Below are 288358 nucleotides of genomic sequence, written 5' to 3'. Positions count from 1 at the left end.
GACTTCTGTGAATATACATTAACGACTCACTTTTCCTCCTCATCAGAATTGTTTCTCTTTATGTCTTCATAATTTCATCCTTGAGAGCTTTCTAACCCTTCTTGGAAAAATTTCCCTGTAGAATCTAGTCTAATGGATGCTAGCTCTCTTTTTTCAGTGAGCTTTTTAAAATTGCTTTCCTTGAACTTAGGATATCAGACTGTGCCCAGCTTTCCTTTCCTTTTATCACAAAAAGCAAGATGGGATTTCTTTCCAAGGTTCTCATCATTTCTATGACAGTGACCTATTTTTCCCTCTTAGTGTGAATTAGCCGTGGAATTGCAGGTTTCTTTATTGCTTTTCCTATTTTTTAAAGAATGAAAATTTCCTTAAGGCAAGCTGAAGAGAGACAGAGACAGAGAGAAAGAGAGACAGACAGACAGAGACAGAGAGAGCATTCCTGCAAATGGCTGTACAAATAAAGTCCACCATCATGAATATAACACAAGGATTCTGTGAGGATCAAATGAGACTTTTTTTCTCCCTGAGAGGCAAAATGCTATAGTATTAAGAGTGTGGGAGTTGGATTCAGGAAAGACATGTTCACATTCTACCTCTGACACGGAGCTACTTAACCTTTTTAAGTCTCAGTTTCCTCATCTATAGAATGTAGACAATAGACACAGTACCTCCCTCACAACATTGTTGGGAGGACCAAATGAAATAATGTATGTAAAGTGGTTTCTACACTTAAAGGTGCTATGTAAATGTCAGTGTTGTTGTTATGATAATAATTATTATTATATACCTTTATGCCTGACTGTTTCCTGAGGCTTTCTCTCTTTCCTCTTTCCATCCGGATGGTCATCAATACATTCCAATGACAGTGCTGTTTCTCTTTCTGCCTTGATTGTTATTCAGAGGCACTCCACCAGGTTTTGCCCTTCTACTTTCTCCATTTTCTCACCATCTGTCTCATCTTCTTCATATCTGGTGCTGCTCCTGTACCCTCCATCTCACCCGTTGTGTTCTTTTTGAGATGCCCTCTTTGGAGCCCTAGTCTTGTCATGCATCCCATTCTAACAAATCTCAGAAATGCCTACAAGGTCAAATTTACCTCTTTGTATGAGTATCTCTAGTTTATCATGATTGTAACCCACCCATGGTGTAACTGTAATTCTGTACAGACAGTTGGATGTTACTGTTGAGGGAACTAAGACTGAGAAAGGTGGGATGCTTCTGGTTCTAGAATTACTGAGAGTCTCAGGTAGGGAGGATTGTATTACTGGTTCCTCTCTTGGCTTTTGTCTTCTGTGAATTTCTGGGTGTTGTAGGGCTTGTGTTTCCTTGTGGCTACATTTACCTTTTACCAGGACGCTGAAAACACTTCCCTGTGTATCCAGATATCCAGAGGCAGTGGTAGCTTTCTAAGGAAAGTGCAGCAACAATGTTATGTTCCTCATCCTTTTCTCTAGCCTAGCTAATGAGTTCAAAGGTAACATAGTTTCCCCCCCTTATAGTATTGTTTTATTCTTTCCCAATTACATGCAAAAATAGTTTTTGGCATTCCTTTTATAACATTTTGAGTTCCAAATTCTCTCCTTCCCTCTTTCTCTATCCCCTCCCTGAGGCAGTAAGCAGCTTGATATTGGTTATCTATGTGCAATCATACAAAACATATTTCCACATTTGTCAGGAACATGGTATAATTAAAAGAGCCCTGGGCTTGAAACAGAAGACCTAGGTTGGAGTGCTGGCTGTTACTTGGCTGTCTAACCTTGGACAAGTCCCTGAACATCCTTGGGTTTCAGTTTCTTTATCTGCAGAGTGAAGGGGTGGCCGCAGATGACTTTTAAGGTCTTTTCTAGATCTAGAAAATCTAGAAAAACAATCTATAGATTGTTATTAAATATATTTCATCATGCATTTGAATTAATGGTTTTAAGGTGTCTATATATTCAAGTACAACAAAGCTCACTCTTGCATATGACATGAAATAGGGATGGAGGTGGGTAGGGTTCACCTGGATGATATCTTGGGTACCTGTCAGTTCTGGCATTCTGTGCTACCCTTCTATTCTCCCATCCCTTCCCCTTCTGACATTGGACAATAGTTTATGTTCTAGAGTCCCTTCCAGCTCTGATATTCTATGACCTGTTGTTTTAAGTCCCTTTTAGCTCTTATGTCCTATTTTCTAAGCCCCCTCTGGATCTTTTAATTCTATGTTCAAAGACCCTTCCAGCTTCTAATATCTTCTGTCTCCATGCTTTTGGAGCTACGTATTATGTTCATACCTTATAAGTTAAAAGTCTAGTTTATGACTTTCTTCACAAACATGGTCTAGTTTCTTCACATCACCGCACGGGGGCAGTGTTATGCTAGAAGAGGTAAAGGAGCCTGTATACCCATTGTGTTATTTATAAAATTGGGACCGGACCCTTGGCTTTTGGCATTGAGGCTCTTTTGGCCTTTGGAGTAAGACAGTAAACTTTGCTCTCAATTAAGTTTAGTTCTTTCCTTGTGCCTCCTCTACTTTCTGTATTCTCTAGGCACTCACAGTTGCTTCCCAAGACCCCCAGACTCCAAGGTTTCCGTAAATAAATCCTATTCATGTTTGTTTGAATTTCATTTAAATAGCACCTTTCTATAGTCCTTTAAGTTGCACAAAGTACTTTACAGACATCTAATATGATTTAGGACTCAAAACAACACTTTGGGGTAGATTCTAATTCTAAAATAATTATATAATTTTACCCATTTTATATATGTGGAATTGAGGTTTTCACCTATCCACGGGCATACAGAAAATAAAGAGGCAGAGCCAGAATGTGAACCAGGTCTTGTGGTTCTTTCTATCACACCACAAAGGCAACCTATGTAGACTATTTCCACTTTTCCAACACAATTTAAAATATAATCATTTTAATTATAAAATTAGTTTTTTCCTGTTGTTCAATTGTGTTCAAGTCTTCTTTTTTTACTATATTACTCTGGAAAGAAGCATGAGACCTGTTTCACATTCTAACTCTGCCTAGTCACCAAGAATAATGATTTCATTTACAAAGTTAGGGCCTTTGCATCTGGGGGCCGCTAGGTGGTGCTGTAAATAGAGCACTAGGCTTGAAGCTAGGAAAATTCATGTTTGTGAGTTCAAATCTAGCCTCAAACACTTACTAGTTGCAGTAAATTACTCAACCCCATTTGTCTCAGTTTTCTCATTTGTAAAATGAGCTGGAGAAGGAAATGGCAAACCATTCCAGTACCTCTGCAAAGAAAATCCCAAATGGGATCATAAAGATTTTGAAATGCCTGAAAAATGACTAAATAAACAACTCCTTGCATCTACTTCCTCTCATTTCTCAGTTCCTCATAATCTGGCTTTTGCCTTTACTGTTCAAATAAAACTGCTCTCTATAATCATCTAAGGACCTCTTATTTACAAACTAAAATCATACTCCTTCTCAATTTCACTGCAGTTTTGGACACAGTTAACTACTCCTACCTCTTGGGTGCTTTCTCCTCACTCAGCTTTCTTGATGTGGCTGTCATTTGGTTCTGTTCTTCTGCTGGATTATTATCCATACTTCACCCCCCTACTACAGATGTTCCTCAAGGCTGTATCATGAAACCTCTTTTCTTCTCTCCCTACACTTAGTGAGTTCATTACCTCCCATGAGTTTAATTATCTCCTTGAAGGTGACTCCCAGATGTCTATGTCCATCCTAATTGTTCTCCTGGGCTCCAGTCCCACATTATGGACAGTTAGATATCTCCAAATGGATGTCCCATGGGTATCTCAAACTTAAGATGCCTGAAATAGAATTATCTTTCCCCCCCACCCAATCCACCACCTTTCCTAAGTTTCCTATTTCTGTGGAAGGCATCTGTGATGAGACAAAGTTTCTTCCATTTTCTGCAACAAGAATTGGTTTCCAACGAGGGGATGCCCATCAATTGGGGAATGGCTGAACAAACTGTGGTATATGTTGGTGATGGAATACTATTGTGCTAAAAGGAATAATAAAGTGGAGGAGTTCCATGGAGACTGGAACAACCTCCAGGAAGTGATGCAGAGCGAGAGGAGCAGAACCAGGAGAACATTGTACACAGAGACTAATACACTGTGGTATAATCGAACGTAATGGACTTCTCCATTAGTGGCGGTGTAATGTCCCTGAACAACTTGCAGGGATCCAGGAGAAAAAAACACCATTCATAAGCAAAGGATAAACTATGGGAGTGGAAACACCGAGGAAAAGCAACTGCCTGACTACAGCGGTTGAGGGGACATGACAGAGGAGAGACTCTAAATGAACATTCTAGTGCAAATACTATCAACAAAGCAATGGGTTCAAATCAAGAAAACATCTAATGCCCAGTGGACTTACGCGTCGGCCATGGGGGGTGGGGGGGAGGAAAAGAAAATGATCTATGTCTTTAACGAATAATGCTTGGAAATGATCAAATAAAATATATTTAAAAAAAAAAAAAGAATTGGTTTCCCCCAAAATGCAATAAAGCTGTCTCCAGGGATTTGATAGGCCCCTTCCTTCTTGACACAACTTCCTGGTTACCTAAAGGCATAAAAGATTCCATCCACCACTCTACCACTGTCCCAGGCTGGAATTATCTCTGATGCTAGGTATTTCCTCTTCTGGAAAATCCTTCCCTACTCTGCCAGTACCTTGCCAGCAGACCACCCTAATAGTAGTAATGTCTTAACTTTTATATAACTAATCTCAAAATCAATAATGTTTTGGTTTCCTCCACCTGGCTTCATTTCTCTCCTCTCCTTTGCTTATTAATTGCAATGATACTCAAGAAGGAAATAGCATATCACTCCAGTGTCTTTGCCAAGAAAATTCTATGGATAATATGGTCCATGGAGTCATAAACTGAACAAGAAGGAGAGAGGACAGTCAGCTTTCTGAAAGTCAAAGAATTAGCTGCACTTTGGGTATCTAGGTAGTGCAGTGGATGCCTGGACTGAAGTAAAATCTTTCTGAGTTCAAATCTGACCTTGGACACTTACTAGTTGGGTGACCCTAAACAAGTTGCTTAACTCTTTTTCCTCATCAATAAAATGGACCGGAGGAGGAAATGACAAACCACTCTAGTATCTTTGCCAAGAAGATTTTAGATGGGGTCATGAAGAATTTGGACACAAACCAAACAACAACAGCAATGCCAAATGTTACTAGGGTAGTTGCTTATTAACAATTGAAAATAAATGAATTTCTAATAAAACCAGCACTGGTTAACTTTTAGTTCTTTATTGTTTTTCATTTTTGAGCAGATTTATAACTTGTCCCTCTTTTGAAGAGATTCGATAGTCTTGAATTGGAAGACAGCAGAAATTCTCTTCATCTCATATAGGAAGAATTATTTATATCTAGAAATCCTGTTAAACTAATTTGTGAATATATATTTGTTTATTATTAGGTTTTACTGGTGATTTTAGTCAGAATCAGAAAAAAATATTAAAAGAGCAACTAATAATATCAACACACCCTTATTTGCTGTTTGATATGAATTCATCTCTTCTTTTCCTTCACTCTTAGTAGGGGTAACAAGTAATAAAGTGCTCAAAATGAAGAGGCAGCAGAAGAGAGATCAAATTTCTGATTTATTTAAATTATATTCCTGAATTTTACATAATTGACATTTTCTTATTCTTTATCCCTTTAAGCATTTATTAACTCATCTTCTCTCATTCCTCTCCCAAATCCTTACTGAATTCTAATTAAATATTTAAAATGCAATGTTTTTCCAAGTAATGGTCAATATCCCTAATATTGTCATGGAAGCTAGGTAGAGTCTTTTTATTTTTGGTAAAAAACCCTCACCTTTCATCTTAGAATCAATACTAAGTATTGGTTCCAAGGCAGAAGAGCACTAAGGGCTAAGCAATTGGGGTTAAGTGATTTGCCCAGGGTCATGCAGCTAAGATGTATCTGAGGCCAAATTTGAAGCTAGGACTTTCCATTTCTAGGCCTGGCTCTCAACCTACTGAGCCATCTCGTTGCAGCCCCCGTACCCCCTTTTAATAGGCAATTGGGTTCAAGTGACTTGCCTAAGGTTACACAGAAAGGGAGTGTCTAAGGTCATATTTGAACCCAGGACCTCCTTGTCTCCAGGCTTGGCTATCTACCCAATGAGCCACCTAGCTGCCTCTAAGTAGACTTTTAAGGATACAATGAAAATGGGGCCATGAATCTATAAATAGAATTTGTAATTATAGTTGTTTAAGCTTGCAATTATTAATGGGACATTAAACTAAACATTTTAATTGGAGATACATTATACATATATACACAATTTAGAATATAAGTTCTTTGAGGTCAGGAAATACCTCATTTTTGTCTTCCTATCCCCAGAATTTAACATTGTTCGGTGTTCTATAAATGTTAGTTGGATTGAACTGTTGATGGTGACAAAGTGAGCCAGTCTTCTCTTCCTCTCAGAGCATTGCCCTTTATTAACTCCTGAGAAGATTTTTAAGAGCCATTGCAATATCAAAAGGCAGGTTGAAGTTATAGAACAGGTGACTGATGTTGTAGTGGTTGTCATGGAGTGGTTAATAGTTTCAAGATAATATCCCTGATGTGGATGGAGATATGGTGGTATGAGTTGAAGTTTGGGATAGCATGGGAACTCAGTAGTTTTAACCAGTGAAAATGTTTGACAACCACTAGTAAAAGAAGAAAAGATATTTTACCTCCTTTGGTACAGGTGAAAAAAATGTTAAGTGATTTGTCTGAGATCATGACCCTAGTCTCCTGACCATAGTTCTTTTTCCATAAAGTCTTATTGCCTTGAACTTCTGTTAATATTAAACTGTATAGCTAATAAGAATTATCTTGTTTTTGCTGATTAAGTAGTATGTTTACTTCAGTATTACTCTTTTAGGAATTGTTGATCAGAAAAGGTACTTTAAACATTAAAAAAAAATAGCCTGTTGACAGTGCAAAGAACCTTGGACCAAGAATTGGGAAGATCTCAATTAAAATTCAGTCTCAAAAATGCAGACAAGAACATGTGATTTATCACCTGTTTACATGGGCATATGATTTGGGGTTTTGGTTTTAAAAAATTGCTCTATTGCAAAAATGAATAATATGGAAATAAATAGGTTTTGAGTGATAATACACATATAACCCAGTGGAATTACTTGTCAACTCTGGGAGGGGGAAAGGAAGAAGGGAGGGAGACAAACATGAATCATGCAAACTTGGGGGGGAAAATTAAAATAAAAAATTTTTAAATTCAGTTTCAGAAACTTATTAGCTATGCAACTCTGGGCAAGTCCCTTAATCTTATCACTTTCCTTATCTATAAAATGGAGATAATGATAGCAGCTCCCTTCCAGGGTAGTTGTGAGGATAAAATTATGTGTTATTTATAAAGTGTTTTGTGAACTGTAAAGTACTACATAAAAAAAGCTTTTATTATTTAAAATATGAAAATGTTTCCTTCCTACTTCTTGCTGAACATTTACTTCCCCCCCTCTATTTTCTTTCAGAGTGTACTTGAGCACACTTCCACTATGATAAACCTGTTGATGCATTTTAATGTAATGAATAATATAATCTAGGGAGAAGGTTTATTAATTAATTAATAGTATCCTATCCTGTTGTAAAAGCCAAAAATAATTTTGTTTTTAGCTTTGTTATTGTGGATTTTAAAATGAAATCTGATACCATATTTAGATTATGAAAGACTTTTATACTCTAGCCCTTATTTTTCATCTTTTTTTTTTTTAATTTAGGAGATTTTTATCAAGTATTTGCAGTATGCCTAGCATTACCCTGGGTATGAAAGACACATGAAACATGGTTCTTGATCTTGAGGTTTGTTGCCCTAAATTTATGAGATGCTTATCTCGTAACCACAGCAGGTGTCTATGTTATATGCATTTGTCAAGTGAGGAATTTGATGTTTAAAAAGGTCAGGTAGGAGAGCTAGAAGTCAGATGCTGGTCTGCTGACTCCAATTCCACTTTTTTTTCATTATATCATAGCAGTGTGTAATAAAAGTCTTATTACTTAAGTGGTAAAAACAAAATGCTGTAAGAGTTCAGAAAAAGGGGAGATCACTTCCAGCTAGGGTTGAAAGGGTCCATATCTTCTAGGAAGTAGCATTGAACTGTGTCTAAATGGGAGCTCAAGAAGTTATTCCAGTCAGGGGGAACAGTATCAATGAAGGCCCAGAGAGAAATAGGAAATTGAGGAGGATTTCTGAGGAATGGTTAAGTTGTTTAAATTGTCTACAACTTTAGGCTTGTGTGGGAAATGAATCATGAAAGGTTAAGATAGTGGAGGGGTTTATATAATGAAGGAGGGGTATAGCTAGGTACCTCAGTGGATTGAAAGCCAGGCCTAAAGACTAAAGATCCTGGGTTCAAGTTCGACCTCAGACACTTTCTGTGTGACTCTGGGTAAGTTACTTAACCCCCATTGCCTAGCCCTTACTGTTCTTTTGTTTTGGAACCAATACACAATATTGGTCCTAAGACAGGAGATAAGAGTTTTAAATATGTGTATATGTGTGTATGTGTATTAGGTTATGGAGTTTTGACTCTGTTTACAATGCATCAAACATTTTAATATGTGCAGGCATTGTGCTAAGCACTGGGGAAACTGAAACCATAAAGAATCACTAGATTTTGAGCAAGGGACTGAAATGGGGTACAATGCTTTAGAACGATAGATATGTGACAAATGCTAAATGTTGTTTTCACATGTAATTGGGAAAAATATATATGATGTTATCTTTGTGTGTGCTGGGTAAATGGGAAGGAGACATGAGGAAAGGAGACCCTTCAGGAAGTTATTGCCAAATTGGACTGCTAGTAGCTAATTGATGATTAAACTAGGGACTTTCTGCCTCCATGCATTTTTATTTCATTCATTTATTTATTTATCTATCTATTCATTCATTTAATTATTTTAAACCCTTACCTTCCATCTTAGAATCAATATTGGGTATTGGTTCCAAGGCAGAAGATTGGTAAGAACTAGGCAATGGGGGTTAAGTGACTTGCCCAGGGTCACACATCTAGGAAGTGTCTGAGGCCAGTTTTGAATTTAGGACCTTCTTTAGGCCTGGCTCTCAATCCACTGAGCCACCCAGTTGCCTCTCCTCCATGCATTTTAGCACCCTTGTCTTTCGTTACCCCCACCTCCTCTCTCATGCCTGGGAAATACCTCTTTTTTTCAAACTCAGAATCTTTATCTTCTTTATGACTCAAATTAGGTACCACCTCCATTATGACTCTTTCCTAATCATTTCAGTTAGTGCTCTCTCCCTTCTCCAATCGCTTTGTGTTATTAACTAGCTGATTTCATGCTATACTATAAGATACAAGCTCCTGGAGGGTATGGATTTTGTGGGGCTTTTTTATCACGTGGTAAGGCACTTCACAAATACTTGTTAAAGAAAGGTAAATTTCTATTTAAAATCCTATGATTAGATTCAAGCTCAATGCTTTGGCACATTGGAATAATTTTAGATCCTGTTTTAGATATATAAGGTCATGGGGCAGGAAGAGTCCTTGAAGACCATTTGGTCCATCCGTCTCATTTTACTTTTCAGTAAACTGATGTCGAAAGAGTTGAAATAATTTGCTCAAGATCCCACAGCGGTCAAACTTCACCTGAACTTACTAGGACCACTAACCGCTTTGCCTTCTCAAATTGCCCATCAGCAACATCAGAAGGTTGGTCCGAGGTCCCTTCTAGCTCTAAATCTCTGAGGTTACTTGGGCAAAGGACTACCTGAAGGTCACCCTGGGAGCCAATCTATCGGCCCGTTAGCTCTTTCTCCCAGTTTTTGGTCATCTGTATATGTGAGACAACTGTCTGAACTTTATCTATGGTGATTGTATTAGGCACAAAGGGCAAATATTGCAATTTGCTGGGCAGGTTTGGCAAATAGCCTTACAGGGGAGATGCCAAAGGTCTTGGCTCTACGTACTGGTGTCACATTGCGCCTGCGCTCCTCTCTCTTCCGCCCCGGGAAGACTTCAACTCCCAGCAATCCTGGAGGCTTCCCCAAAGCTTAGAGGAAGGGAGTGGGGGAGGAGTCGGCTAGAGTCACGCCTACTTCCGTTTCCCTGGGCAGGTCTGTGAAGAGGGAGGGGAGGTGGGAGTGTGTTGGGTGATTCGAATCTCTTTACTTGGTTTCCTGTCATCGCCTGGTCTTCCAGGGAAAATCCTCGGCGTTGACGACCCTGGTCAGGCCGGCCTTTCTTTGTGCCATAGTGCTCCTTCTGTCAGCCATGGGGGCAGAGGGACAATTTTACCCGTCCTAGAACAGATCAAGATCCACCTGTAGCTCCTAAAATAGGGCCTGCACCCTCCCCGTCCCGCGGACCCTCCGCGGGAGCCCCCAGGGGACCCAAGAACTCGTTGGAGCTTTTGGAAAGAGCCCTCTACCCCCGCTTACCTGTATCCCAACTATTCTCCCTTTCCCCCAATATGGGGCCGCTTCCTTGTTCCTGGAGGGGGTGCTGGTGGTGGGTGAGCAGTGCTCTCTAGGTTGCTTAGCTACCCTCTTCCCTGAACATTCCCCTTTCCTCCACCCCTTCCATTTCCCCGGTTCCCCATCTCTGGAAAATGACTAGAATACAGAACAGCGGGGTTGGAGCTGACTGTCCTCCCAGGGAGGTACTAAGTCTTTTCCTGTTCTCAGGTGCTGCAGTGTCCTTGTTCCTAAGTGACCAGCCGCCCGGTGCCATGTCTCAGCCACCCCCCGACGTCATCTCTGATGACTGTCTCCGGAGTTATAGCTACCTCTTCTGCCCAGATATTCTCCGGTGAGCCCTTCTTACAATCCACATGCCCATCCCTACCCTAGGAATTGGGTGTGTTGGGGGGAACTGAATCAATGGATTGACCCTTATTGGGGGATATTGTATAGGGCTTCTGGCGGAGGTAGAACTTCCTACTGATACATTGAGACAACAAGTTGTTCCTCTGGGGAGACCTATAAAAGGAATGAAGCCATTGAAACTGAAAGCCCTGGTTTTTATTTTGAGAAACTATCAGTGGAGTTCAGAGTATGGTAGTGATTCATTAGATATCTTTAGTGTAAAGGATTTTACCTTTGACCAAAAGAAGGTGGTGTAGTAGATAGAATACTGTCTTAGACACTAGTTTCGTAACCCTGGGCAAGTCACTTATTAATCTCTATCTGCCTCAGTTTCTAATAATAGCACCTGTCTCCACTGGTTGCTATGAGGATCAAATGAAAATATTTGTAAAGTGCTTTGCAAACTTTAAATTGCCATAAAATATCTAGTTATAATGATGATAGGTGAGGAGATGTCCTTACTCTCCCACTTGCTAGCAAGCCTGACCAAGTTGGAAAGGATCATGAAATCACAGACCCAGAGCTGGAAGAGACTCTGGTCCAATCCATTCATTCTCTGAGTTCTAGAGAAGTGAAATGATGTGCCCAGGGTAATATAGTAATTGTTTTGGTTTTTGAAAACCATTTCCTTCTGTCTTAGAATGAATATTTAGAATTGATACTAAATATTGGTTCCCAGGCAGAAGAGAGGTAAGGACTAGGCAGTTACTGTAATGCTCAAATTCACACAGCTTGGTTTAGGGTTAGGCCAGATTTGAATCCCAGCTCCAGGCCTGGCTCTCTATCCACTGCTAGCCACCTAGATGCCCCTACATAACCATTAAGAGGCAGAATTTGAACTCCGTTTCTTTATCACTAGAGTCAGTAATTTTTCTTGCTGTTCCATGATACATCAAGTATAGGGCAGGTAAAGTGTTACTTCTTTGTCATTCAACAACCAACTTAAGTTCAGAGAGGCTCATCATTAGAAGGTTGGCTACCAGGCCATCTTTCTTTCTTTTTGGTTCCCATCTACTAAGATGGATATTAAAGGGCTGGGAGGACAATCTGTACTGGTGGAAAGAGGCCACACTGATGGGATGATAAATTTTATGAAATGTTTTTGTTATTCAGAAGGCTTAGGGAACATTTAAAATTTTTGTTATTTTAGATTTTATTTTTATTCAGACTTTAACAAACACCAATAAAACTAGCATTTCAATATACATTGTAGAACAGGAGACATTGTATATGAAACTGTAAATCTCCATTATGGAGATCTTGCTTTTCTTCTTTTTAAAATCTTTTTTAACATTCTTAACTTAGGGGTAGGTAGGTGTGTCAGTAGATTTAGAGCCAGGTCTAGAGACTGGAGGTTCTAGGTTCAAATCTGACCTCAGACACTTCTTAGCTGTGTGACCCTAGGCAAATCACTTAACCCCCATTACCTAGCCCTTATTGCTCTTCTGCCTTAGAACCAATACACAGTATTGATTATAAGACAGAAGGTAAAGATTTAAAAAATAATAAAATAAAATTCTGAACTTAACACTGAATGAAATAAAAATGACTCACTCAAATTAACAAACCTGGAGTCAGAAGGCAAGTGTAAAAAAATTTAATTTACTCCCTTTGTGAAAGGAGGCACATTAATGATAGACTAAGAAGTGCTAACTGATTAGGCAGCAAGTAGGCATTATATATACACAAGGCTTTCCCACACACACACCTTGACTCATAATCTAAAATATCTATGATTGGGTTGTAACTTCTTCCAACCCAGTTCAGGTGAGATAAGGGGAGCAGCTGAGCTGTTCCATCGTCCTTTCTGTCTTCTATTAATCTCCTGCCCAAGTTTGTCCAGGAGTCCTCAATCAACAAAAAGTAACAAACTAGCCTTTGTGAGCTGAATTCTCATTCTTTTTTTTTTAAATAATATTTTATTTGATCATTTCCAAGCATTATTCATTAAAGATAAAGATCATTTTCTTTTCTTCCCCCCACCCTCCATAGCTGACACATGATTCCACTGGGTATCACATGTGTTCTTGATTCGAACCCATTGCCATGTTGTTAGTATTTGCATTAGAGTGTGTTCCTTTAGAGTCTCTCTTCTGTCATGTCCCCTCAACTGCTGTAGTCAGGCAGTTGCTTTTCCTTGGTGTTTCTACTCCCACAGTTTGTCCTCTGCTTATGGATAGTGTTTTTTCTCCTGGATCCCTGCAGATTGTTCAGGGACATTACACCGCCACTAATGGAGAAGTCCATTCGTTCGATTTTCCACAGTGTATTAGTCTCTGTGTACAATGTTCTCCTGGTTCTGCTCCTCTCGCTCTGCATCACTTCCTGGAGGTTGTTCCAGTCTCCATGGAATTCCTCCACTTTATTATTCCTTTTAGCACAATAGTATTCCATCACCAACATATACCACAATTTGTTCAGCCATTCCCCAATTGAAGGGCATCCCCTCATTTTCCAGTTTTTGGCCACCACAAAGAGCGCAGCTATGAATATTTTTGTACAAGTCTTTTTGTCCATTATCTCTTTGGGGTACAGACCCAGCAGTGCTATGGCTGGATCTTTTATCACCCTTTGGGCATAGTTCCAAATTGCCCTCCAGAATGGTTGGATCAGTTCACAACTCCACCAGCAATGAATTAATGTCCCTACTTTGCCACATCCCCTCCAGCATTCATTACTTTCCTTTGCTATCATGTTGGCCAATCTGCTAGGTGTGAGGTGATACCTCCGAGTTGTTTTGATTTGCATCTCTCTGATTATAAGAGATTTAGAACACTTTTTCATGTGTTTATTAATAGTTTTGATTTCTTTATCTGAAAACTGTCTATCCATGTCCCTTGCCCATTTATCAATTGGAGAATGGCTTGATTTTTTGTACAATTGATTTAGCTCTTTATAAATTTGACTAATTAAACCTTTGTCAGAGGTTTCTATGAAGATTTTTTCCCAATTTGTTGTTTCCCTTCTGATTTTAGTTACATTGGTTTTATTTGTAGAAAAGCCTTTTAATTTGATGTAGTCGAAATTATTTATTTTACATTTTGTGATTCTTTCTATGTCTTGCTTGGTTTTAACGTCTTTCCCCTCCCAAAGGTCTGACATGTATACTATTCTGTGTTTACCCAATTTACTTATGGCTTCCTTCTTTATGTTTAAGTCATTCACCCATTTTGAATTTATCTTGGTGTAGGGTGTGAGGTGTTGATCAATTCCTAATCTCTCCCACACTGTCTTCCAATTTTCCCAGCAGTTTTTATCGAATAGTGGATTTTTGTCCCCAAAGCTGGGATCTTTGGGTTTATCGTATACTGTCTTGCTGAGGTCGCTTTCCCCCAGTCTATTCCACTGATCCTCCTTTCTGTCTCTTAGCCAGTACCAAATTGTTTTGATGAACATAAAGTTTGAGGTCTGGGACTGCAAGGCCCCCATCATTTGTGTTTTTTTTCATTATTTCCCTGGATATCCTTGATCCTTTGTTATTCCAAATGAACTTTGTTATGGTTTTTTCTAAATCAGTAATGAAATTTTTTGGGAGTTCCATGGGTATGGCACTAAATAGATAAATAAGTTTGGGTAGGATGGTCATTTTTATTATATTGGCTTGTCCTACCCATGAACAGTTAATGTTTTTCCAATTGCTCAAGTCTAGTTTTAGTTGTGTGGAGAGTGTTTTGTAGTTGTGTTCATATAGTTCCTGTGTTTGTCTCAGGAGATAGATTGAACTCTCATCCTGAGAATAGCATGCTGAATTCTATCTCACTGAACACCAAATAAAAGGAGAATTTCCATATATGTAGTAGAACAGGAAAAAGAGATGGTACATGACATTTCAGCTCTCTGTTAAGTCATAGCCTGCAATTCTTTTAAAATATATAATAGATTCAACATGTATCTTTCAAAGCTCTTCTGCTTGTTAATGATTCTTTCTGGCCTTCTGTGCATTTTTAGAAAATATGGGCAGTGACCCTCTTTTCCTTCTTTCCTCCCTTCCCACTCTCATTCCTTCACTCACTCTAACGTTCCATCCTTCCTTTTCTACTCTATTCCTGTTCTACCTCTCCTTCCAACCCCCTCCCATCCCCACTGGAAAAGAAATTAACAAAATTTTTAACAAATATGCATAGTGACTTGCTTTTCCTTTTAAGCATATAATAACTACAACATGTGATTTTCAGTAACATTTTTAAAAGGGATTTTTTTTTTTACTCCATAGTGAAAAAGTGGCCTTTATCACTGGAGGAGGCTCAGGAATTGGGTTCCGAATTGCTGAAATTTTCATGAGGTATGTCTGTTCATTAGCCTCCCACCTTCTCTGTATTCAATGACTTCGTTCACTCTAGCCTGGAAAGACTAGTGTTTGGTGGCTGCTCTCATTGCTTTTCACTCTTACATCAAATTGTCCCTCTACAAGGGGTTCCCTCAATGTGTATAAACTCTGGTCTCTAGCCATTGCCCCCTGAAAATCATAATCAGTTACTAAATCTTCTTCATTCTAGTCCTGTAGTATCTTTACATTTGCCTCATTCTCTTTTTCCACTTCCACTATTCAAGGACAAGCCTTCATTACTACCTGCCTACTTTATTGCAATAGTCTCCTAAAAGCATTTCCTGACCCCTCTTCTTTCTCTCTCTTGAAAGCCTTCATGCCAGAGTGATCATCTTCATACATAATATCTGATCATGCTATTCCTTTGCCAGTTCTTCAGTGGCTTCTTATTGTTTGTCTGGAAAAATTCATAGACCTTTGCCTGGCATTAGGGCAAAGTTTGTCACCACCCCATCATTCCAGCTTTACATCCTGCCATTTATTTTTCCTTTGTAATTGGATGATTTTTTTTTGTCTCCCATATTTACTGAACTTTCCTGCCTATGAGCCTTTGCTTATGCTGTTCCCTATACTTGGAATTCCCTTCCTGACCCCTTTCATATTGAATCTCCTAGAAATCTTTTCCAGCACAGCAGAAATACCACTGTTCCTCCAAGAAGCTTTGCTTAATCTTAATCCCCCCCATCATTGTCAAATGATATTTCTTTTATGTATTTATCATGGCTTATTTTATATTTTAGTGCTTTATGCGTGTTTTATTTCTCTACTATTTTGTACTTTCTGTCTGCAAAGTATCGGTAATTTTTGTCTCTTTGCCAATGTGTAGTATGATTTTCTACACACAAAAGGTGCTTAATAAATGTTTTGTTAAATTGAACTGAGTTATCTCAGCCCTATTCACCTCATAGGCCTCTTGGGGAGATTAAATGGAATAAGGGATGGAAAAGTTTGAAAACCATAACATAATGTGCAAATATTTTCTAAACTGGTATTTTACTAGCCAAGAAATGTAGGTTGTTAGGACTAAAGGACCTCATGATGTCTTTGGGGCAGGAAGGACATCTCTGTGAACTTGTGAAGAAAAGAGAGATTTCTCTAAATTCTATACCTGCTAAGCTCCCTTGGAGTTACACTGCATCCCACACAGTGTTGACACAGCTTATTTGTATTTCATATACATCAAGCATTTATTAAGCACCTTCTATGTACAAAATATTTCATAAAGAGCTAGGAATATAAAGACAGAATGAAAAACAGCCCCGTCCTCAAAGAGTTTACATTTGACTGTGGAAAATAAAGTAGATAAGCGTGTGCCAAATAATTTGAGGAAGGAGACAGAACTAGCATCTTTAGGGGTTAAAAGCAATTTCCTAGAAGACATGAGCTAAGCCTTGAAGGAGATTTGGGATTCTGAGGAAGAGGTAAAGAAGGAGTGCATTCCAGGGCTTAGGAATAGCTTCTGCATTGGTAAAGAAAACGTAATGGCTCTCTAAATAGGTCACAGCTTGGATTGTTCCATTTCATCCTACTGCTTGCCTTTTTTCCCAGAAGAAGACAGAGAAGAGACTCCTTTTCCCAATAGGCTGTTAGATATGTTAAATCGTTGGTGAAAATTGTCTGTGGTGGTATTTGTGAGGCCTGGGCCAAAGATCCACATCTTGTTTACCTCTAAGAGAACCTACAGGAGTTAAGTAAATTACCCTGGCCCATGCTAGGCCTAAAGCATGCACAAGAGAGAAGAAATTGAATAAATATTTAGATATCTGCTGAGTGCTGTAATGGGTAGAAAATGTGAGAGGTTTTATAAAAGGTTGGACTGAATTATTCAAGAGTAGGGTCACCAGGAATTTTATGAAATTCCAAAGAGATTTATTTAACAACTTATTTATAAAACAGAAAGAGTGAAGTAAGAGATCAGAGAGAGGATAGGGTAAGACATCTAGCCTACACACTAAGCATTTTGCTCTGACCCCTGGCTCAACCCAGGCAGGGCTAATTAGTCCTTAGCCAAAGGGGCCTGGGCCTTGATCAGGGAACCTGGGAATGCAGAGAACCTCTCTCAAGAGGGTAGGTCTCTCCTGAGGCTAGTCCCTTCAGAAAATCCAGGAAAGGAGTCAGCTCTTTTTTCACTCACCACGTGTCAGTCCAAGGGGAGAGATTTAAGAATAGTCACACCAAGTCCAAGGTCTCAGGTCCAGTAAGCAGATTCTTCACCAGCTTCCAACTCAAGCTCCAAACTCCAGAAGAACTCCTCACAGGAAGTTTGACTCCTTTTTAAAGACACTTATTTTTTGTCACTTCCTGTGCCTTCCTCCACTTTTACATCTACCAATTACAGCTAAAGCTTTGCTTAGGACTGCCCGGGGGTGGGGGGGGGGAATCAGTTGATTCTGATTTGTCACCCACTATTGCACACATGGGTCACAGACCTCCCCTACTCAAAGATTAAGTGGGATGTGTACACTTTGGGGATTAAATATAAAAATGGGCAGGGGAATTAATTTAATCTTCACAATCAGGGGAGAGTTAATTTCATTTTCACAGTGCAGAAGAATGGGTGCTGGGGACAGTGAAAGATAAATATGACTTGGGCCTGCCCTCATGTAATTTCCAGCCTAGTATACTGGAGGGATATGACATTTGCCTTCAGAATTGGTGCAAAGTAGACCATGTTAAGATCATGAGAGAGACACAAAAGTGCTTTCAAAGAAGAGAGGGATAAAAAATTTCAGTTAAGCAAGTGTTTATTACCTGTCATATAGATCACAATGTTAGATGCCAAAAGTAAGGATTTCAGAAAAGCTGGAATAGGTGGGGGCAGGGAGGAAAAAGAAAAGAAATGATTATGGCAGGTCATGAGTTAGTAGTGTGATACAACAACCAAACAAAACCTAATGTGATATTGTATCAGCACAAGTAGAGTGTCCAAAAGAGGCAGAGGTAGAGTTGACAATCTCACTGTAGTCTTCCACAGTTAGGTTACAGAGGTAACTTCATGTTCATTCTGGCTAGAGCAGTGATAGTGAACCTTTTAGAGACCACATGCCGTGCCTTGCCCCTACCCCAGGGGCATCTGCCCTGCCTTACCTTAGATGGGGGAAGAAGTGTTCCCATTGGGCTGCTGAGCAGAGGGGTGGATGAAGTGAAAAAATGTCCTCAGTGTGGTAGAGACAGGGAAGGTAACAGCTTCCCCAAGTCCCTCTGCCTTTTTAGTAATGCACTCTGGTGGACCACGACACAGAGAGGGCTCTGTGTGCCCTTTTTGGCACACATACCATGGGTTCATCATCATGGGCTTAGAGGATCAAATTCAATAGTTCCAAAAGTTTCTAATGGAACTTTCCATTTCCTTTTCTCCTGTCCTTTCCTTTCTCTCTCTTATATTTGCTCATATACTCTCCCATTGTTCAAATGGATTTTCTAATCCCTTTTTATCCTTATCTGTTTAAACCTAGAGGCAGAACTCAACTGCTACTTTCTCTGTTACTGTTAACCCACAATGACCCCTCTTTCCTCAGATTTTTGTAGCACTTTGCTTGTCCTTGTCCTTAAAAATCTGTATATATATATGTCTTATCCTTCCATAGGTTTAAAGACCCTTGAAAACAGGGTCTGTGTGGTTGTTATTTTTGTATTCTCTAGTCCCTAGCACAAATCCTTACACATAAATGTAGTTAATGATAATTGATATATGATATTGATAATAATGATAAATAATTGATAATAATGATAATGATAATTGAATGGAAGGACATTTACAAGCTAGAGCAGGTCTAGAAGAGGGCTGTTAGGATGGTTAGGGGACTTGAAGACAAATTTTAAGAACTAGGGCTGGTCATTCTAGTGTAGAGCTAATTTAAGAGGCATATTTTATAGTATTTGGAGGGCTCTTATATGGAAGGGGAATTATTTGAAATGGCATTTGAGGGGACAATTTGATTCAAAAGATAGAAAATGCATGAAAAGAAATTTCATCTCAATATATAGAACTTTTTAGTAGAACAATGGAATAGGCCTCCCTGTGAAGTTGTGAATACTCCATAACTAAAAGGGTTTAAACAGAGACTAAATAATCCTTCATTTAGAATAGATTGTATAGAGACACGGTTCCTAAAGAGCAATAAACTCATAGGGGCATCCTGGGATATTGAAAAAAATTTAATCTTATTGCTTGATAAATGGGACTATTAGATGTTTCTTTTAGCCTAAGGATACCATTGAAAAAATTACTGAGTCACTAAGGGCACTGGGAACTTCTGATATAGACCAGCTCCCTTTCAATTCTAGGATTCTGTGGCTTTCATAGGGGAGTCAAGGCCACTGAACAAGATAGTTATGAGGGTGGTCAGAGGTGTGGAGCTCAGAACAATAAGGATAATCTTTAGTTTGGGACAAGGCACATATGTGTGGATCATAGGAATTGAATCCAATTTATTAAGCACCTATTATGTGCAAAAGACTGTGGTAGGTGCTGTGGTATCCAAAGATGAATGTCATAGTCCCTGTCTTCAAAGAGTTTACTGTCTCATATGTGTATGAAATATATATAAATAATTATACTAAAAGTGGAATATGACCAATGTCCAATAGAATGCCATGGGATCTCTTGTATCATCAGCCCAAGGTGTCAAGGAATTGGGGTGGTATTTTTGGTAGAGTATTCAAACCAGGTATGATGCAAATCTCTAAAGGCCCTTCTACTTCAAAATTGATGGTTCTTTGTAATGTGGAAGATGGAGCAGCAAATTGCCCATCATTGTGTTCTTTGAGAGGATGGGTCTTTGTATTGATTAGTACTGTTCACATAAGATAAACATTTCATCAAGATTTCCAGATTGGGGGGAAGTTAGGTGGCTCAGTAGATTGAGAGCCAGGCCCAGAGATAGGAGGTCCTAGTTTCAAATTTGACCTCAGGCACTTTCTAGCTATATTACTCTGGGCAAGTCACTTAACCCCCATTGCCTAGCCCTTACCACTCTACTACCTTAGAAACAATACACACTATTGATTCCAAGATGGAAGGTAAAAGTTAAAAAAAAAAAGAATTCCAGATTTGGGGAATTAATCCCATTTGTATTATACTTTAGCTACTAGCCCATTTGACCCTTACTTGGGCCCCAGCTCTTTCCCTGTCCTAACCTTCTTGCTTGAGCCCTTTGCTTCTGAGGGATAATGTTAATTCAGTAGGACCTTTTTGTAAGGAAGGACATTATTCAATATGCCCTAAGAGAGGAATCCCTTAGTATGTTTAATTTCTTTTTCTTTACTGTTTAGACTAACTCTTTTGGTAACTCTCCTTTCTCCCCCTGTACCTGTTGTTTGTTGACATGAACTGTTTGTGTTTTATAGGCACGGCTGCAACACAGTCATTGCTAGCAGAAACCAGCAAAGGGTGACTGATGTGAGTGGGGTTTCCCTGACAGTTGGGGCTTTTCTTCATTATCCTTTTTGATCAGAACATAATTATTTAGGGGCTCAGTGTAGATATGGTACTGTATTCCTGGACTGTTGATTAGCAGGTGGCCCATGGAAGGTCAGGGATAAGAATGTGATGCTGTGACTACCTGGCTGTTTCCTATTTATTATGGAGTTTCAAAGCACTGTGATCCCAAACCTTGCTGCTCATCCTTGGGTTCTTCCTTTCCTGCTTAGTATTATTAACCATCCCTCTTAATATCAATCACATTTTTATTCTGTTCCCTTTAACATCATTAATTCATTTTTAAAGTTCACAAAGCATTTTTATCGTTATAGCCCTGTCAGGTAAGTTTTACAAACATTCCTGCCACTTTGCGGATGAGAAAATTGAGGTTCATAAAAGTCAAGTAGCTTGTCTTCAGCCATATTAAAGCTAATAAATGTCTAAATTTAGGCTAAAATTCAGGTCTCTTGACCTCCAAATACAGTGATTCCCCTCCAACCCCCATTTCCTTGTTTTTTTTTTTATTGTGTTACTGGTATACTTTGTAGTGGCTGTAGAATGTGTGGGGAAATATAGGCTACTGAAATCCTTTCAGTGGAAGAAAGCAGAAATGGGTCTTTTCCATTCTTTCCCATAGCTACTTTCAGGATGGAAAGGGAAATTTTTTTTCCATAGAACTCAGTGTCCTGGGTGGTATCAAACCCATTTTAGCTTGGTGTAGCCTCTTTAGGTTACTAGCAGAGCCAACAGTGAATATTCTAGCTCCTTCTTTCCTAATCTCCCGACTCTTGTTTCTCTATTAATTTCCTCATGGGATGAGGAGTCTGGCTTATAGAACTTTACATGCATGACCTAAAATCTGTGAGTTAGTCAAGTGTTGCTAGGCTACAGTTATCCTATTTTTCAGATGAGGGAACAGTTTTAGAGAAGTGGAGGAACTATAAGTCAGTGACAGAACCATGATATGAAGGCAAGTCTTTTGGCTCTTGTTCTTTTTACTATTCCAAACTCCCTCTTCTGTGTGTCACTGCTGGTACATTATGGAGTGTGTTTAGAAATAAGAGGCCAGTGTCCATATATGTTCTCTTCCGGTGCAGGCCGCTAGGAAACTCATTGCTGCTACTGGTCAGCAGTGCCTTGCCCTGTCTCTGGATGTCCGAGAGCCTCAGGCCATTGCTGCAGCGGTAGATCAGGCTCTGAAGAAGTTTGGCAAGATTGACATTCTCATCAATGGTGAGTAGCTAAAGAGGGAGAACAAAGGGCCGCAATCTTCAGTGGAACAAACTGAGGGAACATGGCCTTTTTAGCATGTGTCTACATGAGGGCATGAAATTGTATATGAAATTTAGGGATGACTAAATTTATTTTTCAATTAAGAATTTTTTTAAACCCTTACTTTCCATCTTAGAATTAATAATGTGTATTGGAGATTAAAGGACTTAACCAGGGTCACACAATTAGGAAGTGTTTGAGATCAAATTTGAACCCACAACCTCTTGTCTCTAGGCCTGGCTCTCAATTCACTGAGCCAACCAGTTGCCCCCAGGGATCATTATATTTAGAATTTGAAAGAGATCTTAAGAGATTATCTAGTACGACTTCCTTATTTTACAGAGAGGGAAACTGAGGCCCAAAGTCATACAGATATTAAATAGTAAAGCCAAGATTTGAACTTCAGGTCTTTTGACTTCAAAGCTAACAATCTTTCTGTTTTACCACCCTGCCTTACAGGGTACCTAGTCCAAACTATACCTATATGAGAATTCCTTTGAAAATCTGTGGCCCCCATTGCCTAGCCCTTGGACTCTTCTGCCTTAGAACAGTATTGTTCTAAGACAGAAGGTAAGATTTTTTTAGACTTTGATTCCGTATTCTGTATATTAGCTATCCTTTCTAACTTTGTGTCAGATTCATATTTGGTAATCATGGCTCCTTCAGTGATAAACATTTTGAACAGCATAGGACCAAGGACACCTACTTAGGGTACCCTGGTAGAGACCAAGTTAACATCTATCCACTAATTGTTGCTTTTTGAGTCTAGTCAATTAATTGTGCCAGCTAATATTTTGCACTCTATCCACTTTTTCCTTTAAAATTTTGTGTCTCCTGGCCTTTGGAGCCTTATTTTTTCTCCAGAATTCATCAGAAATCATCAGTACTAGCTCAGCAATGGTAGCTGTGAGTTCTGTCAGCATTCTAGTTGTGATTTATGTCACTCAGTTCTGGTATTGTGAACATTAAGGGCACTGGTCAAGTCAACAAGCAGTTTGTAGGTGCTGACTGTGTCCCAAAGAAGAGCAAGAACAGACCCAGCCCTCACCAAACTCACAATATGGGTAGGGAGGGGAAAGCAACATGTGAACAAGTAAGTACACAGAAGAAATGTACAAAGTAGATATAAGATTTTAATTTAATAAAACAGAGTTTTACTTGAGCTTCTGGCCCAACATTCTGCCCTTTCTTTCCAGAAACCATTTGTATTCCAGGTTTGGGTGGAAAATGGGAAATAGTATCTGAGAGAATTGACCCTTGGCCAGAAAGCGTTTTGTTTTTACAAGACATGAACTCTCTCTGCTAGAGACTCTCAATAGCTGTTCTGTGACTTACTATCTTTAGAGCAAAGGTTTTACCTTTTTTTGTATAATGGATCCTTTTCACAGTCTGGGAAAAGTCTTTGACCTTCTCAGAATACTGTTTTTAAATTCATAGGATTACAAAGGTAACCAAAAGTTAGTAAAATAAAGATGTAATTTTTTCCCCATTCTATTTCATGTACCCCTAAAATGAATATAGAGACCACCTTGGGGATCTTCAGATCTCAGGTTAAGAATCCCTCTCCTTGAGGGTTATCAGTGGGTATTGAGTGGTTATTTACTTGGTGTCAAATAGCAAGTATGTGTCAGAATAGGATCTTGAACTCAGGTCTTTCAGTTTCTGAGGATATTTCTTCTATCCACTGTTCCATGTTTCCTCTCAGTATTTTTAAGTACCTGATTTGTACTCTTAATTAAGGAGAGCCACCTCTCCTCAAGCAACTTTATTTTCCTGGAAGTGATTTATTAATTTATAAATTATCATCTCAATAGCCACCTTTCCTATTTTTTTCTCTGTTTTAAATTTTTCACTGGCTTCATCCAGAGATGAGAATTCTTCCTGGTGCCTGTACCTAAATCTAGGGGTCCATTTTCTTTGGGAGTAAATGTTTGTAGGATTATACCCAGTATAAGTAAGATGCACAGATGGCAGCACTAATAACTGGCCTTTGGGAGGGAGAGCATAGCTTGAAACAGGATTTTATTTCCTTGAAGATTTCGTGGTTATCATAATTACTATTATAGTAGTAGCAGCAATAATACAAGTTATATTAGTCTAAATTATTATATAATTCTTTCTTGACCTATCTTGTATTTATTTATCTGTATAATAAATGTTGCATCTTTCCAGTAAAATCTGAGCTCCTTGAAGGTAGGGACTGTTTTTCTTTTTTGTCTTTGTAATCCCAGCACCAGCACCTCAAACATATAGCACATATAGAAAAAATGTTTGAATGAATACACTGTGTGCAGTGTATTTTTATTCAAAGAAAAAAAAAAGAGTCATAAAATAATGGGATTTAGAGCAAGGTCTTAGCTATTATATAACTATAATTTTACAAATTTTGCAGATGAGGAAACAGATTCCCAGATAGATTAAGTGAATTTCCCATGATTATCCAGGTAGTTGGGGATTAGTACCCATACTTTCCAATTCCTCAAATGAGTGTTCTTTTCATTGAATCACACTTATCTAGAATGGGTCTAAAGGGCCAGCCAGTTGGACCAGATGGTACCTGAGTGACCCTGGTGGGCAACAAGGAAAGTGAGAGCATCTTTCTGGCTTTTTTCATGTGGCACCTTGCTATTTCTGGGGAAATTGCCTCTTTGCTCCTCACTCATATACTAGTATTCATACTACTCAGGTAGGTTGAAGAGTCAGTTTTTATTCCCGTCTTCTTTCCTTAAGATGTTCACCAAAAATTGTAATAAGAAACTGATAAGTTCATAGCAAAAGTCAAATAGGGATGAAAGACTAAGGAAGGGGAGAGATTGATCTGGTAGGTTTAGGGATATGTTCACTGAGAGAGATCATACCTAAGTTGGGCATTGAAAGTCAAGAAAGACTTCCTTCCAGAAGGAATAAAAGGAACATGTTCCAGGCATGAGATGTAATTATTGTGAAGGTCTAGAGCTGGCAGATGGAGTGTCCTGTGTGAGGAAAGAGAAATGGCCACTTTGGCTGAATTGTAGGAAGGGGAGGAATATATAAAGAGACTGAACTTGAGCTTGGGGTCAGGTTATGAAGGGCTTTAAAAGCCAAATAAAGGAGGTTTATATTTTATCTCAGAGGTGATAGGAGCCCCTGAAACTCACTGAGTAGGAATTTAATATTCATTAAATATACTAAATATTGTCTAATAAATTTTAACCCAAGCCCTCCTAATTGCAGACCTGGCTCTCTATCCACTATGCCACCTAGCTGCCCCTAAGTCTAATATTCTTTCCACTTTACTAGACTGCTAGCCTCTTTATTTTGTAAACTTCCTCTAGCCTTTGCCTTTGAAGAGGGAAGATCCCTAGTCATTTTAGGCTGGGCTTTTTTCTCCAGCTCTGTTTTGGCTTTCTTGAGATGTACGGACTAAGTGAAGTCAAGTTTACAGGCATTTATTAGTGTCTTCTATATATGAGGCACTGAACTAGCCTCTGGAGATATAAAGAAAGACAAAAAACAGTCCCTTCCCTCAAGGAGATTACAATCTAATGGGGAGAAAACATACACAAAAATTCTATGTACAAATAAGATTATTTATCCTCTCTATCTGGCTATCCATCACTCTATCTGGAGGGTCCCACTGAAACTTTGGGACATCCTATATAGCTACAGAATAAATTGGAGATAATCTTAGAGGGAAGACACTAAGATTAATGAAGATTGGGGCAGGCTTCTTGCAGAAGGCGAGACTTTAACTGAGACTCAAGTTAAGCCAAGAAGAAGATAGGAGGAAGGATAGAGACCCAGGCATGGGGGACAGCCAGTGACAACATTGTGAACTGAGAGATGAGTGTCTTGTTCAAGGAAGAGCCAGGAGGCCATTGTCACTGGATTGCAGAATATTTGGGAGAGGACCAAGGTATAAGAAGACTGTAAAGAGTGGGGTAAGAGGCAGGTTATGAAGGGCATTTAAAAACCAAACAGAGTATTTTATATTTAATCCTGGAAGTAATAGGGAGCTATTGGAATTCATTGAATGGAGTGGTGACATGGTCAGACTTGAACTTAAGGAAGATTGTTTTGAAAATCGTTTTGAACATTGAAAGGGATGAATAGGGTAACTATATTATGTTGGGGGAGGGATGCTATGGATAATGAAGCATTATCAGTATTGAATATGTATTACCAAGTGTTTCTATCATTTAGATTTTTTTAAAGGAAAAACTAAATGAGATACAGATGGAAATAAATAACAAAATAATAACAGTAGACTAATTTTCCCCTTTCAGAACTAGATAAATCTAACCAAAAAATTAATGAGAAAAAAGTTAAGGAGATGAATTTAGAACCTTAGATAAGTTGAATAAGATAGATATCTGGAAGGTTCTCAAAACACCTGCATGAAGTTAGTAGCAGATCTAAGCCTGAGCATATACATAATCCAAACATAGTGTAAGGGCAGGTTGCAAAAGGAAATATGGAACACTGAAAGAAGAGGTGATTGACAGCAAAGACGGTTGGTAGCAGAGGGTGCTGGGAGAGAAGAACGTATTTTGAGGAGCTCCGTGAAGACCTCTGGGGGGCTTTTGAAATGAGATCTCAAAGAGGCAGGAAGCATATTCCTTGCTGGAGATCTTGCCAAGAGCCAATAGAGGATTCACCTGTGTTTAGCCCTGAGACTACTCTTACAAAGTTATTTCAGCAATATTGTACCTCGGAGAACATCTAACCAGAGTGTCAAGACTCTTCTGACCCAAGAGGGTTGTGGACTCTCTGCCTGAGAGCCTGGCTCTCTCCCCTTTGCCTTTGCGCCTGTTCTGATTATTCCTTTGCCCCAATAGTATTAAAATAGAAGTGAAAGAAATAGTGGGAAGGGAAGGTGAAACCCTGGTTTGCTTGACAGTTGCTAGAGTGAGACCTTTTTGGGACATAGATCAGGGACCTGATTTCCTCATTCCAGCTCCCCATCTAATAGTAATTGTCCATTAAACCTTTTAAACACAGTCAGATATTTTCATGTGGCTTATTCTAGGAGCTAAAGGAAGGTAACTCTTTGAGGCTACAGATCTGCCTTAGCAGAGTGCTAATCAAGACCCCTCCCCCACAGAGTCAGAGACTCAGGGGAGTCTGGTCCTTCTACTCATCTTGTGCAAGGGATTTTGGGGTTATCCCTTCTATCACCTACTATGAGAGACCTTCCTTCATCCTCTCATCACCCTCTAATAATAGGGGAACCCCAATTTACTGAGTAGCACCCCTTAACAGCACTACCCAGGAAGAGTAAGTGAGAGAGGGAATAGGAGTCATCCTATCAAGGCTTGTACCATTCAACTCCTTCTTCCCTCACAACAAACTCCTCAAGACCATTAGTTACAATAGTTTCTGGTGGGGCAACAATTCTGCAAAAGTTTTACTTTAACATTCATCATATTATCAAGGTAATCCTGCATCTTTGAGGGGTTGTGGCACAGGAACAAAAGTTCCATTGGACAACCAAGTTGGAAAGACTTGTTTTGGAAAGAGTATGGCCCTGGCAACAGATTGCCTCTGCTGCCTAAGGACCAATCTAGCAAAATATGGGCCTGGTAATATATGCTGAAAACCAGATGGGCTAAAGTGATTAAATTAAATGTTGATAGGAACATGGAGAAACAGGCCTAATATTTCATTGCTAGAGCAGATGTGCATTTTTTTTTTAGAAAACAAGATGGAAATATACAGTAGGTGCTGTAAAGCTGTTCATGCTTATTGACCTAGGGATCCCATTACTAGAATTAGGTTCTATGGGCATTATTGAAAGGGTTAAAAACTTTATATATAGGAAGATACTCATGGAAGCTTTGTAATGACAAAATAGCTGGAAATAACAAATGTAATGAATGAAGAAAATGGCTGAATAGACTGTGATATTTGAATGTAATGAAGTGTATTATATTATTAGAAACAACAAATATTGGAAATATAAAGAAAATAAGGAAAATATATGGAGAGATGAAAAGAGACAAGCATAAAGATAACATATACCACCATTAAACTAAAAAAACAAACCACAAAACCAAGAGAAAAACATCCAAGTAAAACATATCCAAATGGAACTCAAAAGGAGATGTTTATATTGGCATACATATAAAATTTATGTATTTTTAAACAAATTGTAAACAATGTGAAGTTTGTAATATTGAACATAATTTTTTTAATGCACTTGTTTAAATAGCTTTTTTTTTTTTAAAACCCTTTCCTTCTGTCTTGGAATCAATACTGTGTATTGGTTCCAAGGCAGAAGAATGGTAAGGGCTAGGCAATGGGGGTTGTTACAAGGGAATCACTTTAAAAGACTGATATATATTAATTTAAGGTCGCCAAGGAATCAGCTATGTAATTCCTAAATGAAAAACTCAAGTCAGCCGTCAGCCTTTTTTGGAGTTTAATTACAATAGGAGCAAGAAAGGAATTAGAGATATATATAGAGAGAGAAAGGGGAGAGAAGGGAATAGGGCTTAAATACCCCTTCTGTTTAGGCTGGGCCAAAAGGCCCAAGCCCTTAGATAGCTGGGGCAAAGAAAAGAGATCAGTCCCTTTCACTCACGTGTCCAAAATGGAGAAACAGTCTCAGAGGCCCCCACCTTCAGCTTCCTTCAGAGCAAGCTTCCTCCGAGCCCAGGAACCACACCGCTCCAAACTCAACCTCTCTATGAGTCTCCAGACCCTCCTATCTTTAAGGAAACCATCCAAGTTGCCTCCCCTCAGTCCTCACATCTACCAATCACTCTTCATCAATTTCCCTGTCAATGGAGGCTCTCGCTTAACCCAGGACCGCCCAGAGGTTTCTGGCTTTTGCACATGTCTGTTGAAGGTCATATTTTTCAAATGATTAAATCTTTACTCTTTTGTTACAGCCCTTTCTAAATCCTGTTAACTTGAGTATGGTAGAGATTGGAATAATTAAATTTTTGATCTAGGCTGCAGCCCTTACTCAATCCTATTAGGACTGAATAGGGTGGAGTATCTCCATTGTATCAATTCTAAAATCAATCAAGACTCAAAGAAATTCCTGTTCTATGCTCAAGCATAGGTCAAAGTCCTTTCCATTGTTCAGCAAAAGGTTTCTGTCCTAAAGTAATCTTAAGAAGGGAAGAGAAGGAACCTCCCATGCCAATGGAGTTCCCATTCCAATAGACTATCAGTAAGAAATTTTCCAAGTATGAAATATCCCAATGGTGAAATTTTCAACAATTATAAGTCTAAGGAAATTTGAGGTTTACAATCCCCCCTGATGATCATTGGGAGACTAGTCTCCCCATTGATCATTTAACATAATCATTTTGTAGTTCTAAATTCACTTCTAACTAAAGATATACACAATATTCAATTTTCTAAGAGAAATTAGAATAGTGAGAGAGGAAATAGAAAAGAAAAGAAAGCAAAACCAATGTTTGCTAGGCGCATTGACAGAAAGCCAAATTAGGGGCAGTCCCTTTTGGCATAAATGTTACAATAAATGTTCAATCAAAAGTTCAGTCCAATCAATCACATCCAAAGTTCATTCTTGATCTTCTTGATGAAGTGTAGGTTTTTGGCATCTTTCTGCAACAGTTCATTCTCTGGATATAAAAGTTTCAAGCTTCTTTCTTGAAGATCTTTTCTCGAACAAAATCAAAGTCTTTGAAAATTTTTTATAACAGTAAAATCTTAAACAAAAGTCTTGGATTTTTATAAAAATACAATCTCAAACAAAAAAAAAATTCAAAAATTCTTAGATTTTAAATTAAAATACAATCCCCCCTGAAGTAAGTATTAAAAAAAAAATATCAAGTTTAGCTCAGAATGCAGTGTTCAGTTATGGGGTTGTATGTGTCAATTATCAAAAGAATAGAAAAAATAATCAAAAACATAAGAAAAACTCAAAATAGACCTTGTATAGGTCCAGTTTAAAGTAATTTCTATCCCACAAGTATGTAGGACAGAATGCAGTAATATTTCACTTAGCCATTTGTAGCCAAGACTACAGGAAGTTGCCATAATATAAGAAGAAAAGAATTAGAATTCTATTTTGATGGGGAAATGTCATTCCCTTGTCTGATTTTTTTTCCTTCAGAGATATAGGGAGCCAGCATGATAGTCAAGCTTTGTACTTGTTTGAGTACTTCGAAAGGAGTGTAGATACAAGGAAGTCCTACGACTTAAACATAAGTTAAGCGTCGCAACCTTGAGTCTCACTTTAATATTTCATGTGTGCTCTATTGGCACTATTCAGGTTTAGTCTGTGCTCCTTGTTTTTATCCCTTTTCCTGGAATCAGACACAAACATTAATCACAGTCCTATAATATTTTATCAATAAATGGCAGGTTCCCATAGTTTAAAGCTTTTAGGCATATATTGATATTATAGCAAGAGTATATATATTAACTTGTATTACTGCAGGGAAAAAAATAATATTAATATTAATTATGTGTACCTTCAGTACAAAAAAATGAGAAAAAAAATCAGTAATTCAATATATTCTTGAAAGAAAAAAGAAGCATCCATTTGTCTATGGATTATTATCTCCAATTTATATGATAAGATAGAGTCACAATTCATATGATAGGATAGAGTCAATCAGTCTCAGCAGAAGATGCTTTCTTCACATGTGAGCAGTGAATCCAAGAGTCTCTTTCTCCAATCTTTATAGATGTTGGAGTAGTTAATAATATTTGGAATGGTCCTTCCCAGGAAGGTTCAGTTGCTCCAGTTCGCTTGAAATTCTTGATATAAACTTTATCTCCTGGGTTCAGGTCATGCAGAGAAAAGTCTAATGGTCCAGCTTGTACTGCAGCTCCGGATTCATGAAGTTCACGTAGTTTGTGCTGTAACTCCTGTATATAGGAAGCAATAGTAATATCTCCCCCTAATAGCGATGTATAAGCCGGGGAGAAAGGCTTAGCCTGTATAGGCGGATGTCCAAAAAGCATCTCAAATGGTGAAATATGTAAGTCTCCTCTAGGCCTGCTTCTAAGATAAAATAGGGCCAGAGGGAGAATTTCAGGCCATTTTAAATGGGTCTCAGTGCATAATTTGCCAATCATAGTCTTAAGTTCTTTATTCATCCTCTCCACTTGGCCTGAGCTCTGGGGGTGATATGGAACATGGAATTTTGGAGTTATCCCCAAGCAAGAATATATTTGATTTAAGACAGAATCGGTAAAATGACTCCCTCTATCGGAGTCAATACGTGCTGGTAGGCCAAAACGAGGGATAATTTCTTTTAAAAGTATCTTTGCAACAAAATCTGCTGTGGCTCGGGTTGTAGGAAATGCTTCCAGCCATCTGGTTAGTTGATCTACAATTACTAGACAAAATTTATAACGTCCAGCCTTTGGCATTGTTATGAAATCTATCTGTAGGTGTTCAAAAGGTGTGTAAGCCAGAGGACGTCCCCCAAAGGCTTTTCCACGATATGCATGTTGGTTATATGCCTGGCAAATAGGGCAGGCTGAACATACTTTAGAGGCTACAGTAGTTATACCAGGGGCTATCCATACTCTCTTGACAGAGTCCACGATGCCCTGGGTGCCAAAATGACCATTTTTATGAATAGATTGGCAAATTTGGTTATAGAAACTTCTAGGGAGCAGGGGTTTTCCTTCAGATGACACCCATACTCCATTAATTTGTTTTGCTTTAAATTTTTGTTTCCATTTTTCCACTTCCTTTTCATTATAGGAGAGTGATAAATTTAAATTATCAGTGGTTGTTAATGTTAAAATTAATCCAGGTCCTTCTATGGCTGCTAGTTTTGCAGCGGCATCTGCTCGGTCATTTCCTCTAGAGACAGGGTCAGAGCCACCTGTATGGGCAGAGCAATGAACTACAGCTAGGGCTTTAGGCAGTTTGAGAGCAGAAAGAACTTCATTAATAATTTCTGCATTAGCTATGGATTTTCCAGCTGAGGTTAAAAATCCTCTTTGGAGCCATAGCATCCCGACTGAGTGACAAATGCCGAAAGCATATCTAGAATCTGTATAAATTGTTGCCTTTTTATCCTTGGCAATTATACAAGCTTGTTTTAGAGCTATGAGTTCTGCTCCTTGAGCGCTAATGTTAGAAGGTAGTGAAGCTGACCATTCAGTGGCAAATTCTGAGACTACGGCAGCTCCAGTGTAACGTATGCCATCCCTCATAAAAGAGGAACCATCGGTAAATAAAATCAGATCTGCATTGTCTAAGGGAGTGTCCAAGAGATTATCTCGAGGCTTTTCTGCCATGGACACTAATGTTTCACAGTTATGTAGTGGTTCTCCTGAAGTGGGTAAATCTGGAAGCAAGGTGGCAGGGTTAAGAGTTGAACAGCGTTTCAAGGTAATATTTTCACTATTTAATAAGGTTATTTCATACCTTGTAATTCTCTGATCCGAGAATGCCTGTGTTCTATGTTTTACCAATAATGCTTCAATCTCATGTGGGCACATTATTGTTAATGGACATCCCAATACTAAATCAACGGTTTTTGTTACTAGTAAGGCTGTAGCAGCTACTCCTCTAAGGCATGGTGGTGCTCCTGCTGCTACTGGGTCTAGTTGGGCAGAATAATAAGCAATTGGGCGCTGAGAAGGTCCCAAAGTCTGAGTTAACACACCAGAGGCTACTCCTCTTCGCTCATGCACATATAAAGTAAATGGCTTGTTGTAATCTGGGATGCCTAGAGCAGGGGCAGACATGATAGCCTTTTTCAGATCTGTTAGAGCTGACAAGTGTTCAGGCTCTAATTTGAGGGGTTCAGGAACTGAATCCTTTGTTAATGCTATAAGGGGTTTAGTGATTTCCCCATAGCAAGGAATCCATTGTCTACAAAACCCTGTTGCTCCTAAAATTGCTCTCAGCTGTTTCTTAGTGGTAGGAGCACTCAATTTTTGAATGTTCTCAATTCGTTTTGGAGAAATATAACGAGCACCCGCAGTCAAGATGAATCCCAAATATTCTACTTTTTGGAGACACCATTGAACTTTATCCTTAGAGATTTTATGTCCTCTTTTGTGCAATTCCAAAAGAAGGTGTTTGCTATCTTCTTGACATGTTTCTGCATCTGTTGAAGCCAAGAGTAGATCATCTACATATTTGATTAATTTGCTATTTTTAAATGTTATATTGTCTGTGTCTTGGCTCAAAATTTGCTCAAATAAGCTCGGACTTTCGACATAACCCTGTGGCAGCCGACACCAGGTGTATTGTGAGCCCTTCCAGGTGAAAGCAAAAATATGCCTGGAGTTTTCATGTATTGGTATGGAAAAGAAAGCTGAACACAAGTCTACTACTGTAAAGTATGTAGCTGTGCTAGGAATAGATGAAATAATAGTATGTATGTTAGAAACTACGGAGTGTCTCTTTATAACGTGATTATTCACTGCCCTTAGATCCTGTACGAATCTATAGATGTGTTTGCCATCGGGTCCTTTTTTTGGTTTTTTAATTGGCAGGATGGGCGTGTTGTATTCAGATTTGCAAGGGATTATTATTCCCTGTTCTATTAATGAGTTAATAACTGGTGTAATACCCTCAATTGCCTCCTTTGAGAGGGGATACTGAGGGATAGAAGGAGGTGGGCTAGATTTAGTTTTTATCTGCACAGGAACAGCAGATTTAAGTAAGCCTACATCAGAAGAAGATGTGGCCCAAAGAGACTCTGGTATATCTTTAGGTATTTCAAAAATGGAAGGTTCTTTTGCCTCCTGGTTTTCCGAGAGAAGTACAGGGAGTAATTTTAAAGATTCCTCTGGTACTTCTAATGATAATGAGCCATCTGGGGAGCAGGTTATTGTGGCTCTGAGTTTGCATAGAAGGTCCCTCCCCAGCAAATTTAAAGGGGAGTCAGGCATCAAAAGGAAGGAGTGTTGGACCTCTAGGGGTCCTACAGACACCATTCTAGGAGGAAGTCTTTTAACTCTTTGGGTTATTCCTGATACTCCCATTACATTCTCTGAGCCAATAGAATAACATTGTAAATCAGGTGTTCTCTTTAATACAGACCAGGAAGCTCCGGTGTCTAATAGACAATCATAATAAGTGTTACCCACTTTTAAGGTAACATGGGGTTCATTAGTATGGGGAGGGCAGTGGATAGGGACAACGGGTAGTAGGACATCAGGGTCTGGGAAATCAAAGGTTGTATCCTCTGATTCCTGTGCCCCAGCCCCCCCCGGGCACCATCATTGTGTTTGGGATATTCCTTGGGCACCCCCCTGAAGGGCACCTCTCTGAGGGTCATTAGTACCTCGAGTAATTTTTGGACGAGCGCCATTTCTCATATATTGTTGAGTATTATCATTAAAATTTTCTTCAATTTGAGCATTGTCATTAAATTCCCAATTCCTATTTCTATAATTCTGGTTTCTAAAGTTCTTATTTCTATATTCATTATAGTTATTTCCATAGTCATTATTATAATTTCTAGAATTCTGGTTTCTATAACCATTATCATAATTTCTATAGTTATTATTTCTAAAACCATTATTAAACTGTGTATTCCTTCCAAACATCTTAAGAAAGGTTCTACATTCCATCATTTTGTGGCCCTTCTTCTCACAGAAGTGGCAAGTAATGGATTGATAATTGGATTTCTGGAGAGGGGCAATTGTCGTTGGTTCATTATCATGCCCACTTTCTAATTTAGTTATCCTATCTATTACACATCTCATTTTTTTCTTCATTTCCTCCATGTCATCATTATTCTCTTTCTCCTTTTCTTCGTTTCCCTTAAAAACATATATAGCTGTTTTTCGCAATTCTTCAAGGTCCATATCTGACCATCTTGGGCATTGTGTTTTGAAATAATTTTTAATTACTTTGCAACAATTGTTTACAAAGATTCTTCTAACTTGTCTTAAACTATTCTCTTTATTTAAGTCCCAATCTAAGTATCTGTCCCCAAACTCGATAATTCTGTCCATAAATCTGGAGGGTGTTTCGTTTTCCTTTTGCTTAATTTTTTCCAGTTCCATCCACTTATCTGTACTGTCCGCACATTCCTTCATGGCCGTGAGGATGGCCTCTCTACAACGGTATAGTTGTAGATAGTCCTCAGGATTATTATAGTCCCATTCGGGATCCTGAGATGGCCAATGTGCTGCATTACGCCCCCGGGTTTTGTTGACATGAGCAATTATTTTATTTTTTTCACGTTCACTTAAAAAAGCCTGTAGTAAGCTCTCAACGTCCTTGTAAGACGGATTATATTGAAAAAATATGTCTCCCATCTTTTTTGTTACTAGAAAAGGATCTTGTTCATATGTGGGGATATTTCGTGTAAATTCATTTATTTCTTGGGGAGTAAACGGTATCCTATGTCTTAAAGTCACCACATCCCCATTTCGTCCTATTTCAGGTACTTCTCTTAGAGGAAACAGGCCTCTAGTTGAATTTTGCACCTGTGGGTCAGTTTGACAAGGACAGGTTTCTCTAGGAGGACAAGATCTCCCTTGCATTGGAATTTGGTTTTCTGTAGGAGAAGGAACATGAGAAGCTGGGATTGCAGGGGAAGAGTTTTGGGGATTAAATTCAGACAAGATTTGCACTGCACGAGAGAAGCAGTCTGTTAACTGGGCTATAGGGAAGGTGTTTTCCATCTCTATTTCAGGGAAGGAAATTTCCTCATTCAAAGGTTCAGAAACAGGTCTGTTTCTGGTAGAGTGGGTGTTTGCCCATTGATCCTGTAAGAAACATTTTAGATCTTCTAATTGGGCTTGCATTTTTTCCTCAATTTTTCCTATTTTATCTTCCATATCTCCCATTTTATCCTCAATATTTCCTATTTTATTCTCAATATTTCCTATTTTATCCTCAAGTTTTTCTATTTTATTCTCAATATTTCCTATTTTATCCTCAATTTTTTCTATTGTATCCTCAATTTTTTCTATTTTATCCTCAATTTTTTCTATTTTATCCTCAATATTTTCTATTTTATCCTCAATATTTTCTATTTTATCCTCATTTTTTTCTATTTTATCCTCAACATTTTCTATTTTATCCTCAATATTTTCTATTTTATCCTCATTTTGTTTTATTTTATCCTCATTTTGTTTTATTTTATCCTCATTTTGTTTTATTTTATCCTCATTTTGTTTTATTTTATCCTCAATATTTTTTATTTTTTCATCTCTAAATATAGTATTGAGGAGTACAAAAATGACAGTACCTATTAATATAAAAATTTGGAGGTATCCTTCATTCCTCAATGCCCCTACTTCTTCAGCTGCCATATAATTGTCAAAGAATGTAGTACTCATTTTTATATGTATATTTTGTAATTTCACAAAACACGTGGGGAGCAGGGCAAAGCAACAAACTTTCCACAGGGTTTTTTTTTTTTTTAATCCAGGAAGTTGTTCCTTAAGGGAAAGGATATTTAGAAACAGTTCTTCCAGCCAGGACTTTAGAGTCCTGTTGCTGAGATTTAAAAACAGCTGTTTTCTGTCTATCAGAGTCACACAGCTGGGAAGTATCTGAGGTCCGATTTGAACCCAGGACCTTCTGCCTCTAGGGCTGGCTCTCAATCCGCTGAGCTACCCAGCTGTCCCTTAAGATTAAAGGGAAGAAAAAGAAAAAACTGCTGATTCCAATTTAACTTAAGGAGAAAAGAGAAAAGGTTTTTTATACTCACGTGTTCTAGCAGCTGTGTCTTTAAGCCAAGTTTTTTTTTTTTTAAAAAAAAAAAGGACTAAGTGGTGAAACAGTATAGTAAAAAGGCAAGGAAAAAGTTTTATTGAGAGGATTCTTTAGACTCCCGTGTGGTCAGCCACAATGTTACAAGGGAATCACTTTAAAAGACTGATATATATTAATTTAAGGTCGCCAAGGAATCAGCTATGTAATTCCTAAATGAAAAACTCAAGTCAGCTGTCAGCCTTTTTTGGAGTTTAATTACAATAGGAGCAAGAAAGGAATTAGAGATATATATAGAGAGAGAAAGGGGAGAGAAGGGAATAGGGCTTAAATACCCCTTCTGTTTAGGCTGGGCCAAAAGGCCCAAGCCCTTAGATAGCTGGGGCAAAGAAAAGAGATCAGTCCCTTTCACTCACGTGTCCAAAATGGAGAAACAGTCTCAGAGGCCCCCACCTTCAGCTTCCTTCAGAGCAAGCTTCCTCCGAGCCCAGGAACCACACCGCTCCAAACTCAACCTCTCTATGAGTCTCCAGACCCTCCTATCTTTAAGGAAACCATCCAAGTTGCCTCCCCTCAGTCCTCACATCTACCAATCACTCTTCATCAATTTCCCTGTCAATGGAGGCTCTCGCTTAACCCAGGACCGCCCAGAGGTTTCTGGCTTTTGCACATGTCTGTTGAAGGTCATATTTTTCAAATGATTAAATCTTTACTCTTTTGTTACAGCCCTTTCTAAATCCTGTTAACTTGAGTATGGTAGAGATTGGAATAATTAAATTTTTGATCTAGGCTGCAGCCCTTACTCAATCCTATTAGGACTGAATAGGGTGGAGTATCTCCATTGTATCAATTCTAAAATCAATCAAGACTCAAAGAAATTCCTGTTCTATGCTCAAGCATAGGTCAAAGTCCTTTCCATTGTTCAGCAAAAGGTTTCTGTCCTAAAGTAATCTTAAGAAGGGAAGAGAAGGAACCTCCCATGCCAATGGAGTTCCCATTCCAATAGACTATCAGTAAGAAATTTTCCAAGTATGAAATATCCCAATGGTGAAATTTTCAACAATTATAAGTCTAAGGAAATTTGAGGTTTACAGGGTTAAGTGATTTGCCCAAGGTCACATAGCTGGGAAGTATCTGAGGCCAAATTTGAACCTAGTACCTCCCAACTCTAAACCTGGCTCTCAGTCAACTGACCTACCCTTTGCCCCTTTAAATAGTTTTTTGGTGGTGGTGGTGGTGGTGATGGTGGTTACTAAGGATATAATAAAAAATTAAATTTAAAAAAATGGAAGATCATTTTGGAATATAGACTAGAATGAGGAGAGACTTGAGGTGGCCCACCTCTGGATTGTTGCAGTAGTCCAGGTGGGAGTTGATAAGGGCCTGTATCACTATACTAGCAGGGGGAATATTTGGGAGATATTACCAAAACAGAAAATACAGGTCTTGGCAACTAATTAGACATGGGGGTGCATGAGAAAGTGAGGAATTGAGAAAGACACCTGGGTTGTGAACCCAGCAGACTGGGAGGATGGAGTTGCTTTTGACTGTAACAAGGAAGTTGAGAAGAGTATTTTGAGGGAAAGAAAATGAGTTCAGTTTTGGACACATTGAGGCTATGATGAATATCAGATGACTAGTGTGAGACTGGCCAAAAGAAGTTGACTTCTTGAAGAGGTTGACTGGATAAGAAGATTTGACAGTCACTTGCATAAAGATGATATTTATCTGGTGAGATCACCAGACAACATAGAGGGATGAGAACCTGGGCTTTTCTCCCTTAGGTGCAGCAGGTAATTTTTTGTGTGCAGCCAGCACCATTTCCTTCAATGCTTACAAAACTGTGATCGAAATTGATACAATTGGCACCTTCAATGTCTCCAAAATCGTCTTTGAGAAGTACTTCAAGGTAAGTTGTTGCCTACTTGTTACACGTTAGGGTCTCTAGGCAGTGTTGGCAAATCCTTTAGAGATCACCTGCTCAAACTGCACCTTTAAGCTGCCTGTAAACCCCTGGCATTACCCCAGACAGCGGAGGGAGGAAGTGTTCGCATTGGGCTGCTGGGTGGAGGGACAGGGCATGTGGACATTGGCCCAGATGTGGTGGAGATGGGTAATGAAGCAGCCCCTTCCAGCACACCTGGGCACTTGTGCCACGTCTTCACCAACATGGCTCTAGGGGCTACTCTGGCTTTTGCTATCAACTTCTTTTCCTTCTGTTTCAGAACCATGGTGGTGTGATCATTAATATCACTGCTACCCTGGACTACCGGGGGCAGGCGCTCCAGGTTCATGCAGGCACTGCCAAGGCAGCTGTAGGTATGGCTGGATACTTAGGAGGATTTTCTTCCCTCTCATCACACATTCTCTGACTTTTCCCACCCCTGACAGCCATGGCATCACAATTCATGTAGTGGTCCTAACAGTTGGTGTGCAGTTCATTTTTTTTTTAAACCTTTACCCTCCATCTCAGAATCAATACTGTGCATTGGTTCTGAGACAGAAAAATGGTAAAGGCTAGTCAATAGGGGTTAAGTGACTTGCCCAGGGTCACACAGCTAGGAAGTGTCTGAGGCCAGATTTAAACCCAAGACCTCTTGTCTTTAGGCCTAGCTTCTAATCCACTGGGTCACCTAGCTGCCCTAAATTTAGAGATCCAACTCATACATAAAATTCTTAAGTGGGTTTAAATCACTTGTGGAGGGAGGTTGGAAGCTGGAAAGTAATGGGTTAAGCTTATAGGCTAGAGGAAATGAGACAAAGAAGGATCAGAGAAACAAGAAACACAGAGACAAGACATAGCATGGTGTCATCAGGTCATCCTGTCAGTTTCTCCTCAGATGGTCAGAGAGAGAGAGAGTGAGTGAGCTGAACTGATTTTATTAAGGAAAGTAGCAATGGGGGTTGTGGGATGTCCATCAGACAGGTGGTATGACAGAAATATTAGCATAATATTGGCAACCAATTACAAGATCAAAAAATGGATACCAAGACAATGGTATAGCCAGTGCCCAGACAAGAAGCTCATTTGAAAGTCCTTCTTCCCTCCAGAGCACTGGCACCATCTCATTCAGATATTGAGTGTATGTCTTTGACATTATAAAGAAGCTATTGAAATTGCCAGCCTTCCAGACCAAAGATCACAGTTAAGGCTTGATTTCTAAGTGCCACAAAATTTAAGACCCAACCAATTTAAGAATTCAGAAACCAATCATGTGAAATATTAGAGATATATCCATAAGTCTGGTCCATGAGCACTTTGCTCATTAGAGTCATCTTTTGAATACATCTTTAATACCTTCATGGTTCATTATAACTGAAACCCTACACAAAATACCCCCAAATTTAAAATTTTGGGGGCCCCTTCTATAGTGTTTTAAAATTTTCAAAGCACATATTATGATCTTATTTGATCCTCACAGCAGTGATCTGATGTAGATACTAAAAGTATTATCCCGATTTTACAGATGAAGAAAGTCTTTGGAGGTTAAGTGACTTGCTTATATTCCTATAACTAGTTAAGTGTCAGAGGTAGGATTTGAACCCATGCTTTTCTGACTTCAGTTCCAAAACCCTATCTATTATATAAGGCTTCCTCTAAAAGAAAAGGTTACTTTTTCATGCAATAGCCTGAAGAACTTTTATGCTATTCTCCCCATTACTCTGGGTGAGGAATACACAGACCTTGTCTTTCTACCCTGACTTCTATCCTGTGTATTGCTATGAGGTAGCCCCTTCTCCCCTTGCTCACCCATTCCCTAAACGCCTTGAACTGTTCTTGAAACTTCATTCATCTCTATATTTTTATCTTCTTGTAGATGCAATGACAAGGCATTTGGCTGTGGAATGGGGTCACAACAACGTTCGAGTTAATAGCCTGGCCCCAGGCCCCATTAGTGGCACTGAAGGGATGCGTCGACTTGGTAAGTCAAGGCCATAGGAACAGCATCTCCCATTTTATTGAGTCTTCTCCAACTTATGGGCTTACCCACGCTTGTGGAGAAGAAGACTAATATAGTTAAAAGCTGACTGGAAAACCAGAGATCTGGGTTTAGTTCCTGGCTTTTCCACTTCCTCAACTTGAGACCTTGAGCAAATTATTTTCTTTTTCATAAAATGAAGAGGTTAATGGTCAGATGTCCCTTTTACTGCAAAGGTCTTTTGATTCTGTAGGATATTCTGGGACCAATTGATCTCTCAAAGCCCAGTTTATCCAATATGAAAGGAATTGAGCAGTACTCTTATTCTCTGTAGTGTAGGAGTTCTTAGCCTGGGGTTCAAGGATAGAGTTCAGTAGGTCTGTGAACTTGGATAGGAAAAAATATATCTCTTTCCCTCCTAACTTCTAACTGAAATTTAGCCCTTACTCCAATTCTGTGTTTAAAAAAAAAAGTTATTCTGAAAAGAGGTCCCATAAGCTATGCCAAACTGCCAAAGGAAATCGGGACAGAAAAAAATCTTTAAAACCCTTTATCTTAGTGCTATGTTCTTCCATTTTCCTGGAGATCTTTAGCTGGAAAATTACTGTTGTCTACTGCCCTTTAGTGTTTGTAGGCCCTGTATAGGTATTTTCTTTACCTTCTAGTCTTTGAATGTACAGTCTTATTGGGATAAATGGGATAAATACCTCATACAGTGTGATATTGGATTTTTGGTCATGTCTTTCCATATATCCTCTAGAGACAATATACCACACATGTGGGAGGCCTTCCTCTCTTGTTCTTTTAATATTTCATGAATACCAGGGCAGTCTATGGCTAGTATTTCTTATTCTTGCTGCATGACCTATTTGCCTCCTTTTCTAGTCATTAAGCGTTCTTCATGGGGTTTTCTAATGACACCTTTTCTATGGAAGTCACCTTTGGAAAGCCTATGAAATAGCTATTCTAGAATTCTAGAAAATTTCACAAATATGTGACTTCTTTAAAGGCTTTAAGCATTTTTTAAATTTAGTCACATAATTATTTTTCATCCCTTAATATTTAGCACTTGCTCTAGACATGATTTGGTATGGAATAAAAAAAAAAACAACCCTTATCTTCTGTCTTAGTATCAACTCTAAGATAGAATAATGGCAAGGCCTAAACAATAGGGGTTAAGTGACTTGTCCAGGGTCACACAGCTAGGAAGTGGCTGAGGCCAGATTTGAACCCAGGTCCTCCTGACTCCAGGTCTGCTGTGCTACCTAGTTACCCCCAATATGGAATTATTGACATCTAGAATTCTGCCTTTGTATTTTTTCCATTCCTCCCCATCCCCATGAATATTCTTCAGCCTGGTGAACACATAATTTGGATCTCCTGACTCTTTCTTCTGTTTTTCATTTTCAGGTACCCATCAACCCAACTGGGATAGAAATATTTTGGGAAGCCCTCTCCAGAGAGTGGGGAATAAGACCGAGATTGCCCACAGTGCACTGTTTTTGGCTAGCCCCTTATCATCCTTTGTGACAGGCACAATCCTGGTGGTGGATGGTGGGAGCTGGCTGACTTATGCCAACGATTTCATGAAGTTGTTGGCGATTGAAACCTTCCCTTCCAAACTCTAGGTGATGTACAATCCTTTCCTCTAGCCTTTCAGGTCCTTCTTTTAGTAGACTTCCCCCATCATTGGTAGGAGAAAATAACACTGGTTTATAGCAGCTTGTTACTACTTAGAGTGATGATAAGGTTGTTCTGGTTGGTTTGAGAGAGAAGATCTAGGGAGGCAATAGGATAGCAGTGGAAAGAACTTTGGAGAGGGTGGCAAGAGAAGACCTGGATTTTAGTCTCAGTTCTGATCATGATGCATAGGTTTGACCTTGAGCAAGTCACTTACCTTCCCATTTGCTTCCTCTCTAAGATGAGATAGGATCAAATTAGAATATGTCTATAGGTCCCTTCCAATGCTAACATTCTCTGGTTCTATTTTTAAGATCTTTCTATCTCCACTCATTCATGTCTCTTAAGCCATCAAGTTCACTTAAAAGTGTTCATAAGATCTTCATGGATCACAATGCCCTAGGCTTCTGTGTGTGTATGTGTGTGTGTGTGTAATTGTGGGTAGAGAATATGGAAGATAGATTGTTGAACTGGTAGATCACTATGAGGAGGAGGAGCCATAATAATATATTTTTAAAATTTTAATTCAAAGATATTTTATTTTTCCAGTTACACGTAATAACAATTTTAAACAAACATTCTCCAAAAACACAAGATACAAATTGTATCTCTCCCTTCCTTCTGTTCCCTCCCCCATCTTGGTGATAATGAGCAATTTGATCTGTGTTATACATATGTTATCATGGAAAACATACTTCCATATTGGTCATTGTCATAAGAGAATTTTTATAAAGAACCAAAACCCCAAAATGAAACTATAAATAAAGTAATGTGAAAAATAGTATGCTTTGATGTGCATTCAGACTCAAACAGTTCCTTTGTTGGAGGTGAATAACATTATCATAAGTCCTTCAGAATTGTCCTGGATCATTGTATTGTTGAGTAGCTAAGTCTTTCATAGTTGATCATTATACAATATTGCAATTACTGGGTACAATGTTCTCCTGGTTCTGCTTATTCATTCTGCATCAGTTCATGTAGGTCTTTTTTTTTTTTCTGAAATCATCCTGTTCATTGTTTCTTATAGCACAATAGTATTCCATCACCAACATATACCACAGTTTGTTCAGCTGTTCCCCAATTGATGAACATCCCCTCAATTTCCAATTCTTTTCTACTACAAAAATAGCTCCTATAAATATATTTATACAAAAGAGACCCTTCCCCTTTTTTATGTTCTTTTTGGCATACAGATCTAGTAGTGATATTATAGGATTAAAGGTCCACAACAGTTTTATAGCCCTTTGGGCATAATTCCAAATTGCTCTTTTCATTCAGAATGGTTGAATTAGTTCACAACTCCATCAATAATGCATTAGTGTCCCAAATTTGCCATATCTACTCCAACATTTATCATTTTCTTTTACTATCATATTGACCAATCTGATATGTATGAGGTGGTACCTTAGAATTTTAATTTGGATTTCTCTAATTAAGAGGGAATTAGAATATTTTTTCATATAATTATTGACAATTTTTATTTCTTCATCTGAAGATTGCTCATTCATATCTTTTGATTGTCAATTGGGGAATGACTTGTATTCTTACACATTTGATTTACTTCCTATAAATTTTAGAAATTAAACCTTTATCAGAGAAATTTGCTATAAATTTTCCCCCAGTTTATTGTTTCTCTTCTAATCTTGGCTGCATTGGTTTTGTTTGTACAAAACTTTTTAATTTAATATAATAAAATTAAGAATTTTACATCTTATAATGCTTTCTATCACTTATTTGGTCATAAATTCTTCCCTTCTCCATATCTGCCGGGTAAACTGTTCTATATTACCCTAGTTTACTTATAAAGAGTGATACCATATTGAAATCATATACCCATTTTGACCTTATCATGGTAAAGCATGTGAGATATTGGTCTATAACTAGTTTCTGCCATACTGTTTCCCAATTTTCCCAGCAGCATTTGTCAGATAGTAAGTTCTTAGCTGAAAAGCTGAGGTCTTTGGGTTTATCTAACTCTAGGTTGTTAAGGTCATTTACCAGTGTGTCTTGTATATCTAATCTATTCCATTGATCCACTGTTCTGTTTCTTAGCCAGTACCAGACTGTCCTAAAGATTACTGATTTATAATAGAACCATAATAATATTAATACTAACATGCAGTTGTGTGACTCTTTATATGAGGTAAGTTAAGGTAGACAGTATCTTTATTTCTATTTTACCAATGAGGAACCTGAGACTTAGAGAGGAGAATGTTTTTTGCCCACAGTCACTCCTGGTGATTGGACCCTAGGACTTAAACCCAGATCTCCTTCCCTCAAGTACAGCCTGCTTGCTACTATGCCACACCCACTTCACTTTGAATTAGCAAATTATGTGTTGTGTTGAGAAAGGGGAAACATTTCTTAATCTGTAGACTCTCTTTTTCACAATACCCAGTGGCTAGGAACCACTGGTTTTCTCTGTTCAATCTTAGATTCAAATTTTTCCTATGTCTTTTGGCTCTTGGCTAATGTATATTTGGGAAGAGGGGCCACTTCAGTTGAGTTCTTATTGTTTTATAAAGGATGGCCCTTTTTCCTTAGTCATTTTAGTTTAAATATCTAGAGTCCTCTTTTTCTTGCTAACATTTGCCCTCTTGATTTCTAGAAGGCTTATTGCACTTGCCACAAATTAATATTAAATATTAATTAATGTTATCATATTAACAACATAATTCTGTATATATTTAATATCTTTGCAAGTTATATTATTAAAATAAGATAATATGTATCAACAGAACATTTACTTTAAGTTAACAGAGTTTATTTTATTAATATAATTACTGACATATTCAGATATCTCAAGGCATGTCAGCTAACAAAAATAGGGGATTCTTACATCATAACCGACATTAAATGCTTTAAAGTTTGCAGAGAGTTTTGTTTCTCATTTGAGCCTCCTAACAACTCCTATGAGACATGTGCAGCAGAACTCCCCAGTGCTGCCAGAACCAGATTACAATGTAATTAGAAATGTTTAACAAAATAAAGGAAAATATAATAATGCAATGTAGATAATGTTAATTTATGGTTTTCTAAGTCATTATGAAGCAGCTAGGATCAGGATCTTTTTCTCTTTGAGTCCGACACTATTTTCTAGATTATTTATCTCCTTTTTACAAATGAGGACATTGTAACCTAGAGATGTGAAGGACCTTGCTAACTAGTAAATACCTGGTTAGGGGCAGAATTTGAAAAAACATTTCACTAATTCTGAAATTAACAAACACCCAAAAAAGAACAGTTGCATATTCAAAGTAGAGGAGAAATTGAATATTATTTGTGAAAAACATACATGGGTATTAAGTACAGCTTGCTTTTTTTAAAGTATACAATATCTTTGACGTGTTATTTCCAAATTTGTCCTTTTTGTCTCTGTCCTTTTGAGCTTCATTTTTAAGCATACTTCAGTGACCCTTTTCATTCTTTTCTTTTATGACAACTTAATTGCTAGTTTTTCCCTTAAATTTATCACCCAAAATAAAAAATAAAAACAAGGTCAGTCCTTGGAACAAGTAAGCAAGCATAGTTAAGCAACACAAATCCTCTTATTTGCCATATCCAAAAATGTGTTCTCCTTCTGCACCTTTAGTCTCTCACTGGAAGTGGGATCTGAACCTAGTTCTTCTTGACACTATATCTGGCACTACCCACTCTGCAATGCTGCCTCTACGATTGGGCTGCATATGGTATAACTCAGTCCCAATGCATAAGGACACTGATTTCCCCACTCTGAATTAGAGAATGCTAGTTGAAGTGAGGCCTGGGAAATCAGACTCCTCACTCAGTTACTGACTTGCTGTGTGACACTGGATTAGTTACTACCCCTTTCTGTGCCTTATCTCTCATCTGTTTGGGGATCAGATCCAGGGTATGAAAGTGGCTGCTGAATTACCTGCACAAAAAGTCTTTGAACTGCTTAGCCAGGGACTCATTCCTGGAGACCTAGGAGCTCTTGCTAAGTTTGTGTACCCCTAGAAAATCTTGATGAGTTCTCAAAGGGGTACCTCCCGCTCCTCCACCCCCACCAAACCTTCAGTTGCAATTCTTACTTTGAAGTCAACCTTTCCCTCTTTCTACTCAAAATATTTTTAAAATCCCCACCAAGGGAACTGAGTGTGCATCTGTGTGTATTGCCGAGGGAGATGGTGAGAATTCCTTTGCCTTATTCATATGTTGATTCATTGTAGTGCCATGCCTGAGAACTTGGCTAGGCCCCCCTAAAAAAGGCTACCCTCCATAGGCACAGGGATGCTATGGCCCATAGGAAGGATAAGATTTACAAAGTTTGGCTCCCAAGGTAACTGAAGGAAGGAGTTCCTGGCCCTTGTGCTACCCCACAGGGGGGCCTGGGTAGAACTGCTACTTCACTCCCTAGGACAGGAGGAGTTAGGGTTTGTCTTGAGGATGATTGGTTATCCTAGGATGATGCTGAGCTACTAACTCCCACCTTTTCTTTCTTTTTTCTTTTTTTAAACCCTCACCTTCAGTCTTAGAATCAATCCTGTGTATTGATTCCAAGGCAGAAGAGCAGTAAGGGCTAGGAAATGGGAGTTAAGTGACTTGCCCAGGGTCACACAGCTAGGGAGTATATGAGGCTAGATTTGAACCCAGGACCTTCTGTCTCTAGGTCTGGCTCTCAATCCACTGAGCCACCGAGCTGTCCCCACCTCTTTCAATAGCTCTCTGGATGAGCAGAAGGCCCCTGTTACACACAAACTCTTCAGGCACCACCAGAAGGACATTGTGTCAGCCATTTGGCCTTAGGTTTCCAGCTGGATTGCAGAAGGAATATTTTGCTTCAGCCCTTCATATTCTTTAGCTTTCAGTGCTGAGAGTCCCTGCTTCTCTTCTCTTTGTCCTGGCTACCTCTGCCAGCCCTGCCTGGCTGAACTTGGCCACTCTGGAACCCCAGTCCAATGAAGTAAACAAAATGTGGGCATTTCTTTTAATACTTCCCAGTCCCAGTTGATCTATTTCCTTCTCACTTATTTCCTAGCTGCACAACGTAATGCTGGCATCTGTTAATATTTTTTACAGGTAACTGCCCTGCTGAGATAATTGGAGGAGGACTCCTAGCCCAGACCTACTCTTTGATCCAGTGCTACAGCTTTTTCCCAGAAGTCTTTCCTGCCTTCCTCTCACTTTGATTCCCTCTGGTATGCTGAGCTATTTTGAGGCTAAGCTGTAGGATTTTAAACATCTAACAGTCCTATTCCTCAGCCCTTCCGGTCTTAGGGGTTTTCTGGCAGAAGAGCCCTGTGAATCTCCAACTGTTCCCTCCTTTCTAGTGGTCCCATTGCTGACACTACCAGACAGGTGATGGGAGCCTATTGTTTAGTGGCTGGTGAAAGTCATTTATTAGTGGGGGAGTACTGGATTGGATTTAAGCAAATAAAACTTTTGCAAGCAACTACAGAATATTGGCCATCTAGTGAACATGTCACAAATAGATCCTCAAATAGGAAATAAATCTGTACTTTGTAGGCATTTAGAACAAAGGGCTCTTGCTAGAAAGATGTTAGCCTCCTCTTTCAATCTTTAGTGCTAACTTAACTGAGCTGGGAATATTGTTCAAAACTTGCCTAACTATAAGAATTTCATTTTTACTTGGGTTATCCTGGCCCCCCCTCTGAGGATAAATAGATTGACTGTGACCAAGGGACTGCCATGCCAAAGGGACCAGAGCTTCAGACTCTGCCCCCAGTGTGGACTTGCCCACTCCAGAGACCTAGGGTGAACTCTTGAATTTGTTTCCTAATCTAAACTGTACTCTTTCGGGTTTTTCTGGGCTTCTCTGATGAAGTGATGGTCTTTACCCCTTGAGGAGAGGAGGGAAGGGTCACTAAGCTAGACTTTATCCTAGACAAAAAGAAGAAATTTGAGGCTACTAATAATCCAGATCCAGTCCCTCTTCTGTCTGAACTTGGGTGTTGCTTCAAATGTTCCCTTTGCTTAGTGAGGACTTGAGCTTTTGCTTTGGAAGGGGAGAGTAGGACAGGAAGGAATGAAGTGTGACTGGATCTACCCTGACTTCCCAGGCTCACCTGTAGCACTTTCTCACCATTCAAACTGCCAGCTGAGAAGTGCTTATTTCAAAGTGTGACTTAATAATAGACAGCGGTGTCTTATAAGGGCCTGAAGGAAGTGGCATCTCTTGTTGGGCAGAATCCACCCCCTTCCTGGGGCCTGCTAATAGCATATTAGCAGAGGCACCCCTCCTGGATTACATATCAATTTTGCAAGGGGTTATTCACATGCTCCTAGTCGCTGGGAGGTGACAGCAACAGATAGGCCACTCTGACTCAAAGCTAATTGGGGCCAGGAGTTGGGATGGTGCAGGGTTAGCTGGAAGAGTGAGTGATTGCGTTGATTCCCTGTAATGCTGACTGCCTGAACCATAATAGGCGCAATTTCTTCAAACGCAGTGAACTTTTTATTATTCTGAGACCACTTACCTAGACCACGATTTCTCATTCCTCCAGACTCCCACTGATTGCTATTTTCCTGCACATTAACACGTCTACCATTGCTTGGGCATGGAAATAGCCCTTTGATTTAATTACTTGCAAACAGTTTAATATTGAAGCTATTAACTCCAATGGCATTTTGCAGCAATTTTGGAAGCTTTTTATCTATGCAATCCTATGTGAAAAACTCACCAAGGGGAACCGGAATTTATACTATGTTTAAATGAGGCCACTCACATGGGGTGGGGGTGGGGGGGAAGAGGTAGTTACAGATGCCTTTTCCCCTCTGGATGGCAGCCTAACACTGTTCTACCATCATCTTCTTGTATGCTTTTTGTTCCCCTCCATAGTACCCACTGTCCTCAGGTCCACTGGAGGCAGCCGTGCTAGTAAGAGCAGACACGTAATGAATGGGGTTCCATCCACTGTGTATCATTGATCTTTGCTACCTTAATCCTGTGTTTTACCAAGAATTTTTTTTTTTGGAGATTTTTTTCTCCTTGGTGCTTTACAGCACAACTTTCAAGAATAGGAAAGCACCTCCTCCTTTCTTCCTTATGTTCCATGGCCGAATTATGTCTCCCTGGGGTCTGGTGCTTTATTTAGGAAGGGTTCAAAGTAACATATATACATGTTTGAATATGTCGTTTTTCTCTGTATCCTGGTCATAGATGGAGGGAAAAGTTTACAAAGAAACGAGAAAATCGTACATTTGTTTTAATTGTTTCTTACAAGAATAAAGTTTTGATCTTGAAATTATTTAATGAATGTTGTTGAATGAAGAATGATCCCCCATATTTTATTTGTTTAGACTTTCTTTCCCTAAGCTACTTTTCTCTCTCTCTGTCTCTCCTTCTCCCTCTCCCTCTCTCTCTTCCCCTCCCTCCTGCTCTGACTTTTAAGTGTTTTATCCTCTGTCTTCAAGTATCCTCATAACAGCTAGAATGGGTGATCGGGTCTATAACCACAAATGAAGTTAATGGAAATCAAAGCAATAATGCAAAGAACAAAAATGGAAATCCAGCAGAATGACTCCAACCCCAGGGTGAACACAAGTATTCCAACCATAATACCCTAGCTCTACTTTTTCCACATTTGCAATGAACTAAAACACCCATCAGTGTGTGACTGCCCCATGGCTCTTCTGTTGTTCCTTTGGCATCTTTGTCAGCTATTCCCATCTGTCCCCTAACTAAAGATTCCTACTTGTGGCCTCTAATTCCCTGGACCAGGCTTCATACCGCATCTCCATCACCAGCAACAAAATGCCTTTGTAGTAAAGTCAGCTTCCTAAGGGGACAAAAAGGCAATTGATTCTAACTATAAAGGCTCTTATTATTTTTAATGCCCTTTTGTTCTGACCTTTCCTGATTTCTTCCCCTGAATTCCTAGCATCTCTCTTTCCTTAAATTATAACCACCTGGCCAAGCTATCCCCCTACCTCCCAATTTAAGTGCTAACTTCTTAACACTTAAGCATTAACTTAATTTAATTATTATAAGTATTAACTTCTTGTGAAGAGGAGAATTTGACAGAATTATAATCAGCATCCAAATGAGTAAACAAAAATTTATGGAAAATTTATGAATCTTTTGAAGACTATGATGACAAGTCTTGGGGTTTCTTCACCTGGGAAACAGACATAAGAATAACTTTTTGTCCCCCATAGGAAATTGTAAAGTGTGACAAGCCAGAAACCTAAAATGCAATGCCTTTCCTCAGTAATAACTACAGCTAGAGTACAAGTAAAGCTGTGGTGGTTAAAGAATTCTTGTCCTTTGACTATAATCACCATAATAAGATGAAAGCATACTTTTTGTTTTCTTTTTGTAAGGGGTAAAATTATGGTTGGACTGAATATTTAAGAGTATGGTTGCCAGGGATTTAATGACTTAATTCCAAATGAATTACTCAAATCAGAATGACTTTTATGGTAGTTTTATTTACAACTAGAAAGTAAGAGTAAGGAAAATGAGAGAGAGAGAGATAGACAGACAGACAGACAGACAGACAGACGGAGATAATTGCTCCAGCCTGGTCCGAACCAGGCAGGGCTTCAGAGGCCCCATCAAAGGGGGGTCACAGAGGTTGATTAAACAAGACTTCCAGCCACGAGGCCCCTTCCAAGACTAAGGGTCCCTCCGGAGGCTAGTGCCTCCAGAAAAGCCAGGAAAAGAAGTCAGCCTTTTCACTCACCCATGTGTCAGTCCAAAAGTAAGCAGTCTGAGGTCTCAAGCCTGAGCTCATCCAAGGCCAAGTTCAAAGGTGAAGACCTGTCACAGGAAGTTACCACCAAATGTAAAGACAATTCTTTACATCACTTCCTTTGCCTTTGGTCCACCTTTACGTATACCAATGGCTGCTTTAACTTTGCTTTGGACTACCTAGGGGGGCAGTCTGTTTTTGATTTGTCACTCGATAGCACATGTGGGTCATAGACCCCTCCACACACACACTTAAGGATTAAGGGGAGAGGTGTATACATTCCTGGTGGCTAAAATCTAAAGAATAAGTAGGGGAGAGTTAATCCCATCTTCACATTTTGAAATCTTTGGTATTATGACTTTGTATTTGACTTATCTTGATAGAGGTGACCCGAGCTAGGATCAATTGGACTTTATGGCATAGTTGAAATGAAGCTAGAATTGGAATCAAGAGGAATTGAGTTTGAATTCTGCTACTTATTGCCTTTGTGACTTTGGACAAATTTTGTAATTTCTCTAGGTCTCAGTGTCCCCATTTATATAAAGTGAGAGAGCTGGCTAGATGATGTCTCAGGACCCATCCAGCTCTAAATCAATGATTCTATGATTTGATATAGAATCAATAATTAGCAAATAACAAAACAACCCAGAATCTTAAATGAGACTGTAAAGTATTGACCTCTAGCTGAAGAGAGAGGATTTTTACTTTGTGGTTGAAGATATGCAGAGGAAAGCTAGATAATCTAGTCATTGTTGGGCCTTGTTGGCAATTTCAATGCTTTGGCTCAAGTGTCTAGACCAGTGGTGTTAAATAGAAATAGGGGCCACTAAACTATACATAAGGATCCTTGAAGGCCTCATCTTGACTTAGTTTTAAAATGTCATATGTATTTTATTTTCATTTATTTTGTTCAGTATTTCCAAATTATATTTTAATCTAGTTCCAGCAGTATTGGAGAGTGTGCCATGCAGTGGGTTTGACACTTCTGGTCTCAGGCCTTTGGTTTAGAGCTTCCAGATGTTTTAGCCCTAACTTGAGTCCCTTGAAAGTCAGACTACAGTGCCTTCTTTCTGTGATTTTTACTTGGTACTGGATTTTGCACATAATAGGCCACAGTAAAGATTTGTTGAATGTAAACAAAAGAAGGAAATTCAGAGATGTATGCTGGGTGGGAAGCAACTATTTTGATTGAAAATAGATATTAGTTTGTATTCTACTTGCATGTTTAAGTACTGGCCCCAGACGGCAGCACTGGACCTAAATAGCCTAAGAAATTCCTCCAGTTTTCAGTCATTTGGGGCTTTTTGCTTAAGGGATTTTTGATCTCATTTGAGTAGTTAAGTTTTGTAGGGAGTTCCTGTCATGTACAGTCTGCAGCCCAATTAATCTTTCCCCGACAGTTCTGCTTATCAGAATAGAAATTCAGACAGTAGGGCATGGAAAAAACACTAGACAGAAAATCTGGGTTTCAGTTCTGGATCTTCCACTTAGCTGTGACGGAGCAAGTTTTGGAACCAGTTTCTCCAATTGTAAAATGAGACTAATACTCCCGGTCTCGTACTTTGCATTGTTGTAGTGGCCACATGGACTGGGATAAGAATAGGGACTAGGATTGGGATTTCATGGATAATAGAGAACTCTTAGATGAGGAAACTCCCTCTATCAATGCAGGTTTGCACCTTCTTTACAATATAATCTTTTTTTTTTTAAACCCTTACCTTCCATCTTGGAATCAATACTGATTCCAAGGCAGAAGAGTGGTAAGGGCTAGGCAATAGGGGTTAAATGACTTGCCCAGGGTCATATAGCCAAGAAATGTCTGAGGTCAAATTTGAACCCAGGACCTTCCATCTCTGGGCCTGGCTCTCAATCCATGGAGCCACCCAGCTGCCCCCTACAATATTGTTTTAGGAAGTCACTCAGAACCCTCTAAACAGAGGTTTAGGTCACACAGGTAGGATGTGTGGGACTTAAAATCATGAATTCGGGCCTTCCTAGCTCTGAGGACAGCTTTCCATTGAAATGTCTGTAAATAATGGCCATATGAATGTGAATTGAGAATCCGAGGATGTGATTGTAGTACAGGTTCATAAATGGTTTCATCATCAACTTGCAGGACATTTGCCTTAGGTCACAAAGCTAGTCAGTGGTAGTCCTGGCGCTTGTCACATCCAGTGTCCTGAGGCAGTGAATACTAATAATGGAACTATTATTTGTGATAATCATGGACTCTGAGGGAGAGGTGACCAGTGGACAGCCCATATGCTCCTCTGGTATCTACGTAACTGGAAGAACTCCAGGAAGGCCTTCAGCATGCTGGGCGGACGCCCCTGTGGAAAATTTATGGGGAGACACGAATGAGTCACACCAGCGAGGCATGGATGGGTTGCAATGTGTGTTCGTGGAAGCAATACTTAATTCTGACAAGATCACAGATCCTTTGGCATATAAAGTATAATAATAGTAATAATAGGTGGCATCAGGGTTAAGAAGATCTGGCTTCAAATCCTGTCTCTTGCCCACATAGGTTGTGTGACTGGGCAGATCACTCAGTTTTTTAGTGCCTCAAGCAAGTGTCTTTAAGCTCTTAAATTATAAAGCAGGCGCTGAACTGCATTTGGTAGAGGGACTTCTCCCTGAGAATTCCCTAAGCCAGTGAAATCCCAAGTCCAGTCCAAAAAAAATCACATTGCTAGCAGTAACTAACCCAAATCATTCACCGGGATGCTTTTGAGAGTATATAGGGGCTATGCAGTTGCCAGTCAAATATTTGGGATACTGACTGTGGTGCTCTAATTGTTAACATGGACATTCCTTGCCTAGAAAAAGAGACGCCTGCTCGGGAGAGAGGAACGTTTTGAGGAGGTCTTGATAAACACTGAAGCCAAAAGGCTATTAGTCGTTTTCAATCAGGCTGGCAGTTGCTGCCAGGGTTTTGTTACTGCAGCTTCCTAAGGACTATTTTGGGAACAGGACCACATCCAGGTGGGACTGTGCTAAGGGATTTTATTTTTGAATTTGTTGTACTTGTGACTTAGCTCTCCATCTTCTCATCACACATACAGTTTTATGTCTCTGTTGTCACCCCTGATAAGCAGTAAAAGTGGTGGGTTGATAAAGGCTGCCGATGCTTCAAGAATAAGGGACAGAGAGAAAATCCAGTCACCTTAGTCATAGATTTCAATACAACTTACACCTTAGCTGCCATTCTGAGGGGTTTCTGAAGCCCTTTGATAAACTTTATGGTACCTTGGGTGGAGGCCTGGCCCTGTAATCAGGAAGATCAGAGTTCAAATCTGCCTACATTTATATATTTTTTTTCCATTTGAATTTCTGCCTACATTTATTGATCAGCTGTGTGACCCTGGATGAGTCCCTTAACCTCTGTCTCGTTTTCTTCATCTATACAATGCATCTGCTCCCCGGAATTATATCAAATGCAATAATCCTTATAAACCTTTAATATTTGTGAATCTTCGATGCTATTACCATTGTTGTCATTATTATTTTCAGTAGCTTGCAGGGGTGGAGTTTGACGTCTTTTTTTTTCCCCAGGAAGAATGGTGGTTGCTTATTAGACTGTTTTAAAGGGAAGCTTTGAGTTTCTTATGTCTAATTTCTGGTGATCAGCTAAGGCCCAGTTATGTGGGCCCTGGTGGTTAGGGATAGGTGCCAAGAACCACACAGAGGGAGGTTTAGGTTGATCAAAAACCCTAATACGTAAGTTAACAGTGGATTTAGGCAAGATTCCAGGGCCTCTGCTTAGGAAGAATGCCCTATACCTGGGTGGGGCGCTCTGTCCATAAAAGCTAGTGATCCATGATTCATCTGAACCCAGGACAGACTTCACAAGAAGGCCCCAGTATTCCTTTGACTCCTGAGTCTGGGGAAAGTACTAACCAAGAAGTATTTTTTTTCTTTTTCTTTTTTATATCAAACAGAGAAATAGCAAATATAGACCAGATTCTCTTGGCTGAGCTTACCACTATTCCCTCTGCCTGGAATATATTTTCTTCTCATCCAGTGATCCAAATCCTTCCCATCCTTAAGATTCCAGTTTAAGTCCCATCTCCTTAATTTAAAAAAAAAAATAGCCTAACAAACAAAAACCTTCCTGTGCCTCAGAACCCCATGTTGATTCCGCCTTCTATATTTTTAGTCTCCACCGCTCATTTTTACCCTAAAATATTTCCCTTCTCTAACTTTCACATATGTATACCCTGTCTTTCTTTTGAGATTTTAAGCTTTTCAAGAACAAGAACATGCCCGAGATCTTTTTTGTACCCCACACAACACCTAAATGGTACAAAATAGGTGTTTGAATACAAATTTTAACTGAAAAATTATAGTTGTGATGGAATACTACTGCATCATAAGAAATTATGAATAAGTTAATTAAAAAAACAGAATTATAGGAAATTATGAAGTTTAACGAAAAATGAGCAAAATCAAGAGAATATTATATAGTAACAGAAATACTATTTGAAGAATGACTTGTTGGTCTACCTCCAGAGAAAGAACTGATAAATAGAAACAAGCAAGACATAGTTTTATATATACATATATCTATTTTTTGTCAAATGATGCCTCCTCTGATGAGGGGAGGGGAAAGAGGAAAGGAATGAGGAAATATGAAACAGAAGTTTTGACCACAGGCCAAAAATTAACACCCCCCCACCCATCTACCCCCACCCACGCCCCAACACATACACATTATTCCTCTGAAAGTCATGTTACCTCCACTGGCTTTCAAAAATCAGGCATTGTGGCACAACTAGGTGACTCAGTGACCAGATATCTTTTTGGTTGAACTTACTCAGACCTGGATACAGGAACCTCAAACACTTCTTAGCTGTGTGACCCTGGGCAAGTCACTTAACCCAAATTGCCTAGCCATACTGCTCTTCTGCCTTGGAACTGATATTTTGTATTGATTCAAAGACAGAAGGGCAGAACTTAAAGAAAAGGAAAGAATCAGTCATTCTTAGCTAGATCTGGACATAGTTCTTTAGCTGTGGAAGGAGAAACTCTGAGCAACTCTGCCCTTCGAGAAGGATTCAACCAAAAGAGGCATATCCTGGCTTAATGTGAACTGCCTGGTGGTTCCATGCAACTTGGCATAATGCTTTTGCTCATTTATTGTAACTCCCTCATTTATCCTCTCTTTTAGGTATGATTCTCAAAGAGCCATCATGAGCTCAGCCAGTTGAAAAAAATGTTAATATTTTGGCAGAGTAACTCCTATCCTGTATTTCTAAGTAATGCATCTCTATTGGTTTAACTCTTGCCATTAGTAAATGTGTATCAGATGCTGCCTAGAAATGACTTAAGTTAAATGTTAAACACATTCCATTTCTGGCTAAATCCAGTAGATGGAAAATTCCAGTTTGTGCTTAGAACATATATTCAATTTAATCCAACATTTTAAAGCACCTTCTTTACTCAGAGCACTAAATTGGCTACCAGGGGAGGCTACAAGGTTTATTTAAGATAGTTTTTGGCCTTGGGGATCTTACAGTTTTTTAGAAGGATTTGAGATATACAGGTAACTATATGATGAGTGCATGAGATAGATAAAAGTGCTTCATGAAGAGAAACAGCCATGGGGATGAGAAAAGGCTTTGTTCAGGAGGGGGTATTTTAGAGGATCTTAGAATTTAGAACTAAGAAAGACCTCAGAAGCTTAATTTGCCAACCTCATTTTGCTGATAAAGAAATTGGTTGAGGAAGGGGAAATAGCATACCTAGAGTTATATAGATGGTAACAGAATCAGGATTTGAACCCAAGTTTTCTCATTCTAGAGCTTTTTCCTTGTTGGGTTGTAAAGGATGGATAGGAATTCAACAGATGGAATTAGGTTGGGCAGAGTAGAAATTCCAGGGAAATAGCATGAGCCAAGTTAAGGAGGAGAGCAAGTGTAGGGAATGCCCAGGGGATAGTAAATAGTCCAGTTTGACTAGTGTTTAGATTATATGGAAAGGTGGCATCAGATCATGGGAAGAACTTAATTGCTAGGTTGAGTTTGAACTTTACTGGAGCCATTTGCCTGTTTTTGAGTAAAAGAATTGACAGAAACAGTTCTATGCATAAAGAAAAATTAGTCTAGAAGTGGATATAAAAAATGAATTAGAGAGGAAAAAATGTGGAGTCAGGAAGACCTTGGGCTTTTGCAAAAATCTAAGGAAGGGGTACCCAAACTTTTTACACAGGGGGCCAGTTCACTGTCCCTCAGATCACTGGAGGGCCGGACTATAAAAATGTAACCCTAACCCTAACCCTAAATTCGTGCAGTATACACAGTGTGGAATCCCCTCCCCCAGATCACCGCTCACCATGCTGATGTCTTCCATTGTGTTCACGTAATCCTTTGCTCGGCGCCTCGTTCTAAGGATCCATGCAAAGGATTATGTCACCGGAAGTAGTACTGTACGTGAGTGATGCCATGCTTTGGGGCACGGCCACACACAGTGCTTCTCTCACTGACCACCAATGAAAGAGGTGCCCCTTCCGGAAGTGCGATGGAGGCCAGATATGTGGCCTCGGGGTCACATGTGATCCTTGGGCCATAGTTTGGGGATCCCTGATCTAAGGAAATGGCAATGAAGCCCTGAACTAGATTGGTAGAAGGAAGCAACAGATGGAGGAGATATTTTGGGAAATAATTCACTAAACTTGGTAATTGATTAGATATTGTTCATTGTTTGGGGTTGCCTCCAAGTAAGGAAGACCAGGGTCCTAACTATGGTATATGCCACCCCTGTGTGACCATAGAGCAGTCACTTTAACTTCTGAGTGTTTAAGATAACTCTAAAATTAAATTGTAGAGCTGTGTTTCATCTGCATTGATAAAAGGAGGTTCCTCACTGGGGAACTCTCTCTATAGGTATACAATTACAAGTATGGACAAAAATTAAACTCATTTTAGGAAATGTTGGATTCAATATAATGAGCATGAAGCCTAGATAGAAATGCTTTTGCGGTAGTTGGCAAGGCAAGTTGAGTTTGAGTGACAGGTCAGGACAGGGAGGCTTGGAGATCTTTGAGTCAAAGATAGAGGTTGAAGCTATGGGTTTGAAGAGAGTAAAGAGTGGGAAAAGAAGAGGGCTAAGGACTGAACCTTGGGAAACATTCCCATCAACCCATTAAGGGGCCAGGAAGAGAACTGGAAAAAAGAAGGAACTCTTAGAGAGCTAGAAAAATCAGAAAAATATGGTGTCTTTAAGAGACTCTCCAGACAGACATGCAATTTATTAAAGGGTTTAGAGAAGTCATCATCCAAGACTGGACTAGTGGGAGGACATGGTGACTTATGAAAGAGCAGATTCAGCTGAGTGATGGGGACAGAAAATCTAATAACAAAGGGTTGAAGTTAAGTAAGAAAGTAGAGGGATTGGGTTTGTACAACATTTTAAAGAAGTTTTCTACTGAAGGAGAAGAAAAATGGGGATAATAGGTGGAGTGGTTAAAAAGGTCAAAGAAAGACTTTTTGTTTAAAAAGGAGAGAGATTTGAGCATGAAGTATATGGAAGGAGCCCATATTCACTTCAATAAAAATTTTGTTATTATTAAGTGCCAACTCTGTGTAAGAGACTTTGTTATGCACTGAAAGTAAAGACATAAAGGAAAAAATAGCCCTTGTCCTTAAAGATCTTACATTCTCCTGGAGAGTGGTGGGGTGTTAATAAATGGGAGAATCATTGAAAGGCCTTATGTAGTAGACAGCAGGCTGAGCTTTGTTTTGAAGGAAACTTGAGATTCTTAGTGGTCAAGGTAAGGCGAAAGCATGGGAGACCATGAGACCAAAGGCATATAAGCAGCTTCCTTTGTGCCCTGGGCATTACAGATGGAGATCCCTAGCTCATCAGCTACAGGAAGACTGTAACCCCCCAACATGAATTCTAATTGAACATATACTCCTTGAGGGCGGCCATTATTTCATTTCTTTGGGTCCTCAGGACCTAACATAGTGCTTTAGATGGAGTTGGTGCTTAATGTTTGTAGAATTCATTGGAATCTAAAATAATAAAGGGGGGGGGGTAGAAAAACTCTTTACTGTGATCCAATCCGGTCTTTTTCTTTTAAAATCAGATTCACCCAAGCAGGTAGCAAACATAATGCAATTGTTACTGCCAGGGAAGGCCAAGATCTGGACTATATCAGCCATCCACATGGTATTTACTGAGGGGGAAGCTCTCACCCCAGCCCTGAAACATAAACCTGCTGTTTAAGAATGCTTCTTTCTTGTTGTCGTGGGAACCAGCCCATTAATTGCATCAGAGACTTCAGCATGCTTTTCTGACGTGACTGCTGAGAAAACTGATTGGAGAAAATCATCACTTTGGGTAGTGAGGGTTGCTGAGGGGGAAGGCAGAGGCAGTAATGAGAACATGCGAAATACTACCGAGGCCATCTGGCCTACTCTTTTGAACCTCTGCTTTTCCTCTAAAAATGAGAATAATTATTAATATGGAATGCCTGAACTTTGATGACTGCCTTCATTGAAGACAATCCTGAGGACTAGCAAACTTATCTCTCTTACCTCTGAAGACTGATGAAATTTAGAAGGGAAGGTGAGGTTAGGGAAATAAATGTGTTTAGTGCAGAGGTCAGAACCCTTTGTCACTGAATGCTTACATAGCGCCTCTTCCCTGAAGCATTCGGGATTTCTTCAACTAGACTTGATTTCTCCCTCATCTGCATTTTGTTGTTGTTGTTAGTTTCAGGGGTTTTTGTTAATATATATTTTTATATGACCTACATTTCCTTGAATTCCCTCTCTTTTCCCCTTCCCAGAGATCCATCTTTTAAAATGAAGAATAAAGACGAGGGGGAAAAAACCCAAATCAGCAAAACTAACCAACACATTGACCAAAACTGATATTTTCAAGACTCCACACCTATGGCCCCTCACCTTGGCAAAGAAAGGAGGGCAAGGCATTTTTCAGTCTCTTCTTTGGGGCTGGGTTTGGCAATTAGAAATTTCATAGTATCCAATTCCAACCATTTGATTGTTAACCATCATTTGCTTTCATAGAACTTTATATACTTACTCTAATTTGTGTTGTATTTGTGTGAAACTATACATATCTCATGTCCTACTTGTAAACTTCAAAAACTACTCCACCTTACTCAGACTGTACTTAAGATTTGATTTAGCTATTTCCTGATTGTAACAATGGAGATACTTAGTCTAACAAGGTCAGGAATGTTAGCACCCATACTCAAGGATTAAGTATCTAGGAGGATGGCCTTCAACAGACATGTGCAGAAACAGCTGACAGACCCCTGGGCTATCCTAAGTCAAGCTAAGCTACCATTGGTACAGATGAGATGCAGGAAAATGACATAAAACCGTCTATATAGGGCACGTCACTTCCTCCCTTCACTCTCTTTCCTCGGGGTTGTGGATGTGGCTGATCACTTCCTGTGAGCATCCTGGGTGCCAGTTGGATCCTGGAACTCAGCCTGGAGGAGCTCCCTCAGACAGCTTCCTTGAGACTATCACGTGGTGAGTGATAAAACTGACTTCCCTTTCCTTTAACTCTCAAGGGAGGCCCTTGGCCAAGGCCTTTAACTCCTTCCTGGCTCAGCCTGAGCCAGAACAGTTTAAATTAACTCTTTCCTTCTCTCTCTCTTCTCCTTAATTCCTTCTCTCTATATTAATTAAAATCACCATAATTTCCAGCTGACTTGGGTATTTTATTATTTGGGATTTTCCCTGGTGACCAATTAATTTAGATTTTAAGTCACAATACTAAAATTATCCTTTACATACTGCTTAGATTATAAGTTCCTAGTTGCCTGACTGACTTATCATCTTGGTGTCTCCTCCAAATCTAGCACTATATTATAGGTAACAAACATTTAATACATTATTTGTTGAATTAATGAAGATCACCTGTGGCAACTATAAATGGTATTTTCCCATGATGTCTACTATAGGTACCTCTTTTCTTACTCTTTTTCCTCTTCTCTCATGCCTCCTTTTCTCTTGTCCCACTCATATTATTTTTATTTTTCCTGCCTATGCCTTTAGAGACATTCAAAGAAAAAGCTTTGTTCCATCAGGATTAAAGAGTTTGCTGATGTCTAATCTGGTTAGTCTGTGTACTTTCTCACAGCTGGTAGCTGAGAGTTTGCAATTTTCAATCCCTGCAAATGCAATCCCTGTTGCATGTATTGCAACAGTCAGCCTGTGACTCAAACCTGGCAGCCAGTGATAGTCAGCTTGGCCACATCAAAAGGCAAAGCAGGTAGTTTATTGTGACTGAGAATTGCAAGTGCAGATCTAGTATGTTTCCTTGGAATGAGGAATCTGGACTAACAGCTTAGTTAAGGAATAAATGATAAAAATTTGGGGACCTTTATTCAGAAATTGTGCTTTGGGGAGAGCATCTTGACTGCTTGAAGTATTTAAGGGAAAATTGTCTATCTCAATCAGTACATAAACTCCTGTTCCCATGGAACCTGTTCTGATAAAGCTGAAATAATGATATAACATTATAATAAAGGACATCTTAAGACAGAATAAAAGGTAAACAACAAAATGAAAAGAATTCTCACCATTCATTTCTTAATGTTACCCTCTTCCTGCTTTCCAGGAGAAAAGGTAGTAAATTCATTTCCTATCCTTTCTTTCCAACACAAGATAGAGAGATTCTGGGAGTTTCCCTCACTGCATGGCTTGTGTGAAAAGGGAATTCTTTGTTCTCTTTATCTATTCTGAATTTACATTTGTGAAAGGGAATCCTTTATTCCCTTTGTCTATTTTGAGTTAACACTTGATTAACAATAATTTAAGTACCCCTACTTCACTAGATTGTGAACACAGGATTAACTCTCCTTTGTCTACTTTTGAATTAAATCAACAAAAGCTTGAACACCCCACTTAGCACTAGGTGGAGGAGCTCCCCACCCTTTCAACTCAATTAGCCAGGATATGAGAATTCACACCTCAATCAGCCAGGAATCTGTGAACTCTTTTGATGAGTATTCACCTCTCCAAAAGATGAGAGTGGTTCTCAAAAACACTGCCTCCTGGACAGAGCTGGGTAATTTGGAAGCTGTGATTGGTCCTTGTGAAGAGGGGAAGGGACAAGAAGAAACTATAAAAGGCCCTGAATTTCTGGGGCTAGGGAAGTTGACCCTAAGAAGGAAGTTGGCTTCAAGAAGGTCAGGCTCAAGAAAGAAAGTTGGCCTCAGGAGTCACCTTCAGCTCGAGTCATCTTTTTGACCTGCCTCTTGGAGGGAACTTGGGTGAGTGGATAATTGGCTTTCCCTTCCTGTCTTCTGAAGAGAGTTCAATTCCAGTTGAAGGTCAATAAGTCCTGGCTGAGTCCAGCACCGAAATATTTAGTTAGATAGGCTAATGTCTTCTCTACCCTTTTGTATTTCTCTGCTTTCACTCTTTCCACCTCTTTTGTAAATAAAAGTAATTTCAACTTTGAGCAATAACATTTTGAATCGGCTACCAGAATTATTATTTATAATCTTCATATAGTTTAGTCAAAACATTAAAATTGAATTCTTACACCTGTTAAAACGACTGGTGTCCAGACTTTCTGTCTGCCTCCTTCTCTAATTCTCTCTTTTTCCTGCCCCTCCCATGTCGTTCTCCAACTCTCCTCTCTTGATCTTTTCCCTTCCCTTCTCTTTTTTTTTTTAAACCCTTACCTTCTGTCTTGGAGTCAATACTGTGTATTGGCTCCAAGGCAGAAGAGTGGTAAGGGCTAGGCAATGGGGGTCAAGTGACTTGCCCAGGGTCACACAGCTAGGAAGTGGCTGAGGCCGGATTTGAACCTAGGACCTCTCGTCTCTAGGCCTGGTTCTCAATCCACTGAGCTACCTAGCTGCCCCCTCCCTTCTCTTTTCTGGTAGTGTCCTCCCCACCTCCCTTCCCCTTTCCTACCACCTATCCTACTTGGGAATGCTAACTCCAGCATGGTTTGCTGGTGGGAAACATTCCTCTTTCTCTCAGTTTCTGTTGCCCAGATTTTCAATCCAGACTTTGGGAAACTCCCATCCCACTTTCAAACTGGGCTTGATGAAAACTGCTGCATTTTGCAGATGATTCTGGGAGATATAATTTCCAAAGGGAACATGGGAGAGACATACACCAGATTATATACAATTCACAAAACAGCTCTTCAGAGGAGTGAATTTTTTTTTTCCTCCAGGATCAGGGAAACTACTGGGTCATTTGTATTGGGTAATGGAATCTCTTCAAGTGAAGTAGCCTCCTACAAAAATGAGCATCTTCCTTAATGCCACTACAATGTAAAGGATAATTTAGCATTGTGACCTAAACTATGTTAATTATTTGGTTGCCATGGATATCCCAAATATATTAAAAAAATATAACCAAGTCAGCTGGAAATTTATGGTGATTTAATCGATATAGTGGAAAGAAATTAAGAAGAAGGAAGAAGGAAAAGGGCGTAGGATTTCTCCTGCCTGGCTAGTGCCAGGAGGAAGACCAGAGGCTCTAGGAAGATAAGGTTTTTGAAAAGTAAGGAGTAAGGAATCAGCCTGAACTCCAAAGGGCTCAGCCAAGATGCCTGAACCTGAATCAGCTCAAGGGCAAACTCACCGCCAAATCCAGACAATAGCTGCCACCACGCCAAGATGTCAGAATGCTTAGCATGCTGCCCTCTCTGGGGAAAGAGAGAGCGAGAGAGAGAGAGAGAGAGAGAGAGAGAGCAAGTGACATGCCTTATATAGACAGTTTTACGTCACTTTCCTGTGTCTCATCTGTACCAATGATAGCTTAGCTTGACTTAGGACAGTCCAGGGTCTGTCTGCTTTTTCTGCACATGTCTGTTGAAGGCTATTTCCTCAGATAATTAAATCTTTGAGTATGGTGCAGGCATCCTGACCTTGTTAAATTAAGTAGGGTGGAGAAATGTATAGTTCTCAAGACTTGATTCTGTTAAACCAAGTATCTCCATTGTTACTAATCAGGAAATAGCTAAATCAGATCTTCTAAAGTACGGCCTGAGTAGGGTAGAGTAGTTTTAAAATTCACAAGGACTCTAATAATCCTACTGGTCTCAAGCCTTTGCTGGGACCAATATGCTCTATTTTTTTTTCTATTTATGCAAGTAGAACTTGGGAAATGGTAGAAATAGAAAAGTATGCCAAAATATACCTTATTGTGACTCTAACTCCTCATATTTTTCTCTTCTGAGGAAAAAGTAGGCAGCTTGGTGGTACAGTAGATAAGAGTCCTGAGCCTGGAATCAGTAAGACTTTGAATTTAACCTCAGACCCTTACTAATTGTTATTCTAGACAAGTCACTTAACTTGTTTATCTCAGTTTCCTCAACTGTAAATGAGGGTAATAATAGCATCTACTTTGCAAGATTTTTGTGAGGATCAAATGTTTTTAATAACTATAAAATAAAAGTGCTTCATACAGAGCCTGGTACTATACAGATGTGTGTCATTTGAGGACAAAGAGCATTAGTCTTGAGTCAGAGGACTTGGGATCAAATTCCAGCTGTGCTACTTATTTTCCTCTTGAACATAAATGAGTCACTCTACTACTCCATGCCCCAGTTTTTTTTCATCTATAAGATGAGGTTAGACTAGATTAAGTTAGTCTTTAAGGTTTCTCCCAGCTCTTCATTTATAATCCTATCTATTGAGATTCCTTCCCTTAACAGTATTCTTTGTCATCAACTTTAGTTTCAGTAAAGAATAAATCAAGAGAAATTGAAGTCTTAGCTAAAGAAAACCTTTGGAACAGAATGGGAAGGAAGACAAAATGACTAGATTTTGTGCTTTTCTTCTCCTTTATTCCATCTCAGTCAATAATAATAATTTATTAAGCACCTACTATGCTACAGGCATTGTGCTAAATGCTGGGGATGCAAAGAGTGGCAAAGGGCACTCTCTGCCCTCAAGGAACTCACCATTCAATGGGGGAGACAAGTAAACAAATAAATACAAACAACCAAATACTGTTTCCAAAATTCAATTATTTCATTCTAGTTTTCTGACTTTTGGCCAATCAGTTTTCTTTTTTTGGGTTTCAGTTCCTCATCTGGAAAAGGAGATATAAGAGGACTGATGTGTGTGTATGTGTTTGGGCAGTGGTGGGGCGGTGCTCCCCTAATCAAGCCTGATGAATTACAGAGTGGTGGTGGGCCTTTGTTTGAGACTTGGAGAGCATCTTCCTTTAGAAGGTGTGCACATGTCCACTGGCCCTTCATATCACTAAGGAAGAGTAAGGTCATCTCTAGAGAAGTTCCTTGTTAACTTGATGAGCTTACAGATTTGCCTTTGTTTGGAACTTTTGATTCTATCTTACAGTGGAGAGAATGGAAATAACCCTTACTGCTCCTTTTCAGTGATTTTAGATGAATTGGTTGCCTCAGGCATCTATAGGATGGATTGTAGAGGGAGAAGCTACCCTTTTGTGCTTGCCTGAAAAAGAGAGTTTTCAAGCTCAGTCTTAGGCCTTCTCCCCTTTGGTCCTTTCCCTTTTTCTTTTTAAATTGTATTTGTTAATTAATAATCATTTTTTAAAAATACAAGCATTCCTCTAACATGTAAAACTCTTCACAATCTGACTTCTTTTTATCTTTCTACTCTTTTAAAATATTTTTTATTCTTTTTCAGTTGACAAGAATATATTTTCTCTCTCCACCTCTCTCCCATACATTTTAAAAATGATACTAAAAAGGAAAACAAATCACTTATAAAGAATACTCATAGTCCAGTAAAACAAATTCCCACATTGGACATTACAAAAATGTGTTTTGTATTCTGCATCACTAGTCCATTTGACAAGAGTTGGCTGTCATTCTTTTTTTTGTCATTTTAAAAAACAAATTGTAACTGGTCATTTCATTGATCAGACTTCATACATCTTTCCAAGTTGTCTTTAGAATGTTATTGTATAAAGTGTTATTGTTCACTTCACTCTTCATCAGTTCATAGAAAATTGTTGTGAAGGTTCCCCCCCCACCCTCAGTTAATGGTTTTCCATCTAAGCTTGGCTGCATTCAATCACAATTTTTCTTAAACTTAATTTTATTTTGTTAATTGATGAAAATACCTTGTCTTTTCCTCTCATCTTCTCCACACCCAATTGAAAAAGAAAAACAAATTGCAAGAACTATGCATAGTCAAGCAAAACAAGTTCCTAAATAGACTATGTCTAAATACATACATACATATATATGTGCACACACAAACAAATGACTCAATCCACATCCTGAGCCTATCATCATCCCTCTGTCAGTAAATTTTTTTCATCATGAGCCCATAACTGTGGGCTTGCCTCTGATTGGAAATCCAGTAGTCTATTAGACACTGTCACTCTCAGCCAGCTGGATAGATCTGCTGGATTTAATCAATCAATCAACATTTATTAAGCACTTTCTTTGTGCCTGGCACTATGCTAAGTCCTAGTTCAGAGTGACAGAATTGCATGTTTTCCATTAACCTGGGCTTCTTGTTATGGCCATAATACCGCAGATTTCAAACTGGTTTAGGGGCTAGGACTGAGATTCTATTTTATTCCTCCATTCAGAGCCACATAGTTGCTGCTTGCTTTGGATCTTGCTCCTCTTTCAATGTGTAGTCTTAGTGCTTGCAAAATTTCTGTCCTGGACTGCAACCCCTAGGCACAGATCCTTTACTTCATCTGTTTTAGTTCTATGACCTGGTAGTGGCTAGTGTGGAAAATTACTATTGAATTGTGATATTGAATCTTTTGGTCCCCAAGAAGAGTTTGATTTTAAAGCTTAATCTCTCCCCTAAGCTTTGAAACTGGGTTGGATACTCCCTTGTCTAGAATTTTGGCCTTGGTTAAAGATTACAGGGTTTGTTATATCACTGGGGTAGCTTTTGTTATAAGAAAAGTGGGGACCTGCTCCTTATTTATCTATAAATAAAAACTCTCTTAGGCAACGTAGTCAGGCAGCTCTAGCCACCATGGTGGCCCAGCCATATGGCAGGAGGAAAGGGTGTGTTGGCCCTAAGACCCGCCTCTTCCTGTAATGAAGTGGTGAGGGAGGGATTGAGGTCTCTGAGGTCACTTCCTGTGTGCCTGTTTTCCAATCAGAGAAATGCAAGGGTGGGACTGAAAGATGACATCAGAAGAGATCTATACATTGACTTGCTCAATGAGAAGTCGGACTCTTCTCTCCATAGCCTTAGTTGCTGTCACTTATGCCTCTCTCTCTTGGGCTCTGGCTTCTTCCCCACTCAAGTTTTGTGGCGTCTGTTTAGAGTGCACTAGGTAGTTAGGAATCTTGCGCGGCTGATTAATAAGTTAATTTAAATTTAATGTATACAGCCTCCAGAGAATTTCATTACAGTAATGAGCAACTGAGCTGCCAATTAGCAACTATTCGTGCTACATTTGTTGTTGTTATTGCTCTTCATACAAGGTCACCTCCTCTATGCCAGATCTGGGACTTTTCCTTGTCCTAGTTTGGGTAGCTTATTTATCTATAGGCTAGTGGAAACAGTGGATGGAGTGCCAGGCCTAGAGTCGGGAAAATTTGAGTTCAAATCTAGACACAGATACTTACTTAGCTGGGCAAGCCACTTCATCTGTTTGCCTCAGTCTCCTCATTTTAAAAATAGACACAATAACTCAAAGGGTTATTATTGTAAGTCAAATGAGGTAGTAAATGTTCTGAGCTCAGTGTTTGGTACATAGTACAAATATGTACAAACAAGCTATATACAGGATAAATGGTAAATAATTAGAGGGAAGGCACAAAAATAAGGAGGGATTGGTAAAAGTTTCTTGTGGAAGGTAGGATTTTAGTTGGCACTCGAAACCAGAAAAGCCAGGAGATAAACAGGAAGAAAAACAGTATTCTAGGCATGGGGGACAGCCAGAGAAAATGTCTGGAGCCAAGAAATAGAGAATCTTGTTTGTGGAACAGCATGGAGATGTATCTCTGGATCAAAGAGTATATAGAGGAATTTAATGTATAAAAAGACTAGAAGAAGGGAAGCTAGGTGGCTAAGTGGACAGAGAGCCCAAGTACATCATTAAAAAAAAAATTAGTGTATAGCCAAAGGCAGACCCTTGTTTAGTCCTTGTGCTGAAAGGGTTCACAGAGACCTTCTTGGCTAGACCCTGTTCTCAGAGTCTCCTAATGCTGACATGGACTGTAAAGATGATTTACTGATTTTTTTTTCCTTGAATTTCCTAATCTGGATTCTGTCTGGTATCTTTTCTAGTTCTTTATGGAGTAGTTGTAGGGCAGAAGCTGGCTACACTACTTCCTTCCATTCTACCATCTTTTCTGGTTCCCTCCTTTCCAGTCTTCTTATACTTTCCATACAATTCATTGATCCAGCATGCTGGTCTTCTCACAGTTCCACATGCACAACCCTCCATCTCCTATATCCATGCCTTTGCCCTATCTGTTTCGAATGCTTGGAATGTTCTCCCTCCTCACCTGGAAGCCAGTTAGTCAACAAACATTATTAAGTATTTACTGTGTACCAGACACTTTGCTAAGTGCTGCATATACAAAGAAATTTTAAAGCTGCTGTCCCTGTCCTCAAGGAGCTCACATTCTAAAGGGTAAGGCAATTTGCCAACACCTATTTACAGACAAGATACATACAGGAGATTATTTCAGAGGGAAAGTGCTAACAAGGAGAGGCATTAAGGAAGGCCTTGTGAATTGAGTCTTGAAGGAAGTTGAATGAACCAGGAGGCAAAGGTCTCAGAGGGTGACTATTCCATGCCTGGGACATAGTGAATAAAAAGGCATGAGAAACTGGAGATAGAGGGTCATTTATGAGAAACAGCAAAAAGGCCAGTTACTGGATTGTTGAATACATAGAAGGGAGTGAAATATAAGAAGACTGGAAAGATAGGAAGGAGCCTCTTATTAAGGACTTTAAAGGCCAAAAAAGAGAGTTTATATTTGATGTTGGAAGTAAAGAGAGAGCTATTGGAGTTTACTGAGTAAAGAGGATGACAAGATCAGACCTACAGTTTATTTATTTATTCATTTTACTTTTAATTTTTTTCCCATGGTTACATGATCCGTGTCATCTCTCTCCTCTCTTCCCTCCCCCTCTCCCGGAGCTGACAAGCAATTCCACTGGGTTATACATGTATTGTTTCCATATTATTCATTTTTTGTAACAGAGTAATTTTTTAAAACCCAAACCCCAAATCATATATACATATAAACAATTGATAAATCATAGGTTTTCTTCTGTATTTCTACTCCTCCACAGTTTTTTCTCTAGATGTCAGACCTACACTTTAAGAAAATTATTTTGACAGGTAAATGGAGAGACTTGAGGCAGGTAGATTCACCAACAGGTTATTGTAATTGTCTACACTTGAAGTGGAGAGGAGCTGCACTTGAGTGTGGTATGTTAGAGGAGAAAAGGAAAGGTCTACATGTAAGAGATGTTAGGAGGAAACATCTGGTCTGGTCAAACTCTCATTTTATAAATATGGAAATGGAAACTAATACAATCCAATCAAAAAGACATTCATAAAATGTATGTCATGGGCAACACCCTGGGGCTAAAGAGATGAAATGGAAGCATCCTTTAATAAGCCACCAAAGCGATTTTCCTAAAGAGTAGGTCCTCTCCAAGATTACCCTCCAGCTACTCTATCTGCATCTTGAATCTACCTATTTCTTTATGTTTTCTCTCCTCCTCTGTTGGAATGTAAGTTTCTGGAAGGCAGGGACTATTTTTGCTTTTCCTTGTATCCTGAGCACTTAGAAAAGTGCCTGGTACAGTTAGGACTCAATAAATGCTTGTTCACTGTCTGACAATACAAAACAAAAAAGAGAATAGTGTAATTTAGCTGGGAACTTCTGGTATATTAAGTTTGTTTTAAAAGTGTATATTAAATGTAACATGGTAGTAACAAAATTGCCTTGTTTCTGTCTCCTTCCAAACTTCTTTTCTTTTTTTTTTCTGTGTATTTTTAAAAATTCCGGGGGGGGGGGTGGGGGCACCTTATCACATGTACAAAGACTGAACTCATTATCTTTCCCAATGAAACCTCCCTGCTTCCAAACTTCCCTGTTTCTGTTGAGGACACAACCAATCTTCTACGTTTGCAACCTAGGAGTCATTCTTGACTCCTTACTATTTCTTACTCCCATGTCAAAAGTCTGTTGATGTCAGCTTTGCAATATCTCTGGTACACACCTTCTTCTCTCTGATACTGCCAACCATCCCCTTATAGGTTGTTGGTCGGCCTCAGCTTTCTCCCCTCTATCCTCCATCCACCCACTGAAGTGATAAAACAAGTCTGATACATGTCAGCTCCATATTTCATAAAAATCTAGTAGCCTCCCTATTACTTCCACAATCAAATATAAAACTCTCTATAAAGTCCTTCAAAATCTGCTCCTCCCCTTCTTCTAAAGTTCTTTTTTCTTTCTTTTTAAAAACCCATTACCTTCTGTCTTAGAACCAACATTAAAACTGGGTTTCAAGGCAGAAGAGTGGTAAGGGTTAGACAGTTGGGATTAAGTGACTTACCCAGGGTCACACAGCTAGGAAGAATCTGAGGTGAACCCAAGACCTCCTGTGCCTGGCTCTTTGTCCACTGAGCCACCTAGGTTCTCTCCTAAACTTACACCTTAAACTTCTCTGCATACTCTTTGATCCCATGACACAACTCCATGGTATTCCACAAACAAGAAACTCTATTTCTTGGCTCCAGAAGCTCCTGCTTTTTCCTGACTTCTTTCAAGACCCAACTAAAATTCTACCTTTCACAAGAAGCCTTTACTAATCCCTCTTAATTCTAGTGTCTTCCCTCTATTAATACTTTACTATTTATCTTGTTTATAACTTGTTTGTACATATTTCTTTGCTCATTTTCTCCCCCATTAAATTATGAGTTCCTTGACATTTATATAGCACCTACTATATGCCAGAGTCTTGGGGATAAAAAGAAAACCAAAAGACGGTCCCAAGGCTCTGGCACATAGTAGGTGCTACATGTTTTTTGAGTATACATTAACTCTCCTTCCTCAATACAAGTCCTCCTCCCTTGTAACAATTTAGTATATTCCCGTCAATTAGCATTTATTAAGAACCTACAATTTGGGTAGCAAGGTGGCTCAGTGGATAGAGTACCAGGCCTGGGGACTGGAGGATCAAATCTCAAATAATTCCTAGCTGTGTGACCCTGGGCAAGTCCCTTAACTCTAATTGCCTAGCCCTTACTGCTCTTCTGTCTTGGAACCAAAACTTAGTAACAATTTTAAGATGGGGGGAGGTAAGGGTCTATTTTAAAAAAATCAAAACCCTCACCTTCCATCTTAGAATTAATGTTGTGTATTGGTTCTAAGACAGAAGAGTGGTAAGGGCTAGGCAATGGGGGTCAAGTTGCCCAGGGTCACACAACTGGGAAGTGTCTGAGGGCAGATTTGAACCCAGGATCTCCCATCTCTAGGTCAGGCTCTCAATCCTCTGAACCACCCAGCTGCCCCCTAAGGGTCTATTTTTAACAAAAATAAGAGCTTGCTATGTGTCAGCCACTGTATTATGTGCTTGGGATATCAAAAAAAAAGCAAAAATAGTCCTTGCTCTGAAGGATTTACAATCTCATGGGGGGAGACAACATTCAAACAAATATGCACGAATAAGAAATATACAAGATAAATTGTGGTTAGTTGCAGAGGGAAGACATTAAGATGGAGCAGGACGGTGCAAAGACTTCTTATGCAAATCAGCAGGATGACCATGTCTGAAAATGTATTTCTTGTTTTGTATTTCTAGTCTAAAACCTCTCTCCGAAGAGGCAAGCAACATATTTCATCATCATTACTCTTCTAAGGTCATGATTTGTCACTGCTTTGATTAGAGTTCTGAAGTCTTGCAAAATAATTTATATCCTTGAAGTCATTGTGTAAATTGTTTTCTGGTTCAACTCATTTTTCTCTGAATTGGTTCATGCTTCCCAAGTTTCTCTGAATTCTTCATATTTTTCTTATGGCACAATAATATTCCATTGCATTCATATGCCACAGTTTTCTTCAGATAGGCCCCTACCAGTAGTCACCCATTTTGTTTCTAGCTATTTGTTACAACAAAAAGTAATGCTATAAATATTTTTGGATATCTGGGGACTTTCTCCCTTATCTCTCTCTGTATGACCTCTTTGGTGTATTTGTCTGCCTAGTGGTAGTGTTGCTGCATCAATGGACATGTGCTAAGTTGTCTTCCAGAATAGTTGGACCAATTCACAGCCCCACCAGTAGTGCACTTTTCCTTTTTCTTCATTTGTCATCTTTGCCCATCTGAGGGTGAGAGCTTGACCTGTTTAAATACTTAGATCTCTTATTGTTAGAGATTTGGATGTTAGCGTATGGCTGTGGATAGCTTACTTTTGTTCACTTGAAAAGTGTCTGTTTATATTCTCTGACCACCTATCTTTTGGGGAATATATTTTTCTAAAAGACATTTCTCTATTCCTTATTTATTGTGGACATCAGACTTTTATCAGAGAAATTTGCTGGGAAGGTTTTTTTCTCCACCTTAACTCCTTCTCTTTTTATTCTCATCACATTGGTTGTGCTCATGCAAAAACTTTTCAGCTTTATATATAATTATAATTGTCTGTTTTAACTTCTGTGATCACCTCTACCCCTTGCTAAGAATTTCTCCCCTTATTCATAGTTAGAAAGAATATTTCTTTCTCTTCTCTATTAAAATAAAATCATGTACTTGTGTCAGTTGTTTACATGGAGATGAGAAGAATGTTATGAATAGGATCTTTACCCTTATGAAAAATTCAGCCTGCTGCAGATGGAAGGTTTGGATTGATGTGGAAACTGTCTCCCACATAGTCTTGTGGCTGTCTAATATAATCCATATGTGATAGTGGGTTGTGTCTCTGGTTTTATCTACAGGGAGAGCAAGAGATTTGTCCTGATTTTCCCTTTCACTAACATTAGTGCAGCAGTGAACACAAAATCATGTGACTTCAGAGATGATTAGGAGCTACTATTCTGCAAAAATGTTTTATCAGAGAGCAAGGAAATATAGGACTTTCACACTTTCAAAGTGACACATTAAAATGGGAAAATCATCAAGCTTGAGTCAGGAGGAATTTTATTGTTCCCTATAAACTCAAGTTCTATTTTTACTTAAGAAATGTATTTTAATTATCAAATCGAAAGCTGAGAAAAAAAATTCCCTTGCATAAAACATCAGTAAACACAAGTAGGTAACCACATTTTTCAAAGTGGTAGTACATGTAGAAATTGGGGAGATGGTGTGACTTAGAACTAAAATTAACATAAAAATATTTGTTGGGGTTTTTTTAAGTTAAAATATTAATCTGGCTTTCAAGGTTGAAAAAAGTCGACATGATACTTGGCAGCAAAGTGTAATGTTGGAAGTAGGGAGTAGCTAGGTGGCTCAGTAGATTGACAGCCATGCCCAGAGACAGGAGGTCCTGGATTCAAATTAACTGTGTGACCTTGGGCAACTTACTTAACCCGCATTGCCTAGCTCTTGCTTTTTTGCTTTGGAACCAATACACAGTGTTAATTCTTAGATGGAAGGTAAGGGCTTAAAACATCACTCAAAGTACATGGGAAAGAGAAGAGAGTTTCAGGAATGAAGGACTGTGTCATTTCAGGGTGCCATCTCAACATGGAGTACCTACTGAGTACAGGGCCCTGGAGACTCAAAAGAGAATAAGGGAATAGACACAAAGAGGTCATTAACAAAATAAGGTAGTAGAAAAAACCCCCAAACAAACCATATTTTTAGTTAGGTCTTAAAACCAGCTAAGTGATGAATTCCAACTCAAATATTTCCTATGCATCCTTAATGTCCAAGACATTTGCATTGGGCATGGAGATGCAAACAGAGAAATGAAGTCAAGCTATCTCAAGAAGCTTAGGTTCTATTGGGAGGGAAAAAACCCTGGATGTATAGATAAGTAAAAACAAAGTAATTCGAGGAGGAAAAACCAGTTGCCTCCCTCCAAATCCATCCATGAACAAGTGACAATTGAGTGATAGACAATAGGCACAATAGATGTTAGACAGGCAAGGAAAGGCTTCATGGGACTAAAACTAGGTCTCTATGGAAGATAAGGATTTGGAGAGGTTAAATTTAGCCTGTAGGCCATTTCAGGCAAGGGGGGAAAACTTGATCGAGTGCATACAGGTGGGGATGCAAGTGGAATATTTGGGAAATGATCAGTAGAGCACTTGGGTGAAGATTCAGGTTTTGTTGGCATAGAGGAAGGGAAGGAGGGAAGGAAGAAAGGCAGATTGTAAGGCCCTTCTTCCCAGATCTTGTTATCAGTCACACACTCCAAACTCTGACTCATTTGTCCTAGAATAGATTCCCAACTGGGATACACATCTCCTTTTTTCTATTCTCTCAACTTATAACCCTTCTTGAAATCTTTGTTTTGGGCTCCCCAATATCACTCCAGTCTTCAGTACTTCATTTTGAACTTCTCATATTTCTTCTCTTAATCATGCATTTAAATATCAACCAGCTACAGCTAACAATAACAATGATGTTGACAATGTTGATGTTAAAGAATACTTACCTTTGGGGAGATTGCACTGCTCTCCTCGTCTGATTGCCATGATGATTCTTTTACTTTCTACCCATGAGGTTTTCCTGACCTACTTAAACCTATCCTGGCAGAAAGTCAAATGATGCTCTGTAGTAAATCTGCTGATTCATTGCCCCATCCTTCCTGAATAGCCCTTTCTTCTTCTTATATTTCTCTTTTTGTAGGTCATATTGTTATCCCTAAAACTAGAGAGTAAAGAGAGCAGCACTTTCAATCAATCAGTCAACATTTTTTAAGTGCCTACTATGTGCCAGGCACCATATTAAGTGCTTGGCATACAAAAGAGGCAAAAGAGAACCACTGCCCTCAAGGAGATTACAATCTTCAAGCAGGAGGTGGTTTAGTGGATTGAGAACCAAGCCTGGGGGTGGGGGGTTGGGGAGTGGGCCTAGTTTCAAATCTGACCTCAGACACTTCCTAGCTGTGTAACGCTTGACAAGTCACACTTAAGCCCCCATTGCCTAGCCCTTACTGGTCTCTGCCTTCTAACCAATACACAGGATTGATTCTAAGCAGAAGATAAGGATTAAAAAAAAAAAGGAATTTGTAGTTTAATTGGGAAGACAACATACAAACAAATAAGCTATATATAGGATAAATAGGAAATAATTAATGGAGGCAGATGTGGGTATATGACAGCTCCTGATGTGTGGCTTCTACTATCTTTAGCAGCTCGGCTAGCCTTCCCTGCTCATGATCAATTTTCTCCCCAGTAAGTTCCAGCACTAGGACTCTTCTCCAGTGTTAAAATACTGTGGAGGGGCAGGGTCACAGCAAAAGGGTTAGTTCTATACTAGCCCTACTCTTTCCCTATCTTCATCTATACTCCCATCCTATCTCTCTCATTATTCAAGGTCACCAAGTGGGTGACTGGGAAGTTCTGGCACTGAGAGCTGTTCAGGGACTGGCAGTTGGGAGAGCTGGATTTTACCCTTTATGCTGCCTTGAGCATGTTAATCAATCCATTTTATTCATTTTTCTTGATCTGTAAAATTGGGACAACATAAGTGTTTTCTCAGTGCGGAAGAGGATTAGGAGAGTGTGAACTAGGCTTTCTCCTGCTTGCCATTTTATCAACTGGGAACTCTGTATCAGGTCCTTGTTTCTAGTCCAAGAGAAGGATGGGGAAAGAGATATCATGAAGACACAAGCTGATATACATAAACTGAAAGCTTTCCATCTCATATTGTTCCCTTTAGTGACTGGTCTCAATTTGGAGATTGATGAGTTCCCATAAGACTGGTGGGTGAAGAAGGTGGGTCATAAGGCTATTTTAGTCCTGAGTTTCTTGGAGAAAGATTATTTGTGTGACTTCCCATGCCTTGTGGGAAATGGGGAGTCCATTGGCTCTTGTGTGTCCAGTCTTGTGCTGCACACTGAGGACAAACAAGGAATAGACCTACACTCTATCTTTGGGGAGTTCATATTCTAGGAAGTAGACAGAAAAGAAAGAAATCTAGGTCTCTGTCTTTGGGGAGCTCACAGCTCAGAAGAGGAAACAAAACTTACATGTGAGCATATATGCTGGCATATAGGGCAAATGTTAAATGAAATATATATGATAGGTAAATTTGAAGTTCAGAGGGGAGGATAAGATCATTCTGAACTTAAAGGATGGTCAAGACCTGAAAGAATGGATAAGGTAGAGCTAAGGAAAAAAGAGGGCAGGTATCTTGGTTAAAGGAAATTTATGTAAACAAAGACACAGTGAGGATATGCATGTTCAAGGACATTAAGGAGACTAGTTGTAGCAAAAGATTTGTGTAAGGCAAGAGGGGAAATAGTCTTTTTCACCTAGTGGAATTAAGAGGGGATGACAAAAGCTTTCTGTAAAAGATGACATTTTAGTTTAGTTTGTTCAATAAATCCAAAAGGAGAGAGCCTTCCCAACACTTTCAAAAGTAGAGATTTGTAGGCATCTAGGTTTAAAAAACAAACAAATTAACCATTTATTCAGCCAGGCCATAAAACCAGTCAGGTGATAAACTCAAACTCAAATACTTTCTAAGGACCCTTACCTTCTAAGACATTGCACTAGGTAGGGAGATGTGAACACTGGAAGGAAATCATCCCTGTCTCAAGGAGCTTAGGTTCTATTGGGAAGGGAGATAAACCTGTATGTATAGTAAAAATAAAGAAAGTAATTCAAGTAGGAAGAACCCCTTAGACTCATCCCAATCTCATTCCTTTTTACTGGAATGGATGTGGGAAGGAAGGGGAGAGGAATCTGGAAAGGCTTCTAAAAGGAGGTGGTGTGTGATTAAGACTTCCTGGCTACCTTCTCCCACATCTCATTTATTCTACATCTAAAAGAGAGACTGATTCTTGCCAAAATGGTAGGAAATGATTTTCTACTACTTGTTGTTGGCAAGACTTGTTTAATTTTATTTAGAATTCAGTAAATTAAAAACTTGATGGTAATATACTACTAAAATATTTTAGTTTTCTGTTTGAAGTGGAATTTGGGGGATTAAGCAGGAAAATGTGTTTTTATTTTGTGATTTTATTCATAGGCTCTTCGGTCAGTCAACAAAATAGTTTCAACAATTAGAGAACTATTCTTCTGGTATGTTGTTGAGGAGATTCTTGTTCAGGTTCAGGTTCAGGTTGGACTAAATGCCCTCTGATGTCCCTTTCAGTCCTGAGATTCTGAAACAGTATACTACAGGTTCATGTTTACACACCAAACCAGCTTTCCTACCTTTTACAGAGCTCTTAGATGTGAAACCTTTATCTGGCAGGAAGAATTATCCCTATTATCTCATCCACATTAATGCCACCCTCCTATTGAAAAAGGTTGACACACCAATAAAATTCTATGTGAAAAAAGCTTATCTGGCCAAAGTCAGGAGCTTAATTTCAAATTCCTGCTGAAATCAGAAGCACGTCTTTATCTCCCTCAAACACAATAATTCACTTGTTTAAGTATTTGGCTCTTACAACTTAGAAAATGGTTTTGGGGATTTTTCTTCTTCTATTTCCTAAAATTATAGCTATACACACTATTGTTTCTGTACTTTTTCTATGATTCAAGGATGAGAGATGAGTCAGTGAATTATCAGAGTTACATACAGAAATAGGATGAAGTAACTTTTCCTTTGATTCTTTGGTCCTTTCTCAAGTCTGATGCCTACAGTGGCTAAGATATCAGTTCATAATTACATTTATTATAAATTATGCCATATGCTCATTTGTTACCCTGACTAAAGTTATCACAACCCCTTTTCTCTATTCACTTACCTGTTCACCTCCAAAATGTAGGAGACTGTAAAGTGCCTTGCAATCTAAGTACTATCTTACATGTTTCCTCAGGTTAATATGGATTGAAATTCTGCTAGTTAGGGATTTTGTCATTCTTTATGTTCATCCAATTCTCAGTACAATACACTGGGTTATTCAACTATACTCTCTCATTGTTGTAGTGAAAGGGTTTAGGAAGACCTAGATTCAATTAGCAGCTCTGTTGTTTTCTAGCCCTATGACCTTAGGGTAAGTCCTCTGTATTTCAGTTTCAACTAAAAAATAAGAAAAATGAACCCTACTCAATTTACTCCACTGTTGTGAGTGAGGATCAAATAAAATCACAAAAAAAAAAAAATCATGGAATCTCAGGGCTAGAAAAGACCCATCCCGGGTTCTCCCCAATGGTTGAACAGAAATCACTTCTTCAAACATGTTTATGTGCACTTCACTTGAAGAATTCTGGAAATGGGGAACTCACTACCCCATGAAGCAGCCCATTCTATTAATTTTTTTTCAACAGTTCTGTTACAAAAGTTTTCTTTATTTTGTGTTAAAATTTACTTGCCTAGGACTTGGATTTATTATTCCTAGTTCTGACTTTTGAGATCAAGCAGAAGTCGAATCCTTCAATTCAATTCAGTAAACTTATTGAGCACCTACGCTGTGCCAGGTACAGTGCTAATAGACCCGGATGTAAAAAGAGGTAAAAGATGATCCCTGCCTTGTTCCCATTTGAAGGCAGAGTGGTGTGTAATGTAAAGAATCCTGGGGTGGGGTTGGAGTCTGGTTGAGCTGCTCCATTTATTGGTTCTTTCACTACTGACTTCGCCTTTCCCCTCATTTGTACAATAGGAAGAATCCCAGTACTACCCGCCTTACTAGTTTTAACAAACCTAAAGTAATAAAAATAATCGTTTCCTCCAAAAAATATAACAAACAGCCCAAACAAAAAACACTATCCCTATTGCCAGATCTTCATTTAAAAGACGAATAAAGCACCTACTATGCGCAAGGCACATCCCTAGTTCTTCCTTTTTGAGATCGTTTCTAGTCCCTTCAGTGGCACTCCTCCGTGTGCGAGCATGCCAAGGGTGAGTTAGCTCTGGGACAAAGATGCTTTGACATCTCACAATCAGTAGTCAGATATATCTCGGCAGGACTGCTCTTCTCCCAGCACAGCCCAGATTCCCGGTAGTGAGACCTTGGCCATGACCTGTTCCCAGGAGTTCGAGCCAATAAGCTTCTGTTCCTCAGTCCGGTCCTGGGCGGCCGGGAGGGGAAAGGATGTAGAGAGGAATGCGGGGCGACTCCCCCGAGACAAGGGCAGAGTGGGGTGTGTCTGTGGTGGGGCGGAAGATAGGGAGGTAGTAGCCCGAGCCTCCACTCTCCTCCAAGCGGATGCAGACCCTCCCTTTAGCCGAGAATCCCGGAGGGATTGCTACTACAAGAGGCGAGGGGAGAGCAGACATTCCCTTTGGTCGGAGCTGTCTCGGGCGGGTACCAAAGTCTAGCTTTACTGCAAACCCTCTCTGTCACTTTATGGGGAAGGTGCCTCTTTTGGAGGACGAGGACCGGACCAATCTTCTGGAGAGGTGTGGGAGAGGAGGCTGGGAGCCGGAGTGCTCTCAGATCTCCCCATCCTTCAGTACCACCTCCGCGCACCCCAGCACAAGGCAACAAGGTGACGTCACCGCCCAGGCAGCCACAGAGGCGGCTTCGCAGTTCTCACTTCACCCTCGCCTTCCCCCAGATGGAGAACCAAAGGGTCAACTGATATGCTCAACACCTGGAGCAACCCCCTTTCCATTCTCCAACCTTATTTTTCGAGGAGGCGGAGACAAAGAGCCTGGGGCGTGAGGAAGGTGCCAGTTCAAAATTCCCACGTCCCCATGCAGCACCCCACCCATCCCCGCGCCCGCCGCAGCAGGGCCTAATCCAACCGCCGCGCCGCTTTTTTATAGTCATCCCGAGAGGGGGTGGGGCCAATCCCGACGCCTGTGAACGCGTTGACGCCACGCGGCCGGGAGAAGGGGCGGGGCTAGGGCTTGAGCCCCGCTGCCTCCCGGCTCTCAGGCTTCCCTCCGCCCCCTCAGCTTCGGGGATCGACCCCGAGAATAGAGCGGTCAGGCCGGCGGGTTCTCTCCTTAGGCTTGCCGGCTAGCCACTTCTCTCCAGTCCGACCCCATCTCAGCCTTTTTCCTCCCCGTCTTCCTCGCCGTGGGCCTCTTCCTTACCGTCATGGGGCCCCTGCCGCCGCTCCCGGCGTGTGTGGAGAGATGAGGGGCGTCTGTGGTCAAGATGGATGCGGGGGCCTGACGGCCCCAGCGGCAGCATCGCCTGCTCCCAGCTCTGAAGGGTCTGGTGTTCCCCGCAGGGCAGCGGCTCCCGTACTGATGCAGTGATGCTCGCTGTGGCCACCGTCTGTCCTCCTCCTCCTCCTCCTTCTCGGATGTCTGAGGAGGTCTTTTGTCTGCCTCCGGAGCCGCAGGGAATCACTCGCCGCGCAGACCCGTCATCGCGGGCCGCTGCCTCGCCTCGGCCGTGAAGGGGGTGGGGGCGGGGTGGGGGCTGTTTCTCTGTAGCTGGCCGCCCTGGCCAATTTCCTTCCCATGAAAATGGAGCCGGATTTATTCGTGACTCTGTCCGCATCAGCCGGGACCACGTCGGACTCCCTGCTGACGTTCGGGGACCTGTTCCCGGAGCAGAAGGGGAAATATTTCCTCATGGACCTGGAGAAAGTGTCTGAGGAATCCAGGGGGCAGGTGCCTAGTTCTGATATGGTGCTGCTTCCTCCCGAGACCCCCCCGCAGCCCTCGGTGCTTTTAGGGCCTGTTCTGCAGGAGACCGGGTCTGTGGCTTTCCAGCAAGTTTTGGGGGAGGTGAAGCTCCACCAGGATTTATTTGCTGAAGGACCTATCAAATATTTATATCGGTTAGAAAATCAGGAACTCTGTCTTTTGGACCAAGAGGCCAATTCTTCTGTCGCTGACATCGATCAAGATTTACCTGTTAGTGACAAGCAGATGTCTTTGCTAGGTGTGGTTAATAACAATTCTTCTGAAGAGGATTTTAATACAGCTATTACTTTGGTGCAAGATCCTGTCGTGTCTGACCGGTTAACAGGTTCAGAAGAGCCGGAGCAGGAGGACCTTTATGCTCTTGATTTGGGCCCACCTCGGTCACCTCCACAGGATTTACAATTGAGCATAGAATTTAGGGAGCAGGAATCATGTACGAGAAATTGCCTTCCAGAAAGTGAAGACATTCTTCAGGATCAAAGAGATTTTTACTTAGGCATGGACCAGGCTGCTTGCTCGGACCCCAAAACCCAGCTCTCAGGACTTGATCCAGTTTTTTCCTGGACTAAAGAGCCAGAGGAATACGTGCCCAGAAGATGCCAGAAAAGTGTTTCATTAAGTGCAGAAGATTTAAATCATAGTTACCAAATTAGCAATGAAATAAACTTCTTTCCCTCTTTCACTACTTCCACTTTGTGTGATCTGAAGTTAGATATAGTTCAAAATAACCTGGGCCAAACCTCTGATTTCAGCCAGACTGAACCAATTCCAAATGAGTCTTCAGGGTGTCAGGAAGATGGCCCTCGACTCAGAGCTGTATTTGATGCTCTAGACAGAGATGGGGATGGTTTTGTCCGTATAGAAGAGTTTGTTCAATTTGCCACAGTTTATGGTGCAGAACAGGTAATATAATCTAAAATCTCTCTAATTTGGGTAAATGTTTGTATGTCCTTGAATGTGTCTCCTATATGTTTTTATTTCTTCTGAAAATTTGTCTCTTAAAGAGCCTCTTCCATCAAGGAACAAATAATATCACTAGTATATCTGTTTACACTAAATATAGGATAATTTTGAAATGTGTGTACAAAGATAAGTAGCTTTGGGATTTTTTTTTTTCAATCTGGAATATCCTTTATCTTTGATCATACTTTCTTTAATCTTTTTCACTTTTCTCTCTTCCCCCTCTCCTTAAAATTTTGGTATTGTGTCACCCTCCCATAAATACACTATATACTAGACCTACTGAGAATAATTTTATTGACTTGAGCTGAGAACAGTCTTGGGGAATTTGAGGGACCAACCTTAACCAAAATTTGGAGGTAATAGCTTTTTTTTTTTTTGAGGGGGAGAAGGTTGAGGTAATAAAAGTTAAGGATGTATAAAATCCTAATTCTTTTGGAACAGTTAAGGACATATTAGTAGCTTCTAGTTTTGAACAGTTATTTTAAAATGTATGGTTAAGAATTCTTTCTAAATAATTGGGTTTTTATTTATTTGAGCCATGAAAAATAGAGTAATTTTCTCCTATTATCAATTTATTTTCTTTCTGTGTTCTTTTGAATTATTTAATTACTAAAGACACAAATTAACAGATAGTGCTGGAAGGGAAGGTTGAGTTTGAACCAGCTACCTCTGGAACCTCAGGCAAACTCCCTCTGCCTGAGCTACCAGGCAGGAAGCTCAAGGGCTCTGTATAGTCAGCAAGCAGCCTTTTGGCTTGGCAGTCACAGCCTGCAGTGATGCTGCTTCTGGGTGGGATTCCTTCTCTTGCCTGTCAGTTCTTCCCTCTACCTCTTCAACTCAGGAGCTTCCTCACAAGACTCCTCTCCAACAGGAGATAGTCATGCTATATCATAGAGCTGGAAGGAACCCTGGAGACCATTGAGGGTGACTCCCTTATTTTATAGATGAGGTAACAGAGGCCCAGAGAATTTAAATGACTAGCCCAGTCTCATCTAGTTTAACTCCCTCTTATTTTACTAGGGAAACTGAGGCCAAATAATTATTTTCTTCCCCATGACTAAACTGGTCATTAATAATAACAATATTTACATAGGCTCTTAAGTTTGCACAGCCCTTAGCTTGAAGCAGACCTATGAAGTAGGTTGTACAAGTGCTGTTACCTTCCATTTATAGATGAGCAAACTGAGGCACTGAACACAAAAGTGATTTGACCATGATCAGATACCTAGTATCAAATATGGAAATTAAATTATTCCAAATCCAGTAATTTTTTGCAATAACCTCCTAATGCTTAATATGTATACTTTTTATAATGTCTCTAACTATATACAGGAATTTTCTTATATGTTTTATAACAAGATTTTGTTAGTAGTAGCCATAATTAAGTTTTCAGTTTTTCTTAAAGGCTCCACCAAATTTTCCAGAACCTCTCATTAAACATTTGTTGATTTGCTGATAACATTTGTTGAAAATTTTAAACATTGTTACAAGTTTTTATGCTTTCTGTATTGTAGTATAAGATCATGGTTCTTATATGACCTTGCTAATAGCAAAGTATTTCATTAGAAGGCTAGCTACCCATTCTTTTGTAAACTAAGACAAGTCCCTAAAGGAGGATCTGATTGACTTTTATACTTTGCTGATCTTTTGTATATGTTCATAATCTGTGCAGAAATCCTTTTAAATATAAAACATGATGTCAACTATCCAGGATACTGTTTACTTACTATAATGATCTTTGAGATTGACCTTTATAATAATAAAATATTTATGATATGTGTTGATAATAGGGCATACTGTATATACATGACAATATGGCAGTATCATGGTTCCTTGAGTATTATAGCCTAGAAAGGTATGTAACTGCTTAAAAAAGATCTTTGTGTTGTTGTCACTTCCAAATGACATCAAATCTCCCTTCCCTCTACACTGCCTCCCCCTTCAAATCCTCCTTGCATAACAAAGAAGTATATTTAGGTAAAACAAACCAACACTTGGGCAGTGTCTGACAGTTTTTGCCTTATTTCATACATAGTATATCAGAAAGTGAGTCAGAGGGTGTACCAACAAGGTGATTTTGGGTAAATCACAATCTTCCAAGAACTCACTTTTCTCATTTGTAAAACAGATTATATGTCTTCTGTGGCTCTTTCTAGCTGAACAGTTACACTGTTGTGGTCACTGTCCAGCGATTGTTCTATTGCTGCTTACTTTGCTCTACCTCAGTTCATACAAGTCTTCTGTATAGTCTTCTCTACTTCTCTGTAGTCTTCATATATGGTGTTTCTTATGGGGCAAACAATAATTTGCTTTAAAAAAAAAAACAACCTTACTTTCTATCTTAGTAATACATCTGAGACAGAAAAGTAAAAGTTAGACAATAAAGGTTAAGTGACTTGCCAAAGGTCACACAGTTAGACATATCTAAGGTCAGAATTGAACCCAGGTCCTTCCAATTCCAGGCCTGGTATTCTATCACTGTGGTACCTAGTTGCTCCTGGGGCAAATAATATTATATTAACATACCACAATTTGTTCAGCCTTTGCTTAATTGAAGGACACCCCCTTTTTTCTTGTTGCCACAGAAAACATTTTTATACATATGAGACCTTTCTGTCTTTGATCTCCTATTGCTACATGTCTAATAGTGATTTCCTTGGGTATGATGGTATATATAATTTAGTATATTTCTAATAGTTATAGATTGTGGTCTAGAATGGTCAGATAGATTCATAATTCCAACAACGGTGTGCCTATATCCTCAAAGCCCCTCTAGCATTTACTACTTTTGTCTTCTGATGTCTGTTTACATCCTGAAAGTACTTCTTAATTTCATTGTTATTAAATGCTTTGTTGATCTGCATTTGAAGTTCATGTTTGTGTTTTTCTGTCTGGAATGAATGTATAACTGAGTAGTGCCCCATTTACCAAATCCACATTTACCATATTGGTTGTCTCAATAGTGCTGGTACTGTTTCTCTTTTGGCAGCTTTTTCTTTTTGCCATGTGGACTTGACAATGGCTTTGTCTTTGGTTTCAATGAAATTGTTGGGAGATATTTTTCATTAGCCATTGATTGTGCTATATAACTTAAGAATGTAGATAGGTTTCAGTTTGTACTCATGAAAATACTTCTTGTACATATCATTAAGTTGTAGCATGGGGTGAAGTCTTAGAATATGGGAGCCAACATAAAAGTAGAGTAGAAAGAATGCTGACTTGGAGTCAGGAAGTCCTGATTTCAAACGTTTACTAACTGTGTGACCAAGAGCAAGTCATTTAACCTCTCAGTTTCCTCATCTGTAAAATGAGGATAATAATATCTATAATATTACCTCATGGGATTATTGTAAGGCTCAAAAGAATTAATGTGTACAAACTGCTTTGCAAGCCTTAGAGCCAAATATAGATGCCAGCTATTTTTTCTTATTAAAAATTTGATTAAATTTTTCCTATATATTAGGACTTTTTTCTGGTTTTAGGACTTCCTTATTTACCTTATATGATTTCTACATATCATGTGTACTCAATTTATTGACTTAAAATTATGGCCATTTGAAGGATATTTTGTCTTTTCCCCTTATTGGTCACAGTGAAAAAAGATTGAATGGCCATTTAAAGGGTTGTTATAACAATGAATTAAATTCAATGAAAGTCTCATAAGCACCTAATACATGCAAGACTGAAGTTATATTTTCTTCATGATATAAAAGTGACCCTGGGTTCCCAAAAGCTGTGCCAGGGAGCCAAATTTTACCAAGCTGGAAAACTGCAATTATAGACACATTATTAGTCTCTCTGTGGTCCAACAACCAGCCTAGCTATTTTCAGAAAGGTTCATCACCAGGTGAGCTATATGATGATGAATTTTTCAGCCATTGCAATGCTTAAAAATTGACTTCTAAAAGGTTGTAATCTCTGTTGGTGAAGGTAATATGATGAAATTACAGTAAAGAAATACTGAAGTATTTGTCAGGCACTGGGAATACAAGGATAAAAAAAAAACCTCAACCTCAAAACAGTTCTTGCCCTCAAGGAATTTACATCTAATAAAGGAGATTAGACCTGTATACAAATAACTATTATACAGGTTGTACAAAGAAAGGAAAAGAAGTGGTCCAAACATAGTGCTAAGGACTTTTGAAAAGGGAGAATGGGAGAATATGAAATAGGACAGTCAGTACATTATTCAGTCCCTTCCTTCTGACACAGGTGTCCCACATCCTCTGGTAGAATTTAAAATTTGAAGACTGATAATAATTCTTAATTTGCTAGGTGATTGTAAGAGGGATTGCTTCCACAGAAGCTATTTTTCATTCATTAATTCAGCTTTCATCAAAAGTTGGAGGCTTAATGGTAAATTCTGTGGACCTCCATGAAGCCCTTTAGGATATTCATAATCAGTCTTTGATTTTGGTTGACCATCTAGTCATATGGTCAGGTTGCAATTTTAGGAAATTTATTTACATGGTTAGCTCATAAGGCTGACTTTTAAATTTTCTTCTGGCTAATATGGAGGCATAAGCAAAACCTGACTAACTTTTTTTTCAAATGACATCGTTGTCTTTCTTTTCTTATAATCTAGTCATTTATTAAGAACCAATTTATAGCTAAAAGGAAAGGAAGAATGATTATTCTTTGAGTTGGATAGATGGAGTAATTGCCGTCAAGTCTTATATCCACAGAGAAAGTGAAGAATAACTGAAATTCACATAACAGTGTTTGTGCTTTAAAAAGGTCAATCCTTACAACTTGGTAAGTTAGCTAATACTAGAGTTATTATACTCATTTGATAGATCAAGAAACAGCAAGGTTAAAGTGACTTGGCCATGATCACATGGCTAATAAAGGGCTTTTGATTTCAAGGTCAGTATGATATCCACTGTGCCATTCTCCCTTTTACAAAACTGTCATTTTAGGATTTGAATTTTGGGATTACTTTTGATTTGGCAGGTATCTTAACCACTGCTCTCCTGTTCCACAAGCAGGTCAATAAGCAAAATAATACCTTGAACAGTACTTTGGAGTCAGAAGGGACTTTAGAACTTACTGGATCTATCTAATTAAGTTAAAATAAATATTAAAACGTCTTGGTTTTTTAAAAACCAAGCCTTTCTAATGGGATTTCAAAAACATGGAGCATATATGGCTGATTGATTTATAAATTCTGCTTAGATGACAGCATGCCCTTGTTGACTAACAAGTCAAGGGACTTATATGATAGTTAATAAATTTTCATTTGATAATTGCTTTAATTTGTAATTCTATAAATGTATTTTTAAAAAACTTTGTTGCCAATATTTTGCTTTTGTTGCCAGACATTTCCCCTTAAACCTCTCTCATCCCTCACTAACTGAACCCTTCCTTATAACAAATAAAAATGTCTAAGCAATACCAATGAACATAGTAGCAACTTATATTCACTAATTCACAGTTAGAGAAGATATTAATTTTATTCACCTTTGCTACTGCTGAGGCCTTGCACATGGTAGGCACAAATAAATAAAGCTTTGAATGGTATTAGCATGAGGGTAATCTGAGGGCCCAGATACCTTGTCTGTTACTTAAATAAGCAACTTATTGAGTTTGAATCTTAATGGGAGCAGCAGGTTTCTATAAAGCAAATATCTTTTCCTATTTCCTTGACAATGTTATGGTGCATTTAAATTTTATTATGTCATCTTGTGACAGATCAGGTGTGGTGTAATGTAATAGAGTTTCAAAAGAAATTAACAGTTGAAGTCAATGTGAAAAGAGAGGACTAGAAGCGAACCTCTGATTATATTTAAAAAAACTAGATAGTATAAATTATTCCTTCAGACAATAAATTGTTTTTGTCTACTGTAAATTATAAAAGTAGAGATCTATAAGAAAGTTCACTTTTGACCATTGGAATATATCATCAAGTAAAACACAGGAAAAAACAAAAATGGAATTTAAATTTTACTTAATTAAAAAACACATATAAATATATAATTAATTTAGATCCAACAGAGGATTCTCTACATGAAAAGTATTATATGATTTCTAATGATTTTGTGTGGAAGTACTAGTCATTGTTCTTTCCAATAGTCATGAGAATGGTGTTATAGAACTCTGCTCATCGTAGCACTACTACTGATGGGGGTAGAAGAATTCTTTCTTCTCCCCCACCCAGTTAGGTCTTTTTTGCTACCATTCTCATTGCATTTTAAGTGTCTTGCTACTTCCATAATTTAATTTTTTAACAATTAAAATATTTCATCTTTTTCCAATGACATGTAAAAACAGCTTTTAATATATATATTTTAAATTTCAGTTCCAAATTTTCTCCTTCTCTTCTCCTTTATTGGGAAGGCAAGCAATTCGATATAGGTTATGTATGTACTGTTATTTTAATTTAATTTTAACCTTTACCTTCTGTCTTAGAATTAATGCATTGTATTGATTCCAGGGCAGGAGAATAGTAAGGGCTAGGCAATGGGAGTTGTATAAGAGGGAAAGATCAGAAGCAAATTAAGATCCATATAGTCAAGAAGTGTTTGAGACCAAATTTGAACTCAGGACTTCCTATGTCCAGGTCTCGCTCTCTATCCCCTGAGCTACCCCCTCAGAGTTGTTTTAATGTGCATTTCTCTAATCAGCAGTGATTTAGAGCATTTTTTCCATATGATTATAGATAGCTTTGATTTTTTTGTCTGAAAACCATCTGTTTATATTGTTTGACCATTTATCAATAGTATAATTACTTGCATTCTTATAAATTTTACTCAGTTCTCAATATATTTGAGAAATGAGGTCTTTATCAGAGGTACTTACTTTAAACATTTTCCCCTCAGTTATGATTATTTTCTTTTATCTTATTTCCCCACTGTTTATCCCCCCCCCTTTATCTCCTTTCACTCTGTCCTTCCTCAAAAATTTTTTGCTTCCTACCACCACCTCCCCCCTTTCTGCCCTACCTTTTATAAGTCCCACCTTCTCTTTTCTGATTCTGCTTTTGCTGTGTATAGATTTCTATACCCAACTGAGTGTCTGAGCCATTTCCTATGTGAGATAGGTTCAAGTGTTGTCTACCCTCCCTCTTCCCCTCTACTGTACAAGCTCCTGTTTTATGAGATAATTTACCCCATTCTACCTCTCTCTTTCCCTTTACCCAATGAATCCCTCTTTCTTACTCTTATATTTGATTCCTTAGATATCAGATATTCCTCAGATATCATTCCATCATAGTCAACCCACATTCGTGCCCTCTCTCTAGATATACTCCTTCTAACTGCTCTAGAAATGATAGTTCTTAGTTCTTAGGAATTACAAGTATCATCTTCCCATGTAGAAAAGTAAACAGTTTAACCATATTGAATCCCTTATCTTTTCTGTTTCCTATTTACCTTTTTATACTCCCCCCCCTCTTGAGTCTTATATTTGAAAGTATCATTTTCTCTTTAGATCAGGTCTTTTTATCAGGAATACTTGAAAACTCTCTGTTTCATTAAATATTTATTTTTTTCCCCTGAAGTATTATACCCAGTTTTCCTAAGCAGATGATTATGGCTATAATCCTTTGCCCTCTGGAATACTATATTCCAAGGTTTCCAGTTCCTTAATGTCGAAGATGCTAAATCTTATCTGATCTTAACTGTGGCTCCATGATATTTGAATGATTTCTGTCTGGCTGCTTGTAATATTTTCTCCTCAGTCACTCCTAAGGTTTGCTGGGACATGTTCTGTGCTGAGCTGCATTCCACTCTCACCTCAGTAAGATAGACCTTTCCTGCTGATCTTCTAAGTTGTCTTGAGCTGGAAAATTGTTTTTATCCTCCCCCCTTCTTTTATGGATTCTGCCATTCCAGAATTAATTTTGAGGTATTATTTTAAAATTGTGTGGAGAATTTGGGAGATCTCAGGTGAGTCCCTGCCCTCACTCCACAATCAATCATTTCCCTTCCAACATTCTTTTGAAGTGCAACTTGGCATAGTTACAATCATATGATAAGAGCCGAGATGCTTCCTTGTGTTAGGATTATAGATAATGGCTCTTTTAACTTATGTGACTATTCTCTTTCAGCTTTTATGAATGTTCTTGCTATAGTCACAATGCTGACAAACGGTAGATAAAACACTGTTTTAATCTAGACACTAAAATATAGGATCAATAAAGAATGCTATATAATGCTAAAACTCCATTTTGTTTTTGAGGGAGACCACACTTAAGTCAGTAGCAATATTAAACTCAAGTGGTTCTACAGCCACTTCTTTTCTTTAGACTATAAAAGCAGTTTAAATAGTAATACATTTAGAGTCAATAGCTAACAAAATAATTATGGAAAAACTCATAGGTTATTTTGTTGTTTAATTTGGTGAACCTTACAGAATATTAAATTAACATATTCAGTTACTTACTGTTATTAGATTGGCTATTCTTGTTAATTGCATGAATTTTCATTAGAAAATTCCTGTGGTTTTCTAAAAAATTTGCAGCTAATGATACAAGTAACCTTTATCTAAACTTCTGTTTAACCTATTATCTAAGCTACTATATTTGTAATTAATTTTCTGGGGGAAAGTATGATATTGCAAATAAGAGAAAGGAAGGTTAGATATTTTTAAAGAATTCTTTTAGCTGGGTTCAAGAGCTTATGGAGGAAAAAGGATGATAGGGAAGAATTCAGTATCTTCTAAAGAAGATTGAATGTTTTTAGCAGAGAGAAATCATTTGAATAAATATCTGTTTGTCAGTTTGAGGCAAAATGCTTGATGTTAAGTTTAACATTATTTTTAGTAAACTTATAACAACTTAAGGAAAGTTGATTCTTTCATGGGTTAGCATTGCTTTGGTCACATTTTTTTGGTAGAGTCCTTCTGTTTTTCATAATTTTCAGAACCAAAACAAAAATTGAGCTTCACTGTTCCATCTTGGGTAAGTGCTACTGGGGACATGTGTTCCAGCTGATGTTTTTTTTACTGAAAACTACTGAAGTAGGCCTGTAGAGTGAGATGGACATGTTGTACAGTAGTGGACATTTAACAACCCTAAGATCTTCTGCTGTGGGATTTTGTAGTATTGATGATTTTAAGTTTTAAGGGTATGATAACTTGGAGAATTTTTAAAAGGCAAATGTGACAGGGTATTATTCATTGTAGACTCAGTACTGCCACAGTGTGTTTATTTGGACTCCTTCAACTCTCAGCTTTCCACGATTCAAAATCCAGATAACACCTAAGCTATTTCTAGCCTTTTTCTTTTGGAAGGGAAAGGATAAAAACTTGTTGAAATGCTATTTTGTTAAATGGGCCTCCTCCCTCTTCCTCATTTTTTTTCAGTGATTTTCTCCTTTATATTTACAGAAATTTACATATGATCTCAAAGAAGATAGTACTCTTCACTGGAGGTCTTCAGAGACTTTATGGCTAAATGTCAGAGATGTGGTAGAGGAAATTCTTCAAGTTGAACTAAATGTTAGTTTCTGAGGTAGATCACTGAAAATAAATGATCATTGCAATGGATCATCCCTTTGAATTTAGAGACTGCCAGTGTGAATTTTACCTACTAAATAACAAACATATTGTAATCTGTAGCAGTGGAAGAAGTTCCTGTGCTACCAAAATTATAAATCCTCCAAGTAATCACTTATAATATATAATCTCCTAAAAATAACATAGATACCCACAGTACATGTACAGGCCATGTTGGGGAAATTTTGCCCCTAAATTACTTTGTAAATGAAGGAAGTACCCCTTGACCAACTCTAGGGCAGTGGCTAGTAAGCAAAACCCTTTTTTTTCCTTTTTCATTTTTGATGGGTCAAAGTAAGTCACACGTGATGAGCAGGCATGAATGAATTGAAAGTCGCATCGTTGTTATTATTATTTCTCTAAAAGTCAATCCTCTGATGAACTTCCATATTTCAGTCAAGGACACCACCATTTACGTAGTCATTCAGGTTTGCAACCTTGGTTCTTCAGAGTCACTAAGCATATAACCAGTCAGTAAGTAAATTTTATTTCTGTTTGCACATCTCTGAGGTCTGTCCCTTTCTCCTTACGAACAGTCATAACTCTATTTCAGACCCTCATCACGTCTCATCCAGGTTGTTAAATAGTCTCAAGTTTCTTTCCTCTCCAATCTATCCATAGCATGGCTACCAAACAAAGTGCTTCTCCCAATGCCAAATCTGACCATGTCACTCCCCTTCACAATAAACTTCAGTGACTTCTAGTTGATTCTAGAATTAAATATAAACTCAGTTTGACATTTAAAACCTTTCAATATATGGCCAATCTACCTTTCTAGCATTATTATTATTATACTCTGCTTCCCCTTCTTTATGGTTTAGACAGAATCGATTTTTTTAAACCCTTACTTTCTATATTAGAGTCAATATTGATTCTGAGTTCTGAGGCAGAAGAGTGGTAATGGCCAGGCAATTGGAGTTAAGTGACTTATTCAGGGTCACACAACTAGGACGTGTCTGAGGCCAGATTTTAACCCAGGTCCTCCAGACTACAGGCCTGGCCTTCTGTCTACTCTGCTACCTAGCTGCCTTGACAAAATAGACTTCTTTCTGTTGCCATCTATATACCTTTGCCCTGGTTGCTCCAGCTAATAATATACTCCCTCCTCATCTCTATCAAGGATCTCAATCCTTGTTTCCTTCAGGACTCAGTTTAAGCACTGATTTGTACACGATTCTTTGATCCAATATGAAATAAAGCCTTTCCAGATCTCCCCAGATTCTAGTGCCCTCTGTCTCCATGCTACTTTTCATTATGCATATGCAGATATCCCTTCCACACTGACTTTCCCCATCACAGTTTTGCTATATCATAGGTTGGCATAAGAAATTAAATGAGAATTTTTTGAGAATTTTGAGGAAGCTGCAGATGTCATACAAAGACTAAGAGATGACACAGAAAAAGTTCAGAATCTCAGAAATGTATAAAACATACATATAGTATCATATAATATCAATATATTTATCTTTTAATACCATAAACATACACAATTTCTTTTTTAAAGTTAAAATAAGTACAAAGCTAAAGTTTGCAAAAAGAATATGAAAGTCAGCGGACCACACAGAAAGGCTAGAAATGTAGAGATATCTTTAAAAGTTTAGTAACTCATAAATGCATATAAGATACTGTAAACACCCCATAAAAGAAAAAAAAAACATTCAGACTTCTCTGGTGTAAAGGGAGAGCCAAAAATTTTTATGAGGCTTTTCCAGATTGCGGAAGTGCTGTGTACCTAACTCCCACAATACAGAAGGGGATATCTGCATACACACACTTATATATAATGCACACCTGTATATAGAACATATACACACAAACATATCTGTTCCCTGTTACATAGATATGTACATATTGTTTCCCTTTACAAAATGTATGCTCCTTGAGGGCAGCAAATATTTTATTTTTGTGTTTGTATCCTTAGTTCATAGTATAGTGCCTGACACCTGATAGGTATTTAATCAGCATTTGTTGATTGATATTGAAGTAAACTTCAAAATTGATGAGAGCACAGATACATTTCAGTATTTGAGAGATTCAGTTGTGTGGTTTCAACTTGTGCACATTTGTCTGAATCTTCAGTTTTATGAAATAAGCCATAGGAAAAATAAGTATTTGGAAAGATATGAAAAAAGTTATGCAGTATAATACAAGAACAGTTGAAGAATTCTAGACTCAAGTATTGGAAAAAATGCAAATATTTCATCTTGAAATATTCATTTGGCAGATGCAGCCCCCTCTTTTCCACACATAATTTCCCATTTTTCTACCAGTGGTTTTCTTAGTCAGCAGCTTCCAAATCAGAGGCTTTGGTGTGTACTTCCAAGAAGCCATGGAATGACCCACTGGGCTGCAGTAACAACTAAAAAAACTACAAACCTTTATCCCTCAGAGATTATATATATCAGCATTTTCTTCATACAAAATTTATCTAATTATCCCCTGGCAAGATATTTAAAGGAATTGTCAAACTTAAAGATGTTATGCATCGTTCTTATAAAAAAAGATAAATGTCCTAAGTTTGATGACCAGTGGCTGGAAATAATACTTAACTGAGAATATGTTTTCCAATAAATGCACTAATTTGTCTTGAAGTAATTTTCCCCCTATTTTTTGTTTTACATTACCTATTCTCCTACCCTTATATCATACTCCCCTCTTCTTTAGTCCATAGAGCATCTTTTATATTAAATAATAAAAAGAAAGGGAATAAAAGTCCAGCAGAAGTAATCAGTACACTAATAGTATCCAACAGCATTTGCAGAATTCTGCATACATAGTCACTCATCTTTGCACAGAAGCTACATAGGGCGATGCACTTTCATATCTGTTTTCTAGAGTCAGGCTTGGTCATTGTAATTATGCAGAATGGTCTCAGTTTTCTTCTTGTTCTTTCCATTTCCATCTTTGAAGCCATGTGTAAATTGTTTCCTTGACTCTGTTTATTTCACTTTTTATCAGTTCATAAAAGTCTTTCCGTCTCTTTGTATTCTTTATGTTTGTCTCTTATGGTACAGGATTATATTGCATTCATGTACCATAACTTGTTCAGACATTCCCCTGATGATGGGCATCTACTTTATTAATAATTCTTTGCTACTACAAAAAGTATTTCTATAACTTTTTTTTTGGCATGTATTATACCTTTCTTTGTATCTTCAACTTCCTTGGTGATATATATTTAACACTAGGGTCTTTGGGTAAAAAGTTATGACATTTTAGTTTATTGTGAGCATAATTGCAAATTGCTTCTTGGAATGATTGGATCATTTCACTGTTATACCAATAGCTTTTGAGTTTGCCTGCCCCTATACAATACAACTCTTGCATCATTTATCATCATATGTCCATCTTTTAACCTCATTGCCAATATTCTGGATGTGAGTTGAAGCCTCAGTTGTTTGATTTATATTTTTATTCCTAGTGATTTGGATCATTCTTTCATATGCTTGTTAATATTTTATAGTTCTTCTTTTGAAGAGTTTGCTCATATCCTTTAATCACTTGTTCATTGGAGAATGTTTTTGGTATATATTTGTAGTATTTCCCTATATATCTTGAGTATCAGACAAAGGTGATGTTTTTAGCAGTAAGTGAAAATGTAACTTTTTTTTTTTTACAACTTGGCTTTTTTAAAAAATAAACTAATATTTTTTTAAACTTTATTTTCCATCTTAGGCTCAGTACGGTGTATTAGAAGAACAATAAGGGCTAGGCAATTGGGTGGAGCTAAGTGACTTGCCCAGGGTCACCACAGCTAGGACATGTCTGAAGCCATATTTGAGCCCAGGACCTCAACAACAATTTATATCAGGATCACTATTACCCATAACACTCCTTTATCTAGGCCTGGCTCTTAATCCTCTGAACTACTTAGCTGCCCACTAAAAAGTAACTAAGAAGAAATGTGTTATGGACATTTAGAAAATTGATGTTTGGAAATGTTGACATTGTTATGTAATCTTTTAACTGAAAATGATATGACTGTTATCTCAAACTCACATTTATATACTTAAAATTGGAAATAGAATTTTCTAGCCTGCTTAAAAATCTTTCAAATGAAGAATCTCAGTGGATTTTGTAGCTATTTGTTAAAAATATAAAAATGTAACACCTTCAAATTAGTTTGCAAGAATAACTGACATGCAAGACAGAAATTTGCAAGCTGAATTTCATCACAAACTTTTGTTTAGTTGGTAGATGGAATTAAAATAGTATGATGATTTATTAAATGAAGCCACTTTCCAAATGACAGAAACTTCTTTCTTCCTCTTGGAGCTACATATCTTTGTGGAGTACTTTGTTTTAAATGAATGACAGCCATAAAATTAAGTATCAAAATAAAATTAACATATACCTATATTCACGTGTATAATTTACAAATAAATATGCATAATTTGAAGTGAGAAGCAGTGAATTGTAATGGGGAGAGAGCCTACCTTAAAACCAAGAAGACATGAAAGATATGGGTTCAAGTACCACATTGGAAACATACTGACTGTACAAGCCTGGGCAGTTTGATTACATTTTTCACTGCTAACCATCCGGCAACTCCCTAAGATTAGAAGTTGTAGAAAAGGTGCCAACCAATGTTGAGGAAGTTTCCTATAGCAATGAAATCACAGGTCCAGGAAAATTCCATGAAAATAATCATCATTGGCTTGTCTTCTAGTGAGCAACTTAAAATTATGTGGTTTTGAATATTTTGTTAATATCTTGAATAGGGATGATAATTAAAATGACTTTATAAACAATGCTGTTGAAATAATTACTTTGTGAACATCTGAAAAGTTTAAGAATAAAAACATTTTAAGGAACAGCGAACTAGAAAATTAGGCATTTTGGAAGGCTCTTTAAAACTTTGGACCACTACCCTTTGTCATGAGCACTAGACATTTCCATTTGTTTCCTTGCCCTAGATTAAGACTCTCAAAAGGAGAGACTCATTTTTGATTTTGTATGTATAGCTCCTAACACAGTGCTGGCACATCGTAAATGCTTAATAATTTGCTAATTAGGAATGATTTTATGTCTTGTTTTCTACTTTGGACCCCAGATTCAGTAAATTCAAAATGGAATTCATCCTTTCCCCAGAAAACTTTTCTACTTTGCTCTTTTTGTTAATTAGTTTTGACATCAGTCACTCAGGCTCAGTACCAACTAGGAAAATGGCTGGATTTGAATCCTTGAATGTGCCACTTACCAGCTGTGTGATTGTGGGCCTCTCATCTGTAAAACAAGGGCATGAATTGGTGACTATTAAAGACCTTTCTATCTCTGTTCCTGTGATTTCTGACCCTCTCTTTTGTTGTCTCAATATCCATTTGATTGCTCTGTCTTGTTGGTTTCACCTCTAAAAATATTCTCCTATGTAGGCAGCCAGGTGGCACAGTGGATAGAACCCCGTTTGGAGTCAGGAAGATCTACATTCGAATCTGTCCTCAGGCACTGTGTGTGACTCTGGGCAAATCCCATATGTTTGCCTTAGTTTTGTCATCTGTAAAGTGGGGATAATGGCATATTCCTTGAAGGCTTGTTGTGAAGATCAAATGAGGTATTAAGTACTTAGAACAGAACTGGCGCATAAATAGTCATTATATAAATACTTTTTTCCCTTCCACTGCTATAGCGACCCTAGTTCAGACTCTCATTATCTGTAAACTAGACTGTAGTAATAGTCTCCCAACTTGTCTTTCCTTTCTCTAGTCTACTCTGTGTACTCCTGTCAGTCTTTTATTAATGCTCAGCTCTGATCATGCTATTCCCCTCTTTAGAAACTTTCAGTATCTTCTATTGCCAACAGGAAAGTACAGATTCCTTTGCTTGGCATTCCTGTTCTGCTCTCTAAGCCTCAGTCTAACTTTCTGAGTCAACTTTGTACTTTGTGTTGTAGCAAGAGTTGACTTTTTGCTGTTCCCCGAACTGACCAGGCCCTGTCCTGGCTCTGCCTTTTCTCATTCTATCCCCCGGGCCTTCACTCCCTTCTTCCTTCTCAAATGCCCTATTTCTGTCTGTTAAATTTTGCCGAACCTTCATGGTTTCGTGAAGTTCACCTCTTTCTCTGCCATATCTCCCCGCCGTCGTCCCCGGCAGAGCCCTCTTCTAGTTTGTGTAGCATTTTCATGCTTCTCTTTTGTACCGCCTATGTCACTGCATTATCATTTGGATTAGACTTACTTGACTCTCTAACTGGAGGGATCGTGACTTATCAAGCTCCTATGTCACCTTGCTTGTAGTAGGTACTCCATAGATACCGATTGAGTTGAATTTTTATTGAATTGTCATCCATTATATTGAAGTAATTGTAGCCTAATGGTTTGGATCTTGGATATTTAGTGCCTTCATTTTGGCAAGGAATAATTTTAAGTATTTGGGAGAATTAGGGCTTTTTTAAGGTTTGGGATTAGATTTACCTAAATATAGTTTAGACAGGTTTGCTTAATATTTCAGATCTCTTCTATGTTATGCAAAATAGGCAGCGAAGAGACAGAAAGTACTTGGAAATTCTTTTTGGAAATACATCATCTACTTCAGGAAAAGCTCCTCATTAACTTGTTCCAAAACACAATACTTAAGTTTCTAATCCCAAACTGCTTCCTTTCTTTTACCTTCCCAGTTTTTTTGGCTTCCAGTTTGGCAGGGTGAGTGATAATTTCATCTTATCACTGTTATACAGTGTTGGAAAAATTATGTGAGACAGCTTATACTGGATAATTCTAGTGTAAATTTAGAAGATGTGAAGGGAAAATATACTCAGTTGATGATATTTTGGTTGAATGGCTCCAGGGGTAGTGTGTTATGAGTGATATTTTATTGAAACAATTTCCCCATATATGCAAAATGTGGCTAATTCCTGGTTGTTTTGTACTTACTAACATATTTTGAGGTATAATGAAAGGTTTGGAAGAATGATGTTAGCAATTGAGAGCATAATTATTTCAAATAGAAAAAGCAATTGGTTTTAATTTTCCATAAAAAATTTCTCTGAAAGTGCCTTAAAAAACACAACTATGTTTCTTTGCATAAATACTTTGCTATCTGGATTACAGTTGTGTTTCATAAAACATTGAAGAGAAAATGTGAAGACTAGAAAAGTTATTTTATTATGAAATGTCTATTAAATAGCAGTTTATTGGTCAGTTAATGTGTACTGAGGATATCTATTGTCCTTGGGGTTTGCAAAAGAAATTGAAACCAGCTCCTGGCCTTAAGGAATTTATAGTTTATAAAAGCTTATGAAATAGGAGAGGAGAAAAAAGGTCATGATTCTTAAATTTTAAAATTCTTTTGGGGTACTTTGAAACATCTGTAATTTTTTCACTTTTAGTCAATAGGGTAGACTGAATTTTGCATCTATAACTCCATTTGAAGTGAATATTATCTGAAGGATGACTATGATTCTAGTAGAATAATTTGTTGGTTTAGTACCATTAACATAGATGGATTTATCTATAGTCTGAATTTAGACACTTGTAAGTACATAATAATAATACTTTTGTGAAATATGTTTTTTCTCACAAAGAGCCAGTGAAATAGGTAGTGCATATATTATTATCATCTCCATTTTACATATTAGGAAACTGAGGCCCAGCAAGTTTAAATGTCTTCTTGCCTATGGTTGCAATTAAATGTCATTAGGTCTTTTATATTCCTAGTGGTCACTATGGCTATTAAATGTTGGATTTATTAAATGTTAGGACTTGGACCTAAATTTTCTAGGTTCTAAAACCAATATTCTTTTTGTCATTCTGGGCTCTGAATTAGAGTATTAACTTCTTATTTGAATGTGATATATTGAGTTTGTGATAACTATTAAACATTGACAGGCATTTAAAAAGCCTCTTCTGAAAAATTCTGCAAATATGTCTGCATTACTTTTTTCCTTCTCTCCTTCTTTCTTTCTCTCTTTCCCTCCCTCCCTTTCTCCCTCTCTCCCTCCCTCCCTTTCTCCCTCTCTCCCTCCCTCCCTTCCTCCCTCCCTCCCTCCCTCCCTCCCTCCCTCCCTTCCTCCCTCCCTCCCTCCCTCCCTCCCTCCCTCCCTCCCTCCCTCCCTTCCTCCCTCCCTTCCTCCCTAAGACACATGGGTAAGGGCTAGGCAAATGGGTTTAAGACTTGCTCATGTCACACAACTAGGAAGTGTCAGAGTTTGGATTTGAACCCAGGTCCATCTAACTCTAGGCCAGGCTCTCTATTCACTGTGTCCCTTAGCTGCTCTGTACTATTTTCTTTTCTAAAAACTAACTTTTCAACAACTAAAAGAAGAAGAAAATAGTAACAATGGGTTTGGAATTTTATTTTTTAGAGAAAATTAAATAAACAAGTTGTTTCCATATTTTAAGTAACAAGATGATTTTGTTTTATGTTTATGGCAGCAAGAAATTGTAGTGAATGGTATTGACCTTCGAATCAGGAAGCCACTAGTTCAAATCCTACCTCATACTTCTAATTGTACTTCTTGCTCAAGTTGCTTAACCTCTCTCAGCCTCAGTTTTCCTTGGTTGTTGTGAGGTTCAAACAAGATAATATATAAAGTCCTACATAAATGCTAGTTTTTATCATCAATGATTTCTTGTAATGATATAATAGCAATGATGCCCTAACTTCAGTGTAAATAGTCCTGAGATCATAATACCTTTGTTTTGTTGCACTTCCTAAAACGATGTTAATTTTTCTTTAAAGAAAACCAGTATGAAGGAGCTGAAAGCACTTCACTTTACTATTTTTAAGCAGATGTGTTAATTCCCTTTTTATTGGTTACTGTATGATTGAAAATTTGATGTAGCTTGTGGTCAGTGGAGGCATCTTCATGGTGCCTTCTAAGAAGAGTTTATTTTCTGGATTTGGAGAGGTAACATGTTTCTTAACCTAAAATTACTCTCAAAAAGAATTTAAAATGTGCAGTTTAAAATAATAATCATATATTACTGACATATAATTCTTTTTATTTTACATGGAAAGGATTATTTACTTTTTATAAATCTTGTCAAAGAAGTTTGTGAATATGCTAGAGTTTAGCTCTTGAGAGGAAACCATGGCATAGTGGCTAATGAGTTAGTCTCCAAATCTGGAAGGACCTGGGTCCAAGGCCTAGTTCTGACATACACAAGCTTCATTACCCTGGGCAAATCACTTTATCTCTTAGAACTCTCTAAGCCTATATATTGTAGAGAAGCTGCTGTTTCAAATTCTTGTTGTAGTGTTTGACTAAAATAATCACAAGCAAAGCACTGCAAACAACATATACTTCAGGAGAAAAAACTCATTAAAGAACTGTTAATAAAATCAGCAAAGCCATCCCTTGTTAGGGGTTGGGACTGGGATAACAAGTGTAATGCCACTGCATTTCATGAATACATTTAACACGAACCCATTTCAGCCCTTTACCCTTTTACTGGAATGCCTATGAGTTTCAAAATGGACTCATATGACTTTACCTCATGTCTTCATCTATCGTCTGACAAAGATTAAGAGCTGACAAGTAATAAAATGGTTCAAACAGCAGAAGATCAGGTATCTGTTTTTCTTATATGGTATCATCAGTCAGTGAATATTTAACCTTTGGCTATTCTTGTACTTTCAAGCATTAAAATTTTTTTTTCCCTTCTCCGAAACTCAAAGTAAGCTTTGTCTGCAGTTTCCTCAAAACTCTACCAGAATTCTCATCAAATATATTTTTCAAAAAATGAGAGTAGGCATCTGCTCCACCTCCCACCCCACTCAAGAGAGAGAATTGAGGGGAGATCTGTGGGCACAATTAAAACTAGAACCATAGATCTCTAAATATTTATTTAGCGATGATTGTTTGAATTTGTAATTGTTAATGGAAAATAAAATATTTTTATTTAATATAGAATGCAAACTACTCTAGGACAAGGTCTTTTTTGTTTTTATATTTTTATCTATAGTATACCCAGTAGGTGCTTACTAAAAGCTTATTCAATTATTGAATCAAATTGGCGATGGTGGCTTAAGAAATGGAGTGAATTAATCTCTTCTTCCTCTTGGAGCTGTATTAATACCTCAAGGTCTTTAAGAACTACTACAGTACTAAAAGGGGAGTGGATGGAGTTTTAGAGCCTTAAACAGGTGTTTGATGGTAGTGATACCAGTAAGATCAGTATGTCTGATGTGTAATGTTTAAAAAAAAGTACTGATGTTTTTGTTATTGAAAAAGTCATTTCTGAATACAGATGTCCCTTCATGTCATAGGGGTTAAGAGCATGGCACCCCTTTAATCTGGGAAATCCATGTAAAGTTTTTTTTAGTCTTCCATTCATACCAGAGAAGTCTGAATTTTTTTCTTTTATGAGGTATAAACTTTTAAAGATATCACTACATTTCTATCCTTTGTTGCCTGATGGCTTTTATGTTCTCTTTGCAAACTAACTTTGTACTTAACTTAAAAAAAGAAATTGCATATATGGCACAAAAAGATAAAAAATGTTAATATTATACAATATTATACATCTATTTTATGCATTTCTGAGCTTCCAAACTTTTTTTGTATTGTCTGTTGTCCTTCGCTTCTTGTCTGTGGTTTCCTCAAAACTCTGCCAGAATTCTAATTTAATTTCTTATGCTGACCTGCATACATTGAAACTGTGAGGGGGAAAGTCATGATATGGGAGGGATACCTGTATAGTCTTTTCGCCCTCTCCTACCTAGCCAACTTTATTTTTTAAGAAATTAAAAAGGGAAAAATAGAGTTTAGCAAAACCAATCAAAACATCAACTATGTCTTATAGCATAAGCAATATTCTGCACCTATTGGTTCCCCATCCCTTGGATGGAGGGAGTTAAGGAGAAAGAGCATTTTCTCATATATTTTTCAGGAACAAGTTTGATGTTTAAGAATATACAAAATTTAGTTGAACATTATTGCTCTTTCTGTTTACATTGTTGAAACCACCGTATATATTGTTTTGCTTATTTTACTCTGATGTTAGTTTATCCAAATCTTCCCAAATATCTCTGAATTCTTATTATTTATTGTTTCTTATGGGTCAGTAATACTCCTTCACATTCATGGTCCATACTTTGTTTAGCTATTCTCCAATCAGCGGGTACCTACGTGGTTTCTAATTGTTTGCTTTGGGGGAAAGTTTTGGAAGGGTGGTGTGGGATTTGGGCTATCATGAGAGCTCACCTGGGTTAAATCCAGTGAAAATATGAATCGTTAGTGCTCAAAGACCTTTTCCCTTCACTGTACAGGTGAAAAAAACAGATGGAGTGACTTGTCCTAGGTCATAAGATCTATCAGCAGGGCTAGCAGATGACTAGTCTCCTGACTGCAGTTCCCTTTCCATAAAATCAAGCTGTCCTGGACATCTGTCTTAGAAGTAATCTTGTTCTCTCTGATGAGATAGTGTATTCAGTTTACCATTACTCCCCAAGGAGTCATAAACCATACTTGAAAATTAAAAAAAAAAAAAACCACCATTCTTTTTGTTTCCTTGTTTTTGGTTAACATTTTCTCTCTTCCCTCCACTTTCAGATTTTCCTACAAGGCATTTCCACTTTGACATACCTGTTAGTCCACATTATTATAATCTTAGAATAAATCTTAGTATTTTGTTTTATAGTACAGCACATCGTTTTAAGAGTCAAGGGCAGAGTGTACTTGTATTTTCATGAAAAATCAGATCCCATACTTGAACTGGAAGGAGATTTTTATACTCGGATTATTCTTTGAAAGAATTTTGTTCATATAGTAGATTGAGTGCTTGCTATATAACAAAACACTGTGCTGCATTTAAAGATATATGTGAAATGTGCCCTGAACTTTAGCTTATAGTACTTGGAGGGAAAATCACAAGTAATTCCAAGAACATTCATACTTCAGAGTCACTTGAAGGTTCACAAGGCACTTTTCTGACAACAGCCTTGTTAGGTAGGCAATATTAATATTATCCTTATTTTACTGTTGAGGAAACTGAGGCTTGGAGAGGTCAAGAGATTTTCCTTAGTGACATAGCAGGTAAGAGGGAGTGCCAGACGTATATTCTGATTCTAAGTCCAGTTTTTTATGTAGTAGGTGCCATAGAGTCCTTTGAATGGTACAGATGAAATGCTGAAGCAATTCAGAAAAATGAGAGATTACTTCTAGCTGGAAATGAGAGGTAGGGAGGGGTGAAGAAAGGCATCTTCTTGGAAGTGGCATTTGAGCTGTGACTGAAGGGTAGTGGTGGAATGAATGGTGTAGAATATGGGAGGTCATTTGAGGCTGGACTGTGCTGCTCGTATTGGGGATGCGTGTTGGACTTAGAATCTGAGTTGCCTTAAGTACTTACTGAATGTGTGCTATTTTCTCTGTAGGCTTTAATATTGGCCTTATACCCCAGAGAACTGATAACCTTTGTTGTCAATTTAACATTCAGCAAACATAAATGTTTTTAAAATTATGTCCCTATATTTGGGCAAACATGATTCCAACTTATTGTTCCTGAATCCTGTCCCCTTGTCAGCAGTCTTTTATTCTAATAGCCATTTTAGTTAGGGTTTAAATATAAATGAAAGGGAAGAAGTTGGGAGAGATGATTGGTATGTTATACATGTTGAGTTTAATTATCTCTACCTGTTCATCTGGATTTCATAAGTATTTAAGTTATTTTAGCACCCTTTAAATAATCCTGTAAGGGATGCCAGTACTGAAAAGTGAACAATAGAATAGGAACAGGCAAAACAGTTTATCCCAGATTAGTCAGGAGCTGATTATCTAATATCTTGGCAACTCTAAATGTATATTCCAATTCCTAATGTGTCAAACATTTCAGCAGTTTTTGCTTTTGTAGTTCTGCACCTGGAGCATAAGGCAATCAAATAAAAAATGCAATAAATCATCTTTCCTTGTGTTCTGCTTTGGTATGTTCTAGCTGAATGGCCAATTTTTTCCCCCGATGTCATCCAAAATTATAGAAATGTTATAAAGAAAAGGTGTTTGGTGTATGCTTTTTTGGCTTAAAGTATGGTTTCATTGTCCAGGGCTAGCTGTTGAAATAAGCTTGATACTAGAGTTTCACTTGGCTGCCTAATCAGAGAACTCCTTTAAATGAAAAAGGGAGTTGTGTGGATATTCTGTCTTCTATCAGAATTCTCTTGAGGATCAAAAAGAGACTGGGTCAGTCTCCTGACTAAAGAGGTTACTTCTGGAATGCCTTTCCTCACTTTTCTCCCCACTTCCATTTTTCCACTTGCCATTTACAAAGTTTGACTTCATTCCAATGTTGGGTGGGTTAATATATTAGAATAAATTTTTTTTTAAAGTCTTGCATTTTATGGTATTGTCCGTAAAAGGTTTCCTGGGAAAGACAGTTCTGTGAATACAAATTGTTCTATATTGGTGATGACAGAAAAGAGGAGATAACATTTTCTCCTAGATATTGTTTTCTTTTTTTGCATACCTGGTCATTTTTTTCCTTTTCATTTGCTTGTTAGCAAAATTTACACAATCACTTGTTCTATAACTTATATAGCATTTATTGTTTTTGCTATTAAAATAATATATGTAATATACTTTATAACAGAAAAGTACTGTAATAATATAAATTGATATTGCTTGTTCATAGAATTATCATTTTATGAGGAGTTATAGAGATTATCTAATTTAACACTCTAGTTTTACAATGGGAGAAACTGAGGTACAGAAAGAAGGATTTTTTCCATCCAGAAACAATGTTCTTTTTACCATATTTTCAGTAATTTCTTATCTTAGATGAAGAATTAATCTAATTAAGCCCTTTCTTATATGCAAAACCCTGGGCTAAACCTTGACAACCCAAGTAGGAAAATAAGTTAGTCCCTTCTCTTAAGGAGCTCACAGTCCATGGGGGAGACGACACATATGGAAGGTATTAGCTGGAAGTCAGATGGTAAGGTCCCCTTGTCCTTCTGGTATGGCAACAAAGCAGATGATAATGCCTTTTCTTTAATATTATTTCCATTAATGAATTACCATCAATTTGTGGTGTTGAACCATTTGAGAGATCCAAGGACTCTAGTGACAAGACATTTCTTTTCTTGGTATTTAGTAGTTGTGGCTACAATCCCTACAGATCTAGCTGCCAGACTGCCTCTGTACTGGGGCCGACTTCCCTGATGAGGGCTGAGGACACTGGACTAGAAACATTGCTATTACAGTAGCTATTACAGTAGCTCTTAGATTCTGCATTCTGAGCATCACCTTCAGGATGTGAGGGGAGATGGTAGTCAAGGTGGGGATGGGGTTTTGACTAGTCTGCCCCATGCCGCCTCCATCTCTTCTACCGAGTGCTTTGCTAATAGCCACCAGCTAGGCTGGCTGGTTTGCCCTGTTGTGTATGGCAGTTGGTGCACAATAGATGATAGTTGTGAGCAGGATTGGTGGTTTGGGAGGGTGCTGCTACTTCCAGTGCTTCTGGAACTGTCTTAGAAAATTCTGATCAAAGGAGAACAAATCAAATACTAGAACAAAGAATGTGCTTACCTAATCTGATTGTCTGAATTTTGAGTTAGTCCAGTTATAGATAGATAGTTCAGTTATCCTAGCCCTAACCTCGCTCCTGCCCTCAAAGCTTGTGTATCCAACTGCCTATCAGACATCTCAAAAACTGAACTCATTATTGCTCCCTCCTTCCAAACTTCCGTATTATTGTTAAGAGTAGCACCATCTTCCCAGCTTTCCTTTGGTTGACAACCTAGGTGTCAGGTTCAATTCCTTACTATCTCTCCCCAAATCTAATCTAATCTGTTGCTGAGGCTTCTCAATCTCACCGTGGCAACATCTCTCCAATATTCTCTCTTCTGTTGTCTGATATTACTGCCATACTGGTAAGGGCCCCTAACTCCTTATGCCTAGACTTAGTTGACCTGCTACATCTTTTCCCACCCTACCCTTTGATCAGCCACCCAAGTGATTTTCCTAAAGCAGGGATCTGGCCATGTCAGCCTTTTCTCCCTTATATTCATTAAATACCAGTGCCTCCCTGTTAATACCAGGATCAAAATTTTAAAAAATCTTACAGAATTAAAAGCTTTTCATAACTTGTTCCTCCTTTCCAGTTTTCTTACACCTTATACCTCACTACCTACTCTTCAGTCGAGTGACATTGTTTTCCTTCCTTTTCCCTGAACAAGACACTCAATTTCTCAGATCAAGGGATTTTCACTAGTTTTGTGCCACATGCCTCAAATGTTCTCTCTCCTTATCTCTATCTCCTGGCTTCCCTGGCTTCCTTCAATCTCAGCTAAAATTTCACTTTTTAGAGGAAGCCTTTCCCATTCCATCTTAATTCTAGTGCCTTCTCTCTGTTCTCCCCCCACACCCCCATTTATCCTGTATATAATTTATTTTTACATAGTTATTTGCATACTGTCTTCCTTATTAGATTGCGAACTCCTCAAGGACAGGGACTATCTTTTGCCTTTCTTTGTGTCCTTGGAGTTTAACATAATGTCTGGCACATAGTAGGCACCGAATGATTGAATATGACTCTTTGACACCGTAAAGTTTTACATTTAGGCATTCCTAGATCTTCATGGTATGTCATAGGCAAAATTAGTCTAGAAAGACATTTTTATATAAAATGCAGTCATTTAATTTCATTTTGGGGTCTTAGGAAGTGATTGGTAGATTCTTTCTATTTTTATTTTTCCCTCTTGTTCAAGGATATTGGGACAGTTTCCTCTGATGATTTCTTATTATATGGTATCCAGGCTCTTTTTTTGATCATTGCTTTCAGGCATTAATAATTCTTAGATTACCTCTTCTGGATTTGTTTTCCAGGTTGGTTGTTTTTTCTAATGAGGTATTTTAGATTTTCTTCTATTTTTTCACTTTTATTGATTTTGTTTTATTGTTTCCTGCTGTCTTATGATTTAATTAGCTTCATTTTTTCAATTCTAATGGAATTATTTCCTTTGTTGAGTTTTTGTATTTCCTTTTCCATTTGGCTAATCTGACTCTTTTAAAAAGTTGTTTTCTTCAGTGTTATTTTTCCTCCATTTCTGTTTAATTGATTCTATTCCTTACAGAGTTATTTTTTTCAGTGAATTTTCCCCCAGCTATTGAATTTTTCTGTTAATTCTCTTAGTATTTATTTTTTTTAAACTTCTTTTCAAGTTCTTTCAGGGATTCTTTTGAGACCTGACATCCTTTCACATTTTCCTTTGATACTTCTCATCTGAGTTCATATTTTGGTCAATAAAGTAACTTTCTAAGGTCAAGGGCTTTTAAAAATTTTTGTCTTTGGCTCATTTTTTTTTGTCCTCCCCTCCCCTGGTCCTCTCCCACCATTACCTTATCTACATGTTGAGGTTCTTCTTTGTTCCTGAGGTAGAGAGTACACTGCTCCAAGTTTACAGAGTATTTTTCTCTGTTACTTGGGGTAGAACTGGCTGCCATTGTTCCTTATGGTGTTTTTGTCAAGGACGTAGCCTGGCTGGCTTCCTCTGGGGATTTTTGCAGTTGTTTTATTCAGATATATGCAGCACCCTGTGTTACCATTTCCCCTGTTGTTTTGTGGGCTGGGCTGGTCCCCATTCTATTGCTTCCCAACCCCTGCCAAGTGACCTGGGTTGGACAGGCTCCCTACCTTGGGACCCATTGCCCCAGGCACCCTGCCACCATGTGGGAGTGATCAGGTTACTTCACTGTTTTAACCCCTCTTTATACCCCTGTAGCCTCACGGCTCTGATGCCATATGAAAGTTTGTAGGTTTCCTGCCTTCTCTACCTGTGTGGAATAGCTCTAGCTGGTTTCCTTCCTTTTCTGTAACTTTGTTGCCTCTGACAGAGTTGTGGACTGCTCTAAGATCTGCTGGTTCTCACAGATGCTATGCTGCCTGGTCTGTTCTCTCCTCTTACCCCAGTGAGATGAGGTTTTCCTTTGTTTTGAGGTGATTTATTTTCTTCTTTTGTGTGCCTGGAAGGATTAGAGAAGCAGAGCATCCTTTACTCCGCCATCTTAGTCATCAGCATGCAACATCCTCAGTCATTTAACTTCAGTGAGTCTGTCACCTCTTCCAGGTGGTGACTCTCATCACTCTTAACACAGATAACTTTTATCCATGCCTTTTAATTCTGTTATTATCTTTTTCTTATCCTAAATATTCCTTAGAAGATGTATCCAGTATATTAGGTCTCTACCTTTGGGTTTCTTAATATACTTATTAGTTCTTGATGTCAATACATGACTAGCCCACCTCCTTTTTTAATCATATATTTCCTGGATGATATATCTTATGCCATTTCTTATTTTCAGTTTTGTAGTAAAATTATATTTCTCTGTTTGAAAAGTAATTTTCCTTAATGGCATAAAATCTGAGTTGGGAGAACCTTAGTGGTTATTAACCTAACCTGTCTTAAATAATAGTTCCTTTTTAATTGTAACAACTTACATTTAAATATTGCTTTAAGGTTTGAGAAGTATTTTCTTTATAATCATTCTGAAAAATAAGGTAAGTGGTATAATTTTTATTATATAGATGTGGAAGCTAAAATGATTAGCCCAGGTGACATGACTGATGAATGTCAAAGTCAGCATTTGAACCTGTACCTTTCTAGTTCTCAAGTCTAGCATTTTTAAAAACAAACCCTAACCTTCTGTCTTAGAACTAATACTGTATATTGGTTCTAAGGCAGAAGAGTGGTAAAGGCTAGGTAGTCAATGGGGGTCAAGTGACTTGCCCAGGGTCACACAGCTATTAAGTGTCTGAGGCCAGATTTGAACCCAGGACCTCCCATCTTTAGGCCTGGCTCTCAATCCATTGAGCCACCCAGCTGCCCCCTAAGTCTAGCCTTTTTTTTACTTTACCATAATATAATTCTCTGAGAGCCTCCTCACCACTCTGGTTGGACAAATTAATGTCCTCCCCATAACTAAATGCTGTATGTGATATGTAGTTTTACCAGGACAGAATTATATAACCAATATCTCAGTCATTCTGAACATTGTACTTCTTTAATGTGGCCCAAGATCACATTAGCTTTTTTGATAGCCACATTATTTTGTTGATTTATTGAGCTTAGTTTTCTAAAATTCCTTGGCTTTTTCAGGCGACTCGTCTAGCCAGTTCTTCTCCATTCCTGTACTTGTACAGTTGATGTTTTGACTTAAGATTTAACCTTGTAAAGTTTCGTCTTAATAGGTTTGGCTTTTTGTTGTCATTGGAGATCTTTTTCTGATCCCAGCTCATCATCCAATATTGGTTATTCCTCCCAGATTAATATTAGTCACAAATTTATCTCTATCCTAGTGTCTTGTGTTGGTAATTATAGATGTTAACTGTCTAAATGTCTAAAATATTTATTATGTAGGAAGTATTTCTCTTTAGACAAAAGAAAAAAGAGAAAAGCAGAGGGTTCAGATTGGGGGTGGGCCTTTTAGGTATCTGTATTACTGTGCTGTCTTGGACTTTAAAACTTTCAGAGGATAGATGTGGCCTCCAATACAGCATAAGATGGGATCTTTGCCATATCAGTGTTTTCATAAATTCTGAATTGTAAAAGACCTTAGAGATTATTCAACTAATTTCCCCATTACCCATTTTACTGATGGAAAACTGAGTTCCACACAAAGGAAATGACTTTTCAAGGCCACTTGGCTAGTTTATGATAGAGTTAGTACTTGAATCCATTCTTCCAGTTCCCTGTCCAGTCCAGACCATTAGCAGTGCTTTTTTGGTGATGATATTCCCTAAGGAGAAAACATTTTTCACATGTGAACAGGCCAATGACAGAGTTTGTTTCATAAGTAATTGTTTCATAGTGTCATAGGCTTAGGGGAAAAGGGACTAGATCTTTGATTTCATTGATATAAGGGACTCTCAAAAGAAATTTAGTACTTTCTCTGCAACTTAGACAGATAGAGAGTTTGAAAGATTGAAACTATATGTCTTAAAAACCCAAACTATGGAGGGCAACTGAGGGGCTCAGTGGATTGAGAGCCAGGCCCAGAGACAGATGGTCCTGAGTTCAAATCTGGCCCCAGACACTTCCTAGCCGTGTGACCTTGGGCAAATCGCTTAACCCCCATTGCCTAACCCTTACTGCTCTTCTGCCTTAGAACCAATACCCAGTATTGATTCTAAGATATAAGATAAGGGTTAAAAAAAAACAAACAAACCCAAACTATGATTTAGTTGGTAGAGGGAACATTTCCCAAGATTCCTTTACAAAGACAGATAGGCAAATATTTTTGCAATTTTTAGTCGTAGAAAGTTGCCTATGGTGCCGAGAGATTAAATTACTTACCTTAGATCATAGCCAGAATATGTCATCAATAGATCTTGAACTCGGGTCATCCTGACTCCAAGGTTGACTGTCTACTATTCCAAGATGGCTCTTATAACATATTTTCACTATAGATAATTACCAAGTCATGTCATCAATAACATTCCCAATTTAGCTTTTAGGTAGAAAGAGTAAGACTTCATGATTTAGCAAAGTTTGAGAACAAAGTGTAAGTTGGGTGTGTCAGATAATTAAAAATTTTTGTTTAGAAACAGGACAAATTGAAACCAAATAAGTAGAGAAGAAAAGAAAATGGATAATAGCCACAAATGAAAATCTTAATGTCACCTTTTAAATACAATAATTGGTCAAGGCTGTGATATTTAAAAACCGTATAACTTTTTTTTTTTTAACAACACTTGTGAATGACAGCTGACATAATGTGGACATTGGGTTCAAGTCCAGTTTCTGAAATATGATGACTGAATGACCCTGGGTAAGCCACTTAAACTCTCAGAGAATGCTGAGAGATACCCTTTGCTAGTGCTTTGTTGGGTCAGGAACCACTAGTCTGTACATTTCAGTGATAGAAATCATTTGTTGTAATTCCTCATTGGATTTCTTGAATATTATTCAGGCTGGCGAAAACTTTAGAGTTTTGCTAGAGTAAGTATATGGGAGCTGGGTGACCTTCCTCCCATTCAGATGACCATCTTGGCAGGAAGTATACCATCTTATTGTCCTGATAAGAATAGAGTTACAAAATTGTAACTTAAATTGATGGAAGGGTACTCCCCTAGAGTGGCACATAGTGGGTAACAACCCAGTTAGGGAAATTTCACTTGGTTTAGATACAAAATGAAATGATGGAATGTTCAGCTCAAATATATACTCTTGGATTTTTTAGTGAGTAGTCATATCAAAGAAGCTATTTGGATTTTAATAATAATAATAATAATAATAGTTATGTTACTTTAAAATTTGCAAAGCTCTTTGCACATATTATCTCATTAGATCCTAACAACAACCCTTTGAAGTCAGGTTTGTTATCCATGTTTTATAGATGAAGAAATTGAGGCAGACAGAGGTTAAGTGATTTTTCCAGGGTCATACTAACTGGGGTTTGAGGCAAGATTCAAACACAAGTCTTCCCTAATTCAGGTCCAACATTCCATTCACTAATCTACTGAATTGACTTATCAAACTATAAGGAAAAAACTTCCTAACAATTAGAACTGTCCAAAAATAGGGTGGGCTGCCATGGAAGGTAGTTGATTCTTTGCCACTGAAAGCTTTTAAGCTGAAGGTAGAGGTCCACTTTTTTTTTTTAAACCCTTACCTTCAGTCTTGGAGTTACTACTGTGTGTTGGCGCCAAGGCAGAAGAGTGGTAAGGACTAGGCAATGGGGGTCAAGTGACTTGCCCAGGGTCACACAGTAGAAGTCCACTTTTGTAGAAGGTGTTCTGGCTCAGCTTCTGACTTTCTAGACTATGTCACCATGCCCTGGATGCAATTTTACCCTAGAACTTTAACTAGTACTTGGGTCTCCTACCCTGAAACATTCATAGGTTTCTGTCACTTTCTCATCCTGGAACATCCCTCTACCTTGCTGGCCCCCTTTCCCATTGGTGAGTCCTTCTCCAGGCCTCTCTCCATTTTTGAAATGAGCTCAGACTGGTTATACTTCATTCCCCTCCTGAGGCTGTGCTTTTGACTATTCAGGCTTTGGACACCTCATCCAGATTTTCATTCCCGTTTTGTATGACTTTTTCCCATTAGAATGAAAACTCCATGAGGAGCAGGAACTACCTTTCTTTTTGCTTGTCTTTGTATCCCCAATGCCTTGCACATGCTCAGCATATAGTAAATGTTTAATCAGTTCTCATTGCCTTGCCTTTATTTTCTAAATTTGACAAATATCAATAGTATCATCCCTTCAGAATCCCAGTTTTGTAACCCCTGGGCATGGTCAAGGAAATGAACTATACACATTGGTCATGTTATTGTAGGTAGCTTTTTAGGGAAGTTGCAGAGCAGATTAATTTCTGTTAAGAGTTGGACTAAGGACTTCTGAGGGTCTACAATTTTGTGAAAAGTCAATTTTCCCAAGAAGTCTTCCCTAATTACCTTTCTTCCTAACCAGGAAGTGACATTTTTCTTTATCTGATCTTATACTCCCTTATGTACTTATTATTGTGGTCTATTTTTTATTTTATTCTTCTGCATGCTTTATCTCTCCTTATTAGATTATAAGCAACTTGAAGTGAAGGTCTTTTTTTTTTTGCATTTTATTCCCAGAGCTTGGCACAAAGTCTGGCACATAAAAGGTGCTTAACAAATGCCTCTTGAATACATATTTTCCTAATACTTAATAGGTACTTAATTCAGTTTTGGGTGTTAGCTAGACTAGATGATCTTTGAGGTTCCTTCTAACTTTGGGAGTCTATGACTAATAATACTACTTTTGAAATAAAATCCAGTAAATATTCACTAAGTACCTATTGCCTGATGAGCCCTAGGGGAGACGAAAACTTCAGTTAAGACAAATTTTGTTTCTTGAAGCATTTGGATTCTAATATACAAGGCATAAGAGAAGTGTGAAGCAAACTCTATTTGGCCTGGAGGGAGAGTTCCTTGGGGAGAGGAAACTTAGGAGGAGAATCTGGGGAGACTTTTCAGACAAGAAATAGTATTTGAGTAAGGCTTTAATTTTAACAAAGACATGGGGATTTTCCTGGGGAGGAGAGGGAGAAGGAATGAATGCTTGAATGGATATATAAACTTGCATTTTTCATTTTTTGTAATAAATCCCTTAAATTTTTTTGTTCTTTTTGTTTGAATTTGACAAACATCAACAAACACGAACATTTCCAAATACGAAGAACTATACTGTGTATGAAACTATGCAATTCTTATAATGTATATAGCTTTTTTTTAGTATATATTAAATTCATCATGTTAGCTCCCCAAACTGCCCTGCTTATCTATGTTTTCTCTTTAAACTTTCTCTTGTTCTCTCCCATGTACTTTTTTCTTAAACTCTTATCTTCTGTCTTAGATTCTTAGCAGAAAAGTTATGGGGGTTAAATGAGTTGCCTAGGGTCACACAGCTAGGAAGTGTCTAAGGCTAGATTCGAACCCAGGACCTCCTGTCTCTAGGCCTGGCTCTCAATTCACTGAGCTAACTAGTCTGTTCCTCCTACCCCATACACTTAAAAAAACTTCAGGGGTCCACTGAAGCCTTTCTTAATTGTTTTAATGATATCACTGTTTAAAAAATATTTTTGTCTTCCTTTTTTTTTTTGATAAAACGTGCTATTTTGGGGTATGGTTATGAAACAGGAGTTTAGTAATATCTCTGGTGAGGATTGCTAGCATGGGCCCTGGGTATGTCTCACATCCTAATTCTTGTTTGAGATCTACAAATGCTTACTCCCACTTTCTTGTGCTTGAACCAATTTGTTTTAACTGGTTAAAATAAAAAAATATATATATAAAATTAAACTGAAATGAAGCTTTGTTTAAGTAATAAATTCAAGGACACTTCCATATTATGATGAAGTGCTGATTTCTCATTAAAAAGTAAAAGCACATTGAAAAATATTTTGTAGGCAAGACCTTGAAAATAATTTCCATGGTTAGAAGGCTGAGAAACTTAGGTGAAAAATTATATAGACCTTGCATTTGATTGTTAGATATCTTTTCATTCACTTTAAGTCTTTTGCCTCTTAGAGATTCTAAAACAGATTTTTGATGAGTGGGATTCTCTCACCATCTAGTTTTTTTTCTGTTTGTTTGTTTTTTTTCCTCCACTTAAAGACAGTTATAGACTTGTGACAAATAACATATTTTCTTAAATTTGCATAAGGAAATTTAATTACTTATTTGATGTTAGTACTTTACGTATCAAACTGGCCTGTATTTTGTAGGCTCTTTTTGGTGCTATATTTTACTAATTTGGGGCTGTTTTTTCATTCCTTTAATTTTGATGCATTCTATAGTTTCATAATTGTTCAATATAGCCCATTTTACTTTGGTGCCTTTTAATAATTATAGTTCATTCTTTTACCATGATTATATAACCATGTGTTATTCACCTCTACCTTAAAATAATATGTTCTCTGATATGCAGAATTTTATACGAACAATTATTTTCTCAATTTTCCATAGTAGTTTTAAAATTACATGAAGATACATTTTATATTTTTAAGGTACTTCTTTTACCTTCTCTACTTCCCCTTCCATCCTTGCCCCCAAACCATTTTAATGAATTGAATATGTTATTCAGGTTCCCTTAAGTCGATGCTCTCCATGTCTCATTGATGAGGAATTTGTTATGTGGAAATAGAGATAGAGGAAGAGACAAATAGGCAATTTTTTTCAGATTGAAAAACCAGGGGTAAAGCAGGAGAGAACACTCCAGAATCTTGGCCTTAGTCCTCTGCGCCTCTCAAGAGTCTTCCATTTTACAAATTGGTGAAATGTCTAGAAAATGTGAAAACTGAACCACTCCTTTCATTTTCCTTTCGTGTTTCATGACTAATTTCTAAGGTGCTATGATTCTGTGATTTGCTTGGGGATATTTTTCTGCCATTTTAGATTTAGCTTCCTTGGTGGTGATTATATCTTTTACTATATTGGGGGAGAAATATTTGCTAATAAATATTTCCCCTCAGTGTTATGAGATATTTGAGGTAAATTGAAATTGGAATTTAAGAGCTGGAAAGGATTGTAGGGATTATATAGTTAGTTCATCCTCTTCATTTTTCAGATCAAAGGATTTCTGAGTTGGAAGGGCTGTCCCAGTGGCTAACCATCCAGTCCATTCAACATCTGAAAAGAATTGCTCTGGGGGGGACCCTCCTAGGAAGGAATCACCTGCTCTTTGTCTAGCACAGTTCCTGCTACAGAGTGGACTTCATCAATACTTGATTGATAGGTTTTGTTTAGAGACCTTTAATGAAAAGCAATCCATTTTATCCCCAAACCCCTGCCACTGTTTGGATAGCTGTTAGGATGCATTTCTTTTCATCAAGTCTAAGTCTGCCTCTTTGAAAATTCCTTTTCTTGTTTCTATATTTGTGTTTTTGGGATCAAGCAGTCTTGTCCCTCTGTTTCATTGTGACATCCTTTCAGATACTTGAAGACCACTATTATGTCTGTAGCTAAGTTTTCTCTTCTCTAGGCTACACATCCCCAATTTGTTCAATTGATTATCATATGACATGAGCTCTAATTCTTTTACCGTCTTGATATTATCTTATTTGTCAATGTCTTTCTTAGAATCGTGCCTGTAAAATTGTACACAATATATTTCACATCTGACCAGGACAGAATAAAGCTAGACTATATCAAATGATATTTATAATGTTTTCTTGATTTGCCAAAAAAGACATAAAGTTAATCTGGAAAAGCCTGTTCTAGAAGAAGGCCTGCTGGCCCTTTGTGTTCACCACTTCTTCAAGATGCTCATTGACCATCCTTTTAAAAATATGTTCTAGAATTTTATCAGGAATAAAAAGTTAAACTTCTCAGAATATAATTTGCATACTATGTTATTCTCTTTTTAAAAAACCAAATCATAACCATTTTCCCTTTTTCAGTCCTATGGTACTTCTCTCATTCTTGATCTTTCAGAATTACTGACGACGTTTAATAATACACAGTGCTCCTCTCTGCTCTCTGTTTTGTCTAACCTGTTTTTTTTTTTAAATATATTTTATTTGATCATTTCCAAGCATTATTCGTTAAAGACATAGATCATTTTCTTTTCCTCCCCCCCACCCCCCATAGCCGACGCGTAAGTCCACTGGGCATTAGATGTTTCCTTGATTTGAACCCATTGCTTTGTTGATAGTATTTGCACTAGAGTGTTCATTTAGAGTCTCTCCTCTGTCATGTCCCCTCAACCTCTGTATTCAGGCAGTTGCTTTTTCTCGGTGTTTCCACTCCCATAGTTTATCCTTTGCTTATGAATGGTGTTTTTTTCTCCTGGATCCCTGCAAGTTGTTCAGGGACATTACACCGCCACTAATGGAGAAGTCCATTACATTCGATTATACCACAGTGTATTAGTCTCTGTGTACAATGTTCTCCTGGTTCTGCTCCTCTCGCTCTGCATCACTTCCTGGAGGTTGTTCCAGTCTCCATGGAACTTCTCCACTTTATTATTCCTTTGAGCACAATAGTATTCCATCACCAACATATACCACAATTTGTTCAGCCATTCCCCAATTGATGGGCATCCCCTCGTTTTCCAGTTTTTGGCCGCCACAAAGAGCGCAGCTATGAATATTTTTGTACAAGTCTTTGTGTCCATTATCTCTTTGGGGTACAGACCCAGCAGTGCTATGGCTGGATCAAAGGGTAGACATTCTTTTATCGCCCTTTGTGCATAGTTCCAAATTGCCCTCCAGAATGAATGGTTGGATCAGTTCACAGCTCCACCAGCAATGAATTAATGTCCCTATTTTGCCACATCCCCTCCAGCATTCATTACTTTCCTTTGCTGTTATGTTAGCCAATCTGCTATAACCTGTTTTTTTTTTTAAACATTATTTTATTTGGTCATTTCCAAACATTATTCATTGGAAACAAAAATCATTTTCTTTTCCTGCCCCCCCCCCCCCATAGCTGATGCATGATTCCACTGGGTATCACATCTAACCTGTTTTTTAAAAACAAGTTATAACCTCCTGGAAGTATCTTCTAGCCATAGCTCGTTATCCTTATTGGTGTTTTGTGGGTTAGTTATTCAGTTGTGTTCAACCCTTTGTGACCCTATTTGAGGTTTTCTTGGTAAAGATACTGGAATTGTTTGCCATTTCCTTTTCCAGCTTATTTTACAGATAAGAAAACTGAGGCCAACAGGGTTGAGTTGCCCAGGGTAACAAAGCTAAGTAAGTGTGTGAGGCAAGATTTGAATACAGATCCTCATGACTTCAGACTTGCATTCTATGTATTGTACCATCCAGTTGCCCAGGTCTTTATCCTACCAAATGGTCTTTATTGGTACCAGTGAATCCAGGCACAGGATCTAAGAGTTGGGAGAGGTCTCAGACACCATTTAATTGAACCCATACCTGACCAAGAATTCCTTTCTTTTATAACATCCTGATAAGTGATCACCTAGAGTCTGTTGAAGACCTCTAGAAGAGGATCTACTTCCAAAATCTAACTCATTCTACTTCTGGATAGTGCTATTAGGAAAAATTTACTTAATTCAAGCCTAAATATATTTCTTTTTAACTTCTATCCATAGTTCCTAGTTCTCACCTTTCAAATACTTAGATAGCTATCTTATTCCACTTTAAGGCTTCTCTAGGCTAACCATCCTCACTTTCTTCAATACATTTTTAAATGGCATGTTCCCCAGGGGCCTCAGTATCCTAGGCACCCCCTTGCTTGTTTATTTCCCCCTCCCCCAACTGTAGTTTCTAAAACAACATACTTTTCCAGATAGGGCCTGGGTGCAATATATATATATATATATATTTTTTTTTTTTTTCAGGGCAGAATATAGTGGTAGAATTACTTCCCTTATTTTAGACACTGCATTTTGTCTAATGTAGCTTTTTTTTTTTTGCTGCCCCATCCTACCTTTTATTCATAATGATCTTACATTCCATTTAAATCCCAAGATCTTTCTGATAGGAGCTATTATCTAGCACTGCCTATGATGTATCTACAAAAGTGATTTTTGTAATCAACGTGTAGAATTTTACCTTTGTCTTTATTAAATGTAATAATTTTGTATTCAGCCCATTGTTCTAGTCTGTCAAGATCTGTTTAGATTGACTGAAGTGATGAATAAGTATGTAACTGTAAGGTTGGCAAAGTTTTTTTTTTTTAATTTTTGTACAGTTGGGATCAGAAATTGAAAGTGAAGAGGTTTTAGACTTGGACCCATTCTAAAGAAATTCATTAATGATGGAATAGCTAGTATTCAAGCTATACAAGTTTTAAGTATAATATTTCTGAATTATAAAAGCAGTATTCTTAGTTTGAACATTCCTTAGAGGACACTGGGCATTAGAAGCATGTATTCTTTTTTATTTTTTTAATCCCTTGCCTTCCATCTTAAAGTCAATACTGTGTATTGGTTCTAAGGCAGAAGAGTGGTAAGGGCTAGGCAATGGGAGTTAAGTGACTTGCCCAGGGTCACATGGCTAAGTGTCTGAGGCCAGATTTGAACTTAGGACCTCCCATCTCTAGGCCTGGCTCTCAATCCACTGAGCCACCCAGCTGTCCCTAGAAGCATGTATTCTAAAATACATTTTACTCAAATTAATTCTCTGCTCCTTATTTTGTGAGATTGCCCTTGAATCATATTGAACAAATAACTATACTTGAATGTGAGAGCTATTTTATGTTATTAAACACTAGAATGAGTTTCCAAAGAAGATTGTGAAGTATCCTTTACTGGAAATCTTTAAAAATTATCCAGTCATTCATACATCTTGAAGTTTAAGGTCAACATTGCAAATGAACTGAGTAAAAGTATCCAGAACTTGCCCAACTATAGAGCAAAGCAGTGTCAGATGTTTCTTCTTGGGGTGAAGGGCTGGAGAATGAGAATTCAGGTATGGTTTCTTGGTTTGAATCTGTGAGACTGTGAGCTCCTCCATCAGATAATGAGTTCCTTAAGAACAGGGACCATCTTTTTGCCTTTCTTTGTATTATCATCTTTTAACATAGTGTCCATAGTAGGTACTTCATAAATGCTTGTTGACTTGATAGTACCATGATTGCTCCATTCATTTGCTCAGTTGTCACTGACTCAGATCATGTACCTGAGTTATTAGTGTTCTCTCCCTCTTAAAATTAACATGTATATAATTATTTGCTTATATGTTGTATTGCCTCAGAAGACTTTAAACTACTTGAGGAGACACTGGTTTTTGCTTTGCTTAACACCAATTGTAATATCTTGTATGTAGCAGGCACTTAATAAATACTTGTCGGATATTTCATATTAGCTATCTCTTCCAATTGTATCTTTCCAAATTCCATGTACGTATCATCTGTAGGCCTTTATATCTCCTTGGTAAAAATCTTGTGCAGCCTCTGGGGGAAAAGACACTCCCTAAGAGTGTTCTATCTGAGGCCTCCCTTCAAGGTGACATTGACCTTTGGGTTTTAGTTATTGAGCCAGGTCCAAATGAAGTAGAAATAGCTGAGGGATTAGTTAGTGGGAGTTCCTTCTTGAGAATTTTCTATGCTAGTGAAATCAGTCACTCCCCTACCACATCCTAAACATGTCTTTTGAAAAATTCGAGTTTATTTTTTGAATTTCCAGTATATCTACAGTTAGTCTTTTTAGGAAGCTTCTTTTGGCTTCTTTTGATTAAAGTCATTTCTGTTGCTGTCCAGAAAGGTGAAAGATTTGTATGGAAAACATTTTTTAGATAATTTGGCTATTCCATTGGAATCTACAAAAGTTTTGGAAAATTAGAAAAAATCAGTTACTGCCTTTTCACTTTGAAACTATATGAAAAATAAACTCCAGTAGGGGCACCCTTCCCCCTTGCCATCCTCTTGTCATCCCCTTATCTCTCATCTCATGATTATAAAAGAATGAACTATAATTATAATTATTATTATTTTTTAAAAAAACCCTTACCTTCCCTTGGAGTCAATACTGTGTATTGGTTTCAAGGCAAAAGAGCAGTAAAGGCTAGGCAATGGGGGTCAAGTGACTTGCCCAGGGTCACACAGCTGGGAAGTGTCTGAGACCAAATTTGAACCTAGGACCTCCCGTCTCTAGGCCTGGCTCTCAATCCACTGAGCTACCCAGCTGCCCCCTGAACTATAATTATTAAAAGGCAACAAAATAGAATGGGCTATTTTGAACAATTATGAAACTGTAGAATGCATCAAAATTAAAGGCAGGCCAGTCAAATGGGGATGAGAGGTATCGTAAAACGTTTCTTCTCAGAATCCTTGTCTTTCCTTCACCTTACCTCCTAAATCAGACTGCAGAAAACCCTCTTGGCCTGGCCAGATGGAAAGAATCAAGGTTTCCCTTTGTTCTTTCCCTTACCTGAGGGCTCTCTTACCCCATGGAATATGGAATAAAGTACGTGGCTATTCATATTTCTTGGATAAACTAGGAATTACCAACTACAAAAATTTTTTTAAAACTCTTAACTTCCATCTTAGAATCAATACTAGGTATTGGTTCTAAGGCAGAAGAGTGGTGAAGGCTAGCCAGTGGGGGTCACGTGACTTGCCTGGGGTCACACAACTAGAAAGTGCCTGAGGTCAGATTTGAACCCAGGACCTCCTGCCTCTGAGCCTGGCTCTCAGTCCAATGAACTACCTAGCTGCCCCCCAACTACAAACTTTCTGAGATAGAGAACCAGAGTCTTAGGATATGCTCTGTCACTGTGTCCTAAAGTCCTCTGGATCTTATAGTCTGCCCTGTTGTTATGTGCTCCAGACCCTTGGATAAGGTAAGGATACCTAGGCCCTTCTGCCTTCCATTCCACTGCACCCTAAGGACTTTTGGGCCTTTCTGACTGTATTGTTGTTTTCTCCAACTTTAGAGTGAGTTTTTATAAGCAGGGATCATTTATTTTTTTAATATCCTTAGCACTTAGCACAGCACCAAACATATAGTTACAAATACCTAGTAAATGCTTTTTCCTATTCATACTTAATTTCATTCACATTTAATAAATGCTTTTTTTTTCATTCATTCAAACTCAAATAAAACTCTGATTTTGCCCACTTAAAATGAAGACAAAAATGTCAAAGCCAAAGTTCCTTTTGATTTTTAATTTTGATTGTCACACAAGTGTTGAATATAAAAGGAAATCAAATAAAGAATTCCTGAGTAGTTCATATTTTTCAATGTGTCAAGTCTTTTATAAGAAAAAGTTGGAAAGAAAAAGTGTTAAGGAGTTCTATATATGTAAGGTTAAATATATTACTTACCACAGGAAGACCTTTTTGCCTTATTTCATTATGAGACGTTATCCAGGAGTTAAGAATATTTTCTCTAACTAGATTGTGTATAACAGCTTTTCAGTGTAATTTTTAGAAGCTTACTATATTTAGTCCTTGGACAATCGTTCTGACCTTTTCTCTAGCCAGAAATGTAGTGTGACATTTGATAGTAGCTACAGCAAATAAGTCCACTATATCCTTTCAGTTGCTAGCAGTTTTAAATTTTATAGTGAAATGATAGTAAAAAATAAGCTGCAAAACGGCCCCTCTTCATGTTAGAAGTAATTAACTATAAGCTAAGCTGGCTTTGATCTGCTGTCATCATGACAACCAGTGAGTTGAAGAATTTTTAAATATGCATTAGAATCTCCAGTTGAAAGATGTCATTCCTGTGACATAATCTGACAAATTTAGAGTAGCCTATCTAGCAGCAAAATCAACAGCTGTGTTGAGTCAGTTTCAAAATGCAAAGTTTTAATTAGTAAATCTGGTCAACTTACTGTTTTAGTTAGTTGGAAAGGATGTTGGCTGGCGCATTATGTATATGTATACATTTTGACTTTGGTTATTGTCTTTACTAGTTTAGTCTTTTGGAAAAAATGTGCAGCCTTATTTTTCATATTTTCAACAGTCTCTTCCAGATAACTCCAAAGGACAGAATACCATTAAATTTAAGTTAAGTCATATATTTAAGTAGTGGATAAATTATAGTACAACCTGTAAATAGATAAGTATATACATGACAATTTGAAGTGTAAGAGAGAAAGTACTAACAACTAAGGTGATCAGGAAATGATTTCCTTAGGAGATTGCCCATGAGCTGAAACAGAGAAATGAATGAATAGATTAGGTAAGGTACAAATTTCACTTTGCGGATCATTCCTAATTCGAATGCGGCCATCCCTTAATTCCATGAAAAAGAATGTTCTACACTCTATAGCTAGTACTCAGAACAAAATATTCTACATATAAAATTGAAGGGCTAATTCCAAACAAATCAGCTACATAAACACTTCTTTTATTTTGGACAAGATTGTTTTAAGTTTTACTTCCAGCTCTGACTCTAAAGGCCTTTAAAATGTTACTAAGTGGAGGTGGATTCAAGATGGCGGCTTAGAAGCAGCAAAAGTTCAGACCTCTGAAAACCCTTCCTTACTGATCACAAACTGAATGCTCCTAGGGGACTAAAATTCAAATTTAACAACAGGACAGAGATGGGGAACCCTCCTTCTGGACTCAATTCAAAAGGTACGCTGCTCCCCCCCCCCACAAGCCGGAATCCAAGAACACTCGGGTCTATGGGGAAGACAGAAGGAAGGTCCCAGGGCCCCTCCCCCCCAACCTGGAGTGCTGAGCCCCCAGTGGCAGCAGGAACCTCTGGGCCGGCAAAGGTGCTGGTCTGGAGGGTGTATCTTGAGAGCAACCTGGGCCAGGCTCAGAGTGTCCAACACAGGTGGCAGGGAAGCAGCCAGAGAGAGACTGAAGAGCCTGCAGCCCCGTGGCTGGATCCTTCCATCTGGCTCCAGTCTCACCAGAGGTTTTTGCCTCCGGGCACATCCAGACCAACCCAGATGAACTTAATCTGATCAAAAGCCTCCAGAGGACAGGGAAGCCAACATTCCTCCCCCCTCGAGTGCAGGGCCTCCTGCAAGGACAGGAACCTCTGGGTGGGCAAAGGCACTGGTGTACCTTGTGGACAGTGCTGTGCCAGGCTCAGAGCGTGGAACGTAGGCAGCAGAGAAGCAGCTGGAGAACTGGAAAGAGCCTGGGTGGCTGAGACCTTCCATTTGGCTCCAGCCTTCCAGGAGTCTTCGGCCTCAGAGCACATACAGCCCAACCCAGTTGAACTTAATCCGATCAAAAGCCTCCAGAGGACAGGGAAGCCAACATTCCTCCCCCAGAGACTGTACCAAGAGATCTGACAAAGCTCTAAGAGGGGAGACTGACAGCCCCAAAACCAAAATGTTACTAAGTTACTGTTTCACTTTTTGCACATAAAAAGCACTATTTTGGATTGATTTGTGCATGTAAGGTAAGATTTTCATAGTAATGTTAAAAATATTTTAAACTGTTATTACCAGAAATTTACTGTTGGGGAGAAAAGTGTTCACTTCAAGCCAATCATTATATGGGATGCATTAGTATTTGTGTTTCTACTAAATGTATAATTATGTCAGTATCAATAGTTCCTAGTACTGAACATGCACTCTAAGATTATTCAAAGGCAATGCCATTTGAGTTTGAACTCTGACAGGTCTTACAGAGGTAGAAAGCCTTTTTATGGGCCTAGAGATTAATTAACTGCATATCTACTGTTTACTGGCTTACTGAACTTGGAAGAGACTAATTCTAAAATGCTGGATAGCTGGTAACAATTTCTTTGGCTACAGCAATTCACAAATACTTCCTACCAAGGTACTAGAGGGATTATGATGTATCAGTGGAGTTAATACCCAATACCAACAAAATTATGACTCTCCAAAGAATGCTTAACTCTAAAATAGTGAAATTCTCAGGGCTTCTTAGTTGAAGTATTTACTATACATAGGTTAGATAGTATGATTTAAGTATTAGATAGTATTTTTAGTATACTTTTGAATTCTGATGATATTCTCTCCATGTTTTTAAGAAAGACAATTTGATATAGATAAGAGAATGATACTTTCAAAAGAAATCCTATTAGTTCATAAGAAATCAGCTGATAAATGGACTTTGGTCTCCCATCCTGTTTTAGTGTGGAAGCTGCCAGGTCTTGTGTGATCCTGATTGGTGCTCCTTGATATCTGAATTGTCTCTTCTTGGCTTCTTGTAGAATTTTCTCCTTAGTTTGAAAGCTCTGGAATTTGGCAATTACATTCCTGGGAATTATCTTTTGAGGATTTAGTGTAGAGGGTGTTCTATGAACTCTTTCAATGTCTATTTTGCCTCCTTGTTTAAGGACATCAGGGTAGTTTTCTTGGATGATTTCTTGATGTCAAGATTTCTGTTTATTTCTGGCTTTTCAGGTAGACCAATGATTCTCAGATTGTCTCGTTGTGATCTGTTTTCCTGATCTGTCATCTTGTCAGTGAGATATTTTGTTTTCTTCTATTATGTCAGTCTTTTGACTTTGCTTTATTAATTCTTGCTATTTTGCAAGATCATTGGTTTCCAGTTGCCCAATTCTGGTCCTTAAGGCCTGGTTTTCTGTTATAATCTTTTGGTTTTCCTTTTCAGTTTGGTCTATCCTACTTTTCGTGGCTTCCAGCTGTTTCTCCAATTGGGAGTTCTTGTCCTTCAGACTGTTAATTTCTCTTTGAACTATTTCTCACTTTTCTTGCCAGAAGACTTCCATCTTTTTGATAAGCTCCAATTTAAATTCTTCAAGAGCTTGTGGACAATTTTCATTTTTTTGGGAAGGTTTTGGGTTTATTTGAATTTCCTCTTGTATTTCCTCTGTAGCTTGAGTTTTTCCTCTGTAAAAATTTTCCAAGGTCAGTGCCTTTTTCTTCTTCTTCTTTTTTTTGTGTGTGGAGGGAGTTTGAAGCTCCTAGGCACAATTTACCTTCACTGTGGAGGGTTTTACTTTCCTTTTTAGTCAGAAATCTGAGTCAGATCGGCAGGTTCTCTGTGTATGGAGTTAAGAAGCAAGGATTTTGCCTGAGGTAAGCTCTCGAATCTCAGCAGCTTTAGCTGTTTGCTTCCCTTACCTGCACCACCATCTCAGGAGTGCCCACAGTCTGCACTCCCCAGCCTACCAGGGTTTCAGGTGTAGCTGCTCTCAGGGGTAGGTCCTTGGTGGTCTTAGCTCCTGAGACCTAGAGGTGCCCCTTGCTTACTTGCTGATTCTGGCATGTTCTGGCTCTGAGCGCCCAAGGTCTATGCTTCCCCACCTGCTGGGGTTTCAGGTGTAGGTCCTTGATGGTCTTAGTCAGCTCCCAAAACCTAGAGGTGCCCCTTACTCATTTTAGAGGTGCCCCTTGCTCACTCACTGATTCTGGAGCGTGATGGCTCTGACTCTGGTTCGGTAGGTGGGGTGGGGGAGAGTAGATCAGCTCATGTTTGGGTGGGAGCTTTTTCACCCCCTTATAGTGTGGAAATGCCCAAATACCACGTACCTTCAATGCTGTGCCCTACTGTAGAATCCCTTCGTTCTTATGAATTTGGTTTTTTTGGGTCTTATGAGGTAGTCTAAATCGGTGGGTGCTGAGGAGAGGAATTGTCCTGTGTCTAGACTGCCGCCATGCTTCCCTGGAAGTTCTCCCATCCCATTTTAGAATGTAAGAAGCCTAAGTTTGGGGAGGAGATTGAATTCTCTATCTTATTTCAAGTGAAAATTAAAAAGTGTAGTTCTGTTTTTAAGGTTCAGCACTTCAAGGATCCATGATCTCCTTGATATAGGTAATCCTCCTACTGAACCAGATCACAGCATCTCTTTAACTTAGAAGATAGTCTTCTAAATTTGTCGTAGACAAAAAGTTCAGCACTATACCCCAAACAAAGGCTTTCCATTTTGTTGGAAATTGTGAAAGCGTACAATCTTGGCATAGCCTTTAAGAACACAGGATCATCTCCATGCTTCAATGAGGCATTAGAAGAAAGACTATAATGGAGTCTATATTCCTAAAATTGGTTGTAAAATTGTAAAACTAATCTGTATTATTATATTTTATATAGATTTTTCTTATATATCTCTTTACCTATAAAACTAAAACCTGCAAGTCTATCAGTCCAACAGAAATAAAATATCTTCATATCACATTGTAGTTGTCACAAAAATCTCAAAATATTGTTTATTCATCATTATTTAGAAATTTCTGTAATTATTAATGTACTATTAGATAATATCTAATCATAGTCTTATTATTTGGAGATTATATTTCAGTATAATTGGTTTCCTTTATAATTTTATATATTTTCATGCATTTAAAAATCCCGTGCATTCTGAGAAGGGGTCCATAGATATCATAGATATCAGACTGCTATAAATGTCTAGGACACAAAAAACAGTTAAGAATCCCCAGACTGGATGATTTCCAAGATCTTTTCTAGTTCTAGATCTATAATGCTAGTTGTGGTCAATTACCTTTGGGACTTGAGTTCATTTTATTTATTTTATTTAATTAATTGATTTAGACTATTTTTCCATGGTTACATGATTAATGTTCTTTTTCCTCCCCCCTTCTTCACCATAGCCAATGAGTAATTCCACGGGGTTTTACATATGTCATTGATCAAGACCTATTTCCATATTATTAATACCTGCATTAGGGTGATCATTCAGAGTCTATATTCCCAATCATGTCCCCATCGACCCATGTGATCAAGCAGTTGTTTTTCGTCTGTGTTTCTACTCCCACAGTTCTTTCTGTGGATGTGAATAGTGTTCTTTCTCACAAGTCCCTCAGAATTGTCCTGGGTTGCATTGCTGCTAGTAGAGAAGAGAAGTCCATTTCATTTGATTGTGCCACAGTGTATCAGTCTCTGTGTATATGGTTCTCTTGGTTTTGCTCCTTTCACTCTGCATCAATTCCTGGAGGTTGTTCCAGTTCATATGGAATTTGTTCAGTTCATTATTCCTTTGAGCACAATAGTATTCCATCACCAACAGATACCACAATTTGTTCAGCCATTCTCCAATCGGAGGACATCCCCACATTTCCCAATTTTTTGCTATGACAAAGAGCGTGGCCATAAATATTCTTGTATAAGTGGGACCTAAGTTCAAATATCAACTCACAAATTATCATATGATGAGGCAAAGAACCCTATGGATTCCCAAGAAAAGCTGTTCCTGAATTGTTTAAAAGTGAAAAAAGAATTTTGAAAAAATATTTATGACTTGCAAGCAGAAATAATTGGCAGAATAGGAAAAACAAATTTGAATCTTTTGTGGTAAACTTGAACAAAGAAATAGAAGAGAGAATAGTTATTTGGGAATACAGATACAAGGAAGTAAATAGCATTCTGGAAAAAGAGAAGCAGAAGGCAATGACATTGAAAGAAAAAATTTTCATACAGGCAAAACATACTGATCTTGAAGACAGAATGTTTTAGAGATCTCCCAGAACACTAGAAGTTAAAAAAAATATTGATCATCTCAATGTAAGAAATAATACCAGAAAACTGCCCAGAACTTCCAAACATAGAAAACAAAGTTCTGCAAGAAATAATCCATTGATTGCTTTCAGAAAAAAATACTATGCTGTAAATTTCAAGACATCACAGTGGATAAGTTTAATAGTTTCATTTACATATGATAAATTCTGCAACAACAGGAGAAAGACCTTTATATATAAAGGAAAGGAAATTTGGATAACACAAAAATGGTGCATCCACCAGAAATTACAGGAAAGAATATGTTCCCAAGAGCAAAGAATCTTAAGATGCAAGCCAAAGGGACATATCCTACAAACTTGGGCTTAACCATTAACTTAAAAAATGGACTTTCAATAAATAAGTGATATTTGAAACATTAACTACACCTGGTCAAAATATTTGTGTAGGCAAAGGGAGAAGATTATAACGGGAAAGAAAGAAAGAAATCTTGTTTCAGTAGTGGGAGGTATTGCCACTGGTGAATGTTCCCATGGGATAACAGAGAATTTTTAAAGGTGATAAAAGACCTTTCAGTGCATTTAATCTGAAGGCATTTGATGCTTAAAGAGACCACTCATTCTGTTCTAGGAGGTGGGAAATCAGAATTTACGGTAAAAATTGACACCCAAAAGAGTGGAATGACATGGACCCAGAGAGAAGACTGCAAGGCAAATGGGAGGAAAATAACTCTGGGGTGGGCAAAGGAAAATAACAAACTGTATGATCAAGGACATACAAAAATACAACTGTGGGACACTATCTTCTATCATCCATAGGATTTTTTTTCTTAAAATGATCCACAACAGAAACTGTTTAGAAGAGAGATCTCAGAAGAGTTACATTAGAAATTTAAATTTCTTAAGGCATATACAGACTAAAGAAAGGCTAAATAGATATGAGAGCCATGAATCAAAAAAATAGAAATAGAATAAACAGAAAAGGAAGATAATGACAAGTAGTAGGAAAAGAAATACTTTTTAGGAAAAAAAAAGGTTGCAGAAAATGAAAAATTTTAAGCTAATCAAACAAATTGAAGGGGAGGGAGAGGTAAGAGGTTTTCATTTGATTAACGGAGAAAAGAAGAAGAGAGGAAGAATTAAATAGATAAAAGGAAGAAATAAAAAGAAACTAAATTATGTAAAATTCCAGAGAGGAAGGAACGAGTCAGTGGGAATGGATTTGCCTTAAAGTAGATAAAGCTCAAATAACTAAAGAGATGTAGTCCTGCATTTAAAGAGAAAGAGAGAGAGAAAAAAATCCTAAGTGTGGGGGGAGAACAATTTTATAAACAAATAGTTGAAAAGAGAAACCAAACTCTTGAACCCTTAAATTTGAATGGATTAAACAACCAACAAAGTGAAAAAGAATCACAGATTGACTAAGAATAGAAAACCCTACAATTTGTTGATTTTAAGAAACACAGTTAAAAAACAGACATATACAATATAAAAATGAGGACCTGGAAGAAAAAAAAATTTAAATTTAATTTAATTTTTAAAATTTTAAATGTTTTTGTTAATACTTTGTTTCTCACATCATCATAGTATCTATTCCATGTGAAAATTTAATTTAATTTTTTAACTTTTTCCCATGGTTGCATCATTCCTGTTGTCTCCCTTCCTTCTTTCCTCCCCACTCTCAGAGTTGACAAGCAATTTTACTGGTTTATACATATATTATCACTCAAATTCCATTTCCATATTCATTTTTGTAATAAGATAATCTTTAAAAACCCAAACCCCAAACCATATGCCTATGTAAACAAGTGATAAATCATATGTTTTCTTCTGGATTTCTATGGAAGACTATTATACATAGGTATATCCAAAAAAGTAAGTATAATCATGCTCTTAGACAAAGCAAAAACATTTGCAATTCCAAAAGTTATAAACAAAGAAACTACATTATGCATAACAAATAAAGACAACAAAACAATATCTATTAAACTTACATGTTCTAAGTGCCTTAGCATTTAAATTCATAAAAGAAAAATGAATTAAACTACAATAATACATAGACAGTAATACAATAGAGGTAGGAGATTTCAGTGCCCCCTCTCAGTTTTGGATAAATCTAACAAACAAAAGGGAAAATATGGAGCTGAATAAATTCTTAGAAAAACTAGAGGTAAAAGATTTTTAGTGTCTTCTGGAATGGGATTTCTAAAGAATAAATGTATTTCTCCATACTACAACTGGAAAATGGTTTAGGATATACAGATATTTATCACGGTTTAGAATATACAGGTATTATAAACAAATATTAAAGGGCAGAAATAGTAAACATTCCTTTTAGACTGTGACACAATAAAAATAGTGATCAGTTCAGGGAACACGAGGCAAATATAGTCAAATGAAGATTTAACAATGAAATCCTAAATAATGAGTGGATCAAAGAGCAAATTATGGAAACAATAATTATATAAAAGAAAATAATAATATTTTACACTATACTTTCTAGAATTCAGGTAAAGTAGTCCTCGGAGGAAAAATTATATCCGTTTAAAACTTATAAGAGAGTCATATCTAAAGAGGATATATCAGAACTTTCCTCACTGAGTCACAGAGTAAAGTAGGGATGCCCATTCTCCCTACTATTACTTGATATAGTTCTGGAAAATGCTGGCAATAGCAATGAGAGAGAGAGAGAAAGAAATTAGAAGACAGAGATGGGTAAAGAGGAGATAAACTGTCCCTGTTTGCTGATGATATAATAGTTTACTTGACTTAGAATTATGCACATAAAGTGATGAAAACATCCATACTCTTTGACCATCCAGCCATTCTCCTACTAGGCTTATACCCCAAGTGTTAAGAAAATTCCTATATAAACGAAAATATTTTTAGTAGCACTTTTTATGGTAGCAAAGAATTGGATAAATGATCCCATCAATTGGAGAATGGCTAAACTAATTTTGTTACATGAATATAATTATTCATCTAAAGAAATCATGAATGCAAAGAAACATAGAAAGACCTATCTGAACTGATACAGTGAAATAAACGAAACTAAAAAATCAATATGCACAATGACTATACCAATATAGATAATATATGGAAAGAATAGCCACAAAAATTTAATGTTGTCAAATTATAAGGCTTAAGTATGACTTAAAAAAAGAGATGACACTCCCACCTCATCCTTTTGTGGAGTTGTAGAATCTCCACATGTTGTACATCACACATTTTTTTCAGATTTTTTTTTGTTGTATTGATCAATTATGCTGATTTTTTTTTGTTTTTAAAAATATTATTTATTGTATGGGATGGCTTGCTGGAAGAAGGGATATAGAAAAATAATGATGTGTGAAAAAGACATGGAAAAAAATAAAAAAGATATCTGGCTATTGTCCACTAAATGTACAGACCTAATTTTAAAAACTAAAATGACCCATAACAATTTCCTGTTGATCTAACTATGTCAGAAGAAGGTAAAGTATTAGAAGGTTCAGTTGTGTGTCCCCCGTTGTAATTGACTTATGGCTAACTGGCTCTTAAAACTGTGAATTAGATACATAATGAGCAGTGGAAAGTTTTCAAATCATATATAATAGGATTTAGGCTAAATTCAACTACTCGAAGTGAATTGCCTTATAGTTCAGTTGGTTTTATCTATCTATAATATACTCTATTTGGCAAGTATGTTATGTATATTTTTGACACAGTATCTATATAGTCTCTCTTGTTATTTGTTGTTGATAGTAAAGAGCCAGCTGGTTATCTGTTGAAGTGAAGTTGTTGTGATCTGAGACCTATGTAACAATTTTAGGCCTTGTCGAGGAAGATTGATTTATGCAACTTTGGAGGCAACAGGTACAAAAACAAACCTCTTTTAATAAGGTAAAAGGTTTAAGTACGGATAAAGCAAGATAAAGAGTATAGAATAAATCCCACTAGTCCTCGCTGACTTGCTTCACACACAGGTTCCCCCCGGCCTGCTCTGATCTCCTTATACTACCACTAATTCTCGGGATCAATTCTAAATATCCTATTCTAAAATTATCCATATTTATATAACCTCCGTATATTTCTTCAGATCACTGCTCCAACTGCCAGTTCACTTACGGCCTAGTGAAGCTGGATTAAGCTTCTTGCCCTTGGTAGGCCCAAACCTAGGCTCACTCTGCAGCATTTACAGTGAAAACCCAGTTTTCTTCCTTCTTCACTGCTGATGTTCTTCTTCAGCTAATTCTAAAACCTCCAAACTTTCTCAGTTTTCCCAGCTGTCTCTCTGAAAATCCAGGTTACCCCAGAGAGCTGAATTTTTCTAGCACCTCCCAAGTCGGATACACTCAGGAGTGTGTCCCAAGTACAGGTGGTCACCAATAGACTTTCTAACTAGGGATTCCCTGCCAGGAATCCTCCTCAAGGTTCCAAACTGGTCTTAAGACCCTCTGGCAGCTTCTCTCATCCTGTCCTTGTCACTAAACCCCTTAATTAAAATCCCAAATCTATATTCCTAATAACTTCCCCCATGAAATCCTTTGTAAAGATAAAATATTTCCCAATGGATTTTAGTAACCCAGGCTATTCTTAACTTATTCCTAAACTATCATTCTACTTCCTAAATACAGTCCTTAGCTTAACCTTTCTTATTCTATAACTATTCTATGTCTGTACCTATGCTAAAGATAGAAAGAGAATTTCAAGAAACAGAACAGAAATCAAGGAAAATACTTGCAAAACTGTAAGTCCAAACATTCCAATTACAGAAATTAAAAGTGCAAACATTTGCAATAATACAGTAACACAACAAACTAACCTTCACACTTCACACTTCACATTATGCTGTTACAGAAAGCAAAAGCCTATCTAAAACAAAACCTATGTCAAACAATCCAAACTGCATCTTACAAATCCTATGGAAAAAATTCAAACCAAACTTTTAAACCATGCTGAAACACTATGCTAATACAAGAAACCAAGAACTATCTACAGGTAAAACTCAAAATTAACTTGCACTGCCAAGAAAACGAAAACCTTGTAATAACCTAACTACATACCAGTATAACCTAAGTATACACCAGTAAACAGATATGTACAAATGTTCATATTATTTACATGTTATGTACAAGGTATGTACACACTATTTACAAATCCCTTTAAATCATCTATTAGCAATATAAAATCCCCCATGAAGTGGTATAGAAACCTTGAAGGTTTCCTTTAATAAGGATATAAACTCTCCTTTGATGTTACCTTTTAGGAATATATGAAATCTTCCCTTGAGATAAGGATCTACTCTATAATGTTCTTTTATACCTATTACCATACTTCTATTATTATGTTATTACCTCCTATTTATTTATATTATCATGAATTCTAATTACTGAATTATGTAGTATTGCAAATTATATATGTGAGTTATAATTGTGTTCTATATATTACTGATCATTTAAAACTAAAAATCTATATACAAACATGTGTCACTCAAGTCCATCTGTCATTTACATTCAAAGCAATACTTTCAGTCTTCTGTCTTCTTGCACCAGCCTGTGTTGTTGTGTTCATTGTAGCTATGTATTGTCAGTGTGTTATATAAGTGCAATGTTCTTATAATTAGTCTAGCCAATCAACTCTCCTGTTTCCATTGTCATTGTCCTTGTCCTTGGGCCATTGTCGTTGCCATTGTTGCCATGTTCTTGTCATTACCTTGATCTTTGTCTCTTCATCCTTGATTAATCTCTTCACCTGCAGACATGTTGCCTGATGTAAAATCTTCACCTGCTGCCTTTTTGGTATGGGAACAATGGATCCAAGATGTCATTTCCTCTACTTTGCTTGATGTAGGTGTTGTCATTATTACATGAAATGGGCCCTCCCAAGCTGGTTGTATGCTGTGTAGTATGAAGTCTTTTGGGCTTGTTTGTACTAGTGCCTCCATTTCTTACAGTTCTTTGACTCTGTGTTGCAATTCCCTCAGATACTTAGCAATTTTCAAATCTCCTCCTAACATAGAAAGAAAAATTGGTGTAAATATCTTTGCCTGCATAGGAGAATGTCCATAGAGAATCTCATGAGGTGAAATGTGTAAGTCCCCTCTTGGCCTTGTTCTTAAACAGAATAGAGCTAATGATAGTACTTCTGGCCTTTATTTTTTGAAAATTTTATTTAATTAGTCAATTTAGAATATTTTCCCGTGGTTACAAGAATCATGTTCTTTCCCTCCCCTCCTTGCCCCCCTCCCGTAACCAGCATGCAATTCCACTGGGTTTTACATATGTCTTTGATCAAAACCTATTTCCATATTACTGACATTTGCACTAGGGTGATCATTTAGAGTCTATATTCCCAATCATAGCCCCATCGACCCATGATCAAGCAGTTGCTTTTCTTCTGTGTTTCTATTCCCACAGTTTTCCCTCTGAATGTGGAAAATATTCTTTCAAATAAATGCCTCTGAATTGTTCTGGATCACTGCATTACTACTAATGGAGAAGTTCACTACATTCAATTATACCACAGCGTATCCGTCTCTGCGTACAATGTTCTCTTGGTTCTGCTCCTTTCACTCTGCATCAATTCCTAGAGGTCTTTCCAGTTCACATGGAATTCCTCCAGTTCATTATTTCTTTGAGCACAATAGTATTCCATCATCAACATATACTACAATTTGTTCAGCCATTCCCCAATTGGAGTGCACCCCCTCATTTTCTAATTTTTTGCTACCACAAAGAGCGCAGTTTTGAATATTCTTGTACAAGTCTTTTTCCTTATTATCTATTTGGGGTACAAACCCAGCAGTGCTATGGCTGGATCAAAGGGCAGAGAGTCTTTTAGTGCCCTTTGGGCATAGTTCCAAATTGCCCTCCAGATTGGTTGGATCAATTCACAACTCTACCAGCAATGCATTAATGTCCTGACTTTGCCACATCCCCTCCAACATTCATTACTTTCCTTTGCTGTCATGTTAGCCAATCTGCTAGGTGTGAGGTGATTCCTCAGAGTTGTTTTGATTTGCATCTCCCTAATAATAAGAGATTTAGAACACTTTTTTCATGTGCTTATTAATAGTTTTGATTTCTTTAACTGAAAACTGCCTATTCATGTCCCTACCCCATTTATCAATTGGAGAATGGCTTGATTTTTTGTACAATTGATTTAGCTCTTTGTAAATTTGATTAATTAAACCTTTATCAGAGACTTTTGTTATGAAGATTTCCCCAATTAGTTGCTTCCCTTCTGATTTTAGTTACATTGGTTTTGTTTGTAGAAAAACTTTTAAATTTGATGTAGTCAAAATTATTTATTTTACATTTTGTGACTCTTTCTAAGTCTTTCTTGGTTTTAAAATCTTTCCCTTACCAAAGGTCTGACATGTATACTATTCTGTGTTCAGCTAATTTTATTATAGTTTCCTTCTTTATGTTCAAGTCATTCACCCATTCTCAGTTTATCTTGGTGTAAGGTGTGAGGTGTTGATCCAAACCTAATCACTCCCACACTGTCTTCCAATTTCCCCAGCAGTTTTTTATCAAATAGTGGATTTTTGTCCCAAAAGCTGGGGTCTTTGGGTTTGTCATAGACTGTCTTGCTGAGGTCACTTACCCCAAGTCTATTCCTCCTGATCCTCCTTTCTTTCTCTTAGCCAGTACCAAATTGTTTTGATGACCACTGCTTTATAATATAGTTTGAGATCTGGGACTTCAAGAACACCTTCCTTTGTACTTTTTTTTCATCATTTCTCTGGATATCCTTGATCTTTTGTTCTTTCAAATGAACTTTGTTATGGTTTTTTCTCTAATTCAATAAAAAAAGGGTTTTTTTGGAAGTTCAATGGGTATGGCACTAAATAGATAGATAAGTTTGGGTAAGATAGTCATTATATTAGCTTGTCTTACCCATGAGCAGTTAATGTTTTTCCAATTGCTCAAGTCTAGTTTTAGTTGTGTGGAGAGTGTTTTGTAGTTGTGTTCATATAGTTCCTGTGTTTGTCTTGTCAGATAGATTCCTAAGTATTTTATATTGTCTAGGGTGATTTAAAATGGAATTTCTCTTTCTAATTCTTGCTGCTGAGATGTGTTGGAGCTATATAGAAATGCTGATGACTTATGTGGATTTATTTTATATCCTGCAACTTTGCTAAAGTTGTTGATTATTTCCACTAGCTTTTTAGGTGATTCTCTAGGATTCTTTAAGTAGACCATCATATCATCTGGAAAGAGTGACAGCTTGGTCTCCTCATTGCCAATTTTAATACCTTCAATTTCCTTTTCTTCTCTAATTGCTACGACTAGTGTTTCTAGTACAATGTCAAATAATAGAGGTGATAATGGGCATCCTTGTTTCACTCCTGATCTTACTGGGAATGCATCTAGTTTATCCCCATTGCAGATGATGTTTGCTGATGGTTTTAGATATATACTGTTTATTATTTTTAGGAAAGACCCTTCTAGTCCTATGCTTTCTAATGTTTTTAATAGGAATTGGTGTTGTATTTTATCAAAGGCTTTTTCTGCGTCTACTGAGATAATCATGTGATTTTTGTTGGTTTGCTTGTTGATAAGGTCAATTATTTGGATGGTTTTCCTAATATTGAACCATCCTTGCATTCCTGGTATAAATCCTACTTGATAATAGTGAATGACCCTCCTGATCACTTGCTGGAGCCTTTTTGCTAGTATCCTATTTAAGATTTTTTGCATCATTAAGGAGATTGGTCTGTAGTTTTCTTTCTCTGTTTTTGACTTGCCTGACTTTGGAATCAGTACCATATTTGTGTCATAAAAGGAATTTGGTAGAACTCCCTCTTTGATTATTATGTCAAATAGTTTATACGGTATTAGGATTAGCTGTTCTTTGAATGTTTGGTAGAATTCACTTGTGAATCCATTAGGCCCTGGGGATTTTTTCTTAGGGAGTTCTTTGATGGCCTGTTGGATTTCTTTTTCTGACATAGGATTATTTAAGAATTCTATTTCTTCTTCTGTTAGTCTAGGCAATTTATATTTTTGTAAATATTTGTCCATATCGCCTAGATTGGCATATTTATTGCCATATAATTGGGCAAAGTAGTTTTTAATGATTGCCTTAATTTCCTCTTCATTGGAGGTAAGGTTCCCCTTTTTATCTGTGATACTGTTAATTTGCTTTTCTTCTTTCCTTTTTTAAATTAGATTGACCAGTACTTTGTCTATTTTGTTTGTTTTTTCAAAGTACCACCTTCTAGTCTTATTTATTAGTTCAATAGTTCTATCACTTTCAATTTTATTAATTTCTCCCTTAATTTTTAGGATCTCTAATTTGGTTTTCTTCTGGGGGGTTTTAATTTGTTCGCTTTTAAGTGATTTGCATGTCCAATTCATTGATCTCTGCCCTCACTAATTTGTTAATATATGCACTCAGGGATACGGATTTTCCTCTGAGTACTGCTTTGGCAAATAAGGTTTGAAAGGATGTCTCACCATTGTCATTTTCTTAAATGAAATTATTAATTGTTTCTATGATTTGTTCTCTAACTAACCGATTTTGGAGAATCATATTATTTTATTTCCAATTGATTTTTAATTTGGCTCTCTGTGTACCCTTACTCATCATTATTTTTATTGCCTAATGATCTGAAAAGGTTGCATTTATTATTTCTGCTTTTCTGTATTTGTATGCCATGTTTTTATGACCTAATGTATGGTCAATTTTTGTGAATGTGCCTTGTGCTGCTGAAAAGGTGTATTCCTTTTTGTCCCTATTTATTTTTCTCCATATATCTATTAACTCTAATTTTTTAAAGATTTCATTCACATCTTTTACCTCTTTCTTATTTATTTTTTGGATTGATTTATTTAGTTCTGATAGTGGAAAGTTCAGGTCTCCCACTAGCATAGTTTTACTATCTTTTTCCTCCTTCAATTCCACTAGTTTCTCCATTAGAAATTTGGGTGCTATACCATTTGGTGCATATATGTTGATTAGTGATATTTCCTTGTTGTCTATACTCCCTTTTATCAGGATGTATTTTCCTTCCCTATCCCTTTTAATCATGTCTATTTTTGCTTTGGCTTTGTCAGATATCATGATTGCCACTCCTGCCTTCTTTCTGTCAGTTGAGGCCCAATAGGTTTTACTCAAACCTTTAATTCTGACCTTGTGAGTATCGAACCCCCCTCATGTGTGTTTCTTGAAGACAACATATGGTAGGGTTTTGGATTCTAATCCATTCTGCTATTTGTCTATGTTTTATGGGTGAGTTCATCCCATTCACGGTCAAAGTTATGATTGCCTCTTGTGAATTCCCCAGCATTTTGATATCCTCCCCTAATTCTGACCTTTCTTCTTTTGCTATAACCTTTTAAACCAGTGGTTTACTTTAAATCAGTCCCCCTAGTCCCTTCCCTCGCCATGCTTCCCTTTCTGGCCCCTCCCTTTTTGTTCCCTTCTTGTTTTTTTTAGGGGGGGTGTCTCTTAAATTCCCTCCCCCCTCTTTTTCCCTCCCTTTTTGTACTCCCTCCCCCTTATCCCCCTTAGTTTTCCCTTCTCCCTTACCCTGTTGGATAAAATAGAATTCAAGATCCCAATGGATTTAGATGCTCTTCTCTCTCAGAATTGATTTCACTGAGAGTAAGGTTTAAATAATATGAATTATCACTCTCTTCCTCTCCTTCTTATAAGAGAATTCTTCCCCTTCCCGTGTGTATCTTTGTGTGACAAAGATTATTCTATTTAATTTATTTCTATTTCTTCAAGTATATCTTGGTACCATTGTCGATATCCCCACTTCCTTTTTCTTTCTTTTTTCCCCTCCAAATCATCTTAATGCCCCAATCTTTCCCTATGAGTGATTCTTCTAATTACTCTATTAATGCATACAATTTTTGAGAGTTACACATAACATTTCCCCCATATATTAATGTATATAATTTGATCTAATTCTAGCCCTTATAGAAGAAAGTTTGAATAAAAGAAAAAAAAACATTTTTCTCCTTTTCCCTTTCTTTTATATTTATTACCTTTTCATGTTTCTCTTGCTCTTTGTGTTTGGATGTCAAACTTTCCACTTAGTTCTGGCCTTTTCTTTACAAATACTTGGAAATCTTCTATTTTGTTGAATGCCCATACTTCCCCCTGGAAGTATATATAGACAGTTTTTATGGATAGGTGATCCTTGGTTGAAAACTCAGTTCACTTGCCTTTCTGAATATCATGTTCCAGGCCTTGTGGTCCTTCAGTGTGGCAGCTGCCAGGTCTTGTGTGATCCTGATTGGTGCTCCTTGGTATCTGAATTGTCTCTTTTTGGCTTCTTGTAGGACTTTTTCCTTAGCTTGGAAGCTCTGGAATTTGGCATTTACATTCCTGGGAGTTGTATTTTGGGGATTTAGTATAGATGGTGTTCTATGAACCCTTTCAATTTCTATTTCGACCCCTTGTTCAAGGGCTTCAGGGCAGTTTTCTTGAAGGATTTCTTGTAATATGGTATCAAGATACTCACTCACTACAGAGATGTCCCTCGCTCACTTGCTGTCTCTGGGCGCGCTGGTCCCAATTCTGGTTCTGTAGGTGAGGTGGGGGAGGGTAGTTCAGAGTACGTTTGGGTGCAAGCTTTTTCTCCTTCTTATAGTGTAGAAATGCTCAAACCCCATGTACCTTCAGTGCTGTGCCCTACTGTAGAGTCCCTCCGTTCTTCCAAAGATGATTTTTATATTCTTTTGAGGTAGTCTATTTCGTTGGATGCTGGGGAGAGGAAGCAACTCACGTCTAGATTGCCACCATGTTTACCCGGAAGTCCGTGAATATTGTTGTACAAGTCTTTTTCCTTATTATCTCTTTGGGGTATAAACCTAGCAGTTCTATGACTGGATCAAAGGGCAGACATCCTTTTAGTGCCCTTTCAGCATAGTTCCAAATTGACTTCTGGCCACTTTAGATGACTCTCTGTACACAATTTCCCTATCATAATTTTTACTTCCCTATTCATTCTTTCAACCTGTTCAGAGCTTTGAGGATGGTAAGGAACATGGAATTTAGGTGTCACCCCTATATTTTCATAGATCTGCTTTAAAATGGAATCTGTAAGATGAGTACCTCTGTCAGAATCTATACAGCCTGGTATCCCAAATCTAGGTATGATCTCCCTCAATAAAACCTTTGTAACAAAGCTTGCTGTGTTCTTGCTAGATTGAAAATTTTCTGGTAACAGTTAATTGGCCTACAGTCACCAAACAGTATTTGAAACTTCCTGCTTTGGGCATATTTATGTAATCTATTTGTAGATGTTCAAATAGTGTGAATGTTATAGGATGTCCCCCAAAAACTTTTTGCTTGAATATATGTTGGTTTGGCATACCAAACAAGTTGATGTAAAAATTAAAGTTAACTTGTTAAAAAACCCTGCGCTCCACCACAGTCGCCAACAGGAAGCAAAGAGCCTGAGACCAGGAACCCCACCCAATATATCCCCCGTCTACGCCAGTACATAATGATAGGATGTCAGTGAACTCCTGGGAAATGTAATTTTTAGGGTAACGGATTTGCAATTACACGCAATGTTGGTAATATCAGGTGCAACTCATCTTCTCTTCACTATATCTATTATGGCCTGTGTCCCAAAATGACCATTTGCATGTATGGCCTGACAGATATAAGAGTAAAATGATCTAGGTAGAATAGGTTTTCCCACTGAGGCTTCCCAAATACCATTTTGTTGTTGAGCCTTGAAATTTTGCCTTCACTTCTGGATCTCTTTCTCTGTGAATGCTTTTTCTAGATCTATTTTGTCAATGACAGAGAGATTTAGTATGAGTTCAGGACCTTGCTCTGCAGCAAATTTAGCTGTAACATCAGCTCTATGATTTCCTCTGGCTACAAAATCATTGCTCTGCATGTGGGCCTTGCAGTGGACTACTGCTAATTCTTTTGGGAGTTGTAAAGCTTGTAGCAACTCATGGATAATCTATACATTAGCCACAGTTTTCCTTGAAGATATTAGGAAACCACACTGGAGCCACAGACAACCAACTGCATGACATATGCCAGAAATATATTTTGAATCCATATATATCATGACTGTTTGCTCTTTTGCAATTTCACAAGCTCTTTTTAATGCTATTAATTCTGCAGCCTGAGCACTCACGTTTCTGGGCAGAGAGGCAAACCACAGAGTCTCAAATTCAGTAACTACAGCTGAACCAGTGTATCTTGTACCTTCCCTCATAAAAGATGAACCATCTATGAACAAAATCAAGTTTGGGTTGGTCAGGGATGTGTCAGAGAGATTTTCCTGAGGTCTTTCTGCTAATTGTACTACCATCCCACAGTCATGTAATGAATGGTTCCTGTGTGTAGGTAAGTTAGGTAACAAAGTTGCTGGGTTTAAGCTATTGCATCTTTTAAGAGTTATATTATCATTCCCCAATAAAACTATTTCATACTTTGTTAACCTCTGGTCAGAGAAGGCTTGGGTCCTATGCCTTAACATTAGGACTTCAACTTCATATGGGACATGACAGTTAAAGGACATCCTAACACAAGGTCATCAGCTTTTGTAATTAACAGTGCTGTTGAAGCAACAAGAAATTTTTTTAAAAATTTTTAGTCAATTTAGAACATTATTCCTTAGTTACAAGAATCATATTCGTTCCCTCCCTCCTCTTCCCCCCACCCCTTCCCTAAGCCAACATGCAATTCTACTGGGTTTTACATGTGTCCTTGATCAGAACCTATTTCCATGTTGTGCAACAAGTAATTTTGAGGATCTTTAGGAAACAGGAATCAGTAATTAAGATATTATTTAAAAGTAAAAAAAATTTTAAGGTTTCATTTTTTTTTCTCCAACACTGAATGATTTTGTTTTTGTTATTGTGAGAGAACTCCTTCATAAACAGAGTATGGTTAAGTTCATTTTTTAATGTAATATTTCAGGAAAAATGCAGGCATTTTACAAAATGTAAATAATAAAGAACTGAATGCTTTATGAACCTTTTATGTAATATAAGACATTTAATAGCTGTATTTCCCCCTCTATTTGTTAATAAAAAGGAGAAAAAATAATAGTTGTACTATGTAATGCTTTAATGTCTGTAGAGCACTTTGTGTATATTTATGTATGTGGGCATATGTACACATATTTGTGTGTGTATATCTATCTATCTATCTATCTGTCTGTCTGTCTGTCTGTCTATCTATCTATCTATCTATCTATCTATCTATCTATCTATCTATCTATCTATCTAATATAATTTTATCCTTACAACAACCTTGTAAAGTATCATCTTCATTTTACAAATGAGGAAATAGACTGAGAGAGGTTTTGTTCAGGGTCACATAGCTAAGTACCTGTCTGGGTTTTAACTCAAGTTCCTGGCTATAGTTCTAACAATTTATCCACCATGCCACATAGTTATATTGTGTTTTATTTCCCATTGATATTCATAACTATTACTTTAGCATCTTACCCAAGATTTTTTAGTCAAAGTTTTGTTTTTACTAAAGGAACTTGATCCATTGTGTCCTCCCTATAATTACTGACAATATATATTTGACATCTTTTTTAGGAAAAAAGTCTAATAAAACTTTATCATAATTCAGTTGAGTACAATTTTTTATTTTGTCTAGAAACATAATGATCCGAAAAGGTTAGTTAAAAGGAATTCTGTAACTTTGAATTCTTGTAGGCACAGTGTCACTGAAAGTATTTTGCATGTACTTTAAATTCCTTATGTGGTAAGAAGAACCTGTTATTGAAGGGGTGTTAAATATAGTTTTATTTTTTGACTATTAGATTTGTAATCAAAATATTATTCCAGTCTTGTTTAAAGTATGAACTGACAAGGTTCTTTGTTAACTTTAGTTCCTTTCCTCTGAAACTATCCTCTAATTTATTCTGTATATAATTTGCGTGAAATTGTGTATTATTTCCCCTAATAGACCATGATCAAGATCACAGGAACTTTTTTTCATATCTGTGGTGCCCAATGCTTAGACATAGTAGGCACTTAATAAATGCTTATTAACTGACCAGAAAATTCTGATGCATTAGTATCCTTGACTTTTTTCTTGCTATGATTCATTTTCTGTGAAAATTACTAGTCTTGTTAAAATTCTTGTATTTCTGCATAAATAGACTTAATCTTCAAGTATTCATCTTCATGCCAGTTGCTAGGCTACTGCTATTATAGAAATTCATTACTTAAAGTCTTGCAGTCTTGAATATTTTAAGCAAGGGAACTGCATGTGATCTTTTGACCTTTTTGTACATTTTTTAAAAGTTCTTTTAAATAGGAGTAATAATAATTAGCTAAAGAAGATTATAAAGGATGTCATATAAGATGGACTGATTGGTTTTTGGGTATATAAAAAAGATTTGAATTTGTAAATAAAAATACAAGTAGTATTTCTTCAGAAAAGATGTAGCACAGCATATGATTAGGAACCTGAGGCTTTGGATTTGTATTTTAGCTCTGCTACTTGCTAACTGGGTGAATTGAGACAAGTAGCTTCACCCCTCTGGGTTCCAGTTTTCCCATCTATAAAACAAGGAAGTTGAACTCAATGGCCTCAAGGTCTCTTCCATTTCTAAATATATAACCCTATATAATCTATGGGGATTGGGCGAATCACTTCACTTATCTGACCTTTAGTTTCCTCATCTATAAAATGAGGAAATTGGATTAGGTGATCTCTATTTCTTAGTTATAGGTGTTGTGATTTTTCAGTTGTGTCTGACTCCAGTGATACTGGATAGGTTTGCCATTTTCTTCTTAAACCTATTTCACAGATTAAGAAACTGAGGCAAACAGGGTTAAGGGACTTTCCTAGTGTCACAAAGCTAGTAAGTGTCTGACTCCAGATTTTAACTTGGGAAGATGCGCCTTCCTGATTCTAGGCCTGATAATCGTATAAACTATACCACCTTGCTGCCCCCACATAAATTACTGTGGAGCTCTACAATTTAATTGTGGTAGATAATCTGTAATTTATTCTGCAGTAGATGCACAAAAGAAACCACTGGATTTAAAGTTGTTTTGTTTGTTTGTTTTGCTTTCCTCTGGAGTCAGTCCCTCTTCAGTTTAAAATAAAAATGCTTAAAAGAAAAAAAAAATTATTATTATTATTTTTTTAAACCTTCTTAATGGGTGGGAGAACAGGTAGAGGGAAAGAGAGAATTCAGAACTGGAAAAAAAGATTTTGAGTCTTTTAGTCATTTAAATAGGTGCTTTGAAAAAAATTTTTCAATTGAAAGAACACACAAAGAAAAGAAAAAATATCATTTAATCCATCCTCTCATTTTATAGATGGGGAAATTAAACAAGAGAAAGTAATTTGCCCAAGGTGACACAGTCATCTCCCGATTATTTGTCATCTCAAAGTTTCTTTTGTTTCAAAACCCCACTATAGGAATGTGGAATACTTTGGAAGGAAATTAAATCAGAATGGAATAAGGGTTTACAGGCTGGAGGACTATCATAAAAAGACTGGAGGGAATTATTTCCAGAATGTTTTCATGTTTTGCATATCTTTTTCATTCATTCTGTCACCTTTTTCTTAAAGTTTCTTGCAGAGTGCTAAACTTAGGTAGTGAGTAATCATTATACTTTCTACATTATATAAGGCGTGAGTGAATAAAAGAAGACATTATAAAGGGTTTTTTCTACTTTTTCAACTCGATATTTGCTATAGCAATTGTTGATTAACCTGTCAAGACCAAATATGTCTGTAGTCTCTGAGCTATATAAAACTTGAATATATGTACAAATTCTGTAACTTTGGAATTGACTCTTGATCAGAATGCAAAACAGACCCTACCTAGCTTTATGTTCCTAGAATTTATTGAGGTTGAGTTGCATGTTTTTAAAATACATGAAGCAGGAAGGTGCTTTTAAAAGTATAAATGTATCATTGTTCTGAGAAAGAAAATCTACATTTCGATCTCATCTAGCATACTGTATTATTGAAGAACTAGACTGAGAATCCAGAAACCCAGGTTTTGATCTTATTTCTGGAGATGACTGCTTCACATTAATCAAATTACCTTCTCTCACTGTTTCCATAGCTGTAAAATGAAAGAATTGGATTAATTTTTTTAAAGTATATTTTTTCAGTTCCAAATTATCTCCCTTCTCATACCCCATCTCTCACTCATTGAGAAGGCAAGAAAAACAAAACCCATCACAAATATTTATAGTTAGGCAAAACAAATTTCTGCATTAGCCATTAAAAAATGTTTGTTTGTTTTTTTAATCTGTATTCTGAGTCTATCATTTCTCCATCTGGAGGTGGATAGCATGTTTCATCAGGAGTCTTTTGGAATTGTGGTGGGCCATTTTGTTGGTTAGTTACCAAATCTTTTACAATTGATTATCTTTACAATATTACTATCCCTGTATTTCTTTTTCTCCTGGTTTTGCTCACATCACTTTATATCCATATTAGGTGATTTTCTAGGACCTTTCTAACTTTTCCATTTTACTAGTTCTACATTTTAAAAAAGATTCTTAAGACTATTTACTTGCCTCATATATAATGATGGCCTAGGAATGTCAAAATAAAAAATGAAGATATAATTTTGAGGTATTTTCAGAAAATGTGTTTATCAAGGATCAGGTTACATTTTCTTGAATTTTCTTTTTAGTTGTAATGAAAGTCACATAATGGGCTAATAAACCTGTTTGAATTTGTTGTATAATGAGTTTATACTACTTATGACCTCTGAAGAACAGAATTCCTATAACTTCTAAAACTTTCAAAGTTCTATTCTTCCTGTCAAGATATATAGTTTTATCATTTGCTTGAGAGCCAGAGACCAATTTATCTTTCACAAAATCCCAGGAATTCATGTATTTTGACAATTATTTGAGTGTGTGTTACATGTAAGATACAGTGCTAGGTACTGTGGAATTCAAAGAAGATCATAGGCTACAGTTCTTACCTTCATAGAATTTTTTCCCCCCAGATTCTTTTGTAGTACTCTTGACTGCTTTCTTCTCACTTTGCTTCTCTGTCCAGAAGAGGAGTTCACTTTCATTCCAAATCAATAAATCATACATTTTAGGGGCCAGTTTATTATTTTTGTATAAAATGTTCAAGTATATAGTACAATCTGCTTAAAATATTTTTAAAATTATTATTATTATTATTATAAACTTAACAGTTAATGAAAACAAATACAAAAAAATTAGTAAAAAATCTTTTAGTAAAATCTTTCCCAAGCTCCCTAACCTTTTTAAAAAGAAAACCAAAATAATAAGAAATTAGCAAATGAACAGATAAGATGCTTTTGTCTTAAGGTCCATCCAGCGGCCTCTCTGAGGACCAGGGTTGCTTGCCCAAATGTGACGTCATGGTTAGATAAATGAGATGAGATACACCATGCATTCAGCCCACGTACACAGGCATCACATACAGTGCTCTGCCATGGTATCATGGTATGTTTATTATATAAGTTTTTGGTACACACATCTAATCAATTCTCTACATATCTGACATTCTACAGTTTGATTGGATATTATCAAATCACCTGAACAACACTCTTGTGATGTTACTACAACAAAGAATTCTGTGATCATTTACTAGGTTTCTACAACACTCTGTGATAGATATGATTAATGTGAATAAAGCCATTTGTAGGTTAGTACCCCTGTACCTGCTGAGAGGATCATTGTGCTTTTGGTCAGCTTTCACTATCCATCATGATTGCTTGGGAGATGAACAACAAACATATTCGTATCTAGGTGTGAGGACTTTAGGCAGACCAATTTTGGGGTTTTCCTCAATTTGTAAGTTCTATTTTTCTTGTGTTACTTTGCGATGCCTAGTGACACTGTTTGGCTTCTGTTTCAGCAAATTCATTCGAGTGTGGTAACTGTAGGACAAGATTCATTATAGTACTCAACCTTTCAGTTGGTGTTTATTGTATGGTCTTTATGCTTGATAAAGGAGTGGTCATAGGCAGTAATGTTTGGGCTTTTATTCTATAATTGCAATCTTTTTGGACTAATAACCTAGGGGGCTTAAAGTAAGGTATATCTTTATTGATCCAATAAGTATTTGCTCTCATGTTATTTCTCCTGTATTGGGGAGAGAATAATAATCATAACAAGTCCACTAGTGGGGAAAATTTGGGGAAAGAAGTCTCAAAGGGGGATCAGCAGGGGGCCCTCATTCTGGGTTCTGCTTTGCTGACCTTCCTTCCTCGGACCGTGACCTTGTCAATCAGTCAGGGTATGATGGCCTCCAGCACTTTTGTCCTGCCACATTTGACCCTGCTCTCTCTTTGTCCTTTTTCCACTATTTTCCTCATTTTTTCTTCCCTCTTTAGTTCTTTTTTCCTTTTAAAAAGTGTTCTTCATTTTTATCCAGTATATTACTGATTTCATTTTATATCACCTCATATATGTCTTCTGATACATGTTTATTTCACATTCATCATTATTGTATCATAACATTCCATTATGTTAAATTGTGCATGGTTTATTTAGTTATTCTCCATTTGTTGGATTCTAGATCATCTCTAGTTTTATTTATTGTTACAAAGAAGTGTAACAGATAAAATTAGTTTCTCTACTAAAAGTATTATATTTTATGAGGTTTATTAAAGATTAATAAATAAAGAAAATACAAAATAAGATAGCAGGTGCCTAGGAGGGCTGAAAGCCCATTCAATTTCACTTACTCTACATCTTGAGAGACACGTGTTCTTGGAAGCAGAAGCAGGGAGAGAGAGCTAGGCGGTACAGTCATTTTTTTTCTCAGCCCAAGTGGGTATCTCAGGTGGGATTTTGGGGAGTTCTGGGAACTACCAAGGACTTCTGGGAATTGAAGTCTGGGGTTCAAATCTCCATTTTTACACAAGGCAGTTATTAACAATTTTGTACATATGTATCCTTTTTTCTTCCTCATAATGTTTTTGATATAGGGTGCTAACAATGGGTTTCATATAATGGAAAGAGTATTAGAGTCAGAGGACCTGGGTTGGAATCTCATCTCTAATGCTTCCTATCTGTGTGACTTTAGACAAGTCACAATTTCCTTGGGCTTCAGAGGTTAGATTAAATGACTTCTGAAGTCCCTTTAAGCTCTAGATCTATGACCCTATGATCTTTCACCAGTTTTGTGACTATTGCATGTATGCATGTTATTCTCCAAAATGTTTACACTAATTAAGTCTTGTCTAAATGAAACAATTCCTGCTTTCCTGCATCCCTGCCGATATTGGACTTGATAATTTTCTATATTTTTTGACACAATGTTTGTAGGGCAATATAGTTTTTAAATTTATACTTTGATAATTAGGCATAGATAGAACATCTTTTTATGTCGTTGATGACAATTACTATTTCCTCTTTTATAATTTCTGTTTATATCATGCATGTCTCTTAAAATAAAATCTTTTTGGTTAAGCTATCTTTCTCATTTTTGTGATTGCAGGTGAAGGATTTGACTAAATACCTGGATCCCAGTGGACTTGGTATCATCAGTTTTGAAGATTTTTATCGAGGGATTACAGCTATCAGCAATGGAGGTTAGTTTTTAAAGTGTATTTATAATTATATTATCTCTTATAATATATCTTCTGTTTCTAGCACATTCTTCCATCTTCCAGAAATTTCTTTTCTTTTTGCATGAAATCTTTCCTGATTCCGCACCCGTTCCAACTGCTATCTTGTATTTAACTGCATGTCCAAATTTCTCATCCTTAAAAAAATGCTCATTTACATCCCATCATCTGCATTAGCTATCTTCTTTTTCCTTCTTACCCTTTCTTGGCCATATTCCTTGAAAAAGCTATCTATACTTATTGCTTCCACATCCTTACCTCTAATTCTCTTCTGAACCCTCTATAATCTAGTTTCCAAACTCATTACTTAGGTGAATTTTCCCTCCTCAAACTTATCAATGATCTTTTTTTTTCATTGTAAGTTATTTATTTAGTCAATTTAGAAGATGAATCCTTAGTTACAAGAATCATATTTTTTCCCTCCCTTCCCTCCTCCCACCCTTCCCATAACCGACGCTTAATTCCACTGGATATTACATGTATCCTTGATCAAAACCATTTCCCTGGTGTTGGTGTTTGCTAGGATGCTCATTTAGAGTCTACATCCCCAATCATATCCCCTCAACCCATGTAATCAAGCAGTTGTTTTTCTTCTATGTTTTCACTTCCACAGTTTTTCCTCTGAATGTGGATAGTGTTCTTTCTTGTAGATCCCTCCAAGTTGTTCAAGATCACTGCATTGCCACTAACGGAGAAGTCCATTACATTCGATTATACCACAGTGTATCGGTCTCTGTGTACAATGTTCTCCTGGTTCTGCTCTTTTTGCTCTGCATCAATTCCTGAAGGTTATTCCAGTTCCTGTGGAATTCCTCCAGTTCATTATTACTTTGGGCACTATAGTATTCCATCACCAATATATACCATAATTTGTTTAGCCATTCCCCAATTGAAGGGCATTCTCTCATATTCCAATTTTTTGCCACCATAAAGAGCGCAGCTATGAATATTCTTGTACAAGTCTTTTTCCTTATTATCTCTTTGGGGTAGAAACCCAGCAGTGCTATGGCTGGGTGAAAGGGCAGACAGTCTTTTAGTGCCCTTTGGGCATAGTTCCAAATTGCCCTCCAGAATGGTTGGGTCAATTCACAATTCCACCAGCAATGCATTAATGTCCCGACTTTGCCACATCCCTTCCAACATTCATTACTTTCCATTGCTGTCGTGTTAGCCAATCTGCTAGGTGTGAGGTGATTCCTCAGAGTTGTTTTGATTTTCATCTCTCTGATTATCAGAGATTTAGAGCACTTTTTCTTGTGCTTATTAATAGTTTTGATTTCTTTAACTGAAAACTGCCTATTCGTGTCCCTTGCCCATTTATCAATTGGAGAATGGCTTGATTTTTTGTACAATTGATTTAGCTCTTTATAAATTTGAGTAATTAGACCTTTGTAAGAGGTTTTTGTTATGAAGATTGTTTCCCAATTTGTTGCTTCCCTTCCAATTTTGGTTGCATTGGTTTTGTTTGTACAAAACCTTTTAAATTTGATGTAATCAAAATTATTTATTTTACATTTTGTGAATTTTTCTAGCACTTGCTTGGTTTTAAAATCTTTCCTTTCCCAAAGATCTGACATGTATACTATTCTGTGTTCACCTAATTTACTTATTAGTTTCCTTCTTTATATTCAAGTCATTCACCCATTCTGAGTTTATCTTGGTGTAGGGTTTGAGATGGGAGATAATCTCTCCCATAACTGTCTTCCAATTTTCCCAGCAGTTTTTATCAAATAGTGGATTTTTGTCCCAAAAGCTGTGATCTTTGGGCTTATCATAGACTGTCTTGCTGAGGTCACTTACCCCTAGTCTATTCTACTGATCCTCCTTTCTTTCTCTTAGCCAGTACCAAATTGTTTTGAAGACCACTGCTTTATAGTATAGTTTGAGATATGGGACTGCAAGGTATCCTTCCTTTGCATTTTTTTTCATTATTTCCCTGGATATCCTTGATCTTTTGTTCTTCCAAATGAACTTTGTTATGGTTTTTTTTTCTAATTCAGTAACAAAGTTTTTTGGTAGTTCAATGGGTAGGCGCGCTAAATAAGTAAATTAATTTGGGTAGGATTGTAATTTTTATTATATTAGCTCATCCTACCCATGAGCAATCGATGTTTTTCCAATTGTTTAGATCTAGTTTTAATTGTGTGGAGAGTGTTTTGTAGTTGTGTTCATATAATTCCTGTGTTTGTCTCGGGAGATAGATTCCTAAGTATTTTATATTGTCTAGGATGATTTAAAATGGAATTTCTCTTTCTAATTCTTGCTGCTGAGATGTATTGGAAATATATAGAAATGCTGATGACTTATGTGGGTGTATTTTGTATCCTGCAACTTTGCTAAAGTTATTATTTCCATTAGCTTTTTAGTTGATTATCTATGATTCTTTAAGTAGACCATCATGTCATCTGCAAAGAGCGATAATTTGGTCTCCTCCTTGCCTATTTTAATACCTTCAATTTCTTTTTCTTCTCTAATTGCTATAGCTAGTGTTTCTAGTACAATGTAAAATAATAGAGGTGATAATGGGCATCCTTGTTTCACTCCTGATATTATTGGGAAGGCTTCTAGATTATCTCCATTGCAGAAGATGTTTGCTGATGGTTTTAGATATATAGTGTTTATTATTTTTAGGAAAAGCCCTTCTAGTCCTATGATTTCTAGTGTTTTCAATAGGAATGGGTGTTGTATTTTGTCAAAGGCTTTTTCAGCATCTATTGAGATAATCATGGGATTTTCTTTTCAGTTTGCTTGTTAATATGGTCAATTATGTGGATAGTTTTCCCAATATTGAACCATCCTTGCATTCCTGGTATGAGTCCTACCTGGTCATAATGAATAACCCTCGTGATTACTTGCTGGAGTCTTTTTGCTAGTATCCTATTTAAGATGTTTGCATCTATATTCATTAAGGAGATTGGTATGTAATTTTCTTTCACTGTTTTTGACCTGCTTGGTTTTGGAATCAGTACTATATTTGTGTCATAAAAGGAATTTGGTAGAACTCTTTCTTTCCTTATTCTGTCAAATAGTTTGTATAATATTGTGAGTAGTTTTTCTTTGAATATTTGATAGAATTCATTTGTGAATCCATCTGGACCTGGGGATTTTTCTTAGGGAGTTCTTTGATGGCCTGTTGGATTTCTTTTTCTGATATAGGATTATTTAAGAATTCTATTTCTTCCTCTGTTAGTCTAGGCCATTTATATTTTTGTAAATATTTGTCCATATCACCTAGATTGCCGTATTTATTGCCATATAATTGGGTGTAATAATTTTTAATGATTTCCTTAATTTCCTCTTCATTAGAGATGAGGTTTCCCTTCTCTTCTTGGATACTGTCAATTTGGTTTTCTTCTTTCCTTTTTTTAATTAGATTCACGAGTACTTTGTCTATTTTATTTGTCTTTTTCAAGGTACCAGCTTAATAAATAGTTCTTTGACTTTCAATTTTATTAATTTCTCCTTTGATTTTTAGGATCTCTAATTTAGTCTTCATTCGAGGATTTTTAATTTGTTCACTTTCTAGTTTTTTAATTTGCATGCCCAATTCATTGACCTCTGTTCTTCCTAATTTGTTAATATATGAACTCAAGGATATAAATTTCTCCCTGAGTACTGCTTTGACTGCATCCCATAGATTTTGAAAGGATGTCTTATCATTGTCATTTTATTTAATGAAATTATTATTTCTATGATTTGTTCTTTAACCAATTTTGGACAATCATATTGTTTAATTTCCAATTAATTTTTGATTTGCCTCTCCATGTACCCTTACTAATTATTATTTTCATTGCATTGTGATCTGAGAAAGTTGCATTTGTTATTTCTTCTCTTTTGCATTTGTTTGCAATGTTTTTATGCCCTAGTACATGGTCAATCTTTGTGAATGTACCATGTACTACTGAAAAGAAGGTGTATTCCTTTTTGTCCCTATTTATTTTTCTCCATATATCTGCTAACTCTAGTTTTTCTAAGATTTCATTCACTTCTCTTACCTATTTCTTATTTATTTTTTTTGATTGATTTATTTAGTTCTTATAGAGGAATGTTCAGGTCTCCCACTAGTATAGTTTTTCTATCTATTTCATCCTTGAGTTCCACTAGTTTCTCTTTTAGAAATGTGGATGTTATGCCATTTGGTGCATACATGTTGAGTACTGATATTTCCTCTTTGCCTTTTATAAGGATGTAATTACCTTCCCTATCTCTTTTGACTAGATCTGTTTTTACTTTGACTTTGTCAGATATCATGATTGTGATTCCTGCCTTCTTTTTATCAATTGATGCCCAATAGCTTTGACTCCATCCTCTTTCTTTTACCCTATTCATGTCTACCTTCCTCGTGTGTGTTTCTTGTAGACAGCATATGGTAGGATTTTGGTTTCTAATCCACTCTGCTATTTGCTTGCATTTTATGGGTGAGTTCATTCCATTCACATTCTGAGTTATGATTACCAGCTGTATATTTCCCAGCATTTTGATTTCCACTCTTAGTCCTGCCTTTTCTTCTTTCACTATTTCCTTCTACACCAATGTTTTGTTTTTAACCAGTCCCTCTAATTCCCACCCTTTTTTACCTCCATTTCTACCCCCCTTCTTATTCCCCTCTTATTTTCTTTACAGTTTTTTTAAACTACCCCCACCCATCCTCTCCCTCCCTTGTACTGCTTCTCTCCCCACCAGTTTGTTTGTTACCCTTCTATTTCCCTATAGGGTGCAAATTAATTCTCTGCCCCTATGTATTTGATTGTTCTTCCCTCTTTGAGTCAATTTCAATGAACCTAAGAATTGAGTATTTCCTATCTCCAACCTCTTTACCCTTCCAGTATATTGATGTTCTTCCCCCTCCCACCATGTGCTTCTTTGTGACATATAAATTTATCCCATTTTGTTTCTTTTCCCATTTCTTTTAGTATTAACCTCTTTTTTTAGCTCTAGTTGTATATATGTGTGTGTGTGTGTGTGTACTTATATATATATACATATATATGTATTTATGCATACATATATCTATATGCATATTTATGTCTTGGCATTTCATCCTATACAGCTTGTCACTGTTTCCTCTAAGCATAATTCTTCTAGCTACCCAGGTAATAATAACAATTTTTAAGAGTTACCAATGACCTCTTTTCTTATAGGGATATATATATCATTTTAACTTACTGGGTCTCTTTTAAAAAAAAGAGGGTTGGGGTTTGTTTTTGTTTTTGTTTTTTCCCTCTTTCTTAATTACCTTTTCATGATTCTCTTGAGTTCTGTGTTTGGGCATCAAATTTTCTGTTCAGGTCTGGTCTTTTCTTTACAAATGCTTGGAATTCTTCTATTTTGTTAAACAACCATACTTTCTTTCTCCTGTAAGAATATAGTCAGTTTTTCTGGGTAGTTGATTCTTGGTTATAGACTTAGTTCCCTTGCTTTCCGGAATATCATATTCTATGCCTTTTGGTCCCTCAGTGTAGATGCAGCCAGATCCTGTGTTATTCTAACTGTAGTTCCATGGTATCCGAATCTTAGCAGCTTGTAATGTTTTTTTCTTGGTCTGGTAGTTTTTGAACTTGAGTATAACATTTCTGGGTATTGTCAGTTGGGGATTAAGTACAGGAGGTGATCTGTGCATTCTTTCAATCTCTCCTTTTCCCTCTTCCTCTACAATGTCGGTGCAGTTTTCTTGGATAATTTCCTGTAGAATGATGTCCAGGTTTTTTCTTTTGTCATGATCTTCTGGTAGACCAGTGATTCTTAAGTTGTCTCTCCTGGAATGATTTTCTAAATTTTCTGTTTTGTGAATGAGGTGGTGCTTCATATTTTCCTCAATTTTTTCTTTCTTTTGATTTTGTTTTATAGTGTCCTGCTGCCTTGTGAAGTCACTTGCTTCTAATTGTTGTATTCTTGTTTGTAAAGACTGTATTTCATCCCTGGCTTTTTGGTCATCCTTCTCATTCTGATCTTTCATCTCCTTTGCCTCATTTTCAAGTTGATTAATTTTGGCTTTCAAGACACTGTTTTCTGTTTCCAGAAGACTTATCTTGCTTTTTAAGTTCTTTTACCAGTTGTCTTCAGGTTCTCTTAATTGTGTTTTGAATTGTATTTTGAGTTCTTCCAAAGCCTGTATCCAATTTGCTGGAGTTTCTGTTGTTTTGCTTAGTGTTCCTTCATCCTTTTCTGTTCCATTTGCTCTTTGTTCATTGCCTGGATAGAAGCTTTCAATGTTAGTTTCTTTTTTTTTGTTGTTTGCTCATATTTGCCCCTTATTTTCCCCTTGTAGTTGCCTGCACTTTTGTTCCTCTCATTTTTTGTTGGATTTGTGGTTTTGGCCTTTTCTGTCAGCCTTACATGTGTTGTAAGGGAAGTGTTGAAGTTTGCAGAGAAAAGTGGCATGAGACCAGCAGGAAGATTCTGGAACTTTGAAGGGGGTTAGGCTGAGACCAAGGCTGTTAGTTGGCTCTCTGGAGAATCTCTGGAGGTGTTAGCTGCAAATTTCCTTGGTGGCTAATCCTTTCCTGATTCCTGATTGCTGCATTTCATTGAGGCAGTTTCTGGTGAACCTGATCTATCTATAGAGATTATGAGATTGAGTCTGGATCCTTTTGTATCTAAGATCTTCCCTTGCCCTAGCAAAGCCTTACATAGACCCTTTCCTTAAATCCAACAAAGGGGGGTTTAGTTGAGGGTTTTAGTTAAAATTGGGGACTGGAGATTTAGAGTTAGGGAGAATTAGAGTAGGAAGTTTACTAAGAAGAAATCTCCGTGAAGAGATTTTTAGATCTGGTGGGTATAGGTAGATTAACATTAGTTTAGATTATTCCAAGTCCCCCTTTACCTTTCCTTATTTATTAAATCCAAAACCTGTTCTGTGTTAATATAGTTGTATATAGATCTGGCTCTGCCTGACCTGGGCTTGGGTACCCTTCCCAAACCCGGTTACTGGCCTAAATTACCATCCCCTAAACCCAACAGTTATATCACATGGCTGCTCATCTACCTTTCGTATTTGCCTTTCAACCAACTCTCATCTGTGGCTTTAAAAAACTGTAGCATGTGCAGCAGCCACACTCTGGTACAGCAGTCTCAGCTGCAGCAGCCACACTCTGGTACAGCAGTCTCAGCAGATGGGCTAAACCAGGTTGAGGGTAATCAATAGGCCTCAAACCCATTGGTGAGTTAGGGGGTTGTCTACCCCAGTAATGAAGACTTCCCCTGGTAGAACTGGCAGATAAGACTGATTTGTTCCAGTAGCCACAAAGGTGGTTGAAACAGATGCTGCAGAGTATCTAGAGCTTGGTCAGACTTAGAAGATGCCAATATCATCCACTGCCAGGTTATCACCAGTCCTCCTGACTTGTCTCTTGCTACTAGATTTCAATGACTCTGGAAGAGAGAGTCAATCTGACAACTTTGTGCACCTCTGCCTCACCTACATCCAGTTCATGCACAAGTCAAAATGTCACCCCATAATGTCATTAGTCTTCGAAAATGAAGGACAAAAAAATAACCCTTACAAAAAGATGGATAGTTCACTTCAATCTGCAGGCATCAAAAATTCTTGCCTAAAAGTGTTTTTCACTTTAAGTATTCCTCTTGTATATAGGACATGAAAATATGCCTTGATATAGTTCTATATGTAGAATATCTTCTCTTCTGCCTATATAAAATTTACCCAGTCTTCAAAATACAATTGAAGTTCCCCTTCTTCTAAGAAACTTTATCCTTAAGTTTCCTAACCTTATTGATCCTCATTTTTCTTTGGATTAATCTGTAGAACTTATGCTCTATACTAGAGATCTCAAACTTTAGATGGGCTGTCATATTATTCTTTCATTTATATTGGATGAATATGTAATCATGTGGAAATTCTGATGAAAAGAGTGTTTTAGATAATAATACAGATAGATCAGTAACATAAACTTGAGCCTAAAGTTTGAATTTAAGAGCACCAATTTATACAAACAATTTTGTGCCTAAAATATATGCTTTATATTTTTTTGTGTTGTTTTGTTACCCTAACTATATTGTAAGTTCTTTGAGGGAAGAGATTTGTTTTGTATTTCTTTATTTAAAGATACAATTCTGAGGATAGTGATGAATGCATAGGCCTTTAATACATCTGCAAAAGTAGCTTGAATATGATTTTGAACTATAATCTTTTAGGAGATCTGTTCCCTGAAAAGGGCCATTGTTACCTGAATTAATCATTTATTGAACAATTGCTTAATTTTGTACATCATTAATAGTGTTAGCTACCAGATAATACATTTTTTTGGCTACATATAACACACATGAAATCATTTGGGAGAAGAGGTGGGCAAAGTAGAGACATACGGAAGAATAATATATTTCAATATATTATGATCTCTGATGGTGGAAGAAGTACCTACCATCATGGGTCCTTTGAAGTGTTGTAGTGTGTATGTATACATATAGTGTATGTATATATGTATATACACATTTTTTGGAGGGACTTATTTTATCTAGAAATAAGCTAAATGTACAATGAATATAGATATGTAGAAATAAACTTAGAAAAAAATGACAACTTGAAAAAAAATCCTCAAAGCAGGAGTTTTGATTAAAATTTAAGATTGATTGCTGATAGTGATACTGTACATTTTTAAGTCTTTCATAGTCTTTGCATTAGAAAAGAGAGAGGAGAAAATGTGAAAAAGAAAAATTCTAGGAGTATTAGGCTTCCCCGCTCCCAGGACTTTTGTTTTCTTTCCTACTTGGTCAGCTACAGTTAAGAATCATTGCTTTCAACAACTTTAACTATTAGTCCCATGTATAGAAGAGTCACTTAAGCATCCAGAGTATCAACTATCATTCTGTTTCCTCCTTATTATACTGCCAGTTTCAATGAAGATGTGGGTAAAAGAATAATTAATGCTTTATTTACCCTTAAAGAGGAAGAAACGTAAAATTAAAAGAACATTGGACATAGGCCTGGAAGATCTGAATTTGAATCCTTCCTTATTAGCTATATGAACATAGGCAAATCAATTAATCTCAGTTAAGTGACTGGTAAACAAATAGCAGTCAGAGGGACGACATGTTTATAGATGAGGGTTCAGATCTATATCAATTCTGGGAGGGGGAATCAGTGTTTAACTTAATTTAAATGGGAATAATAATACTTGTATTAAAAGTAATTTGGAAACTTTAAAGCATTATAAAAATGTGAGTTAGTGCTGATTGTAGAAGTGTATCCTAAGCATTGAGGGTAATATCCTAGGTGGTAAAAGTACATCCATTCAGGAATGTATCTATAATGAGAACTAAATAAAGGGTAGGGTTTGATTTCTATCTCACAGTGATCAGACTATTTAGGTAAAGGGCCAATTTGTCTTTTGGAAAAATCTTAGTGGTACAAGGGGGCTCAAAATAGCTTCCTACTGTAAAAAGTATGTTTTTGGAACCCTTATCCCCATGCTTGGTTATTCAAGGTAGCCTGGGCATAATGGAAGAGATGCTCAATTTGGAGTCAGAGGATTTGAATTTGAAACCTAGCCCTGCTTATTCTCTTATGACCTTGGGCATCCCATGTACCCTCTTTGATCTTTAGCTTTTTACCTGTTAAATGAGATGGTTGGACTAGGTAGTCTCAAAGTAAGTCCCTTCCAATTCTAGAGCTATAATGCTATGAGAATGTAAAAATGAGGGGACACCAGGTCTTCTGAAAAGGAAAAATGAAGCTAATTTTAGATTAGCACATTGCTTTTCTCTGTGGAAAAGTGATTGCTGTTTACTTACAACCAGGTCAGCCTTATAAAGACTGAAGCGTGCTTTATTTTTATAGAGCAAACAAATAAAAGATCTGACTTAGAAGACTTTATATTTCAGTTATGTTTTTCTTAACTAGAAAGAAAATGTTTTGAAGTAGGGCATAAAAGTTTTTGCAGAATTTGCAATATGATCTTCAGGAACAGAAGGGGAACCCAATGGTTTCTTCTTAATAACAGTGTTCTTTAGATAAAGCAATCATGGTGATTTTAATGCCAAACTATTAGCTATCAAGTCAGAAGAATGAATGAGCATTTGGGTGAAGGTTTGGATTCTGGCCAACTTGGGAAAAATATTAATAAATGCTAGGAAATCTCAGAAGAGCATCTCAATTCTGAAAATGATAATATAAACTCAGAATTATACATGATTTTTTGGTTCCTTTTCTTCTTTAATTCAAAGATATTTATTTTTCAACATACATTTTCCAGAATTATAAGATCCAAACTATTTTTTTCTGTCCCTTCCTTTCTCCCACTCAGAGATAGTGAACAATTTGGGCTGGACCATATATGTATTATCATGCAAAACATACTTCCATATTGGCAATTATTGTATACAATTTAAAAAAAGATATTTTATTTTCCCATGTACATTATTTTAAAGGAAGAATAATCATGAACTTGTTAAAGAATAACATAATTCCTAACTTTTCAGAATGTTTTTCAGCTGAAATGGACTTATTTTAAAAAATTTGTATGATACACTTTATGAAAAAAGAAAAACTATTTAGTCCTAATAAAGTTGACAATAGGGTAGGCAGAGGAGGGGAAAATTAATGCAGCCGAATAGGGAAACTATTGGTAGAGTTCCTTTCATCTGAGGACATTAAAGTGCTTCACAAACTAGCATTTTTAGCATACAGAGGACAGATGGTGTTTACAATATGCTATTGCAACAAACAGACAAATAGAAAAACATGATTCATTTCACGCTGAACTTTATTTCATGAATAAAAGGCAAAAGATTTTTAAAAAAATCTTGGATTACTCTGGCAACTTTTAGATAAGCAAAAATAAACAAACCTTGAAGCCCTTCTATTAACAGAGCTAGGAAACAAAATGACTTGGATATATGACCACTAAACCTGACCCTGACAGGACTGATCCAATCCCTTCAACAATTTTTATTAGTTTTTAATAAATGGGCCCTACAATCTTGTATATGTCCTAAACAGTCAGATTGAGCATAAGAATATGTTATACATAGACTTGTTCTGTTTTTATAAGAGTAGGAGCTAACTAGGTTACTACTAGCAGAATGGTATAAAAAAGTTAGATATGCTTATCATAAGAGATCATGTGGAGGAGACAAAAGGTAACTTACAGATGTTTGAAGAGAATTGAGTTAAAAAATGTAATCACTGTAGGTTGCCAGCTATTAAATTATTGAAGTTTTTGTCATTGTTGAAAAAGTCATTATATTTCCAAGGTTCTCAGATAAGGAAATTATAGGCTGGCAGATTACACTATAGATTTGAGGGGAGATAAAATGTTACAAATTATTTTAAAGGTGAGTACTTAGTGTATACTAGTTTTATGTTGAGTCAGAATGTTCTGGCATGAGAAGTCAGTAGCAATTGCTTCTATGATTTCATCTGGAGTCATATGATCTTGAGTTTGGCTCCTGATATTTCACTTATGTTAATAGGAATGTTGCTGGGGAGGTAATTGAGAGGTAAATTAATGAGGAAATAGCAAAAGCTATAAATATAGAACACTTTTCTTATAATAGTCCTTTTTTCTTTCCTTTCCTTTTTTTGGAAGCAGAAGTAGAACAAGAGTCGAATTAAGACCACAAGGCCCTAGGATAACTTGAAAGAATTTAAACTACAAAACAAACTTAATCCATGTAGTGAGTATTAAGATAAAGTAATAATTGAGTATGTTTTATAGTAGAAAGAATAATTATATAGTAGAAAGAATGGGACATGGTGTCCTCATGCTTATTTTTTACTAGCCATATGAGCTTGAACAAGTTATTAAAAGACGATTAGAGATACTTTAGTGATGACCTCACTTTTGAATAGATTTACTTGAGTAAAATGGATTTTTGCTAGCTTTCTTTTCTTTCTTTTCTTTTTCTTTCTTTTTTTCTCCACCCCTGACCAAGAGCATTCCCTTCTTATATTTCAAGCTAATATTTCAATCTAGAAATTCAAATCCCATTCTCAAGACATTGTTTTCTGAAATTAGTTGTTTATATCTGAATCTGTCTTTGTCTTTTTAGGTTATTGATTAATGATCCCTTTTGTGTGTGTTGTAGAGTAACTGATTTATGATTCCAATGAGTGCAGGCAGTGAGAATAGTGTAGGTGAATGGTCTGGTAGTGAAAGAATGCTGTAACTAGAGAGGAGCCACATCAGAGAATTCCTGTTTTGTACATGCCCGTTTCCAACAATGTTCTGACATGATTCTTAGAGAAGTAGAAAGTAATTCCCATACTACTTGCTATCTGATAGTGTCTTCTGTTAAATGATTAGTGATAAAAGGATAGTCAACATGAGGGGGAAAATGAAAATTAATTGTCCATTTCTTCTTGTATAATTTTTCTGTCATCCTATCTGTCCTTACTGTTTGCATCGTGTAGTCATGATATTACAGAGATTTTTGAAAGCTGAAAATTGTTGATTTAAGTTTTTTGCCATAGGCACAACCTACCTAAAGTGGTCAATTGGATCCATAAAAAACTGACTTTAGGAGAAATGATGCTAATGAGATATATAGTTCCATAGGAACAGAGATGATTGGAAATAAGTCTAGAGCTAATGGCAATGGAAGAAGGAGTTGGTACCAGAACTGCCTGAGTGAGAGCATAATAGTTTTAGAAGTATAATTATGTTTTATTAATGTTGGTTGGAGCAGTTATGTAGGGTATCCTTGTATTTCATTTGATACAAATATTTAAAAATGAAGTCAAATAAAAATAATTTGTTGTCCCATAAGAGTTTTGTTTTGTCTCTTTAATTTTGTTAAATTTTCAATTAAATTAAAATTTCAAAAAAAATTGCTTTTTTCCTTTCAAGATTACAAAGCAAAAATAAATCAGAAGGAAGTGATGCAGAGCGAGAGGAGCAGAACCAGGAGAACATTGTACACAGAGACTAATACACTGTGGTATAATCGAACGTAATGGACTTCTCCATTAGTGGCGGTGTAATGTCCCTGAACAATTTGCAGGGATCTAGGAGAAAAAAGCACTATTCATAAGCAAAGGATAAACTATGGGAGTAGAAACACCGAGGAAAAGCAACTGCCTGAATACAGCGGTTGAGGGGACATGACAGAGGAGAGACTCTAAATGAACACTCTAATGCAAATATTATCAACATAGCAATGGGTTCAAATCAAGAAAACATGTAATGCCCAGTGGATTTACGCGTCGGCTATGGGGGGTGGGGGGGAGGAAAAGAAAATGATCTATGTCTTTAACGAATAGTGCTTGGAAATGATCAAATAAAATATAAAAAAAATAAATCAGATTTATATAATCAAATTAGAAAAACAACCGAATGAACATGTAGAGTCGATGCTATTAGCATGTGGTTCATAAAATCTGGTTGGGAAACCTTATGGTGAAAGATATCTCAGCTATATGAAGAGATAATAGGGTCTTTTGGAGGATCGTAAAGATACCTTTCCATTATTTATTGCCCTCTGCATTATTTATTGCTTAAGTTATTGTTTATTTAATATTTTAGTGTTCTTTTACCCCCTAATTTCCAGCCTTCTGGTGTCAAATTCAGTAGTTCAAGTTTCAAACTTGATGTCTTAGATTGTATTTATTGATGACTGGACGGACATCTAGTTCTTGTTTTTTCCTCTCTTCCATTCTCTCTCTCCATCTTCCTCTTCCTCCCACCCCATTGTCTCCCTCTTTCTATGCCTAGCTTAAATTCCATAATCAGTAACCATAGGCTTTAAAAAGTTTTCTTTAGCACTTTCGAGCTATCTCACACATTTTAACATTTATCTTATATATAATAAGCTGTGTTTTTTGAAAAATAATTTAGGTCTTGAGAGGAAATATCATTTCCTTCATTATTCTGTGTGATCTGCTCCACAATTACTGGTTAATTACCTTGCATATATGTTAAGTGTGTAAATATTTTGTATGCTGGCTCCCCCATTAGAATGTTAATTTTTTTGAAGTCAGAGACTATATGTGTTTTGGCTTTCTTTGTATTTTTAGCTTTTAGCACAATACCTGGTACTAGGAAGTGTTTAATAAAATTTTTTTAGCAGACTTTTTTTTTTTGTCTAGATCCTTACCTTCTATCTTAGAATTGATACTAAGTATTGATTCCATGGTAGAAGGGCAGTAAGGGCTAGGCAGTTGGGGTTAATTGACTTGTCCAGGGTCACACAGCTAGGTTAACATTTGAACCCAGGACCTCCCACCTACTGGCCTGGCTTTCTATCTCCTGAGCTATCTAACTGTCCCTTGTTTACTGAGTATTGGGAATATAAGAAGGCATTCAAAATACTTGCTGAATATGTAGAAATGTATATAAGGAATTCAATGAGTTATTTTCCTTTCAACCCTCCCCCCAAGCATTTCTCCTGTATTTCTTGACCTTATTTTCTTAAAAATAGTTTTATTTATTTTATATCAATTAATTTCTTAATAGATCTGTCCCTTTTCCTCCTCCCACAAAAATAGCCTTTGTAGCAAAGAGTAAAAAAAGAAAGAGGAAAAAATAGTTTAGCAAAACTAACATTCTAATGAAATCTGGTAGTATATACATTGTTCCACCTTTCTAGTTCCCCAACTTCTGCAAAAATAAAAAGGAGGAAAATGAAACATGAATTTTCTTCAAAATAAAGCTTTCTTCTTTGACTTTCACATAAATATGATGGAACATATATTTGGAGTTATGAGATTTTTAATCCAACTTGCACATTTTATAGAGTAAACAACAGGGGCCCAGAGAGGTGAAGTAGTTTCTCTGAGGCTATACAACCCCCTGGCACCTCCCATCAAGGGTGTGGGCCTGCCTGCTGATTCTACCACTGCCACTCCAGGACCATAGCAGTGGGACAGTTTGTGCACCTGATGTTTTATGTGAGGGTCTGAGCTTTAGAGAGATGTGAAAGTTTCAATGAGATGACAAAATGTATAACTGTGGGATGATGCTTTCATATAAAGATTTCTAGAAAAGGGCAAGGCCCAAGGGTGCCACTCAGGAGAAAAAGACATGTTTCAAGGTTCTACAATCAGCTAGCCAGATAAACCTGAGAAGCATTTTGGACTGTCTTACAGTTCTATCATTTTCCATTTATTCCACATGAGAAGTAGGGTGCTATAGTAGAACACTGGATTTAAAGTCAGAAGACCATAAGTCCTGTGGAGAATTTATTGAAAGGCATATATATATATATATATATATATATATATATATATATATATATATATCACATCAGTATGAAAGCATGAGAAGTTATGCTCTGCTGGTGAAGAGATCTGTAAGGATAATTTTATGGTTGTGACCTAATCTAAATTAATTTTGCTCACCAGGGAATATCCCAAATAAAATACCCAAGTCAGCTTGGAAAATTTATGGTGGTTTAATTAATATAGAGGGAAGAGATTAAGGAGAAGGGAGAGGGAAAGAGTGTAGGATTTCTCCCGCCTGGCCTGTGCCAAGGGGAGATCAAACTCCTCTGCCATGAGGTCTCTGAAGGAGATTAGTGGCTTTCTAAGAGGATAGTGTTTGGAAGGTAAATGAGAAAGAATCAGCCTAAACTCCAATAGAGCTAGTAAAGATGCCTCACCTGAACTAGGCTACTCAGCTTCCTCCAGTATGGTATCAAGGAAAACTCACTGCTAAACCTGGACAATAGCAGCTGCCAACCAAGATGCCAAAACGCTCAGCACGCTCCGCCAGTCACCTCTCCGCTGCCAAAGAGGTCGGAGAGAGGAAGTGACGCAAAATATATAGATGGTTTTTACATCACTTTCCTGTATCTTACATGTACCAATGGTAGCTTAAGCTTGACTTAGGACAGCCCAGGGGTCTGTCAGTTGTTTCTGATTTGTCATTTGTTAGCACATGTCTGTCATAGGCCATCCTCCTAACTATTTAATCCATGGGTGTAGACATTCCTGATTTTGTTAGACTAAGTAGGGTAATCTAAAGTTCACAGATCAATCCTACTATTATGATTAAAATTCTCTGGAGACTGTATATTAATTTATAATTATTTATTAGTAACGGTGAGAAAAAGAGAAAATCACATGTTCACATTGCTATATCTAATTAATCTGAGTTTGCCACACATCTCTGTTCACCAACCCAAAGTGGTTGCACCAGCAAGAATCTCCAGCCCAAGAGCCAAGTGCCCCAAAAGAAAGCCTTGCTTCTTCAGGTTCCTTTCTTATCAAGCCATTGAGATGACTCCTTTTGGTTCTCTCTGGTCCAACAGCCTTAATCTCAGCCTGGTTTAAAGCCCCATCTTCCAGATGCCAGGAGTTACAGGAGACTAAAGTTAGCCTCTTGAGGGGCAGGGAGCCTGAGGTGCCCAGGCAAAGAGTGGGACTGATATGGACCAAAATGGGTTTTTCAAATGGAATAAAGAGGTATAATTTATATTAAATTCATACAATACTGATGAGAAACTAGATCTACTTTAATCATTATTTGAGTTTACCTGACAGGTAAACTCTGCCAGCCTCAAGTCCTTCCCTACTCCAGTCCATCTGCTATTCAGCCACTAACATGATTTTCCTAAAACACAGGCTTGATTGTCAACCCTGCCCCCTGCACCTCCCTCTCCCTCCACCTCAGTAAACTCCATTGGCTCCCTATCCCTTCTAGGATCAAACACAAAATCCTTTGGTATTCAAAGCTTTTTCATAACAGACTTTTCCCAACCTTCTAGTCTTCTTATACACTGCTCCAAAATGATGGTGTTAATGCTTATTGGGTCTGGTCCAAAGAATTGATTTATGAGTCTCACTGATGCTTCCAAGGAAACAAGTTTTAGTATAAAGGAATATAGTAATGGAGTAGCTACTATATATAGTAAGTAAGGTAAGGAGGTATGGTAAGTAAAGGTAGTGAGAGAGTAAAGAGTGTGAAGTGAGAGTGTTGTATAGGTTTCCCCAACTTCCTTTAAGTCACAATTAAAATCCTTCTACAGAAAACATTTCCCTATCACTCTTAATTCCAGCGCTTTCTCTCTGTTAATTATTTCTTTATTATCCTCTGCTTGGCTTGTTTGTACATATTTATTTTCTTCTTGTCTTCCCCATTTGATTGTGAGCTCTTTGAGGGCAGGGACTTTTTTTTTTAATCTCTTTGTATCCCTAGCCCCTAGCAAAGTACCTGGCACATAATAAACACTTAATAAATGTTTGTTGACTGTGACTGATTAACTAACCATATTTAACTACTCTCATGAGATCCTCACCTAATTTTACCTGTTATATTACTTCCTTAGTAGCCAGTGGCTATATTTAAAAGAGTCTGGGGATTTGGTATAGTGGTGGAAGAATGCAACAATTGGAGAAGTCAGGCAGAAAACTGCAATTCTATTGTATTTTTCTATTTTAAATAGCTATTCTTAACTGAGACCCAGAGAAGCAGAAAATAGTCATACTTATTGTTATCTTTTCATTTCTCTTACTAAATGAATTAGTGACACATAGGTAACCATCTCCTAGGGGAGAAAAAAATAATAAATGAAAATGTAATCTGTTTGCTGCTATATCATTTTCTTCATGTCCTAGGTGTACTGACTTTTTCTTTCTTTCCTTTTTTTTTTTTAAATAACCCTTACCTTCCATTTTAGAATCAATACTGAATATTGGTTCAAGGCAGAAGAATGATAAGGGCTAGGCAGTGGGGATTATGGGACTTGCCCAGGGTCACACAGTTAAGAAATGTCTGAGGCCAGATTTGAACCCAGGACCTCCCATCTCTAGGCCTGGCTCTCAATCCACTTAGCCACCCACCTTCCCCCTGTACTGTGTTTTGATGCATTGCTATTTATGATACTGACATGGATCAAAATTTATAAGTTATTGATTTTAGACTACCCTCATCTAATGACACTAGATGAAATAATATAAGAGTAATTTAGTTCTTCAGGAATAAAGTCTAGTCAGAAAGAATGTTTTTGCTTGGAGGCTTTCTGATCTGACCATCAGAGTTTTGAACCAAAATGGAAGGTTGGGACAAAATTTCCAAAGCAAAGCCACAGAAACAATACTAGATAAATTTATGGAGACATAGGAGGAATAACAGTAGAGGTCTCCAGTGATTCTCCAGGAGATCATGACTAACAGAAGAACAGAAATATTATTCATGATCTATATATATCTCTATATACATTCCAATATACCATGTGAGGGTGATGAACAAAGTGACTTGGAGATTTCAGTGTTAGCCAGAAAACATTTAAATATTTCCAATGTACCTGTGATAAGCACAGGAGATACAAAGAAAAACAAAAATGGTACCTTTTCTTAAGGAAGTCATATTTTAATGGAAGAGCCAATGTGTAAATAATTAGACCTGTAGAAGATTTGTTATAGAATGGGTGATAAGCAGTCTCAAAAGGGAAGACAGTAGCAACTGGGAAGCCAAAGAAAAGCCTCTTGCAGAATGGGGATTTGAGTTTTGTCTGGAAGAAAAGTAAGAGCAGTCCAGAATGAGAATTACGCTATTTAAGGCATAGAGATGGGATGTGGAAAATTGTATGCAAGGATCAGAAAGTAGGCCAGGGTAGCTGTAGGACAGAGTTTATGGAAGGAAGTAAGGTAATGGTTACAGAAATACAGAGAATGAAATGTTTTAAATAGATGTTGAGAGCAGAAATAATAGGATATGGCAATGGATTGGTTATGTAGGATGAGCAAGAGTGACAAGGTGAGAATGACACAATACTGAAGTTATAAATCTTGGTGATTAGGAACATGGCAGTATTCTCACTAGTTTGGGGGGAAATAGAAGTTCTCTTTTGGCTATGTAGCATTTGAGATGCTTATAGAACATCTAGTATGTGATGTTTAAAAAGGACTAAAATATTTAAAATATGGAACTTTACTAATGACCAGAGAGTAATGTTGGATTTTCAATCTGAGGATCATCTGCATAAAGATAATAATTTAACCCATGGGAGCTGATGAGATTGTCAAATGAGATAGTATAGAGAGAGAAGAGACAGTACCTTAGAGATCAGTATCTGAGAGTTGGTGGAATTTGATACATGACTAGAATGTGATAGTATCAAGGTTTATACTTCAATGGGTTTATGATCTACAGTACTGCAGATACTTATAGATACTTATCTACACCTTCTCTTTGTCTTCCCATCAGTCCTCCCTAGAGATAGACTCAGCACACTAGAGGCATTTTAACATTATGTGAATACTGATGCATTACCTGGACTCTGTTTCTGTTGCCCCTCACTTTTGCTTCTTGGTTTGTCTCTATGCCCTATTCAAAAGAAATAGATTAGAAAGTATATGGTTGAGGATAAAAGAAGGGAGAAAAAAAGATAACATGGTGGGAAATATGTAAAATCTACATTATACATTCTAGACTAGAAGGAAGGAAGGAATAATTAGTCTTCTATAAATCACAAAACTATCCTAAAAGCGGTTGTGATTCAGAACTTTAGACTACCTTGAAATATGCTAGAGGTCTCTTTCTGCTATTATCAGAGCATCTGGTAAAAATTTTTTTAAATCCTTATCTTCTGTCTTAGGATCAATATAAATTATTGATCCCAAGGCAGAAAAGCAGTAAGAGCTAAGCAATTGGGGTTAAGTGACTTGCATAGGATCACTAAAAAACTATTTGAGGTCACATTTGAACCCAGGTCTTCCCATATCCAGGCCTGGCTCTCTATTCACTGAGCTCCCTAGCTGCTCCATATGTGGTAAATTCTTGACATACTCTGCTGATAATTTCCTCTTTCAGAAGGTAGAGAACTAATAAAGAAAAACTAGTTGATTAAGGAAACCTTGAATAAAGTGTCCATGCCATCTTGGATTTTGTAATTTATCAGTTATTCTTGCTTATAAATCTACATATTTTGTCTTTTTGGGGCATATCATATTCCATAGCCAATCTCCATTCTTTTAGAGTAGAACCTACAGGCCTTGTAAAAAACCCTTGGTACTTGATCTGCATTTTTTCTGGATGCCTACAGTACTTTTCTTTGACTTGGAATCTCTGGATTTCGTCTCTGAGACTTTTCCTTTTGGGATGTTTTTCAGGAGTTGATCAATAGTTCTCTCTCTCTCTCTCTCTCTCTCTCTCTCTCTCTCTCTCTCTCTCCCCCCCCCTCTTTCTCTCCCCCTCTCTTCTTCTCTCTCTCCCCCTCTCTCCCTCTCTCTCTCACCTTCCATCTTGGAATAAATCCTGGGTATTGGTTTCAAGGAAGAAGAGTGGTAAGGGCTAGGCAGTGAGGGATAAGTGACTTGCCCAGGGTCACACAGCTAGGAAGTATCTGAGTTCAGATTTGAACCCAGGACTTCCTGTCTCTGGGCCTAGATCTCAATCCACTGAGCCACCTAGCTGTCCCCAGTAAGTTTCTTTCTATCTTCTCTTTGCTCTCTGGTTCTATTAGATCTAGACAGTTTTAATTTATGATTTTTTGAGAGTTTCAAAGCTTTAAAAAATAATTTTCAAGGAGTTCAGTGCTTCTTAAATCATCCCTCCTTAACTTATTTCCCAAGTCAGTTGTTTTTATTCGGGTATCTTACATTTTCTTATATTTTTCCCAATATTTTTGTCTTGTTTTAATATTTCTGTCTCAAAGAATCATATATTTTAATTTGGTGTATTCTTATTTTATAAAAATTTATTTCTTCCATAGTTTTTACCATTTTCTCTTCTAAGCTACTTATTCTTTTTCTACTTCTTTTGTTTAAGATTTTTTATTTTTTTATCCCTTGCGTCATTTCTTTTAGTGTAGTCCTGTGGAAAACTTATTTTTGCCTTTGAGTTTCTGCTTGCAAGTGTTATAGTTAGATTTGCAACCGTTTTTTAACTATTGGTCAAGTCAATATGGTTTTTGATTTGCTCATTTCTTTAACTTTATTCCCAGTCTTTGCACCAGTGACAGACTTTGTCACTGTTGTACTTCTGTGTAGAGTGGTTGACTTGCTTGATTTTGCCTCTCAGATCCCATCTTATGGGATTTGACCCCTTTGGATCTTCGAGTTTCTGAATGCTAGATCTTCAGAACCCTCTTTGCTTTCTCAGGAAAGAATTTTAAGGATTTTTGAGCTTCTGGGCTTGGGCTGTCAGGGTCTGAGTCTATACTATGCTGATTGTTTACTTGGGCTTTTGGGGTCCCTACCCTGGAACTTTCTCAGGGGATCTTTCCTTTTCTCCTATACCTGGCCTTTTCTTGTCTCATTGGGTCTCCCTTTGTTTGAGAGACTCTCCTATTGTCTCAGGATATCTTTGTGCAGTTTTGTGTAGTTCTAAGGTGGAAGAAATCCCTGACATTTCTCATTGATTTCTTTATTATTACTTGATTTGATGTGAACTTCATAGTTTTTACCTTAAGTAGGTATGTGGGAGCTACCCACACAGCCTGCATCCTGGTTAGACAGCCATCTTGGTTAAAAGTCCTTCTTGTCACCCTTGGGGCTGTACCCAAACCAACTCTGTCTACTCCTTTTTGTACTCTTTCCAGGGAGCACCTATAAGCCATTCATCTCTTTAACTATAACTGCTTTGTTTTATGATTTAATTTATAGTAAAATTGTGCATATGGTTATGATTTAGTTCTTCTTGTAAAATATCAAACTTGTTAGTTGTTGGACAAAGATTTCACATTTAGAGCACCAACAGTTAAATGTTCATAGTCTAAAAGCTTTCGCTTTTAGTATTTCTCTCCTTTCCTAAAAATCTGAACCATTACTATGTAAGCAGAAGATGACTCTAAAGGACCATGAGCCATTTTGTATTTTTACCTGTTTCAAGGTTGCCATGCCCAAAGAATTCCTAACTAAGAGGCCAACCTGTGGGTGGTGTGTCTCTCTCTGGGAGACTGTCCCCCAGACAACAGTTTTTGTTGATAATCTCATCCAAGCCTTTGCATTTTGTGGCAGTTTGCCACATCCTATCTTTATATCTTCAGTTTTTATCACAGTGGTGTTTGTACGTAGTAGATACTTAGATGTTTGTTGAATTGAAATAAAACTTTGTGGTCTATTTATAAGGCCTTCAATAGCCAGAGGTCATTCATGTGCTTTAATGAGATATTTGAGTAGGAACTACAAGTGCCACACCAAAAGACTAACTCTAAAACTAACTTTTAACTCTAACAACTAAAAGCTATATTCTTTTCTCTATAGATCCTGAGAGCCAGTTATATGACATTGGATATGTCCAAGAAGATTCTCCTGCCTGCCCCGATGAGTTTGATGACTTTGTTACTTACGAGGCAAGTATTGTGAAAAAATCAAGAGCCTGTTGGAGGAGACAAATCTTAGTCCATGGTGTCTGGCACATAATGAGCCCTTTAAAGTGGTTATTGAATTGAGTTTAATGTTAAATGAGACCTCCACAATTCAGTTAATGAAACAGACCAAACTGCAAAGAGTGTTTTAATTTATTTTTGTTTTTAAATTTGATTTGACAAAATAATTTGATTCTAAATTTGAATGTAAATTGTTTTGGTATCTTGTATAGAGAAACTTTTTATTACTGGGGTGATAGGTATATTTTTTGAAATTGCAAAAATTTTTTTTTGACTTTCACCAGAAGTGACTTTGTGTCATTCATCAGAAGTTAATCATGTGCAAGGTCCTATAATAGGTCCTTGGAGAGGCATAAGGATCCTTGCCTTTCAAGGAGAGACTATAGTATAGTGTCTGAATTGCTGGACTTAGAGTCAGGAAGGCCTTTATTCAAATCTCATCTCTTGTCACTAGCTAAGGGGACATAGACAATTAAATCATAGAACTGGACAAGTAGATCCACCAACGCCAAGATAGAGTTTTGAGAAACACTCTCATTTAGGTAATGGTATATGGATAATGACTCAGCAAAGGATACTAAGGAGTGGACAGATAGGAAGAAGGAGAACCAGGACAGAGTAGTGTCATAAAATGTCAAAGAAGAGAAAATGTCCAATAGGAGAGGGTAGTCAACAGTGTCAAATTCAAGCAGGCTGGTCAGGTAGTTTGAAGACTGAGAAAAAGCTGATGAGATTTGGCAATTCAAGGATCACTGATAACCACGCCATTTAATTTCACTAAATTTGAAAAATACCTCAAGAAGCCATTGATGAGAATTAAATTAAATGGTATATATAAATTATTTTTCAAGTTTTAAAGTACTGTATAAAATCTAATTACAGACTGGTATTGGGAGACGATACATGTATATATGGCTGAATATAATATAGATTTGAATTTTAGTGCTGGACACTACTCATTTAAAAAGGATTATTGATTGACAGCATCAGAGGAATACAAAGTACTATGTATCAAATGAGTGCAAAATTGATTTTGGTGTTGTCAGTCTAACTGAAGCCTGACACTTTTGAAAATATATGTAATAAGGTCTCCTTTAACTTCCTAATATTCACATTTACCTGAAGAAGAGGGTCTAAGATCTAGCTTTTATAAATCCAAGCTTTCAGAAGTCTATTGACAAACTGAAGAACAGAGCAGAATGTTATATTCTGTGATGTCAGAATCCTCTTTCTATTAGGTTACCAGAAACAGGCAGCCCGGAGAACTGTGAGTTTTCATTTTATCAAAAATTTCTTTTAAACAAAAATTTCACCCATGTTAGGAAGATTGACTGACTATGCTTTTTAACTTTGCCTTCTCTTTCTCCTTCCAAATGTAACCAAAGCTATTGTTATAGTGACTTGTTTGTCACCCATAATTGTAGCCTTTTTGTTCTCTAGTGTTGAATTTTATAGCCTCAAAGCATAGTTGCTGGAGATAAGTTATTAGAATTATCCTTTTACCAAACTCTTTCCTGATTCCATAGAATAAGAATAGATAAAAAGAGAATTAATATGTGGCTAGATGTAAATTATTAAATTTTTTTTTGCTTCTATGGGTCTTTAACTTTTTTTTAACTGATTTGCTATTTTTATTTTTCTTCAATTACATATAAAAACAATTTTTAACATTCTTTTTAAAAATGTTAATTCTCAAATTCTCTCTATCTCTCCTCTGCTTCCCACTCTCTGAGATGGCAAATAGTCTGATATTGATTTCACATGTTTAATAATGCAAATCATTTTTCCATACAAGTCCTTTTGTAGAAGAAAATTTGAACCGAAAAAATGAAGGCAGTGAAATATAGTATGCTTTGATCTAGATTCAGCCTCCATCAGTGCTTTCTTTGGTGATATATAGCATTTTTCATCATAAGTCCTTTGAAATTGTCTTGGATCATTATATTGCTGAGAATGGCTGTCATTCAGTTATTCATCATACATTATTGCCGTATACAGTGTTTTCCTGGTTCTGCTCACTTCACTCTATATCAGTTCATTTAAGTCCAGGTTTTTCTGACTCAGCTTGCTCATCATTTTTTATAGCACAATAGTAATTTCTTTACAACCATATATGATAACTTACTTAGCCATTCTCTGATTGGTGGGTGTCCCCTCACTTTCTAATTCTTTGCCACTACAAAAAGAACTATTTAAAATATTTTATGTACATATAGGTCCTTTTCCTTTATGTTTTTTACCTCTTTGGAATACAGACCCAATAATGGTGTTGCTGGGTCACAGGGTATGACTCTTTTATAGTCCTTTGTGCATAGATCTAACTTGTTCCCCAGAATGGTTGAATCAGTTCACAACTCCCTAAACAGTGCATTAATGTTTAAATTTTCCCACATGCCCTCCAAGTTTTGTCATTTTCCTTTTCTGTCATAATAACAAATTTGATTGGTATGGGGTGGTACCTTGTTGTTTAATTTGCATTAATAGTGATTTAGAATTTTTTTCCACATGAAACTTGGAGAATTTTTTTTTACCATTATGATTACTGTGTATTACTCTCTATTCTATTCCTCGTTTTTCCTTTTCTCTCCCCTTTCATTCTGGCCATCCTCAAAAGTCTTTTAACTTCTGACCCCCATATCCCCCAATTTTCCCTCTTTTCTATCAGCCCCCACTTTTCCTATTTCCTTTCCTTCCTATTTTTCTGTAGGGTAAGATAGATTTATGTACCCATTTGATTGTATATATTCTTCTTTCTTTGAGCCAATTCCAGTGAGAGTAAGGTTCATATGCTCCCCCACCTCCCCGATCTTCCCTCTAACCCCATTCTTTTTCTTCCTTTCTCCTTTTAATGCATTCCTTTTTCTTACTCCTTAATTTTTTAGATATCCCATAATATTCAGCTCTCTTTATATACTCCTTTTAACTACCCTAATAATGATTAAGTTCCTAAGAATTACTAGAATAATTTCCCAGTGTAAGAATGTAAATAGCTTAACTTTATTGAATGATTTCTCTTTCCTGTTTACCTTCTTATGTTTCTCCTGAGCCTTGTATTTGAGAGTCAAATTTCCCATCCAGCTCAGGTTTTTTTCATCAGGAATGTACAAAAGTCTTCTGTTTCATTGAATGCTCATTTTCCCCTTGAATGATTTTTGGTTGCATTCCTAGCTCCTTTACCCTTTGCAATGACATATTCCAGCCCTCTGATTCTTTAACGTAGAAGCCGCTAAATCTGTCATCCTGATTATGCTTCATGATATTTCAATTGTTTCTTTTTGGCTGCTTATAATATTTTCTTCTTGATCTGGGAGTTCTGGAATTTGGCTATGATGTTTCTAGGAGTTTGCATTTTGAGATCTTTTTCAGTAGATGTTCAAATTCTAATTTGCCCACTAGTTCTAGAATACCAGGGCAATTTTACTTGATAATTTCTTGAAAGATGATATCTAAGCTCTTTTTTTTTTATCATGGCTTTAAGGTAGTCTGAAAATTATTAGATTATCACTCCTGGATCTATATTTCAAATCCCCCCCTCTATTTTTTCACTCTTTTGACTTTGTTTCTTGATGTCTCATAAAGTTATTAGCTTACACTTGCCCAATTCTAATTTTTAAGAAATTATTTTCTTCAGTGAGCTTTTGTATCACCTTTTCCATTTGCCTAATTCAGTGAATTTTTGTACCTCTTTTTCCATATGGCCAATTCTTCCTTTTAAGAAGTTTTTCTCTGTCGTGGATTTTTGTATCTTACTAATTGACCTATTCTATTTTTAAGGAATTATTTTCTTCAGTCGTTTTCTATGTCTCCTTTACCAAGACATTGACACTTTATGATTTTCTTGCATCACTCATTTCTTTTCCTAATTTTTCTTCTACCTTATTTTATTTTTTTAAATCCTTTTTTGAGTTCCTCTCTTAATTCTTTTTGGTCTCAAAGCCAATTCACATTTTTCTTTGAGGCTTTGGATGTGGCAGTTTTGGCCTTGTTGTCTTCTGCAGAGTTTTTGTTTTTCTCTTCCTGTCACCATAATAATTATCTGTGGTGATTTTCTTTTCTTCTTCTTTGTTCATTTTCTTTTTCTTGATGTCTAACTTTAAAACTCTGTTAAAGTTGCTCTCTGTTTCTGTGGTAGCGGGGGTACTGTCCCAAGCTTCAGATTTTTTGTATGGTTGATTTAAGAACTATTTCTGGGTATCTGTAAGTTTTCAATTGTAAAGAGAGGTGTGTTTCCTACTCTCTTGACTTGTATTCTGTTCTGTGAATGACCATAAGCACTCTTTTCTTCCTTGAAATTTTTACCAGGTCCCAGTTCTCCTGCAGCCACAAACATATGTGTGCTAGTCCTCCTTCTCACCCTGTGATGTGACCCTTAGGACTGTTACCTGGACCTACCTATGAGCAATACAACAGAGTCCTGCACCCAATGCTAGCAAAGGGACCCCAGTAATCTCCTTCTGACTAGTTGTCTCATCCCCTTTTCATCTGTGAACTGAGAGCTCCAAAAACCATTGCTGCTGATTCAGCTACTTCCTGACATTCTGGTCTGTGCTCTATTCCTATGACAGTGGGATATACATTTCCTGCCAACATCCCAAGTTGTCTTCAGATGAAAAAATTGTTTTGCCCAATCTTTTTGTGAGTTCTGGTGCTCCAGAATTAATTTTGAGGTATCATTTTAATGTTGTTTGAAGGGGGATTAGGGAGAGATCAGGCCATCCCAGCCTTTTCTTGACTATCTTGTCTCTCCACTCCCATAAAGATTTTTTTTAGTCTTTATTTAAAAAAAATTTATTTATTTAATGAATTAATTTAGAATATTTTTCCATGGTTACATGATTCATGTTCTTTCCTTCCCCTCCTCCCTGTCCCTTCCCAGAGTCAATAAGCAATTCCACTGGGTTTTACATGTATCACCATAAAGAATTTTAAAATGTTTTTTGAGAAAGACTTTGAACTGTGCTTCAGACATTTTGGAGATTCTTTAAGTATTTTTTTTAAAGTCCATATCTTCTGTCTTAGAATCAGTGCTAAGTATTGGTTCCAAGATAGAAGAGCAATAAGGGCTAGGCAATTGAAGTTAAGTGACTTGCCCAGGTTCACACAGCTAGGAAGTGTCTGAAGCCAGATATTTTCTCCTCAGGCCTGGCTCTATCCACTGAGCTACCTACCTTCCCCTATCCTTTAAGTTTTAAAGGCAACCTTCTGATGTGGAAAAAGTATTGGAATTGCATTCTGGCCTTGGTCCTAGTTAAGAGACTGCCCTTTATTGGTTTTATGACCTGAGCAAATTACTTAATCTTAACTGGATTTTAGTGAACCTGAATATTTTAGTGAATTTAGTGAATATCACTCACATTCTCACTGCTAAGAAGCCAAGAGCATAAGCTATTGAGAAGAGATCTACTGGCATTAATAGAGGGGGTTTTCTCATCTAGGAGTTCCCTATAATGATTCAATTACCAATATAACTCCTTTCTCTATTCTCATGCTGCTTTAAATTACAGAGTGCTTTACATACATCATCCCATTTGATCCTGTTGTCATCCTTGTAAAGTAGTTAGTACAAGTATTATTATCTCCATTTACAAATGTAGAAAATGGGACTCAGAAAGGTATGAATGAAATCTTTAAAAAATTAGAGTTAATAGATATATGGAGAAAAATAAATAGGGACAAAAAGGAATACACCTTCTTTTCGGTAGCACATGGTACATTCACAAAGATTGACCATGTACTAGGTCATAAAAACATGGCAAACAAATGCAGAAAAGCAGAAATAATAAATGCAACCTTTTCAGATCATAATGCTATAAAAATAATAATCAGTAAGGGTACACAGAGAACCAAATAAAAAATTAATTGGAAATTAAATAATATGATTCTCCAAAATCGGTTAGTTAGAGAACAAATCATAGAAACAATTTCATTGAATAAAATGACAATGATGAGACATCCTTTCAAAATCTATGGGATTCAGCCAAAGCAGGGGAAAATTTATATCCTTGAGTTCATATATTAACAACAGAGGTCAATAAATTGGACATGCAAATCAAAAAACTTGAAAGCTAACAAATCAACCCCCCCCCAGAAGAAAACTAAATTAGAGATCCTAAAAATTAAGGGAGAAATGAATAAAATAAAAAATAAAAGAACTATTGAACTAATAAATGAGACTAGAAGCTGGTATTTTGAAAACAAACAAGCAAACAAAATAGACAAAGTACAGGTCAATCTAATAAAAAACAAGGAAAGAAGAAAATCAAATTATCAGTATCATAGATGAAAAAGGAGACCTCACCTCTAATGAAGAGGAAATTAAGGCAATCATTAAAAACTATTTTGCCCAATTATATGGCAATAAATATGCTAATCTAGGCTATATGAATGAATATTTTCAAAAATATCAATTGCCTAGATTAACAGGAGAAGAAATAGAATTCTTAAATAGTCCTATATCAGAAAAAGAAATTGAACAGACCATTAAAGAACTCCCTAAGAAAAAAACCCCAGGGCCTGATGGATTCACAAGTGAATTCTACCAAACATTCAAAGAACAGCCAATCCCAATACTGTACAAACTATTTGAAATAATAAGCAAAGAGGGAGTTCTACCAAATTCCTTTTATGACACAAACATGGTACTGATTCCAAAGCCAGGCAGGTAAAAAACGGAGAAAGAAAACTATAGACCAATCTCCTTAATGAACATAGATGCAAAAATCTTAAATAGGATACTAGCAAAAAGACTCCAGCAAGTCATCACAAGGGTTATTCACTATGATCAAGTGGGGTTTATACCAGGAATGCAAGGATGGTTCAATATTAGGGAAACCATCCACATAATTGACCATATCAACAAGCAAACCAATAAAAATTACATGATTATCTTAATAGATGCTGAAAAAGCCTTTGACAAAATACAACACTCATTCCTATTAAAAACACTAGAAAGCATAGGAATAGAAGGGTCGTTCCTAAAAATAATAAACAGTATATATCTAAAACCATCAGCTAATATCATCTGCAATGGGGATAAACTAGATGCATTCCCAATAAGATCAGGAGTGAAACAAGGATGCCCATTATCACCTCTATTATTTGACATTGTATTAGAAACACTAGCAGTAGCAATTAGAGAAGAAAAAGAAATTGAAGGCATCAAAATAGGCAAGGAGGAGACCAAATTATCGCTCTTTGCAGATGACATGATGGTCTACTTAAAGAATCCTAGAAATTCAACCAAAAAGCTAATTGAAATAATCAACAACTTTAGCAAAGTAGCAGGATACAAAATAAACCCACATAAGTCATCAGCATTTCTATATAATTCCAACACAGCTCAGCAGCAAGAACTAGAAAGAGAAATCCCATTCAAAATTACCTTAGACAAAATAAAATACTTAGGAATCTATCTCCCGAGACAAACACAGGAACTATATGAACACAACTACAAAACACTTTCCACACAACTAAAACTAGACTTGAACAATTGGAAGAACATTAACTGCTCATGGGTAGGACAAGCCAATATAATAAAAATGACCATCCTACCCAAACTCATCTATCTATTTAGTGCCATACCCATGGAACTTCCAAAAATTTTTTTTACTGATTTAGAAAAAACCATAACAAAGTTCATTTGGAAGAACAAAAGATCAAGGATATACAGGGAAATAATGAAAAAAAGTACAAAGGAAGGGGGCCTTGCAGTCCCAGATCTCAAACTATACTATCAAGCAATGGTCATCAAAACAATTTGGTACTGGCTAAGAGACAGAAAGGAGGATCAGTGGAATAGACTGGGGTCAAGCGACCTCAGCAAGACAGTATATGACAAACCCAAAGATCCCAGCTTTTGGGACAAAAATCCCCTATTTCATAAAAACTGCTGGGAAAATTGGAGGACAGTGTGGGAAAGATTAGGTTTAGATCAACACCTCACACCCTACACCAAGATAAATTCAAATGGGTGAATGACTTGAACATAAAGAAGGAAACTACAAGAAAATTAGGCGAACACAGAATAGCATACATGTCAGACCTTTGGGAAGGGAAAGACTTCAAAACCAAGCAAGAATTAGAAAGAGTTACAAAATGCAAAATAAATAATCTGGAATACATCAAATTAAAAAGTTTTTGTACAAACAAAACCAATGTAACCAAAATCAGAAGGGTAGCAACAAATTGAGAAACAATCTTCATAAAAACCCCTGACAAAGGTTTAATTACTCAAATTTACAAAGAACTAAATCGATTGTACAAAAAATCAAGCCATTCTCCAATTGATAAATGGGCAAGGAACATACAGTTCTCAGCTAAAGAAATCAAAACCATTAATAAGCACATGAAAAAGTGCTCTACATCCCTTGTAATCAGAGAGATGCAAATCAAAACAACTCTGAGGTACCACCTCACACCTAGCAGATTGGCTAACATGACAGCTATGGAAAGTAATGAATGCTGGAGGGGATGTGGCAAAGTGGGGACACTAATTCATTGCTGGTGGAGTTGTGAATTGATCCAGCCATTCTGGAGGGCAATTTGGAACTATGCCCAAAGGGTGATAAAAGACTTTCTGCCCTTTGATCCAGCTATAGCACTGCTGGGTTTGTACCCCAAAGAGATAATAAGGAAAAAGATTTGTACAAGAATATTCATAGCTGCACTCTTTGTGGTGGCCAAAAATTGGAAAACGAGGGGATGCCCATCAATTGGGGAATGGCTGAAGAAATTGTGGTATATGTTGGTGATGGAATTCTATTGTGCTAAAAGGAATAATAAAGTAGAGGAATTCCATGGAGACTGGAACAACCTCCAGGAAGTGATGCAGAGCGAAAGGAGCAGAACCAGGAAAACATTGTACACAGAGACTGATACATTGTGGTACAATCGAAGGTGATGGACTTCTCCATTAGTGGCAATGCAATGTCCCTGAACAATCTGCAGGGATCTAAAAAATACTATCCACAAGCAGAGGATAAACTGTGGGAGTAAAAACACCGATGAAAAGCAACTGCTTGACTACAGGGGTTGAGGGGATATGACTGAGGAGAGACTCTAAATGAACACCGTAATGCAAATACCAACAACAGGGAAATGGGTTCAAGTCAAGAACACATGTGATAACCAGTGGAATCGTGCGTCGGCTATGGGAGAGGGAAAGGTGGTGGGAGAGGGGGAGGGGAGGAAAAGAAAATGATCTTTGTTTCCAGTGAATACTGTTTGGAAATGACCAAATAAAATAATGTTTAAAATTAAAAAACAAAGACAAAGACAAAAAAACACTAGAAAGTATAGGAATACAAGGGTCGTTCCTAAAAATAATAAACAGTATATATCTAAAACCATCAGCTAATATCATCTGCAATGGGGATAAACTAGATGCATTCCCAGTAAGATCAGGAGTGAAACAAGGATGCCCATTATCACCTTTATTATTTAACATTGTACTAGAAACACTAGCAGTAGCAATTAGAGAAAAAAGAAATTGAAGGTATTAAAATTGGCAATGAAGAGACTAAGCTATCACTCTTTGCGGATAATATGATGATCTACTTAAAGAATCGTAGAGAATCAACTAAAAAGCTAGTCGAAATAATCAACAACTTTAGCAAAGTTGCAGGATACAAAATAAACCCACATAAGTCATCAGCATTTCTATATAATTCCAACACATCTCAGCAGCAAGAATTAGAAAGAAATTCCATTTAAAATCAGCCTAGACAATATAAAATAGTTAGGAATCTATCTCCCAAGACAAACACAGGAACTATATGAACACAACTACAAAACACTTTTCATACAACTAAAACTAGATCTGAACAATTGGAAAAACATTAACTGCTCATGGGTAGGACAAGCTAACATAATAAAAATGGCCGTCCTACCCAAACTTATTCATTTATTTAGTGCCATACCCATCGAACTTCCAAAAAACTTTTTTACTGAATTAGAAAAAAAAACCATAACAAAGTTCATTTGGAAGAACAAAAGATCAAGGATATCCAGGGAAATAATGAAAAAAAAATGCAAAGGAAGGTGGCCTTTGCAGTACCAGATCTCAAACTATACTATCAAGCAATGGTCATCAAAACAATTTGGTACTGGCTAAGAGACAGAAAGGAGGATCAGTGGAATAGACTTGGGGTAAGTGACCTCAGCAATACAATCTTTGACAAGCCCAAAGATTCCAACTTTTGGGACCAAAATCCACTATTTGATAAAATATGCTGGGAAAATTGGAAGACAGTGTGGGAGAGATTAGGCTTGGATCAACACCTCACACCCTACACCAAGATAAACTCAGAATGGGTGAATGACTTGAACATAAAAAAGGAAACTATAAGTAAGTTACGTCAACGCAGAATAGTATACATGTCAGACCTGTGGGAAGGGAAAGATTATAAAACCAAGCAAGACTTAGAAAGAGTCACAAAATGTAAAATAAAAAAATTTTATTACATCAAACCAATGCAACCAAAATTAGAAGGGAAATAAAAATTGGGAAATAATCTTCATAACAAAAACCTCTTACAAAGGTCTAATTACTTAAATTTACAAAGCGCTAAATCAATTGTACAAAAAATCAAGCCATTCTCCAGTTGATAGGGACATGAATAGGCAATTTTCAGTCAAAGAAATCAAAACCATTAATAAGCACACAAAAAAGTGTTCTAAATCTCTGATAATCAGAGAGATGCAAATCAAAACAACGCTGAGGTATCACCTCACACCTAGCAGATTGGCTAACATGACAGCAAAGGAAAGTAATGAATGCTGGACGGGATGTGGCAAAGTTGGGACATTAATTCATTGCTGTTGGAGTTGTGAACTGATCCAACCATTCTGGAGGGCAATTTGGAACTATGCCCAAAGGGCACTAAAAGACTTTCTGCCCTTTGATCTAGCCACAGCACTACTGGGCTTGTACCCCTAAGAGAAAATAAGGAAAAAGACCTGTACAAGAAAGAATATTCATAGTTGTGCTCTTTGTAGTGGCAAAAAGTTGGAAAATGAGGGTATGCCCTTCTTGGGGAATGGCTGAACAAATTGTGGTATATGTTGGTGATGGAATACTATAGTGCCCAAAGTAATAATAAAGTAGAGGAATTCCATGGGAACTGGAACAACCTCCAGAAAGTGATGCCGAGCAAAAGGAGCAGAACCAGAACATTGTACACAGAGCCTGATACATTGTGGTACAATCAAATGTAATGGACTCCTCCATTAGTGGCAGTGCAGTGATCCAGGACAACCCAGAGGGATCTATGAGAAAGAACACTATCTACATTCAGAGGAAAAACTGTGGGAGTAGAAACACAGAAGAAAAACAACTGCTTGATGACATGGGTCGAGGGGATATGATTGGTGATGTAGACTCTAAATGAACATCCTAGTGCAAACACCAACAACATGGAAATGGGTTCTGATCAAGGACATATGTAAGACCCAATGGAATTGAGCATTGGCTATGGGAGGGGTGGGGGGAGGGAAGGGAGGAATAGAAAATGATTTTTGTAAACAAGGAATAATGTTTGAAATTGACCAAATTAAAAAAAAAATCAGAATAAGGAGTTAATGAAGGAGAGGATAAATTACTTCCGGAGTAGTTAAAGAGGGATGAGAACCAGAAGAATATGGTGTTTCACCAGGCAGGGAATTTCCATCCATACTTTAAAATTCACTTCAAATGCTACTCCCTCAAAGAAGTTTTGCTTGATTTTATTTTTATGCCCCAGCTCCTCAAATCAGTTCTTAATTTTCTTCTTATGTAATATTTATTTGTTCATAATTTGGCTATGAAATTCCTCAAAAGCAAATAACTACAATCAGATATTTTTCATTTAATTCCTTTAATTTATTCCTGAATATTATGACCTGTCATGCCTAGAATAAATTAGAAATCACCCTGATAAAATATAGGCTCTTTCAAATAGCAGGCCCACTTTTCTTTATTTGTCCATGTCAAAGTAATTGTACAGCTCTTATAAGGAACCTTATTGCTATGGAAGAATATGATACCAGTATTATAGTTCATATTATTAATTTATTTAAATTTTTATTGATTTTCTTTAGACCCAAAGTAATTTCCTTTACTCTTGGCCTGATTTCTTTTGTGTTTTCTTTGTACTCCTGGTGTAGAACTACATTTGCTATCTTAGGCAATATAGACTCCTTAAATAGTATTATTGGAGTATAAATATTAGACATTGTAATGCAACACTTCCCTCTGCTGGTTACACATAGATATAAAGTGTTTTTAGGCAAGGTCTTATGGAAGATTAAGTTTTAAGAGCATATATAAAAGATTTTCTCAAACTTTTTTGACATAAATTATATTCCTATGAAAAATTTTTATTAGTGTTAGGAATATGTCTTTTTAAAAGTTATAACTATCTTCAAAGGAGTAGAATTAAACGGAAAGCTATATAGCAACTTATTGAGAAGTAGAGAAATTCTTCATTTTTAAAGCTTAAAAACAAGCTTTAGGAGGGGGCAGCTGGGTAGCTCAGTGGATTGAGAAACAGGCCTAGAGATGGGAGGTCCTAGGTTCAAATCTGGCCTCAGACACTTCCCAGCTGTGTGATCCTGGGCAAGTCACTTAACCCCCCTTGCCTAGCCCTTACCATTTGTCTGCCTTGGAACCAATACACAATATTGATTCCAAGATGGAAGGTAAGGGTTTAAAAAAAAAGCAGGAAAAAAACACCAAGCTTTAAAATGCAGTCATGGCTAATATTGTGTTTTAAATTAAATAATATATTGAGGTGGAAAGAACACTTACTTTATCAGGACAATTTATTATCCACAACTTAGGTACTTTTCCTCTTCTTAAAGATGTCCTACAGAAGAGGTTTAAGATTATTTTTTAGAGAACTATCCTGATGTTTAATAAGCTATAGACTTTGTTTGATTTGGACCATAATATTCAGGAACATTTTATCTGATTTTGGTTATTTACTTCTGAGGAATTTGTTAGAGATCCCTTGGCTTAGCCATTTTTTAGTAAACTAGATAGTGTAGAATGATTATGATCTAGTATAATGGTTCCCAGATGTTTTCTACAAAAAAGAGCTCTTTGACTACTTCCTACATTACAGTTTTCCTATGCCACAAATATAATTCTTCACCCTTCATATAAGAAATCTCATAGGTACTAAGAGGTGAGATTGAATAGAGGGAGTAGATAATGTTGTTTAACCCATATTGGCACCTCACTTTCATAGCTGTAATACTTAGAAAAAAAATGTTCAGACCTTCCAAATTTGTCACAAGGTGGCAAGGATGAAGTAGTGTAGGCCATCTAGAGTGTGGGAAAAAGAAGGAACTTCCTGAAGGAGTTCCCAAAAGGGAGTAATTGGCATGGCACAAAGAGAACCAGGCCAAAGCAGAATTGATAGCATAGATAGCACACAAAATTGTTTCTATTATGCCTTCTCCCTCCCTGACACTCTCACTGCTGCTTTCTTGGTCACTGGACAGGGGAGGGAGGGAAAGATGTTAATAAAAATGATGGGGAAATATGTCTTTGCTCACATATTGTTATCTCAAAGGTTAGTAGGTCAAGAACAAAAGCCTTTCTGTTTTGAGTGCTGTGGCTAGTTTGTTTAAAAAAAAAAAAAAGAAAAAACTCAACTTGGAGTACTTCCTGAACTTTGCTTCCCTCCTCCCTTGGTCAGAAAAGTTGGATGGTTAATAGAGCGTAGCTGAAGCAGATTAAACTTTTTTGAAGTGGTGATACACCTTCAGGTGGACACACACATCTTGTGGGGAAGAGACTCTAACAACACTGCCCAAAAGGAGGGCTAAATTCATGTTAGGTCAAAGAAATCAGAATGTAAATGCAGTTGGAAACCTCCTAATGTTGCAGGTAAGAAATCAAGTACATCTGTAATAGAAAAGACTATATTTTGAAATAAATGCTTTGCATAGTGTCATTTCAGCTCTTTGAAGTGTATGGTAAATTTTTTAAAAATCAATAATTGCCAAGTTACAGGTGTTTAGAACTAATTCTTAGTATTCCTATTTACTTTGGAAGAGGGGAAGGAATGTACACTGTCTTTGTATACACAAATCATACAGAGCCAGGACCAAAAATGTTCATTTATTCTTGTTATTAATTTGAAGCCTCTAACTATATGTTTTGGGTTCTTTGAACAATAATCTAATGCTAATTAATTACATTTTTGTCACATGGCACATAAGTAAATTTGTCCAAACATAGGCAAAATTGAACCATGTAAAGATAAGTCTTAAAATTTTTATATATTATAGAACTTATTTTAAAAGTTGATAACTTGTTTAATACTCTATAGATTGTTAGATTCACAGGATTCTAGAGATTCCTAAATCTTGCTTAGCTATTCAACCTCAATTAATTCAGACTTACTTTAGAATTCAGGATCTGTATAAATCTAGTAGACTCTGTAGAAAAATACACAACATATATTAAATATTTTTTTCTCTGCCTGAAAAGAAACATTTATCTAGTTAGCCTGTGAGAGTTTTCTTTTTTCCCCCTTGTTTTTATTAAGAATATTTTTTCCATGGTTACATGATTCATGATTCCCCCCTAAGCCCCACGTCCCCTCTCTTTCCTACTGCTCATGAAGTTGACAAGCAGTTCCACTGGGTTATACATGTTTCATTGTTAAAAACCTTTTTCCATGTTATTAATATTTGCAGTAGAGTGAACTTTTAACCTCAAAACCCTAATCATGTCCCTATCATACTACATGATTGATCATATGCTTTTCTTCTGTGTTTCTGTTCCCACAGTTCTTTCTCTGGATGTGGATAAAATTCTTTCTCATAAATTCCTCTGGATTGTCCTGGATCATTGCATTGCTGCTAGTAGAAAAGTCTGTTACATTTGATTGTACCACAGTATATCAGTCTCTGTGTACATTGTTCTCCTGGTTCTGCTCCTTTCTCTCTGTATCACTTCCTGGAGGTCTTTCCATGTCCCATGGAGTTCCTCCAGTTCATTATTCCTTTCAGCACAATAGTATTCCTTCACCAATATATACCACAATTTGTTCAGCCATTCCCCAGTTGATGAACACTCCCTCATTTTCCAGTTTTTTTGCCACATCCCCTCCAACATTTATCATGTTCCTTTGCTGCCATATTGATCAGTCTGCTAAGGTGTGAGGTTGTACCTCAGAGTTTGCATTTCTCTAATCAGGAAGGATTTTGAACACTTTTTCATGTGCTTATTAATAGTTTTGATTTTATCCTGTGAAAATTGCCTATTCATGTCTCTTGACCATTTGTTGATTGATGAATGGCTTGATTTTTTTGTAAATTTGACTTAGTTCCTTATATATTTGGGGAGAGTTTTCTAAGTAAACATGTTTAGAGGGCACCATTTATTGACAAAAGACAAAAATAATTTCAGACAGCAAATTGGATAGAGTGCTAGGCCTAGAAGAATCAGACAAGACCTGAGTTCAAATGCAACATCAGAAACTTATTAGCTGTGCCACTCTGGACAAGTCCCTTGCTCCTGTTGACCTCAGTTTCCTCATTTATCTAATGAGCTATAGAAGAAAATGGCAAACTACTCCAGTATCTTTGCCAAGAAAATCCCAAATGGGGTCATGAAGAGTCAACTCGTCAACTCAACAACAATTCAACCCAACAACAAATTAAGAGATGTAGGTTTGAAAGACTGTAAGGAAGTAATAAAAATAATCTTACCAGAGAAATGGGACAAAAACATTCTTCCAATATTAATTGGTTTGAAACTCAGAGACTTTTATTAGGCCATTTATTAATTTTGATGCCCACAAATGTGCTTTCCTCCTTCTCCAGCACAGTCCTTTCTAGACCTTGTACCTCTTAATCCTTTGATTCTTTTCCTTTAGTGAATTGTTTCCTCAACTTTCCAGGGGGACTTAAAACTTTTGTTATCTGATAAATTTCCTGTTTTAATATTTGTTTCTCCACACTTGACCTTTGTATCTTAACTTTATATAGTATATCCGCACTGGAAGTGCCTTACTATATTCTAAAGCATCCAATGTGGCTATTTAATATTTATTCCTAACAATATTGGGTAGATTAGATCCTTGTGGTTTTCATTTATAACAATGAGTGTTAAAAGGATTGATAAATATGAAAGTAAAGTACCTCGTAAGTGAAAAAAATTTAAAAAAAAAGTAGTTTTGTATCTAATTTAACTTTTTTTCAACAGTAATGAGGCTTTCTTTGAGAAATGTGGAGTCATCACTGGCATAGATTGATATAATTAATCATATTTTTAAACTTAAGAATCTACATTTACTGGTATTCAAATTCAAAGATCATATTCCTATTCATGATGCTTTGAATCATAGAATTATAATTGCCCTCATCTAGTCTGACTCCCTCATTTTCAGATGAAAAAACAGAAACTCAGAGAGATACAACAGTGTCTTTGCCAAAGGTCAGATAGGTAGGATGCAAGAGAATATGGATTCCAAGATTTTTGCTTCATATTTTGTGTAGAATAGGTCAAGATTGACTTTTAAAAGAATTCTTGTGTTGGAATTAGTTCTGCAATTAGCTGTTTCTTTTAAGATGTTGGGCAGGTTAAGTTAAACTTCTATTTTCTAAAGGATCTTCAACTCAAGGTAACACAAGTTATTGGTTGAATAGTTAAACATTACATCCTTGTAATTTGGATAAATAGGTTTAATCTTTATGACTCTTTCTCGGCTTTATTTATAGAGGAAAAAATACTCAATTTCAATAACAAAAATTATTCCCCCATACTATTTGAGTTACTGAGCTAAGTATACTTTTAGATTGCATATCTTGGGATCAGAGAGAGATAAGAGAAGATAATATCATTGCTTTGTTACAAAAGGTACTTGAATCTATAAAAGTAAACTTAGGTGCTTTTAATATGAAAAAAACTATTTAATGAATAACCATAAAATATTCTTTGGTTGTGGTATTTGGAGAAAAATTCACAAGATATATTTTAATTGGCTACTTGTGGCCTTTTTTTGGTCAAGTAAAAATAGTGTTGAATATCTCAGACAGAATTCCTGTAGCTTGTCTGAGGGTTTACTAGTTAATATTTGAAAGGGAAAACTGGCCTGAGGATGACTGTACTTGCCAAACAGTAGGAAAAAAAATGTGGTTTGTTAAGAAGTTTCAGCCTGTGGAGTAGATAGGAATTGTCTTAAGTGGTGTTTTACAATTAGATTTTTGGTAAAGCTTAAAAGTTGTTATAAATCCCTTCTAGCCCTTAGTCTAGTTCTTAAAAACCTCCATATAATGAGTTATATTGAGTTTCTATTGTAAGTTTTAATTGTAATTTATATTGATTTAAAAGGAAGTTGTCCCAAGAGAATGTAAGTGGTGTGCATCATAATTACTCTGTGAAGGGGCAATTTTTCAGGAGTATAAGAATGATTTCTCAAAGCAATTTTAAAAATTACCTTTTCATTGAATTTCTTATTGTAATTCTTTTCTCTTATTCCTATCATTGTAAATTTGTTTCTCTTTAAAAAATTTCATTCTGCAATTAAGTCCCCAAATGAAATGTTTCCACCCACACAACAGAATGCAAAAGAGAATTCTATAGTAAGCTTAATCTCCAACTCCCATCACTTGCTTAAAAAAAAAGTATACACATTTTACTTTCAAAACTGACTCAATTATCAGTGCTTCCTTCTGTTTTTCCATCTGCTTTCATCTGTGCATTAAAAAAATATTACATTGCCTCCCACTTTCCTAGATGCAATAATATACTATTCATTTACCACAGTTTGTTCAACTATTGTTGTCTAAGAGGCAAATTAAGGCACTTTCTTAGGAGAATTTGTGTTCTTTTCTCCCTTCCCTTTTCCTTATCAAGAAGTTAGTTTTGCCTATCCATATTCCTTTCTCAGTATTATCATTCCTCTTAAACCATTACTATCTCCTCCACCCTTGGCTCTATGTGGAGATATTTTTATACCAAATTCTTATTGAATATATTTGTGAGTTCAATCCTCCTCTGTCTCTTTCAGATAAGCATTTGGTTCATCTGATGCTCATTCATCCATATCTTTTTATTTCATGCTTGCATAGTCTTCTTCTCATGTACCCAATTAGGAGAATTGGCAAGCCTTCCTTTCTTCCTTTCTCTACTAGTACACTTCTCCTTTTACTCTTTCTTCTCTTTTTAAAATTTAAAATTTCAGTTCCAAATCCTCCTCCTGCTTCAACACCCTCCCCCACTCATTGAGAAAGCAAGAAATATGATACCTAGTATAATATGAAGTCATACAAAATAGATTTCTGCATTAGCCATGTTGGAAAAAAAAGCAAGAAAACTAAAGTGAAAAAAAAATACTCCAGTCTGCACTAAAGAGTTCATTAGTTTTCTGGAGGTAGATAGCATTTTTCCTCACAAGTCCTTTGAAATTGTCATAGAACATTGTATCAATTAGAATAACTTAGTCTTTTATAGTTGGTTAGTGTTCCTAATATTGCTGTTATTGTATGCAGTGTTCTATTTTTGTTCACTTCATTTTGCATCAGCTCATGTCTTTCCCAAATTTTTCTGAAACCATCTCCATCATTTCTTATAGCACAATAATATTCCATCACAATTATATATCATAGCTTGTTTAGCCATTCCACAATAGATGGGCATTCCCTCAGTTTCTAATTCTTTTGTAACAAAAAAAAAAGAGCTGCAATAAATATTTTTGCAAAGAGTCATTTTCCTCTTTAAAACACTTTTGGGTATAGATCTAAGAATGGTATTGCTGGGTCAAAGGATACACTTAATTTTATATCCCTTTGGATATAGTTGTACATTGTTCTCCAGAAGGTTGAGTCAGTTCACAACTCCATTAACAGTGTACCTACAGTGTACCTATTTTTCCATATCCCTTCCAGAATTTGTCATTTTCCTTTGTTGTTAGCCAATATGATGGGTGAGAGATAGTGCCTAAGAGTTATTTTAACTAAATAGCTTTGATTTCTTCTCCTGAAAACTGCCTGTTTATATCTTTTGACCATTATTTAATTGGGCAACGGCATTTATTTTTACATAGTTGGCTCAGTTTTGTGTGTGTGTGTGTGTGTGTGTGTGTGTGTGTGTGTGTGTGTGTGTGTGTGTGTAATGAAATCTTTATCAGAGAAATTTGCTGTAAATTCTCCTTCCCACAGTTGCCTACTTTCCTTGTAATTTTGGCTTTATTGGTTTTGTTTGTGCCAACCCTTTTTAATTTAATATAATCAAAACTACCCATTCTACCTTCTGTGATCCTATCTATCTCTTGTTTGGTTATGCACTCATCCTTTATCCATAAATCTGATAGACATTTTCCCATGTTTCCCTAATTTGCTTATGTCATCCTTTATGACTAAATCATGTACTGATTCTGAGTTTCTGCCAGTCTCCTTTCCAGAGTTCTTGCCCCAATAGTTTGAATCTTTGAGTTTATAAAAAAGCACTTGGTTACTATGATCACTTGCTTCTGTATATTGTGTCCATCATCTATTTAATTGATCAATCCCCTGAGTTCCCATCTAGTACTTGATGATTACTGCTTTGGTAGTGCACCTTTATTCACCTTTTTTTTTTGATTCTTTAATATTCTTTACCTTTTTTTCCCCTCAGATGAATTTTGTTATTTTTTCTTCCCTCCATAAAATAATTCTTTGGTAGTTTGATTGGTATGGTACTGAATAAGGAAATTAATTTAAGTAGTGCCAGTTTTATTATATTGGCTTGGCCTATACACGAGCAATTAATATTTCTCTAATTATTTAGATTTATCTTTATTTAGTATGAAGAATATTTTGTAATAGTTATATGGTTCTGTATATGTCTTGGCAGATAGACTTACAAGTATTTTATACTGTCAGAAATTATTTTCAATGAAACTTTTGTATCTCATCTGCCTTGGTTTTATTGGTTATAGATAGAAACAATGATTATTTGAGTTTATTTTATGTCCTGCAGCATAGGTTGATCATTGTTTTAACTAGTTTTTGAGTTGATGCTATAGAGTTCTCTAAGTATACCAACATATCTATAAAAAGTGATAGTTTTCTTTCCTCATTGTTTTTTTCTTATTCCTTCCATTTCTTTTTCTTGTCTTATTGCATTACTAAAACAGTATTCAATAATAATAGTGATAATGAACAACCTTACCTCACCTCTGATCTTATTGAAAAGGTTTCAAATTTATTCCCATTACAGATAATGTTTGTCCTTGGTTTTAGATAAATACCATTTATTTTAAGAAAAGTTCCATTATTCCTATACTTTCTAGTTTTTTAAATAGAAATGAGTGCTTTATTTTGTCAAAACCTTTTCTTGCAACTGTTGATATAATCATGATTTTTGTTGTTTTTGTTATTGATATGCTCAATTATACTTGTAGTTTTCCCAATATTCAAACCAGCCCCGTATTCCTGGTGTAAATCTCACTGGATCATAATATATGATTTTTGATATATTGCTAAAATCTCCTTACTAGTATTTTATTTAAAGTTTTTGCATCTCTATTCATTAGGACAATCGGTCTAAGTTTTCTTTCTCTTTTTTTGCTCTTCCTGGTTTAGATCTCAAAACCATATTTGTGTCAGAGAAGGATTTTGGTAGAACTCTTTCTTACCTATCTTTTCATATAGTTTATATAGTATTGGAATTAGTTGTTCTTTAAGTTTTTGGTAGAATTCACTTGTAAATCTATCTTGTCCTTATTTTTCCCTTAGGAAACTCATATATAGTTTGTTCAATTTCTTTTTCCAGGATAGGGTTATTTAAATATTCTTTTTCCTCTTCAAACAATTTATATTTTTGTAAATATTCATCCATTTCACTTAAATGGTCAGTTTTAATTGCATATAACTGGGTCAAAAAGTTCCTAATAATTGCTTAAATTCCATCTTTGTTAGTCATGTATTTATTCTCTTCCTTATTAATACTAGTGATTTGGTTTTCTTCTTTCTTTTTTAAATAGGATTAATCAGTAATTGTTTTATTTACTTTCCCTTCTCTTTCTCCTTTTCAGACCTTCAAAGCAGAACCAGTCTACCCGATCTCATTTTTCTTATTTCACTCCCTCAAAACTCTGTTTTCATTTATGGTCTATTTTAAACATTCATTTAAATTTTTTCTCTTATTCCCATAAGCCCCTCCCCATCCATTGAGAAGACAAGCAATCTCAGTTCTTTTTGAAGATATTAATATTCATACAAGAACATTTATTTCTTTTCCTCCATTAGAATGTTAGTATCACATCATCATACAGCTCCTTTCAGTTGTTCAAATAGATTTTCCTTCTGTTTCTCTGCATTCTTGTGTTTGTGTTTCAATGTTCCCATTCAGCTCTTGTCTTTTTATCAGAACTTGCCTGAAAGTTTTCTAGTCTATGAAAAGTGCTATTTTGGGAGAAAGGACCTACTTTTAAAAAATATTTATAGCAGCCCTTTTTGTGGGGGCAAAGATTTGGAAACTGAAAAGATGTCCATCAATTGAATAATGGCTGAAAGAACTGTGGTATATGTTGGTGATCAAATACTATTGTGCTATAAGAAATAATGAGCAGAATAATTTCAGAAAAGAGCTAGAAAGACCTACATGAACTGATGCCAGAGTGAAATAAGCAGAAATGGGAGAACATTGTATACAGTAATGGAAATACTGTGGAATGATCAACTGTGAAAGCTAACTACTCTCAGCAATGCAATGAGCCAAGACAGTTCTGAAGGTCTTATGAAAAATGCTAGTCTCTTCTAGAAAAAGAACTGTGAGTCTGAATGCAAATCAAGGCATATGATTTTTCACTTTGGTTTATTTGGGTTTTTATTTTATATGATTATTATCTTACAATGACCAAAATGGAAATATGTGTTAATTTAAGTAGTGTCAATTTTATCACATTGGCTTGTATAGACATGTGTAACCCAGATTGAATTGTTTGCCAGCTCTGGGAAGGGGGAAGGATGGGAAAGAGGGAGACAATTTGGATCACATACCTATAGAAAACTTATTTTTTACATGTAATTGATAAAATAAAATATCATCATAAAAGAAAAATAGTCCCTTTTTCCCCTTTAGGATTTTATTTATATACATACAAAATACATATACATGTATATATGTAGTAATGTGAACATTTCTGCCCTTTATCCTGACTGGGATAGATCACAATTGGCAGAGGGATGCTTACCTTGTAGAAAACCCTATTGAATCATTTCCTGGCTCCAGGCCACCAATCTCTCTGTCATCAGCAGTAGCAACCACTGACCAGCTGACACCAATAGGAGCCCTGGATGCTGTAGTACTTATCAGATCATGTGCTTCAAGCCCAGCCCTTGTAGCCATTATCTCCTACGGAGAAGGAGTCAGCCATTCTTACCAACTGTGTGCATAGGACAGACAAGCCAGGAAGCAGCAAGGTACCTTCAGGGAGGCAACATGTGGCAGAACAATCAAACTACTACCACCAACACCATTATTTTCTCTCAGACATCAATAGAGAAATTCCAGGACTCCAAGCTCTAGGATCTTAGGAATAGAGCTATCTTCAGAACTCAAACTGCTTCAAGACCAGCCCTCATAGTCTTCATCCTTTTTCCCTTCCCTTTCTCCTCTTTAAACATACAAAGTATAATTAATTCATCCTCATCACCAAATTTTCTTATTTATATCCCTTAATATCCTTTGAAGACATTAAGGTTGACAGGGGAACATTTCTATTGAAATGTTAACATTGCATCATCAAACAGCTCACAGTTGCTCAAATAAATTTTCCTTTCATTCTCTGGAATTTTGTGTTTCCAAGTTCCTATTCAGTTTGGTCTTTTTATTAGAAAATCTTCTATTCCATTCCCCTCTCACCCCCCCCCCCATTATTCTAAGTTTTGCACAATTTGTTATTCCTGGTTGTTGTAAGCCTATCTTTTTGCCTTTCAAATATTGTGTTGCAAGATCTTTCTGCTATAATAGAAGCTGCCAGGTCTTTGATCCTATCTATAGATCTTTGGTACTTGTCCTTTTTCTTTCTGCATGTTTGCAGTAATTTTTCTCCAACCTGGGAGTTGTAGATTTTAGCCATGACATTTCTTTTCCTCTTGGAGAGCCTTTCAGGTGATGATCAGTGAATTCATTTCTACTTTTATATTACTGTTTGGTTCTAATTTATATGGGCTATTTTGATTTATTGAAATTTAGTATTGCTTTTTAAGAAAATTATTTTCAGAAAGTATTATGAGTCTTACATTATTTTTCCTTCACCTGTTTTCCAGATTAGTTGTTTTTGATATCAGCTCTTACATTTGTGTTGTATTTTTCAATCTTTTGATCTTGTTCTAATATTTCTTTCTCTTTCAAGGAATCATGATATCTATTTGATCCATTCTAGTTTTCTGGTATTCTGTTTAGTGGATAAATTTTACCACTTTCTCTTCTAAAGTTCTTATTCTCCTACTTCTTTCCTCAAGAGTTTTAATTTTAGTTTTTTATCTCTTTATTTCTTTTAGATATGCATATAATTCTTGTAGAAAATTCATTTTTTTGCCTCTTTGTGTGCCTACTTGCAGTTGTTACAGAGTTATTCTCACTTTTTTGGAGGAGCTCTCTAGATTTGCATTTTTTATACTGGTAAGTGTTTCCTTTGAATTAGGTTTATCTCCAGCTTTATATTTTGAATTGGGGTTTCATTCCCAGGCTATATTCAGCCCCTGCTGTCCTTTTGGATAGTGATCTTTCTCCAAAGGCCTTGTGTTGGCATTCAGCTCTTTGGATTGGACTCCTGGCCTGGATTTCCAAGACCCTCTATTATATCTCAAGGCAGAGTATTTAAAGATTTCATAATCTCTGGGCCTCGACTGTCCTGTTCTGAATGCTACAGTAGCACTGGGCTTTCTGATTACTCTGGGCATTGTTTTGTGGAGCATTCTGCTCTTACTGATTCATAACTTTGCAGGTATTTGAGTCTGTCTCCTGGTCCACTTGACTCCTGGTCCTTGTCTCCTGGTCCCTGTACTGTCACTAGCTTTAGGGGAGAGGAACCACTTTTCTGTTGCTTTCAGTCTTCTGGCTGACTTTTTGTATGGTTCTGGATTAGAGAAAAAAATCTTATAGTTTGTTATTGATTTTTATGATCTTTATTTAGTTTGATATTAACTTAAGGGTTTTGCTAGAGTGTGTGTGTGAGCTCTGCAGTTTGTCATTCAGTTCATCATCTTGGCAAGTACCAAATTTTTCTGAAAACCAAAGTCCACTTTTTTTTATGGTAACATTTTCTTTTCTCATATGAACTCCTACCTTCCTAGCTATTAGTATCATAGATGTCGCTGGCTTCTGGCATAGAGCTATTCCAGAATTTGCTCAATTGCTTGGCTATTGTTTTATAGTTTATCTTTCCCTTCACCTATTCCTTTCCAATGTGAATGAATTGTTTTCATTCCCTTAAGGAGTCAGGCTTGGGAAATAGAGAAAACAGGTGAAGAAAAAATAATATAAGACTCATAATACTTTCTGAAAAGGCAAGACTATTTGTATTGAAAATCTAACATGTTAGTTTTACATATTTCCATATTTCCATTTAAAATAATTAAATAATGTGGTTAAAAAGTCAATTTTTAAAAACTTTGAAAGCCCAAACATTTTCCTTAAAAATTTGAGTATTAGAGTAGTAGCTGACAGATTCCAAAAGTTGATTCATAAATATGGTACTTGCTTGGTTGCCTTTGTTTATGAGAAAGATTGAACTTGGAAACAGAGAGGAGGACAATAGCAACATAACTAGAATATGCTTAAAATTTGCAATTTAATAAGCTATTGCTCTCTTAATGATTTTTTTTACATTGGACATTTTCCCCCAACCCCCTGTCCCCCCCCACACACACACACTCAAGTGTACAGGTGCCTACCTAGAAAGGAAATTTCATTGCTCTCCCTGAAGATAAAAAGAGAGTGTCCCAAATGGGCTTTAGCAGAGCTAAGTAGTTCTCCTAAAATAGATTTTAAAAATTACAGAATGTTAGAGCTAAAAGGAATCTTAAGGATCATCTGGGCCACCCCATCATTTTACAGATGAGGAAAGTAAGAACAGGAGATAAGTTTACTCAAGTCCATGAAGCTAAAGCTAGATCCAAAACATAAATTTCTTCTAATTAGTGTATTTCCCATTATGCCAGTTTACTTCTTTAAAATATAATATCTAGGTAATTCCTATCTATGGAGTTTAAAAACTAATTCCATATTTACTTCTTTTTTTAAAAAAATAGAGGGCTTTGGGCTACTAGACAGGAAAATCATGGAAATGAAATAACTATAATGTGCTTAGACTTTACTTTAAAATTTATATTGCTTTTCTTTTTATATCATCTTTACTTCCTAAATATGTCCTTTCTTTCTCCCATAGTAAAAAACCAACCCCTTTAACAAAAAATAACAAAGAAAGAAAGAGGTTGGGAAAAGCAGTTCAACAAAGGCAAAATCAATTGTATCTTGTAGTTTATGCAGTGCAGTATATCCATAGTCCCCCCATCAATTCAAAGAAGAAAATGAGGTACATTTTTTTCTTTTCTTTTCTTTTTAATTTTTAATTTTTTTATTGATTAATTTCGAATATTTTTCCATGGTTACATGATTCATGTTCTTTCCTTCCCCTTCTTCCTCTCCCCTCCCAGAGCCTATGAGCAATTCCACTGGGTTTTATTTACATGTATCATTGTTCAAAACCTATTTCCATATCATTAATATTTGCATTAGAGTAATCATTCAAAGTCATCAACCCCAATCATATACCATATGATTAATCACATCTTTTTCTTCTGCATTTCTACTCCCATAGTTCTTTCTTTGGATGTGGAAAGCATTCTTTCTCATAAGTGGTACATTTTTTCATATCTTCTTTAGGATCATACCAGGTCATTAGAATAATACAATATTCAGTTTCATGGTTTTTTTTGGTCATTATTCTTTTAAATTTCCATTGTTGTTATTGTATGTATTATTTTCCTGATTCTTCTTATTTCACTTTGCATCTATTGTTATGTCTTCTCCTGCTTCTTGGTATTCATCTTATTCATAATTTCACAAAAGGTACTAATATTCTATTCCTCTTATACATTCATATACTACAAATTATTTAGCCCTTTCCCCAGTCAGTGGCCATCTCACAGTTCTTTGCTGTTTTCAAATGCTGCTTTAAATATTTTGATGAATATGGGATCTTTCAATCTTTTACTTCAGGGTTTATGCCTAGGAGAGGAATCTCTAGTTAAAAGGCCACAAAACATATTTAGATTTTTAGCAAGGTATTTAATAGAATCACCCATGATAGACAAGATGGATATGGCTTTGATATTAATTGGGTAGAATAAAAACAATATGATTTTCTGAGAATGTTGTTTTTTGAAACAATGTCTTCCTGGAAAGGAGATTTATAGTGGTGTGCTACTCAGTTTTGTCTCTGACCTTGTTTTGTTCAATATTTTTGGTTTTTTTGAATCAAGAGATTTGAATGAGGTCATATATTTCTTGCTCATTTAATATGAATAACATAATATGAATGGCAAAAGGTCAATGTAATTTCACTGAATGCTAGAATTGAGATAAAAAATCTAGATAGGTAGAACCTTACCTAATAAGGTGAAAAATAATGAAGATAAAATGTAAAGTTCTGTAGTTGAGTTAGAAAAATTATCTTAAGTACAGGTTAGGGGAGAAGTATGGTCAGAAAGCTGCTCTTGTTATTATGAGTCCAAGAGTATGATGAAGTGACCCCAAAAAACCTAATATGCTTTTAGGCTGTATCAGTCAATGAATAAATATTAAGTTCTTCTTGTGTATTAGGCACTTTACTAAATTCTAGAGATACAGGTAAAGCCAAAGACAATTCCTGCTCTCAAAGAGTTCACAGTTCTTAGGGAGAAAACATGTAAACAACTATGTACAAAAAAGACAAAGGATTCTGATTTATGCTCCTGGGTTATATTAACAGAAGTACAGTATTCAGAACAAGGAATGTAATAGCTTTTGGTAGTTTTCTGGAGTTGTAACTGAATCATATCTGGACTATTAGGTTCAGTTCTAAGTACACCTGTTAGAAAAACAGTAAGGGACCAAGATGTTAAAGACATATGAAACATTGTCATATGAATGAAGCTCAACTGAAAACAACAACAACAAAAACTAGGAGTGTTTAGCTTGAAGAAACAAAGACTTTGGGGAAATCTTTCTGAATTCAAGTATATGGAAAGTGGTCCTGTGGAAGAGGAATTAGATGAATGATGTTTGGATCCATCCAGAAGGCAGAATCTGGAGGAAGTTAGAGGGAAGCAAATTTCAGCACAATATAAGGAAAACTTCCTAATAATAAAAATTGTCCAGCAATGGAAGTTACACCATCATCAAATGGTTAATTCCTAGTCTGAAGCTCTATAGGTAGAGACTTATGGATACAATAGGAAGGTTGTAGAGAGAATTTATTCTTTAGGTGTAGATTAAACTAAATGACTTTTGAGGTTCCTTAAACTCTAAAAAATGATAATCATTTTCATGACATAAGACTCAAAATAGATGTTTTTATAAATATGTATAATGTGTATATGTACATTCCACACATTGTATACTGCAACAAATATTTTTAGCAAACTATATTTTTTACATTCTTATTTTTATACTTACATATTTTTTTCCTTTTTTAATTTAGATTATTTTTCCATGGTTACATGATTCATGTCCCTCCCCTCAACCTCCTGCTCTTTCCTCCCTCCTCCGAAATCCGACAAGCAGTTCTACTAGGTTATACATGTGTCATTACTTACATATTTTTTAATCCTAATAGACCTCCAAGCCATAAAATATTGATTACTTTTCCTAACCTACATTCCTATCTTGATTAAACTAAAGATTGGGTTGCAAGCAAAGTATGCCTTGTATAATGGTTATTTTTTAGTTTTCAGTTTTGTAGGTGGGTGGTAAAGGCCAAGTACTGATTGTACTTTTAGACAGGAACAGGACAGTACTGGTTAGGAGTAGCCAGAAAGTGATACAAGCAAATACTTTGTCATCAAGCTTTCCTACTACGGAACTAAAGTACTTTGATGAGATATTTGAAAAGGAGTGCAAAAAAACTAAATAGAGGGAAAAAAGAAAAAGTTGTATCCAATGTAGCTCTATCTCCATTGATTTAAATTCACTTTAAAAGAATTTCAACACTAGGGATCTACCCGTTATACTATTAACTATTGTTTTGATGTTCCCAACTTGTTTAACTTTTAAAAGTCATTTTATGGATTCTGTTTGTAATCACAGAATGTTAGGGCTGAAAGGAACCTTAGAGGTCAAATAATCCATATGTATGATAAATAAGAAATTTGAAGGCCAGGGAAGAGAATAACTTGACTAAGACTATCCTGCAAGTCAGCAGCACAGTTTCTGAGATAATTATTTTTCTGTTGTACTATGTTATTTCTTATTTGTGTATACCCCAAATCTCTGGCTTTTATATGGTTCTTTTTTTTTTTTTAGAGTTTGCAGGTAATTACAATACTTGCATGGTTGATCAGTAGCAGAGCCTGATTAAAAACCCCCCATCAATTTTGGACTCCAAATTCAAGCCCAGGTTCTGAAACTTACTTGCTGTATAACTGGGCACATCATTTTATACCTTGGAAACTGAATTTGTTCATCTAGAAAACAGGATTAATAATTCTTGAACTACTTCATAAGATTGTTACCAAATAATTTTATAAATCTTAAAAATATGAACTATTCTTATTTCTTCATTCAATTTATTCAAATCTATTCAATACTGATGAAGCTCTTAATAACTTTAAGGCACTGTTATAGCTTTTAGGAACATACAGATAGATAAAGCACAATCCAGATCTTAGGGATTTTACAATCCAATCATTTAAATTAATGAACTAGCTTTTAGTACCACAGATATTAGAGCAGCTATAATATTTTGAAAGATAATATTTACAAAAAGATAAATTTAAACAAAATATTTCTTGTGCATAGTGTGCTTATGTGTGTTTTACATTGTTTCCCCCAATTCTATCTTAATTACCTTTAGGAAAGAGGCTGATTTAATCTTCTGCTTCCTTCAGAATACCCAGCACAATGTTTTAAATTTTTAAAAAATTAACTTCTTAACTCAACAAATACTTGTTTCTATGTTGCTAAGCTTTTCTCAGGTTGCTAAGTAGAGTATATGAAAACAAGTATAAGACATGATACTTGAATAAATGTTGTCTTTACTGTAGAGATTTCCAGCAAGGTTATAAATGAATGAATAAAGCATTTATTAAGTGCTTACTGTGTCTAAAGCACAATACTAAGTGCTGGGGAAACAAATAGAAGACAGTTCCTGTTCTCCAAGGATTCCTTTTCTAATGGAGGAGGTAATATGTATGGAAAGTTTCAGCCATGACTCAGATGGAAAGGCTCTATGGTCCTCAGGGTAGAATGGCGAAACAGATTATGCCTGACAGAATCACATCAATTTTTGGTGTAGAATCATTTGACAATGGCATGGACTTTTGGTGGCAGTAACTTTCTAAGTTGTCAATAGATATGGTTGTAGCATCTGTAGGAGCAGTTGCCATACTGCATTTTGATAGAAGTTGCTTCCAAGGAGGACTATAGGCACCACACTAGAAACATTGCTATTCTAAAGGCTCTTGGATTCAGGATCTGAGAAGAGGTGATGGCCAAGGTGGTACAGTGGTATGATCTGTCTAGTGACTCTGCCTTCCATCTCTCTCTTAAGGTTCCTTGACACTTTAGCCAAACTCATTTGCCTGTCTTGTGTGGGTCATTTGGTTGGCAGTTGGTGGGAATGGCTGGCTCCTCTGCAGGAATTGCTTCCCTATATGAAGACAGTGAAGGAAGCAGGACTGGTGGTTTTAGAAGTGCTGCCATTCTTGGGCTTCATATGCCTATCTGCCTCTTGGTGACAGTTGGTCAGCAGTCGTAGCTGGTAGTGAGAGGAAATATGGGCTCCCTTTGAAGCATGATTTCTCTCCTCAGTGATGGTTGTGGGGGCTGGGCTGGAAGCAGATATGGTAGTTTAGGGAATACTGTTATCCCCAAAGTTCTAGGGGCCCAGCTGCCTCCTTTGCTTGAACATTTATATGATAAATATTAAGAGGCATCATGGTAGAGGCAATGATGGGCAACCTTTTGGAACTTTTTAGGAATCTCCCCCAACCTCCCCTCCCACTGGGTACCAGTGCCCGCCCCCCATTGTGTGCCACACCACGCCCCTAACTGCATGTCCCATCCCCTGACTTCATTCATGGGCGTGGCTGCTATGGATACCAATATATCCTATTAGAGGAATACATTGTCATTCCCTTCCTGGAGGTGACAGGGTTCCCAATGCCATTTCTACACAGTGCATGAGTCATATTAAAAGGAAAAGGATCAGTGACTCAGCCCTTTGCAAAGCACTTATCCTGGTGGGCCTGGGGATACTTAGTAAAAGTGAAAGGCAATCGCTAAAGCCAGAGTGAATTTCCTGGAAACCTCTCAGGCACTTGACTTGGTAGGCCCTAGAGGTACCAAGACCACAAACCTAGGGGCCAGGTTTTTCTTTGCTTTCCCCAAACCCAGGAGAAGATGGCCACCTCTTTCTGGCAGGGATAAAGGTTTAATGCAAGAGACATGAGTCCATATATTCTGGCCTTCCAGTTTTATTGTGGTGGGAGTGGATAGGATGGCTTGATGGAGACCCTCCTATTGAGGTGTTAGCTGATTCCTCCTTTTTGGGCTGGGTATGTGATTTCTCCATCCTCCTTTGAAGGATTAGGGAGGACCTGATTAGCATAGGGCTTGGTGAATGAGGCTCAGCCCTAGATTTGCTCAGGGGATTATTTTAATTAGGGTCAGTGCAATCTGAAGGGCCTGGACCTGTTGTATTCACCCAGTAAGGGTGTCCACAAAGATTAAAAGTACTTTTTACCTTTTGCAGGGTGATAGGTGCATAGGGCTTGCCCACTGCCTCTGTTTAGCAACCCAGAGCTTGGGGGTGGGGTAGGGTGGGGCAGAGGGGAACAGCCACACCCCAGCCTCCTTACTCAGCTGAACCATTCTCACTTAGTCCTTACAACAGTGGAAAGAGGCTAGAATGTCTAACCCCTGCATTTGGGTCTAAGCCAGGGGTCTATGGGTGCCCACTGAGAGGTCTCTGTATGTCATCTTTGACACATATGCCATAGGTTCACCATCATGGGTACAGGGCTTGCTTTAGAGTCAAAGAGGCCTTGGTTCAATGCCTACCTTTGATGCATACTAGCTATTGGTTGGCTATTTTCCTTCATACTCAAAAGAAGTCCAAAATGAGGGTCAGTGTACAGTGTTGGGGTCAGTGTACAGTGTGTTTGGCTGTGACTGATCAAATCAATATGAGCTCAGAAAACTCTACCACAGGGTAGGCATAAATAACCCATGTGAACTTTTGATATGGAGATGTCTCTAAATTTGTGCATATTATATTTCTTTTGAGCTACTGCAATTCTGCTTTGTTCATAAAGCACTCTTCTTTGATGTGGGCACACCATGTGTCTCCCATGTCTCACAATCAATACCAAAGTTCTGCAGAGAAACCTTTAGAGTGTCCTTGTATCATTTCTTTTGACCTCCATGTGCTAGACCACAGACAAATCATTTAATTTCTTAGTGCTCTTAGACAACTCTGCAAGACTATAAGTTACTGTCAGTTAGCAATTTAAGTGCCAGCTATGTGACAGGCTCTATGCTAAAAGATAGAGATACAAAGAAGGGCAAAAAACTGGCCATGCTCTAGGATCTCAGTTTAATGGGGGAGATAATAGGCAAGAAACTATGTATAAACAAGACATATGCATGGTAAATTGGGGGTAATTTCAGAGGGAAGGCACCTAAAAATAAGAAGTACAGGGAAAAGCTTCTTCTAAAAGGTGAGAATTACCTGAGGATTGAAGAAAGTCAGGGAAGGCAGGAGATAGAGATGAGGAAAGAGGATTCCAGGCATGGGGAACAGCCAGTGCAAATGCTCAATCTGGAAAGGGAGTGTCATGTTCAAGGAATAGTAAGAAGATTGGAGTCACTGAGTTGTAGAGAACATGATGGCAAGTTACATGTGAGAAGACTGGAAAAGTAGGAAGGATTTAGGTTTTGAAGGCCTTTAAAAGCCAAACAGAGGATTTTATATTTGATTCTGGAGGTAATAGGAAGTAACTGGAGTGATTTTTATTGAATGGGTTGCTGTGATGTGCTCACACTTTCACTTAAGAAAAATCAAATCAACAGGTGAGTGGAGAATGGACTAGACTGTATTCAGGCGGTTGCTTTTCCTCCGTGTTTCTACTCCCACAGTTTATCCTCTGCTTATGAATGGTGTTTTTTTCTCCTAGATCCCTGCAAATTGTTCAGGGACATTACACCACCACTAATGGAGAACTCCATTAGATTCGATTATACCACAGTGTATTAGTCTCTGTGTACAATGTTCTCCTGGTTCTGCTCCTCTCACTCTGCATCAATTCCTGGAGGTTGTTCCAGTCTCCATGGAATTCCTCCACTTTATTATTCCTTTTAGCACAATAGTATTCCATCACCAACATATACCACAGTTTGTTCAGCCATTCCCCAATTGATGGGCATCCTCTCATTTTCCAATTTTTGGCCACCACAAAGAGCGCAGCTATGAATATTTTTGTACAAGTCTTTGTGTCCATTATCTCTTTGGGGTACAGACCCAGCAGTGCTATGGCTGGGTCAAAGGGTAGATATTCTTTTGTCTCCCTTTGGGCATAGTTCCAAATTGTCCTCCAGAATGAATGGTTGGATCAGTTCACAACTCCACCAGCAATGAATTTATGTCCCTACTTCGCCACATCCCCTCCAGCATTCATTACTTTTCTTTGCTATCATGTTACCCAATCTGCTTGGTGTGAGGTGATACCTCAGAGTTGTTTTTATTTGCATCTCTCTGATTATAAGAGATTTAGAACACTTCTTCATGTGCTTATTAATAGTTTTGATTTCTTTATCTGAGAACTGCCTATCCATGTCCCTTGCCCACTTATCAATTGGAAAATGGCTTGATTTTTTGTACAATTGATTTAGCTCTTTATAAATTTGAGTAATTAAACCTTTGTCAGAGGTTTCTATGAAGATTTTTTCCCAGTTTGTTGTTTCCCTTCTGATTTTAGTTACATTGGTTTTGTTTGTGCAAAAGCTTTTTAATTTGATGTAGTCAAAATTATTTATTTTACATTTTGTAATACTTTCTATGTCTTGCTTGGTTTTAAAGTCTTTCCCCTCCCAAAGGTCTGACATGTATCCTATTCTGTGTTTACCCAATTTACTTATGGTTTCCTTCTTTATGTTTAAGTCACTCACCCATTTTGAATTTATCTTGGTGTAGGGTGTGAGGTGTTGATGTATTCCTAGTCTCTCCCACACTGTCTTCCAATTTTCCTAGCAGTTTTTATCGAATAGTGGATTTTTGTCCCAAAAGCTGGGATCTTTGAGTTTATCGTATACTGTCTTGCTGAGGTCACTTTCCCCCGGTCTATTACACTGATCTTCCTTTCTGTTTCTCAGCCAGTACCTAATTGTTTTGATGACTGCTGCTTTGTAATATAGTTTAAGGTCAGGGACTGCAAGACCCCCATCATATGTGTTTTTTTTTCCATTATTTCCCTGGATATCCTTGATCTTTTGTTGTTCCAAATGAATTTTGTTATGGTTTTTTCTAAATCAGTGAAGAAGTATTTTGGTAGTTCAATGGGTATGGCACTAAATAGATAAATAAGTTTGGGTAGGATGGTCATTTTTATTATATTGGCTTATCCTATCCATGAGCAGTTAATGTTTTTCCAATTGCTCAAGTCTAGTTTTAGTTGTGTGGAGAGTGTTTTGTAGTTGTGTTCATATAGTTCCTGTGTTTGTCTCAGCAGATAGATTCCTAGGTATTTTATTTTGTCTAAGGTGATTTTGAATGGGATTTCTCTTTCTAGTTCTTGCTGCTGAGCTGTGTTGGAATTATATAGAAATGTTGATGACTTATGTGGGTTTATTTTGTATCCTGCAACTTTGCTAAAGTTGTTGATTATTTCAATTAGCTTTTTGGTTGAATTTCTAGGATTCTTTAAGTAGACCATCATGTCATCTGCAAAGAGCGATAATTTGGTCTCCTCCTTGTCTATTTTGATGCCTTCAATTCCTTTTTCTTCTCTAATTGCTACTGCTAGTGTTTCTAGTACAATGTCAAATAGTAGAGGTGATAATGGGCATCCTTGTTTCACTCCTGATCTTATTGGGAACGCGTCTAGTTTATCCCCATTGCAGATGATATTAGCTGATGGTTTTAGATATATACTGTTTATTATTTTTAGGAACGACCCTTCTATTCCTATGCTTTCTAGTGTTTTTAATAGGAATGGGTGTTGTATTTTATCAAAGGCTTTTTCTGCGTCTATTGAGATAATCATGTGGTTCTTGTTGGTTTGCTTGTTGATGTGGTCAATTATGTGGATGGTTTTCCTAATATTGAACCAGCCCTCCATCCCTGGTATAAACCCCACTTGATCATAGTGAATAACCCTTGTGATGACTTGCTGGAGTCTTTTTGCTAGTATCCTATTTAAGATTTTTGCATCTATGTTCATTAAGGAGATTGGTCTATAGTTTTCTTTCTCTGTTTTTGACCTGCCTGGTTTTGGAATCAGTACCACGTTTGTGTCGTAAAAGGAGTTTGGTAGAACTCCCTCTTTGCTTATTATGTCAAATAGTTTGTATAGTATTGGGATTAACTGTTCTCTGAATGTTTGATAGAATTCACTGGTGAATCCATCAGGCCCTGGGGATTTTTTCTTAGGAAGTTCTTTGATGGCTTGTTGGATTTCATTTTCTGATATGGGATTATTTAAGAATTCTATTTCTTCTTCTGTTAGTCTAGGCAATTTGTATTTTTGTATATATTCATCCATATCACCTAAATTGGTGTATTTATTGCCATATAATTGGGCAAAGTAATTTCTAATGATTGCCTTAATTTCCTTCTCATTGGAGGTGCTGTTCCCCTTTTCATCTTTGATGCTGTTAATTTGCTTTTCTTCCTTCCTTTTTTAAATTAGATTGACCAGTACTTTGTCTATTTTGTTTGTTTTTTCAAAGTACTAGCTTCTTGGCTTATTTATTAAATCAATAGTTCTATCAATTTTTTCGATTTTATTAATTTCTCCCTTAATTTTTAGGATTTCTAGTTTGTTTTTCTGCTGGGGGGTTTTGATTTGATGGCTTTTGAGTCTTTTCATTTGCATTTCCAATTGATTGATCTCTGCTCTCCCTAGTTTGTTAATATAAGCATTCAGGGATATGAATTTACCTCTGATTACCGCTTTGGCTGCATCCCAAAAGGTTTGAAAGGACATCTCACCATTGTCATTTTCCTCGATAAAATTATTGTTTCTGTGATTTCTTCTCTAACTAAACGATTTTGGAGTATCATATTGTTTAATTTCCAATTAGTTTTTGATTTGGTTTTCCATGTACCATTACTGATCATTATTTTTATTGCCTTGTGATCTGAGAAGGCTGCATTTATTATTTCTGCTTTTCTGCATTTGTGTGCTATGTTTCTGTGACCTAATGTATGGTCAATTTTTGTGAACGTGCCATGTGGTGCTGAGAAGAAGGTGTATTCCTTTTTATCCCTATTTATTTTTCTCCATATGTCTATTAATTCTAATTTTTCTAAGATTTCATTCACTTCTTTTACCTCTTTCTTATTTATTTTTTCATTTGATTTATCTAAATTTGATAATGGTTGGTTTAAGTCTCCCACTAATATGGTTTTACTGTCTATTTCTTCCTTCAATTCTCATAGTTTCTCCATTAGAAATTTGGGTGCTATATTATTTGGTGCATACATGTTGATTAATGATATTTCCTCATTGTCTAAAGTCCCTTTTAACAAAATATAATTACCTTCCCTGTCCCTTTTGATCAAGTTTATTTTTGCTTTGGCTTTATCAGATATCATGATTACCACTCCTGCCTTCTTTCTGTCAGTTGAGGCCCAGAAGGTCTTACTCCATCCTTTAATTCTGACCTTGTGGGTGTCAACCCGCCTCATGTGTGTTTCTTGAAGACAACATATGGTAGGGTTTTGGATTCTAATCCATTCTGCTATTCGTCTATGTTTTATGGGTGAGTTCATCCCATTCACGTTCAAAGTTATGATTGTCATTTGTGGACTCCCTGGCATTTTGATAGCCTTCCCTAATTCTAACCTTTTCTTCTTCGGTTCTATCTTTTAGTCCAGTGATTTACTTTGAATCAGTCCCCCTTGTCCCCTACCTTGATGTTTCCCTTTTTAGTCCCTCCCTTTTTGTTCCTTCCCCCTTCCCCCTCTCTTTCCCTCCCTTTTTGTTTTCCCTCCCCCCCTCCCCTCCTTGGTTTTCCCTTCTCCCTACCCTTGTTGGGTAAGATAGAATTCAAGATCCCAATGGATTTGGATGTTTTTCTCTCTCAGAGTTGATTTCCCTGAGATTAAGGTTTAAGTAAAAAACCCTCTCTTCCTCTCCTTCTTATAGGAGTTTTCTTCCCCTCCCCTTCCCATGTGAATCTTTGTGTGAGAAAGATTTTTCTATTTGGTCTTTCTTTACCCCCTATTTATACATTACATTTTCCCCACATATTAGTATACATAGATTGATATAAATGTAGTCCTTATAGAAGAGAGTTTGAATAAAAGAAGAAGATAACATTTTTCTCCTTTTCCCTTTCCTTAATATTTGCCTTTTCAAGTATTCCTTGCTCTTTGTTTTTCGGTATCAAACTTTCCACAGAGCTCTGGTCTTTTCTTTGCAAAAAGTTGGAAATCTTCTATTTTGTTGAATGCCCATACTTTCCCTTGGAAGTATATAGTCAGTTTTGCTGGGTAGCTGATTCTTGGTTGAAGAATTCTTGGTTGAAGACCCAGCTCTCTTGCCTTTCTGAAGATCATGTTCCATGCCTTACGATCATTCAGAGTAGAACTTGCAAGGTCTTGTGTGACCCTGATTGGCATTCCTTTATATCTAAATTGTCTTTTTCTGGCTTCCTGTAGGATTTTTTCTTTTGTTTGAGAGCTTTGGAATTTGGCAATTACATTCCTGGGAGTTGTCTTTTGGGGGTTTAGTGTAGAAGGTGTTCTGTGAGCTCTGTCAGTGGCTGTATTACCCCCTTGTTCTAGAATCTCTGGGCAATTTTCTTTGATTATATCTTGTATCACGATGTCGAGTTTGGTGTTTATTTCTGGCTTTTCTGGAAGTCCAATTATTCTTAAATTATCTCTTCTCCCTCTATTTTCCAGATCTGTTACCTTGTCGGTGAGATATTTTATGTTCTCTTCTAATTTCTTGGTATTTTGGCTTTGCTTTATTAATTCTTGCTCTTTTACATGATCGTTGTCTTCCAGTTGCCTGAGTCTGACCTTTAAAGCCTGGTTTTCCTTTGCAGTTTGGTCAAACCAGTTTTGTAGATGCGTGAATTTCTTTTGCATTATTTCCCACTTTTCCTCCCAGAAGGCTTCCATCTTTTTGGTCATTTCTGATTCAAATTCTTCATGGGTTTGTGGAGAGTTTCCATTTCCTTTGGAAGATTTCGGAGCATTTTCTTGTGTATCGTATTCTATCTCCTCTGTATTTTGTATTTTTGCTCCATAGAATGTGTCCAAAGTCGCCCCTTTCTTCTTGTTTTTCTTGGAATTTGGGGGCTTCTGTGCTTCTGTGGAGTTTGCCATCTCTGAATGTGGAGGATTAGCTTTTCTTATCTCTGTCTGGTGTTCAGAGGTTTTAGTCCTGGGCAGATTGTCCGTTCTATGAGCTTTCCCTGGGTTGAACTGAGTATGCCTTAAGGCAGTGACTTTCACTGGAACTGGAATGGAAGGATCCGGCCAGGGGGTTACACTCTCCCCAGGCTCTCTCTGTTTCCCTGCTGTTTGGGTGCCCCCTCGACTGGGTCGGGTTGCTTTCCGGAAGTTGCCTTCAGAATAGCTGGCCGTGAGGCTGTCTTGTTGGCCCTGAGGGTTACTGTTGTTTCAGACGACCCTGCTCTCTGAGGGGGGAGGGGCCGCGGCTTCCCAGAGCTATGAGGGCAGTGACTTTCACTGGAACTCGGATGGAAGGATCCGTCCTGGGGGTTACAATCTCGGGTCTAAGTTTCCCTCTGTAGCCTTGGACTGGGAGCTCCTTCCCCTTAGGTCCGAGTGATCTCGGGTTCTGGCTTTTGAGGGGGGCTGTACCTTTTTATCCAGATCCAGGTCCAGGAGGAGGATTCCCAGGGTCTATGCTGTTGATCGTTTTGAATTTCGGCGCCCTAGGAGCATATAGTTTGTGATCGGTAGGGAAGGGTTTCCAGAGATCTGAACTTTAGCTTTCTCTAAGCCGCCATCTTGACCAGAAGTCAACATTTTTCTTTTAAGCAGGAAAAATACCAATTTCCAAGTTAATTCATTTAAAAAAGATTTTTATAATACACTTTGATTTACAAACGCTGAGCCCTAAAAAGAGGTGATGTGATTCTGAAATTGTATGAATCAAGACAAACTAGGGAGCAAATAGAATGCATTTTTTATTTCTAATGAATGTTACAAATAATGAAAAAAAATCCCAAAATTATTACAAGCAAAAAAGAGATTGATTAGGGAATATTTGTATACTTAATTTGTGTCTATACAATTTAAAAACAACTGGTTTTTTTGTCACTTCAAACAATTCACTATGTAATTTTAAAAAGTATTGATGTAGTTTGTTTTGACATAACAGATACTTTCTCTGAAGTAACCTTCTCTGGTACATTGCCCCTAAACAGTTTACTGATTTCAATTAAAAAACTTATTCATTGTACTGGGAATATGAAGATAAAAAGCAACAGTACCTGCCTGGACTCAAAGAGCTTACAACTTAGTAGAAGTGGTAAGATATACATAGAAATATAATACGAGTTGGAAAATGATTGAGTGCCTGGGAGGAGTCAGTCAGTAAACTGAAAATAAATTAAGTCACAGTATCCTGAAAATCACCTTTCAAAATGACAAAACTGTGAATTTGATAGTCTGGACTAGCTACTCAGCAATGCTCTGCTCCCTTGAGTATAGATAAAATATTGATGATGATTTATTTTGAAATACATAGTATGGCAAGATAAAATTGTATTTTTGAATATATAAAAATGGAATTTTTAAATGCTAGGACAAAGAATTTGAAAATTGAAGTTCATTATATTGGAAGATAACTCTCGAATGTATATGGAATATATATGGAATGAAATAGTTTCATTTATGTAATTTTGGATTTTTTGTTATTCTTTAATAGGCAAATGAGGTGACAGACAGCGCTTACATGGGTTCAGAGAGTACTTATAGTGAATGTGAGACCTTCACAGATGAAGATACCAGCACACTGGTACAGCACGAAATGCACAACGAAGTAGAGACAGATAGCGCTATTGATTCTGCTGGGCACTCTGAATGCCCAGATGGCATAGAAGAACCAGAGAACGGACCGTTACTCCTCACACCGGGCAAGTACGTATTTGGGTTTGAAAAATGCCTTATTTAAAAAAGTAAAACCTACATTGAGTATTTGCTATTAATAGTAAAATCTTATTGAAAAAACAATAGACTCATTAATTAAATATACTTGTCAAGGAAGTTGTCAGAGCAAATTCACTGTTCAATGTGAAGAATCCAAATAAGTAACAGCATCTTTACAGATCTCACATTCAAATAATGGGCCCATACAAATTTAGTTTGTGGCCAAGTCATTTTTATCAATACTAATTTATTTATTTATGCCCCAACTCTCCTGATCCTTTCAATATTAATTTCTCTATAAGAGGAATTAAATAAATCGGCCATTTATTAAAGACCTACTTTGGGTCAGAATAGTATTTCTTGGGGCTGACAGTTTGCTATTTTGACCTGCTAATGTGTTCCCTTTATGCATAAAGATTCTATCATTTCATCTAGTATAAATACTAACCTTCCTTGTAACTCTTATGTCTAGGGTCTGTTGCATATTTGTTGCTTAATAAACACTTGTTTGTTGATCCATGGACGGCAAACCTAAAGTATAAGTTATCTAACTTTCCTGTTAAAATATGCTACCAAGAATCCAACCTTATACAAATAATCTGATGTGTATGTAACACATTGGAAGATTTGTAGGTGCTATTATATTAATAGAATACTGTGGTATTAACTGTCTACTAAAGGCCCTACTTTATGTTTTCATGTATGTAGTGTCCTGGCATTCCTGATGGCTATGCCAGGGATTTATAAACTCTTGTTGGATCCTATAAAGTTGGAAAGACTTCAATGAGAAATTAACAGTGGGCTATTTTTCTACTGTTATTTAGTGAACCTTGTTACCAGAATGTTGGTCATGAGATGATTATTTTTTTAGACATAGGGTTTCATGAGACAGTCCACTGAGGCATGGAGGGGTTGTGATCTAAATCAGTGGATGGAGGAATTCATAGATATTTTTTTAAAGGTTAGTTTCTATTTTTAATTATTTCTTAATCATAAATTCTGCAGTCTGCCCAGACTTCTGGAAGAAAAAGGGAAATTTAATCCAAAAATAATTGCAACAAGTGGGAACATGAGGATTACCAATACTATTAGAGCAGACAGGGTTCGGGGTGCTAAACAACAAACAAAAATTCTCTTGGCAATTGACTACAGCCAGCAATAGTGATTTTCTTGCTAGTCTTGCCATCCCAAGATCTGAAGTCTCCATGGCTTCCAGGACATTTTTGCCTTCCTTCACCTGGCCATAGACCACATGTGTTCCAACCAACCATTCAGTCTTAGCAGTTCACAGGAAAAACTGTGAGCCATTTCTGTTGGACACAGCTTTTGCAGTGGAACAGATATATGAGGTCTCATGTGCTTCAGGATAAAGTTCTGATCAGCAAATCTCTCCCCAAAGATAGACTTGCCTAGTGCCATTATGGCATGTAGAAATATGTTCATATTGTCATATGAACCCACGAATGATTTTGAAACAACATGTTCCCTTGTAACCACAACCCTTCCCTCCATTGCTCGGAGTCCAGAAGTTTTCTGCCATCTTTGGAGCCTTGACTATAGTTAGCTGAAAAGTATCTCAGCCCAGAGGCTTATAATGGATAGTGACATTGAAATGTGCAGTGAGGCTGGCTGTGGCCCTGGATAGCAAGGCTGGGGATGACAGTGGAGGCAGTGGAGTTAGGGTCTGTATCTGGCAGAGTGCTCTCAGTAGTGGCAGCTGCAAAGCCTGAAATCATTTTAAAATATTGAAGAAAGGGGAGAGAGAGCAGCACACAGTGAGAAGAGTACAAGATTTGGATTTAAAGAACCTGGGTTTAAACCCCAGCTCTGTGTATTATGTGACCTTGGGCAAGACTTTTAATTAATTAATCAATTTTTGGGGAGGCTTTAATTTTTTTAGCCACAAAATGAAGAGGTTTGAACTACATAATTTCTAGGGTTCCTTCATGCTCTATGTCTTTGATCATAATAGCCAATAAAGTATTATTTCAAAACTATTAATTCAAAATAGTAATTCAAAAATAGTAGTTTAATGGAAGAGAAATTTCTTTGGAGAAAAAGGTAAAGAAAGAAAGAAAAGGGAAAATCTTTATGTGTTTATTTGTTTTTTGTTTGTTTTTGTGAAGGAAAGATAGTGCCATTAGCCTTCTTAGCTGGCTCTGGAGCTCCCTATTCTCTTAATGTAGTCCAAGACTACCCCATAGAAATGTTAACAATTAGTGGTATTTAGATTATTTACAAAATAAAATTCACTGGGCTTTTCTTTCTCAAAGAAAGGGGGCACAGCATGAGGTCTTGGGGAGTGGGGCATGGCATTTGGTCTCTAATCACTGCTCTAGGAGTAGTGTTCTGGAGCCTGAAATCTATACCTCCTCACTACGCTGTGCCTCCTTCCTCCTCCCCTAAGTCTGATAACTTCATGGTATAGTGGAAAGAGAGCAGGGTTTGATTTGAGGATCTGGATTTAAATCCTTCCTCTGTCAATTTCTATCCTGTATTCTTGGACAAGTCATTTATCCTTGTTAACTCCAATTTCCTCATCTATAAAAGGAGAGGATTAGATTAGATAATCTCTGAGGTCCCTTCAGCTCTAAATATGTGATTTTAAGTTTGAGTATACCTTGAGACATTTTTGAATTTTGAAACTTACTTAAAATGCAACCCAATACTATTTGTTGTAAAGGTTGTTCAAGTCAAAGGAAATCAGAATTTTAAATTTTAAAGATTACTTTTAGAACTCTCATTTGTTTCTTAAAGATATTATGAATCAATATCTTTTTGAAGAAATTTTTCATGACAATGTTTTGTAACTTTTGTCATTTTGGTAAGAGTGTTGGATTGTGGGCCAACATTATGTGATTTTCCAGTTATTTCTTTTTTTTTCTTCTTTCCAGTTATTTCTGAAGAGTGGTGGTGTCTTAGAACAAAAACTCTCTCAAGAAATAAATGATTCTTGACTTTCTTTATAGGAACTCAAGTTATAACCACTCAGGTTTCCAAAAAGATATTGAATTTGGCCTTGTGAAATTACTGTCCAACCTCTAAGACAGAATTAGAGAATTTGAGAGTTGGAAAGGTCTTCTGTGGCCTTGTAGTTCCAACCCATACAGAAAAGGAAACTCTATTGTAACTTCCCTGAAAAACGGTAATATACTCTGCTTAGTCATTTAAGAAAAAAGAGCCTGCCTACAACCTGTTAAGGCAGTCCATTGCACTTTTACCAAACTCAGGAAGTTTATCCTAATATCAAGCCAAAAGTGACCTCTTTACAACATCCAACCACTCTGATTCTGCCCTCTGAGATATATAGAACATAACCAATTCCCTACCCCCACCTTCACACCCCTCCACTTGACAGCCCTTCAAATTCTTGAACATAGCTATTATGTTCCTCTCTGAGTTTCCTCCAGACTAAATATGCCTAACTCTTTCAACTGATGTTTGCATGAGATAGTTGCAGGGCTCTTCACCATCCTGGTTCTCTTCTGGGCACTTTGTAGCTTATGAGTATTCTTAATTAAACCAGAGTGCCCCAAACTAAATAGAATACTCCAGATAATCTGATCATATCAGAGTACAGTAAGACCATCACCTCCTTATTCCTATGAGTTATATTAAATAATGATTTTATTCCATAACATTAAAAAAATAAAATAATAATCTTTTATATACACTTATATTCTATAGTTTTCTATTCTTTTCCATTTATCTATTAACTCCTTTTTTCATACCAGTTTTGATGAGTACTGCTTTACAATTTAATAGTGCTCATCCCTCTTTACAAGTTTTCTTTTTTATAATTCTTGATACTTTGCGCATCTATTTTTCCATTGAAATTTGGTTATGACTTTCAAATCCTATGAATTAACCAAGTATTGCATTAAATATGTAAATTAATTTATGAGGTACTGACTTGCTATTTGTAGCTGAGCTAGCATTTATATAGTTGCTTAAGGCTTGCATTTTACATTTATCATTTGATCATCACAATCTTATTTTGCTTCTGTTATCCCCATTTTACAGATGAGGAAACGGAAACTATGGCTGAGAGGTTAAATCCTTTATTCCGGGTCATACAACTAATGTCTGACCCAGGATTCAAACTGAGACCTTCATATCTCTTAGGTTCAGCACTCTACCTACTACAGCCTCACTTATCTGCCTCCTAATCTAGCCATGAATTAGCTCTCTATTTGTTCAACTTTTCCTTGATTTTTGTCAAAAATCATTTTGAAATTACCTTACTAAGTTTCTCATACATTCTGATAACTTAATGTCCAGATATTTGATGTATTCTGTAATTAACATAAAGCATATCTTTCCACTTTTATTGATTCTTGCTAGTGGTTTATAGGGATGTGAATGATTTTGTGGGTTTATTTTATGTTCTTATTCTTTATTAAAGTAACTTATTACTGCCAAAAAATTTGGGAGTGCTTAAGTAGATATGCCTATTAAACAGCTATTTTGAATGAGAGAAGTTCTAGTGTTTTTTTTCATGGATTCAAATATATACTTGCCATATTACAGAAAGACCCTTCTATTTTTATATATAAAAATTATTTAGTAACATAAATGAATACTTTTTATTAGTCTTTTATCAATTTTATCAGTCTTATTACATCTAATTATATGATCATGGAGTTTTTCTTTTTCCTTTCAATTTTAGCAATATGTGTTTTTGTTACGCAAAATCATTATTTTTATATAATCAAATCCATCAATTTTTTCTCCAGTAATTTTATTTGGTCTATAAAAATATCTTTTCTTTTAACAGCTGAGACAAATATATTAGTTCCCTTTTGTTCCAGCCTTTTAAAATTTAAAAATAAAAGATTAGATTTTATTTGAAAAACATTAAGGAGTGGCAACTAAGTGGCTCATTGGACAGAAAGCCAGGCCTAGAGACAGGTGGACCTGGGTTTAAATCTGGCCTCAGACACTTCCTAGCTAAATTTTTCCTTAGGTAAGTCACTTAACCTTAACCCCAATTGGCTTAGCCCTTACCATTCTTTGGTCTTTATTTAAATAGATAGATATACCTATTTATGTATATCTAAATCATATCTAAATTTCTCTCAGGTAGAGTATAAGTTTCTTGAAGGCAGGGACTGTTTGATTTTGTATCTAGTATCTAGCATTATACCTGGCAGATAGTAGTCACTTAATAAATTAATTGAGTAATATAATAACTGCAATAAAAAGAAATGACCCATAAGTACACAAAATAATAAGTATTAATAAAGAACACCAGTCCCAGGTTCCAGCCTGGACTGTGTCACAGATTAGTCATATTATTTGAGGCAAATTATTTAACATTTCTCTACTTTGGCATTCTCATCCATTAAACAGGGATACCATTGTCTAGCCTATAACCTCCAAGATGCCTTCCAGGTCTAAATCTATAATTCTTTGGCTATAATTATGTAAAAAGAAAGAAATAAAAATTCAGAGGTAGCCCAACTTTATTGACTTGGTTAGGAAGTCCCAAACAAAAAAAAATTTATTTTGCTTGCTTGTCCTTTTTAAATTCATTTAAACTTTTAAATGTTAACAGTTTTACCTAAAAGTTTATTCATTATTTTATATGGTTATTTCATTATTTCTCTTGATAGTTACTTTTTATAACTGAAAATTGTATAAAGGGGTCCATCCTCATGCTAGAAAAGGGAGGAAGAACTCTCTTACAAGAACTAGTAACTAAATATTCATTTATATTGGCATACTTTGAAAATTCTTTCAAAGAACTAGTGTTTTTTAAAACAAATGTTTAATTTTAACAAAAAGGAAATGACATATGTAAGTCGAGTGTTTTTCTCTGACCTTTACTAGAGCATCTTGTTCCTTTGTTAACATTGAGGAACAGCATAATTTTAGGTAAGGATCTTGGACAAAGAGGCAGCTTGAAGTAAGGTGAAAATTGAATATTTAATAAAATTTCATAAAAATTTCAAGGTGATCATATTCTGATCCATGATTTTTTTATTCAAGCACAGGTTTCAAAGTACTAAAAGTTAACTGAACATAACCTTATCATTTGTTAATAGCAGTATATATTTTAAAAGAGTATGAAACATTTTAATTCATGTGCAGTGATGGTGGATACACATTGCTTAGTTTGTAACTTTCTCTCTATTCTACCAGTTGCCTTGAGCCAACATTGAACCTACTAGGCTTCTTTCAGATCTTTTTAAAATTGTGTCAATTAGAATGACTTTTATGATGACACTGGATTTATGGAGCCCCAAAGATGTTTACCTTGAAGGGGTATTAAAAGGTTAATTAGTCAACATTATGTAATAAATGAAAAGCATACTGAATGAATAGTTAATTCCTTAATGCCTTTCTAAGCAAGTTTTCTTTGACTATTCCTGGTTCTTGATCTTACCAGCCATTTTTCTTTTCTCTTAAATTCAATCGTAAGAAGTCCACGTTCCTCCATCCATTGTTCTAACAGGGATACTTGTCAGAATAGTAATTCTTGATGCCTTTTTACTCTTGACTCTTTTAGATCCCGCCCACATGACTTATCCTTGAGCTCTGACCTGAACAACCACTCCATCGTTACTGTCATCAGTGGTGAGGAACATTTTGAAGATTATGGAGAAGGAAATGAGGCGGAATTGTTTTCTGACAACCTGTGTAATGGAGAAGCTGGTTTTAGCAGCTCTTTTCTTTCTCCCAGGTAAAACATGTCCTCTGGTAATGGTGTTTGTGCTTTTAAATTTCTTTGATATTGTTGTCTTTAATTACCAGGAATGCCTTTACCTTTTTTGTTTGTCAGAGGGGAAAGCTCAAATGTAGAGTAATTTCACAAATCACTTTTTGGAAACATTGATACTTATCTGAGTGAAAGTTGATGGAAGAGTCACTCTTCTAATTATAATCTATAGATTTACCCAAAATATGAAGTTTTAAATATGGTAACGACAGTGTTTGACTGTTTTGAAACCATATATTTATGAATAACAAATCTTGGATCATATTATAAATATTTACTGAAGAGCCACTTTTGTTTTTGTCTAAGGACTTAATAAAAATTCTTTGGGTTGAGTTGAATTGTATAGTCTCTCCCATTCTTTTTTATGTTATTATTTCTGACTATGAACCTTATTTCTGATACTTTTAGAATTCTAGGAATGAGCTTTCAAAAGTTTATGATCAGTAATCCTTAGGTAATATATGTATATTATATATATGCATATATATTTTATAAATGGACACAACTATCTTTGAAGACTTGTACATATGTAGTTAAAATTACTTTTTTTGACCAAATAAGGAGTTCTAACATTTTGTTTTTAAAGTCATTAATTATCATCTATTCTCAGACTTCATTAATATTTATAATAAATCCTGTACCTTTTGAGTTGAAGAAAATGCAATTCATATGATCATAAGATAGTAACCTGACCATAAAAATCAATTATCCTTTCATGATTCCCTATTCCTTCTGTATTTTTGGTAACAGCGGTACTTTATACTTTAAACAAACAAAAAATGTTTTAAGATAGGATTTTGAAACATTACTGGCTAAGATTTTTTTCCAGTGCTATTTGGCAGGGCAAATTTCATTATTTCCAGGTCCTAAGATGAATCAGATCTAGAACCTGAAAAAAAAATGTAGTGCTTTATATAATTTTCCATTTGCTTTTCATTAAATTTCCTTGCCATTTAAAATTTTTACATTTCGTATTGATAGCTTTTTTGTTCTTCCTTCACCTTCAGAAACTATACCTAACTACTAATCCATTTGCTTAGTAGTATTTGTGCTCGCTTGAAATGGATTCTAATAGACTAGGAGTAGATTATGAGTATTGTTGTTAAATGTAGCCTGATAAAAAAATTGTTCCACTACCGAAAATTTTGTAGACTTAGAAAAAAATATACAAAAAGAACTCCCAGCTCACTGTTCACAAACTTGGTTTTGCTCATATAGAAGTCTGCTTAACAAATAGATAAAGAAACCTTACCTTTTAACCAGCACTTTATATAGGCCTTTAAGTTCAGCCCCCGTATCTCACATGATGCTCTGCTGGTCACATCACTAAGGGTTAAGTAACTTGCATAAAGCAAGTGAGGGGCAGAACTGGGAGAGTTTGGGACTATAATGAATCAGGAAGCTCCTTTTTCTACTTTTCAGAAGTGGCAGAAACTTGAAAAATGCTCGATTGCCTTTCTCCCTTTCTCAGTTGTAGAAATTCTTTTCTAGGTCCTAGGACCTGAGAAGAGAAACTGAGTAATAATAAAGTACTAGATTTACTTAAGAAATTTTAACACCACACAGCAACTACTATGGTGTTTCCCCCACCCCCAATATTGAGATATTTTAAATTAAAAATTCAAAAGAGTATTTTAAGTATTTCTTAAAGTATTTTAAATTGTATATAATAAGACATGGTCATTTTAAACAAAAATAAATGTAGGACAATGTAATGGAATGGTTTATTATTTCAGGTCATAAAGAGAATAAATGTCATAGATTTTGTTTCTCTATTATAGAGTGTAATACAAAGCCCATGAATCTTAGAATAATCATGGACCTATATTTAAACCCAATATATTTTTCTATGGTTATTTTTCACATTTTCTGTAACTTGGTCTTATTTTGGTACATAATATATTTTAATTGTTTGCATTTATAATATTATTTGTAAGAAAGATGAAACTTTTCTCACTTGGCCCTGTCACTCTTCCCCATGAATATAATTGGGTATTTTCTTCACTCCTAAGTTGTTTCTATGTATAATGACTCAAAAATGGAACTGAATTAGGAATTTGAATGTTAAAATTAGTCCAGGTAAATAAGTTACCTTTATTGGGGTAGTTTTAATTAGTTTCATTTTTTTTTAATTGGAAGTATTACTTGTAAATGTAGATTCAAGTCTAGGAATATCTTAAACATAAGTTTTATCCTTTTCCCCCTATGTTATATGTAATAATAAAAAGATCTTTCTTGAAATAATATTTTCACTTTTTGTTGCTGAAATAATATTCTAGTTGTCATGGTGTTGACACGATATACTTCCTTTCAGAGAACACTAGAAAAATATTCCTTTCTATCATACTTAAGAGAAAATAACAATGCAATATGGTCCAGATTTCATGACTTACCTGTTTAATGCATGTGGGTTTTAAACCTTTTTTCTTCTGTCATATATTTTATGAGAGTATAAAACAAACTATAGAATTTCATTTAGCTCATATGACTAAAAGATCAAGTATATCTTGTAAAATATGCTGCTATTTTGATAGCTTATTTATATTTGTTGATTCTACTCTATCTTCTTGTGTGATTTTCCATTTATTTCTGTTTAGGTGTAACTTCTATGTGAAACTATATTTCAGTATTAGCTTATTTATATTAATCTTGTGGCTTCCAAAAGGTATTGTGTCTGAGGATAGTCTAGATATGTTCTATTATAGTTTTCAATGCACATTGACAAATGGAGAGCAACATATTCTATAAGAATAAAAATTCAAATTAAACCAGTGTAATTAGCATATGATTCTTAGAAATAAAACATTCTGCTTTATCTAATGTAATTGAATTGGTAAAATGGTCCCTTATCAACCTCTAATATACAATAACTATTAAAATATTTGTAAGTCAATTCTAGAGGATTCATGCTTCAACAATCCACCTCCATGTTTAAACTCTCTTCCTGTCAGAGATGTAATGAACTCAGAATATAAATTGAGACTTTTTTTTTTGGACAAGACCAATATCAGGAACTCATACATGTCACATGTTTGTGACAAAGGTTTTCTTTTTCTTTGCCTGTCAGTGAGGTATGAATGGGAGGGATGAAGCAGATTTTTATTTATTGAGAAAAAATTAATTTAAAAAAAGTTGTGAAGTACTGCTCACTTCTTTGGAAGATCCATTTCCTTAGTGTGGGTACTCCTCTTGATGAAGACTGAAAACCTTGATGTGGCCAGTCATCTGGTGATGAGCCTCCATCTTCTTTACTAGGCTGATTCTTTTTTTAAACCTTTCTTTTTGTCTTAGTATTAATTCTAAGACAGAAAAACAGTAAGAGCTAGGCAATCCCTGTTAGGTGAGTTGGCCAAGAACACACAGCTAGGAAGTGTCTGAGGTCACATTTGAATCCCAGTCCTCCTGTCTTGGAGTTCTTATCTGCTGTGCTACCTCGCTGCCCCATTTCAGATTTTTGTAGAGCAGACCCTTAGAGAGATGCTGGAGCTAGTCTCACAGAACCTGAGAGCTGAAGGAACCTCCACGTCATCTATTCTGACATGGACCTCAACAACAGTCTCTTCTACAATATACCAGCAAGGTAGTCATCCAGTTTTTGCCTGATGACTTCTCATGACGGGGTACTTACCACCTCACAAGGCAGCCCTTTCACCTTTGTCCAGTTCTGTGGGAACTCTTTGGAAATGTTTCTTGATGTCGATCCTAGCGCTGCTCCCTTGAAACCTCTGATCATTGTTGCTCATCTTCCCTGCTAGGGCCCAGCAGAAGTTGATTTTTTCTTCCACATGACAGTCCTCCACACACATGAAGACAACTGTCATGTTCCCCCATGCCTTCCCTGCTGGAGACTCAAGATCCCCAGCGTTTTTAACCAATCACCAACCATTTGTTGAATACTTCTGATGTGCCAAGCACTGTGCTGGGTCCTAGAGATAGAAAGACAAAACTGCAACTGTCCCTGGGCATGTCTTTCCTAACATGTAGTGCTTAGAGCTTTGCAGTGAAAACCCAATATTACAGGGGTAGTCTGAACAACAGACACTATAGTGGGATCATCACTTCCCTCATCCTCATAACTATCCTTCTCTTAAGGGGACATTTTGCCCCTTCAGCTGCCATTTCAAACTGCTGGCTTGTATAGAGTCCACTAAATCCTGCTCTCTTTCTGACCAGTTACTGCCAGCTCTGCCTCTCCCCTCGTGTGAATACGAAATCTATGTTTTGAACATAAGTGTAAGACTTTACATTTATCTCTTGTGGGAAAAAAATCTAGACCTGGGATTTCATTGAGGTTGGGAACTTCCGGTAAAGAAATTCATTCTATCAAAGCTAATCTTTTACCGAAGCTACGTACTAGCTATGAGATATTACCCAAGATACTTAACTTCCTTGTCTCCGTTTCCTCATCTATTAAATGGGAACGATACTCTTTTGACATTATCTTTATGACTTTGACCAAGTCAGTTAACCCCCCTTGGCCTCAGTTTCTTCATCTGTCAATTGAGGAGGAGGGAGAATCAAACTCAGTGGCCTCTAAGGTTTCTGTCAGCTCTACATGAATGACCTCAGGCTCCTCTCAGTTCTTCCCAGGATTCTCATATACTGTCAAGTCCTCGATACATATCAGCTTCTGTTTTATGTGTCTGTCCCTATATGTCATATATTATCTTTTATCAAAGTCCCCCACTGATGCTTCATCACAGCATGGAGGTAACTCTGTGTTCTCAGGCCATACCAGTAGAACACAAGCCCTGGCAGCCCCAGTCAAGCTGGCCAGATAAAAGTCCATGAATGCCTCTTACCCAAGGACCAGGTCAGGGGATGTAGTCATTTCAGTTGGCTCCAATGTGATGGGTTTTTTCACCACAGCAATTCAGGAAGACAGTCGGCTAAGTCTACATTGAAAGTCACGTAAATAGTGGAAGAAGTACTGGCACTAGTGAAATACTCACTTTCTTGAAGTATAAATGCGTGAGCATACACGTGTGTATATTTATATGCACATGTGTGTATGTATACATTTATATGTATATTATATAACAAATGTGTGTGCGTGTATGTTTGTACGTATATATTTCCCCATTAAATTGTAAGCTTCTTAAGGACAAAGACCACTTTTGCCTTTTTGTATCCCTAGCACTTAGTCTAGTGCCTGGCACATAGTAGGTACTTAATAAAATTTTTATTGATGTCACTCTCCAAGATGATTTTTCTAGCCTGAAGGTGCACATGTTGGCATGTTTTTTTTTTAATCCAATATATATTTAATCAGCAATAATTAGGCCTATTAAAGACATTAGACTGCAAAACTGAAGTGGGCTATAGTGGCTACCTCTTTCTTTCTAAATCTTTTAAAAATAAAGTTGAGGAACTGCAGAATGTTTTATTTTCAACAACTTGTGAAAACTGGGCAGATACTTTCAATAAATTGTTGTTGCTTCATTAAACTAGGTTACATACCACATGCCTACAATAATGTTGCCCACCCCCCTGCAAAAAAAAGTAGTTGTTTAAGAAAATGTAGGTTAAATGTAATTTCCAATTGGGAAAAGTGAATATTTGTCATGGTTTTAATTACCAAAAAATACTCTTGTGTTATCGCTCCTTAGTAATATCATTAGTCTTCAGACACAGACTTGTGAAAGCCACAGATAAAAAACTGTACTGGTCCAAACTCTTCTCCTAAACTGACACTTCTGATTTCTCTAGTACCAACCCACTTGCTGCAAAACTGCACAGCATTCTCACTGATGAGGCATTTGAATTTTACTGTAGCCAGTGCCACAAACAAATCAACCGCCTTGAGGATCTTTCTGCTCGCCTGAATGATCTTGAAATGAATAGGTAATTGGTTCAGTGAGTGGCATGGTTCCTCAATTTGCTTTCTCTAAGGAGAAAGAGACATGCTCATTGTCTGTTGTTTAACCTCCCAACGTGGCATTTTCTCATCCTAGATAGTCTGTTTAAAGGGATCAAAATGTCAGTCAGAGCAGCCTCACTCTAACTTAGGGTGCACCCCATGCATGATTCCTTGTTCATGAGAACTTGAACTCCTGAACCTCTCGTTAAAGAGAAGAGCCTAACTGGTGAGGAGAATCTTTGCTTTATACCTGACCCAGCACCATTGCATGTTCTTGTTCTGTGTTTAGTGAACTCATCCTCACTTCATTATACTTTGCATGATGCAGTCTAAGGGTCAGCTTTTCCTCCAGTTACTGGGGATAACAATTGTTACCAGACTGTCCGACTGAGGTAAATCCAGACTTGCCAGATAAATTAGGAAGTTATTTAATTTATGTGAGCTGGTTCATTCTTCACATTACAGTAAAATGTGTTTTCTGTATAGGATTCATTTAAGTAGCCAGCTAGCTAACATACAACAAAATTATCAGCCTAATTCTTTTAACTGCTTTGCAAACCTTAAAGCACTATTTTAATGATAGCCATTATTAGTCTTAATGAAAATGTGGTTTACATGAAACTCTAGGAAATATATTTATGCAAAATAAGGTATCTCTAGACTCAAAATTAGATTTACTAAGACTACCTTTGGCTTTAGTCAGTTACCTTAAAAATTCAGTTTTGCTTTTTAACCTCTTTGTTTAAAAGAAAAAGTCAGAGTTTCAGCAGCAAATCTGTGGTACCAGATTCAATTCTTTTTCCTTTCATTTATGAATAAGCTATTTTCTTCTTTCATTTTTGACTCCTGACTCTAGTTCATATCAATAATTCCCCAGGACTTAACCCTTTCAAGTAAGATTTCTTTAGGCTGTTTCCTTTTGCAAGTCCTTAACACTTTCAAAAAAACTACTTTGTAGTTAATATTTTAGATTTAGAGTTTTGCATGCAAAAACATTTCTGCTAATGATGCTGAATATTCTTCAAGCATAGCCAACCAATGTACACTGAGCCTGAAATAAAGGTAGATTCTTGTTGACTTCAGAAATTTTAGAAATCATTTAATATGCTTTCTTAAATATCATATGTATCCATATATTCATATTTTTTCCTTTTTGGCTTTCTTGGAAAATACTTCCAAGTTCTATCTTATATACTTTTTTTTTCAGGCAAAGGTGGACTCATTTGTTGACCTTCAGTTGCAACTGGACTGTTATAATTAAATTTAGACCACATCACACACTAATATTTTGTCTGAGTTCCTATTTTAGCCTAACTTATAAGTTTCTCCTAATTATTTATAGCCCTTAGCCTTTACCTGTAGCATCCAAGGATTTTTTAAAGTTAGTCTTCACTCTGATACTATGATTTATATAAGAATAGTCATGAAGATTTTTTTAAATGGGTTAAAAAAACTACAGCAGGATAATAGGGGTGGTAATAGTATGGATATTGGAATGCTTGTGGGCATTTTTACTAGTCATTTGTAGAAAAAGTAAATTTGTTGGGGGATAGAAATAGAACATGCCCAGGGGAAGATTGAGGCAATGTGGTACATAAGGAGATGAGTATTGGATGGGGATTCAGGAGACTAGAGTTCCATTCCCACCACTGGCAGGTACTTGCTGTGTAACCTCAGGCAACATACTTTTCTACCTTAACACTTACTTTCCACATTTCTCTGTGCATACCCTGCCTAACATTATTCATTGCATAAATGGGGGGAAATGATACTAGGTAATAGAGCATTATAGAACGTAGTTAATTCCATAGGAATAGCCAACCTGAGAGGGTAGAGCTGGGATTTTGAGGAGCATGTTCAGGGACCATGAAAGGTAATACTGTCTCCTTTTGGAGACTATTAATACCAAAAAGTAGGAGAACAATTTGGTAGAATGAGGGAAGGTAGCTAGAAATGAGAACTGAGCCAACACAACTGGGTATATAGCATAAGGATTGCTGATTTGGAGGATATGGATTTGAATATTGGCTCTGCCAGTTGTTTACTTGTTTACTTGCAACCTTGGGCAAGTCATTTAATAAGTCTGGACCTTAATTTCCTCATTTCTAACTCAGTTGTGGATGATCTCTGAGTCTCTTCCAGTTTCCAGATCTGTGATCTTGTATTGCCAGAATTATACTGTTATCCCATAGATGCAGCATCAGGGTTAAGAAAGTTATAGCAGAAGCTATCTCTAATTTTTTTTAAACCCTTGCCTTCTATCTTAGAATCAATACTGTATATTGGTTCCAAGGCAGAAGAGCAGTAAGGGCTAGGCAATGGGGGTTAAGTGACTCGCCCAGGGTCTCCCAACTGGGAAGTGTCTGAGATCAGATTTGAATCCATCTCTAGGCCTGGCTCTTAATCCACTGAGCCACCTAGCTGTTTCCTTTAATGTTCTAATAGCATTACTGTTGGAACTTTATTTGGGGTATGCCAATAAAACGAGAGGTTTGGGTTAAATAGCCTATTTCAGTTTCAACAATTCTATGAGTTTGATATTTTCATCAGGAAACCCTTGGTTATTCTGATTGCTTATACAGGCTACAGGAATAGCAGATAGTGGAGTGTTTTGCATGGACATCAGAGTTTGAAATTTACAGAAATCTGAAGGATAAAGAATAGGAATCTGATCCATTGGATACAGGTACCTATTAAAGAAATAGAAGGCAGAGGAGGACATAATCCTTATCCCAGTGCTATTCATAAAACAATATGTTTATATATAACACTGAGGTTTACAGTATTCTTTACCTACACAATCCTGTGCTGTTATTAAATGTTGCTAAGGTTTAGAGAGGTTAAGTGATTTTACCTAGGATCTTTATAGCTAGTGAATTTCAGAGACAGGATGAGAAATCAGATTTGACAAACTTAAAGTCTACTATGGAGTCTACCCTAAGTAACATGGCCTAGTTAGTTAGCCATACTCTCATTGACTTAGCAGAAGGAAGGAAGTACACCCCCGAATCAAGAAAATATAAGTTGGAACAGTTGGTTTGAGGACAAAGTTAGCCCTTTGTTTTAATTATCAAATGTGTATTAAGGTCCTTTTCCATGCAGACCACTATGCTGGATGCCATTTAGTAATGTCTGATCTAGGTATGTGAGCTACCTTTGAAAGTGATTATGTAAGCAATCTTTTACATTTCATACTTTAGAGTTTGGAATTAAAGTTCATTATATACAATGCATAATCAAAAATTATATTTTTTACTATATTTGGAATAAAATGAAATTAGAGCTTTATCTCTCCAGATAAGTTATGAACACCACCATTACATTTGTTTACAAATATACAATACTCAGTTATTTATATAGACCTTCACTAAACTCCATGGGGAATAGAAACAGAATAAGACAGCTTTATAAGAAGAAAATTGGGTTAATTTAATATAATTTGGTTTTCAAATTAATCTTACTTAGCTTGAATTAGAACTCTTTTCAACCATATCTTCCCCTAGGCACAGTAGCATTTTCACTCCTGGAAATAGGTTAAGGATCTATTCATCATAAAATCTTAAGAAATAAAACATTTTGCCAGTGAATAAATACCCATGATTAAAGATATTGATAAAAAACATTATATTATAATTTCCTAAAGAAAGGAGATCCTTAACAAAAAAACCTCCGTCTCCTTTGTATCTAGTACAGTGTATTACACATAGAATACAATGCTTAATAAAAATTGAAATGGCACAAATGATTGTCCTAAGCCAGAATTTCATCTCAATGAGTACTGTAAAATACAAAAAGTGTGATTTAATTGAATTCTTCTGTGGATTATTCAGGTTTTATTATAATACTTAGTATAAACTCAAAAAATGACTCTAAAGATCACTAATCTTATTGATATTTCCAGAAAACACTTCATTTCACTAAGATTTTTAAAGTGACATATTTAGGATTGGAGCTTCAAATAATACTTTCAGTGGGATGGCATCGGATTTACTGAAGTAATGATTAATAAATAACATGAACTTTTTTTTGAAGTTCTCTTTAGGGAATCTGTCTGGTGAAAGTCGGGTTGGTAGAAAAGCTGGCATATAAAGTAAAAAAAAAAGGTGCATTAAGTAAATCCTTGAAATTAATTTGTTACTTGATCTCTATAAATGAAATAGATCATTTTCATCTTAAATAATTAAGCCAAAGAATGATGTGAGATTGTATGGTAGTCTTTTTGTTCATATAATAAATGAATCTCAGAAAAGCTAACTTCTCAACTCACATCAGTAATCATGATTTTCTTCTTTCTAGTTGTTAGCGATAACAGACTTTTTACACATACCAGAATTAGAACCTATTAGTAAATTATTACAATTATATTAAGCATTAATTGTTAATGTTAATTCAGTAGACTTAGTAGTTAAATGGCAAAAGATACATTTAGAAGGGAAGGAGAGTCAGGAAAGGTAAGTTTTTAAATGTTGGTAGTTTGTTTCTTTTTAAAGAGAAAAAGAAAACCCTCTCTGACTCACAAAATTATTTGGTTTAAATAGGGGAATAATGGTCTTTAGGAGATTGCCAACTGTTCTAACTGTTATGTTGCTCTGTTTCCTATATTCCAAGTAACAAAAATGAATCACAATTAGAAAACCATCATAGAGTTATCCTAAGTGATTGTGAAAAACCAATGATTAAATTAAACTAATACAAAATTCTTCTGAATTGGTAAGTTATTTGAAGCACAACACTCCAGTCATGGGTCACCTTTTTGTTTTTAAGACTATGTGTTGTTATCCATTCTAATTACCTGGTTTCTCACAGCCAGAATATTTGGAAGACTTTGCTTTCAAGCTAAGCACTTTTTGAATATTCTATCAAATGAATTAATGCAGCCAGTAGACTGAACTGTCCAAAGTTGGTTGATTACTTAAGAACCAAAATAAAGGGGGGCAGCTAGATGGCTCAGTGGATTGAGAGTCAGGCCTAGAGATGGGAGGTCCTAGGTTCAAACCTGACCTCAGACATTTCCTAGCTGTGTGACCCATTGCCTAGCCCTTACTGCTCTTCTGCCTTAGAACCAATCAATACACAGTATTGATTCTAGGACAGAAAGTAAAGGTTTAAAAAAAAAAAAACAACCAAAATCAGCCAGTCATTAATGACCATGATAACTGTAGAAATCTCAGAGGATATATTAAAGTCTTTTTTATACTTGTGTGTAAGAGTGGTCCTGCCTTAAGACCTTGCATGGAGTCTCATTGAAAAGCTGAATAATGCATGCTTGTGTTTACACCATTTTGGTAAGGATGTGCCCCCATCCCTATATCTCTCTAGTCTGAATTTCCTGTTTCCTTTTACTCTTCTCTGTCAGTTTTCCTGACTCTGTTTTCCTGTTGTTTTTGTTCATTGCACAGTCCAAATAAACGACTCTCCAGCAAGAAGGTAGCAAGGTAAGCAAATACTTTATTATTATCCATTTTAAAAGAAACGTTCTTCCAAAACTCATGTTATTTAAAGTGCATGATTTCTCCTTTCAAAGGAATATTTTCACTCCTTACTCCAACTACTAGAAAACTAAATATGGCTTTAAAATTTATGGAGTTTAATTTTTTATTTTTATTTTAGTTTGAGAAAACTTTTGAAAGGTATTTTAAAATATTGTCAGTTTAGATTTGAATTCATTTTTAGTTATATATACACACCCATTTGAGCTATAAGATTTGGTTGCTTTGGAAAACTTACTTGCAAAACATTTTCTTAAGTAAAATGATAGCAAAAACATTTACTCCCAATTTCCTTAAAATTTAACATAAGTCTCAAGAATTAAACTCTAAATTTGCTACCTGTATAATAAGAGCTATAGAAAACAGAAAAGAAATCTTGACATTAGAATAACATGTGATTCCATTATTAATTCATATTAATCTTAGGATTATCTGCCTTTCCAAGACTGCTTTCTTCACTACCATAAGGGCTATTTCTGTCAGGTATATACTTATTAAGTCAGAGAAAAACCTTGTTAAAAAGATGTATCCTAGAATGTGCTTGTGTGCTCTTTCTTTTTACTTTGGCTATCAGCCATGATCTCTTATTTGATTTCATTTTACTTTATAATGAGCAATGTTATTTATATTGATTCCCTCTTACCATAACTGTCCAGCAGATACTTACTACATGATCATTGCTTGATTGGGGCTATATCTCATATTTGAATTTTTAAATGAATATCATTAAGGTCTTTTTAAAAATCAGGCAGTATTCCTTTAGTCATCACTAACATAGAAGCAAATAAACTGTAGATTTTCATGTTGAGAGTAATTTCATTTGGATGTTTCCATCTCTCAGCTTTCCTAAGAAACTATTCAGTTTAGAATTGATTATTCATAAGAAAACCAAACCACGTTTTTTTATTTAAATCAGTTAATGGAATGACACTAAAAAGTTAAACCCTTACAAACATTTTAAAAGTGAATAGGAAACTAGGTTATCTATGGGTATTAGGGACCAGAACAGAAGAAATTTGAAGACTATCTGAAAACCTTGCTTTGGCCATATTTTCAATCTCTTTTCTTTCCCTATTTACCCCCTACCAGTCATCTCTTTTTATCTAAATTGTCCACAGATACCTTTAGGTAAAAAGAAATGACATTTGATTAAGTTGTATCCTCTACCTACCCTGTGGGAAAGATGTTAGTGAACAAATAAAAAGATGGTTAGCAGGAAGAATTAACCAGAGCCTAGGTGATTCATTCATTGATTATTCAGACCTCTATAATTTGATAAGACTTGTTTATGTTTAATATTTGGGATCTATTTCAAGCTAAAGTGGAGCCCAGGTTTTGTGTTTAATTCTAGTTGGCTTTTAGTACAAAATTCTAAACAAAATGTTGTGCTCTCATTCCATCTATCCAATCTACATAATATGTATGTTCTGGTTAAATGTTGAAAATACAAAGACAAAAATGAAACAGTCCCTGAGTGCAAGGAGGTTATGGTCTAATGGGAGAAACAAACACGAACATGTCCTCACTTTTCACCTGACTACACTATTCCAGGACTTCTCTGACTGACTTTACTGCCGGGCCCCAGGAAGCTTACTATTAGATAAAACTCTTCATCCTGCAAGATCCCATCAGCCTTGGGACTCTACCTTATTACCATCTTTTGCACTTCTTCTTGGGAGGGGACATGAATCCCAAACCTCTTGTTGAACTCAGTTCAGATATTTCCTCATTTCTTACTTGGTTGCAGCACTCTGGGGATTCTCTGATTCCTATTTGTAACTCCAGGGGTAGGCATGTGCCAGGCACATAATAAATCTTTATTCACTGTGTGAATATATGAAAATAGGGATATGAAAATTGGTCTAGAGAATTCCCAAGTGAGGAAACTTCTTCAACCAATACAAATTGTCCTCTTTTCCCCAACATACAGTCTAAGAAAGTTGCTTGAGTCACTTACCAAAGGTTACAAAGCCAGTAGGTATCAGAGGCAGCATTTGAACCCTGGTCTTCCTGACTTCAAGCCCAGTTCTTTCTCCACTATGCCATCCCGCTTCTTGTATATAGTATATATGGTATTTATAGTGTATGCAGAATGTATATAAAATAAATACAGGATAGTTTGAGAAGGAAGTAGATAGTAATCAGGAAAATTGCAAAAGGCTTCATATAGAAAATGTCTTTGGAGCTGAGTCTTGAAGGATGCCAAGAATCCCAATAAAAAGCAGTGAGTAGGGAGTACATAAAGAATAGCCTAGCCAGCACCAGGGCACTGAGATGGAATGTCATGTGTGTGAAATGAGTAGGCCAGTATGACTGGAGCATAAAATGTGAGGCCACAGTAATCTGTAGTAAGACTGGAAAGGACCAGATAAAGAAGAGATTGAAGTGTCAATCAAAGGAGTTTATATTTGACCCTTGAATCAAAAGGGAGCTGGGGGGCGGGGGGAGAGACAGACAGACAGACAGACAGAGAAATATGTGTGTGAATAGAGAGAAGGACTGAAGTTTGGGAAGGGTGACATGATCATAGCTGCGCTTGATGGAAGATGGATTGAACTGAATAGAGGCTTGAGTCAAGGAAATGAAATCAGAAACTATTGCAGTAGACCAGATTAGAGGTAGTAAAGGTCTGAACCAGAGTAGTAGCTATGACTAGAGAAGAATAAACATATACAGTAGATGTTTTAGAAATAGAAATGAAAAGATTTGGCAATTAATTGGATATATAGGATGAATATGAAAAATGAGAACATAGCTCTCCATTTTGCATTTGCTGCTCTGCCTAATTGATATCACCCTCCCCAGCCTCCTCTGCTCTCTGACTAGAGGGCTGGAGATTATAGATTACCAGATTCTTCCCAATGCCTTTTTTTTTTTAGGACAGAAACTGGACTTTCATCTTAATCCACTTTGTACCTGCTGCTTTGCCTGGTTTTGCCTCCAGGGAACAAAATATCCCATATGCCAAGTTCCTCTTAGTGTCTCTCTCCTCCAGCCCACATCCTTTTGTGTGTTATCTCCCCTGAATAGATCATAAGCTACTTGAGGGAAAAAAATTGTCTTTATTAACTATATCCCCAGAGACATACATACATGTATATATATAGCACAGGGCCTGGCATATAGTAGAAACTTAATAAGTATTCATTGGATAGATGATCTACAGACTGTGTAGACATAGATTTGTGTTTCTGCTTCTTCATTCATCCATTAGCCCAGATGACAATAGAAACCCTTACTGAATCTTCAGTTTTCTGAAATGGAAATCGATGGAACCAAAGCAGTGTAATTTTTGCTTGATAGCTTTTGACAGAGCCTTATGAATGTATGATCATAAATCTTAGACTGGAGAGACCTCTCACTTTATGGATGGGGAAACTATAGTATATGATGGAGCTGGAATTCAGTCTGGTCCTGTGGTTCTAAGTTCAGCATTCTTTCCACTGTACTACACTGCCTCAATTGTAAATGAAGAATAAATAAATATTACTTCAGTGAAAGAAAGACCTAAAGTACTCATTGCATTTATTAAAGACCAGAGGCAGATTTTTATTTTCAGAAATATTTTCTTTTTCAAAAGGAAAATTATTTGATATAATTTTTAGTATAGCGGCTATATATTCAAGGTTCTTTTCCTTTTGTCTCTCTAGTCCCTAGGGACAAGAATGTAAACGGGATTTTTAAAAAACACCAAGATTTTGTAAACTTGATAAATACCTTTATCCAAGTAAATCCTAAAGAAAAAATTTCAATTCAAGAGTAGCTGTGGACATACTCTCTCAACCCTTTCTCACATTGGCAGGTCAGGTCCCATAGCTTGGCTGCTATTTGTTCCCTCAGACTCTTTACCCTGCCAGGGTTTTCTACTGCTATAGCATACAAGTTATAAACAGTGACCTTTCCCTTGTTGATTATCACTTAATATCAATTAGCCAAGCATATTTAATTAGTTTTTATAAAAGGATGCTTTGTCAAGGTGGCATAGTAAGAACTATTGGTAGAAAATATTCCCCTTCCCTCCAAGTCTGTAACACACTCTTTCATGGATATATAGAGGGCCTAGGAAAAAGTGGGCTTAAACTAGAGTTTGGATGTGGAAAAGGGAAGGGGTAAGTCATGGATCCTAGAAGTTCTTTTGCTGGTATCCACAAGATGTTCTTCTTATGTATAAAGTAATATGTTTACTTGGAATCCTTAAAGACCTTTGATTCTGCTTTTCGTCATTGCCGTTAGCTGCTGCTTTCCCAGGGACACTACTTGGAGGCCAGTGAAAAGGTTCCAGGTCACCTGACCGTCCAAAGTTCATAGGCTATTTCTCTAGTCAAGAGAGGGGGAGGAGAATGAGGACAAGATGTTTCCTCTTCCATCCTGCTGACAGATTCCTTCTTGTGCTTGGTCTAAGACAGTGCTCAAAAATCCAAATATACTCCCATGCAACATCATTCCAGTTGATCCAATTACTTTTTAGGATATCTAAATGAATCAAGGACCTTTTTGCACATAATCTAATGCCTATGATTGATTCAATCAAGCAATATTCTCAGTTAAGGTATCAGGATATGGCATACTATTGGTTAAGTTGCATGAGGTAATTCTTGTTTGACTCCTTCCCTTTCATAAGGAAACATCTCAAAAATTACATTTTTGTAACATAGCTTATGATAATCATAAGGTTTAAAATCAGAAGGAGTCTTAGAGATCATATGTACTATCTTGTTTTTCAGTTAAGGAAACTGAGACCCACTTTGGGGAAGTGACTTGTCCCAGTGAGCAAGCTAGTAAGCATTGGGACAAAAATGCAAACACAGAACCTTTAACCCAGATCAGTTTGGCAAACATTTAACCCTTAGTCAGAAGGTTGAGTTGCGCTATAATGATTCTTCAAAAAGATGGGTATGTTTGCTATTAAAAAAAAAAAAACATGCTATTTACCTTAAAGTTTTAAACCCTTGTCCCTCTATGTCCCTGCTTTCCTTTAGGGACTTGAGATTCTGAAATATTTGCTTTTGTTGACCAGAATTATGATCATTCATCTTTTTTTTTTTTGGATTAAGATGAGTATTGTTCCTTAAAAGAACAGCTTAGAGTCTAAATGAAAATAATAAAGCTAACATGTAAGGATTAGATTAATAATGTCGTTTTTAAGAAAAAATGGCAAAATGAAGTTAATTTTTTCCCTAAGTGCATATAGAAACTTTTGGGGGCTTATTTAGAAATTTAGAAAATCAATGAACTATGTCAATTACAAAAGCAAGTAATATTTATATTTATTTTTAAGAAGTTGTACTGTATTCTACTTAAGAATTACTTAGATACTTGAAATATTTTAAGTGAATAGTAGTCTTTTAAAACATCCAAAAAACCTGGGTGTTTATTATTTTAACAAGTCTTCACTGAAAATCCATTCTGTTCATCAATCATCATTCTAAGTTAAATGACTTTGAAAAGAAATGTCATCTGGAGGGCAATTTGGAATTATGCTCAAAGGGCTATAAAACTGTGCATATCCTTTGAACTAGTAATACCACTACTGGGTCTGTATCCCAAAGAGATAATAAAAAAAGAGAAAGGACCTACTTATAAAAAAATATTTTTAGCAGCTCTTTTTGTAATGGGAAAGAATTGGAAATTGAGGGAATGTCTGTTAGTTGGGACATGGCTGAACAAATTGTGGTACATGTTGGTGATGGAATTCTATTGTGCTATAAGAAATGATAAGCAAGATGATTTCAGAAAAAGCTAGAAAGATCTGCAGGAACTGATAAAGAGCCAAATAAGCAGAACCGGGAGAATTGTGTACAGAGTAACAGCAATATTGGATGATGATTATCTGTGAAAATGTGGCTACTCCCAGCAATGCCCTGATCTGGGACAATCCTGAAAGACCTATGGTGGGGAATGCTATCCACCTCCAGAGAAAGAACTGTTAGAATCACCTTTCACATCAGTGTATTTATGGTTTTATTTTGGGATTTTGGTTATGTATGAGTGTGCTCTTAACAACAATGACCAATATGGAAGTGTTTTGCATGATAATAAAAATAAAATAAAAAATAAATAGCAAAAAAAAAGAAAGAAAAGAAAGGTAAGTCTATTCAGTCATTTTCTAGGGTTGGACATGTATTTTGTCTATACATTCTTTGACTCAGAATTAATCCTGCCATATAGAAAGTTATCAGAGACAGGATTTGAATAGAGCTTCTCTGAATCCAATGTTCTTCTACTTTGCTTCCCAATCAGATTTTTTTCTTTAACAGCCTCACATTGCAACTGAGTTAATGGCCTTATATACTGAAAACATCTACCTATTTAGTTTATTTCCTCAAAATTAAAAATTCCGTAGCCAAACTTATTTCCCATCATGATAGTGTTAGAAAACTATAACCAGGACAGGTAGGTAAGCATAGGGGATAGAGTGCCAAGCCTGGAGACAGGAGATCCTGGGTTCAAATATAGCCTCAGATACTTCCTACCTGTATGACCTTTGGCAAGTCACTTAACACCTATTACCCAGCCCTTGCCTCTCTTGTCTTAGAATTGATATTAAGACAATAAGTAAGGGTTTAAAACAAACTACCACAAGACTCCTCCCCAAGTCCTTCTAAATCAAACCTCATCAGAATTGTTTCTCTTTGTGTCTTCCTTATGTCATTCGTGCTGACTTCCTTTATAGACTGTGAAGGACCCTTCCTCTCCCCAAATTTAAGATGCATGTCAGACAATGCCTTCTTCTTTCTTTTTGCTTCTCTAGAACATATTCTAAAATAGATTAGTCACTCCATCCCCACACCCCTAAGAATGTGTGTTATATGACTTACCTCTGGCCTCTGGAGGAATGATCTGCTAGAAGTTGCATAGTGTGAGTATTGGCAGAGCTGGGGTTCTGGCCAAAGTCCATTACATACCAGTGCTTTCTCCACTATACGACACTGTATCTTATATTACATGACTGTAGTTTTGTGTAAGTAGAACTGGTTTTAAGTGGTAACCTCCCTTTGGTATCTGTACTAAGATAAAATCATTTTTCAAATGGGCACCTTGATCAATATGGTAAGGATACACTTAAATGACAAGGTTATATGCAAAGTGCCACAAGCTTAAATTAATATTTTACTAGTCTGAGGAGTAAGAGGACAGTATCACATAACATAAAATGCATGTTATTTTTTATTACCGTTGAGCACAAAGTTCTTTTATCCCACTAACCTGATAGAGCAAGCTGAAGGAATAAGAACTTGATATTCCAAAGGTTGCTGGACAGTTTGTATAGAGAACAATGTTAGTGAGAAAGTTCATTTTCTCTCACACACTTCGGTAAAAGGGTTTAGCCCTAAGGAAACACTTCATCTCTGGATTAATTATGGACAGACTGGATAAATTCAGGAATTAACTCTTATATGACCTCCATTTACTCATAAATAATTAGAAAATCCAATGCTTAAGAAACTGTTTGTTAGTCTAGGATCTCTACTTTCCATTTTCCTTCTGAACAAGTATTTTCTTTGGTTTGGTTTTTTTTTCTCTTATTATAGACATCTACATCAGACGGGGACCCTGACTGTGGAGGCTATGGAAGAACCTTCTCAGGATCCCTTGGACTGTACTGATGAGGACATTGCTGACAAGGTAATTACTCCACCTAGACATTTGCTTTCATCAGAAAACCTGTCCCTGAGAGAAACCTGGAGTAAAACTTGAAGTGTTTATGTTCATGGAAATAACTTTACCCATTTTATAACAAACATGTTCTACTATTATTATAATTTAAGGTTTAAATACTTAATTGCAGTGAAGCACTGTGATTTTATTCTCAGTTTATCTGTCTTCTTCCATCCACTTAGCTCATTGCAGAAAGGATTTACTACATATAGCTAGGTGGCACAGTGGATGGAGTGCTGAGCCTGGAGTCAGGAAAATTCATCTTCCTGAGTTTAAATCTGGTCTCAGACACATACTGACTGTATGGCCCTGGGTAAATCACTTTACCCTGTATGCCTCAGTTTGCTCATCTGTAAAATGAGCTGGAGGAGGAAATCACGAACCACTCCAGTATCTTTGCCAAGAAAAATCCCATATGGGGTCACAAAGAGTTGGGCATGTCAAAGATAACCAAATAACAACAGATTTCCCAAATAATAAGAAAGTATAGGGAAGGAGAGTGGCAACTAAGTGATGCAGTGGATAGAGAACTAGGTCTACCATCAGGAAGATCTGAGTTCAAATCCAGCTTTAGACATGGTGTGACCCTAAGCAAGTCACTTAACTCCTATTTGCCTCAGTTCTTCATTTGTAAAATGGAAAACACTAAAGAAACAAACAGCAAAACACTTCAGTATTTTTGCCAAATATTTTTGACAAGTCCATAGGGTCATGAATAGTTGGACACACCTGAACAACTGAACAATGCATGGCTTAACTTGGGTTTATTCCTTTAAAGATTCACTGAGTCTTGTCTTTTTTATCAAGCACCCAGCTTTCCTATGGTAATAAAGGGGAGTAGAGCCGAGAGGGAATTGGGGGTGAGGGTGGCAGGGGTGGCTGAAAGGAAGGCATATATGGAAAGGTAGAGCTTAGAGAGAGCTTGATTCCAGCACCTGGTGCTCAGTTACGTATGATGTCACTTACTGTCTGAGTGACCTCAAATAAGTCACTGAACTTCTTTAGCAGTCAGATTTTTCGTGTGTAAAATGAAAGTTTGCACTAGATGTAATGGGATCTTTTCTAGCCCTAAATATCTGATACTATAGACAGATTGACTCTTTATCAGGTGACTTCAGGCTATGCAGTGGCGCTTCTCTTCACTCTGAATTCCTCGTGGTCTCTGAGAAAGTGCTCCTACAGGACTACACCTTTTCTGGATGTTTAAATCTTGAGTTCAAGCCCTACCTAACTAGTAGCTGGGCAAGTCACTTAGCATCTCTAATCCTCACTTTCCTTATCTGTAAAATGGGGATAATAATAGCATCAATTTCACAGGCTTGTGAGAATCCATTAAGATAATGTATGTCATATACTGTGCCAACTCTAAAACAGTATAAATTGCTTTAAAAATAAATAAATACAAATGTTAGCCGTTTTATTATGTTCAATTGTTAAGTTTTCCCTGAGCAAACTAAAGCCTGAAGTAGGTAGTTTATCTTTGATATCTCTCAATACCCTTCTCCAAAGTGCTTTCTTCTCCAAAAGGGCCCATGCCTCCCCTCAAAAATGCTCATATTTAAGGAGAGCTGATCATAGCTAGATATTAAAAGGAAGCATAAAACAGTGGAAAGAACACTGGCTTTGTAAGTGCTGGAAAATATTTCAAAGATCATCTGGCCCTCAGGTTTCAAGCACGGGCTACCGGGATTGCTTCTATTTGAGTCTGACACCTCTCATCTAGTTCAGGCTTTCCCTTTTTTAATCAAGTAGAATTGAAAGTCAGGAAGTACCTTGTTCAAGATGGTACAGCCAGTTAACAGCAGAGCCAGGATTAGGCTGCTAGACTGACCGATTTTTATTGTATGAGCCAAATAGAAGGGTACTATATACAGAGGAGCTAGGGGAGAATCATTTCTTGGTCTCCTCCTCCTTGGACAAAGTCTTGGTGGTCTCCTCTTTCTTAGCCTGTAGACACACTTCCCGGCGTTTTCTTGCTTCCTTAGTCTTGGATCGGGGAGCTTCAGCCTGGTCAGGTCTCTCGACTCCCTGTTCATTACCCTTTATACTACCATGTTAATATCTCTGATAATACAGTACCAGCTTTAGAAATAGTTTTTTTTAATGTGTTTTAATACCTTTTTAAAAAATCACTACAGAGTATCAGCATATTATTCTGATGTTGCATGTTATATTTTTAAAAATTAAACTTAGATAAAATTATAGTATTAATATTACATTTTATTCATGTGTACAAACCTTAATTTTAAGTGGATTTTTTTCTATTTCCATTCACATAACCTTTTTTAAATCAAGTAATGCTGAATGAAACTCCTCTTTAGCATTGGCTTGACAGTTTCTAATAATTCTGTTATCTCATTTTTCAGAAGTGCAGTTTGTAAGGAAAATTATGAGGAATATATTTATTTTTGATGGATGATGATAGAACTGAAGCAGAGACCTTGCTCTGTTTAACATTTTCTCCATCACTTGGATGAAGGAAGAGATAATGAACTTATCATATTTATAGATGATATTACAATTATCTGAAACTTTGACATATAGAATTACTAGTGCAGCTGATATATTATGTAACAGAGTTTGGTATTAAAAATGTTTTTTCAGCTTGAAACAGTGAGCTAAAACTTAAACCAACCAATCAACAAGCATTGATTAACTGCCTACTATGTCCAGACACTCTGGTAGACCTAAATTCAATGAATGAAACAGTCCCCACTCAATGAGAAAGATAAAGTACTTTACTTGGGTTTGGTTTTTTTTAATCATTCTTAAACCCTCTTTCTTTTTCAGCAGTTTGTCCTCAAAATACTAGCACCTTGCCTAAAGTTACCAAGCAACTAGTCCTTCTCCAATAGTGCAAATCACGTGACAGTTCTTTTCAAGTATATACCTACAAAATGACTGAACAAAAAAAAGCAATGGGAGCAAACCACAAGTGTAGTCTCAAGGCTCTAATTGAAAGCACAAAGCATTCTGGGTCAAATGCCTATCACAATGACTTTCAATGAGCAAGTGAGCTATGCATATGCATTGAAGATTTGGGTTCCTTTAATGGGGTCAGCAGACCTTCATCAGTTTCTTTAGCAGCTACATTATACAGATGTTTCCCACATAGTTCCTGCTATCAAGTTTGAGGGTGGCCTTGTACAAATACCAAGGAAGTATAACTTCACCTGTACTAGTTTAAGATGGGGGCACTGTGGCTTGAAATTGGTTTAAGTAAATAAATAAAAATCTAACAATTAGAACTATTCAGAAGTAGAATCCACTGCCTTGGGTGGTGATAGGTTCCCTTTAACTGGGGAGAGTCTGTAAGCAAAGGCTGGATAGTCACTAGCTAAATATATTGTAGAAGGGATTCTTATTCAGGCATGTTTTGGAGTTGTCAGTGGGAACATTTATACCTTGGAAACTAGCAAATACTAAAAATCAGGGTTTGATTATGTTTCATGAATATCTTTTTTTTTACCTTCTGGAGAGCCAATTGTTAAATATTTTCCAGCACACCACTAGGTGGACCTACTATCTCCTAAAGCATCTTTCTACTTCAGATTCTCCAAAGTAGCAATGAAAATGGAAGAAAGAAGGAAAATTGTGTGAATCCTTTTCTAGATACACAGTACAGATTTTCCTGCTAGTAATTTAATATTTATCAGCTTAATATTAATATAAATTAATATTTATTAATATTTATCACCTTTTATAGACTATATTATATAAGGTTGCTATAAATGGACCTAAAATAGATCAAAGTGATGCCATGCAGGTTTCAGTGGACTAATAGAAGTGCAAATCAGAATAATTCTACTGTTTCATCTTATTTCTCTCATGTTAGCAAAGATGGAAATAATCATTGTTGGTGAGATTCTAGAAAGATACAGTGTGGTAATATGCTAACACTGGTATTACACTAATAATATGATAATATACTAATACACTTTGACAGAATTGTGAATTGGTCCTAGTAATAGATAAATTGATGTAATCATCTGCAATGAAATGTAGAAATATGCTTTTTTAAAAAATGACTGAAATGTCCATAATCTTTGATCCAGAGATCCTTTTGGTAGATATGTGCTCCAAGGAGATCAAAGACAGAAATAAAAGTCCCTTATACAATAATAGAAATAATAGCTAAAATTTACATACTTTGAAAAGCACTTTACATATATTTCCTCATTTTATCCTGCAACCATCTTGTGAAATAGTTTCTATTATCTCCATTTTACAGATTAAGAAACTAAGGCTAAGAGAAGTTGCTGTTCATAACAGCCCTTTTTGTGGTAGAAAAGAATTGGAAACAAAACAGATGCTTATCAGCTGGGAAGTGTATATGAGCCAACTGGGATACATTCATGTAATACATTATCAGTATGTTCTAAGAAACATATGAAGAAGCCTGAGAGGAGGAGGAGAGGAGAAAGAGGTTCAGAGAAGCACAAAAAATCTCACATGAATTAATACAGTTAGCTAAACCAGAAAAAAAATATACACACTGATGACAATGTAAATAGAAAGAGCAGCTACAAAAATTAGGACATTGAATACTATGTAATTATAATAAATCAAGCTTGATCTGAGAAGAGAAAATTCACTCCCCTCACTTCATTGCCAAGGTGTAAGACTGTGGACATGGAATAGAGCATATGGTCTAATTGTTGATGAATTTTGCTGAACCATGTTTTTTCCTCTTTTTTCATTTTTGTTACAAAATAATTTTTTGTATAAGAGGAGGAAAATGTAATATTAGTAAACAAATGTAATATAATAACAAAAGCTATCAATAAAATAGGATAAAAAATTTTTTTAAGGAAATATCACTGCATTGGGAGATAAGAGATGTCTAGCTCCAACTCTTCTATTATTTAGCTATATGATATTGGACATGGCACTTGACCCCCTCAGAAATGCAATTTTCTCATCAATAATATCAGAGAATTGGAATGGATGATATCTAGGGCTCCTTCCAGCTTTAATAGCCTGAAATAACCTATTTCTATCTCTTCTTAGACTGAAAAATTTAGGGATAACTCGTATTTATATAATATGATATAAGGTTGATACTGTGTTTTCTTTGCATAGGAAAGCTTAAGTCCTTTTTAAAAAATACTTTATAAAAACACTCTCAAATAGTAAAAAAAAAATTACTATACATATGAAGAAGCTGAAATTGAAAGAAGTTAAGAGACTTGCCTCCAGTCACAACACAACCTCCTGACTGCCCAAGACTTGTGCTCTTTCTGCTTCACCTTGCCAATCTGTTTTCACATACCTATGCAAGTCAAAAAATTGTTAATTTGTAGCTGAAACACATTAATTCTTTTTTGTTTGTTTATTTATTTATTTAGAGTATGTTTCCAATCATGTTCTTTCCCTCCCTTCCTACCCCCTCCCTCCAGCCAATGAGCAGTTCCATTGGGTTTCACATGTACCATTGATCAAGGCCTATTTCCATATTATTAGTATTTGCAATAGGGTGATTGTTTAGAGTCTACATCCCCAATTATATCCCCAAGTAACCATGTGATCAAGTAGTTGTTATTCTTTTGTGTGAAACACATTGTTATCCAATTAGCATTTTAAAGCTTTTTAATGCAAAGGGTTAGTTGTGGTAAATCCGGGAGTGATCAAACTATTTCAATAGTAATAATAATGGCACCAACGTTTCATTTTTATGTAGCACTGCATCATTTACCGAGCACTTTCCTTGTACTAACCCTGTGACATCAATAATGGAAAAGTCCCACTTTATAGATGCAATAACTTGAGGAAGCTCAAAGGACTTCAGGGGCTTGCCCATGGTCATACAGCTAGTAAAAGCTAGACCTCAGACTGGAACCCAGGTCTTCTGACTCCAAATGGGGCATTTTCACCAATGCTGCTTATCTTCTAAAGTGTGCTGTAGCCAACTTATACCAGCTCTTAAACTGATGGCTAAATTTTTAATGTGAATATTTACATTTCATAAATCAATAAATACTACAAATTAGGGCTTGAGTTATTGTTTTGTTGATTATCTAGATCCAAGAAATTGATGAAAATAACAATGCAGATTAAACTATATTCTTGTTTGTCATAATCATTGTGGATAACATCTTGATTCTGCTTCTTCACTGGGTATTAGTTCATTTAAGTCTTCCTGTGTTGTTCTGAGTTCCTCAAACTTAACATTTTTTAGAGCACAATAGTATTCCATTTCATGCAGATGCAATAATTTGCATCTTTTTGCTGAAGAGGGAGAGGCCCACAAAAACAGAATGTCGCACATGCTGTCAGGAGAAGTCACGTGGGTCTTTTCAGTAGAACTCTTTTTGTTAAATGGGAGTGAGGGGATGTATACATTGGGAAATGGCTGTGGTGGAAAAATGAAAGACTTTGCCAAAATTTCAAAACAGAATTGAAGAGAAGGAACAAAAACTCTTTTGTTAAGATTTTATTAATTTTTTAATGCTCATTTTTTAAAAAATTGAGTTCCAAGTTCTATCTCTCCTACTCTCCCTGACTGTGAAGGCAAACAATATTATATATCAATTATACATGAAATTCAGAAATTCTGTGATACAAGAAAAAAGAACATACAGAATAGCTGATAGACCAAGTCCTGGCAGGTACTGAAAATCATTATTGCTATGGGGAACCTGCATTGATGGCAAAGGGATTGGATACTTCCGTTTTACTCAAATGGACTGCAGAGGTGGGTATTTTGTAGTATGCTTTTCTTTTTCTTTCTTTTATTTAACCCATATTTTCTGTTTTTGTAACAGTTCTAAGACAGAAGGGCAAAGGCTAGGCTAGCAGGGTTAAATGACTTGCCCAGGGTCACACAGAAAGTATCTGAGACCAGAGTTGAACCCAGGTCCTCCTGACCCAGGTCTGGCACTCTGTCCCTGTAGTATGCTTTTCTTTTTTAAAAGCTCGCTTATGGATAGGCTCTGCTTTACTCTTTGCCTCACATCAGTCCTGTACCTCTTGTTGCAAAGGTCATCTTCTTGGAGAAGAGAGTGACAGAACTAGAGAAGGATACTGCGGCCAGTGGAGAGCAGCACAGCCGGTTAAAGCAAGAAAACCTGCAGTTAGTGCACAGGTGAGCCCAGTTTGCTATAGTATTGGTAGTAGTTAAAAGTCCTATTTCAGTGTCAAACCCTTCTCAGAGCAATTATAAACATGCCCATACTGGCCCTGGCACCAGTCTTGGAGAGGCCTCATTATTTACACTCCTTTCCTGTCAAAGCCTAGCCTTTCAGAGATGCAGAGAACCCTCCCGGGGCTGCTTCATTCTTTGTAGGGTCTCCTTTAATACAGATACGTTTTGTCCCGAATGTCTAGGTTGTAAGAGGATCGTGCTACTACTCGAAGAATAAGCTTGATCAATCAACATCATTTGAGCTGTCTCAGTCTCCGACTTTCCATTCAGCAAATACTTAATATCGAGCTATAGAATTTATCTTGTTCAGTTTCTTCATTTTATTGATAAGGGAACTCAGGCCCAAAGAGTTGAAGACCAGTTCTAGTGGAAATAAGACCTGTAGACAAGTATATATAATAGGGGCAGCACATGAGTTTTATATGAATGATATAGAAGCACTGTGAACTCTACTGTACTGTACTCTACTGTACCACACTGTACTGTACTCTACTCTACTGTACTCTATTCTACTATACTGTACTATACTGTACTGCACTGTACTGTACTATACTATACTGCACTGTACTATACTATACTATACTAATCATTTCTGGATGGGGTCATCAGGGAAAGCTTCATGGAAGCTCCTGGAGGGTTGAGGTTCTCTTGCTTTTTTCTTTGTATCCCCAGCACTTAGCACAGTAACTGGCACATAATAAACACTTCGAAAATGCTTGCCATTTGATTTGTTTTTTCTGGAGGCTTGAGGAATGGTTAGAGTTTCAATAGCCAGAGATTCTGAGGAAGATATTCTTAGCGAAGGAAACTTCCATCTCCATGCCTTTGATCATGTAAAGTATATGATTTGTGTAAGAGACAGCAAGTAGAACAGATTGGCCAGACTGAGAGTTCACATGAAAAAGGAAAGGGAGATAGAGCTAAGGTTAAATAGTAGAGGACCTCAAAAAAAAAAAAAGAATTTAACTTAATATTTTAAGTAGTAGAGAGAGATCAGAATGAAATGATGAAAGCGGTGTTTTAGAGAAAACACTCTACCATTAGTGGGCAAATTGGATATCCTTGAGGAGAAATGGGAAACTGGGGAGATCAACTACTTATGACAGCAGTCAAGACATGAGACTGCCTCTTAACAACACTTTAAAATATAGCTAGCAATTGCTCCAGCTGGTAGGTGTTCCTTGTTCCTTAAATATACCTCATAACTATTTCTGGTGCCTTATCTATACAGAATATAGAGTCCTGATGTGAGTCACCAATGGTTTAAGTGTATGACCTATTGCCCCTTAGAAGTTGTCATCCTTAGTGAGAAAAAAAAAGAATCTCATATGAAAGATTTCTAGCATAAAATCACTGAATAAAATTCAGAAAAAGAAAACTTTGAATGTGTCAAGACAAACTTTAAGTAGTAGAAATGATAATTATCATTAGAAGGTTGGACAGCTTTATGAAGAGAATAGAGGAAATACTAGGATAAATAGATCAGATTTTAGGGCACATTGTAAGTTTAGCAGTCCACACCTATCTAGGGACAAGGGAAATAGAACATAAAGATTGTCTTAGAAGAGAGCATGCTCAGTCTTGCGTATGGCTAGGAAAGCCTCTGACCCTTGACCCCAGCTTCCCCCAGCTTAGGTGAGAAATCAGGTTTCTTTGTGTTCACCTGGTTAAGAGAAACCACACCTATACCTTGTTGTTAACCAATGATAATCATCCCTATGTATTGTGTATATTTGCATATCAAAGAGATTAAAAACAGGGCCACAGCAATCTCCGCCCTCTTTTGGATCTTAGCTCTTACTGATGCCTGTCCTTGCTCTGGCCAAGCTCCATCTTTAATTCCTTTCCTTATCTACCTCTCTCACCTGGGACCTGGCTTTTGGCCAGGTACTTTCTTCTCTCTATCATGTCTCCCACCTGTGTGGTGTTAATTGTGGATCTCAGGATGGATCATGCCTCTGTGACATCCTAAGATTGGGGTTCTGCTGTGGCCCCATTATAATCAATAAGGCCTTGTTTCTGATTCATTTCTGCCATCTCATATCTACAACTTGGCTCCACCATGCCCCTCGGGGTATCCTAAACTTCTATCCTTTTTCTATCTTCCTACCTTGTAGCTTCTCACGGGATCGGGAAGCCACTATAAGAATCCATATAAGTCTAAAAACTAGTTTACTTTCTTTATTGCTTTAAGTCTATCATATGAAGAAGGGTTCTGTTTTAAGCAACCTTGATGTGTAAAAATCTTTATCTGCCCTTGCATTTTTATAGAGACCATCTTCTGTAGAGCCCCTCTCCCCAAACCACACTCACAGTTTGGGGTCTCAAGAAGGATAACTGCCACTTCAAGTTCTAGGGGTAGTCTGGTGGCCCACACTTCCCAGAATTATAGCTCATGAGTCCCCACCAGTGAGTGATAGTCAGCCATAGACACAATTAACTCAAAGCAATGGCATTTAGTAACATGACATAGTGAGAACATTAGCTACAAAACATTGTCTTCCATAAACCCAAGGTATACTATTTAACAAATACACAGTTTAAGTAGGAAGAATGGGAACAAATTTAAGGGTACAGTAGTATTGAGGTACACATGTAAGGGGACACATGTGACCAAGGCATCCCACAGCTCCAGTATTATAAGGTTCAATGTCTTTTGGTAGCTTCTTGCTGTTTCTCCCCTTGGAGCACTATCTCTATTGGGTGGGTCACTCCTTGGAGTTTCTTGGGCCTCCTCTCTGCTGTTTAACTCCCAACCCCCAGAGCTAATTCTCTTTTGAAAGCAGCCACAGCCCTAACTCAGGACCTCAAATCTTCTCTCTTCTGGACTATTGTAATATTCTTCTACTTGGTCTCTCTGCTTTAAATCTTTCCACAGTCTAATCCTTTCTCCAATCAGCTGTCAATCATTTTCCTAAAGCATAAGCTTGACCATGTCAACACATACACACACACACACACACACACACACATTTTCTCTGTCTGTCTGCCTCTCTCTCTCTCTCTCTCTCTCTCTCTCTCTCTCTCTCTCTCTCTCTCTCTCACACTCTGTCTCTCTCGGTATCTGTCTCTGACTCTCTGTCTCTCTGTCTCTCTGTCTGTCTGTCTGTCTCTCCCTGTCCTTCTCTCTCTCCCTCCCTCCTAGAGGGATGTTAGATGTTACAACCTACCTAGGAACTCCCCAAGGCCAGTTAAGCACAAACCCCTTGGCTTATGGAAACAAAGTTTATTTTAATAAAAGGAATAAGGAAAACTGATAGGTAGGCCCCTAGCACTCTTCAAACTACCTCCACCCAACTTCTAAGTTCCCTATTTAAGGGGAGCCTTCTGTTTCTTCTCTGGGCCCTTCCTATAGGTACCTATGCTACCTAAAACCCTTTCCCATGCTATCTGACTTATCCTAATCTTCCCATGAGTAATTAGTAAAGAAAAAGAAATAGCCTGGGTTTGGCTGCTGCACTAAGTAACCCAAAGTTATAGATGGAAAGCTTTGGATCACCTTAGCCCAAGAGGAATTCTGGCAGATGGACTACTGACAGATGATCTTTGGACTCAGGGAATTGGTTTCCTCCAAATAAATTCTCTACCTAGATGTCAAAGATTTATCCACAAAATCTTTACTATTCAGGGAGAATCTCTTAGAGCAAAACCCTTCCTTTAGCATGATGGAAATTCAGGCAGAGAGTCAAAAAAAACAAAACAAAACCCAGCTCAGAGGAAATTCAGGAAGGAAGTTCATTTATTTTCAGTTCAGACTCCCACAATTCCTTTCTTACCCAGAATCCTCTCCCAGAGCTTATCTCAAAATTTCCTTCTTTCAACTAACTCTCTGAAACCAGTCTATCCCCAGTTTATATTCCTACATTACCTTTCCAGTGTTCTTGTACTTTACTTCCTTCCACATTGTATCATACTGCTACACTGGCCCACTTAACATTCTTCATATACAATGTGGTGTCTTCCAGCTCCATGTCTTTGCACACTCATTCTCTCCCCATCTCCTCCATGCCTGAAGGTTCTCTTTCCTTGCCATGATACTGGTTTTTATCAAGACTCATGTCAAATCTCATATTCTGAAATTCCATATTTCCAGACCCTTCAGATGCTAATGTCTTTCTCTCTGAGGCTTCCTTTCACTTACTCTTTGTAAATAGTATATGCCCCTGGTTATTTCACTTATGTCTTCAGTGCTTACTTAGTATAGTGCCGGATACATAATAAAGCTTAATAAGTGCTTTTTTACTGACCGATTTGCAACCCATACAAAGCTGATGTACACACAGCTTTTCATGACTATGAAACAAACCAAATCTACTCATTCATTTGCATTTAAAGTATTTTCAATAAGAACCTTAGAAACTGATGACCATTATTCTGCCTGCATTTTTGAAGTGTCCCCTAGCTGGAGCAGCGCATTGTATTGGATGCCTTGGCAAGTTGCCCCCTAAAGTAGAAAACCCACATCCTTTAAGCTCCCCCTGAAGGGTGTACATATAGTAATTCAATTCCTAAGGTCTCTCCTTTTCAAACTCAGTCACTTCCAAAGCAAATTGAATTTTAGGAAGCCTTCATTTTTCTTCTTTGCAAGAGTTATCATGGAATCAACTTATTTTTCTTTCCTATAGAGATGCTAAACTTCACAATTTTTTTTCTTAGTTTCTGATTTCAGAACAAGCTAATTTGCTCTTCGATCATTGGAAAACAGGAATACAACATACTATTATTGTTCATGTACAAATGTACTATTTCAAGAAGGAGGAATTTTTTTTTCACTCCTCTAGACCACCTCTCCCTTGCAACTCACTCTCACAATTATATCCCCCAGTCAAGAAGACCAACCCAGGATAATGCTCTCTGGATGCATATTATAGACTATGGCTTGGCAGAGCCCATACCAGAGTAACAGCTAAGCAAAGACGTTTCCTGAAAAGGAAGAGTAAGGAGAGTAATAACAAAATATCTCCCCATCATCCTTGGGCCTTCTTTTCAGCTAATATACACACTGTTTATGGACACACATTGTTGACAGATGGACCAGGACTCTTCTACAGAAATCATGTGGCTAAGGCACATACAAGGAAAGGCAGCTTATACTAACTCTAGAGCTGCACTGACATCCTCGAACCAATCCTATCTGCCCTGGTCTCACAGCTTTACCTGGCATAACCTGGCAGAGGCTACTCCAGGGATATTTCTTCCCTGGTATATCATAGTGGCCACCTACCACCCCTGGTGCACTCCCCCAGGACTTGCTGGAGCTTTGGACCTAGGGCCTTTTAGTTTCCAAACAGAATCCCAGCTCAGTGTGCTGCCTTCTGCTCCTCTCTGTAACTTGAGCCTGAAGCTGGACCCTTTCAGGTTGAGTATAAACACATTTCCTATGGTAATGTACTTCTGATGCAGGATGCTATTGCAAGTGAAGGAGAGAGGAAAAAGAAATCCCTCCTCTCTTACTGAACCCTGTGGAAGACACATGGTAAAAGGTAAAGGGCAAAGCCTCAAGAACCTTGCTCAAGAGCCTGGTTCTTCCTCTAAAGCTGAATTTTTTTTTTAAATCTGATTCCACAATTTAGTCCCCTGCTTTGAAACTTAAGGTTAACAGGTCCATAGTCTTTGTCAATCCTCAGTTAAGTTTCTTAGCTTTTTCCTGTGCAAATGAGTCAGTCTGAAAGGGGGTACGTTCATGCACACTATAACTTCATTCTAGTAGATTGGGGAGTGGGGAGCAGTTTGGGAATATAGTTGATTGGGGTCTCCTGAACCATTCCTTACTAAACTTGGAAAGTGCTTACTTGTTGTATTTAAAATTGGAAAGGATCTAGAGTTAAGATTCTAAAGCAGTGGTTCTCCACCTTTCTAATGCCATGACCTCGCAATACAGTTCCTCATGTTGCAGTGACCCCAAACCAAAAAATGATTTTGGTGGCTACTTCAAAACTGTAATTTTGCTACAGTTATGATTCGGAATGTAAATACCTGATATGCATCACATATTCTCATTGCTACTAATTGAGATGTTGAGAACTGCTGCTCTAAAGGATCGTTACAGCCTATCAGAACCTGATTATGTGTTTCAACTGATTAAGATGACACAGCTCTGAAATTCTAGGCAGAGGTACTACTGTCAAGCAGTCAAGTGTTTATTAAACAATTATTCTAAGTCATGTTCTGTACTAGACACGGGAGATACAAACTCAAAAACAAAACATCTTCTGCTCTCAAGGAGTTTCTATTCTCCTGGAGAAAACAACATATACTCATGTGTAAATGCAAAATATTTATGAAAGAGTGGGGCATAATAACCAGGGTAATCAAGAAATATTTCATGGAATAATTATAACCTTTGCTGAGCTTTGAAGGAAACTGAGAATTCTAAGAGGCTGAAGTAAGAAGGGAATTGGTTCCAAGATTGGGGATTCGGGGTAGAGTAGTCTGGACAAAGTACAGAGACAGGAGATCTAATATTGGAGGTGAGGAACAGTAAAAAGTAGGTCAGTCTGACTATAATGTTAAATGCATAAAGGAAAATAGTCATACAGTTACCCCGAACAGGCAGACTAGAACCATATTATGAAGGACTTTAAATACCAGGTATGGGAGTTTGTGGTTTTATTTTTTAAATCCTAGAAGCAAGAGGGAGCCACTGAAGCTTTTTGAGGAAGCAACATGTTCAAAATAGTGCTAAAGGAATATCAGGTAGACAGGTCTGTGAAGGAAGGATTGGAGAGGAGAGAGACTGAAGGCAAGATGTCAGTTAGAAAGCTCTTATGATACTCCAAATAAGAGGTGATGATGGTCTAAACTGTGGTGCTTTTGGAGAAGATGGGGATGACATGAGCTATATTGTAAAAAGATAATTTGTAAGACTTGGCAATTAAATGGAAGTCATGGAGAGAGAATTGCAAATAATTCTGAGGTCATGAACCTCAGTGGCTAAAATTTGATGGCCTTTGGCATTCTGAGGGTTCTTACACTGCTTGGTAAAGAGTTGTTTGTAAAATCATTTTTTTTAGTCAAAGGCGTTTTTTATATCTCTAAGCAAAAAATTTGTTACAGCATAATTGCTAAAATGAAAATAAAATCACAGAAGAAAGAGTTTTCTTTCTTCCCTTTTTTTAAAGAAACTGGAAGCTGGTGATAAATACTCTTGGCAGAAATTGGAAAGGTAACAAGGGTGGATTTGAGGGGAAAGATACGAAGTTCTGCTTTGACTATTTGGAGTCACTGAATTTTTATCATATTTTCCAAATCATAAGCCTTGACTTTTGTTTTAGCTATGAATCTCATTTTGATTTTGAAGTGAAGCAGCTGAAACAGCTTCTAGTCTGCTTAGGTCCATCTTCAGCCTTAGATTAGATCAAGTTAGATCTAAAAGCCTTGGAAGTTTATCAGATCCAAAAGGAAGTTAGTTATATACTGCTTTCAGTATATTTATAGTGATATGTTTTGAATTATAATAGTTTTTCTTTGACAATGTAAATATTTACTTCAGAGTACCTGGGAGAGAGAAACGGATAAGGAAATAGGTCTTTTAGAAGTGACCCAAACCAAAGTGAGATATTTGAGAAATGTTGATCTTTTCTCCTCTCTGTCTCTAAAGAGCCAATGCCCTTGAGGAGCAGTTAAAGGAGCAGGAGTTGAGAGCTGATGAGATGATCCTTGAAGAAATCAGAAAACAGAAGGAACTCCTGTGCAAGATGGAGAGAGAGAAAAGCATTGAGATTGAGAATCTCCAAGCCAGGTATGACATGACACAAACAAGTGCATTGATAGTGAGAGGTGAAACATGAATCAGAACTGTATAATAGAAGACTTTAGTGTAGCATGTGAATAACCTTGGAGTATGCTATATGACTTTCAATCCGACCATTTAACTGGGACTATGCATTAAAATGTTTTATTTATTTAAATAAAAGAGAAGGACCCTAAAAATTTGCTTTCCTGGTTACCTTTCCCATCTTAATGGAATTTTTTTCACACATTCAGTGATTTCTTTCTTCCTAGAAATAGCCCCAGGCCATTTGCAAACAATTTTACTTTTTGTCATCTTTATAGAAATGGGATTGCTGACTAAGAGTTATGACTGAATCATCATAAAATGTGGGGAGAAAGCAATTTAAAATGTGAACACCTATGACTGCTCCACTAAAGGACAATGATGATTGTGCTTAAAGGTCTTGTGTGAATAAGGTCAGGTTTGTCAAGAAGACAGCAATGTACTCAACCTTTGACTGATTATCCCTGGTGTTCAGTCTGAAGGCAAGTTTCCCAGACCATTGTGCTGGAGTATCCTGAGATATAATGTTTCTTATAAGAAATACAAGTAAGAATTAAAACAAGGAACAGATTTCTTTTGGAGACGACACAAACATAAAACTCCAAATATGCATTTGGTCTAGCAAATGCCAAATGGCATTTTCTTTTTGATACTTTCCAAGTGAATGTGATTATATGAGAAAAGGAGCCTACTATAGACTTTAGGAAATAGGATCCAAAGGTGAATGAATTTAACAATGCCAGACCTGCATTGTGTTGATGCACACATTTTCTTAACATTGCCTTTAGAAATAGCAAAGTAAAAACAAAGGACTTGGTGAGGAAATACATTCTGTCTCCACTCAGAACTATCCAACTTACAATGTTCATGCCATACTATCAGAGTTAAAGACTATATTCTTCCTTCTGTTAGCAATCAATAAACCACAAAAGTAAACAATTATGGTACCATCAATTAAAATCATGCTTTTAATCAATTTATGTAATTGATCTTAGGGAAGGTATTCAGTAGGGGAAGAGACTGTCTTGCTGCTTGTTGGGAAGTATCTGTTATTTCAAAACAAAATGACTTGATAACTTATTTTATTTTATTTTTTAAATTTTATTTTGATATTTTTTACTTAATTAATTTAGAATATTTGATAACTTTTTACAGTGGTTCAGTTTGGAGCCTAGAACAAATCAGTAATATGTCATCATTATTGCCATTTTTCTTCCTACAATGATAAATTTTTTACTTTTCAACCTTTAAAAGTTCTTATTTTAGACAGATTCTTGAACTAGTGGTTCATATCCATCAGCCCTTTCTACTTTTGTGCTTGTTTCATCTCCTAAAGATTTTCTAGAGCCACCACCTTCACTATGCAGTTCTTTTAGCTTTCCCAATTCAAATTTGGCCTTCTTGAGCATCTTAACGTTGAAAACAAATATATCATAGAGAAGATGATTCCTGCCAGAATGCACATTTGAATGGGAAAGCTTACCACTGAGGGTTGAGCAAAATAATCTGTTAAACAGTATCTATGAACCTCATTCTGCTTATTTTTTGCTTTTTCTAACCCTTTTGATTCTTTCTTATTTGAACTCTTTATGTATTTTGATGCTTGCAAACTATTGTCTTTTGTATAATAAATTCTATCTATGTTGCCTTAATGCCTGTTACTGCAAACCATGTGCAGAGTCATAAAAAGATCTTTTTGTTGGCACCACACTACTTACCAAATCATATAGCCATGAAGTGGATTTCACATTTAAAAAAAAAACAGGGCAAAGAGAATAGTCTTTTTATACTATTGGGAACTAATAAATTTTTTTTCCAATTTTTATGAATTGGGCTGGAGTTGAGGGATAGGTGGAGGCAATAAGGAAGGAGAAGGGGGCAGTAGAAGACTACCTTGAATCTCAAAAGAGAACTTCTAGATCCAGATGGGAACTTCTCAAGATAATGATTTCAATAATGGCCTATAATCATGCCTCCAAATGCTTTCAGTAATTTAATTCAGTTATAGCCTTGTATGAAAACATTGAGGTTAAATGGGATCGGTAGTGCCTTCCCATCTGTCTCAGTGTAAATTACCAAGAAGTTTGACTTCTAGACTTGTTTTATAAATTCATAGCAAAAAAAGCAAAAGAGGAAAGTCTACTTTAACATTACAGTTTATGAAGGGATGAACAACAACAGAGATCCACACACAACCTTTTCCCATGGTTAGACTCAAAAGCCACTTGTCAGGTACAAACCATTTGAGGAAGCGGAGAATTCATAAACCTAAAATTTAGAATGAAAAGGGACTCATAGAGATCCTCTATTCTGTTTCAATTAAAATTATTCCAGAGACTGGTTTTGGGTAAGAATATAAATTTATTGATTAGGCCAGCATATAACCAATAAAGTGATAGGTTAGTGGCCCTCTTCAATGACCAAAGACTTAGAAGCTTCTCCAGGCAGATTGCAAATACAGTTTTAGGATTCTTGCCCCTCTTTGAATATACCAAGACATTTCTAATAGATGAATAGCTAATTAGGAGGTGGTCCATCAACTCTCACCCTCTCCCCACCCCTGTTGAGGAAGAGAATCATTGTCTTCTTTATCAATTATCAATTAACCAGGTTTTATTAAAAGGAAAATATTCCTTTGAATTCCTAAGAACAAAGAGAATGTAAAAACAGTAGACTGGAGAAAGTCCTTCTAAACCAGAATCTGACACCAGACTTAAGTTGGGGCCTGATATAGAAATTAATGCAGAATACAAAAAAATATATTTTTCACAATTCTTAGACCACCTCAGGGAAGGGGGTGATTTTTCTTTGGATAGGCTCACACTGATTCTTTCTAGAGTAGGACAGAGCTCTTAGGACTAAACTATTCTAGAGCAGCCCCTACAGACTGAAGACCCTGATGCCTAGAATCAAATCAGTGGTACAACTAAGCTGTTCTAAATAATATCAATTGAATCTCCTGTCAATGAAATAACTACATGCTGAAACCTGTACAAGACTATGATGAGGGCAGAGAAAAGGGGTTCTTGCTAACGTGCTAACTAAAGTTGTGTTTTTGAGAGTTAAAAGAAATTAACATTTTATAAGAACTTACATAAAAACTTTGTAAGAACTTAAAAGTTCTTAACAAAATGTTTTGCTTTAACTTTTTTTTCCACATTAAAATTTTTTCTTATAATTTAATAGGCCTGCAGTAATCAAAAGTGGTTATAATTTGTTGGGGGAATAAGAAATTCTGGAATCTGGAGTATCTTGTGTACAAGGCTTTAACAAAAACTTTGCATCTGTGAAAGAACTATGTTTTGTCATATATTTCTATCTTCTAAGTCACTACTGGTCAAGTACTAGGTCTGTATCCCAAAAAGAACAAAAAAAAAGGAAAAGGACCTGTATATACAAAAATATTTATAGTAGCTCTTTTGTGGTGGCAAAGAATTGGAAATTAAAGAGATACCCATCAAGTGAGGAATGGCTACACAAGTTGTGGTCTATGATGTGATGGAATACTATTGTGCTATGTGAAATGAAGAATAGAAGGATTCCAGAAAAACCTGGAAAGACTTACATAAACTGATCACAGTGCAGAACCAGGAGAACATTGTACATAGTGACAGCAATCATGTGCAATAATCAACTGTGAATGACCTCACAATTCTCAGCAATACAGAGATCTAAAATGGTGAAAAATGCTATCTGTGTCTAGAGAAAGACTTGATGGAATCTTAAGGCAGATTAAATCATACTTTTTATTGCTTAATGTTTTTCATGGGGGTTTTTTGGTCTGGTTTTTTCACAATGTGATTAATATGGAAATACATTTTGCATGACTGCACATATCAAATTGCTTGCCTTCTCAATGAAGGGGGAGAGGAAGTAGGGAGGGAGAAAAGTTAGAACTCAAAATTTAAAAAAAAACAATGAATATTGGAAACTCTTTACACATAATTGGGAAAAATAAAATATTTTAAAAATTGTCTTAATGGTAAGCAAATGATGAATTCTAAGCCTATGCTATTTTGCAACAGATTACAGCAGCTGGATGATGAAAACAGTGAGCTGAGATCCTGCACCCCCTGTTTGAAGGCCAATATCGAGAGACTAGAGGAGGTGAGGGATACTCAGCATGCTTATTCCATATTTAGACCTCTCTCAGGTCCAGAAACATCATTCCTTGTCCATGGGAGATGGCTTAAAAGCGGTACTTCAGGTTCTTCCAATACAGCTTGATTGGGCAGCAGTGACTTAGCCTCATCATTCAACAAGCATTTATCAAGAAGCAAATCACGTGCCAAGAACTATGATAGGCTTGAAGAATACAGGCACAAAATGGAATAGTCCCTGCCCTTAGGAAGTATACATTCTGTTGAAAGAAATAGCATGGAGACAGATCAGTAAATAGAATATATCTACAAGATATAAATGCAAAATAATTTTTAGCATCCTTAGTCTGCACAGGAGATAGCAATTGAACTGAATCTTGAAGGGATTTCAGGGTTCTAAGAATCAGAGATAAGGAGGAAATGCATTTTGAGTGTGGGCCATAGTCTGTGAAAAGGCATGGAGATAGGAGATGGAATATGGTGCTCAGACTAGGTGAAAGAGGTGAAGGAACATGGTGAAGGCTGTGCAGTCATCCTGACAAGGCAGACTGCACTTGATTGTATTTTGTCCTAGGGGTAATGGGGAGCCTCAGAAGTTTTTGGAACAAGGAAGTGACATGTAATTGTAGGAATTTTGATTTGGTTGCTATGTGGAGGATGAAATGAAGATGTAGAGACTCAAGGCATTGAATCCAAATTGTTTTTTTACAGTAGTCCAAATGAGAAATGATGAGGGCCTGGACTCTGCTGGTGTCTATTGGAGATGGGATCAGGGAAGGGAAGCAAAAGATGTTGTAGGAGTAGAATCAATGACACTGGGCAACTAACTGAAAACAGGCAATAAAGAAGAGAGAAGAACAAAGCATGACTAAAGCTATGAACTTCAGTAGAAAAAGGAAGGTTAGGAAGAGAGAATCGGGGAAAGATAATCTTGGTTTGGGACATTTTGAGTGGAGATGCTGCGATTTAGAATGTCATGTAGACAGCTGTTGATGTAGCTCAAAAGAGAGACTGAGGCTAAAAGGGGGTCATTGACATAGAAATGAGAGTTGAACTCCTAGGGAACTGCTGAGATCACCACGAAACAGAGTATACAGAGAGAAAAGATGCTCAGGACAGAGGGGTTAGGACATGTATGATGACAGCAGAGAATAGCGAGGAATAACAGGAATGACCAGATAGGTAAGAGAAAAGACAAGTGATCAGTACCATAAGAACCTAGGTTAAAGAAACAATATCCAGGGAAAAGGTTAGTCAGTACTGTTAAAGTTCCAAGAGAGAGATCACCTAGGTGGTAAAATAGATAAAATAGATAGAGTGCCAGTCCAGGAGTCAGAAGGACCTGGGTTCAAATCTGACCCCAGACATTTCCTAGCTGTGTGACCCTGGGCAAGTCACTTAATCCTAGTTCCCTAGCCCTTACCACTCTTCTGCAATTCTAACCCAAAAGGTAAAAAAGGATTTTAAAAAAGTTTCAAGAGAAGTCAAAGAAGATGAGAGCTGAGAAAGCCAGATTACAAGAAGTTAAAATGTAAGAAAAAGGAGTTTTTGCACAAACAAAACCATTGTAGCTAAGAATACTAGGGAAACAGTTAAATTTGCTGCAAGTTTTTCTGATAAAGGTTTTATTTCTAAGATATAAAAGGAGCTGATTGAAATTTATAAGAATTTAAAAAAGATAAGAATAAGAGCCATTTCCTTATTGATTATTAGCATAGGCAGTTTGTCATGGAACAAATCCAAGCTATTTATAGCAATATGAACAAGAATTTAAAATCACTAATAATTAGAAAAATGAAAATTAAAGGTCCTTGAACTTGAACTGTTATGGCTATTCTGGAAAATAATTTGAAACTGTGCCCCAAAAGTTATTAAGCCATGCATACTCTGACCCAGCAGTGCCAAAGAAAGAAGAAAATAATGCAATGTATAAAATATTTAATGCAATGTACAAAATATTTATAGCCACTCTTTTTTGTGGTAGCAAAGACCTGGAAACTAGGAGGTATCTATCATTTGGGGAATTGCTGAACAAATTATAGTATATTAAGGTAATGGAATTCTATTGTACTGTTAGAAAATTATGAAGGAGATGGTTTTGTAGAAACCTTGGAGGACTTAATATGAAGTGATGCAGGACAAAATGAGCAAAATCAGGAAGACAATTTATACTATAAGAACATTGTCAAAAACAACTTTGAAAGCTTAAGAACTCTAATCAATGAAATGATCAAGCATGATTCCAGAAAACTGATGATGAAGAAGTCTACCACTTCCTGGCTTAGAGGTGATGAACTCAACAGCCAGAATGAACCACATATTTTTAGACATGGCTAATATGGGAATGTTTTCCTTGACTGTGCAAGTTCATTACAGAATTATGTTTTCTTTTTTTAGGGTGGGTAGGGAGAGAGGAAAGGTGTGGGAGAGAGAAAAAAATAAATGTTTTTTTAAAAGAAGAAAATAAAATTTAATTAAAATAAGCTAATGAACAGAGAGAAAATGGAGGAAACAAGTGAAACTGACTTTTTTCTAGGAGCTTGACTGAGAAATGGAGGAAAATATTGGAGTAAATGGTGGGGTCAAATGAAGAATTTTTTTTAAAGGATAGGATTAAAATGAGTATGTTTTCAGGATATGGGGAAGGAGCTAGTGGATAAGGAGACATTGATATTAGATGGGATCATTTTAGGAGCAAACTGCAGGAACAGTTAACAGAGCAGGGGGTGGGAGGGGTGACAACTTATGACATTTGGAGCAGGATGGGAGAGAATGGAGGAAGACATCAAGGGATTTTGAGATATGGGATTGAAATGAGGGAGCTCACTATGAATAATCTTTTTTCCATATGAAATATAAAGTCTTCTTGGAACTAGGAGGGGAGGGGAAGGTTTGGAACAAAAGCTGTTGGGAGCACACTAGAGAATCTATTAGGGAAAAATATAGGGATTTCCTTGCAGCAATGAGGGCCCAAATGAGGGTTAGATAACAAATTTATAGTGGGCTCAATCAGCAGTTGTATAACTTCCTTTAAGCAAGCTAAGTGAATAAGAACAGCCAAGGTAGATACAATCTGGGATTGGAGTTTGGAAAGGCATGAATGGCAATAAGACGAGATGCCTCTTCAGAAATCTTCTAGAATCTTGAGATCAAACAAGAATGACCTTCATTCTAGCTGGTACTTCAGCAGTCTAAATCCTCCAGCTCTTCATCTATAAAAGGAGTTTGATGCATCTGGAAGGCCTCTTCTAATTCTACATTCAGTGCCCTTGAGAATCTTTTTTTTCTTCCCAAGCTTTGTATATTTGGTACAAGTCAAAATTTACTCAATTCATTTTGGGATCTTCAATTCAGGCTATTTCATTACTTTTGGGAAATGGAGTAAGTACTTCTGACTCTCATGACAGACTTACTAAAAGTTTCCTAGGTTAGATATTGCCTTTATTACATCAGTAGTATATTATTTACTCTTCATTTTACTTTTCACTCTCTTAAAAAAGTTATTATTAATAATTAAACTCAATATCAGTAGCATTTAGGTTCTATCCAAAGCAGGCTATCCAGAAGGGCCTCAGTTTTCTGGAAATCCTCAATCAGACCCATATTACATGCACTATGCATGTTCACCCAAAATAAATCACACATCATAGACAAATTAGAGAATGGCATATAGTGAAAGTGAGGCAGACAACATATTAGTGCTGTGTCATTTATATAATGCTTCTCTTAGAACAGTGATGGACAACCTTTTGAGCTTGGTGTGTCAAAATTCACCAAAAAACCGAGCATAACTTGGGTGGTGTCACTTTGAGGAAAGAAAAGTCCTTCTCAGCATGTGGCCCCATACTTCTCTGTATGCGGGTGCATCAAAAATGGCTACACTTGTCATAGGTTCATCATCACGGTCTTAGAAAGATTGGACCTTTACCAGAGAAATATTAACCCTTCTATGAGCAAAAATTCAGTTTAAAATGTTTATTATATTTCCTTTATATGAAGCACTGTGCTCACTCCTAAGGATAAAAAGATATCTATGGAATTTATAATCTAATAAAAAGGAAGGATAAGTACAGGAATGTCTACAACATGAGGACAAGTGAGATAATTGGAAGGTCTCAGTCCAAGCAGTGGGCTATGAAAACTGTGAGGGAAGAGAAAGAAAGCATTTTTAATCAGGACAGTACAGGGAGCAAGGAGGAAAATATTAGAGGAGGCTTCCTGAAGCAAATGACACTTGAGTTAGATCTTGAAGAAGGAAAGGCTTCTACAGACCAAGATATGGGAAGGATAATGGTGGGGGTGGGAGGAGCCCATTCTAAGCAGAGTGGTAATCAACAGCAAAGGTATGAAGATAGGAGAGATTAAGATTAGAGAAGGAAACTAAAAGCAGGCCAGATCAGCTAGTGTATAAAGCACAGAAGGGGAGCTATCTGAGTTGGGATTGAAAGGGTAGATTAGCACCAGATTGTACCAGACCTTGAAAGCCAGAATCATCAGTTAGTATGTATTCATAGAGAAGAGCCCCTGGAGATTTTTAAGTAGGAATGACGTGATTAGAGAAATGCATTAGGAAGATTATATTTGAAGAATATTCCATGAAGGATGTTTCTAAGGAAGCAGTAGACCAGTTGAGAGGCTATTATAGTAAATCCAGATGAGAAGCAGTGAGAGCCTGAATAGGATGGATGTCATAAAAGTTGGGAGGAAAGATAGATAAGATACTATGGAAGTAGAATCAACTGGGGTATGGGGTGTTCAGGGAGGGGCAGTATCTTTGGTATGGAGGGCTTGTCGTGCCCTCCTATTGCAGCTCTCCAGCCTCTGACCCCCACTTGACACCCAGCTCTCACTTGTGGCTCCCAGTAGCTGCTAGCATGCGGCAGCGGCCACACCCTGGGCAACGGCTTCAACAGGCCGGCTAAACCTTGTGAGGGTAGCCATCGGGTCGTCGTTGACCCCTGGTGAACTAGGGCTTTGCTCACCCAGCATGTGAAGACTGCTTCGGCTGAATAGATGGAAGAAACCAATAAGAAGGTTCAACGGCTGAGATGGCGACGCAGCAAAGCACTGTGCAGTGCTTAGGGCGTGTTGGAGCACAAAAGACAACACGGCCATCCAATGCAGCTGAGGAAGTCTCCAGGTGTAATGACTTTTCGTGCCACTGGACCCAGGCTTCCAACCCGAGAGAGTGGGACTGTCTCTGTGCACTGACTTTTCCACTTAAATCTCCTTCACGCACAAGTGTCTTTGTGCAACACAAAGACAATCGTCATTCGCTGTTACCGAGAGACTACTACTAGAATCAACTAGACTTGGATTTTTGGATTGGACTGCTACTGATTAGATATACAGGATGAAGGAGAGGGAAGAGTCAAAAGTGACTTTTAATTACAAGTCATTGATGTAATTTAATCAAGAAATCATCTCTAGTAAGTATGGAAGATGAAGAAATTGTAATAAAAACAAGTCCTAAAAGGCTGAATGAGTGAAAGCATATTTGGTGAGATGAATGTCTCTTTGGCTAGACTCACAGTTTTAATGTGAGTTGTGGGGGGTGGGATTTTTTTTTTACTTTGTCTTTCAGGAAAAGCAGAAATTACTAGATGAAATAGAAGACCTAACCATTCAACTCAATGAAGAGCAGGAAAACAAAAGGAAAATGGGAGACAAACTGAGTCATGAAAGACATCAGTTTCAGAAAGACAAGGAGTCAACACAGGAGGTGAGGATGCTGTAGAATAGTAAAGTGGGTGTTGCCTCCATGCAATCACATACAAGGCAAGCTTCTTAGCAAACAACAAATATCAGTAACCCAAGAAGTATCAGTAAATTATTGGGTGATGACTGTCATCTGTAATGTAAAAGTGTTCTTGCTCAAGCAAGAACAATGTTGGCACTGATGTGTTAGGTAGATTCAGATAGTTCCAAACAAATGATTGCTTTCTATCTCTGCATTGTTGCCACCCCTTTTCCTGTTCTTTACCCATCAGCCTTTATCACAGCTCCACCTATCCCAATATCCCAGCAGCAGCTGTCCATGGTCTGAAAACAAGTTCGTATCTTTCCCCCTCAATACCAGACATGGACTTAGTTAAAAATCAGCAGGCAAAATCTGAGGCCAGCCATGAACAGTAGTAGTGGTAGAATATGCCTAAAAGGAACCAAGCATGGGCACCTGCATTAGATTCTTATGAGATATTGGGCCTTGGAAGGAAATATTATCTGTGTATCTTCTTGTTTTACCAACTAATGTTAACTGTATCAAATCTAATTCAAGTTTGGGATGTTTTGCTTTTTAATGCAAAAAGTAATTAATTTTTGCCAGTATTAACTACATCTCATTTTCATTAGCTTCATTCACTTCATTAGCTAAAGTCTATGTTGGGGTGGGAATGAGGAACTTTTATCTCTCATCCCAGAAATTTAACATCTAAAACAAAGCATGGGTAGTGATCAATCCAGTCAAGGTTTATTTGAATTTATGCTGTAAAGTTTTCATAGGCCTTTAGACCTTTTCCATGAAATGTTTGTCTCTTGGTTACCTCACAGCTGATCGAGGACCTCAGGAAACAGTTGGAGCACTTACAGCTGTTTAAGCTTGAAGCCGAGCAAAGGCGAGGCCGGAGTAGCAGTACTGGACTCCAAGAATACAACAGTAGGACACGAGAGACTGAGCTGGAGCAAGAAATCCGCAGACTGAAGCAGGTATTTGGAGCATGCAGGGCAAGCAAAGCTTTGTCACCAAAGACAAAAAAGACTCTGCCCTAAAAGCTTATGTAGAAATGGCTCTTTTCACTTGGCCTTTCCTGCTAGTGACCTGAGCCCCAAGTTCCAGGACAGGCTGCTTGAGCTCTGGTCTGGAGAGGTGAGGAAACCTCTTCAGAGGAACTGGAGGAGTGTTGCTCAACAAAAAGTGTTAGGAGCAACATTGGGAAGTCGAAAGTGCCTCTTGTGAGGTCACCATCGATGGTGAACTTAAATGCTGGGTTTCATCTGTTTCACTTAGACTCATTCTAATTGAAAGAGCATTCCCTCCTTGTGGCCAAGTTTCCTGTCCTCTTAGGAGCAGAGATAGAAGGTTGTGGAAAGTTTTCCCCTGGCAGATCTCACTCAGGACTCAGAGGAGTGCACTCCCTCCACCACCTCCACTAGTTTCTTCCTCCTAGACAATAAGTGACCCATCTCCAGGAAAATTGGTCACCAAAAGAATAACGTTTGTACTAGCTCTGTTCTGTCAGTAACTTGCCAGGACTTCTTCCCCTCTGGGACATGGAGTTAAAGATGCTTTCAGGATTGACTCAGTATCTCAACCAGGATTGATGGTTTGATGTTTTTCTTAAAACAGGATAATCGAAATCTAAAGGAGCAGAATGATGAGTTAAATGGGCAAATTATAAACCTCAGCATCCAAGGCGCAAAGAACCTCTTCTCTGCCTCTTTCTCCGAGTCTCTGGCAGCCGAGATCAGCTCTGTTTCACGTGATGAGGTAGTGAACAAGTGTTGTAAATATACTCTTGGAGGTCCAGTTCCTTAGCCAGTTATCTTCCTATCAAGCCATGATGTAAACTGGAAAGGACCTTAGTCTGGTCTCCTCACTTTCATTGATGAGAAAACTGATTCCCAAAGAGGACGAATGGTCTGCCCAAGGTTTCAGTGCCAATAAATGCTGGAGATGAGACTAAAACTCAGATCTTATAAATCCCACCCCATTACTTCTTCCACCAAACCATGCCATTTCACTACCTTCATTCCCACTGAAACTATCAGTGTTGAAACTTAAATGATGGTGTTTATAATCTTGGTCTTCAGTTTAGTTTGCGTTTTTGTTACACTTACTTTTCAAGTATGATTGTAGTTGCAGTTTTGTCTTAGTCTTTCATGCACATGATAAATGTTAGCGTTTCATGAAAACCACCTGTCTCTCAATCAGTAAACATTTATTAAGCACCTACTATGTGCCAGTTACTCTGTTCAGTGCTAGATATATAAAGAAAGGTAAAAGACAATTTCTGCTGTCAAGGAGCTCCCAGTCTAAAGAGAGAGGCCACATGCAAATACCTATGTACAAATAAGCTATATGCAATTTAAATTGAAAATAATCAACAGAATTTTAGGTATTTGGAAAGTTTTTGTATAGAAGGTGAGATTTTTACCTGCTCCTTGAAGGATTTGATGGAAGCCAAGAGTTGGAGATGAGGAGAGAATGGGGAAAAACCAGCCCCTGGAGTTGGAAGAGTTGAGTATCTAGTTTGTGAAACAGTGAAGAAACCGGTATCATCAGATTATAGTTGGGGGGGGGTGCATGTAAAGTGTAAGAAGATTGGCAAAGTGGAGGAGAGGCAGGTCATGAAGGGCTATGGACACCAAACAGAGGTGATAGGGCACCTCTGAGGGTTATTGACTAGGGGATGGTGGATGGCATGGTCAGACTTGAGCTTTAGGAAAAACAATTTGACTACTGAATGGAGGATAGCCTGGGATGGGGAGAGACTTGCAATAAGGAGACAACCAGGAGGATTTCAAATGGTCCAGGTTTCAGGTGATGAGGACATGCAGTGCCAGGATGGTGGCAGTGTCAGAGGAGAGAAAGAATTGTATGTCAGAGATGTTATGAAGGTTAAATTAACAGGCCTTGGCAACAGGTTGCATATGGGTAAGAGAGGAAGAAGTTGAGGATAACAGCTAGTTTTGAGAACATGATGGTAACCTCAACAATAATAGGGATGTTAAGAAGAAAGCAGAGTATGGGGAGGGGGAAGAAAATGAGTTCAATTTTGAACATGTTGAGTTTAAAGTATCTACAGCACAGTTGGTTCAAGATGTCTAATGACAGTTGTGAGACTCAAGGTTACCAATTCGAGCCTTCTGATTTTATAGTTTCCTATATCTCTGGTTACTTTCCAGTATTGTTAAAAGTGTAATGATTGGAGAAGAGCAAAATGTAGTCTAAATCAGATTACTGCAATACAAGAGGATGCTAATTGACCACCTTCTGCTTTTCATGCCAGCCAACTTCCAAACTATATTTTCCCAAATTTCTCAGGGATTCCAACAGGGATGGTAATCCCAAAGACTTCTGCATCATGGCCACATTTAGATTTCCACTGAAATTGAGTGATGAGAAAGTGTCTTAAAAGCCAAATCAAATTTATCATCCTCCTGGTTGCTATAAAAACCCTTTTTGAATGTATGAGTGTGTACTAAAGAAAGACAGTGAAATGTTTTAGGGATAACTTAGATTGACCCACATGATGGTTCCCAAACAGTTTTTAATCCAATAAAATTCCTCTTTCTGAAATAAGGAAATTACTTGGACTAGGACTGATGATAAAGTCTTGACCAGTACTGAACTTGGTTTGCCTGATAACAGGCTGTAGGCTGATGTTAGGCCTCACCTGTAGATGTTGATTTAACACAATCTGACTGCTGTATGTTGATATAACCAGTATTTTGTTTATTATACTTATTAACTTCAAAGGAAGAGTAATGGACCAGGGTAACGGAGTTCCTAAATCTAACAAATCTAGTTTCTCCGCCCAAAATCCCACTATGAGTCCTCACAGACTTTCTTCATATAGTTGAAGGCTATTCTGTTTCTACTATCTGTCTCTACCAACAGAAATCTAGCTAACCAATCCTGAACTACAGGTCCACTAATGAATAGAAACTAGTAAGAGTTTGTCAGGATAAGCTCACTATAAGGGTGATGAGTTCACCCTTGTGGCCAAGGCCAAGTAGTTACTAGGTCTTCATAGCGCGCATGCACGCGCGCACACACACACACACACACACACACAGAAATTGCCACAGCCACAGAATAGCTGGAGTCAGGAATGGAAATACTCTCCGAAATATCTTGATGCCAGATAACACAGAAACCTCCAGGTTTTATTCAGGAAAGACAGTTACCTCCTTCTGGCCTATACAAGATGCCAACAGGAAGTCAATCTCTGCCCTCCTTGGTGTCCAGTAATCAACGGACCCCTTGGTGTTTCAGGTTCCGCCTCTCATCCCTTTCCCAGATTCTGGAACTCTTCCTTCAATTCTGTGCATGTGATGCAGACCTTCCTTCAAACCTTTGCTTTTTCTCATGCACAGTCCTGGTTTTGCAGGCTTTCCTTCATTTTCCCTCTTACATTTCTCAAGACTCTTCATCTCTCTTCCTAAAACTCCCCACCAAAGTTCAGCAATCTCACGGATACAGCTCAGTGTGGTGGGAAGAGAACAGGACTTGGAGCCTACAGAGACTTTGCTAAGAACCCTGCCTTTGAGAAGTGGCTAAGTAGCACAGTGGATAGAGTGCTAGGCCTGGAATCAGGAAGACCTGGGTTCAAATGTAACCTCAGGTACTTCCTAGCTGCGTGACCCTGGGCAAATCACTTAATCCCAGTTGCCTAGCCTTTGCTGCTATGTAATTGGAAATCTTGTGCCTTTGAACTACATTTCCCAGGAGCCCACTGACTTTCTGTTATTTTGTGCTGGTGTAGACAGGAGATAAATAGGGTGGTCTTCTGTGGCTAGCTCTCTTTCCTGGGTTAGAACATTGGTGGAGCGAGCTTTCTGAGCATGTATATTAGCCGTAGGCATGTGATTTTATTTTGTTACCTTTTTATTTTGTTACTTCTAGTGATTATTAATAAATCTTACAAAATATAATATTTTAAGTTATTACATATTAATTTTAATTTTTATACGGCCCTTTCAGCTTAGAAGTGATACTAAGACAGAACATAAGGGTTTAAAAAAAAGAAAGAGTCCTTGACATATATTGATTGTGTGTCTACAAGCACTTTATGCTTCTCCAGCTTTGGTTTCCTCATCTGTAAAATCAGGAGAAGCAATGTGGTTCTTCAGGTTTCTTGCCATGTTAGATAGCCTAGTTAGAGACATTCTTTCTGACTCCAGTTAACCAGTCCCATAGAGCAATCTAGATTCAAGTCAGGAGCACCTGGGTTCAAATCCTGCCTCTTACCCTGACTGGATCTGGGAACCTGGACAAGTCACTGAACCTCTCACTGTCAAAATGAGAAGTTGAATAGCAGTGCCAACTTGTGTTCTTCCCTAGAAGTCCTCTGCCAGTTAAATCAGGGGTCTGTTTTTTTAAGGGGAATAATAACTCTTAAGAGTAGCTTCCTCAGAAGATTATTCTGAGAATCAACTTATGTTAATGAATTCTAAATGTTTCAAAAACTTTAAATTTCTATATATGCGTCAGCTATTACAATGATTGCTGTCGAACAGCTTTGGGGCATTGTCTTCATAACTTCAGCTCCTTTTGTTTACATAGATTATATAACCTTTGTGGGCATGGACAAGCAAGACTCACGGGGCAGGGAAGACAGGCTGAGGCTGGTTGCATGGTGGGTAATTTGCTGTTCCAGCAACCACCAAATAAATATCTGGACCTCCATAGCCCTCATCCTCATGAACTCCTCTGAAATCCTCCATGACCCACTGTGGCTCACAATCTGATCCCCTGATGGGAGACACTAACTTGCTTCTTCATTTTCCCTGCAGCTCATGGAGGCAATTCAAAAACAGGAGGAGATCAACTTCCGTCTCCAGGACTATATTGACAGAATCATTGTGGCGATCATGGAAACCAACCCCTCTATCTTAGAAGTGAAGTAAAGGAATGAAATGCTGCCCCTCCATACTGGTGACCTGGTGTGACCTTGCTGCTCTGAGCTTCAGGGGGCCCTGCTAAGCTCTCTAGACCACTAAGGTCTCATCTCCATCAAGGGGCAAGGAGGATCACATCCCATTGCCTGAACCAGCCCAGAGCAATTGAGAGAAAAGCAGATACAGCTTTGGTTTGGGGTTCAACCTTGCTTGACTGAGCAGGGTGAAAGGGAAGGTAGTAAATGAGAACAAGAAGCAAGGGGAAGATGGGGAAGTTTTGGAGAAATGGGAAAGAGAAAGAATGCTGCCTCCTTGCCAGTGGAACCATCTGAATACAAGGTTAGAGAAATAGGCAGTGATTCAATGAATGTGATTTGATTCTTCACCTTATTCTGGCAGATTCCTTTTGCTCTTGAGAGAGAAAAGGTTCTCCAGGCTTCTTGCCATATTAGATAGGCTAGTTAGAGAGATTCCTTCTGACTCCAGTTAACCAGTCCAATATGAATCCCTCGAAGCCCATTTAAATTGTGAAATGCTCTTGCTTCTATCCGGCTTGTTTGATCACAATCTCCCTCATAGGTAATGTGGAGGCAGGTCTGCAAGTGAGTTGTATTTTGACTCAGTGCTTCTAAAGTGCTCGTGCAGGTATGTTCCTTTGTTAAGTCTTACTTGGCTTCTGCCTCCACGCTTCAAGGAATGTTCCTGGAAAGTGACTGGTTGATTTTGAGTGGAGTAAAAGGGAAAGGAAGTCATTAGACTTTCTCTTGAGACATGCGTTGTGTATTCTGACTTATTTTTGAACCTGTCTTACCACATGTGATCCAGACAGTCCCTATGTGAGGTCAAGTTGATTTTATTTCACACCAGCTGTAAAGAGTGTTTGCTGCTGTGTACCCAGCTCCTTTTCCCCTGTTCTGAGCAAATACAATTGTATCCTTGAAGGAGATGGATGAAACTGAATTACACGTGACTAGAGGGTATTGGAAAGGACCAGATTGGACAGCGGCTTAAGACAGAAATGTGGTTATGAACTCTTATAAGTGGCCTATTTTTTTCTCTCAAAGCAGATTGAGGGAAGCTAGGCTAAATTTACTTCTGTCGGAACCAGATTGGTAGCAGATTCCCTCTCCCCAATTCCTTTCCCAGCCTTCCCTTTGTCCATGTAGCCTTAGTATTGCTCAGGCCAGCATCTCACAGCAAAAATTGGGCACACTGCACCTTAGCCAAGGTTCTGCCTCACTCTGTCCCTTGCTGTAGTGTAGACAAAGAAACATCATGAGAACCTTCAGGAGTCAAGCTTATGTTCAAGATTCAAGGATTACTGGCACTTAGTCAGGAATCCTTCCAGGCCCTGTTAGCTGAGATCTTCTTGGAGGCACGTGTGGCTTATTGCAATAATCCTTCTGGCGTAGGCTCTGTTAGTAATATTTTGAAACTATACAGAATAACCCTTCTCAGCTCACCATCACTATTTCTGAGATGAAGCTTGTATTCCTCTCAAAATCAGGTGAGAGAATAGGCTTTTGACTTTATATTTAGTTCTTTTTCTTCAAAATAGGAGAGAGGCCCTCCATTCTGCTGGATAGATTACTATAAGTACCTTGATATCCCCAGGACAATAGTGACAGTAGGGATTCAGCCTTATTCAGCATTCCAGTGGGTTGATGGTGGTGGGAAGATCATTCATTAGATGTTAATTTCAGATATTTGGGAGATTGGATTTATTTCCCCTAACATTGGACCCTGAGAGTAATCATGACTCAATTGTTTTTTAAATACAAAAAGGCTCAGAGAGGGCCAGCTGAAATCCCCTTCTAGATGAAAGTGGCTGACTTTTAGAATCTTTTGACTTTCAAGTCTCTAGACAGTCAAATGATGAGATTCCAGCCTCCTAGCTTAGGACACCTGCCTTGAAGAGGCAATGACTGGTGTGGGTTATTCTGCTGCTTATAGGATAACCTCAGTCCCTGCTTCTTTGGGGAAGCACAATCTTGTCTGATTTACATAGTGTTTTCCACCAGAGTTTTCTACATCTATCTGTACCACAGGATGTGTGTGGACTTTTCTGGGCTTCATGTTACACACTTTAAGGTGCCATAAAATGGACAGATGAACTCTGTTTGAACTGGGTTTTCTTCCCACCTATCCACCATGTTGTTGGTTTTTGTTCTTGCTCCTTAAGAATAGTTTGTTCCTTCACCATGGTGTGTCTTTTGGCAAGAGGAAGGGGAGTCTGGGATTGATCAAATCCCTGCCTTAGAAAGTGATAGGTGGCTGGGAGCAGTTGATAGTGGCATTCCAAAGGCAAAGATTGAATGGAAAAAATATCCTCCCTGAAAAAAAAAATTCCCTCTCCTGGAGTTCTTCCTTTCCTCAATCTCTCCCATTTCCCCACTCCATCCCCTCTCTGGCCTGGGCTGGGTTGTGCTTCTAGATTTCTTGAGGCATTTCATGAGCTTCCCATCAGATCACTGGCTGCTTTGGCATGTCTCCCTGGAGACTCCACAAGGTGTGCTCCCCCAACAGCATAGGGGAGACCAGTTACCCTGAGACCCTCTGAACCTGAGCACTGAGCCATGAGGCCTTCCTTTCCTTCTTCCCTTTCACAAATTTGTTCTGTTCCCAGGCTCTGTTTCCCCCTCCTGTGAGTATGGGTATGTGTGCACACCCCTTCCTTTCCCACCAAGATTCAAGTTGTTGCCTCGTACATTTTTGGAAAAGCTTTGGGTGTAAATCAGTGTATACTGGGAGGAGAGATTTTTCTATCTTGTAGAGTAGGTATTTTTTATAGACTGAAGGTTGATCAATTTTTTAATACTTTCAAGAGAGAAAACTGTATCTGTGTATACACATTAAATATATATATGTATAAATATATAAATATTGAAGCTCCGCCTTTCTCCACTGGGGGTATGTATCCCTGGTGACACACAACCTTTTTGTTTTCTGTTGATCACTAAAAGGTACTGTAAATGTAAATATGACTCGCCGCCGGGAAAAGTCTAAAGACAAAACAAAAATACACAGCACTGACTTGAGCACTGACCATGCTTTAACCCCCCCAAGGAAACTTTGCCTCCAGATGAAGTTCCTGGGCCCCTGGTGTGGGGAAGGAATGTCAAGAAAAGGCAACCGCCATTGTCTTAAATGATGCACCAACTCCTGTCCCATTAAAAGCTGTTACCGTGATGGCCTGGGCTGTTCTCTTTTTGTGCCGGTGTGTGTGTGAGTGTGTGTGTGCGTTTATTGGGGGGGTAGTCCAGTGACATGCGTGATCTCCCTCAAGCCCCTGGCCATCCAAAGATGACCATAACATTGGTAGTCTTGTCCCTGGGGGGGTGGGGGGAGCTGGTGCTCTGAGAGGAAGGGCCTGGAGAGTCGATGGTAGCACCAAGAGGGGGCCTGAGCCCTTTGGACTCTTTCTCCCAGACCCCCCTGCTTCTCCAAAGAGAAACGTCCTGCTAGCAGAGTCCTTTTTGGCTACAAAGCGCTGAATCCTCATGATCTCCAAAGGGGAAACAGAACTTACACTAAGGGCAGATGCTGATCGCTCTCTTACTTTCCAGCACTGTAATTTCAGGCAACTTAACCTCTCTGGGCCTCAGTTTGCTTTTCTGTAAAATTGGGGGGGGGTACCTTAATCCTAATTTTGCTCCTGCTTCTAATCTGTGATTTTATGATTTCATCACAAGAGGGGGGTTGTGGTCATCAATGGGGTGATATAAAACTCTCTGTGAACCTTCTACCCCAACAAAATGCCATCTAAATACAGTTATAATGAATAACAATAATAGCAAATGAGAGTAGATGAAAAGTACATATTAAAACAAGACATAGTTATTGGTTGAATGAACAATGGTCAAAATATCCGCACGATTGCTTTCATACTTTCAAATATTTTATTGCAAATATATTGCTGAAGATTTTCATGCATTTTGCATGTGATATGACCGAATGCCTGCTTGATGCAACATGTGAGACATAACATGACATGTTGTCCAAGACACATCATGTGACAGCGTGTGATGCCCTGGCATGTGCCAAGATAGCTGACCAGGAAATATAGGCTGATGATGGGATCAAAGTAGGGTTAGAAAAAGCCCTGGGCATGGCGGCAGGGCGAATGGGGCGGATCCCTTCCAAGCCAAAGTTTCCATTCTTCTACGGAGGATCGCAAGTCATTGGATATGGGTTTATTTTGTTTTTGGTGTCTCACTCCACACATCACACCATGGAAGGGCAGCAGTGGCTGGAGACGCTGGGAGGGCGTCTCACTCAGCTTGCTCTGGGACAGGGCTTCCCACCTTTTTTCTTTGATACAATTGGCTTCCTTTGTCATCTTCTAATGTTTTAATGCATTTTAGAACATTCAGAGAAGGGCTTAATAGGCTTCACCAGACTAACAAGGGGGCCCAGCACACAAAAGGATAAAGAGGATCAGGGCCACCAGTTTCCTTCCCCATCCTCACCACCGCCCTCCCAAGACTTTAAGGAACAGCATCTCTGGCTGGAACAGTGTTAGAGGCAATACTGTCTCTTGCAAGAATGCCACCCATACGTGACACATTTCCAGCTATGGATGACCTGCCAAGGCTGGTACTCTGCTGGCCTGGCCTTGAGGGCCCTTGGGTCACCTCCGCGCCATCATGAAGTACCACCTGTAGGCCCGGGGCCTCCTAGGTCACACAGACCCTTGCAGCCAACGCAAAAGGTAAAGCTTAGGGATGGTGATGTCTAGACCATAACTGTGAGTAACAAAAATCCCCTTCTCCAAAGTGCACAACGTACAATGTGTGTATCAAGTGTGGGATACCCTTCATTTCAGCTGCCACAGAAGCACGTAAGGATTTAGGCATGCATGGATAAATTCAAGAAACAAAACATTCAAGTAGCTAACACCTCAAGCAATTTGAGGTTTGCAAAGGGCTCTGCCTATATTATCTCATTTGATTTTCAGAGCTCACCAGAAGGTAGGTGCTCTTAAAATGCCCATTTTACACACAAGGAAGGAAACTGAGGCTGAGAGGTAGAGTGACTTACCCAGAGTCATACAGCTATTAAGTGTCTGAGGCAGGATAGCCTTTTCCATGAGGTAAAGATGCTCTAGATGAAATATTACCCATTACTTTAGATCTGCCTCATTTGAGCAACTGCCAGTAAAATTATGAAGAACTGGCAAGTTCCCTATCTCCTGGCCCCTCATTGCGTGGTGTTAATCCTACAGCTGCACAGTGAATCCTTCTGCTGGTGGTTCTCCAAGAAGTATGCCATTGTAGAATGAACACTTCTTCATAGTAACTCTTCATGTCCTCATAGACAGCTATTGGGTCTCCCTGAGGCTCCTTTTCTCCAAGCTAAAGAACACTCCTTCAACTGGGAGGAAGTCAAAATGTCATGAACTCAGAGACTTTCACCACCATTCAGTTTGCCTTTCTCTGAACACTTGAGTTTCTTTTTAAACTGTGGTACCTAGAACTGAACACAGGAACATAGATGAGTTCTGATAGGCCAGAATACCACAGGATTACCTCCCTGCCTCCCCCAGTCTTTGAAAGCTATTTCCCTCTGAATAGAACCAAAATTACCTTGGGTTTTGATTTTTTGCTTTTTGCCTGCCCCATCATGCATGCTGCTTCAAAAATCCCTGGATCCTTCTTAGAACTGCTATCCATCCATTCCCAGCTTATTTTTGTTGAGTTCATATTTTTGGACCCAAGTGCAAGAGTACATTTATCCCTGTTGAATTTTATCTTATTGGATTCAGCCCAATGGACTAACTAGCCTGATGTCATCTGTTTTGATCCCGACTCTCTTCTAGGGTGTTAACTGTCCCTCCCAACTTCAGATCATCTCCAGATTTAAAGAATCATCTACCTGTAATTCACTGAGAAAAATGTTAGACAGCACAGGGCCAAGAAGAGGTACTGGAATATTCTACAGGAGACCTCCTGCCATATTGATAATGTCAGTCAATAAGTGTATGAACTACCTACTGTATACCACACACTGTGCTGAATGCTGGGTATACAAAAAGAGGTAAAAGATTCTCTGCACTCAAGAAGCTCAAAATCTAATGGGGGGAACAACAAGCAAACAAATATGTACAAAGAAGCTATATACAGGATAAAGAGGGAATGGGGAAGAGAGGAAAGGCACTGGAATTAAGAAGGGAATGAGAAAAAACTTATTGTGGGTGATGGAATTTTAGTTGGGTTTTAAAGGAAGCTATTAGAGATGGGCACAAAGCACATCCCAGGCACAGGAGACAGCCAGCAAAAATGCCTGGACCTGAGAGATGGAGATCTTGTTTGTGGAACAGCAAGGAAGCCAATGCCACCATATTGCAGAATAAGAAGACTGAAAAAGGAGGAGGAAGCTAGGTTATGAAGGGCTTTGGATGCCAGAGAATTGTGTATTTGTTCCTGGAGGCATTAGAGAACTCCTGGAATTTCTTCAACCAGGAGAGCACCATGGTCAGATCTATACTGTAAGAAATATTGCTTTGCTGGTGAAGAGAGAGACTGGATTAGAGTAGACAGGGAGACCCATCAGCAGACTAATCCTATAGTCCAGGTATGATGGCATGAGGGGCTGCACCAGAGTGGTGGCAGCATCAGAGGAGAGATGGAGGTATATTTGAAAGATATTGCAAAGGTGAAATCAACAGACCTTGACAACATATTCAATATGGGGGTGAGGGATATTGGGGAATTAAGGATGACAGCTGAGTTTCAAGTCTGAGGGACTGAGAGAATAATAGGGAAAGTAGAAGGAAGGGAAAGTTTAGGGGGAAATAAGATCAGTTCTGTTTGAACATACTGACTTTAAGATTCCCACCATTCAGTTCCAGATATCTGAAAGGCTGTTGGGGATGTAAAACTAAGTCAGCAGAGAGATTAGAACAAGAGAGGCAACAACTGGTTTGAGCAACTCTTTGAAACTGGCCATACATAAAGTTCTAAATACATCTGATTGTGCTATTATGTATTGCATATCTGTCAGTCTCCAGAAGAATACTATATGGTACCTTTATTAAAAGCCTTGTTAAGATCTAGGTCAACTATGCCCAATAACCTTTTTCTTTCTAATAATCCTCAAAAAAAGGGAAATGAGACTAGTTTCATATGACTTGTTCTTAATGAAGTCATGCTGGTTGTTTGCAATCAGTTTCTCTTTCTACATATCCTCTAACTAACTCTTTAATAATCATTTCAAGAATTTCCCCAACAACTGAAGTCAAGTTCATTGAAATATAATTTAGGGGGCAACTGGATAGTTCAGAGGATTGAGAGCCAGGCCTAGAAATGGGAGGTCCTAGGTTCAAATCTGGCCTCAGACATGTCCTAGCTGTGTGACCCTGGGCAAGTCACTTAACCCTTATCGCCTAGCCCTTACCGCTCTTCTACCTTAGAACCAATATCCAGTATTGATTCTAAGAAGGTAAACTATAATTCAAAGACTGTTCTCTTCCTTTTTTGAAAATCAGGATGTTTGCCTTCCAATTTGTGGTACACTTCCTTTTCTTTTTTTTTAACCTCTTGCATTTTCCATTTATTTCTAAAGGTATTTTGTGTTTCTGAAAGTCTGTATCTTACAGGCAAAAGCAGTTATTTTGAAGCTAGAGTATCTTGTGTGTAGGTGAACACATTGTATCGTAACTTGAATTGTTAGCTAAAATGACCATTTAGATTCTAAAATGATTTTTTTTAATTGGCCCAAGTTTCCTGCCTACTAGTCCAGAGTTCTTAACTACTGCACAACATTAACAAACATGATGGATTACAAGGTTAAATCTGTATTGACCCACATACTATCTTAGTGGATGGGAAGTTCAGATCATTTTCCTAGCTCCTAACTTTACCTATTTAAGGGTTCTTGGATATCATCTTTTCCCTTGTTCTCCATTCCCCTCCCCTTTCTAGCTTACATGCTTACTAGGTATTCATTGCTATCATCTTTTTGAAAAAAAAAGATATTAATTAATTTATTGGTTATTGGTTACATTAAATTCCCAGGTATCTTCCTTCCTCCTTCATCCCTTCTCCACACACACTAACACACTAAATAAGGTAGTTGCTATTATCTTGAGTCCTAGTTCTTCTGGGATATTAGTAGCCAGTCCCAAAATGTTTTTAAAAGCTGGGTGTTCGAGAATAGCCATCCATGTTAAGGAAGGAAGGAAGGAAGGAAGGAAGGAAGGAAGGAAGGAAGGAAGGAAGGAAGGAAGGAAGGAAGGAAGGAAGGAAGGAAGGAAGGAAGGAAGGAAGGAAGGAAGGAAGGAAGGAAGGAAGGAAGGAAGATGTTCTAAGTAAGAGGTTCTTTTGAATACAGAGTTGTTCATGGAATAGAATAAAAAAACACATGTTAAGTACTTACTATGTGCAAAGCCTGCATTAAAAAGTGGGAATACAAATAGGAAGAGATGAGATAATTTTCAAAGAAAGAACTCCCATTCTTATTAGTGGAAACAACCCATTGGGAGAGAATTCAACTGCAGGGCAAAAGGAAAGGACTAGTGGTCTTTGCAGTAGAGCAATAAGTCCGATGGCAAGATCAAAGGCTTCCAAAGGTATGGGAGAGTGGTCATAATAGAATCTGGGCAGATGGGGTTTGAAGTGGGACAGATGGGAGAGGAAAAGGTCCCATATCAGTGTGGCAAGCTCTGCCCTTTGGCAGCCTGTGAGTACTAGAATTGGAGTTGCATTCTCCTTTCCATTTATGGCAAGAGAGTTGTGGGTCTTTCTGAGGGACCAAGCCCTTTGGGTAGAAGTCTCTTCTAGAAGTTAGTTCTATGGGTCCTTTGAGCAAGAGACTATAGTTTAAGACCAGAGAAATAGTACAGCCCTGGAACCATATTTTAAGAGAGACACTGCCAAATCAGGTCAATAAATATTTATTAAGCACCTACTATGTACCAGGCACTGTGTTAAATGTTGAGGATACAAAGACAAAAACCAATTCCTGTTTTCCAAGAATGCACGGTATAATAGAGGGGACAGAACATGAAGAACTATGTACAGTTAAGATATATACAGGATAAATGGGAGATTATCTTAGAGATAAGGGACTAAGAGTAATGAAGACTAGGAAAGGCTTCTAACAGATAGCATTTAGTTGAGATTTCAGGGAAACCAGAAGATGGAGATAAGAAGGGAGAGAATTTCAGACACGAGGGATAGCCAATGAAAATACAGTCAGGAGACAGTGTCTTGTTTGCAGAACAGCAAGGATTCTCCATCCTTGGAAGCAGAGTGTGTGAAAGGCAGTAAAGTGTAAGAAGACTGGGAAGGTAGGAAGGAGCCAAGTTATGAAGGGCTCTAAAAGTCAAATGGGTTTTTGTATTTGATCCTGGAAGTTGGATAACCTGCAAAGGGGAGTAACCAGAGTAGTGAAAAAACTTGAAATCTCTTAATGGAAGGATCAACTGAAGAAAATAGAGTGTTTGTCCCAGAAGAGAATACTTAGGGTGGGTGAAACAATCTCTGAAAGGTTGTCATGTGGAAGTGGAATTAAGACATTCTGCTCGGTCCCAGAGGGGGATAAAAGGAGGATAACTACAGGGAGCAGATTTTAGCTAAACATTCGAGTTTTCTAACAATTAGAGATGTTCAATAATGGAGTGGCCTGCCTCAAGAGCTGTTGAACTCTTTCAATCTTTACTCAAGTGGAGGCAAGCACCCACTTGTCTAACATAGTATAGGTAAGACACATGTTTTGAATTAGGTTTAACTAGATGATCTCTGAAGTCCCTTCCAACAATTTAATAGAGGGAGAGGGGATTCCACCCCACCTCCATCCCACCAAAGGCAGCTGTCTGTTGGAAACATCTAAACTTGCTCCCATGTGCCCCCTTTGCTACTCCTAGGATTCTTCCATTGGGATCTGCTGTTAGCATGAATTAACAGATCAAAAAAGAAAGAAGGAAAACCATTTGTAAGAGGCCTCAAAGTTTTGCTACTAACCCAAGTTCTGTGATGGCAAGAATCATGCCTTAATTTATCTTTACATTGTCCCCACCTGATAACATGTGATAGATATACTCCTAATATACTCCTAATAAGGCACTGTTCTTTCTATAACCGTCATATAATAGAAAGAATAAAATTAGACTTGATATCAAGGGCATCTTTGAAGGGAAGATTATCTTTGACTTTTCCCTGTTGCACCCCCTCCACTTCTAAACATTTACTCATTTTTGCCCATTTAACTCCTCAATATCTTTTACTTCTTCCTTTTGCTCTCATGGTTCAGACCCCATTACCTTTCTATGGACTTTTATAATATCCTCTGTAATATCCTCCTATAATAGACTGTCCATAATGTCTTAAATGTTTCACTTAAGCCTGTTCTTTAAGGCCTTTTCTAAGCAATTGGCCACATAGCTTTACAATTGTATATCTCTACATTCTACATTCCAACCAATTTGGATTTCTCTGTTTCAGTCTTATTCTGCCCTTTCCTTCATTCATATCATTCCGCATCCTGAGAAGAGACCCCATCTCTCTACTCTGGCCTCCTCCAATCTCAAGCTATTAAAGTTCCTCCTTTCCTCCAAAGCCAATTCCAGTGCCACCTTCTTCTCAGATTCCACTTCAAGTTCCCTCTCTTCTCAAATTTCTCATAGCACTTTGTCGTTTGCTTTTTTTGTGTATGTATTTTATTCCTCTAAGAGTTATCAGAGAGCAGGAACTATTTCGTTTAATCCTTATATCCTCCAGTGTCTAGCACACAGCCCTGAGCATATTAGATATTTAATAACTTCTTTTCTCTGAAGAGGAGAATATTGGGTGACTTAGTAAAAGTTTTTAAGAACATGAACAAATTGGGAAAGGATTTGTAGAGAAATGAGTGAATAAAGTTTTTATCCTTTCAAAATAACAACCAATATGCCAAATGAAGAGGAAACATTAGAGAAAGGAAATTCTTATATTAAAAAGGTACCTTTAACGGAGTAACTAAAAAGAAAAAGAGAATAAACAAATCATACAAAAATAACTCAAATAATTGTGTCTACAGATGTAGAAAGAACTTTTGAGAAAATACAATCCATAAAAATAAATTGACCTTTTCCCAAGAGTCATCATCACATGTAATGAAAAAATAGTAGAGGTCTTTTCAGAAAGATCAGGGATAAAGTAAGGCTTCTATTATCACTACTACTACACAATACAAGAGGAGAAAAACTATCTATAACAATAGACAACCACAATAAATTAAAGGAATAAGGATAAGCAAAGAGGAACTAAAATTATTACTTTTTGTGGGTGATATATGATAATCTACTAGAAAATTCTAGAGAGTCAATTAAAATGCAATTGAAACTTCAGCAAAGTGGCAAGATACAAATGAAATCCATATAAATCATCATCTATTTTATATATTAAGAAACCTACCAGGAAGAGACAAAGAAATTCCATTTAAAAAACTTAAGTAATGCAAAAAAGATTCAGGAGCCCACCTGTTAAGGAATATATAGGAATAAAAAAAGAACATATAAGAACTATGTGACTATGTGACTAAAACTACAAAATACTCTGACAGAAATAAAAGCAAAAATAAATGATTGGAGAGATAGTAACCCTAGCCCTAACTGAAACAGTTCTAGCAACAAAAACAAACAAAAAAAAACACACAATCCAAAAAACGCAAAACACAAAACCCTGAATTTTATCCCAAACAAAAAGAGGTAAGGAGTTGACTAGAGAAAGATATAAATATAAAGTTAGGCAGAAAACCCAACCTCTAAATGTTAGGAATTTTCCTAACTGAAGATTCAGAGGGATTTTGATTAAATTCAATGCTTTTTATCTAAAATAGATTCCCTAAAGCCAAAGATTATTATATCAGCCCTAGACTTAAAAAGAGCTAATTATCTGAACAGACTGTTACTAATAGCATAGTGTTTGGCAAACTCCAAAATTCTAACTAGTGGAGTAAAATCTCAATGGCAAAAACTTCTGAGAAAACTGGAAAGAAGTCTGGCAGAAATTAGATTTAGACCAGTACTTCATACCATATAGCCTAATAAGCTCCAGGTTGATAGAGGACCTATAAAAGGTCACATAATAATCAACATAAACAAATTAGAGGAGTAGAGAAACAGACATTTTTCACAACAGAGAAAGAATTCTTGACTAAACAGCAGATAGGTTTGCAGGAAATAAAAAGGTTAATCTCAATTAATTAAAATAAAAAAGCTTTTATAATATGTAAAAATTAATGAAGTTAAAACTAGAATAGCTGTTAGGAAGGAAAATTTTATAACAATTTTCTCTTGTAAAAGTCTAATATTTAATACATGTATATATATATATATATAGTACATATATACATGGAACTAATTTTATACATAAAATGCACATATATATATGAGTCTTATATATATATATATATATATAGAGAGAGAGAGAGAGAGAGAGAGAGATATGAGTATATACCTATATATATCATTCTCTGATACAGAAGTGACCAAAGGGCACAAATAGTTTTCAAGAGAAGAAATCAGAGTTATCAATAGTCATATAAAAATGCTCAAAATCATTAATGACTTATTTTATTCTAAGTATTTTAAAAATAATTTTTGTTTCTGAACTTTTCAAACACTAACATTAATATTTCCACATGCTAAAACAAAGAAAAAGATTTCTATATAACTTCTAATCTCTATCATGCACAGCTTGCTTCAAAAAAAAAAAAGTAGTAAATTAAACATTTGTTTAGACCTGCCTTTGTTCATCACCCTCTAAATTCTCTTCTGTTTTTTTTTCTATATATTTTTAAATGCTTTAATTCTTCCTTCTTGGTTTTTGTAATTACTATCATTTGTCTCTACCTTCCTCTCTTCCCCTAAGAAATATACATTAAAACAATTCTGGAGATACCCATTAATTAGATTGGCAAAGATTACAATAAAGGAAAATGACAATTGTTAGAAGATGCTGTGAAAGAGCAATCAATTTGGAATGATGCCCTGAACTTGGTCACATCCTTTGACCCAGTGATACCATTACTAGGCATTTGTGCCAAAAGAGATCACAGAAAGAGGAAAAAGACAGAAATATTTGTAACAGTAATTTTTGTTGTAACAAAGAACTGGAAACTAAGGAAGTCACCCTCAATTGGGAAATGACTGAACAAAATATAGTGTATGAATATAATGCAATTTTGTTTCATAAGCATTGATAAAGAAGTGAATTCGGAGAGATATGGGAATACTTATAGGAAATGATACAAAGAGAAATGAGCAGAAGCAGAAAAATGATTATTTGTGTAATGACAACATCACTATAAAGAAAAATAATAGTGAAAGACTCAAGAATTCTGATCCTATGATTCTCCTCACCTGACAGAATTGTGATAGACTTCAGATGAGACATGAGGATCACATTTTCAGATATGACCAACTATGGTCATTTCCGGGATTTGTTTTGCTTGACTCTGCTTACCTGTTAAAAGGGAGAACTTTTGTTTGTGAAGGAGTTGACAGACAGAAGGGGATGAGTGATATTGATGTTTAAAAAAAAAAAGAAAAAAACAGTCACTGAAGCACTTTTTTAAAATGCAGAGAAGAGAACAAGAAAGTTCAGCTGGAGTTACAGATAAACATGACAGTTTTGAAACAATGTTGGATTTATTATATACTTTTTTAAAAAGGCAAGCTATAAATAAGAGGTTCATGGTTTCATATACAATCCTCTTTTTCTGTTCTTTGTACATGGAAATTCTAGTGTTTGCTGATGTTTGCCAAATTCAGAATAACATTTTTTTTAATTAGTAAAGAAATGTACAAGGGAGAAAAAGGTTCTATATAGTGAACAAATGTGAGGGAGGGAAGAGAAGTAAGAGAAAATAAGAAGTCTTCATAAGGAAAAAGTACAACTACAATAAGACATTTCATAGTGTGAAAAAACTGATTACTGCTACAGAAAAGATTTGCAAGCAAGTGCAAGCCATGGAACTTTGATCTGTCAATCAGAAAAATTCCAGAGAAGAATGTGGCCAGGGAGAAGGCAGTTTGAATAAGCTGGCACACAAACTGATTTTACTCACCTTCTTCCTTGAGCCTCTGAGGAAGAAAGCTGACAGAGAGATTTACTCTGTAGTTTCTGGTTACTGGTTTCAACTTGAAGACTTGGGTTTAGCTCTGAAGATCTTTTCAAATTATTAACAATATTCCCTTAAAGACAATTCAACTCTACTTTCTTGATATTGAATTTATAATAGATTAGGGAAACTCAAAATTCCCTCTATCCTTATTCCCCACTCCCTACCCTTTCTTCCTTTAAAATAAATCCTTTTCCAGTATTTTGAAGTGAAATTAGTCTATTGAAAGCTGCTATAATTTACCATCTCTAAATAGCAAAAATGCAAGCATGAAGAAATTTTGAAAATCAAGTCACCAGAGCATTTGTATCCTCTGCAAATTAAGATGAGAGGTAACATCCTGATGTGTTTAAAAAGCCAGCTACTGAGTCAGGAAATCCTGGATTTAAGTCTTACCTCTGATATATACTATCTTTGTAACCTTGGGTAAGTCTACTTAACCTTTCAGTATCCCAGACAATATTTTAAGATTACCAGTTACCAACAGGTGACTAATATACATTAATGGAGGGAGTCTTTATACTGAGAGAACAGTGCACTGATAAAATCACAGCTCCATATCAAAAGAGGTGGGGCAGAATAAGGTAATAGAGCTAGAGGACAGTGGTTAGTGAAACAACCTGGGAATTATTAGTGCCCCATAAAAAGCTAAAGTTTGAGTCATATGGTGTTTTTCATTGTTCTTAATAAATGAAAGAGGCTGAAATAATGAAGAAAATAATACTTTAAAAATCAGAATTGATCAAATGATTAAAGAGGTACAAAACCTCACTGAAAAACAACTCCTTTAAACATTGGAAATGGTCATGTGGAAGTTAATGATGCCATGAGACATCAAGAAATGATAAAACAAAGTAAAAATGTCTGAAAAATAGAAGAAAAGGTGAAATTCTCATAGGAAGAAGAGATGATTTAAGAATTATTAAATTACCTGAAAGTCATAATCAGAAATAAGGAGTCATCTCTAAGTAGTGATGGTTAAAAATAATTGGTACAGAGTACTGGCTTTGCAATCAGGAAGACTCATTTTCATGAGTTCAACTCTGGCCTGAGACACTTACTAACCATGTGACTCAACCTGGACATGTCACACTTAACCCTGTGTACCTCAGTTTCCTCATCTGTGAAATGAGCCAGAGAAGGAAATGACACATGATTCTATTGTCTTTGCCAAGAAAACCCCAAATAGGCTTATGAAGAATCCTACATGACTGAAACAACTGAACAACAACAATAACTGTCTCACAGGCAAAATATTGTTATTGGTAATTTTTGTCATTGTATTATAGTTGATTGCATTGTTAATTAACTGTATAGCAAATAACTTTAATATTAAATAACATCTAAAAATTTTAGGAAGAGACTCTAAACTAACTGACTAATGAGAATGAAGTTGCAATTTTATTAATTAATGAGAAAATGCCTAAACAAATCCCTGGATTGCCCTAGAACTTGAAATGATGAGAATGAAGGAAGATATGTTAAGAGATGACCAATCAGTGAGATTGGTTTGCCCTATGCACATGTTACACTTTGATTACATTTCACTTTAAGAAAGACCTTCCTAACAACTAGTCATCCAAATGTGGAATGGGGCTACCTCAAGAGGTAGTAAGTATTTCTGGAGGTCTTTATGTTGAGGTTGTGTTAACTATTTCTCAGGGAGGTTGTAGAGGGCATGGTTTGCAAAAGATAAGAGAAATATCTTATGGTTCTATAGTGTTTTGAAGATTAGAAAGTACTTTTCTCACAAGCCTGTGAGGCAGACAGCAAAAGTAATATTTTCACTATTATACAGAGGAAGAAATAAAAATTCAAAGGGTGACTTGATTAAGGTTATCCAGCTAATAATTATTCAAGGGCAAGAGTCAAACCAAAATTTTCTGTATCTTGGTCCAGTGCTTTAAAGCTCTTTCTAATGCTGAGATTTTTTGGAACAGAAAGATGGTTGTTACCTAGCTAGACCATGAGCCTCTGGAGTGGGGATTCTAGACAGTCCTGGAAGGGCATAACTGTACCCAAGGTGAAATAATTGAGAAATTGCTACTGCTCCCAGATGCTACTGTACATCTGAAAGATTGTTCGAAATAATAATATAGAAACACACAAATCAAAACAATAATGAGGTTTTATCTCACACTCAGCAAATTGGTAAATGTGAGCAAAGATGGAAATAATCAATTTTGGGGGTTCCACGGAAATATAGGCATGCTGATTTATTATTGGGGGAGCTGTGAATTGGTCCAAAAATTGTGTAAAACAATTTAGAATTATGCTTTTAAAAAAGCAACTAAAACATCCATGTTCTTTGACCAAGCAAATGGCTGGATATATGCAACAAAGAGGTCAAAGATAGAAACTTCTAGCAGCATCTTTTATAGTGGCAAAGATCTGGAAAAAAGATAGATGCCTGTTTATTGTGAAGTAGCTAACTAAATTGTAGTACATGAATGTAACAGAATATTATTGTGCTATAAGAAATAAACCTTGGAAGACTTCCTAGAATGGATATAGAATAATTGAAATAAGGAAAACAATGTATATAAAGATAGTAACAGTGTAAATAAATGAAAATAGCAACAAACCCCCCAAGTAAATGTATACTTAGGCTTAAATTTAGAAATGAAATGGAAAAACGTATCTCCCTTCTTTGCAGAGTGAGAGATATGGTTGTGGAACTTTGTATATCCTGTCAGATTTGATTGTTGAACAGTTTTACTCATCTGCTTTCTTCCTGTTTCTTTTTCTATTTCTTCTTTTAAGGTGATGAGGAGGAGGAAAGGATACAATTGGAAATTCAGGCTATCTAAAAACAAAAAGCCAAAACCTTTTAAAAAAGGAAACTATTAGATGACATGTTTCCAATTGATTTGGGATGTCTTCCTGGGTGTTATGAGGAAGGGAAAATTTGAGCAGATGAGGAGACCCACCTCATCTGCTCAAATACTCTCTTCCTTATAACATGGGTCTCCGCTCGTGGGGTTTGTGTCCCAACATCTGTCTCCTTGTCTGTAGGGTGGTTTACATTGATTGCTCCTACTACAGACCTGAAGTCTCTCCCTAAGGCCTCCCTCTACTCCTGGGCCTCATTCAATCCATTTTATCTTTAAAAGTCTATTTGTGTTTGGAGAGAGAATTTTTTTTCATTTTTTTACTCCATGAGTATACTCTCCTGGGGACATTATGAAGATAGTGGCAGGTCTCATATATAATTTTTCCAGACATTACAGGGCTCTGGGGCAAGTAGGTTTTTTTTTTAATATTGATTAGAGGACATGAGTTTTGTGGTGCTTTTCAAGTTTTCCTTTGGCTTAATGGCAGGATGGCATTAAAAACACTGGCTTGCCCAAATTGGAATTCTGAGAAAGGACCACCCTTCAGCCCAAGTTCCTATCTCGACACTAGGTGGTGCCAAATAACCACTGAGAAAGAGAAAGAGGCAAACCAGGGAAGTCTCCCTCAGCCTAGTCTAACCTTGTTGTAGTCACTCTCTGGTATTAGGATGACCCCTTTCTACCCTTCCTATTACCCCTCCTGGAAAGGACTGTGGGAAGAATCTAAGGATCTCGTTCTGGTGCAATCTCAGACTTGGAGTCAGGAAGACCTGAGTTCAAATCCTATTTTAGATACTATTTTAGATATGGTCACATAGGTGAGTCACTCAATCTTGATTTCTTCATATGTTAAAATGAGGATAAAAATAGTGTCTACTTCACAAGATTGTTGTAAGGATCAAATGAGACAATATTGCAAAGTGCTTTACAAACCTTCAAGCACTAAATAATTCTTGTTGATGCTGTTGTTATCCCCAGGATCTTGGGAAAGACTGAGCAGATAAATGGGCATGCCATTTTTATATTATTAAGGTTAGTAGTTGAGGAGCAGAGGTGTCAAAATATAGGTAAGGGAATGGGTGCCACACACTAACTTTTAACTCCTGAGATTTTCTTCCCATAGATTTCTTGCTTAGCCATCTTAGTTTTTTAGTTTCCCCCAGGCCTTTCCCACCTACCCCCCTCCACCACCATTCTATTCTCACCCCTACCGGAGTGGGGTGGGAAGAGAGGTCCTAAGTGCTGAATAGATGAGAAGGAAGGAGAGCCAAGCTTCCTTCCTGAGACGGCCTAGGCGCTGGGCTTCCTGTACCTCTATTTTCCTGTTTGCAAACTTTTTATGGTTACAGGACCCTTTCCAAGTCAGTTACAGATTACAGACCATCAGATGTCAGAGCTGAAAGGGAATTTGGAAACCATCCAATCCAGCTCCCCCACTGTATAGGGAGAATAAGTAATTTGACCAAGGTCATATGTAGAGACAGATAAGTCTAGAGCCCAGACCTACTGTTTGTTGGGCAGAGTCTCTTTTTATTTCCCCCCTTGAAAATTAAAGTTTTTGTCCATAGAGTGTTTTCATCTCTGGATAAATGATATAGGGAATTTATCTCTATTCTCCTAGTGGCCCCAAGGTAATCAGAGAGACAGGGTATACTCATGAAAAAAAAATTAAGAAAATTCCCCCCCCCAAAAGTCTCCTGACCAGGTTCAATGCTCCTTTACATTCCCAACCCTTTTGAGTAAGAGGATATTTTTTAATGTCAAAAATTTTTTGACATTTGTGCCTCTACACCCACAAAAGTACTTATACTACTAATTTCAAAGGATTTTGGGGAAAAACAATGACAAAAACCTACTTTGATTTTAGAAACATGTTGAATTTGTATTTTACTGATGATAGCAGTTGAATATATTTGAAAAATATTAATCTATATATGTGAGAGGAGTCTTCAGTCTAGAGAAGGTTTCTTTTCTTATTGGTCGATTAAGAACCCCTTGCAAAAAAAAAAAAGAACATTGATTTTTAAAAGTAGTTACAAAATTACAGAATTTCTGAGGGAAAAGGGACATTGGTAGCCATCTAGTTCAACCCATGCAAGAATAAAGTATCTCTACTAAATATAACACACCTGATGAGTGATCAGCCATTCTCTGGTGGAAGTCAAATACCTCTAGTGAGGGTGTACCCATTGCCTCCTGAGGCAGCCAATTGTACTTTGGATAATTCTGGTGGAAGTTTTTCTTTAAATCAAGGCTAAATGTTTTTCTTTGCTCTTAGCTCCTAATTCTGCCCTCTGGAACCAAAAAAGAAGCCTTTCCAGTAGTCCTTTTATTCTTCTGGTTAAACAAACCCCAGTTCAGGAAAGACTTTTAGAAGGTGGTGAGTTTTGAGTAGATTTATAGGGAGAGAGAAGAGATTGCTGGCCTAGGGAGGCTATTTGAGATAGAGAAAGCACCTAGAAGTAATCCATGAGTAAAGGATGAGCAACAACAGGCCCTTCTTGTGTGAGGTTACCTAGTTTCTTCCTGGTTCAGAAGGGGTTTGTCTGGTTTAACCAGCTTCACTGCATTAGGAAAGGATGTGAGTATTTGATGGGGAGAAAGGGGGGTGGGGGGAGAGGGAGAAAAAAGGCCCAGTTTGAGGAGCTGGTTTCTCTGGCTTGAAACTCTTGATTTGGGTCAAGTATATAAATCAGCCACAAGCAGTCTGATTCCAACCTAACTTTCTAGATAGCCCCCTTCTCATACTCTGCTTCAGCCATACTTGCCTCTTCTGCCTCTTAAAATCCCTAGCTTTCAAGGCCCTGCTAGAACTTTCCTCATCCCTCGAGTGTCTAGTTGTTAGCATGCTTTCTCCCTCCTCCAGTTATCACATATTTACTTATCTGTTCACAAATTATTTCCTAAGTAGAATGAAAGCACCTTGCGGCTAGGGAGAGTTTTTTCCTTTTTGTCTTTTTATCATTGTACATATTGTTAAATGTTTATTTTAAAGTATCATACCATTTAATAGCATTTGCAACATTCTCTAAGTCTCTGCCTTTCCAGTGACCATTTCTTTTTCCTAGAACACCTTCCTTTATCACTCCACTTTCTAGACTTCCCTGTTTTCCTTCATGATTTTTTTCAAATCCCATCTCTTTCAGGATATTTTGTCCAGTATCTTCTGACTGCTAGTGCAAATACTTGAGATTATAATTTTACAATTAGTATTAGTATATCTGGTGTAAGGGTTTGTTGAGCCCCTTTCAAGGCTGCTATCCACCATTGGTGTTCACCTGCCACTCGGCTCTCAACTGTATATGTGCAGTGATTTTACCCAGGTAAGCTGTCTTGGCAGGTGGGCTAACCCACATCGAGGGTTACCAATGGTTACAAATTTGTCAGTGAGTTAGGAGGGTGTCTACCCCAAGCATGATGGAATGAGCAGATGAGATTGATTTGTTCCAAAGGCCACGAAGGTGGCAGGTACTATGGAATACTTTAGAGCTTGGTCAGACACCAGAGTCATCCAATGCATCCCAGCCATTTGCCAGGCATCCTGACTTTTGTCCTGCCACTGGACTTTGATGATTCTGGAAGACACTGTGAGGCTGATGACTTTGTGTAGAGCTCTGTCTCACCTAAATCCAATTCATGCAAAAGTCAAGACATCACCCCATGATGTCGTTGGTCTTCTTTGAAAATGAAGGCCAAACAACAATCTCCCATTTACATTACACCTATCTTGCATGTACATCATATTCCCATCTTTTTAGCACTGTGCCTGGCATATATAGTAAGCTTTTTTTTTTTTAATAAACCTTTACCTTCTGTCTTGGAATCAATACTATGTATTGGTTCCAAGGCAGAAATGTGGTAAGGGCTAGGCAATGGGGGTCAAGTGACTTGCCCAGGGTCACACAACTGGGAAGTGTCTGAGGCCAGATTTGAACCTAGGACCTCCCGTCTCTAGGCCTGACTCTCAATCCACTGAGCTACCCAGCTGCCCCTATATAGTAAGCTTTTAACAAATGCTTATTGGTGGAAGGAGAGACTTTTAAAAATAAAAAATAAACACGTAAGGGAAGTGGTCCCCTCAGCATATATCTCTGATTTCCAGCTTGCTTCTCTAGAGCCTTCAGAAAATTACATTTTGGTTGAGCTCTCTTTCTGTCAAATTGAATGTGTCCCTCCCACCAGAAAAAGCTCATTGCTCTGTGTATTTTCTAGTATATTCTATATATACTATAGATTGTGATGGTCTTCTATATAACCTCCATTTGGTTGGCAAAGGGACCAAGGTGGAGAATCAAGATTGGTATACTCTCCCTCTTAAGAGATAAAGACCAGAAAAGTGTTTGCTTGTTTTTGTTGTTGTTGTTGTGAATCCATCATAACTAGATGAGCAATATTTAGTAATATATATTCTGTTACCCTGTTTTTAGAAAAGAAGAATGCTGGTACTACAATGTTAAGTTTAATATTTCTGAAAAAACCAAGATGTGAATAATCTATTCATAGTTTCATATACATACCCCTTTTCTGGCCTTCTTTGTATAGTAAATACTCATGTTTATTGATGGTTTTCTAGTTCATAATAAAAAACTTAAAAAAAAAAGAGAATGAGAGGTGACTGAGGAGGCAGAATGAGAAAGCTAGGAGAGGTTCTGAAGCAAATGGGAACTGAGGTTTAAGTTTAAGGTATAAGGAAGTTTAAGGTGTTTGTTCTGAAGATGCTAAGACAAGAAGGCAGATGGGAATTGAGAAGGGTTTGAGGCAAAATGAGGAAGTAATCTTAAGAAGAGCTGGAGAGGCAGAATGAAAAGGCAGGATGACCCTGAGGAGATGAGGGGCTTCAAAGTAGGCATGTATTTGTTAAGGTCGGAAGAAGATGAAGACTGAGGATGATCGATTCTGTTGAGTGGGGAAAGGGGGCAGAGGTCTGAAGGAGGCAAAATAAAGAGGCTGAAAAAGGACTGGGAGGAATTTCTGAGGAGCCAGGATATCCTTGGAGCTGGAGTGAAGGGGCAAAGGGATGTAGGAGCACCAAGGAGGCAGGGGGAATCCCTAGAGCTACAACGAAGGGGGAGGAGAGTTCATGGGGATTGAGAAGGCAAAGGGGCGGGGAGCTATGGAGGCCCGAGGAAGCAGAGGGGTCACTGGGGTTGGGGGATGTGTGGATGCAAAAGAGAAGGACGGGTACTTGGGGCTGGGGATGTGGAGGGAAGAGACAAGAGGAAATGTTGGGGCTAATGTGAAGGGGGAGGAGGGCAGAGAAGATTAAGGTAGGGTGTGGGGTTCTTAAGGCTGGGGTGAAGAAATGAGATATTGAGGGAGCTAAGGAAGTATAAGTCCCTGAGCCTCGGGCAACGGTGCTGAGGGAGCAGAGGGGTTCTTGGGGCCAAGGATGTGGGGGTTCAGGGGAGACAAAAGGGTCTTTGGGGCTGGGGATGCTGGGGTGCTGAGCAGGCAAGGGAGTCTTTGGATTTGGGGCAAAGAAGTAGTGTTCCTTTGAACTTGGGCAAAGGTGCAGGAGAAAGATGCTGAGAATGCAGAGGGTTCCTTGGGCTTGGAAAGGTACGGGAACGTTTTTGGAGTGGAAGTGAAGGGACAAGGGGGTCCTTGGAATACTAAGAGACGCTTAGAGCTTTCTTCCTCGTTCTCGTCCCACTCCTACGAAGAGCATCCTGGGGTATGTAGTCACAGTCCCACTACACGCGCTTCTTTACCCAAGATCCAACCTAGAACAGCCCCACGGC

At 37.2% G+C, this 288358-nt stretch overlaps 2 protein-coding genes, 1 non-coding gene and 1 pseudogene across 6 annotated transcripts; 3 read left to right on the top strand and 1 right to left on the bottom strand.

Moving 5' to 3' along the window:
- Positions 1–9995: 9995 nt before the first annotated feature.
- Positions 9996–49312, top strand: DECR2 (2,4-dienoyl-CoA reductase 2). Of its 3 annotated transcripts, none has more exons than XM_056805757.1 (10): positions 9996–10101; positions 10672–10795; positions 15065–15133; positions 20528–20579; positions 21698–21833; positions 38268–38392; positions 38709–38802; positions 40302–40406; positions 41814–42031; positions 47124–49312. In XM_056805757.1, the coding sequence occupies exons 2-9, from the start codon at positions 10716–10718 to the stop codon at positions 42029–42031; spliced, it is 879 nt and encodes a 292-aa protein (XP_056661735.1). In that variant the 5' UTR covers positions 9996–10101; positions 10672–10715; the 3' UTR covers positions 47124–49312. The 3 variants fall into 3 exon arrangements, with proteins under 3 accessions (XP_056661735.1, XP_001372679.1, XP_007499257.1); XM_001372642.3 differs by having other exon boundaries at positions 10094–10213; XM_007499195.2 differs by lacking the exons at positions 9996–10101; positions 47124–49312 and adding an exon at positions 10102–10213 and having other exon boundaries at positions 41814–42864.
- A 6342-nt stretch (positions 49313–55654) lies between these two features.
- MIR12377 (microRNA mir-12377) lies at positions 55655–55714 on the top strand. The gene has a single exon (NR_162945.1). It is a non-coding gene; the product is annotated as a microRNA mir-12377 (primary transcript).
- Positions 55715–76683: 20969 nt separating this feature from the next.
- On the top strand, positions 76684–268869 carry RAB11FIP3 (RAB11 family interacting protein 3). 2 transcript variants are annotated; one of them, XM_001372719.5, is made up of 15 exons: positions 76684–81278; positions 147419–147512; positions 169648–169736; positions 209088–209299; positions 215820–215993; positions 221739–221873; positions 227289–227324; positions 234911–235004; positions 242018–242121; positions 249782–249922; positions 253984–254065; positions 259643–259780; positions 260608–260763; positions 261404–261544; positions 265576–268869. In XM_001372719.5, exons 1-15 carry the CDS (start codon positions 80187–80189, stop codon positions 265687–265689), a joined length of 2802 nt encoding a protein of 933 aa, XP_001372756.3. In that variant the 5' UTR covers positions 76684–80186; the 3' UTR covers positions 265690–268869. The 2 variants fall into 2 exon arrangements, with proteins under 2 accessions (XP_001372756.3, XP_007499258.1); XM_007499196.3 differs by lacking the exon at positions 221739–221873 and having other exon boundaries at positions 76690–81278.
- On the bottom strand, positions 210421–215750 carry LOC107649483 (peptidyl-prolyl cis-trans isomerase A-like; annotated as a pseudogene).
- Positions 268870–288358: the final 19489 nt, after the last annotated feature.

The sequence above is a fragment of the Monodelphis domestica genome, chromosome 7, assembly GCF_027887165.1.
Source record: "Monodelphis domestica isolate mMonDom1 chromosome 7, mMonDom1.pri, whole genome shotgun sequence".
In the NCBI taxonomy this organism is placed as follows: domain Eukaryota; kingdom Metazoa; phylum Chordata; class Mammalia; order Didelphimorphia; family Didelphidae; genus Monodelphis; species Monodelphis domestica.
Note: the sequence above shows the minus strand (reverse complement) of the source record. Positions and strands in the feature narration are given on the sequence as shown.

What these genes read in the sequence shown, in the direction of transcription:
- DECR2 (XM_056805757.1), top strand. Translation starts at nt 10,716, where the DNA reads ATGTCTCAGCCACCCCCCGACGTCATCTCTGATGACTGTCTCCGGAGT. An exon ending in ACCAGCAAAGGGTGACTGAT is followed by an intron (nt 20,580 to 21,697) that starts GTGAGTGGGGTT and finishes CTTCCGGTGCAG; the next exon opens with GCCGCTAGGAAACTCATTGC. An exon ending in CACTGCCAAGGCAGCTGTAG is followed by an intron (nt 38,803 to 40,301) that starts GTATGGCTGGAT and finishes ATCTTCTTGTAG; the next exon opens with ATGCAATGACAAGGCATTTG.
- RAB11FIP3 (XM_001372719.5), top strand. Translation starts at nt 80,187, where the DNA reads ATGAAAATGGAGCCGGATTTATTCGTGACTCTGTCCGCATCAGCCGGG. An exon ending in TTACTCCTCACACCGGGCAA is followed by an intron (nt 209,300 to 215,819) that starts GTACGTATTTGG and finishes TGACTCTTTTAG; the next exon opens with ATCCCGCCCACATGACTTAT. An exon ending in TCCAGCAAGAAGGTAGCAAG is followed by an intron (nt 227,325 to 234,910) that starts GTAAGCAAATAC and finishes CTCTTATTATAG; the next exon opens with ACATCTACATCAGACGGGGA.